This window comes from Python bivittatus, unplaced genomic scaffold, assembly GCF_059951505.1.
Source record: "Python bivittatus isolate LINGU-HERP-01145 unplaced genomic scaffold, Pbiv_v1 ctg000020_np1212, whole genome shotgun sequence".
Taxonomy (NCBI): Eukaryota; Metazoa; Chordata; class Lepidosauria; order Squamata; family Pythonidae; genus Python; species Python bivittatus.
The window spans coordinates 91,205,573-91,493,930 of NW_028277030.1; the positions used below are offsets into that span (position 1 = coordinate 91,205,573).

General features: G+C 37.2%; 2 protein-coding genes across 2 annotated transcripts in view; both read left to right on the top strand.

Annotated features, from left to right (window-relative positions):
• The first annotated feature begins 45,009 nt into the window (after positions 1-45,009).
• CHRM3 (cholinergic receptor muscarinic 3) lies at positions 45,010-241,952 on the top strand. Its single transcript, XM_088143924.1, has 3 exons — positions 45,010-45,205; positions 162,692-162,957; positions 239,131-241,952. The coding sequence occupies exon 3, from the start codon at positions 239,150-239,152 to the stop codon at positions 240,944-240,946; it is 1,797 nt and encodes a 598-aa protein (XP_088000050.1). The 5' UTR covers positions 45,010-45,205; positions 162,692-162,957; positions 239,131-239,149; the 3' UTR covers positions 240,947-241,952.
• A 28,706-nt stretch (positions 241,953-270,658) lies between these two features.
• FMN2 (formin 2) overlaps positions 270,659-288,358 on the top strand; it is a 175,343-nt gene continuing 157,643 nt past the window's right edge. Inside the window, exon 1 of the mRNA XM_088143933.1 lies at positions 270,659-272,357. Within this exon, the coding sequence (XP_088000059.1) occupies positions 270,812-272,357 (1,546 nt within the window). The 5' untranslated portion in view covers positions 270,659-270,811. The remainder of the gene's footprint in view (positions 272,358-288,358) is intronic.

The window sequence follows — 288,358 nt, forward strand, 5'->3', positions numbered from 1 at the left end:
AACAGGTTGGGATTAAAGCATGAACAATTCTGTCTTTAAAAATTATTTCTGAATCAATTGGTTTGAATGAAAGACGTTTGTTAAGAACATCCTCATAGCATAATAGGATTAATTATATGATGACATACACATCTACTTCAAAGCTTTCAGTCAGGCTCTGTTTGGAATTTCTTTCTTTTTTAAACAATTTTAAATAGATGTACCATAGAAATGTATGTTATGATATAAAACACTTTTGGAACCTGAGATTCTTTAGGCTCAACTCCCATCACCCTCAACCATTAAAAAATATTCTTAAAGGATATTGTTTTATTGTTGACAGTTCTTTGTGAGGCTGAATAGGTAAGTGCATAGAGAAGGAAAAATCCCTTCAAATGGTGGCCTCAGAATGTTTGGGACCCCGGCAAATGTGTCATTGGGGCACACAAATGCAATGACTGAGGATTTCTGTACTAAAAATAGTATGTATCAAATATTATACATTGATGTAGCTGGCTCTCTGGCTAAGGGAGTGGAGGCCAGCAAAATGCTCACTCTAGGCTTTCCTGTGTATTCATGAAATTATCTAGGCAATTGCCCAATTGGCCTATTGCTATCACTGCCCCGTTTTTCTTTCAATAGGTAGGTTAGAAGTAGATTGTTGTGCTAACTCTGGATATGGAAAAAGAAGTAGATGTCCCATCCAGTCAAACTGTATAAGGGAGGAGTTGTTTGAGTTGGCTTGATTGTAGATGCTCGGCAACACAATCTGCTGGGTAGCAGATTATTGGCAGTAATGTCTGGTTTTTAATTTTTTTTAATATTTCCTAAGCAGTACAGATATTAGTACAGCCTTTTAGAAAAGACCGAAAGTGAATAAAAATGTTGCAAGAGTTATTCAGCTGCATTGCTACAGAGAATCAATGGCCCAATAGATGAAATGGAAATTTGTTGCCAGAAAGTTATATTACCAGCATTAATTATTGCAAAATGGAAGAAGGGACACATGGCATGGTTTCATGACTTCATTGGTACCAGTGATGATCTAGTGATCCATGGAACTATGTAATACTTCAACTGAACCAGATTTTAAAACTGTTTGATAAAAGCCACAACATACTTCCTTTTGGAGGTAAGGATAATGTGTCCAGGATGCCCAATGGGGTTCGGATTATCACAAAAGTCTATCAGGCAACTAGAATGTAGCTGGTATCCATAGACAATGGGAAATCAGAAATAGGAGCAGGAACTATCCATGAGAGCACATTGTGTCTGAGTACATACATAATGGGAACAAATCGAATAAGAAAATATTTAATAGAGTCATATAGTTAATTAATTCTCTGTGCCACTGGATTAAGGTCTCTTATGCCGAGAGAGTGGGACTGTGCAACAGCTGTTCTACTTAAAACTCCATCACACACAGATTTCTGTTGTGCAGTTCATCTTCATCTACAACTCATCTCCAAATCATTTCAGTCCAAACTTAATTTGTTGAGCCGTGTGGTAATGGGGGGATGGGGGGCAACAAGCAACAGGTGGAGATGACCACTGGCAGTTGTAGTCACAAACCTGCACAGGGGTGGCCCTTGGACCAGTAGTCATTCATCTCAGTACCTGGGGCAGCAGCGATGTTTGGCAGCATCCAGGGCGACAGGGCAGCCCTTCTAGGATAGCACTGCCCACCCTTGCATGAGGGAGGGGGTTAGAAAAGGTACCTTAAATATTGCTTACCCCACAACATATAGCTAGCTAACTGCAGCTGGCAGATCATCTCCTTAGTGGTCAAGCATCAAGAAAAACAAATTAGAAAACCTCATTTTCAGAGCCTGGAACATCCTCACCTTGCTGGATAGAGACAAGGTGTCAAGGCCTGAAAGACAAACAGCACTCATAGCAGCCAAAGTTCGCCATTATAGCATTGACATTGCTGCACTCAGTGATACCAGGCTGGCAGACAAAGGTTCATTACAGGAAGCAGCTAGTGGATATATGTTCTTTTGGAAAGGAAAACCACAGGCTGACAACAGGACTCATGGAGTAGGTTTTGCAATCAAAACTGCACTGCTGAAGAACTTCTCTACTCTACCCACTGGATTAAACGAAAGCATTATGAAGTTCCACTTTCCGTTCAGCAAGTCCCAGTATATAACCATTATCAGTGCCTATGCACCAACTCTCATGAATCCAGATGAAGACAAGGAAGGTTTCTATGAGGACCTGGACCAGATTATTCAAACAACCTCCCCCAGCAACAAACTCATCATTCTGGGCGACTTCAGCGCTAGGGTGGAGACAGACAGCAACAACTGGGACACAGTCCTTGGGAGACATGGGGTGGGAAAACTCAATAGCAATGGACTGCTGCTTCTGAGCAAATATGCCTAGCACAACTTTTGCATCACAAACATAATGTTCAAACTTGCAAACAAGTATAAAACTACCTGGATGCATCCCAGGTCCAAACACTGGCACCTACTTGACTATGTCATAGTACATCAGCGCAACCTTGAAGATGTCACCATCACCTGAGCCATGCATGGTGCTGGGTGCTGGACAGATCACAGGCTGGTCCTGTCAGTTCTCAACATGCATATAGCCCCTTTACATCATAAGCAGCCAAGGACCATTAGAAAGGTATTCAACCTCGGCAGACTGCAAGACCCAGGCCAAGTCCAACATTTCCAAGATGTACTTAATGAATAACTCTCTGGCAATTTACCACTTGTAGGAACCTGTTCTGAAAAGTGGATGCAGTTTAAAGATGTCATCATGCAAACTGCAACAATTGTACTCAGACTGAAAACCTGGGTGCATCAAGACTGGTTTGATGAAAACCACAAGACCATTTCAGCAGCCCTCCAGACCAAGAACAAGGCCTATGCAGACTGGCAGAATGATCCACCATCTGTCTCAAAGAAAGACAAATGTAAGCACCTGCAGTCCAAAGTACAGAGAGAGCTGTGAGAAATGCAGAATGAGTGATGGCAGAGCAAGGCTGAGCAGGTAGAACGCTATGCAGACATGCATGCCACCAGAGAGCTCTTCAGTGCCACAAAGCCAGTTTATGGTCCTTCTAAATCAGGATGCTCCTCCCTGCTGTCATCTGATGGGTTGAGCCTGTTCAAAGACAGGAAGGACTGAAAAACCACTGGGCTGAACACTTTTCAACCTACTCAATAGACCATCCACAGTTGATCATGATGTCTTACAGCAGATTCCTCAGCTGCCAGTCTTGGATGCCATAGGCCTGCCTCCCTTTACTGATAAGATCAAGAAAGCAACCTTGCAGGTGAATTCAAAGCAACAGGACAGGATGGCATTCCTGCTGAGGTCTACAAAGCACTAGACCCAAATGCCTTACAAGCATTCCAAGACATCTTGGAAGACATCTGGTCCACAGAGGAGATGCCTGACAACTTCTGCGATGCCCTCATTGTGGCTCTCTGCAAAAATAAGGAAAGCAAATCAGACTGCAGAACTATAGGAGTATCTCACTGCTGTCTGTTGTCCACAATTCTCCTGAACACACTTGTCACTGTCTCGGAAAGGAATCTCCCAGAGGTGCATTGTGGCTTTTGGACAGAATGGAGTACAGCAGACATGATATTTGCTATGAGGCAAGCCTGGAAGAAGTACATTGAGCAGAACAAGCCTCTTTACTCTGTCTTCATTGACCTGACAAAGGCATTTGACACTGTAAACAGGGAAGGCTCTCTGGACCATCCTGAGATGTTATGGATGCCTGAGGAAATTCATGAAGTTGATTCAGCTATTCCACAATGGAATGATAGAACAAGTTCTTTACAACAGTGATGTATCAGCTGCATTTGCCATTTTCAAATTGTTGTGTGCTAGGGTTGTGTGCTATCCCCAGTCCTGTTCAATCTGTTCTTCACTTGCATGTTATTATGTGCTGAAGGCGGGAGTATACATCAGGTATCGATTGGATGGCTCTCTCTTTGACCTTTGCTGCTTGAATGCATGGATGAAGTAGCTCCATACAGTCATCCAAAAAACCCTCTTTGCTGATGACTGTGCACTCCTGGTGCACAAAGAAGTAATTTACAGTTGATGCTGAACAAATTCTCAGACACTGCTATGCTCTTTGGCCTGACTATCAGCTTAAACAAGACTGAAGTATTTTACCAGCCCATGCCAACTACCAACCCCGTAGAACCAAAATCGTTGGCGACACCCAGCTGACAAATGTAAACAGCTTCAAATACTTGGGAAGCATCATATTGAGCGATGGGTCTTTGGACAAAGAAATTGATGCCAGAATCAACAAGGCCAGTCAGGCACTAGGGCGGCTTCATACTAAAGTGATATCTTTACACGACATCTGCATCTCCACAAAGCTGAAAGTCTACAGAGCTGTGGTTTTCCCTTCTCTCCTATCTGTATGTGAGTCTTGGACTCTGTACCGAAGGCACATAAAGCAATTGGAGAAATTTCACATGCACACTCTCCACTCCATCCTTGGCATTTGTTGGCAAGACCATGTCTCCAACCTGGAGCTCTTGGATTGTGTGGAGTCCACCAGCATTGAGTCCCTGATGATCAAAGCCCAGATGCGGTGGGTGGGATACATCATCAGAATAGATGATGACTGCATGCCTCACCAGTTGCTCTATAGTGTGCTGGAGTCTGGGAAGAGACCTCGAGGTTGACCATGTAAGTGCTACAAAGATGCTGTGAAAGAAACCCTATGCCACTGTGACATCCAGCCAAGGGAACTAGAAGCTGCAGCTGCTGGCAGAACCCGCTGGCAAGCCCTGTGCTATGAAGCCTCCACTGACTTTGAAGACTGGCACCACCAAATACTGATAGAAAACCATGAGTGGTGTCACAGAGTAACACCCACAGTTATTTCAACAATGGACTTCCAGTGCCCCCATTGTGCTAGACTCTGTGCTTCCAGACTGGGACTACAGATCCACCTCTGTGTCCACAGATGAACTGCACAACAGCGTGTCTTCTTCGTACCTAAAGAACTATCATATATCTCTGTTTTTCCTGCCTCTGTATCCCAGGAGAACTAGTGTCTTGAATGGAATTCAGAATAGGTAATACTCTCAGCAACACTAAGAAGAGAATCAAGAGGAAATAAATTGGTAAGAGAAAAGTAGCTAATCTAATTGAACTGTATAAACAAATTGAAGATGCTTCATTTAAGAATTAAAGTTGGCTAACTAGCTGCTGGTGACTTTCATTTTCAATACAGCACCAGATGTGTACTGGAAACAAAAAAGGTACATATCCTGTGATTTTACCTTATCTTATTTATAGAAGGAACAATGTTGACATAATTCTCTATTATAAATAGTTAGTAGTCAGTTTTATTAGAAAATTGCTGTAAAAGGCACCACCTTGTGACTCAAGAAACGGACTGAATTCAATATTTGTCTGAACTGTTTTGTTTGTTGAGCAAATGATATACACATATATGTATATATGTGTTTTGAATATAAAGGTGAGCTTATCAGAGAATGTTGGCAACTACTAAATATGAGCTTTACTGCTAGGTTGCTACAAAACAATGAAACATGACATAAAGTTTTATGTACTTGAGTTTTATATCAGTCTTTAAAAAAAAGAAAACATATTGACTAATTAAATTTTGAAGACCCTTCTGAGTAATATGATCTCCGTGCTGTACTTCAAATTCCCATTAGCACAGATTTCTTTAATCCTTTTCACCTGATTTCTGCTGCCACTAACCACAGTCTTAAATAATCACTTGCCAAATTTTGCCACCACCACCATCCCCGTCCTCTTAGTGGCAGCATTTGTTTCCTCAAACCCAAGATAAAATATTATTTTACATTTTCCTCATTAGTGATAAATCTAAAGCACCATTTCATGATCATCTTAATGCAAGAAACTTGGTTTTTAAATGAAGTAAAATTTCTTCAGATGTACTCATAATCCAATGTACTCACAATCCAATTTGCCCTCAAGACAAATCTGTTCAAAACTACTCAGATATTCCAAAAGATTCACTGATTTTTCCCTTATAACAAGTAACTAAGTATATAAAATCAAGTAATTGCTTCATCTGGATCATTTGTAATAAGATTTCCACAAGCTAAATGAAGCCTGAGTCATCACTTCCAATTTTATTTTATATACTGTGGAAACAGATTATATGAAAGATTTTGTTGAAAATTACTGATTAATACTATTATTAATAAAACTAATGTTCTAAGTGCAATATTAAGATTTGTTTGTCTTTTTCTTGTTGTTAGTGTTGAAGTTCTGGTTCAGCATTTTTATTATCCACAACATGATCTCCTGATTGTAATGTTTGCTACAAAAAGACAATAAATATTTCTTTTTTTAAAAAAAATAAGGATTGGAAAAAATTGCAATTCTGAGGACCTCTTAAAACTAATTTTACCAAAGAAAACTTATGTCTGAAGAAACAAGACATTTACTGTAAAGTTGTTGTTCAGGATCATTAAAGTCTACTTGTGTTGTAAGAACTACAGTGTCAGAATCCTCGCAAGATTTTATAATAGATTATTAGTTGGCTAGTTTAAAAAATGGGTTTTTACATACTGCGGTTCTGCCATTGTAAAAGGGGGGGGGGGAAGTAGGAATGAGAAACCGTTTAAACCAGATGGCTCCTTATCACAAGCTCTGGCATGCTCAAGGTCATACCAGCAAGAGAATCAGAGGACCAAGAACTAAGGGCGATGTAAGGGGGGAAAGTAAGAAAAACAGCTTTTGGCGTGCTTTTGATCAGTCTTAGCAATGCTTTGGATCTGTACACTTATTCTCAATAAATGAACTTTCTTTTGAATCAATATTGGTTGCAAGGAAAGTTACTGGATTTGGGATCAACAGGTGGCAGCTCGTTACATTACTTTCTAGCGTCTGCAGGGACATACAGCTTATCTTGCCACCACCATGCCCCTTGTTTGTTCACTAGTAATTGGCTGTTGCTTTTAAACCAATCATCCTGAGCAATCTGGGCATTTAATTTTTTCAACAATTCTCCTTCTGGTTGTTCTTCACCCCTCTTTTTCTGAGCTCTAGTGACCACTCTTAGGGCTGTTTGGGTACATGGAATTATAAGAGCGACTACCTCCCGCTTGCTGTTGTGTGGAGGCAATCGAGACAGGGCATCTGCCAGAAAATTTTTTCCCCCAGGAATGTACTTCAGGGAGAAGTTAAATCGATGAAAATATTGTGCCCATCTCATTTGCTTGGGTGACAGCTTCCTCGGTGCAGTCAAAGCTTCTAGATTCTTGTGATCAGTCCAAATTTCAAAGGGATAGGGTGATCCCTCTAACAAGTGTCTCCAGCAAACTAACGCCCAGAGCACTGCGAACGCTTCCTTTTCCCACACCAACCAGCATCTCTCAGTTTCTGAAAATTTCCGGGATATGTATGCACATGGAAACAGCTCCCCCCCCCGCCCCCTTCTGTAACAACACAGCTCCCACTACCACATCCGAAGCGTCTGCCCGTATGACAAATGGCTGTTCTGGATCAGGGTGCTTTAAGATCGGTTCAGCTGTAAACAGACACTTTAAACTTTGAAAAGCTTCCTGGCACTCCTTAGTCCAGGCCAGGGGGGCTCCAGGTTTTGATGCCTTAGCTTTGTCCTTGCCCTTGGTTTTCAACAAATCGGTGAGTGGGAGTGCTACTTGGGCAAAGTTGGGTATGAATTGCCGATAGAAGTTAGCAAAGCCCAGGAAACTTTGAAGCTGACGCCTGGTTTTGGGAGCCTCCCAACCTGTGACGTCCCTCACCTTGACCAGGTCCATTTCAATTCCCTGATGCGAAATTCTATACCCCAAATAGTCAATTTGCTATTTATGAAATTCACATCTGGAGAGCTTGGCATACAATTGAGCCTCCAGTAGCTTTTTTAGTACCTTCCTGACCAATTGTACATGTTGCTCCATGGTCTCAGTGTAAATCAGGATATCGTCCAGATAAACCAACACCCCCTGGTATAAATGCTCTTGTAACACCTCATTTATAAGTTGCATAAACACCCCTGCCGCTCCTTTTAATCCGAATGGCATTATTTCATAACGGAAACACCCCAGGGGCGTGTTAAAGGCAGATTTCCATTTATCTCCTTCCCGGATTTGTACCCTGAAGTACGCCTCCCTTAAATCCAGTTTTGTGAAAAATTTCCCTTTGGATAAATGGGCCAATAGATCTTTCATCAAAGGGAATGGGTACCGGTTGTCAGCAGAAATGGCATTTAGCCCTCTATAATCTGTGCACAAACGTAGGGAGCCATCCTTCTTTTCCCTAAATAACACTGGTGCAGCAATTTTAGAATGCGTAGGTACAATAAAGCCCCTCTTTAGATTCTTATCAATGAACTCCCGCAAGGCTTCCAACTCTTTGGGTGTCATTGGATACATTTTCTTCCTTGGAAATTTAGCCCCAGGCTCAATCTCTATGGCACAGTCACAGGCACGATGGGGGGTAGCTGATCTGACTCCCTTTTGCCAAACACCTCCTGCAGGTCAAGGTATTGCTTGGGAATCTGAGTTGCAGCCTCCCCTGCCTTTTCCCTACTCACAGCGCCCGTCTCTTCATCTGACAACGTTTCGGTAACTCCTTCAACTTGCACCCCCCCCTTTGGGAAACGCAAGATCTTTTCCTCCCAGTTCACTTCTGGGTTCTTCCTTTTTAACCAGTTCATGCCCAGAAGCACTGGGTTGCCTGCCATGGGAGTCACTAGGAATTTAATAGTCTCTTTATGGTCCCCCATGGTTAGCTCGAGCTCTTCAGTACGATACTCCACCGGCCCTCCCCCCACTGGGGATCCATCCAGCTGGGTAAAAATCACAGGGGTTTTGAGTCTCTTTAAGTGCAGTCCCAAACCCTGGGCTAGGGCGGGATTAATCAGATTTCGGGAGCAGCCAGAGTCTATCAGCGCCCACATCTCTGCCCTTCGCTTCGTCCTCACCACCCTTAGTTCCACCCAAATTTTAATGGGACTCACCCCCATCTCTTCACTCTCCAAGTCCTCTCATGAGCTGCTTTCTTTCTCCGGAAGAGCAGCTGCCTATTGGAGAGAGAACAGAGCTAACAATTTCCGGGTTTTGCCACCGCCACGTGTTGCTGCTCTAGCTCCCGTTTCGCTGCCTACCGCCGCTGACTCCTTCTTGCCGGGCTTCGAAGACTTCGGCCCCTTCCGCTCCATCTTTTTGCCTCCTTGCTCCGTCTTTGCTTTAGGGCACGCAGCGGCAAAGTGCCCCGGCTCCCCGCAGTTGAAACAGATGCGCTGGCTCCTGCTACTTCCTGGTGCACTGGTCTTCGCCTTGGGCGCCGCCTTCTTTGTGCCGGGTAAGGGTGGAAGTCGGGTTCTTGCTTCTATGGTGCACCATTGCTCCTCCACTTTGCCGGCCATAGCGACCCATCCATTAAAGGTTTTGGGGAAACCCCGGCACACCACGCGCTGTAACAACTTGGGTTGCAAGCCTCTCTGGAAAAACTCGATCAGGAGCTCTTCAGGCACGTGAGGCAGCCTTTGAGCCAACCCCCGAAATTCATAGGCGTACTCTGATACCGACTTGGACCCCTGCTTCAGCCTTTCCAGGTCGCGTCGTGCTTTAAGCACCACGCACGGGTCTTCAAAGCGCGCGCAGAGAGCCGCCATGAAATCCTCTAATCTCCTTAAAGCCCGGTCCTTCGCCCTGTGCAGGCCAACCACCCATTCTGCAGCCATACCTTCAAAAAAACTGGACACATAGGAGACCTTCTCTTCCTCGCTGTGGAACAGACCTCCATAGCCTTCCATGTAGATCCACACCTGGGTGATAAAGCAAGCCAGCTGCTCAGCATCTCCCCCGAATTTCATGGAGATGCCCCGCTGCTGCATCGGGCTCTTCTTGGCTCTGCTAGGTGTGAGATCCTCCTCCTCCTCGCTGGAGGTCTCACCTTCGGCCGACTGCTCTGCTGCCTCCGTACCTCCCGGTGTGGCTGCTGACTCTCACGTGCGGGGCGTAAATCCCCCTCCAAGCAGTTCATCCACCGCTGCTTTTAGCACTCACACATCATTGGATAGGGACCCCATCTGCCCTTCCAATTTCCCCATGCGATCTTTCATCGAAGGGCCCCGTCCCCTTGTCGCCGTTGCCTTCTCCCCCGCTCGGGCTTGGTGCGATGATTGCACCGGCTCCTCCTGGATTATCACCTTCACTTCCAATGGAGGGGGGACCAATTTATCTTCTTCTTCCTCAATTACATCATCAGCCATCCCGCTGCTCGGGTGGTCCCGGTCAACGTGAGGCTTTGGACTCCCTGCAGGGCAATCTCCCTGGTGGAAGTCTACACTGGGAGTCTTAGCAAAATGTAACGAGCTGCCACCTGTTGATCCTAAATCCAGTAACTTTCCTTGCAACCAATATTGATTCAAAAGAAAGTTCATTTATTGAGAATAAGTGTACAGAGTTCTTACTTAGTTCTTGGTTCTTGGTCCTCTGATTCTCTTGCTAGTATGACCTTGAGCATGCCAGAGCTTGTGATAAGGAGCCATCTGCTTTAAACGGTTTCTCATTCCTACTCCCCCCCTGCCTTTTACAATGGCAGAACCGCAGCATGTAAAAACCCATTTTTTAAACTAGCCAACTAATAATCTATTATAAAATCTTGCGAGGATTCTGACATACAGTATAGTAAGGATATACTGTATCACAATTTTCCTTCAGTAGTAGTTCTCTCTTAAGATTTGAATTTGAACCCAAGTTACTATTATTGTTTTGGGTCAGGAATGGGGAACCAGTGGTCCAGCAAATGTTGCTAAAGTACAGCAAAATCCCTCTCTACTGGCTTGGGCACATTGGGATTTGTAACTGAGCAACAACCTATAGTCACCAGTTCCTAAATTCTCTTGTAACTGATTACAGAAAAGCAATGCCTTAGTAGCAATAATGTAAAAATACATATGAACTGTATGTTGGATTTGTTCATATGCCAACCTGATGAAACATAACCTAAATACAATAGTCCCCAAGTTCCATTCCCAAGGTCTGTCCTTAAGTCAAATTTGTAGGTAAGCCAGAACAGTATTATTGTATAATATTGTATAAGTAGTATTGTGTAATTAACTCAAACCATTGTGTATTTAACTCAAACCATTGTGTATTTAACTCGAATTTTGTTACAATAGGCTCCGTTCTTAACTATCGGTCATCCATAAACTGGGCATTCTTAACCCAGGGACCACCTGTACCAGTTGATACTGGAAATTATATGCTGGAAAGGTATTAGATCTGTGCAGTGCTTCAGAATGTGCAGGTGTGCAAACGTAGCACCTATCTGCAACTCTGGAAAATAACTCCACTTAAATCCTTGCTGAAAAGCTGATGCTGAGATGATTTCTCTACCTATATGTCAACTGATACTTAAGTTCTTTATTCCTGGGGTTCATAAATACAACAGCAAATGCTTTTGTTTCCAGAATTCCTCTTGAAGAAGCATGTTGCCAAATCCTAAAATAAAGCAAGTTTTACTTTTAACTCCCAAAACCTGCTTCTGACTGCAGTGTGCTGGTGCAAAGGTAATTGTAGCAGAATGTAACCATTTCTTTTACCAGTCCCAAAATGTTTTGCTGAGTGGTTTGACCTGTTTGGATTATTACTCTTTTATTACAAGTATGTGATTGATAAGGTTCCTATTTTTTCCTTATAAAAGGATGCAGTCTTATTTACCCTTGCCACAGAGCAATTCCTGTTGAACTCAGTGGGGATTACTTATCAGTAGTCATGTATAGGACTGTGCTATAAAAATGCTACCAGATTTTCCAACTTCACTTACTCTTGGAAACATGCATGAGCTTGACTACTGTTATTATGAAAAATACTGGTTCTTAAACTGAGAGTTGAAATTATAGTACTAAATTGAATTTCTCCTTTGAGTCATTGTCACAGTGATAAATGTGGAAAAACCCTCTTTGATTTATGATAAAATAATTACTTTGCTTGCTGTTCCATTTTTCTGACTTCCTAACAAACTTGAATATTAAAAAAATGAATATGAATGGGAATGAATAACATTAGGAGTTCAGAAAATGTATATACTCCAATCTACCTAATTTTCCAACCATTATTATTTTTATTCTTTCCTGGGTAATTAAGTTTAAAATATCACCACCCCCACCCCAAGGGCTTCTGCAGTCTGGTAGTAGGAGTGGCAGAAACTTTGGTCATTAGAGCAAAGTCATGGCACAGCATCTTACTGAACATGGGCATTACACATCTAACTACAAAATTTCTCCCAATAAACATCCCTTGCCTTTTGAAGTAGATTTATCCAAAGAATAAAGTTAACAAGAGGAATTAAAAAATGCTGTTATCATCTCCCACAGTGAGTTCTATTAGAATCAAGAAACATCCTATTCAAAGGACTAGTGTAGGTAGAAAGTAGTCTCTAGATCAGAGATCCTATCTTGCATAGAATAGTACATTGTTTGAGGTAAAATTGAGCTTTGGTTGTACTTGTGGCAATCAAATGAGCTTACCATTTCACAGGAATGTGTGGGTCACATTATTGACGTTCTTCAATATTGGAAGGTTTCTGCAAAATGGGTTTGTAACATACAGTCCAGACATGGCACCATGCAACTTCCATCTTTTCCCAAAATTGAAGGAATACCTTCATGGGCATCTTTTTGACTCAAATGAAGAGGTGGAAAGGACTGTCAGGACCTGGTTGAAGAGATGAAATGTGGAGTTCTTTCATGATGGCTTTAAGAAGCTTGGCCATTGTTGGCAGAAATGTGTCATGAATGGTAGTGATTATATGAAGATGCAAATATAGGTAATAAAAGAGCTAACTTCAACTATTATTTTCCTGTTTCATGTATTAAAATATCCCAATTTAAACTAAAGTTAGGGAGGTGGAGGCATAACTCTTCATTCAAACCTCATATACATTGAAACATAGTATATAAATATTCTAAATAAACAAAATGTTATGCTTCTGGAATTCTAATGATAAAAGTTTAGTTATCCCTGAATTCAATTGTCTTTATGGGGAATTTGGGTGTAAAATATTGCTCCAGGTCCCATCTGTTAGAGACCGCCATCTGGTGGGGCCCAGGAAAATATCCTTTTCTGTTGTGGTGCCTGCCTGTTGGAATATAATTTGCCCAGATAGCCCCCCACACTTTCACAAGACCTTAAAGACATAGTTCTGTCTCTGCGCCTGGGGATCAGGAGGGGTGGCTGATCCTGTACATTGGTTATGTAAATTGGGTATGTTGATTTGTTATTGATGAGTTTGTTTTTACACTGGCTGCTACATATACTGTATGTGTGCTGCCATATGTGTTTTTTAAAAATTTTTATATTGTTTTTTAAATATTGCTAGCCAACCAGAGTCATGAATTTGAGATGGGTGGCCATATAAACTGAAATAAATAAATACATAAATACATAAATAAAGGTTGCTTTGAATTGTCTAACTGCCATCAGTTCAGGCCTGTCAGGAATGTGATCTTGTTGAGTAAGATTGAGTAAACTAAAGTGTGTGGAGCATTTTTCCCCTTCAGAGAACTGCAAGGTTACCTTGTCTTAAATATTTTACAAATATTATAGAATGAAATGTAAATATAGTATCTGGAACGTGCAAGAGAGCTGGTGAATTTACAACAAACAATTCCTCCTTAATTTGTTTAATTAATGTAATGTAGTATAATTAGGCCTATTAAAAAAGAACTTTCAGTTACTTCTGGAAAAGTTGATCAAGGTAAACCTTAATTAAGGTTAGGTAAGCCATTACATTAATAAATCATTACATTAATAAAATTAGGCTAGTCATTACATTAATCGACAATGTATTGCATTTATTACGTGATACCCCTGGCTCTAGAATAGAGTTCGAGTGTTTTTCTTTTCTTTTTTCCCTCCAGTTTAAGATAAAACAAAAAGTAATTCAGGTTGTGAGTGGTAACATTTGTCCATAAAGGTAGTCTAAGAAGTAGCCTTAGATTACACGCATGGCTAATACAATATTGATATCTAAGAATTCATTCTACAAATGCTTTTACAAAATTAAGAGAGCCCTTTCCTTCAGTGAGCCTATGGGGTTTAATGGAAATAGCTAGCCAATTACAGCCATTGATGCGTATTGGGCCATTGATCCTAAGCATGAGAGGACAGATTAAATGGTCTGAAGTGACACGCAGAATAAGACAAGCTTCTTGAGCACAACAAAGGGCCATCTAGCACAGAGTGTTAAAAGCAAAAAAAAAAAAAAAAATAGGGTTTCTATTAAATCATAGAAAGGTCAGAAGGAAAAGGTTCCAAGTTTAAAACCCAAAGGGGTATAGGATGTGAGCAACAGCCTTAATTGTCAGAAGGCAATCCATTCTTTGAAGTGGCTTCAGCTCTAGTGGGCTCGAGAAATGATTTCCTGAGCTACAACATGACAGGTGTCTGGGAAGCTCTGCCCACAGGGCAGCCTGAGACCCTGAACAGGCGAGGGGACCATTGGTCTGCTTGCCTCAGCTTGTGGGACTGCCTTGGTTCTGACCCTGACTTCATTGTGAATAGCTTCATACCTACTGTATCTGCTGAGAATTCAAACAATTCTCACAAAGTGGATTGGGTAGGATAATTTGCCAGATACCAATGTGTTCCTGAAAAATACATGCCTACTGGTGCCAGGCTATGACTTATCACAATCTGCAGCTTTGTGTCATTTCCCTGCAATTTGCTTATTTGACATTCACTATGTAAAGACTTGTCCAGGTAATTGTCTTGACAGCTGTAGTTTGTTTGTTATTAATGTATTTGGATTTTTTAAAAATATAACTTTCCCATCTAGATTACAGCTCTAGCATTTCCTGGAGATTTCCCTTACAAGCACTAACCAGCTCCTGCCCAGCTCTTTGGGGGTCAGCTGAGGTCAACTAGATACTGCCATTTATTGTACTCCTGCAAAACTGAGTTTGCAAGCAAGTTTGCAAGTATGGTTTTTGGAAATGTAGAAAACCTTTAACCTGTGCCCTTGGATATTAAAACCGAAACTATTTTTTTGTGAAGACATTGGCATAGACCCAAAGAAAAATAAAGAAAAGATCTGCTTACACAAAAGGATTTTCCTCCTTCCTGCCAACTAAAGCCCCTTGAAGGTATCTATTGCAAAGCTACTCCTGACAGTCTAGAGATTTTTCAGAGTGATGCATAGCACATAACACTCTTGTTTATGTGTGTAATCTTAAATAGGAGGTACGTTTGTTGTATAAAGAAAGTGCTTTCAGCTCATGTAAGGATCTCTTTGGAATCATGTAGTAACCTTTAGTACTTTTTTAATTGTACAACTTGAACTTATGATAGCCCATAGACAAAGATGAAATACAGTTTTTAAATAGAGAAACGGCTGGCATTTGGTGCATGGGTGGGAATGTTAGCATACAATGTATGGCACATAACATAAAATAGGGTAATCCATATTATTTTGCAGCCCATAATTAACCTACATTTTAAGACTGTGATCCAGGCAGATGGCTTTAACAGCAAGGTGGCTTCCCCTTCCTCCTTTGTTTAATATCCAGTCGAGGTTTGCTCACTATAATTGCCAGTTCAGATAAAGATATTTTATGCTAGGAAGATCAATTGTACTGCTTTATTAATTTTTAATAAAATATAATGATTTTTAATCAATTAAGGACATAGCTTTATTTTCTCCCACCTTAGCTGGCTATTTTATTCCTTTGGACTCAACCTATTCAACCATTCCATGTTTTACAATTGCTTCTAAATTCCTACGATACTGGACAAAAAAACCCCAAGCCAATCTTTTTATTAGTCTGATGAAAAAACAAATACCTGGGGTATGTGATATTTTACATTTTAAACTTATTGTAATCATAGCATCCTCATGACTTTTTCTGCCCAGATGCCAAATACATTGACTTGGGAATAAGCATTCTTTTGTGGAAAGGATCCAATATATTTAAATAAACATAATAAAAAGAAGCATCAGTAGACGCACATTCGCTTGCCATCACGGACGCTAAGGAAGGCAGTATCCTACAGCAATCAGCAAGTTCCACCATATGCTGGGCAATATGTTGCTTGTCCCATCATCTTTTGGTCTCTGGGAAATCACTTTGGGGGGATGGTGGTGCTGAGTTGTGAAACCCAGAACATTGTCCCCAGATTCCATCCCTAATTAGAAAACAACATTTCTATGGATCACCACAGCTGCTTTTCTTAATAGGAACCTACTCAGAGTTTTATTTTAAATCTCCTCATTGCTTCTCTCCTCCTATTCCAAAGCTGATAAAGGTGACTGAAAAATATGAAGCCGATGGTTGGCAGCCCCAGTCAAGTCCAGCCTATTTCAGAAACAAAAGAAACACCCAGCCTTAAGGTCTACACTACAGGGATCTAAATATGATAGTTTATGCTTTTATAAGATTAATGCTGAAAAGTGCTGTATGTAGAGCTGTCTTTGCAGGCAATTCTGAAACCTAAAAATACAGTTTTAATTTCTATATAGGTATTTAGTTGAAAATCCTAACCTCAGTGGGCCTGAGTTGTGCTTCATTCTACAATTTTACTGCGTACACAGCACCTAAAATGGCTGGCTAACTTGCAATCCCATTGCTAACATTGCAGGATGTAGCAGCTCCTCTGGTACAGGGAGAAGGGGAAGGAGCATTACTTGTGATCCAGAATGTATACTGTGCTCCCTTTTCTCAAATAATTAATTTTGCAGACTACAGGCAGAGAATTGATTTAACTGAACTAAAAGAGCACCATTGTTTGCAGTTAGTCCAAAGTATGCTTACTATGGAGTAAGCTTCCTTTAATACCATGGGATGTGTTTCTGAACGCATGGATCGTATTGCTTTGTAAAGTATCATTTTTAGGAAAAAGTGTCATATAAAATAGATTAGAAATGTAATGTGGGAAGTAATATTGAATCATTTTTAGTAGAAGCAAAACACTTCAAGTGGTGCCTGCCAGTTCATATTGGATTTTAACGCAAGGGTTCTGTTTGTCATAACAATTTGTTACCATAGTAGTACAAACTGGAAGGTAACAATGATGAGTTGGTGCAATATATTACATTAAATAAACTTGTCCGGTTAGCACTGCATGCAAAGCTTTGTTTACATTACTGTAAGCTGTTTTCTGCTGTATTATAATTCTGCTGTACAAATAAATTAAGAGAGGTTGTGACAGTTCATTTACTTTCCATACACAAAAAATGAAGGGCTTTATTTATTGTATTGTATTTTTGCTTATTGGCAGAAGATATTTTTATTTTTCTTAAATTTGCAGCTTGGGCATCATCAATCCTATAATCAGAAAAAGCAAGCAGATGAAAGATTGCCTTATCTGCTTGTTGCCATATTGAAAAAAAGAACAAATAATGAACACTATATTTAGATTCCAAAGACATAGCAAGTAGTGTTGAATCACGGGGGGGGGGGGGGGGGACGACAGAATTTATTAATAGGAGCTATATTTTTGCTTTTCTTTCTTTTTTTAAAATCTTCTGCCACTTTATGGTTTTCCACTTTGGGATTTGTGCATATAGCCTTATTTGAATGAATCTGGGATTATATAGATTAAAAGCTTTCCATGTGATATTTTACATTATAACATTCTCTTAACATGCATCCAAATTCTTAATTTACAAAATAATAGTCCTTTAGCTTGTCTTAATATGTGAGATGTTCCAGCTGCTTTCAGTGTAAGCTGGTGTATCTCTCTTCAAAACAAAGCCTCATTAAACTCCCAGATAAGTACGTATAGAACTGTAGCCTTTGCCATTTGGGCTGCAATTATAGTATGCTTAGTTTTCTTTAAGTGCGCTCTGTTGAATTCCAGAAAACTTAACTTTGAATAGACACATATATATATATGCATATGATTTCCTGAGCATTCCTGGACTCTTATTTTAAAATGACATTATTTTCAAAAAGTTTCAATTATTAGTTGGAAAGGCTGACTTTCATGACCAATTGCATATATTTTTAATTGGTAAGATACACATTTTCACACTTAAATACTTCCAGCATTCCTGGGAGATATCATCTAGATCTTGTGACTTGATAATTTTATTGATCTACAGAATGTAATCTCCCATTTCTTTAGTTTCAGGTGCCTCAGCAATTCAAGTGTGGATCTGTGACCAACGCTTGAAGAAAAGTATATGTAGCTTGTCCCCAGATTTTTCCTATCCTTTCCTGTAATGCAGTCACTTTGTTATATAATAGATCAGCTAATTCCTATTTATGATCAGGATTAACCCCAGGTTTTAAGTGATCGGGGTAAAATGCCCTCTGTTTGCATCAAAGTTCTCATCAGCCTTACCAGAACATGCTCCTATAATAGTAGGATTCCCTGGACGTTTGAAAGTTACCAAAGTACTTTTCCAGAGCAGTTCTCAGACCCAGCTCTTCAACATAAGGGGCTTTGTTATAAAACAGTGAAGTCCAATATTGCTTTCCTTCAATAAGTTATATGATTAACTGTTCCAAGGCCAGCCATAGTCTTTCTGGCATCCTAAATATGCACATATCCTTTTAAAAGCATGCTTTTATTCTTATATATCCCTTATTAGATTCAATAAAGCATGTGGTCTTTCCTAGTTTGTTTCTTTTAAAATATCTGACCCAGCTACAAGAATTTCAAGAAAGTCTACATTACTATTACATTATACAATGATACCCCTTCATGGATCACTGCCTTGTCGTGGCGAAGGGGCTTGCGTAACTCAGTGAAGCCATGAGCTATACCGTGCAGGGCCACCCAAGACGGACAGGTCATGACAGAGAGTTCTGACAAAATGTGGTCCACTGGAGAAGGAAATGGCAACCCACTCCAGTATCCTTGCCAAGAAAACCCCATGAACAATGTTAAAAGGCTAAAAGATATGACGCCGGAAGATGAGCCCCTCAGGTCGGAAGGTGTCCAATATGCTACTGGGGAAGAGCGGAGGGCAATTCCAAGTAGCTCCAGAAAGAGTGAAGCGGCTGGGCCAAAGCCGAAAGGACGTTCAGCTGTGGATGTATCTGGAAGCGAAAAGAAGGTCCAATGCTGTAAAGAACAATATTGTATAGGTACCTGGAATGTAAGATCTATGAACCAAGGCAAGCTGGATGTGGTCAAACATGAGATGACAAGACTGAACATCGACATCTTGGGAATCAGCGAACTGAAATGGACGGGAATGGGTGAATTTAATTCGGGTGACCATTATATCTACTACTGTGGGCAAGAAACTCTTAGAAGAAATGGAGTTGCACTCATAGTGAATAAGAGAGTGGGAAAGGCAGTAATGGGGTACAACCTCAAAAACGACAGAATGATCTCAGTGCGTATCCAAGGCAAACCATTCAATATCACAGTCATCCAAGTCTATGCCCCAACCACTGATGCTGAAGAAGCTGAAGTTGACCGCTTCTATGAAGACCTACAACACCTTCTAGAACTAGCACCAAAAAAAGATGTCCTTTTCATCATAGGGGATTGGAATGCTAAAGTAGGAAGTCAAGGAGTAATCGGAATAACAGGCAAGTTTGGCCTTGGAGTACAAAATGAAGCAGGGCAAAGGCTAATAGAGTTCTGTCAAGAGAACAAGCTAGTCATAGCAAACACTCTTTTCCAACAACACAAGAGACGACTCTACACATGGACATCACCAGATGGTCAATACCGAAACCAGATTGATTATATACTTTACAGCCAAAGATGGAGAAGCTCTATACAGACAGCAAAAACAAGACCAGGAGCTGACTGTGGCTCAGATCATGAGCTTCTTACTGCAAAATTTAGGCTTAAATTGAAGAATGTAGGGAAAACCACTAGACCACTCAGGTATGACTTAGATCATATTCCTTGTGAGTACACAGTGAAGGTGATGAATAGATTTAGAGGATTAGATTTGGTAGACAGAGCGCCTGAAGAACTATGGACGGAGGTCCGTAACATTGTACAGGAGGCAGCAACTAAAACCATCCCAAAGAAAAAAATGCAAGAAAGCAAAATGGCTGTCTGATGAGGCTTTACAAATAGCTGTGGAAAGAAGGAATGCGAAAAGCAAGGGTGAAAGGGAAAGATATAAGCAACTGAATGCAGATTTCAGAGAATAGCAAGGAGAGATAAGAAGGCCTTCTTAAATGAACAATGCAAAGAAATTGAGGAAAACAATAGAATGGGGAAGACTAGAGATCTCTACAAGAAAATTGGAGATATGAAAGGAACGTTTAGTGCAAAGATGGGCATGATAAAGGACAAAAAAGGCAGGGACCTAACAGAAGCAGAAGAGATTAAGAAGAGGTGGCAAGAATACACAGAAGGACTATACAAGAAAGATCTTAATGTCCCTGATGTCCACGCTGGTGTGATCACTGACCTTGAGCCAGACATCCTAGAGAGTGAAGTCAAGTGGGCCTTAGGAAGCATTGCTAACAACAAAGCTAGTGGAGATGACAGTATTCCAGCTGAGTTATTTAAAATACTAAAAGATGATGGTGTTAAAGTGCTGCACTCAATATGCCAGCAAGTTTGGAAAACGCAACAGTGGCCACGGGATTGGAAAAGGTCAGTTTACGTTCCAATTCCAAAGAAGGGCAATGCCAAAGAATGCTCAAACTATCGCACAATTGCACTCATTTCACATGCTAGCAAGGTTATGCTCAAAATCCTACAAGCTAGGCTTCAGCAATACATGAACCGAGAACTACCGGATGTACAAGCTGGGTTTCGAAGAGGCAGAGGAACTAGAGATCAAATCGCCAACATTCGCTGGATAATGGAGAAAGCACGAGAGTTCCAGAAAAACATCTACTTCTGCTTCATTGACTATGCAAAAGCCTTTGATTGTGTGGATCACAACAAACTGTGGCAAATTCTTAAAGAGATGGGGGTACCAGACCACCTTACCTGTCTCCTGAGAAATCTGTATGCGGGCCAAGAAGCAACAGTCAGAACCGGTCATGGAACAACCGATTGGTTCAAAATAGGGAAAGGTGTACGACAAGGCTGTATACTGTCACCCTGCTTATTTAACCTATATGCAGAGTACATCATGAGAAATGCCAGGCTGGAAGAATCACAAGCTGGAATCAAGATTGCAGGGAGAATCATCAACAACCTCAGATATGCAGATGATACCACCCTAATGGCAGAAAGTGAAGAAGAACTAAAGAGCCTCTTGATGAGGGTGAAAGAGGAGAGTGCAAAAGCTGGCTTGAAACTCAACATTAAAAAAACTAAGATCATGGCATCTGGACCCATCAATTCCTGGCAAATAGAAGGGGTAGAAATGGAAGCAGTAACAGACTTCATTTATTTGGGCTCCAAGATCACCGCAGACGGAGACTGCAGCCATGAAATTAAAAGACGCTTGCTCCTTGGGAGGAAAGCTATGGCAAACCTAGACAGCATATTAAAAAGCAGAGACATCACCTTGCCGACAAAGATCCGCATAGTCAAAGCTATGGTTTTTCCAGTAGTAATGTATGGCTGTGAGAGCTGGACCATAAAAAAGGCCGAGCGCCGAAGAATTGATGCCTTTGAACTGTGGTGCTGGAGAAGACTCTTGAGAGTCCCCTGGACTGCTAGGAGGTCAAACCAGTCAATCTTAAAGGAAATTAACCCTGATTGTTCATTGGAAGGACTGATAATGAAGCTCAAGCTCAGATACTTTGGTCACCTAATGCGAAGAGAGATCTCTTTGGAGAAGACCCTGATGCTGGGAAAGATTGAAGGCAAAAGGAGAAGAGGACGGCAGAGGATGAGATGGTTAGATAGCATCACTGAAGCAATGAGCATGAAACTGAGCAAACTCAGGGAGGCAGTGAAGGACAGGAAGGCCTGGCGCAATATGGTTCATGGGGTCACGAAGAGTCGGACACGACTTAACGACTAAACAACAACAACAATACAATGATATCACAAAATAATAACAGACTTATAAGAAATAGATTATTTCAATGTAGTTAATCCAAGTAACATTACTGTATTCATTTGTCAGTATGAATGTAAATACTTTCCTTTTTCTACGCAATCCCTGAACATCCCAAAATATTAAACTTGCAATATGATACCCACCATATTTACTTGGAATTTCCATTCATTTCAGAGGGGTTTGTTTAAAAGTGCAGGTAGGTGTCAATTAGTGCAGATAATGAATCCCATAAAATGGTCACATTATTCAAATTTGCACTATTCAAAGTGATATTTCTGTGGAAAATATGATAACTGGTTCCAACTCAATGGAAATAGGCAATGAAAAATTGTTAACATAATTTTTTATATGTATATTAATGAAATATTACAGTAAAGATAAAAAAAATAACTTATAATTTAAATTTATTCTTAACAAAAGTCACAAAGTAGTTATAGAAAGCAAAGTAAAAACAAAAAAACTCTAAATATAATTTCTAAAGGTAAGGTTACACTGACAAAAACATCTTTATTGTCTTTCAAAATATTTTAGCAACGTAGACTGAACTGTTTTCTCTTTCTTTAAATCTTCATACATATGCTGATAGGCACAGAGTGCTTTATCCACATCTCAGTGAATTTGGATGCTTTGATCAAGGTTAGGGTCAGCATCAATAATTTTTTGCCTCTGAACTTCCACAGCTCGAAAGATATCTTCAGATTCCTTGAGAGTGAACTCCTTCACTTGCACATGACTGTTTTCTTCTGATGGAATCTTCCTTTTCTCCATTTTGCACAAAGATTAGCAGTGTCTAAAACCCCAACAGCGATTGTGCATGTGCTAGCCTTGCATTAACTGAATTTTGGTTTGTATTAAATGCAATCTGGTATCAGTTTACCATTCATACTAATCGAATATTGCATTATTTGAACTCACACTAATTGCAACCTAGCTGTAGACGGTAGGCCTAAAGATGCTTACTAGAGCATATGTCTTATTGAACAAGTAGTTTTTATTCCAAAATGAATATACTTAATAATGCACTGTGTTGGGAAGAATATAGCCTTAAAAACAATTTAATATCCTATTTGAATTCACATTCTTTTAATATGCATATGATGGTTGTCATGGTCCATCAGATCAATCCTGACTCTATGGCTCCCATAAAAATTTGTAGTAACATCAACACCTTCTGAAAAGCTATAGCACTTCATTGAGAAACACTGTCCTAGGGTATTGAAGGAACTAGGAGAAGTGATTGCAGAACCATGCTCAATAGTGTTTGAGAACTCCTGGACAACTGGGAAGTCCCAAGAGACTGGAGAAGAATAAACCTTGTCCCTATCTTCAAAAAGGTGATCTGAGAAATTATAGACCTGTCAGCCTGACATAATCAAAAGTCCTCAAACATATGATGATGATGATGATGATGATGATGATGATGATGATGATGATGATGATGATGTTGATGATGATAATGATGATGATGATGATGATGATGATGATGATGATGATGATTTTTTGTACCTTCAAGTCAGTGTTGACTCCTGACGACTGCCTGGACAAGTCCCTGCAGTTTTCTTGGCAATGTTTTTAGAAGCGGCTTGCCATTGTCTTCTTCCTAGGGCTGAGGGAAAGTGATTTGCCCAAAGTCACCCAGCTAGTTTCTTGCCTAAGGCAGGACTAGAACTTATGGTGTCCCAGCTTCTAATTCAGCACCTTTAATAACTATACCAAACTGGCTCTCTTTGGATATGGGTAGATCATAATATCCCAGGAATCTGAAAAAGTGGAGTATTGTCCACAAAAACTGGGCTATATTAAATATAAAAAAACCCTTGGTTCTTAAGATGCTATAAGAAAGTTACCATTGTTTCCTACTGATTATGTTTGTTTTCCATATTTCAGTGAAAGGTTGGGATACAAGCATTCTCTCAGCAGATTAATATTCAATGAATAAAGTTTTAACTTTAAAAATAGCAAAAACAAAAATGTATCTATGGATGATGAACACTAGATTTGATTAGATTACTGACAGAACTCATATTCAATTCCTTCCTCTTGAATTAACACCCCAGCTGTTATATGCAGAGCAGAGTCTCCAGGCACAACACAAATATATGTATCAAATGTTCAGGAAATGGCATTGGTAGAATGGCTAGTTTCCATCTTTACATAGTGCTACTTATTTAATCAAATTAGTATCTGCCCAATTGCACCTATGTTTTATTTTAAAAGGAAAAGCAATAATAAGCCAGAAATAATGAACCTAACAGAACACTGTGGTTGTGAGTATCTGCAAGAAGGGGCAAGTGAAGTTTTGTGTATTCTGACATCTTAATGCAAATGTTATAATGACACATGGAAAATCATGTTGATTTCATTGGTGCTTCTATTGGACACCTATGAATGTGGCTAGTAGCCTGATGTACTCAACTTTCCCTTTCTTGATCTTTCCCAAAAGCATTAATACAGGCTTTCCAAACCACATCTTCCAGATAAACTGGGACTGTATGTAAAATTAATTAGTAATACAATGAACAAACGCAGTTCAAGTCCAGTTTGGTGCATTCTTATAAATATCTGCTTTAAAAGTTTATCCCATTATGCTCAGTATTTTGAACTCCCAGGCAAACGGTAAACAACTGCAGTCACTGGTGGAATGCAGCTCTATTTCTTTTGCTACCCACTTTCCTAGTTATTTATCTAGGAGTAAATACAGTAAGGTTTAGGAGTCAAGTGTAGGATTACAAACATGTAAGCTTTATCAGCAAGTAAGCATCATTGTACTTAATAAAATTAATATCCAAGGGCACTTTCACGTGGAGTCTTTGCACTGCTCCAGAATCATCTGTGCACTGAGTGATGTCATGTAGTAGTCTCCCTGTGAGGAGACAAGGCAATTTATTTTTAGTGCAACTGCAGTGTATTGAAATCCTCCCTCTTCCAAATAGTCATTTCCTTGAAATGCTGTGGCTCTGTTGAGCTTTGGGGATCTACTTCCCCATCTGCAGTCATGCTGGCAGTTCTTTCAAGAGGAAAAATGACTTGACACCTTGATAGTCTTCCTTCATAGATAAAGCTCATTTTTTTCTCATATGGCCAGACAAATGGACATATCATGAAAGTAAGATCTTAGAGAGGTTCAAGCAATAAGTTTCTGTCTTGCATGGTAAGGGGATTATTGTTACTTTAGGATCTCCCACAGTGAGGGGTAGCGCAGTAATCATCTTCAAAATGTTTTTGTGTGCGAGCACTCTAATTTAACGCAGTAGCTCCAGGTAATATACCCTCACTCCTCCAATTTCTGCTGATATCAGAACAATAAAAAAAACTTAAACATATAAAACCAACAGTAAAAAATGGATGAATCTACATTCCAAAAGCATCTAGCATCAGCCGCCAAATGCCCCTCCAGAAAAAGTTCAATTTTAAGAAGCTTCCAGAAGGCAACTAGAGTTGGGGCCCAACACACTTCTCAAGAAAAGCTATTCCAGATGGCCAAACAATGGAAAAACAACACCTCTAGGTCTTAGCGCCAGTGACAGCTACAAAATGAGGGACAACCAGCTGTTTCTCCAGCATGACTGAAGTGGTTGAACTGATTGCAGTGATGCAGTCCTGAAGGTAGCCTAGTGCCAAGCGATAAAGGGCTTTATAAATTAAAACCAGCCCTTTAAATTGCACTTGGAAGCTGATAGTAAGCCAATGCAAGCCTGCAAACAAGGTGTAATATGTGCCTGCCAGCAAGCACCTATCAGCACCCTGGCTTCTGCGTTTTGCACCAACTGAAGCTTTTGGGTGGTCTTTAGAGGCCGTCCCATCTAGAGCATGTTGCAATAGTCATTTCATGTGGTAATGAGGGTGTGAGCCACTGTAGTCAGATCCTCCCACCCACAAATGGTACACCAGCTACAGCTGGGCAAAGCACCCCCCGCCCCCCATCCAGCAGGAGCTGCGAGCCCAGGAGGACACCCAAGCTACACGCCTGCTCCTTGAGTGGAAGTACAATCCTGTCCAGAGACAATATAGGGGCCATGAGGGAACCCTGATGTACAAACTGTAGCCCTGTCTTACCAGGATTGCCCTAATAGCCTCCAGGCACTGTTTGCACTCCAAATGAATCACATGTTCCTCCAGAAATGTGGATTTCTGAAATTCTAATCTTAAAACGTAGTGGAAAGATATTGCAAGAATCTGTACTTGAGTGCTAAACATTTCAGCAGCCCTGGATCCTACAAAATGTCAATAGTGTTTGAGAGTTCTGAACTAGTCCTAAGCATATTAAAACAGCACAAAACCAGAACAAATGGTGTAATCCTCAGCAATTCAAAATGCATTAATTTCTTGGTGTGATGAACTGATGACTACAACTATCTTTGCAGTATAGACAGATTATAAACTTCTCCTTTGCCCGATAGTACTGAACTTTTGAAGAACTGCCCCTCCCTCACCTCAAGATCCCCCAAACTGACTTTGGGACAGTCAGAAGGCAATCCCACGCGGGATTGCCTTCTGACTGTCCCAAAGTCAGTTTGGGGGATCCTGAGGTGAGGGAGGGGCAGTTCTTCAAAAGTTCAGTACTATCAGGGCAAAGGAGAAGTTTATAATCTGTCTATACTGCAAAGATAGTTGTAATTTTATTCAGCCTAAAATTCTCTTTTGTATTGTGACTTTTCCCAAAGATATCATTGCACTGAAGTGCTTTTCATTCTTTGCTTGTTTTGTCATGAATGTATAAGCCACACAGTTCATATAAACTAAAGCTGAAGTAGGGGTATAGATAATACAAATGTGATTTTTTTTTAAATGCAAAAATTGAGAAGGCTGGCATTTAATATGTTAAAGTACAATTCAAAAATGAACTAGCTGTCCTTAGATTTTTCTAAAATAATTGTGTTACATCAGTCTTAATGTGGAATTATCCATCCTTTCATGGATTAATTTGACACATTTCATAATAGGTTTCTGAATTATGAAACCATAAACTTGTCCCTTTTTAAAAAAAACCTGTTTATTATCCAAATAACACAGGGGCACAGATTTGCAACATTGATTTTGTTGTTTTTCAAAGTCTCACTAAGACATATCAGTGAGGCAATGTGGCATAAGTTCATTATTAATATATGTTACCTCACACTCACAGGAGTTTTTCAGCCTATTTATTTAACTGTATTCCTTCTCACATCCTTCTTGAAACTCTCATTTGCTCTTCCATTGGTGGACAAGGGGACTGCCACATAGAAAATGTTGTTACTATTAGGAGTATAGCAGAACTGCAAACTGATATGGAACTCACCACAGATGTTGCTGCTTAGTACTTGGTCCCTGAGATTAAATACTCAGCCCCCCTCTTATACACAGATGTTTAAGAATGTCTTTTAGCAGAATCTATTCTTGAGTGCTAAACATTTCAGCAGCCCTGGATCCTACAAAATGTCAATAGTGTTTGAGAGTTCTGAACTAGTCCTAAGCATATTAAAACAGCACAAAACCAGAACAAATGGTGTAATCCTCAGCAATTCAAAATGCATTAATTTCTTGGTGTGATGAACTGATGATTCACATCAGTCTTGGTTCCATCCTTTCCTAATGAAAGGCTAATGAAAATAATTACATCTGAAAACCTTAAAAAAGTTAATAGAGAATAAATACCATTAAAGTTTATGGAACTTCCTTTTGAGAAGACACGTCATTTTACAGTGTTAAAACAGCAACTCCTAATCAGTACATGGACACATTTATACATTTTTCATGGGAACAATATGGTAGTATTGTTTACTATGAGGATTTGTTTTCAACTTCCCAGTTCAGTTTACATCCCTGGAATTCTCTGGTAGTTACTGTTGTGGCCAAAACCTGGCTCACCTAAAGCAACCAAATTGCTTTGAAAATACGACATAATTTTATTTGGATGCATACAAGCAATAATACAGTATATACTGGACCCCCAGCAAAGCTTTGATACTTTGCTGAATGGCCAAGAACAAAAGCAGAATCAGAGCTTATATACTTTTGGCCCACTACATTGCAAAGGCAAGACAAAGAAAAGGGAGGCACAGTGGAAATTACAGTGTGACGTTGGATTATTTTAGAAAATCCCATCCGTGTGACCTTATTATTATTTATCCCTTCCTACTAGGTCAGCATGCTAGCCATATTATCTTTGAAATCTGGTTAGTGATCAGAAACAATTTGGTTTACTGGGCCACAGCCTTCTCCCTGTCGCCACTCAGGATGAATTCAGCTTGTTGTGAATGTTTTCTTACAAGGGCACTTTAAGCAGGTCATATGGGGGGGTGGGGGCATCTCATAGATTGAGTAAAGAATGCAGCTGATGTGTATGGGGAGGGGGTACCGTTTACTGCCACATTACCCATCCAAGTACTAAGCAAGGATGACTCCTAAGCTTCCAAACTCAAATGAGGTCAGCCAGGTGCTACTACTTGTTGATACCCATTTATTCCATATCTGTTTAGCCTTATGGCAGCTCAGAGAAAAATATCTTTAGCTATTTAAAATATTGTGAGGAATAGTTGATACTTGAATTAATATTTGTGGCTCACTTACCAAAAGGAAGGTTGTTTTGTACCTCACAGAATCTGGTGAAGTTACAATGGAAATCAAAACTGTCTGACCAACAAGATCTTGATTGTGTCTTCCGTGGAGTTAGATAGATTTAGTTATCCTGTACTCTTTGTGAAATAATTAATCCTAATATAGGTATAAAATTTGACATGATAAAACGTTATCTTAAAAGCACATTGTGGATGCAAAATCAAATCAAATTAAGCTGTCCAAAATGAAACCTTATCTAAACAGCAAGGTTCAGAATTGATCACTTTCTTAAAAAAACTATGCAGGCTTGACAGCTGGTTGCTCTTGCTGAACCAGCCAAAATAAAACTCCGAAAGGACCCAAGGAACTCTGTTTTGAGGAGACTGGTAAAACCAAGCTTTGCTTTCAGAATTGATTTCTGGATATATATTAGGTCCTCATCATTTTTTAAAACCATAAACAAATCGTTCATTATTATTTGACTACTATGGTCATATAAACAAACCCCAGGAAAACTAAACGAACATGGTAACTGAATTTGTGCCTTGGGGCAGATTCTTTGCCCTTATTCCTGCCACTCCATTGCACATGTTTAAAAAGAAGAAGGTACATAGGAACGGGGAGGAGAGAGAGACTTCCTCTTTCTTATTCTTGCAAACCCACCCATATCCATTTAATACTGAGGATGTACTATTTCACTCATCTGATGGAGGGAGAGGGAGGGAGGGAGGGAGGGAGACAGACAGACAAACTCCAAACAAGTTTGGTAGTGGTGAGGACAAACTGGGGGAAAATGGCTTTGGGTTTAGGAGGTGTTAGGAATGCTTTGAAGGTGGAATGGGTGCTTATATGGCAAATCTCATCAACCAAAAAGGTCATTATACTTGTTTGGCTTCAATGAGTTTGTTGCATCATACAAGTTGAGACTGTCATAGCTATTGGTGATTGATCTGAGATTCTATATTTTTATTTCATTGGAACTGGAAGTTGTGGCTATTTTTAATTTTGGTTCAACTAAATAAGCCTGGATCAGAAACAGTTTGATTTTGGATTGATAGAGCAAGCTATAGTTTAAGCTAACCACAGATTTTTAGTTCAAATTAAAAAAATGATAGGACTGAAGTAGCATAGATTGCAAACACTTCTTTAAAATGATCTCAGACAACTGTTGCTTTAGGCCACTTTTAGGTTAGCAATTCCTCAGTGTTTGGAAAAATAGGGATCAGATTTGGTTCACTGTCTAGCCTGCCAGTGAATGCATGCCAGGGATATATTCCTTTTCATTCTTTCAATCAGACTTTCTATAAATATTTAAATGCTGGGCATACGATGCAGCTATGTACTCTATCTTTTGGAGTTTCGTGGCTCATTGCTTTTTAAGAACCTCATTATACAAACTAACTTTGTTTCACTTGATTAAGCCATGAGATCCAAAAAGGTCTCTATGGAGTTTTGAAGTACTGGGAAAAAAATCCTAATAAATCTGAGGATAGAACACATACATAATGGATTATTGTAAAAGTCTATACTAGCACGAACCTGCCCAATTCTGTGCTTTGTCTCCTTGTATATCAGTGCTAGGTAGAAACTATACTCCCCACACATACCCACACTCCATTTTATGGAACAGAAACTTTGTTCTTTTTTATCAGGAAAGGTGAAAAAAATAAGAAACCAGAACTCTCCCTCTGCACTATAGAGCACAGATAATGCAGAGCTTTCTTACTCAGAATTTTAGAAGTGAGGCAAAGCGATTTGCAAGATCCCACCTAAAACTGTCATCCACAAATCCTCTCTTCATAGTTAGACTGTTTGAAACAAAGAAAACAACAGATTAGCACCAAAATCCTGGAAGACATAGAAAGCAAGTTAACCTTGGGGCTGACGTAATAATCTCATCTATCCTACCAGTCCATGGAAAAGGACTAGAAAGGAAAATCCTACAAATGAATGGTTGGTTATGCAAAGATATCCATGGGATTTGGTTTCTAGGGGCATGGTCTGAGTTATTTAGCTGATGGACTTCTAGTAATAGATCAGTTACATCTCCCATAAATTGGTAAAAAAAAGTACAGTATTGCCCAAATAGTGAGCTTGAAACCTATGGGGATTGGAGATGAAAAAACTTGTGGCAGATGGGTCAGGTCTAGACTTGCAGAGGAGAATTTTATTTCTGATATGACAAGAGGAGCTATTTTTGTAATTGCAGATTGAAAACTTAATATTTGATAAAATGGATAAACAAGACCTAGATTTAAAGTTTAAGAATGAATTCTAAGATGCACTCAGGAAGCATTTTGGAAGAATATAACAACTCAACTTTGACTCAGTTACATTTAAAGACTGAATAATGGGTATCTCTGCTTTCTTAATCAGCTAAGCAGCAAAGCCAACTCTTTATTGTTGTGAGTTCATATTTTGAAATAAGCCCATCAGGAAGTCAGAAGCCCTGATGCTGATACTGGTTCACAAAAATGTGTACCCTGGTGTCAGAACTGATAAGGGGTGTAATAGTCATTCCTATCCCATTAGTTGCGGAAAAGTAAGCAACAAAGTACTAAATGCGCAGACCTTCCCAGTTTATAGAGGGAAGTTTATAGAGGGGTTAGAAGCAATTTTTCACCTCAACAGTTTTTTTTTTTTAAATCTGCTTTTCTTTGCCAGCATTAATATCTGCATGAACTTGTATCCTGTTGCTTTCTTACTTTCATCTCTTGATGGCATTTAATTCTTGGTCAGGTATTACTGAATGTTTTTTCTCCTCATAAGACCTTGTCATTACCAAATGCCCTAGAAATGCTATTGATTTGACATGTTTAATAATTTTATATTTGAGCAAAAGAATACAGTAAATATGGTTTTTACATTATGTACAGTACAATTTTTACATTGTGGAATTGCAAGAGCAATTCGAGCATTAAAGAGGAACTGTATGTATTATGGAAGAGGTCTGTGCATGCCCACTTACATGCCCAACCCATAACTGCACATCAGAGAGTTGAATACACCTAGAATAATTGGTTAGGGACCTAAATAGATTACATCCTGAAATAAGAACTTCAAATAAATAATTTAGAAGAGTTGGGAGTGATTTTTTTTTTTTAAGGGGCCTATTAAACCAATCAATTAAAAAATAAATCAGGAAGTCTATAAGGTTGTAAAGTTCATGGCCTTCATTGCCCATACTCTTAGGTTCAAAGGATGGAAAATAAACAAGGTGAGTTTGATCAGTACTGAAAGCAAATAAAATGCAGTAGGCATAATGAAGACTTGTTTGGAAGATTCCCATAATTGAAATTCAACAATTGAAGGATGCAGATTGTTCAGAAGGAACAGAAATGATAGAAAGCAAGGAGGAGTTGCAGTTGTATGAAGTTGGTAATATTTTAGAGAGCGTAGAAATGAAAATAAGTAAAAGAATGAGCTCTGGGAATTAATAATTCCACTTTATTCTGCATTTGTTGTATCCTCGTCTGAAATATTATATCCAGTAGGATCATTCTGATCCAGTGAAGGGTCAGACAGCCTGGAACAGATTCAGAGAATGGTAATCAAGATGACTAGAAACTAAGTGGAAGTAGAAATACTTAACTTTGAGAAAAACAACACCAAGAGAATGAATAGCACTTTTCAATTAGCTGAAAGGATGTCACAAAGCAGAATATCAAGACCTGCTTACTATCATTCCAGAATACAGGGCATGGAATAATGGATTTAAGTTACAGGAAAGGTAGTAATGCCAGTGTGACATGATCTGTCTGGACTGTAATGGCTTGTTCTCTTCTCACAATTGCCTTTTGTCCTCTCTTCAAGCCTTCTCCCAACTAACAGCAATTGTGTATATTTACAAGTTTCCTTTTTAAAGAATAGTCCACACATCTGATGTACTGCTCTGAGGTCTGTAAAGGTTTGTGGGATGAACAGGGTAGTCATAAGGGTGCCACAAGACTCTTTGTTGTAACTAAGTATTGCATACTTTGACTTACTTGCTTTATAGCCGCTCATAGAACTGCATTCAGAAGTAATGGAAATCTGTGGTTTGAATAGCTAGACCAAGTTTTGCTCTTGTAATCTGATCTGGATGTAGCCTTAAACTATAGTTCACCCTGGAGTCACCAATATTTTTGGATGAGTAGGTATGTCTAGAATTAGAATGATGGCTATGGCTGATCTCCAGCAATAGCTGCTATGGCAGGCACAACCTTTTTCATTCGCAAAACGATTGCCTTTTGGTAGCCACTCCTATTATGCAATTTAGCAAAGTTAAAAGATAAATAATTTACCCAATAAGTCTTTTGAAGTAATATTTTCTGGTTGAACAGCTGTTTCACAAAAAGTAAACTGCATGCTAAAAGAAGAAACATGGACAAACACCTGCTCACACATCTCTCCCTCCATTTCTGTATACAGAGAGCAAACGCAAAAACAAGGGAACCAGCTAATCATACATATAATGGCCCATTCACACGATATACTTTTTACCCGGTCTGGGCATTTTTATTTTAGAAGGATTGCCTCTTGCCCATGTGGGGTATGGAAGCATTGTTGGAAATAAATATAGCAACAGAGTCTGGTGCTCTGCTCTAAAGAATATCTGGCCTTTCCCCAAAATCAGAAAAAGCAAAGATTCTAGTGGATGCCAGGGAAAATATTTGCAAACACCCCATCAGGGACTCCAGGTTTTGTTTTACATAGCAAGGATTCACATGGCATTCTCATTTGTGCCTTATACGTTGTAGCTAATTTATGGTTCAGTGTATCTAAGAGACTGAGAATATTGGTTGAATACATCATTATTAAGTTAACCATGGGTAAGTGATCATGTGAACATAGCCATGGACTTATTTCTGCCTCTCTCGTACAACTGTGAGAAAGTACAGAAACACAGGCTTCTGATTAGAACTAACCATAGTTGTTTTGTTCAAGTTATTTAGTCTGAAATAATGATTAATCCAAACAAGCCATGGTTATACTGTGGTTTCCTATTCTTGCTTCCTCTTTTTCACCACATGAAACAGAAATAGAGGCTTGTGACCTCTTCATCATAATTGCTTCAAAGGAGGCATTTCATGCACAAAGTACCAATTATAGTTTGATGTTACAGCCAAATTATTATTATTGCTTAGATTTATAATCCTTCCAGGTGCTCAGTGGCATGAGTAATATCCATTCCTCTAATTTTATCCCCCAAACAATTCTTGAAATAGCTTGAACTGATAGAGTAATCAGCTCAAAATCATCCAATGAGCTATTATGGTTGAACCAGTGTCTTCCCAATCCTAGTTTGTAGCTGGTTTGCAAATCATGATTTGTATTAAATGCAATTTGTAGTTGTGTTTGATTTAATAAAATGATAACATCTGGTATCATTACTTTTGCTCATGAGGCTGCTATGGATGGGAATGAATTTATGAAACGTTTCACTGCACATGTGGGGAAAAGAAAGCAGATAGAAGTTGAAACTCCATTGTGATTTCTTAACTATAGTTATTACAGATCAAGTCAAATCAGAATATCATATTACCTCTGAATCCTGATGGATAGATCATACTAACTTAGCTGTCTTAACTTTTTTCCAAGACCTTTTCATTCCTTTTACTCTACTTAAGGAATGGAGTGTATTGAGATCAATCAAATAGAACAGTGTTCCTCAATCTTGGCCACTTGAAGATGTGTGGACTTCAACTCCCAGAATTCCCCACCAAGCAGGGCTGGGTGGGGAATTCTGGGAATTGAAGTCCACACATCTTCAAGTGGCCAAGGTTGAGGAACACTGAAATGGAATAAGGCTGTGCACCTTCATGCTGGCTCACCAGGAACTTAACAGACTATTTGCACCATACTACAAAAATGGCTTTTGATCATTGAGTGCAGTGATCCCATTTATCACAGTTAAAAGTTCATACTTGGCTACTCTGAATTTACATTTTTTGTGTGTGTGTGGTATATTTTTGCCTTTTACTTTTTAAAACTGCTTCTTAACAGTTCATGTCTTTTACTGGGCACAGTCAAATGTACTTTTTGCTCACCCCTCTGTCTATGTTGCTTTTTCCACAGTAACAGAGCAAATAATTTTTTTACAAATAGTTAACAAATGTGTAAACCCACAGATATTGTTTGGTGGTGTTCCAAGGTAGACATACCACCTTTGTCAAACTTCTATTAATAGTATCTTATGTTTATGGCCTATAATAAAAATACATGTTAAATCTTAAGTTAAACTTTTAAATGTTCGAGAGGAACAGTGAATTTTTAAAGGGGAAGGTGTTTAAATAGTAATCTGATGAAAAACAAAACCTAAAAGAATTTTAGGGGCATCATTCTAATTTTTAAAAGTTGTTAATACTCAACTCTTAAATATTTAAACACGTAAAACACTTTCTAGGAAGAAGCATCTATTTTAGCCTTAATTTCGTGACATATGTAGTTATTCTATTTTTCCTGTAACAGAGATAGAGGGAGGACTCTTGTAGCACCATGCAAATGTGCACAATCACAAGACACAGCTGTTTGGTGGAGTTTCAGACAGGTGTTATGTTTAAACTGCCACATGCTATGAAGCCCCTTTTGGAGATCAAACCTCTGAAACATTGCTCACCCTTACTAAGGATATCTTAGCTTCTTAGCTCAGAAGAAAGCCAGCCAAGTGGTGCTACATGAGGAGACACATCTGAAAACAGTGGCTTTGAAAAAATGAACATCTCTTTTGAGGAAAGCAATATTGAAAATTGCAATAAAAGAATCTAGGGAATTAAATTTAATCTGGACAGAAACAGTAGTATAAACTTTTATTATTTCCTAAGCTTTAATAATGCTTCTGCCACTATTTGAATCTGAACCAGAACAAAAAAGAGAGGTGTGGGGGTGGGGAGAGAGAGAAGCCGTCTACTAGACCGGGATAATGTAATATCTTATGTGTTGGTGCACTCACTGGTTCCACTAGAATGATGATTTAAAATAAACATGCAGGAAAAGTCACAAATGTAAGAGTTAATGAGATTATTGATTAAAATGCCTCTAACATGTTTATGGCTAAAAGGAATACCATATGTGTACATAGACTTGATTTGAAACCAATAATGCAGTTGTTAGAAGAAGTTTGCTTTTACGTTTTCTGGACAAGTTGATTTTTTTAAAAATTAACACTTGGGAATAAATTCATGAGGAACTTACATTTCATAATGGGAAAGGACATGATCTATGTTTCTGATACCTTTAGCTTCTCATGTATCATCAGAGTACTCATCAGTATGCTGATAATACCCAATGATAACTTTCTGCTCCTGGCAAATTAAGCCATGCTGTTGAGGCTGTAGGGGCCTGTATGAGGGCCAACAGGCTTCAACTGAACCTGACAAGACTGAATGGCTTTGGGTTTTGGGGCCTTCCAGTTCAGGGACCATGCCATCTTTGCTACTGGATGGAGTTGCACTGCCCCAAACAGACCCAGTGCATAATCTGGGGCCCTCCTAGACCCCTGACTCCTGCTTGAAGAGCAAGTGGCAGTTGTGGCTAGGAGGGCCTTTGCACAGCTTCATGTTGTGTGCCAGTTGTGCCCATTCCTGGATTGGGAGGCTCTGCTCAGTCACTCATGCCCTGGTCACCTCCTGTATAGACTATTTCAACATGCTGTACATGGGGCTGCCCTTGAAGAGTATTCAGAAGCTTCAGCTGGTATAAAATGTGGTGGTGCAGGCAGTTTTGTGTGCCTCTAAAATAACACACGTGACACCTCTGCGGCCTGCATTGGTTACCAGTTTGCTTTTGGGTGCAATTCAAGGTGCTGGTTTTGACCTTTAAAACCCCTTCATGGCATGGGGCTGGGTTATCTGATGGACCGCCTCTCCCCGATTACATCTGCCCATCCTATTAAGTCTGGCAGAAGAGGTATGCTGCAGGTCCCATCCACGAAGGAGTTTTATCTGATGGGACCCAGGAGGTGAGCCTTTTCTGCTGTGGCACCTGCCCTGTAGAGCATCATTCTCCCCCATCCCTGATATCCTTCAAGAAGTCCCTTAAAACATGGTTGTGCCAACAGGCTTGTGGGTCTCAAGGCAGTGGTGAATCAGTGAGATTATTATCCATAGCAATGACTCTCTCTGCTACTCTGTTATTAGTTACTTTGATTGTGTTTTAATTGTTGAATTTTTAATTGTTAGTTTTTATGATTGTCTTTTTATTGTACATCGCTCAGAGTCACAAATCTGTGAGATGGGCAGCTATATAAATATGATGTATATATAAATAAATAAATCCCATTCAGAACCAAACATGGGAACTCTCTAGATCCAGGTGACCTCCACTCCACAGTCAATCTTGCTAGGATTGAGCTTGAGCTTGTCTCTCCCCATCCAGGCCCCACAGCCTCCAGGCACTGAAATAGAACCTCAGCTGCCTTGTTTGGCCAGCCAGAGGTTGAGATATACTGATGATACCTAACTCTTTGCATGATTTCACCCAAAAGTCTCCTATAGATGTTAAACAGGAACAGGGAGAGAATCAAGCTGTGAGGCACCCCAGAAAGTAAGGACTGATGGCTAGACTACCCCCAACACCAACTGGAACTGGCCCTGGAGGAAAAAGATGCATCCCAGTCTGAGCCCCCTGAGCCAGTGCAGAAGGATATAATGATCAATGATATTGAAGGCTGCCAAGTGATCAAGGAAGGTCAGAATAGGTGTGTCACTACCATCCCAATCCTATCATAGATCATTCACAAGCACAATCTATGCTTTCTTGGTATTGTGCAAGGCCTGAAACCTGGATTCTGGAGCCCTCTGATGCTGCAAAAGAGTAGGTTGGAGATGGGATAGAAATTATTCAACACCATTAGGTCAAGCAATGGCTTTTTGAGGAGAAGAGGATTACTGCCACCTTATGTTCAGCAAAAGGCCCCCTATCAAGAATGTGGACCCAACTGTATACTGTATCAACCATCCATATATCCATCCATATATTCATCCATATATCCATCCATCCATCCATCCATCCATCCATCCATCCATCCAGGAGGTTATACATTCTGGATCAACTGCAGTTCTGCATGGTTTTTAGGGACCATGTTGCCATAGTTCTAATGGGAGGTGACCATGGTATGAGTGACCATGAACAGGGCTGCACAGACTAGAAATGGGCACAATTGACACACAAGATGGATATGTACCAAGGCCCTCCTGACCATGGCTGCCTCCTGCTCTTCTAGCAGGAACCAAGATTCCAAGACCCCTAAATTGTGCACCAATTCTGTTTGGGGATATGCAATCCAATCTAGAACTAAAGGACTAAAGTCTTCAGAACCAGGAGACCCCAAACCCCCCATTTACTCAGTCTTGCTTGGGTTGAGCTGAAGCCTCAGAATTAATGTTTCACTGATGAAAAGCAGAGGCTCATAGCTGTTAATGGCATCTCTGGAAGGAAGGAAGGAAGGAAGGAAGGAAGGAAGGAAGGAAGGAAGGAAGGAAGGAAGGAAGGAAGGAAGGAAGGAAGGAAGGAAGGAAGGAAGAAAGATTGGGAAGCTAAAGAGGGGAGGAGAAAGAAAATGAGCTAGAAAGGAGAGGAGAAAAAGTGGAAGTGGAAGGTTTTTTCTTTAGTGTAAAATGTTGGAGCAATGTAAATTGAGTGCATACAATCATCTTTCCACTTGTCTAGACCAACTGATTGTTTTTTTCTCTCTTTTGTAACTTGACTGAATCTCTTAAAAGGCACAGCTCATCAATTTTGCTTTAGTTATTCATAGCTCTTTGGGATGGGTGGGGGGTAAGAGTAGCTAATTAGTAGAGATATGACAGTGTTGGTTAGTTTTTTTAAAAAAATGTGGTAGTACATTTTTATATCCAGGTTTTCTCGAAAGCCTTATTTATTTATGTATCAAATAAATACAAAAATATATAAGGTTTTTGGGAACATTTAAAACATTTATATGGATATCTAATCTGCATTCAGCAAACAGGAAGATATCCATCAAATAGATTAGACTGGCATACAGGGATGAGATTTGTCTCACTCTAGTACATGATTCTATAGAAAACTACAATTATGACTGAGCTTTGTATATTCTCTTCCTCTTTCCTCTTTGTGAAATTTTAATGATTGTCATTACTGATAGTAAATTATGTCATCCTTGAACATTTCACAACTGAAAATAGAGACAAACGTGCCATACACTTGTTCTTGTGCTAAAGACAGATGCCTAATTTTAGTCTTCCTGCCCTTTCATGTCACCCATACTCCCTCTGAATCTGCTCTGTTGAATCTGCTCCATTTATTTAATTCTAGACTTAAGACTGAAATGTAAAAGTAAGTGATGGATAAGTCATCCAGTGTTGAAAATGGATAGTGTGTTGAAAAAGGATTTAGGAACCAGGGATTTTATAACTGTGATTCCTCAAGGTCCTGTGTATCTGGTCCTGAACTTTCAAGTTCCTAATAATATTTCAATCCTAAACTTTAAAGAATTTACTTGCACAAAGCTTTTGCACCTATCTCTCTGAAAACTGGAAGTATTATTAACCTAATAGGGGAAAATATGGTTGCGAATTCCATAGAGTTTTCCTAAAAACAATTTAAAAATATATAGATATGTCAGTTTGTTAAAAGTTCAAAAAGCAAATATAATTTAAACAAAATTGTTGGCAGCTTTCATTCATCCAGAAATGACTATTGCTATAAAGTTAATCCAATACTGTTTGACATCTTCAGAAATGGATAGAGTTGGCACTAGCATTAACTATGAAAATGCATTTCTAGCCATTGCAGAAACATTTGATTTTTAAAAAGTGGAATGCCATTAGAATTCTTTTAATATGGTGAAAGTTGGATTTCATGATGCTTATATGCTTTGTTTTTAAACTATTCATTATAGAAGAGAAGCAACCTATACTTCTATTCAGTGGGTACTGTTTACTTTTCATGGTTATGAATTATATTTTTTAAAGTATATAGCTGGTTTACTTGCAAGGGTTTTTCCTCCGATAATTAGCTATAATTGGCTTATATTTGCTGGTTGGAATAGAAAGGACTGTTGAAAACAAGGAACGAGCAAGAGGTGCAAATATCTTCAGATGACCTTATTGCAGACTATGGATACCTTTGAAAAACATCCTGAAGATTAACTCTTGTTGGCAGGTGCAGAGAAGGATCCTGTTGAGTTTAACTACTTTATACAGCAGATGGCAGCAGCTCTTTTTTTAAAAAAATAAAAAATAAAGGATGGAGCTACTGAGTGTTTAGATAGGAGACCACCAGGAAATCATAGCACTGTAAGGTTGAGCTGGGAAGTGAAAAACAAAAGTCTTGAAGAGAGTAAGAGCAATCCACTTCTGTACTATTGCAAGAAAATGACATATACATGGCTCTGTAGTCACCAGAAAGTGAGCTCAAAATGAAGGAGGTTTTAGCTTTTAAACAGGGTGTCTATCTCTTTTCTTTCCTTCTCTGTCTTTCCCTTGCATTTCTTCCACCCAGTTTCCCCCTTTCCCTTTTGTCCTTTCTTTGCATCAATATCCATCTTTTTATCTCACCTTTATCCTTTTCCCCCCCTCCTCTTTTGCTGTTTCTGTTAGAAGGAGGGAGCCACATGTGTTTGTCCAAGCATAAGAGAAAGAATGATTGGTATATGCAGATAAAATCAATTCATTTTGTAACCTGGGTACCTTTTTTCCAGGCAGTTCATTTTAATTAGCAGTTATTAGTGCTGCACAAAGCACTTACAATAGGAAGAAAGCAAAGTGGCCGTGCACATGTGCAAGTGGAGATAACCACAAGCAGCTTGCGAAGCAGCTGTTTGAACGATTCAAAGAAAGATGCTTCATTCACACTCCCACACATTGCAGATTGCTTTTTAAATGTTTTGCATAAACCTAATAGTAATTAATTCAGTTAACATATATTTATTGGCCCCACCCTTATTTGGGGCTGTCTGTCTGGCAGATATCCACATACATGTATACAAACGTGTCATTTCACTCATGGGGTGGGTAATTCTCCAGGACTGCCTTCAACTGGAGTTGATATTGCTAGGCTGGAAAGCACGGTCTTGTGCAAGATTTTTTTTTTCTGTGTTGGTATTTTGATTCTTCCTGGAAAGGGCTGCAGAAGAGATGATCTGAAATTCAGATTCATCTTCCTTTTGGGTAAAATCAATTATATTGCTACCCAGTTGCTATGTCTAGGATTCAAATATACTGATGATCCAGGATTCAGATACAGAAGCAATGCATTTGTCTGGATTACTAACCAGTCGGGATGCTTTGAGGATTAAAAAGTGGGATATAAATTGATTAAATAATAATAATAAACCCTATATTCCAATATTTCATAGATGAAAACTGACTTATTATTTTAACTCCCTAATTCCATAGCAGCTTGATTTCAAAACACAGAGACAAGATTACACATCGCAGAAGGGTGTGCTCTGTTTGCTTACTGTGAAATAGTTTGTCATGAACCGATTCAAAACACAAAATATTTTTTTGTATAATATATTTTGAACAGTTAAACGTGAGCCTAATGAATATGTGAAATAATACACTGAGCACTGCACTGTGCTTTACCTACAACTCTATAAATGCTTACAAATTAAGAACTGTTATGTTCAGTGGGGCTTACTCCCTAATAAAACTGTCTTGAGATTTCAGTGTTAGTAGGTTTCTAGCATATACTGCACTAAAAAGGAAATGCATCTATTCCTCCACTCGGAGATTCTGTTGCTTGAAAACTGAAGAGGTCTGGATCTTGAAGATTAATAGCAATATAAGAATGTGTGGTAGCCAGATTTTAACTAGACATTCCCTACACTAAAAGCAATAGAGACCCCGAACTGCTATTTATCATTGAACATACTTTTTTTAAAAAATGGAACAGCTGTGGCAGATGCTAAACATGTAACACTTTTAGAACTTGATACTGAAAAATAGTTTGAAGCACTGAAGATCATCAACCATTTTTAGGCACTTGTTTCAGAAAAGGAGTTTGGAGCAGTCATATTGCTTTTCTGTGTGTATAATATAGTCATATTGGAAAATCTGTGTGTATAATATAGCCTCTGTATTTGTTTTCTCTTACCTGAGATTCCTCAATAGATGCCATAAACTGATGAATGTGTAAAAATATGAATACACGGTCAGATAACAAATGAACAAATGAAAGCATAGAAAGGTTTATTTTAGATAAATAAAACCTAGTGTACATTGATGTAAAATCAGTAATTTGTGTGATACAAAATCCCTCCTGTTTTTACCCATCTTTTCCTTCTGAAGAAAATGGATCTTACTCAGTTCAGGTGGAAAAATGTATATCTGACAAATTCTACCAAAATAAAAATCTCTTTAGAATAATTAGAACAAAATCTGTCTCAGATAATACTGGATGACGTCTATGAACGGCATTATTGAGATTGGAGTGAAGTATATCCCTCAGTTGTGTGTATATGATTGTAGGCAGTCACATCTATTTGGAGCCAAAAATTGTTTGGAGCAAAATCAGGTTTTATCATGATAGTTCTCTTGGAAAGTATTTTGATGAAAATTATAACAGTATATTTAACTACTACCTAAAAATACTTATTCCAGTGGTTTATTTTAGATTTGTTTTTCTGTTTTATGTAAAATCCCATTCAAGCGTGAAGTTTAAGAGATGTTATTTTCTTATGTTTAATTGCACTGAAGTTGGTACTAAAAAATAAGTAATGCCAAGATGAGTAATATTATTACTGTCTGAATATGTTTTCTCTAAGTTGGAGAACATTAATGGAAGAATGCAAGAAGATGTGAACACAAACTGAGAACACATGCCTTTTTCTTAGTACTTTGAATGTTATTGGGATACATTGATTTAGATCTGTTAGAACACTGAAACTAAAAGAAAAACATGAATAGTATCTGAAACCAAATTGAATTTTTGTCATAATGTTCTCCAAATATTCTGTGAAATTATTTTTGACAAGTTAATTTAAGGAATGAGAAAGCCATCATTATGCCATTAGGGGAGGAGGAAACTCTAGGCTAAAAAGAACAAGAAAACAGTAAGAGAGAATGTAGATAATTTGGACAAATTCAAGTATCCAGGGCCAGATGAATTACATCCTAACACAGCAGTACCTAGACTTTTTCAACCCAATGCTTCTTTACAAAATCTTTTTCAGCCCCATGCCTCCTCAGACTACATACTTGCCAGTGCTTCCTATTATGAACATAAGATATGAGTAATACTTGACATAATGAGTAATACTTGACATAAAAGGATTTTTCAATGATTGTATGATTATTTTTATCATGCCTTTTTATTGCACTTAGATTACACATTATTAGCATGCTTCATTAACATACACAGATGTGGTAAATTAAATAAAATGAGATTTATTATAAGATGCTAGTGTGTTTGGTGGTTTTTACTTCATAATATCTGGAGAAAACTTGGATAATAACAGTCCTAAGTCACCACATTTAACAATATCCAAATGATTTTGATGCTTTGCTAGTATGCAATTCACTGCACTAATCCTAATTCAATGAGATAAGAAGATGAGAAAGCAATATAAAGAAACTTTGCTTTTTCACATAGAGTAGAAAATTTCACATGATGTTTCAGCCACACGGTCTGATGTCCTCTGCTGTGGAAGATTTACCTCAGTTCTTCATTCTGAAGCTCAATGATTTCTTTTTGCAAACCAAGTCCTTGGTCTTCCACTCTGCAAATGAATGGATTTGTAACCCAGACAAGAATTTCCAAATCAATTAAATCTTTAAAGCAAATCGCAAAGTGACTTTTTAGTGCCTGCAGATAGAAGCAATATTCTTCCAAGTCACAGTCTGAGTAGGATGTTTTTATGCTGATAAACTCTGCAAAAACTCTTCTGCCAATGTTATGTTTAAATAATTCCAACTTCACAATGAAATTAGATTAAATTGATTAAATTGTAATTATCACCCTGAAATTGCATATTTAATATATTCTTTATTCTCTGTGCAAACACTGAATTTTATCACATAATTCAGGGTCACCAGACAGCAGAAATGGAGCCCATAAAAAACTGTAGTCACATCAATACCCTCTGAAAGCTGTAGTGCCTCATTGGGAAGGAATGTCCTATGATATTGAAGGTACTAGAAGAGTGACTGCAGAACCATGGTCAATAGTATTTGAGAACTCCTGGACAACTGGGGACTCCCAGGAAACTGGAGAAGAGTAAACCTTGTCCCTATCTTCAAAAAGGTGAAGAAGGAACACCTGAGAAATTATAGATCTGTCAGCTTGACATAATCAAAAGTCCTGAAACAGATGATGATGATGATGGTGATGGTGATAATGATGATGATTTTTTTGTGCCTTCAAGTCAGTGTTGACTCCTGATGACTGCCCGAACAAGTCCCTGCAGTTTTCTTGTCAAGATTTCAGAAGTGGCTTCCCCTTTTTCCTAGGGCTGAGAAAGAGTGACTGGCCCAAGTTTATCAGGTTGGCTTCAGGTGTAAGGCAGGAGTAGAAATCCTGGTTTCTCCTGGTTTCTAGCCTGATTCCTTAACCGCTACACCAACCTGGCTCTAAAACAGATTATTAAATGGCAAGTCTTTGAACACTTGAAAAGGAATGCAACAGTTAACATGAGGTGACATGAATTTGTCAAAACAAGTCATGCTAGATTAACTCTAAAAGATTGGGGGACTGCTGTGGACATAGTGTACCTTGACCTCACCAAAGCTTTCAACAGTCTCTTAATATATTCTCATTACTAAAATAATAAGATATGGGCTAGATGATACAACTGTTAGATGAATTCATAATGGGTTGAATGATCATATTCAGAAAATATTCATAACTGGCTCCATACCAGATTAGAAAGTAGCATTCAGTGGATCAAAAATTTTACTAATTATCTGATTGAAGAAGTTGAAGGGGTGATTATCAAATTGGCAAATGAACACAGCACTAGGGTGAAAAAAAAAATAAAATAAAATAAGCAGTCGTAAACAGTGGGTTGAAATGAACAGGATTAAATTTAATGGGGAAAAATCTCCTGAATCTAGGTAGGAAAACTTAAAGGCACATGTATAGGTTAGAGAGGCCTAACTTGGGCGTAATACAAGTGAAAAGGATGTTGGTGTCTTCTTAGCCATAAGTTAAACATAAACAAATAGAGTGATGTAGCTGATAAAAAGGCAAATGCTATATTGGAGAGAACATGGACAGAAAGCAGAATATAGCAATGAGGCAGCATTGTTATTCCAGCAACTTTCAGTTTTGATATTTATAACCCAGTTTTCATTTACTTCACTGACAATGTTTGCATTTAGGTATCTATAAATAATTGACTTCTCAGACTTCTCCCTCCAACATGCAAACAGTTCTTCTTTATACATAGCCCTGAATGATAAGGAGGAATTATTTCCCATTCAGTTTCTTCTAAACATGGTATCCTTTGGGCATTGGAGACCTGTTAATCAAGTTTATGGGTAATTGTGATTACAGCTGTGAAAGTAAAAACAAAAAAAAATAGTCCAACGATTATATTTATTGCATTGCTATGGAACCAACATTTATATTGGTCATACAATTGAAACTTGTATGCTTCTTTTTTATAGGTCTACCACTAAAAGAAACAATGATTCAAAGAAAATGACTTCTTCCCTGATCCTGATGATTCTAGTGTTTGTTTCTTCATCGTCACTTTTAAATACTTGGAGGGCTTCTTGCAAAAGTGATGCTGTACTGGCTTTGCAGAGAAATTCTACAATCTAGATAACATTCATTCCCTATCCACCAGGTCTTTTTACTTACGATGGTAAGTTGTTTTATTAAACTATTAGAAGAAGTGGGGGTCTCAGTTTCAGTGCACAGATTCTGGGAAGAGCGCCAAATAAATCAAAGAGTTGCTGTATGTTCTGCTAGAGCATATGAAACCCAAACTAATAAATAAAATAGGATTTATTGAGGCAAATAGCACTGCTTTGCTTCTTTGGATAATTAGTTTCCTTCTTTCTTTCCTTTTTCTTCCTTACTCCTTCCATTCTTCTTCTGTCCATAAAACTGAATCATAGTCAGTATTTATTTATTTTTACATTTTATTTATTCAGTTTATATGGCTGCCCATCTCACATATATGACTCTTCTTTATAGAAGCATTTTTGAAAATGCATGTTCAAAAAGCAAGTTGTCAGAGAAAGGTAGCCTTCACCCTGGTTGCCTAGATGAATGAGAACTTTTTCTGAATGGCAAGATCATGCAGATATTTATGCTAAAGAAAGAAGTAATTTATGAGAATACATTTTGATTATACTTTCCAGCCATTTTAGACCTGTAAAATAGTCTGCCACTTATCTTGCAAAACAACAAAATGAAAACAAATCTTTATAATTTCCAGATATAGGCCCCAGGCTACAAGAAATAAAACAATAAACTGTAATATCTGACAACCTTATTGAATTAGAGGTACTTGGAATTAGTAAAAAAAATGTTGAGGTATGGGTTTATGATCAGTATTGTTGATAAGATGCTACAGAGTCCTATCATTTTTGTTTGAAAAACCAAAATGTATACAAAAAATGTTGGCCTCTCTGGTTAATGATTAGGCAGAAAAAATTACTGACTATGTCTAGGGGTAGAAAATGCTATATTTATGTCTGTGCCTTCAAACCAGTCTTGATTCCTGCTGATTGCCTGGATGAGTCCCTGCAGTTTTCTTGGCAAAATTTTCAGAAATCGTTTGCCTTTGCCTTTGCCTCCTTCCTGGGGCTGAGAGAGTGACTGGCCCAAGGTCTCCCAGCTGGCTTCATGCCTGAGGCAGGACTAGAATTCATGGTCTTCCGGTTTCTGGCCCAATGCCTTTAACCACTACACCAAACTGGTTCTTATAATAATATTATTGAAAAATTTCAAATACTATGTATCTATGTATGCCAATTTAAAAAATAAAAATTTCAGATCTTATTTGTAAACAGAGGTGAATATCTAAATATTTGCTACTCATTTGTCCTTCTGTAATTAACACCTGATGGCCTTCTGTAAACTTGAAAGCAAAACAGAATGCTGAAGATGGTGGCAGTTATGTTGCTATTTGTTATATATGACAAGATGTATTTATTGTTAATAACCTAAGGGAGAATTGCACATGTACAGTGTATAGTAGAAGAGTTGTCATGTTGAATGAGGTTATGAAACTTCATCTTTCCAAACTGATTCTCTGGCAACAGGTCTGCTGAATGAAGATTTGTTATGAGCCTGAAATGTAGGTTTAATTATTGTGGGTTGAATTTTAGTATATAGTGAGATAACCAGGCTGTTTCTTTGAGTGCCCATGTCTTCATTACTCCTTTGTTTATGCTATAGCCAGCCTTACTGACATAGGATATAATCTTTAGAATGGGCCATTTGAGATGGGAGCATTTTACTGAAAAAAGTAAATTAGGTTAATTATGTGTACATTAAACAAATCTTTCTCTAGGGTCCATATTGATTGTGTGACTTTTGAGATACCAGTTCATGGAAGATGAATCATTGTTGCTTTCTATTGCATCTTCTTACTTTAAGTATTGACTAGCATAGCATATCCATAATCTTCATGCTTCAATCTTTTTAGCCTGTGTATCAGTCACTTAAAAGCTGTGGCTTGCTAGCTGTTTCTCTAAGACACCAGTTCCCTTGCAACACAATTTTGAGCACTATCACTTTAAGGTAAACTTAAAAAATAGAGTTGTAAACACTGTACTGATAGACAAATTCATTTCATTTTGGAAAAGGAAATACTCCAAGTCAGTTGTGCTATGCTCAGAAGCCGGGAAAGAAATGTGGATTTATATTTCAGTCAATTATGTTTAATACTATATGTATTTCAAAATATTATAATAAAGTTTTATATGTCAAAAATATTTTTGGCTGGCTGTTATTCTGTGCCAGTTTAGATGTTTTCTAAGGCTCCTTTTCAACTATCCATTTCCTAATGGTCTAGTTTTCATAACTCTGTTCAAGATAAGCATCCATCTAGTCAAGTAGCCACATTCTGCTCAGGCAGGCTTACACTTAATTAATCTTGATTATATTGTGAATTCCATGCCATATATAGTATACTTTTTTTACTGTTTGGAAGCTTCTGTCATTTAACTGTCCAGCACTGAGGTCATAGTTTTGATGGATTTTAACCCCCTTTTCATTTGTAATTATAATGAATGTGATAATTTTCATGAGTATTTCTGATTATGTTCTTTGAAAGTGTAACCTTTAGAATCATTTGTTTTTGAAAAAAAATTACTGACATTATCCTGTAACTTGCATATTTTAAAAAGCTAATTAGATCAGCAAGTGGGGATAAGCCTTACACAGAGTGGGAAAAAATGCCATGGGTCCTAAAGGGAAGAATCTCTTGCTTATCACCAGTAATATGAGGGACTCCGGTGTTTCTTTGAAAGCAGTCATGATGTGGGATTGCAGTGGATGTGCTCATGGTGTTGTAGAAAAATAAGCATATTGTTTTTCCACAGAGAGGGTAAGATGTAGTTTCTTGAGATGGGAGGAAGGAAGAGGTTGATCTTCCCCTTCCCAACAAACAGTTGCACACTCAGTGGGAGAGAAGTGCTTGGTTCTTTAGCAACACCTGGGTATGTCTGCTCGGCTATTGAAGGTTACTGGTTACGCTTGGACCAGCTGCTCATTCCCAGCCTGTAGTAGATCCCAGGATTCTTTTGAGGATAAACTGCTGGTGGGAGAATCTATTATGCCAGCTTGAAATCCATAGGACAAGTGGGTGTGGAATAAAAATGTATTAAAATAATAAATTAGTTACTAAGACATTTCTTATGCAATAAACTGCCTTGAATCATACTAATACACTTACCTGTAATTGTTTATAGATGCCATTTGTTTTTGTTTTTAATTTTCATCCTCATTCAGGATACCACTTATAATATTTTTCTTTAGGCAGCCTAACAGAAATAAATTGCTGAGTTTCACAGCCAGTATTCTCTTTGTTGTCCCCAAAATACTGGAAATAACTTAAAAACAGACCAGCTGGCAACTTTTCCTAAGTAGTTTCTCTCTTTCCTGTATGCCATGACATGAATCTCTAATTTCTTTTCTTAGACTGTTTTTTTTCCAAGCTGGCAGCCATATAAACCACTTAGTTTTTATTTCTGGCATTGTTGATTCTTTTTATTGTGTATTTATTTAAAACATGTATACATTTTAGCAATTATTTCAAGTGGTTTAGAAAAATGAGAACTAATAGGATTATATAAAGAGATACAAACACAAAAATATAGCCATGGCTCATTTGCTAAATTACCTTTTAAATGGGATAGAAATTAGTATAGTTAATCTTGCAGGTTGAAGGTAAAAATAATTTAAAAACTAACATGTGAGAGCAATAGACAAGTAAATTAGCACTCCTGTTATAATTTTTAATCTCCTTAATTTACAGACACTCTAATACTTTTATGACTGAGAATGAACTAGATGCTGTAGATCAGTGCTGTTCATTAATCAGCCACTTGACCAATTTAGTGAAGTAAGGCACTCTAATGCCTACAGGAAAAGTTCATTCTGTACCATCTTTCTTTGCTGGGAAACAGAGCAGGGGACAAAGTCCAGGAAACACATTTAATTCCTCTGTTGGAAAGAAAGACAATGAATAGCACGGAAACTTGCTTTGCCAAAATCTATTTTATGCTGCTTTTAATTGCATTATCAGATTTGCAGATATACCTTTCATAAAACCACTTTTCTCTTGATGTGTATATTATAGTATTTTGAAACAATTTATTTTTATTCCAATAGGGAAATACAGCATTTGCCTTTGAATTGCATGGCAAATGTAGAAAGCATTAATACACAATGCAGTGAAGTTATTTCAAATGGTACCTTCTCTAATCCAGTTAGAAACAGCTGTTTATGTTTTGGTAGCTTCTATTTGATACCTTTTACATATGCTAATATGTAATAAAAAAGTTTAGTTCATAAAAATAGCCCAAGTGATCAGAAATGAAACCATGATTCTGTGATACTAAATGTAGACTAAATATTGACGAGCAAATCAAGAAATGTAGAAGAGATTGAATAAATTAAGTTCAGTGACTTACATGCCATCAGATGAATAAGGAAGTTTATTGCAGAAACACATGACGTATCAAAAGCTGAACATACAGTGTGCCTAAAGTGAGAAGCTTGAGCCTAGGAGTGTTTAATAGTTTTATTCTTTCTGTTGGGAGAAACTGCAGTTGAACATGCGGGTAACTAGCAAGCAATGTAAAGTGTGAAGGGGCTTCCAGGATAAGATATATGCATAATATTGTTATGCAAAAGTCTATATGCAAAGTGACAAGGGAATTTGCAGAGGAAGGAACAAGCAAGTGCATAAAAAGTAAGCCGTTCAATGGCCATTTTTATTACCTTCTATGAAGTATTCCTTGTTATTCCTTTAATGAAGTACAGTAAATGACTTGCCAATGTGGAGGTGTTTTTCGTAATATAAAATTTTTAACATTGGTTTCAAAACCTAACATAAAATATATGTAAAAAGCTCCTTTTCTTAATTAGCCTTTGTGGAAATTTTCAATTTTCAATTCTTAAAATCAGTTCCATAGAAATTCAGCCCATCTAATTCAGCCATAAAGATCATTTGGCATAAGGGGCTGGGAATCTGATTCTGTTTATTATATTCAACAGCCAAACACTCTACTTTCCAGATTTCTTCACCACTTTACTAGGCAATACCAGTCAACTATTTTTGAGGAATTGGATGCATTAAGGATCATAAAAGCACTTAATCACATTGCATCTCATTTCAACATGTTCAAACACTGCTGTGCCTGAATTCATAAAGGAATTGACCCATGAATGGTCAGCAATAACAATTTAACAGCAAAAAGAATCATACAGTAGAAGTTATTTTTTATTCTTATTTATTTATTCATCAAATTTGTCACCACCCCTCTCGTGAAATGACTCTGGATGGTTTACAACAAATTAATGTTAGATGATAGCCTAAGAATAGTCTTTAGATGAATTTTTGCAGAATTCAGGTTATATTGTAGGAAAGGCAGACTTGCTATATTTTACTCAGTATGATCAGCATTGGGAGATGTATGTTTTTACATAGTTTATTGCATTTGTACTAAGAGAACTGCACCTAGAGAATTTTGTTCCGAATACTTTCCTTGTGTCCTCTTTTACTATCATTTTTCCCATGTATGATTCTTTCAACTTCCTTTCTGTACTATTTTTTTTAAAGATTTCTTCACCCTGGGCAAGAATAATTCTATGTAGTCTGTGTTATAATGTAATATTTGAAGATGTATTCATTCAGCTGTTCACTTCATCTAATCAATGACATTTTTCATCCATTTTTGTAAAACTCCCATATCACCATAGCAGCCATTTTGTGAATGATCATGCCCTCCTCCCACAGCAACTGTAGCATCCCCAACAGCTCTAAAAATTCTAAATGTGCCCACCAGCCCCCAGAGCTGAGGACATTTGCTGTAGGCAAGGCCTAAAATAGGCTTATCAAAGATCCTTCCTCCCTTAAGAAGGACAAAGTTGAATATCCTAGCCCCACTCACATATATGTCACTGTTCTACTTATGTAAAGTTATCCTGTTTCCTGCAACTCTCATCCCACTCCCCACCCCCATGTTAAGAGTAGCCCTTAGCCACCAATGCTGCCCACCTTTGCTAGAACATAAGTCAATTGCGTGGTGACAAGATACAAGATTAGATTAATATATAGAAAGTGTCAGAAACTTTTTATTTCCTGCAATGTATTCTCAGGCTACCTGGCTTCCACCTGCTAAGTATTTCACTAGTCACCATTTTGTAAATCATAAACATTAACATGCTATCCTGTAGGAGAAAGTACTGTATTTTAAAAGCTTCTTTCTAGGTCAGGAGTTTATTGACAAAGATGATTTGGGGATAAATTGTCCTCAGCTCTCAGTTTATGTAGGGAGAATGACATTCATTCGGGGCACGTATAAAGTATCTAGCTTTAAAGGAAAAGGTAAAATTTTGGGAAAGTGTAATTAATAATGGTTTCTTACATTCCAGCTAGATCTTTACCGACAGTTAAATTCTATACAGGTAGTCCCCAGTTTAACAACGAGTGCTGTTCCCAAGGTCTGACCTTAAGTCGAATTTGTACGTAAGCCAGAACAGTATTATTGTATAATACTGTATAAATAGTATTGTGTAATGAACTCGAACCATTGGTATTTAACTCAAATCATTGTATATTTAACTCAAATTTTGCTACAGTAGGCTCCATTCTTAACTATTGGTCATCCGTAAACCAGGCATTCTTAAACTGGGGACTACCTGTGCCTGTTTACATGTACAAGTTACTTTAACTTGAATTCAGTAGTGCTTGCTATCGAGGAATTGTATTAGAATAGATGATTTAAACAAAGATATTGATTATAGAGAATATATATTTCTACTATCAAACTTAAAATACTTACACATAAAGTGAAATAGAGTATTGTGAATGGAAGTAGTACAGCATTCAGTTAAACACATATAAAAATACTAACAGTATTTCTTCAATAATTTATTCTCACTACAGCAAACAAGATTATTTTGAAGCAATCTTCTGAAATATCTTTCAAGTCTGTTGTAAGTATTAAAATAGAACTATCAGATTTGAGCTGCAAAAATCCAGACAACCCTTGCCATTTTCTTAGTATTCTTCCTGCTATCTAGTGGTCATTCAGATGTTTGCAGCCTAAACCTGGTATGAGAAGTATACAATATGTGAGTGGGGTTTACCTGTACACTTAGTCAGGGGTGTCTGCAGGATATTTTCTGTGGGAATGGGGGCTGCACTGTAGAGTGTGGTTGTAGATTGTTGCTAGAAGCATGCAATTATAATACGTATGTCCATTTTTATTGTATGCGTGCTTTGTTGCTGTCAGCCCCACCAGGTAAAGCAGACTAGGAATCAATTTCACAGGAAGGCTAATACTACTCTTATTGAGAGTAGCTATGATAACAGACTCTTGCAAGTCTGATTGTGCTGTGCCTCCTCCCCTTCTTATACGTGTGGGGATTAGGGAGGACTATCTGAGCTGCTTCTGCATACTTTCTGCTTGTTTGGGGATTAAGCCATATTTTTCCCATTTTCACTTTGGTAATAGTTCTTACCTATCTCCATCAGGGTCATGTTTCTTACTCTCGACAGTGGCTTAGTGCCATACTCTATAATGGAAGCATGGCACAATAGGATTAAAAATGTATTGGGTTTTTAAAAATTATTATTGTTGGTTGCACAGTCAGCCAGATGTTTAGACTGGATTTGACATTTTTGTCCACCTATTGAGTCCTTCCCAAGGACCTGAGATAGGCAGATGTTGCTGTTTGGTGGTGTTAGAGGCATCATCGCAGGATATAAGCTGTTCCAGGTAAAGCTGTCTTTTGCAATTGACTGATGCTGATTTTGTCAGTGCTGATGGTCTTCAAGTGGTGCTTCATATTTTGGGATTGCACCCAAGGTGCCTATTACTGTTGGTACTATCTTTGCTTTCTTTTGCCACAGTCATTCTACTTTTATTTCCAGGTCTTTATATTTTGTGATTTTCTCCAGTTCTTTCTCTTCTATTCTGTTGTCTCCAGGTATTGCAATGTCCACTATCCAGACTTTTTTTTTCTTATCAACAGTTGTTAAGTCTGGGGTGTTATGTGGCAGGTGTTTGTCTGTTTGAATTCTAAAGTCCCAGAGAACTTTAGCTTCTTCATTTTCTATTACTTTGTCTGTTTTGTGATCCCATCAGTTCTTGCTTGCAGGCAAATAATATTTCTTGCAGATATTCCAATGCACCATTGTTGCTATTTTGTCATGCTGTTGTTTGTAGTCAGTCTGTGCAATCTTCTTGCAGCTGCTAACTACTACTGTGGTCCACTGTTTCTTCAGCTTCTTTGTAGAGGTGGCATTTGCTATCTGTTGCTGTGTTCTCAATTCTGGCTTTGCATGCATTTGTGCTTAAGGCTTGGTCTTGTGCAGCCAGAATTAGCCCTTCTGTCTCTTTCTTCAACTTTCCTGCTCTTAGCCATTGCCAAGTCTTGATGTTATCTGCTTTGCCTGCTAGTTTTGTGTGTGTGTGTGTGTGTGTGTGTGTGTGTACTGGCTATGTAATACTTTGCCTTGCCACGTCTCTTTTCTATTCTTCATTTAGTCTTTCTTATAGGCCAGTTTGGTTTCCTTGGCATTCAGTAAGCCTTCATGGTGTACTAGCTTCAGTGTATCTTCTTCACTGTCCTTCAGATATTCTTCCAATGCCCTTTTTTCTTCTTCAACTGTCTGCTATACTTGTAACATTCCAAGCCCACCTATGCTCCTTGACAAGTAGAGTCTGTCAATGTTTTTTTCCCCTCTTCTTTCCATTTGTGTAGATGTGTTTGTCTTTTTATAAATTTTAATTATGTATTTATTTGTTTTAATTTGATGTAAACCGCCCAGAGTCCCCCATTGAGGGGAGATGGGCGGGGATAAGTCTATGTATAAATAAATAAAAATAAATGTCACTGTGTGGATGAAGGGCATGGTTCATTGTCATTATTTTTCTGGTCTTCCTATCCAGGGCTTTTAGTTCAGCTTGAGTCCAGTCCACTATTCAAGCTGTATATCTAATGACTGGAACTGCCCAGGTGTTAATAGCCTTGATGTTATTTCCTCCACTGACTTTGGACTTTAAGATCTTCTTCACTCTTCTGTTGTATTCACTACTAACCTTCTTCTTCACTTCAGTGTGCTTGATGTTGTTATCCTGAAGGATCCCCAGGTATTTGTAGTGAACTTCTTTATCCAGACCCTTGATGTTATTTCCATTGGACATCTTGATTCCTTCAGTTTTCACTATTTTTCCCTTGTTGATGGTAAGGGTGGCACATTTGTCCAGTCGAAACTTCATTGCAATATCTTGGCTGTATATTTGGACAGTGTTGAGCAGCAATTCTATTTCAGATGGTGTTCTTCCATACAGCTTCAGATTGTACATGTAAACGAGATGGGATAGCCGGCAGATGTTTTTCATGTTTGATAGCCATGTCCTGACTTGTTCAGTATTGTTGACAGAGAAATCATTGCAATGACAAACACTAGTGGAGATAGTGAGTCTCCTTGGAAGATTCCTCTCTTGATGTTAACCTCTCCCAGTCTATCGCCATTGACCAGTAACTGTGTGTTCCATTATGCCATTGATCTTTGCACAAAGCTTCTGAGGTTTCTACTGACTCATGTTATTTCTAGGCACTTCATTATCCAGTCATGTGGCAGGGAGTCAAATGCCTTCTTGTAGTCAATCCAAGCTACATTCAAGTTGGTCTTCCTTCTCATGCAGTTTTCCAAAATCATCTTGTCAATTAGGAACTGATCTTTTGCCCCTCTGCTGTTTGGGCAGTTTCCTTTCTGCTCAGATGGAAAGAGCTTGTTTTCAACTAGGTGCATCAGCTACCACACCAGTTAGCAATTTGAAAGTTGTTGGCAAGCAGGGTATTGGCCTGTAGTTGCCTGGTGCTGCCACTTTTGCTGGCTCTTTCATGATCAGATAGGTTTTGCCAGATGTCAACCAATATTCAGTGTGATCTCCTTGCAGTATGTCGTTAAACAGCTGGCAATGAGTGGGTGCAAAGCAGTCAGATGTTTCAAGCAAAAACTATGCAGTTCATGTTCACCTGGTGCTGACCAATTCTTGATCTTCCTTGCTCTTTTCTCCACCATTTCTGCTGTTGTTACAAGTTCTTTCATTTCAGTTTCTTTTTGATTCTTATCTACCTCCTTTATTCAAACTGCATTCTTGTTGTATTTCTTTGGATTGTCCCATAGCTGTTCCCAGAACTGCACTGTTTCTTCTTTGTCAGGCGTTGACTGGTTCATTGCAGTTTCTTCTTTGATGGATTGGTAGAAACGTTTCTGATTAAACTGAAATTGGAGATTCTGCCTGTAGTGTGCGATTTGAACTTTGTATCTGCTGATCTTTTTGGCTATGACTCTTATTTGCTGCTTTATTATTTATAGTGCTTCCTTGATCTTCCTTGTTTCTAGGTGATATTTCTTGATCAGGTATTCTTTGGTCTTTTTGTTCATCAGCTTCTTTTCTTTCATCTGTTCTAGTTTGCTTGCACCTGGTCTTAGCATGCTGATCTTATTTTCCAACCTGATCTTCCATTTTGGTGGTGCACTGTTTGCCTTTTTTCTTGTTTGTTGATTTTGCATCCAAAGTATTCAGTTATAACTGCAGCCATGCTGTACATCAGTTGGCTTGTTTCTTGCAGTGAGCTGGTGCTTATATTTGGTATTACATTATTGGCATCTTTTAATACTTGTGCTAGTTTTTTGTTTGTAACAAGCTTCAATGCACGCAGCCCTATTCTATTGCTTTTGTGCTGTTCTTGATGTTCAGTTACTCTGTTTTTTCATTCTTCTTGTTTTTTAGTTAGAGGGCTTTGTTCTTTCTGAGGAGAAGGGTCTACTGTCTGAGCTATTTCTGGCAAGGCTTCGATTTCTTTGCCCTGGGTAGACCTTTGCAGTTCTTCCAATTCTAATTGTGTGAATACTTTATTTCATGTTATAAATCGATGTTGATCTGCTAGCCTCTGTTCTTTTATTTGTGATTTTGGATGTTGTTCTTTCCAGAACTGTTGCATCCTTTTCAAATATCCTCTTCTTGTTGGACTTGATTTGTAATAGCAAATTGTTATTTCTTTGTTTTCAGTCTTTGTATATTTGTGATGGGTAAACAACTTTTTTCCAGTAGCCCTGCAGCTACTGGCCCTGGTTGCTCAACCAACAGTCCTGAGTCCTTTGGTCCACTTGTAACCAGATGTCCAGGAACTAGAACACCTATCACAGTCCTTGTTGACCTTGGCAACTACTGATCTGGTATGGGTTTCTGCAAATTATGTCTCACCATATTGTTTACGGATGCTCTTTGTCTGGTTCTTCTGATGAGACCTGTCCAGTATAGTTGAACCTCTGGCATAGCTCTCATCCATACAAGCCCCACAACCACATCAAGATAGTACCTCACTGGGGGATTTATTATTATTATTATTGGTTGTAGAGTCAGCCAGATGTGTAGACTGGATTTGGCATTTCTTTCCACCCATCAAGTCCTTCCCAAGAACCTGGGATAGGCCAATGTTGTTGTTGTTGTTATTGTTATTTTGACAACAATACAGTTTCACAAGGTGGATATTGTTCAATTAGATATAATTCATTTAGTTCATAAATTCATAAGAATAACACTGTTGCATCAGGTCATTTCAGGCCATCTTAGTTAAGCATTTTGGGTCTCACAGTTTCAAGCAGATGCCTCTAGGTTGGTCACATCCTGGAGATGATGACAAATCTCTCTTTTGCCATTGTCCCTCTGAAGCTCATATCTGAAAGCAACCTGGAGGTAGTATTAAGTCTTCAAGATATTGATAGACTTGTTCTCCAGTATAAGGAAGACAAACCTCAGTATTGCTACAGTGACTAGCAGCAGTATGCCAAGGTTTTAGACTGGAGTTTTCCCATGCTGATCTGAAGATACTAAGAATTAAACCTGAGATTTTTTTGCCAGTAACGTAGATGTCTTGTAACTGAGCTATAGCACTATCTTCAGAACATTGGTGAACATTCAGTAGAAAATAACTATGTAACCTGTGACAAATGTCTTTTGCAGTGAGGATGAAGAAAAATGAGCCACTCACTTTAACTTCACAGTGTCAGTCTACCGCTTCATTCATCAATTATCATAATACAATTTTTGCATTACTTGAATGTTACATTATACAAGTGCTGTTAGAACTAGGTCTCGGTGAATCAGTCCTGATTTGATTTGAACATGGGATTCTGCATTCAAAGAATGCACAGTTTGATACAAGTTTATTACTTGAGAGCAACCCAATTCAATTTGAGCTGATTCAAGTTTTATTTAAAAAGGTTTTTTTAGGCCATGATAGGGAACATTTAAACTTCTGCAGCTAACTTCAGTTTTTGGCAGAAGATTCTATAGAGAACCTTAGGCTAGTTTAAGCTGGATATATTTTGAGGCTATCTTAGAAGAAAGATCTTTCTTTATCACTTGCTTTTCTAAAAGAAATGCCTGACATGATGCTGAAGCATAATCATTCATTTGCCCTTATGGGTGGTGTGCTGTCTCCAGTCACAAGTTTTTCTGGGGTACCAGCAGGACTGGCTTCACTGGTTGGCAAGCTTGGCTCTCCTGAGAAAGATTCCCTTAACACAGGCTTTAGTGGGTTGCCAGACTGTGTAGGGTGCTTTTGGCAAAGTTTGACTTCTTTTGGGCAGGACTCAGAAGAATGACCCTTGATTTGCCTCTGATTACTGGCTTTGAGCAATGACATAAATAATAGACAGGACTTAGTTATGTCAGGATTGTGGCTTCCTGACAATATTTTGTATTAGTTAACTGCATAATCCAGTTGGCAGAATCTGGCTCTTATAATGAGATACAATTCCACACAGAAAAGGGCTGATACAAGAGGAGTAACATTTCCACCTTGACACTCCCAATCCTAAAAACAAATATTTAGGCTCTGTAAGTATTAACATGGACCCTATTTATTCATCGCTAGGAAACTGAATCCTGCCCAAATCATGGAGAATTTGAAAGTAAGGTTTAACCCAACATAAGAATGCATACTAGATTTGTTTAGTTTGAGCCCATATTCAGAAAGTTGAGTTGAACTCCTAGTTGAGTTTGCAAGACCAACACAGGAGCATAGCATTGGACAAGAGATAGTAAAGCTGAAGCTGGTCACAATAAAGAAGCTGAGAGCTAAGAAAGAGAGTGAAGTCCAAAGAATATTATTCCTGCTACCTGGGAAAAGCTCAAATAGACTTTAATAGATTTAATAAGAAGTAGAAGATGGCTACTGTACTGGAGCTCAGGCCATGGATATATGGTGTGACTGGCTGTTTTTATTTTCTGTTCAGGGTTGGGGATTTTTAATGACGGGGTTAGGGTTTTTCTGTGTGTGTTTTCAAGATTGTTTTTTTAAATTATTTTTGTTTGCCACCCAGAGTTCTTTGGATAGATGGACAGCCTTATAATTTTAATCAGTATACATACATACATACACACATACATATTCATGTTAGCAGGTGAGTATATTACAGTACTCAATTCCATTCCTAGTCTTTTCCAATATGGAAGTGAAATTGCAACATTTTATATCGGTCATAATAATCCCAGTAGTAGCAGAAAAGCCATCAAATCTGCAAAGCACTTCAAAAAACCATGCTTTGAAGCTACCTGACTGGATTAGCTGCCTTGAAGTGAGTCTCCTTTTTGATTTGTAGATCTGCTTTGATGGATGGTTCAATTGAAGCCCCATCAAATCAAAGCACTCTTTTGAAGCTTTGTAGAGTCCTGCTTAGAACTGCATGCTTGTTCCTGAAGCTGCAGATTTTGTTTCTGGTTGTTTTTTAACTTTTTTTTTAAGGGTCAGATAGCATCAGCCAGGGCAGCAGGAATACTAAAACCTGACACTGGGAAATTGGTATACAGAGTCTCTTAGTGTGAATCTGAGATCATCCAGACAGTATATTTTAACCTGTGCTGAATCATCCAAGGGTTCAAATCTAGAGAAGGTGTACAGATTTTAACACAGTGTTCAATATTGGTCATGGACTAGATAAAGGAAAACAAATTTATGCTTTTTTTAAGTCAGAGCAAGGAGTCACTAGCTGTTGAGTGCCATTTTTAAGGAAGTATGCAGATCAGATAAATCATTTCCCTACCTTTGTTCAGCTACATAATCCCATCTTTTTTTAAACTTGTACTGTTCTCCTCTGACCGAATCTTCCTTTTCTCTATTTTTGAGACTCAAAGATTAGCAGCATCTAAAACCTCAACCATAACCGTGCATGTGCTAGTCTAAATTGTGACCACACTAACCTCACATTAACTGCATTTTGGATCACCTTAAACATGACCTGGCATCAGTTTCCAATTTGCACGAAACTGAATATAGCATTATTCAAACTTGCAATAATCGCAACTTACCTGAATTTTAAAAAGGATAAAAGTTGATTAAAAACCATTCAGGATACTGCAAATGATGTAATCTGGGTAAGGCATTAGGAGTCTTGGGAGTGCTGAGGAGGTGGACACCCCAGCCCTTGTGCAAGATGCTTCTCTCATTCTAAAATTTTTAAAGGAAATATTTCTGGGATATTTCAAATATGAACTAAAGAACTGGAATCTCCAATAATAATCCATCAATAGATTCATATCCTTAAAAATGTTTAAATGGTATCCACAGATCTGTCAGTAAATTGAAAATAACCCAAAAATTGTATTTAGGGTGTACTGGACTCCCCAAAGAATATATTTGAAAGGATGCATATCAGATTTTCTATGTTGGAGGTGAAAAAAAATTGATATGGTCATGTGATCATTGGCATTTTTTTGGGATAGTGTATGGGGAAATCTTTAAATGTTGAAGATGTTAATGTTATGTTAAACCATATACCAAAGCTTTGGAATCTGTTTATCAGGAGTTATGATTGTATTGAACATGGGTGGGGGCTGGTTCAAAGAAGCATCATGAAAAATTGGAAATGTGATATTATTTCAGATGTTAAGGAATGGTTGTCTGAAATGTGTGCTCTGTTTTGGAAAAGGCAATATTTTCTACTAATCAACAGATGCAGCAATATGTGTTATTGTGGAAGGGATTTTGTGATGTTTTACACTAACATTTTGTATTGATTATATTGTAGTAGTGTATTTATTAATAAATGAGTGACTATTGATAAGTATAAGTTATAAAGTAGATTTTTTTTCTCTTTTTGCTTTCTTTCTTAGTTTGTATCCTTTGGGGTTGTTTCTTTTGGTTTCTATTAATTTTTTTCTTTAAGTTTAAAGATTCTTTTGTTAATTGTGTATGTTAACAACATTAAATAAAAAAATAAAAATGTTTAGAGAAAAAGGAATGAAGTGGTAGGGAGAAAGTAGCAAGATGCTTTATGGTTATTGGAATTGAGCATAGTTATGTAAAGGAAAAGTAAATGAGATACTGTATCTTTTGTCCAATGTTTCAGCCCAATGATACTGATGACCTTATTTTTGCCCCATCTAGCCAGAAGTTGTTGGTGAACATAAGCTTACCCAATAGAAAACTTAATTTTCTCAGAAGAAGATATCAATTACAAAATTCTAATTTTTGTGTCATTTCAAAAAGTTAATTGGCTTTGATTATATGTTGTGTTGATTGCTCAAGAGACTGTCACTCTAACTTTATCACTCTAACTCTAACTTCCTGTCCAAACTGATATTGGTGGTCTTGCTGATACTGAAGATTCCAAGCCTGGTGGTCTTCAGAGAACTTGATCATCAAGTCAGTTGTGTTATGAGCAGTTTAAGTCACCATGGGTTTATGTGAAATTATATTTGTACTGTGTAGGTGGGAGCATTAATGACGCCATGGACAGATCCGATTCAGGTTGATTTGTAACTATGTATTTTCCCTAACATTTTTGTGATGATAGACTGACAGATCCAGCTAACTGTTGTCCCCTTCCCTGTACAGATAAGCAGTTCTTCTGCCAAATGTTGTGGTTGCAGTTTATGTTTTGTTTTGTTTTGTTTTTTAATTTCTAACCTGATTAGGAGCTTGGGAAGGGGCTTACTCCCTGTTGGTCTTTGACTCATGGCTGAATGGGATTTCTTAACTTGTTGGTTTCCTTTGCTGTGCAATAGATTATGCTGATATTTCACCAGTTCTCAATATAGTCAGAATAAATGTTAATTATCATGCTTTTAGGAATATAGTAATTGGGTAAATATTAAATGAAGATAGTGAAGGTGGTAGGTATTTCTCAGATCATATAATGCCTGTAATCCCTTTTCATGACTATTGTAAATGAACAGTTAGACGTAAATGGAGAAATAAAGGAAAAGGATTTACTGCTCTGGTTTTAGCATTCGTAAACGTAAATATCAGTGGCAATGTATTAAACCACTTTGATAGTTACAGCTTCTTTTTTGCATTCATTAGAGATAATTGGGTGGAAATAAAATGAAGTAGCACAAGTCTGTTCACAGTTGCAGTTGGGTGGGGGTTGTTGAGGTTATCAGTACTTTATAGGAAGTAAGTGCATGGCAGTTGATAATTGCTGTCATTTTATAGTCATGAATGAAGTTATCCTGGCATTTATTATTATATACTATGCCAGGAACAAAATGTTTTTCTTATGCAACTACTTGGCTTAAATCCCTTGCTTCTGAACACGTGCAAGATTTTTTAGAACTAACTTGCACGATCAATTATATAATAACTAAATAAAAAAATACAAATAAATACTAATTCTGTAGCCAACTTAGAATTTCTCAAGTAAGGAAAACAGGAAATTTCTGTCATATTATTCTACCATATCTAGCTTTATTTCTTGGGTTCCAGGTTCTTTTTGCAAAAAAAGCTGATACGTTTTTGTTTTTTACCAGCTTGTCAGGCTTATTGGTACATTCCATTCTGGACAAATGCTACAAAGATTTTGCGTCTTTATTTAGATGTTTGTCCTGTGATTCTGAAATTTCCTGCAGGTAATATTCTATGCAAAAAATAAAATGTTTTAAAAACAAGCAATGAAACATTATTTGGCTTGGAACCTGGCTATTTGGAAACTGACAATGCCAATGGTCATTATTCAGCTGGTTCATCCTCCTGTGTGAGCCACCATCTTGGGACCCACTGCCGTGCATGAGAGGCTTGGAGGATGGGAGGCAGTGTGGAATTCCCTGCCTCCAAAGAGTTTGGTGATCTCCTCTTTGAGTATGTTCTGCCATGATGTGAAAACATTAATTTTTCTAACAAGGCTTGATTCTACCATTCATTAAACTGATTTATTTATAGTTTGCTTTAATGTGTTTTTGCATTTTTGCTGCTACTTTTAGATTTTTAAAATATGCATTTGTATTTTGCAAATTGATTTGGACAGGAAAAGTGAAGATTTTAAAAAAATAAATTAAAGTAAATAATGATCTTGCAAGGCAATCTTGCTTGTTGTCAGAGTGACATGCAGTTGGAGCTTCTTAGTTGCCAAGATTAAAATAAAATGGGGACAGAATTTGCTGTTTAGATTCTCCCCTGGGTCTCAGCAGGTGGCATATGCCAGCACCTCATGAACCTTGATTGGGGTTTGAAGTTAGGCAAAGTGAGGTGTAGTTAGTACTTGGATGGGAGACTTCTGTAGAATTTTAGAACTGTAGGTTATATTGGGAAATTGAAGAAAATCCCAAAGAAGAGAATGACAAATTACTTCTGTATTGCTGCCAGGAATGCAACTGTAATGGTGTGTGGGAATGTCCTTGGGAGACTGGGCCCAGAGATGCTGCCTAGGGAACAGTCAGATAAGAGACTGCATAGTCTGCAGCTGGATAGTGGATGGGGCAAAAGGCTCAGAAGAGACCCTCCCTATTTTCTCAGGAGTAAAGAAGATGGTGGGAGAATTGTACCTTCAGGCTTGCAAGATTCTGTTAATGTAGGCTTACAATAAAGTGGAATTAGCTCATCCGGTTGTATTTCATGTCTGGTCTACCTGGTGAGGCTGACAGCAACAACCTACCTGTTGGCAGTGAAAGCTGTTATTTGCACATTAGAATGGTGTTGTGGATTCTGCATTGGCTACCAATAGGATTCTAGGTAGAAATCATCCTGCAGATTATAACTTATAAAGCCTTATGAGATTTGGTGCATGGATCTGCATGTGTGACCATCTACTTGAACCTGATGGTCTGTGTGTAAGCAGGATGATGGGAGATTCAGAATAGACCCTGGAATCAGTGCTCCTTTGTTGTGGTACCAACCCTTTGGAATAAACTTCTTCCAGGGGATTGTCCCCCTAGGATTCAAGGAGGCAGAAAACATAGAGCTGTTTAAAACAGCTTTTAATGGCTAAGATCGGGCTACTCAGGATATCTTCTAATCTTTGGCAATATGGTATGGACATTCTGATACTTGATGTTTTAATTATCTATCATCTATCTATCTATCTATCTATCTATCTATCTATCTATCTATCTATCTATCTATCTCATAAGATGCAGGCAGGAACGGCATACACTAAATGGCACAACCAAGTAGCTGGCATTGTGTACAGAAACTTCTGCACAGTGTATGGGCTAGACCTTTCCAAGTCTAGATGGGAGATTCCATAGAAGGTTATGGAGAATAACAAGGCTAAGATCCTATGGGGCTTCCAGATCCAGATGGACCGGCAGGTATTGGCTAATCAACCAGACATCATGGTAGTAGACAAGGACCAAAAGACAGTGGTGGTGATATATGTAACGGTGCCAAGTGACAGCAACATCAGGAAGAAGGAGTATGAGAAGCTGGAGAAGTACCAGGGCTGAAGGAGGAACTAGAGAGGATATGGAAAGTAAAGGCCAAAGTGGTCCCAGTGGTAATAGGAACACTCGGGGCTGTGACTCCTAAGCTGGGAGAGTGGCTCCAACAGATCCCAGGAACAACATCAGAGCTCTCTGTTGAGAGGAGTGCAGTGCTAGGAACAGCTAAGATACTGCGCAGAACCCTCAAACTCCCAGGCTTCTGATAGAGGACCCGAGATTGTGGAAGACACATTTCACCCATAGGGGTGAGAGGGGATGATAGATAGATAGATAGATAGATAGATAGATAGATAGATAGATAGATAGATAGATAGATAGAGGTGTTTGTTATTCTTTTCTATTCTAGTCATTGTTTTATATATAAAATTGTAAACCACCAGGATGTAGTAGTGAAATAAAAATACAGCAAATAAATAAATAGATCTACATGGGTATGTCCATAAATGTACTAGGCATTGAAGCAAGACTTCATCTATTTTACTTTGCACAATCTGGCCACTTTCCAGATAAATACATTTTCTTCTATTGAAATCAATTAGAAGTGAATAAATTTATGCCAGCCTCAGGGCTGGCATGGATTACATCTTGATTTATAGGAAGTTAGGGAACTAGGTGGGCTTTGGCTCTAGTAGCTCTATAGATCTCATGCCCATGCTTCCTTTTCTGACTTCAGAAAAAAATAGCCTTGGAAGCTGGTAGGGAGGAGGTGTTTCAGATATTGGAATATTTTTTCTGAGGTGAAAACTCTACCCAACCTTGGAAAAGAGATCCTTTAATGTTTTCTCTAATGCCCTCCTAGTATCTACTGTATATTCTCTTATTCATAACATGTTAAATTTAATGGATTTACTTATTGCAATGTAAATATTTATTTAATGGTTTAAAATCCATGTTGTTGTTCAAAGGTGCCACAAGCAAAAATTGTAAATCCATGTTAGCCATTTTTTGTACAGTAGTTCTAAGTTTCTCCAATATCTGGATAAAAAATGCCTGAGAACAAGGGTAATGTTAGGGACAGCTGACCTATTATAGACCTGGGATGTAACTGTCCTGAGACAACCCTGATTCACAGATATAGATTTCCTAAGAGGCTGAGTGTACTGTTGCAGAAACTGCATTCAGCACCTTCATTTCTCAAGTGCAAGGACAGACAATTTGTGCCCTCTAGATTAGAACTCTCACAGCCCCTTTTGGTTTAGACGAATGAAAACTGATGTTCAAATAATCTGAAAAACAACATCTTGCCATAGGGGAGTCTCTAGATGCCCCCATGAACCCAAGGGCATCCTGGATAAATCTAGATTGCTCAGTGTGATTGCAGCACATCCAAAGTCTTCCAAAAACTATTAGAATTTATAATGATGAAAATAAGGATGAATGTGGGATGTTTCTTTCTGGGAAGAGATTATATCAGCAGTGGGGAAGGTGAAACAAGAGGGGACATAGGCAGTACACCTATGAAGTTGGTGAGAGAAATAGGGAATACTCAACAAATATATGCCCCCTTGCTGAGGTCCTTTTCAACCTTAAACAGTCCTGCCTGGGAATTAGGAATGTGGGAGTCATCTTTTCCAGTAAAATGGTGTATTTCATCAAAATAGAAGCCATCATACTATGAAGAGAGAGAGAGAGAGAGAGAGAGACAATATCATACAGCCAACTCCTTGACCTTTCATTGCCTTTTGCTCCATTAATTAATTAGTTACTTTCAGTCTTTTAACAGACCAGATGTCAGGGCAGTATTCAAATATGTAGATTAAAATGATAAATTACATAATCAAATAACCCTGGTAGAATAAAACAATAACATTTATAATTGCAGTAAAAAAGCAAGTGATGAAAATGTCATGACAGGCTAAAAATTATACAGTTTGACATACTTGGATAAATAAATATGCTTTAATCTAGCTCCCCCCCTCAAAAAAATATTATAAAATAGGCTCCAGTCAGATGTTTTTATTGGAATAATAGCTACATTTTTTTTTCACAGATTTTGCTCCATGAAATTTTGCCTCCATAGAATTTGCTTGTTCTACTTTCTGTAAAAATGCCATGATAGATTGAACTAATGTATCATCTAGAACAGCATACCAGTTGTCCCAGTATCTAACAAGAAGTTTCTGAGAAGCTGAAGATGAAACATGAAGGGGATAGACCACACTTACAATATGCTTCCCAGAAACCAGCATTCTGTGTATACTGTGACAACATTCAGAATAAATTATTTTGAAAATAAAGTACTGGCTACATTTTTGTTAGCAGGGAAAAAAAGCCACCAAAAGCTTTTAATAGTAGTATAACTTTTGATAGCCTTATTCTGCAGAGGAAGTCCGAATCTTAATAGCAGATGTTAGGGAGCAAGAACAGAAAAAGACTATGCCCCCCAAACCTTGCTTGTGAGCTTCTGTGAGTCACCTGGGTCATTACAGTGAGAAATTGTATGCTGCAAGAAAGAGACCTTTGTGCTGAATCCAATAGGGATTCTACATGTTAGCGTCACAGACTACAGTACTTATGTAGATTAATCAGCACAATGACAGTTGTGCAAAAATATTGGCACCTCTTGATTTTCCTGTGCAATCCTTTGTGCATTTGATAAATTCAGTGCTATTCTGTAACCTGATTTGATTGCATTAGCAGGCACCTCCACAGCCTTTACCTCCTCCTTCCCTTTTCCTCTTTTTTCTTATCAGCAAATGTGCTGTGCCTTTTAGAATGTGCTCTCGCATACTGAATGTACTCTAGCTTATCAACAAGTGAAAAGCCATATGCCTCAGGATATTGAATAGTTGGTAAAACTTCCTTAAATATAAAAAGGCTGTCTTGGAAAAACTGTCATTTCATTAAAAGCTTTTCTATCCTCTTTAGTTGTCTTGGTGTTTAACAAATTATTTGGGTAAAATAAATATTGCAGTGACTTGGTAAAGATGATAGTTGAATCAAATAAGTTCTCCTAATTAACTGGAACAAATTATTTATTCTTCAGTGTTATTACCTTAATTCATAAATCTGTGTAGAGTGCAATTGCGGCTTTGAACAAGCCACCCTTTCCACCAGTGGAAAATTGCTGCATCACAAATTGCCTGTGATAGACACTTCTAGCATATGCTTTCCATTCAAATATGTCTGCAGGATTCTTTTAACTTTAACTGTTAAGGGGACCGTGTTAATGTAACTTGTTCTCAATGCAGATGGTTCCGTTTAAAAGATAAGGGAGCTGATATGTGTAGTGGGCACTCTGCTATTCAAGAAAGTATAATATACTAATGAATACTTCCTTAGCTTTTATAGCAGCAGATCCCAAACTTTTCAGCATCATGTCCCTTTTAGATTTTTTTGAACCCTTGTACCTTCCCATTTAAGCCAATTCCCCCTTTAAATAAAAATGTCAATTCATGATTAAAATTGTAAATGTTATTGAATACTATGGTACTTCTTTTTCCCCATTATGTTAATAACATACCCTATGACTTTTTTTAAAACTAGCAAGTAAAATTTAACAGATACAAATTAATTTACTACTTTATCAAACTGCTGTTTACTATTACAGTAAAATCTTGATTGAATGGACTATTTGGGCAAAGGGGAGTCTGTTAAAGCTGAATGTTTGTTAAATCTGAAGGTGGAAAGAGTAGAAGAAAAAAGGTGGAGGAGTGAAAGAAAAAGAGAGGGTACTTATTTTCTTTTCTGGCTTGAGAGAAGACATGCAGGAAAAATGTGGTATCTGCAGAAGATACTGAAACAACCTTGGTGAGACTGGGTGACAGGTGAGGCCCTGCAAAGAAGAATGGGAGGAAGTTGGAGAGGAAAGTGGGCAAAGGAGTGGAAAACAGTTCCTGAGGGGGCCTGCCTGTGACTGACAAGGAGTGCCTATACTGAAGAGACATGAGGGACAATTTGGCCCAGGGTCTCTTCCCTCCCTACTCCACATTCAAGAGGAAGAAGTCAAGCTATGGGATAGGAATCAGAATTCTGTTTTTCATACTGAGACAATGAACAAGAAGGTTGACACACTGTAACAGTGGCAATTGCATTCATGTTGCTGCATCTGTGGTCTCTCTAGCTATTCAGATGTGGATGGTGTGTTTTAAGCCAATAATTTAATTCCTTCCTTCCTTCCTTCCTTCCTTCCTTCCTTCCTTCCTTCCTTCCTTCCTTCCTTCCTTCCTTCCTTCCTTCCAAATTCATCTCCTTGTGACCCCCTTGAATTTCTTCATGATCCCCAGTGGGGTGTGCACCCCTAAGTTTGAGAATCCCTGTTTTAGAGCCTCTATATAGTCTTTACCTCCATTGTAGAGTAAAGTTCTGCATGTGCATCATTGAAGAAGAGTATTTTAGAGTGTTCCAGATTTTTCAGAGGTTCCAAAGGGTTTCTATTATTGAGTGAAACAGTGATTGTATCACAATTAATATTGAGGAATATCCATTCAAATCCTTACAATCCACAAGGAAAATACCAGAATAGTTTCTAGGGTCTAGAAAAGGAAAGAATACTTATTTAGCATTATCTTTTACAGAAGTTTGGATTCAACCCAGTTTCTTCACAGTTCTAGTAGGATAAAAACTATTTACAAACTGAAAAGATTGGAAAGAAGGAAGTAGGAAAAAGCAGTATTTATCTGAATGCTAAACACATTTTAAATATTTGCAACCTACTTTCTTTGGGAATTATATATAAGCTAGATTTGCCTCTATTCACACTATATGATTTCTCTTGCTCTTTGGTTCTACATTCAGCCCATCAAAACAAAGAACCAGTAACTCATCATCTGTTTACATGGAAAGCAAGAGAATAAGATACAATATCTCTAAATTGTGTTCAAGTTGTTGTGGGAAAAAAAACTCCTTTCTAATGAGAGAGTATAGGTATAAATATTAACTCAGTTGTGAATATAACTGCTTATCATCCTCTTGTACACAATGTCCTATTCCTTCATTATTACAGGAAATTATTTTTATTTATTCAATTTGGATGCTGCCTGACTCTGGAAAATATTGCCTATTTCTTAAAAACATCACTCAGCTGTTAAAGAATAGAGGCAAATTAATAGGTATATTGATTACATACTATAAATTCATCACTTTAGACGCTATTTTTGTTTAAAGCAGCCCTGTTGTTAAGAGCTAATATGTTAACGCTGTAAGCATCAAGGAATCAAATGCCATAAGAAGCAGATGACACCTGCTCTTCAGGAGATGCTAACCGTAATTAGAAAGAGAATATATAACATTGTTTAAAAGGTTAGGCAGTCTATAAACAACATAAATTGTTAAAACCATATGTTAAAATGGGAAGTGCAAAGAGTAAACAAAAGATCTTCATAGCTTAGTTCAAAAACACTTTGACAACAAACAGACCTGATATAATTAGTTGAACATATCCCCTTAAAAGCTCTGTTTTTGCTTGGGGGCAATAAGGAAGGAAAGTTGTAGCTCTCTGGCTACACAACATGCCTATCAAGCCACGGTCTTAATCTCTCCCCCCACCCCGCCAATAATTTAGCAGGTTTACACAAGATTATATTATGAATTCCTTTGCATTTTGAAAGAATATTCTATTTAAACAAATCTGTTTTAAATATTATTTGTGATATTCAGAGAAGAAATCAGTGCATTCAGCTTTATTTTTTGTTCTAAGATATGCTTTCATTTTTAGCAAATGAATTGATATATGCCACCCAGAATCACATTTGTATGAGCTGGTGGCCATATAACTTTCTTAAAGAAAGGGCATGCAGGTTGAAACTGGATCATCTAGAAATAACTCTTAAGTATTATTTGTTTTTGCTGTTACTGCTTTTATTTTAAGCTACTACAAAATATTTTATTTTGGCTAAATTAGTAAGAAAAACAAACACATAAAAAATGGGGAAACAAGTTGATCTACAATTATAAGAAGTGGTAGTGGTGTAGAAAGTCTGATGTCTTTTATACAGTAGCCAGTTTTATAAAATTGGAATTTATGTTGCTGTTCATTTTGTTTTATGATAATTTTTTGTCTTCAGTGCTTAGATAATTAGTTGGTTTTTTTTTTAATCTAATGCTGGGTTGGCAGAGAATCTTTGTCCATTGTGTTGGCATGGAATGGATGAATGATACCTATTCTGTTTCACTACAGCTGCAGGACTGGTTAACATATGGAAGGCAGTAGTAAGCCTAATGAAGTGCTTCAAATATCTCATGCTTTGCCAGCATTCTGCTGTAAAAACCTCCATGTGTGCTGGCAAGCTCAAAAATTTATTAAGTAATGCTGATTTGTAAAAGAGATTCTCATGTCATGCAAATTTCTGGTTGGATTGAAAATGCGCTGGATCACTTCTGAAGTCAATGGTTCCCATCCAGTTTTAATTTCTTCTTTTTTTAAGGACCCCCTATGGCACACAGTCATCTGATTCTGAATCTGGATCAATTTTAAAAGCAGTTTGAGAGAGAAATCAGAAGTCCTGCTGGGCTTGTAGAAACATATAGTACTTTCAGAACTGTAGCATATAATACTTTAAGAATAGTAGCATATTCTATATGACACTACACACATTTCATAAAGGAAATAAGGAACTACTTCCAACTGATGGTCATGACCCAAGGAAGGAACAAAAAATTTTGGAGGTAAACTGTTGGGTGAAGGGATGGTGCTATTCAGAAAACTTTGTATTCCTGGACCAGAGCCTTCACTACCTATAGGAAGGGCTTCTGGCAAGAGATAGACTACACCTCACAAACACTGGGAAGACTATCTTTGGAAGACATCTTGTTAAGGTCATCTGGAGGGCTTGAAACTAAATCAAAAGAGGGAGTGAGAACCATACCCACAAAATAATATCAAAGGAATAAACCTTACAGTAGGGAAGGAAGTAATAAGAAGGGAGCGCCATTTAAGAATACCCTGGGAGATGAAGCACTGAAACTTAAGGGTAGTCCTAAAAGGCTCAGATGCATGTATACCAATGCACAGAGTATGGGAACAAATAGGCAGAACTTGAAGTTCTAGTACAGGAGGGCAAATATTATATTGTAGGTATAACTGAAACTTGGTGGAATGGATCTTACGATTGGAATACAGTACTGGAAGGATATAATTTGTTCAAAAGGAGCAGACTCCACAAAAGGAGAGGTGGAATCACACCATATGTAAAGAATGACTGCACCTGCATGGAAATTCATGATCCAAAGATAAAAACCCTGCTGAAAGTGTCTGGGTGAATATTAAAGGGAAAGAGAAAAAAATGACATTGTTGTGGGTGTGTACTATAGGCCACCCAATCAAACAGAAAATATAGATGAGTGGAAACTGGTTTGCTTTGCTGCTGCTTCTTCTTCTTCTTCTTCTTCTTCTTCTTCTTCTTCTTCTTCTTCTTCTTCTTCTTCTTCTTCTTCTTCTTCTTCTTCTTCTTCTTCTTCTTCTTCTTCTTCTTCTTCTTCTTCTTCTTTATACTGAAATAAAGAATGTTTGGACAAAATTTTAAAAAATTGAAATTGAAATACTGAGAATATAAACTATTTGTACTCTGATGTGATTTTTTATTTATTGCTAATGTTATATTTTAAGAGTATCTTTTGAGTAGCTCATTTAAAAAAAAAAATGTTTCAGATCTTTGGTTTTCTGACTTGATTATTTATCTGTCTGCTTCGATTATCTCCTTTGCTTAGAGACCAGTAATGTTCCTGAATTGCTGTGTGTTGCATATTGAGTGGGACAGTTCCAATTTTCTTCTATAATTGTTCCTAAGCTTTAGAAATCTACTGGAACAATGCCAATCAATGGCATCTACAGGAGGTTAACACCAGAGGTTTTACACATAGTCAGCTGAATCACTGATTCTGAATCGTTTGCAATAAAATGTATTCAGACTTGTAGAGGTGTTGAACAGCCATATGGGATCATGAATAGCATGGACATCTTGGATTCTAACACCTCTATAAGTGTAAGAATATACTGATGCTCCAGTTTTCACCAATGGGTGCAAATATTGGGAAATGTATGTTGTAGAATCTATGCATGCTTCTGTAATAGTACTTTAGAACACCGTGAACTGCAGCCTATGGCTCTAGATGCCAATTTGCCCAAAAGTTTTGAAACAAAAATATAGAAGAAGAATAAACATGCAAGGATAGTGTGATAGAACAACAAATAGATTCATTGTGATAAAAGAGCAGTATATTTTACAGAGCTTTACCTACTTATCTTTTAAGGTTTTTCTTCTTACAAAGAAACTGATCATAATGAAGGCATAAGAGAACTGACCTTTTAAAAATACCAGTTTGCTCTTTGCAAATTGATGAAGCAGAAACTTGAGAAATACTATAAAATGGGGAAAAATAGCAATTTATTCTGTTCCATAATGTTTCAGAATGTAGACTGGAAAAAGGACTTGAAGGTGGAAAAGCAATTCCAGTAGATGGTGCTAGTAATCAGGGGAAGATAATGAAGCTAGAGATCAGGGAAGATGATTTTATACCCCGGTAGCATATTTGGAAATAAAAAAAGCTACAGTCCTGAGATATTTCTATAATGCCAATCTTGGATTCCATGAATGATTTAATAAAAATCTATGATACTGCTAGAGTAATATATGAATGTTTTATTGCATGGATGGCATGCTCTGTTGTAGGAATATGAAAATCCATAATAAAATGTTTCACTTATATTCAGACAGTATTTATGGGCCACAAGTCAGACCTATCATAAAAATGTACAGATATACTTTCCAGAAAATATCTGCATTTATGGGCATGCATCTGGGAGTATTTGTAGTGGATATACTGTCAGAACGTAATGCAGAAGAAACTACATATCATACACACGCACGCGCACACAGAGTAGTTTAACCCTTAAGCGTATTGTACCAGGAGTTGAAAGTCTTTTCTGTCTGTTTAAAAGAAAAAAATCTCTATGCACAAGATGATTTAGTAATTTATGTTATAGCCATCTTGACTCCTATGTAATATTAATACTTATCCTTGATCACATGTCAAAATGGATGTGCAGGTGTGACATTTTCCATGATATTTGGATTCGTGTCAAAATGTGCCACAGGAAGCTTACCTTTGTACTTTACTAGAAGACATTAGCAACTGAGATATTATTAAAAAGTGGAGAGACCATATACATTTGGTAATGCAACAGTGTGTCCATCTTCAAGAAATCACCACACATCCTACAAGTTCTGAACAACTATGAACCAGTCTTCAGCTTCCCTTTCTTGGGGAAGTCATTGAGAAAGTGGTAGGTCTGTTCTGGTGCCTCAAGGCTATTAGAGTCTGAATGGGAACAAATAAACTTGGGCTTAATCCTAGAAAGACAAAGTATCTTTGAGTATGGAAGCTTTCTGATTCCAGTGCTATTCCACTTGTGGTCCCAGATGGGGTCATCCTTTCCCATGCAGAGCTGGCCTGTCATTTGAGTATCTCTGTGAACTCACAGCTTTTAATTAATTAAGACCAAGTGGCAGCTGTGGCTAGGAAGGGTTTTGTCCAGTTGCAGCCAGTTCCAGTCTTTTCTGCAATGTTCACTCCATAATGCTGTTCTTGAAGAGCCTTCAGAAACTGCTATTAATCCAGAATACAGCACCTCAAGTAACTATGGGTACTAATTGGTTCACTTTTATTACACCACTAGCTCAAGAAATTGGCCAGTTGGTTTCTAGGTACAGCTGTTGGTTGTCATCTTTAAAGTTCTTCATGGCTTGGGTATCTTTGGAATTGCCTTCTCCCTGTGGCCTCTGCCTGTCTAATAAGATCTAAGGGGATGGGCTTCTTCTAGGTCCCTACTGTTGTAGAATGTCATCTATGGAAATCTCAAGGTTGGGCTTCCTCTGTTGCTGCCTCCTTTTTCTGAAATAGTATACCCCCAAAGATCAGGCTGGTGTTTTTTAAGGATTGTTAAGGCCTGGTTGTTTCAGCAAACCTTTAGGGCCTGGAAGATGGGATGGTTCCTTCTACTGGGGAATGTTTGTTGATCATGGGATTTCCCATTGCTAGGGTTTTGCTTGTTCCATTTGCATTATTATTGTGGTTGCGAATGTTATTATGATTTTGTATTTGATTACTAAAGGAGATGCATGAGTTACTCAGAGTCCCTCGTTGCTCAGAGTGACATGTAACCTTAGTGAATAAATAAATATATAAGGACACATCCAACAAGGACTCTATGCTAATTCAACAAAATTTGCTTCTCTGTGATCTCATTTATATTTGAAAAAAGAGCCAATCTAGTTTTGGCTCCACTGTGATACATTTAAAACCTCAGTAAACATAGTATTGCCCTTTTTTAAAAAAATGCTGTATGGTTCATTGGACCTTACAGAGAGTTTGTTTCCCGTTTGCCTGAACTTTTGTTCCAGGTTGTCTTAGTTTTTCAAGCTAATGTTGGTTTAATGCTTTTTTTTTTTTCCAGCTTAGATTTTCTTGCACATGACCATGCATATGCACAAAATATGAAGGATAGAGGCATCTGTACCTAAATGTGATGATGTCAAAATGAAATGTTTGTTGTGACATGATGACACAAACTCTGCCCTTTTGGACTTGCATTGTAAAGTCATGTGTAAGTACGAATGGGGTGGAGTTTCTGTTGCAACATCAAAAGGGGCGGACTTTCTGTTACAATATCACAATGCGCGTTACATCTTTTAGGTCCCCTTGATGGGGTTGTAAGGATGAGGGGAAGGGTACAAAGGGTTTCTTTTTGTGCAAAGTGAGGATAAGAAGTTTGGGAAAAAACAGTGACCATTGCTCCTTTTTCACACAGATTGTCTTCAGACTGGTTTTGTGTATCTGAAGGCCAGAAGCCATGGCAGCGTAGTGCTGTTCAAAAACGAAAGAAGGAAGTTTTTTATATTAAATAAGTTAATGGGAGAAGCCAAGTATGCAGCGCACCATGCATAGGATCTAGTTGGAATTAGATAAACTCACAGTATAATTTATGTATGATTTGAGAAATACAAAGAATAGAAACATAGTTGTACTTTTTTCACTTTTCTTGAGCCTTGTAATGCATGGCAGTCAATGCAGTACCTTCTTAGGGCAGTAGATTTAGTCCTCTCACAGTCTGGTCATCAGTGAATTATGCTACTAAAATATTTAGGCTCTAGTTTCATTCATATGATGCTTATAAGGAACAGCATTTCATACTGGGTCCTAATTCTTCTTTTTCCTGGAATAAAAGAAAGGAGGAAAACATGTAGATTTTATCCTTGTTTGTGGCATGACTGTTCTCTTGCATGTTTTCATTTACAGTTTCAACATTTATTGCAAAATGTATGAAAAAATGAAGCTAAGACAGGATTTTATCTAGAAGAAAACATTTGAAATAGTGAGCGCTGGCAAACTGCTTATTTGATTGCTAGTCTGCAGGACATTTTTTATTTTAGAAAAATGACCATAACATGATTGAAATGAAGTAGCAGTCATGATGGCATAATCTACTTAACAACTGAATAAATATCTTACTACTAGTTTTAATTATTTCCCTAATGTATACAGCAGTTGGAGGGCAAAGGAGCTGTACCAGATTAATAATCTTCAAAAGCATATTTGAAAATATGCTCAACTAAGGAAGACAAGGTCGATAGTGTTAAAAAGTTTAAATAAGTGTGCTAGAGAGAGAGGAACAGGATTTATTATGCTTTGGTCTATTGTGTAGACACAGGAAGGTATGTTATTTCTATTGTATCACTTTATATGAAAATTGTAAATTTATTCAAATATTGTATGTAAGACATGGTTCATTCTGTTATGGCATATAATAATGGCATGTAGATGCCAGAAAATTGCTAATTTAGAATCAAGCTTCACATGATGACTACAATCTAAAGCATAAAACTCCATTATCTAGATTATTAACACTAGATGGGATTTTTAAATATTTGGGGGAGGGGGTGTATGTTGATTTCATTTTTGTTAATTAATTAAATAAATTATTTAATTTATAACAGTTTTCCTTTTGGGGTATATGTGTGTGTGTACATAATATATAATAAATATAATACTTAAATATAATATATTATATATATTATATATATTATAATAAAGATGTGTAAATATTAAATATATATATTATGCATTATAATATATATAATTTATTTTATATATATATATATATATATATATATATATATATTGGCTTTATATATATATATATATATATTGGCTTTATATATATATATATATATAATTTGGCTTTATATATATATATATATATATATATATATATATATATATAAAACATATATTATTATTTGGCAAGAAAAATATCCTTGGATGTCTCAAATTGTACCAACTAATAATGACATTTCATATTTACAAAATGATTATGTAAAAATAGACATTTTTGTGCATATTTATCCCCCCCCTTTATCATAGAATTGTTTCTAATGAAATCCTTTCATTAGCAGAACAGTCTGCCTTTGGCACAGAAAATGAGTCCATGTGCTGAAGCAGAGGTAGCTGCAGGAAGAAAAGAAAATGTAGTTTGTTCAAGTGGAAGGATATCACATAGTGATGGATTTAGAGCAAAGTGCATGCCAAGCATGAATTTGTATTAGGTCGAGATTTAACATTCTGGCTCAGAGTTTCAGTTATCACCTCTGCAATAGCGTGGCGCTGAATTTTCAAATAATCACATTGCTGCTTTACTTCACATTCATTCATCCAAACAACATATTTACTTTTGGTAATTATATGAAGTTAGCAGGTAATTTAAAATTGAGTGGCTTCCTGAGTATATAAATTCTTCATTCCAAACTATTTAGAAAATAATTTTAAGGAACATTGGAGTACTTTTGATGGTTTGTTTAAGTGTATTATAATACAAGTCTTGGAACCAAGCTGGGTAGCTGAAGTCTGTCCAGAGTCTGATAATACATCACTAAGAAGTTTCTACTTGTTCTAAATTTCACCATCCTGGGCAGTTGCTTATTAACCCATCAATTCCAGGTAGAAGCTTTTCAAATAAAACGAATAGCTGATACAATATATAGCACCTAGTAAAACTGTTAAAATTAATTAAAACGAGTTACCTAAATAAAAAACAATATCTTCACAAAAAGGGATGTAGAACTCATTGAAACAAAAAGGACTTGACAGTCTGACATTTTAAAAGAGGAGACATATTAAACCTCTTTAGTGGAGGGAAGTTTTTTTTTTTAAGGTATTTATTTGGTTTATATCCTGCCTTTATTATGTCCAGTTTAAGGTGGTGTACATAATGTTCCTTCCTGCTCTGTTCCCTACAGCAAAACCTTGTGAGGTGGGTTGGGCAGAGAGAAAGTGAATGGCCTAAAGTCACTCAGCCAGCTTCCCTGCCTGAGGGAAAACTAAAACTCGTGATTTCCAGTTTCTAGTCCAATACCTTAATCGGTACACCAAACTTCAGTGCCACAATAAGAGAGATCTTGTTTCTGCTAGCCAGTTTTGTTTCTACTTACCAGTTGACCGCTCTCTAGGAAACTTCTGACTGAAGAAGTTTAGTCTAGCACATTTTATTAGAGGCTGATGGATCTGATGAAATGAGCTGAAGCTCATGAAAGCTTATGCCTTTTAATAAAATTTGTTAGCCAGAAAAACTCCTAACTTTTTGCCACTGCAAAAAAGCAGGGATCTTCTCAGTATCACGGGTTCTTTTTTAAACCATTTGAAACCAGACGCAAAAGAGACACAAAAGTACCGGACCCTGGACAGGTGGTTTCTTTATACCTCCCTATAAGGGTTGGGGAAATGTTTTATTTTGTAAAAACAAACATATAAAAGTGGTATGCGGGTGCTTCCTATATTCTGTTCTATTGCTATCTATAGATGCTATTACTATGACAATTACTATACTCTATACTATTTTAATTTATTTATTTAATTTATATAACCGCCCATCTCACATAAAAGTGACTCAGGGTGGTGTACAACAATTAAACTATTACTATTCAATATATTATACTCTATTACCCATTACTCTATTATCTATTACTGTATTACAATTACCTATACACTGTGCTCTATACTATTACTAGTATGCATCAACATTTCTTTCATAAGCTTGTTCTGCCTTGAGTGCCCTCTCTCTGAGATTCTTCTTTTTCTGTTAATGGCCAGCATATACAGCTCTTGCCCCTTTTTTACATTGTGCTTTGTCTTGCTGGGCTTCTATACTTCTCCTCTCTTTTGGACTGCCCACCCCTCCTGAAGGAAAAACTCTGACTTTCGTTTGGCTGCTGTACTCAGTTTGCTGGTGGCTGCAGAGCTCCAAAACACGCCTCTCCTCCCATCTCACCTCACGCCAGTGTCAAGGCTGCAGTTTTACTGGCAACTCTGCTATGCTGATGCTGGGGAGAAGGCTCAGATGGGAGGGAAAGAAGGCAGCACAGGGGCCTGCAATTTTGCTAAGCAGCCTGCTCTTCCTACTCACTCTACAAGGTAGACTGGACCAAGAAACAGATGTCTAAAACTACTTTTATTAGAATGGCTATAGTAGCAAAATCTTGCAAGTCTGAATGTGCTTCCTCTCATCTCTCTTTTACTTTCTTGTGAGTTGGGGGGGGAGGTCCCTGTCTGAGCCATTTTTGTAAACTTCTCTCTTCATAAGGATAGATCTTCCCTTTCTCTGGCAAGGTCATCCTCTATACTCTCTACAGCTCTCCTCTACTTCATGGAGACTACAAGTTTCTCACACTCAGGAATTATTGCTGCCACTGAGGGGCCAGTAATCTTTTGTTCAATGACTGGAGACTACCTGTTTCCTGCCCTCTCAGATTGCTTTTCACTCACACACTCCATTCCATCACTAGCATGGCTGGGCCTCAAATTATACCCCTTAACATTCTGTCAGTAAGCTGTTTGCATGAGGCTTAAGAATCAAAGCACATTTCACTTTTGATTTTGTTTACTGAAGCTCAAAAATTGCCAGATATTGCTTTTTTTTCATAGTAGGTGGTTACAAAATGCTACACCCTAATCTGTGGAATCAGGAAAAAAGAAAAGAAGGGGGGCAGGAAAGGTGGGAACAGAGGAGGGAAAAGCCTAAAATCTTCTCGATATATTAAAGCTGTAAACTGTTGCTAATTCCGCACCATCCATTGTAAAACCACTAGTGCTCTGTTTTATCTTAGAGGCAGGGTTGGGTGAAGAAAGGGTGGTGAGTGAAAATGGGAATCATTGGGCTGGTTCATCCTGCAAGGCCAAGAGTTTTCCTCCCTCATTCTGCTTGTATCTTCTTTTTTCTTTCCTTTCTTCCATCTCTACTTCTCATACATGGGAAGTTCAGACGCTCCCCTCCTCCACCCCTTGCCCTCTCTTTTAACTTTTCCACTTGTATAAGCATATCTTGGGCATTGACTCCTCTGTTCTGCAAACTCAGCTGGCACTGTTAGTTTATTATTCAGTGCAGCAGCATCCACTGTAAAACTGTGATGTTGTTATGCAAATACCACTATTGTTAAAGGAAGTTAAAGGAGATAAAGGAAGAAGGAAAACATTTCTTCATTAGTTCAAATAAATGAGCTGTGTCCTGTGGATGAGAGGAAAGCTGCCTCGTGAAGACACGCCCTTAAGAACTGTTAGCAAGGCATCTTCAGGGTGAGGGTAGAGGGATCAAACATGTGATTCGCATAAGTGATTTGTGGAAATGGAGGATAATGCAGATGAAAACAAGACTAAAGCAATATGATGCCAAAATGGGCTTCAGAATATTAAGTTTCCAAGTCATGTGCCACTGAGGGACTTCTGCTATTCAGAAATGGTCCCTTGCAGATCATATTGTCATTGTTTTATTCTCAGATAATTGGGTATTTGTGACATTTGTGATGTATTTCCTCAGTTGAGGATTCTATGGACTTTTTTCATAAGTGAAATACCACTTGAATTGTGCCGTGAAGCCACGGTGTTCATCTGACCACCCCAGACAAATACTGGATGCAAAAGCTCCAATTCAAGGTAAATATAATCCCATTCACAGTAGAATTTACTTCTACTCCCCACTAACCAATAACACCCATATCTTGTCTGAATTAATGCTCTGTTTATAAACCAACATGAAACCCATTATTTTACTCAGTACTGGAACAGACATAATACTAACACTGCATTTAGTGATATCAATGCTCTGGACGATGTTTATTTTCTTTTAAGTCAAGAATAGGCTCTCTGGCTGAAGAATGTCTTGATGCTGGAGGGCAGGGATTCCTCTGTACAGATCTCCAACTTATATTCTTCATGGTGCAGAATCCCCACTGAGGCAGCTAGGTAATTTTGATACCAAAACCCAGCTTGTAAATGCTGTTTTGCTGAGAGAAAAAAAGAAATGCTGAGTGTATGCAGCTCTGTATTTGATAGAAGGAAAGATATCCTGTACACACCCAGAGCCACTTCAAATTCAGAGTAAACAGAGTAAAAATGTTATGCACACGCACGACAGCTTTTGAAGGTTTTCAGTATGACAGTAATCCTTTTACATAATGAGAGAAAAAAATAACATTCTTCCTTTCAAATTTATTTCACAAAATACAGCAACTCTTCATGTGCATGGATAAAAATGTGATATGTACACTTTAGAGGAAAACCAACCAAGAGCACCTTAAACAGTGCAATCCAATGCATATCAACTCAGAAATTAATCACATGATGTGAAATAGGGTTTTCTCTCAGAGAATCTTGAAAAGAAGTGCAATCCTGTAAGCAGAGTCTTTAGGACATGAAAAGAAGTATATAAGTGAATACTATGGTGGTGGTGAAATGGAGGTAGATCAGTGCATGATTGCAGATTTTCTTCTATAAAAGCGAAGCACTGGCGCTCTGTTTCAGAACACAGGAAATGCATAATGAGGTCCCGTTACCATGTGGCATACAAGAAGGCAACAAGCACAGCCCCTTTCTGAATATGGCTGTTTCCTAAAGAATGTACAGAGTTTGTCAGGGATGCTGGCTTTAGCATGTCTGACAAGTTCTGTAAAATGTTAGGAAACAGATATGGAAAGAGGAACTCCTTTGTTTTCTTCCCATCGTTCACAAGGTAAGAAAAAGGTGGGAGAAAATGAATGGATCCCTTCCTTTCTTTTAGTCTAATTTATCCCCTTTTCCACATCATTTTTTATCCAGCAGGTAGGCACCAGTGGCAGTTGCTGCAATGTCTTTCTTTCTGTTTGCTTTTAACATTTTTGGCAGAAGAGGTGTGCTTCTTCAGAATAAAGCTATGGATAGTCACCTCCACCATCATCATTTTGCACAGTTCTTCTGGAATCTGGCCCTATGGGAATAACAATCACAGTGGAGGTGTCCAGAGCTTTATTCTACTCTATACTTGTTTTCTTCCAAATGTTTTAAAAGGAAAAAAAGAAATGATACTTTAGCAACCACCATTCTCTCTTCTCTACTGAGAAGCTAACAACTGTTCTAGCACAAAATAGTTCAAGTACTTAAAAAGGACAGAATTTGAAATTTGATGTGATAAGAAAGAATTGGGTCACATCATGACAAGATAAGGATAGCTATGAGATGTACCTGTCAATCTTACTTATCATAAACATGTAATTTATTGACATAAGAACTAGTGTGTTGTAGAGGTTAAGGTGCTGGGCGAGCAATGGAGAGACTCAGGTTCTGGTCCTTCCTTAGGCATGGAAGCCAGCTTGGTGACCTTGGGCCAGTCACTCCCTCTTGGCCATAATCAGTATCAGGCTCTACAAGAAGCTGAAAAATAAAACTCCTCATTGCATCATGCATGTTAAGTTTTGCTGTAAGAACTAAGTGACAGCAGTGCAAAACATGCAGACTCTTGCAATAAAGCAGGACAAATGCTAAGAACCACAACAACTAATAATATGTATACATACTGAAATAAATGGTTGAGGTTGGATTCCTATTTTCACAATACTAACACTATCAAAAGCTTTTACATTTTGTTTAAGTCAAGCTGTATAACTGAAAGTTCATCTAACACATTGAACATCTGTTGCCATAAAATGGAAATATTGCCTAACACATCCTTTGACATGTCCTAACCATAGCATAATAGCTGTTTATATTGCTGAAATATTTCATTCAAGTTTTACATATATGTTTCATACTTCAGTGTGAATCTTCAATCTTCCAATTAATTTGGATTTCTATATGTTTTTAACCTGAAACATTTGATTATAAAAATGAATTTCCTGCAGTTCACTTCAGATATCTGTGTTCAGATGTTGACAGATGTTGACAGATGTGTAATATGTTAATTGATCAAATGCAAAATGGCATCCTGTGGAATGGATGCCTGGTTCTGCTGATTATTATGTTGTGGATCCATTTAGGGATCAGTATTGTATTTGTGTAATATGCCATGCAAATCATTTGAACCACTTACATTTCCTCCCTTTTATGTCCCTGAGGATTGAACACTAGTCTCTGAAGTAGAGACAAGGCATTTTGAACTAGGCATTTCTTCTTAATAAGCTTTTGATGACTTCTCTGACTCCTTAGGTATCAGAACCAAATGCTTGTGTTTTAAAAAGAGCTTCTGGTCCATCCTGGAAAGAACTAAATTGTTTTCAACTTCCAGTAGTCCAAAACATTTGGAAGACTTTAGCTTGTGTTCCTCTTATGTTTAACTTTGTAAACTATACTGGAGTTTTAGAAAAAAAATCATTCATAGGAAGAGTTGTGCAGGATAATAAACACTGACCTCTGCAGTCAGTAGAAATAAATAAGTTATATCCTCTGATAGTCCTGGTATGCTGAAATAACCACATGTTATCACAACGATTAATAAACCATGGTTACAGTTTTGAAAGGACACAACAATTTGGTGTATTATCCACTTGCATCAATTTATTTCATGTAAGGAAATGATAACATGAATTTCTTATCTTGTTACTCTTATCCCCTCTTGCCATTTCAGAAGAATATAAACCTCAAGGTATCAGCAGTGCTTTTTATCAGTGACCCTCATAATAGATAAAGACAAATAGAAGACCCAGTAAGAAAAGATGGACAAATAAAGTAGTTGCAAGAGAGGATTCTAACACAAACAATGTGGCTGGGAACTGTTCCGTAACTGAAACCCAGGCGCAGAGAAGAGATTGGCGTATTAGGTCTTATGTCAAAAGGGGGCAGCAGTGGCATGAGGAAGAAAGACTAACAGCTTTGGATTCTATAGATATAGGTCCCACATTTGAAATGAGATTTACTTACCAGAATTTTTATGTTCTCACTTCAAACTTTTTCTTAATAAATCTTATTATTCTGTACTGGGAGAGAATTGTTCCTTGGCTGTTCTTCTCTAGTCCTGATTGTCACTAGGGAGAACTGACATTAGTATCTAATAGCTTGTATGTATGTCCCTGGAAAAATGAGCTTTTTTGTTTTTGACTGCATATAAAACCAACCTTTGTAAAAGAGTAAATTCCTAAAGAATCTTAGATGATGAAAAGAGATAACAGGAAATGGTAGAAACATAGTTCAATTCTGAGAACACAGAATGTGTAACAAGATCTGGGTTGGAAGTTTTATGGTTAGCTGATTGTGGTCTTGTAGTGTATTTGAATTGATGAAATTTGTTGTGCTATCTAAAATCTTCTCATGTTAATGACTGGAGCTCAGTTAGACAGAAATTGCTTTTGAGTGGAATTATTCCATTGCTATAAAGAGGTAGTTTGGTGTAGTAGCTAAAGGCACTGAGCTAGAAACCAGGAGTCAATGAGTTCTAGTCCTGCCTGAGACATGAAGCTAGCTGGGTCCAGTCACACTATCTCAGTCCTAGGGAGAAGGCAATGGCAAGTCACCTCTGAAAATGTTGCCAAGAACAGTGCATAGATTTGGCCTTGTATGCACTAGAAGTCAGGACTGATTTGAAGGCACAATATAAAATAAATGTATGGGAGTGTGGTAATTGACTGTAGTTCCCACAAATATTTGGAATTTGCAAATCTTTTGAACCTGCCACACTAACAAAGACCAGGGAAATGAATAGTGTGTTTCTGGTTTTTGTCAAAGTATCATGGGGACACAAATATTTCAAGAATTTAAACTGAGATTAAACTACTTATGAATGCATTTTAAATGAGCAATTTTAAACTAAAGTGTTACTTAAATAGGTGCTTGTGCATATGAACACTTCCACAACTATTGCACAAATATTTGTGAATACTGGCATACAGGAATATCAGTAGTACAGGGGAAAAAACCCTGTGTATTCCTGTTGTTCTTAATTATTTTTTCTAATTCTTTACTTGGGCACAGGTCTGGTTGAATTCTGCATTTCATGCACAGCTAAACTGAAAATCAGTTCTTGAAGATCCTGCTGGCTGATAATAACCAGATATATTTTGCTATTAATTAAGTCCTCTGTAGATATTAAATATGTAACATCTTAACTCTACTAAATATTTGAGTATCTGCAAAGTTTAAAATTAACTATATCCATGGCTCTTGGCAGCTTTTTGCTATTTTGGGTATTGCAAACTTTTCTTGAATTATCTTAATCCAGTCTAAATACCAAAGGAAACTCACAGTATGGTCCAGAAGTCAAAGGACAACCTTTACAAATCTTATCACACACAGGCACATGTGCATACTTACACACAGGTTGGTTTTACATATCGTGCTAAACCATAGCTTCCTATGAATGAGACACAATGGGCTGGTCTCACACATTTCATAAAGCCATAAACTATGGTTTAGAAACCAGAGTGACTGAGTTCAAAGAGCAACACACTAAGACAAATACAGACATGTTGGCTTAGTACTGTATGATGTGTGAAACCAGCTACAAAGTTTATGTGAAGTTTGTAAATAAGCCTAAGTGTTGATGTCAGTGGAGCTTGAGGATACTGTCATTTCATAGCAGCCACCAGTTCTGGGTAGGAAGGGCAGCATGTCTGGAACTATATGTGTTCAGTCAGGTCTGGTAAAGAGAAGTTCAGTATCTCCCTGTCTCAGATCCCAGCTTCATGCACTGAGTACCGATGGTTTAATGCCTTGCTGAAGATGAAGCCTCAAAACTTGTCAGTCAGAAACTTACAGTTTCTATAATCTATTCAAAGGTTTTGGATAAGTCAAATACATTTCTTTTTTAAATGATAATGTATCATAATGCTAAATAGCACAACCTCATCCCAAGGGTGGGGGAAAACCTAAAGGATTTTAGGAGCAGGCAAGTCCAATATCAAAGGGGGAAGACTTAGTAGGATACAAGCTCTATTTAAATACAACTTAATTGAAGAACATCTTTGAACATATCATAAAAGGACATTTTTCTAGAACTGGAACAGTAGGTTTTAAGTGTAGTTTCTTCACCAATGCATGCTGGGAAGAAGAGCTGGAGCTAAATAGTTATAATTTAAGCCTACTATTCCAATATGTAGAATTACTAGCAAAACCTACATTTGTTCATGTTGTAAAATAACAAAGTACACAAATACATGGTCTCAATTACTAGACAAAGTAATGAGAAATTAAGGAAATAAGTTCATTACAGTATGCTATTTCCTCAGTACATTAACTTTTTTTTCTAAGGATTTTTTCTGAGCAAGCAGGGTGGGCGGGGCGGGGGAATATTCCCATGTTTAATCACCCAAAGTCATTAAGCTCAGTATAGAGCAGAATACAGTCAACAAGGTAACACAATGAGAGAAAATAAATCATCCTTCAATTGTTTATTATGATAAGGAAGTAATAAGGAAGGATCAGTGGTACTCCCTCTTCAAACTGGGATAAACAAGGATCAGAGAGATAAATTATGGTACTTTTGGCCTTAGCAACTGTGCTTCCTCATAACTGGGATAAATTTGGAGGACCAATCTCTTGATTCTAGGCTTTGTCATGTCTGGAGTCCCTTTTTTCTATTTTGTTCTCTCCCGTTTTCCATTTCTTTACTTTTCCTGTGAATTGCCAATAGTTATCACATGCCCATATGCTAATAAATTCCTACTGCTGTAGATTGCTTCCTCTCTTTCCCTAATGCTGGATTGTTTGGCTGGACATCGTCACTGCTACCCTCCTGCCAAGTCCAAGTTCCTCGTACATGCATTGCCTGAAAAAGGCACAGAAAGGTTAAGGTGCTGGACTAGCATTGGGGAGACCCAGATTCTAATCTTTCCTTGGGCATGGAAGCCAGCTAGGCCAATCACTCACTCCCAGACCTAGACTGTCTTATTTAGAGCATTCTTAATTGTAATCTTTTCACTCAAGATGCATCTGTTTTAGTTGGGACCAAATGTTTTCAGATGGAGGCAATAAGGAAGTGGTGGGACCGCATTAAGAGGGTCCATGTTCATCCATATAAAAATGAGGACTAAGATCCAATGTTTCTGCAGTCACTAGACCTTTTCTATTTTATAAGGTCAGTCTCTTTGAAAGGGCAGCTCCAATCACAATTGACTCTGAGATACATACAAGTTTGCAAGTTCCTTAAGGAGTTTCATAAAATAGTTTTTCTTTTAGTTGTAAATTGTAACATCTCACCAGTATATTTCTTGAGTGGTCTAGGCCAGATGGGGTTTTGTCTGTGTGTACATCTGTGTCTGTGTGTCTGCATTCATTATTTGCTTCCATGAAACTACATTCTGGTGCTATATTAGTCAGCCAGTATATTATAAATGCTAGCATATTATTGCTTTCTTTTAGTTCAGACAGATCTTGGAAATAAATATTTAGATGGTTCTCCTGATCATTCAGCTGAATTCATGAATCATTTATTGATTGGCTATCTACCTGCCTCTTCTTGTTAAGATTGTGTTCCTGCTGAATCTGCAGATTTTGCAATGATTTCCATGTTTTTTCATGGTCTGCTAACGTTTCCTCACTTCATGAACAAAAAATCACCAGTACTGCTTGCCAATCATTTGTCAGATCTCCTCTGAGCTTTTGATTTTAATTGTGCAATCTCTGCCCGTGTTCTGCCTTTACCTACTTTCAACCTTCCACAGACTATATTGTTCTCCTTGACTCTGAACTTTAAATGCTTTGTATATTTCTTTGCATATAACTCAGACATCTCTCACTTTCCTTAGGTATAGACTTCCTTTAGTATGCTTCCTATAGTAATGGACTTCAGGGTGCAGTCTTAGCGATTACAGTCTGTGTCATTTTAAAAATAACATGCATTTTTATGTTTAATGAAAGGCTTTCCAGATTATGTGGAAGCAAAATAATTCAGCACGTGTTTGGATGTTATAATTGGAGTAGAACCTTAGATTACATAAGCCCTTGGTCTAATTCAATCTGTCTGAAGATTTCTAACATGGAGCTACTCTTTGAGCTACTAATAATTAATGCTGTTCTCACATCTCAAATTTTGTTGTTGTTCCTCCTTGAAAAATAGTGAAATAATGAAGTCTAGCTGATGTTAAATATTAGTCATAAAATAAAAGTGTTGACATTCATAGTTAATTTTTGTTGTGGAACATTGTTTCACCCAACTCTATGAGTCTAATGGCACTTTAGCCCTCATTTATTTTATTGAACAGTTGAACAGTTTCTCTCTCTCTCTCTTTCACACACAGACACACATAGAGTATTTTTTTTCTAAATAAGATATTTATTAGTTTTAGAGTTTTCTTAAATAGCCCTTTACAAACCATCATTTCAGGCTTGTTGGTCTCCTTTGGATGAACATATTTTCTTAATAATTTACTAAGCAAAAGCCTAATATGCAACTATTGATATGTCTAAGGACAAAAAGATGTACCTTTGATTATTCTTTCATATGATGAATGATATATTTAATGCTTACAGAAGAGAAAGGCACATATCTTGCTTTTATATTCAAAAGAAAACTTCTGGTGACATTCTAGATTTTCCCCATTTTTAAAAAATATAGATCTGATTTTGCCAACTGAGAATGATACCAACAAAGGACTAAAAATAAAAGTAATATAGCAGCCACCACCATGAGTTTCAAAGATATTAATCCTGTAATTAATTTCTCTTTTTATTTCCTGCATTTTATAATCACTGGACCCGGTGATCTTATCAACTTTTAAGTAACCCAGATTCCTAAGTATCAATTCTGTTTGATCAAAGTTAATTGTATCTACTCTGGCTCAGAATAGTTTATTTTATATCCAGTATGTAGATTGAATTCCTTAAATAAATTTAAACACTGGCTGCTATATTAACTATATAGACATTTAGATTTGTATCATCTTCTATATTTCTGTAAACATCTTATCAACCTCTACCAGAGACTGAAAAATTGCTAAATCAATATCAAAAGGCATGATTTCATATATAAATATGCAAATACTGATATTCTTGGATTTAATATAAATCTTAAAAATTTAATAAGCTATCCCTGTTCTAAGCATTAAAGTTTTGATTCCATTCTAAATAATCAAATGCTTTTTTCATGTATAAACATTAATCTGCATGGTTCTTTTGATAATTTTATGAAATATGTGACTTGATAAATATTTTTTCTAATAATGAGTCCTGAAAGTTTAGAATTTTTCATATACTCCATTTCTCTATGAATTTAATAGTTTTGTCAAATTGTTAATCTCTAATTTCTATATTGTGAGCAACTCAGAGTTGTTTGGGAGTTAGGTGGTACCAGAACTGAATACCTAAATATTTTAAAACCATCTAATAATGTGATGGTATATCAGTACACTATTTATAATTGCCAGTGAATTCATCTCCTTTAGGTGCTGATTAATTGATTATGTACCATCAAGTTGTTTTCGACTCCTAACAACAATGTAGATTTTCTCTATGATGGTCTATCCCTAACCTGTCCTTTCAAGTCTCCCAATGGTGCACTCATCACCACTGTAACTGAGTCCCCTTAGGTGCTAGTACTTTTTAAAATATTTAAAATATTTTCAGTAATGCATAAATCTTCCTTATAAAATTAGAACAAAAGCTATAAAGAAACAAGTTTTTTTGTGATTTAGTGCAATCAGTTAAATCTAGTTACTCCCATAGCTTACTATTTTTATAAAGAAACATATTTATAAAAGATGTATGTTTTAGATCCATAATAATACATTTTCCAGATTTAATAATTAATTTTTTTTTTTTTAAATCAAGCATTTTTTAATTTTATTTGTATTGCTTTTAAAATAATAACAAAAAAAGAAAAGGAATAAAACACAAAAATAATTATAATACAGATACATACATTCTCAAAAAAGAAACAATGCATAAAAAGTGCTTTTAAAAAGTGAAAAAAAATACAATGGAAAAAGGAAAAAACAAAGTATAATGTATTGTTATAATAGTTAAGAGTTACAATTCTATATATACTTATCTAATGTAAATATTATTCAAGTGCTTATATATTTGTATAACTATCATTCTTCTTTAACATGATTTTATATCACTCAATTCTTTCTTTTTCCCAAGACCATTCCTTTATTATTGGAACACCATCTGTATAGTTTTCCAGACTAATGCCAGTTTTCTCAACTAATTGAATAAATAAACTTGGAGAAGTAAAAAATAAACCAATGTTAGAGTGTGCATATTCTGAACCAAATATAAGGTAGAATCTTGTTCCATTAAATGATAAAATCATGTGCATAATATTTTTTGAGTTACTTAAGGAAAGAAATAGGACATGTTATCATTATTCCTTTGATACTTATTTGGCCAGAATAACTCTGGCTATGAGTCAAATTTTGGGAAAATGAGTTCAAAGAAACATCTATCCAGCTAATAACATTTTGGGTTCCACTTTGTATCAGTCAGTTAGGACTAAGAACTAAATTCCTGAAACAGAAAGCTAGAGAAGATTGTGATGCCAGGACAGGCAGATGTCTCCACCCAAATTAGGCTCTCTGTGTCTCTCTCACAAACTGCACCAGGGAAAAAAACGCAAAACCTGTGTGCACTATGCTACTAATGTGAAGGCAGAAAGATGCATTCAGACGTGCAGGGTTGCAAATATAGTACTAGTCTACAGTTGCAGCAGCTGCAGAGGGAAGTCATGCCATCCTAGGAAAAGTTGTAGCTGCTTTAGGGAGCTGCAGACCAGTGCTACATTTGTATACCCACATGCTCCAAAACAGGTGTTTGCCTTCAGATATGAAGCTTCACTGCACATCCCTACTTACTCATACCAGAAATAGCATATATCAGTGTTGTCCAAACTTGGCCACTTTAAGATGAGTGGACTTCAACTCCCAGAAATCCCCAGCATGGCTGGCTGGGGAATTCTGGGAGTTGAAGTCCACTCATCTTAAAGTGGCCAAGTTTGGACAACACTGGCATATATAATGCATATAGTCCTATCTCACGCTAGACTACATAGTGAAAAATGTTTTATTGTATTTCAATCCCTATTGCTTGGTATATTTATCCTGTTAGAGGATGTAAACTACAGCATGCCAATATCGTGCCTACTCTTTCCCACCTTTTCTATAGCTTTATTTTATTCAACAGCCACCTGATGAATAATTCTGGAAAAATCAGCTATTGGTGAAGGATTTTGTGGCCTTCTATTGAACTAAAAAGTAACAGAAGTTGGAAGGAGTATTTTAAAATCAATTAAGCCCCATATTTTTGGCTTTAAGGAAGGTTTTCTTCAGGGACAATGGCAACCTAAAAATTAAGTCATATGCATGTTTTAGGGGGAAATTAGTTTCAGCAATCTAAGCAGTACAATTTTTGTTCCTGACATAACTGAAAAGTGAAGGGCTTTTATTACTTTTATAAAACATTACCTTTCTAAATTACTTTTTATAAAATTCAAAGGGACTGTTATTAATTTAATGTAACTTTCTTTTAACCTTTTAGAACTTTCTTTATTTTTACACCTGATTCCGAGAAAGTAAAACAGTTTAGGGGCATAGAGAGATCCTAAATATATTTCCAGGCATTCACTGAAAATCTAGTTTCATAACGTCTTTCTGGAAAGTTTGACTTCTAAAATTATGTTTTAGCATATGCTAAATTATTTTAAGCATATGCTCCATTAAACAGAAAAAGGTAATGGTCAGCATGTACACACCAGACTGATACAAAATGCCTAATTGTTAAAACAATAAGCATGAAGTTCTTAGGTCAAAATTTATTTCTTAAGAACAAAGAAATAGTTTTTCTTTGCAGAGAGCATGACTGAGCAAGCCATGGATTAGTGATTTCAGAACACAGTTATGTTTATACTTAGCTTATTTCTGTTGCTTTCCTCTCCTATGTTTAATTTCTTAGAAGGCATTGTTAAATGTTCCTGGTGTGTGTGTGTGTGTGTGTGTGTGTGTGTGTAACATATCTAAGTTTCTGTCAAATGAACATTTGGCTAAAGTATACCTCCTGTGTCAATCCAAATGGGGCATAATAGAATTTATTTAAAGTTTGATGCACATTTGCTGGGTGTCTTAAACAATTGCTTTACTTGAATTTTAACAACAACATAGAATAGCATTAATTTTCAGCTCAGAGTTGTGATATGGTAGTCCCAGTCCCTTGTTCATCAGGAAAAATGCTCAAAGCTGAGCAGTAGCAATGATACTCTTCCTTTACATTACCCAAAGTATGAGAAAAAGCTGCTGCTGCTGCTGCTGCTGCTGCTGCTGCTGCTGGATCTCTTTCAAATTCCATTTTTTTAATGAACATTCAGGCTGAATCTAGAAAACCTGAACCTTAGTAGGAATATTTCTAAAAGCACAAATCTGATTGTGCTGTTCCTCCTCCTCCTCCTCCTCCTCCTCCTCCTCCTCCTCCTCCTCCTCATACTTCAGCGAATTAGGGAGACATCTGCCTTGGCTGCTTCCAGATGTTATTTTGTAGTTCTGGACTTAAAATGTGCTTCAGCCCCTTTTGCCTAGGCAATGGAGTCTGCATATTTCTGTCACAGTCATCTTCCTTACTCTCTACAGGATATAAATGAGAACAACAATGAATAAACCATTCTGGTGGCTAAATGAAGTTTCTTGGTTTTTCAGATAGAAGAGTAAAGGCCCTGGGTGCATAATAAGGGAGAAAAGTAGGAAAGGTCAGAAGAATGTTACAGCTAGAAATGTAAATTCATAAGCTGAGGAAATGGATCAAAAGCAGGGGAATAAGAAATTTCACTATAATGCTGAAATATGGAGATGGATGTGAAGCATGCCTGAAGAAATCCTTCTCTATATAAGCCCTCCTCACAAGTAGTCCCTGCTGACACTCAATTTAGTTTTGGGGCCGAACTTCTTTGCATGTGTGCGACGTGAATGAAGTTTTTTGCAAATATACACAATGACGACAGTAGGCTTTATACATTTCATTTCCTGCTGCTTTGTCAAAGCCACAGGCAGGGATTCAGAGAGGGTTCAGTGTGCGATAGGAGCCTAAACTGATCATGTCTGTAAAAAGATTATAACTTTATAAACAGACTTGTCAGATCCTCCCTGAGTGACTGTTCATAAGGAGCCTCAATTCACTATCTGGTGTTCAGCAGTATTCCATTTAATGAGTTCTGTGATCTTACATTTTGTACCTATTCAAACATTTTCTATCTGAGAAGGAAAATGAGTACAACTCTTTAATGATGTGGTCTCTGCAGGGAGACACCAGTTGCAACACTGTCTTTTCAGGTAATAGAAGAGGGAAAGCAGGTATTGGCTATATCTTATATGCCTTCTAATTTGGAGATCACTCAACACTTTCAAGTAATACTACCTTTTAAATATTTCTTTCACTTTTCTTTTGAGCCTTATTCACAGTTGGTTCTCCATATATTGTTGCAACTTTGGTTTGCAATAGGAGTGCTACAATATAAAAGTTGGCTATTGTCTCTGGTTAAGGGAGACATTTCGCATGTGATGGCTCCAGCTTGTCAGAAGTGCCTTCTTCTGATTCTCCCGCAACCCCCAGTTTTTCATTTATGTCAGAAATGAGTGAACTGTGGCTTATAGCCCCTTAGCCTAATTTCAAACAACCTTCCTCACATGATCAGTTAAGATCTGTAGAGAGCCACACAGATTACCTTGGAGAAGCTATGCAATGAGAGTTACAAAAACACTTTTTAAGCCCTGGAAATGAGAAAAGCATAAAAAGGACACTCAAATGGACTCTGTCCTAAGAAGGAGAAAAGGGAATACAAAATCTGGCTTTCAAGACTCTATTATTGTAGCCTATATCAAAATGGAGAGTTCCAGTCAAATGTGTGTAGTTTGTTTTCTAACCTGGACTACCTCAAAAAGCTGACAGGACCTTCTACTATTTTACTTTTTCCTGGATCCTGTTGTTTGGGAGAGAAAGTAAAGTGTGTCAGAAGAAAAGAGAGCTAATAAAAGAGAGAGAGCAGAGAAAATAATAATATAGAAATACAGTGTGTATCCTTATCCACTTCTGATTGTAGACTCACCCATTGCTTGCTTCAGCCTGGTCTGCTATACAGTCCCCTCCTGATCACCTCTGAGAAATTGTGGTCATCAAGAGAAAAGAGGTTGACCATACCTTATTTTCATGGATTCTTCAAAATGCTCTTGCTTCTGTGGCTACAAAGCAATACAGGAGCACAATTATTTACTCTATTCAGGCAGCAGGAAATGTAGAGATAAAATAAATTGAATCTTCACTGTCGTTAGACTATTATTCTCACCATTCCATATATCTTTTGACAGGTCAGTATCCTTTTGGTCTAGTTAAACATGTGGGCATCATGGAAGTAGTAAATGTACAGGTTCCAGGCATTGGAAAGAAATTCAGAGGTAATGATTAGACTGTTTCACCCCATCATCTCTGCCCTGGAGATGATTCCATCTACATTGTTTTGGGGAGGTGCTTCACCAGCTCTTTAGAAACTGAGGGTCACATTGCTTTAGTTTGTGACTTGCTTTGTTCAAAATATCCATGAAGCAAAGCACTCCTTTGAAGCACACTGACAGAGTGCAGTAACAGTGAACAGTGATTTGTGGAATATGTAGCAGGTACACCTAAATGTGCTATAGTAATCCTGCTTGTTCAATTTGTGAACCTGATATTGTGGCTCCACTGATACAGATTGTTCCACTGAACCTTCATTCCATCTGATTGTGATTAGATTTACTTCTAACTGATATGGGGGAGGGCAGAATGGGAAAGTACTTTTTAAAATAAGATGGATAACGACTTAGTGCATACTCAAAAAAAGAGCTGGTTTCCCCATAGACACAGACTAGCACAAGTTTTTCATATCGCTATACACAAGTTCATATTATATGTTTGGGTATGCATATGCTCATGTATATGTGCATATGTAAATATATAAGCAATGACTATAATTAAAACTGGATTGCAGTTTAAATTGAAACACAATACCATATACTGTAAAACTATGGCTTACTAAAATTGTTTATATTTGTTGTGATGAATGGGAAAGTCATTTCTTTATATACTTTTCTTTTTTTTTTACTATATTCTTATTTTTCTTTCTTTTCTATTTTTCTTTCTTTTTTTCTTTTCTGCACCTTCTATATCTTTCTTTTTATTCTTTTATCTTTTTTTAGTTTGTATTAATTTTTATCTTTGCAATTGTAATTTTTAATAAAATTACTATTTAAAAAAAATAACATTCCTGCCTCCTATGTTCCCCACAACAACAACCCTGTGAGGGAGGTTGGCTGAGAGAGAGAGACTGACCCAAAGTCACCTAGCTGGCTTTCATGCTTAAGGTGGGATGAGAATCCATAATCTCCTGGTTTCTAGGACAGCACCCTAACCAAAGTGCCTCTCTTTTACTGATGGAATAAAAAGGGAAATGGAAATAGTGAATGGAGAAGTGCTGCTCAGAGCTTAGTTTTAACATTTCATCTTTCATTCAAGGTAGGATTTTCAACAGCCTTTGGAGCTTTTATTTCTTTATTTCTTTTATTTCTTTTTATGTTCAGGATAATTTATCTGTCATACCTAAGCTGGAGCTTTAAGTGGCAAAGTATATTCCTTAGTTTGTATACAATAGTGTTGGAAGAGGAAGCTGTTTGGGGAGGGAAAGGGAGCCCCTTTCTATTGTACCTCCAAGATGATATCTTGCCTCCCTGGTAAGGCTGCAAAGGCAAACGTGTATGCAAGGATAAGTCAGTTTTAGATGGGCTGTTTGAGGATGACATCAGAATGGTGGGATGGAATAGATGAAACCTGTGACAACCACACTTCAGAGATACCAGGCATTTTGTCATTAAAACAAAAACAGACCAACAGAACACAATACATTCTCAATTAACTCAATTATTCAGATTGCTATTTGCATATTCTGCTTTGGTATTACTCTCAGTTGAGGATAAATAACAATATCTAATTGACCTAGATCACACTAACCAATAAGGCCTGTGTTTGTTTTCTAATTGTTTCATTGGAACTTGATGTACCAAAGATGAATTATTGTTAGAATGCATAGTGCAATGTTAATTCATTGAAGACAAGAGCTCTAATGATAGGCTAATTTTTCCTCTGTTTTCAGTATTAATGTACTATACACCAAGGAATATGCTTTCTAGTTGGATCTATAGGTGACTAAATTATAGCTGACATAAACAAATAGGCTGTATGAAATGTATCAGCCGTAGCAAAACAGTCATTTGAGGATCCAGCAGCATATCAGTGCTTGCACAATGAAATCATTGCCAAACAAAAGCTGGGGTTTGCAGGAATACTTGATAACCCTAGGAGTTGTTGGAGAGTTTCTGCTAAACCTTCTATAAATGATTTCCTCAATACATTGATAAGAGTCAATGAATGTAAAGCCTAGCAGAACACATATACAGCCAAATAATATTATCAGCAGGAGGAAAGTAAGAAATGGAATAGTAAACCTGAACAAAATATGGTTGGAGGCTACCATAGACTTACTCAACTTATGAGACTGCATTCATACAAAGAAATTTCAGCTTGGGTAAATTTAATGTGGCTGCATTAGAAGAGTGTTATCTACTTCAAATAAGGCTCTGTGTATTTTGCTTCTATGTGGAAAGCTTTTAATCAAAGTGGCCTGTAGTACTAAGAAGCTGCCAGTGAAGATGGATGTAATAGAGATCTGAACACGCATACCTTACTGTGAAAGTTCACTCATATTCAGGGCAATGAATATTCATGGAAGAGATCTGTGGAACTGCCATCTTTAATAAAAAGGTGTCGAATGTGGGCTCCACGTATTTACACTGGTTAAAACATGTATATGAAATGTATTTGAATAGTTAAATATATAGGATTATTTTACTTCTTGTTTTCCTTCCAGAATAGAATGAGTGGGCCTGTAGAAAGACTACTGGCTGGGTTTCTTCATTTAATTCTTTATTCAATGAAAAATTAGTTGATTCGTTATTCTCATTCTTAGCCAGCAGCCTTGAAAGATCCACCATATAATCAAAACATTTGAAACAGATTCCTCTCCTGTGTTAGACATCATCACATTAGAGAATTCAAGCACTGAGTATCTGAAAAGCTTGTTCATACTACAAGCAGTGGATCTGTTTGTGTGCAATATCAAAGTTACAGAGAGCACACTGAAAGAGCCAGAAACTTGTATCACAAAGGACACAAGCGGACAAAGCAAGATAAAAGGAAAATGGATAAATGTTAAGTCATGCTTAAAAAAAACTGAAGAAAAGAGTAAAACCTATTAAGATACAAAATAACAATAACATAGTACTAGGGAATGAGCATGTATATGCCACAGAAAGGATAAAGGTTTATATGAGTATATTCAAGACACATTGATGCAGCCCTTTGAAGCCAATTCTTCATGGATCTCCATGAAGATCCTACATTGCCTAGTGGATTCTAAAGTAGCCCATCTTGATTTAGAAATCCTTAGTAAGAATAAGAAATGATATGAAGTCAAATAATTATACCCTATCAACATTACTTTTTAATCGATGTTGCCAGTTATCTTGCATTATACTTGCTACATTTTTGTCAAACGAGCTTTTTCATTAAGTTTGGAAAGTGGATATAGAAGCCTGGCCAATACTATTACCTTGAAAGAATAAACAGATCAGGTACATTTGTGATGTACCACAAATGTAGAGATGTATACTGTATATCACTTTACTTTTTTGTCATTAATTTTCACAAATAACCTCCAGTTTTAGCTAGGAGGAAAAATGTTTAATAGAGCAACACACTATTGAACCTTGGTCCGCTGAAATGTGTAAGTAGCTTTTGCAAGAAGCAATCTTTAAAAAGTGTATTTCTTTTTCAGAATTAGTTGCTTAAAGAAATATTAGGCATTGTGTTTCATTTTGTAATACTATATGCAATGTACAGTAACTAATTTTGATTTTGAATGGCATGGTTGATATGCACTTTAGGCACAAGATAATCGTATGAATGTGTCCTGGTTATAATTATAGCTAATTTCTTATTCATTTCCCAGGGCAAGGAGGCCCCTCAATTATTGTGATTCTCCTCTTGCTGTGAAAAAAAAATGTCCTAGAGCTTTGCTTTTCTTCAGTTCCTCTCTACCACATTAGTAGTGACCGATCAATCAATATCCTACTTCCTATGTGCACAAATAAGGATAATACAAATGATTAAAATGCTGTCTTTATGATGCAAATAAGTTGCAAGGAGGAGAGCTTTTTTGCCTAAAATAAAATACGGAGAGAACAGTGGAAGAATCACAAGATTGTTCCTATGTCAAACGCTTGAGAGAATGGGAGAGGAAGAAGCATCAGGCTCCTCCAAGAGAACGGGGAAAGGGAAACTTGAAGGAAGAAGTGTTGCATGCCTTGGAGTCAAGATACGCTTTACATTAATTGTTTATTTGTTTTTAAGTAAGCTTGTTGCTCCCAGTTCAGCTCAGGATTGCATGTGCACAGAGAGCTCCTTTTATTCTTCTCTCCCAGTTGGTTTTATTCCCTATCCCCAAACAATGCAATCAAACAATCAACAAAGAAAAACTCCTCCCTCGGTGTCAATATTTAAGCAGAGAAAATAAACAGTTGAGTTTAATTTGACTCCAGGTGCCTTTACGTGTACCAAATTTCTTGGCTATAATACTGAATTAGGTTTGCTAATGCCTTTTTCCAAGGTGTTTTTTGTTTTTTTTTTTTTAACTTCACAATCTAGCCCATAACCTGGGGATTCCCTACTTGCTTAGCTTTTTTTTGAGATCATCCAGATCAGGTAGCCGCTCTCCACCTGGTTGACTATATTTAAATTTGTGTATAAATGTCATAATGCTCAGAGCAACATGGAATGAGCTTACCTTGTACAAAGTAATTCAAAGAATAGCTGGATGTGGCAACTCGAAATTTCTTGTATCAAGCAGGGAATTGCCTTTCCTCTCCAACTCTTGTCCTGCAGTCTTGGAGAAATCAGTGAGGGCTATTTTATGTAGTAATGATATAACCTGTTCCAATTTTATTGTGCAATTTAAATAGTTGCTATGGATTTTAGGATCATGACAATCTTGCTCTTGAATAAAGCAGTATATTGTACCTTATTGCTATGGTTAACTGATTGCATTTATAAACTGTCTGGAGGGCTTTTTAAAAATCTGTTTGGAAGAGCAGTCATTAATATATATATATATAAAATCTTTAAAGCAATACTGTATCTATCTACTTGTAAAAATTGCACTATGGGAAGAGTGTAACAGAACGATCCAGAAAGAGTCTTTGCTTGTCCAAAATAAGTGTGTGTGTGTTTTTTTTTAAGTAGTAAGAAATCAAATAGGATATAGAATAATTAATTTTGGAAATAGTGATTGGAAACTCAGATAGCATTAAGTTTTCTTGTGTCAAATTCTGCATGCTGATTTCATAATGTAAAAAGGTAGTACCAATTTAATATTATTGGATTGGATTCTAAGAAGTTCATCATATATGACTTTTCTGTCCTCTTCCTCTACAGAAAGATACAAAAACCCACCTTCCACAAGACTGTGTCTGCTTCTAATTCTTAGAATTAAATTTATATCTTGTATGGGGGTGGAAGTAATTTGGGAATAATTCATTCAGAGTTAGAAGTGGTTGTGGTTTCAACAAGATAGAAATAGTTGTAAAAATGAGTGACAAATTCACTGTCTTTATAAACATATGCCTTGAACTTGAGAACAGAAATCAAAGAGCCATGAATAGATGAAATATTGTCATCCATATACTCATTGTTATAGATTTTTTGTAGTTTTTAGAGTGCAAGAAAGTGATATTGATGGCATCCATATAGCTCTCATAGAAATCAATTAAACAATTATACCTTCATTCAAGTTAAAGTATTAACAGAATTTGTTTAGTGTAGAAAGCAAGCTGAGATGATTTTAAAACTTTATAAGTATTCTTGCCATTCTTGACAACAAAATCTGGGGTCTCTCAGCTTTCAGGCATTCAAGAATAGCTATAACAGAGCTGGAAAGCTGTAGGGAAAGATCTCATGCTCTAAGGAGCACTGCAAAAAGTATGAATAGTTAAGGAGGTCACAAAGCACCAGAAAATATGCTTGGCTACATCATGACAATGAAGTCTGCCAAGAGGTTGACATGTAATCCTATGTGTAATCCAAGAAATTTCAAAGAAAATTTAAGCAAAATATTTACATTTTATTATGACTGATACAGGTAGTCCTCACTTAACTACCATAATACAGACCAGAAAATTGGTCATTAAGCAGGGCAGTCATTAAGTGAGTAACCATATGACTGGACCTGATTTTATGACCATTTTTATGATGGTCATTAAGCAATTCACCATGGTTGTTAAGCAAATCACATGGTCATTAAGCAAATCCAGCTTCCCCAATGGGTGTTTTTTGCTGGAATGCACTTAACAACCATGTGATTCACTTAATGACCATCATAAAGTGGTGACTCACTTAATGACTGCCCTGCTTAATGACCAACTTCCTTAACAACTATCGTAAAAAAGTTCACAAATTGTGATCACATGACTGTGGCAGGTATGATGGTTTGGGATTGTCATAAGTGTGAGTACAGGTTGTAAAGCACCTTTTCTAAAGCTATTGTAACTGTCATAAATGAATGGTCATTAACCAAGGACTACCTATACTCTGCAAGATTTGAAACTGCTAATTTTTTAATTGAAGAATGTTTGAGGCATGGAAATATTTCAATTGTGTCTATGTACAATATAAATAATTATCAACCTTATGGATTCTAAAATGAAATAAAGGAAGGAGGGCAATTCTAGATAAAGAATCTAATAAACAATTTTACAAGCTGTTGCTAAAAATCACTAAGTAAATTAAAAGAAAAAGAAACAGATTAGATACGATTTATATTAGAATGTACCTGGAAGAAACTGGAAAACCAATTAAAATATTGATTAGTGCCAACTAACGATATTTCAGGGAACTTGGAGAACTTCATCTTGGAAATTTCTGTATCCAAATTCAGGAAGTTTAAGTGTTACTCTCTTCCGAATGTTCCAAAGATACAGGCATTATTTATGGGGTTCGGAGGTTGTCCCAATTGATCACCAAATTTGTTATTGCAAACTAAATGGGTCCATTAATGGAGATCATGAAGGGGAACTCACATAGTGGACTGGAAGCATCACTAGTACTATTGAATTTGCTCTGGTTTTGAATAGCTTACTATTCACTATCAGCACTTTCTCAATTGCTACCAACCAATAGCAATCACCTCCCACTTACTGTGAAAATAATAACGCAATAATAAAGAATAAACTCAATAATAAATAAATAAATAAATAAATAACTCAAGCTCGCAGGCAGGAACCAACTGCCAAATTAATTCCCACAGAGAAAAGGTGCAGAGAGTTAGTTGGACTAAGGAGGTAAGGTCTTTATTGTGCTTTCTAAACTCAAGCAGTGCCCTCCAGTCCCAACACATTACCTGTGCTGAATAGCCCATCCAAGAGATTTTGAGTGATTTCCCAGTAGTAATCAATGACTTTCAGGAGATCCTCTAATCTAAGATCTCAGCTACAACCCAGGAAACCAAGCATCTCTCTAAGCTATTGTTCAACTGTGAATATATTGAAGCTAGAGCTAGACTTATTGAAAACTTCAGAGAATGCAAAACCTTCAATTCACATCATATGCAAGATTTTCCTTTGGACAGGGTAAAAAAATGCTTTGAAGAGTGTACACACACATGTACGCTTCACTTTTGTTCCAAAAGCTTCTGCAAAATTTCATTACATAATTGCTCCTGAAGTGTGGGCTAATTATTTTCATATGTCATTTAGCAAAGTGCCAATAATCCTGCATTTATAAGACCACTGCCCTGATGAAAGAGCAAATTGGCCCTGATATCTCCCTCTGAAATGGCCAGGCCTATTTCAGATCTCAAAACTGGCAAGGCAGCTGGAGTAATTTGATTTCAGTAGAAATGCTAAAGGGAAATGCAGAGCAATGGAATCCAGTCCTGGCATCCTTATTTATATGCTAAACTCCACCTATTAGATTTCTGAAGATTGGAATAGTTTCTAAGGTTATGTATGATCATTATTTATATTGTTATGTTTAATTATGCTTTTAATTTCATTTATAAAGATAGGGAATTGTATGCCACTCACAGCTGGTTTCAGTTAGAGTGGCTTGTAAGCCTTGCAAATAAATATCCCAGTATATATAAAAAAGGGACAAGAAAGACCCAGCTAACTTCCATCTCATCAACTTGTTTGCATAATTAGCAAGCTCTATGCTGGGCACCTCTATGGAAAACTCACAGAACATCTTGGCAGAGGAGCAAACCTGTCATCATCTAGTAGAAAACTGCATTAATCACCTGTATGGGATCCTTTATGTAGCATTTACTGACCTAATGGCATCCTTTAATTCAGTCCCAGAATGGACTCAAGGAGAAACTGCTTGCCTTTTCCATTGATCGACTACTGCTCTTGCTGATCCTGAAAATATATGAAAATTATGTGATGTGGGGCCACTGAGGTTTCCAGACTCTTGTCACTTATAATCAAGGTTCACAAAGGACTGAAACAAGACTGCATTTTGGAACCCCTTCTTTTTAACTTTGGTATTAAATCAAGACCTGAAAAAACCCAAGTTTCATCCATCTTCCAACGTAACCAATAGATTTCTCTCCATCCCTGTATACGTTGATGATGTAACCAACCTTTCTTTCATACTAGCAGGCCTGAAAGAGCGCCTTCATGCCCACGCCCAATATTGCAGCAAGGAGCAGCTAGTTATTAACTATATAAATAAAACCAAAGAAATTATTTTGTCCAAAAGAGCCAGAATCTATCACCGAGCCTGGAGAATGGATGATTCTGGCATTGATCAAATGAAGGACTTCAAATACATTTCCAAGCATCATCCACCTGGAACCATTGGCTAGGGACCAAACATTTGCAAATGGAGTTATGTGTTTGCCAGTCATAATGGTGATAATTGCTTCCCTGCTATGAATGTATTCGTAGCCAAGGATATCAACTACTTGCTTTATGGCTTATAGATTTGCTGTTATTGAGACAATCCCAGTTGCAGCAGTACAGCTGAAATTTCTGAGAGCTGGGCTGTGCCCCAGTGTGTACTGAACTCCTCATTGGGACTCAAATATGGGCTGATTTCTGAGTATGACTCTACCATCTGAAATACAGTTTTAAACCTTAAATTTCCTGATCCTGCAGGACAATCTTTTTAGGAAGACTGGCATCCTCACAGATTTACAGTACTAAGGCTATCTGCCCACTATCTGACTGGTCTGGAGCTGAGAGAACTGGATTTGAACCAAAGTCAAAGGACCTTGATACAGATATACAAAGCAACGTAATAATACTCCACCCTTGAACCTCATTAGCCTGTTTGGGAGGCTGGTTTCCTACACTAAGTATTTAGCAAATATTCCTAGAAGTTAGATATTAAAGTTCTTCCTAGAAGAACTTTGGCCTCTCCTTTTTGGAAGCAATAGAAGCAGTCTCTCCTATGTTTCTGGATTGCTCTTTCTACATGGTGCAGCAAATTACTCTAATAACTCCTGGTCTAACTCCTGGTCTAACTCTTTCTCATGCCAGTTCAAGTTTGCTCTGGATATACCAAGAGTCTCCAAATGTATTGCAATTACTATTGGTCTTAGATGCTCAAATGTCTAGCAATGCTGGGAACATGAATGTTTTTATGTAAACTCCTTGGGAGATTGGATTAGTCAGCATCTCATTCTAAACAACCTCATATATTGTTTTGTAGACAATACGATATGGAGAGTATAGTGTGTTTTGTCTGGAGTTCCTACAGGATAAAAATAGTAAAAAACAAGAAGAAACTGAAATAAAACAAAATCAATTACTAGATTAAAAAAATATTGTAAGCATCCCTTTGTTTTGCTGTACGGAGATACGGGGCAGGGGGGGACCTGTTGCTTGTGCCAAAATGCTTTTTCCAACCTATTTTGATTCAGTTTAGCATATTTTTATATTAATGTTCACTGTTTCTGTAATATTCTGAAATAACATTTCATCCTTATGCTAATTAATAACAATTACTTGCAAAAATATTCTTTCCTTGGTTGATCTATTGCTAATCCATTCAAAGAATAGTTATATAGAGAGGGAGTGAGAGAGTGCACGCTCATAGGAACATGCTGTCTTCCAATATTAGAAAAAGAGAAAAGGAAGTCAACTTTTAAAGTTGCATCCAATTGTATAAGTGAAATAGTTTGTCCCTTCCACTTATGCTCCCTTGTGTTCCTTCCTAATCTGTTCCAGAGGCCAGAGCATGTCTGAAGGCTACACGAGAAGGAGCATGCAAGGAGACAACAACATAGAGAAACCAATTTGTACCATCTTGAGTGTAGTCCTGAGTATAAACATCCATTTAAATTAAACACTTTAGTTTAAAGAAGATTTAAGAAATAAAATTAACTCACATCATTGGAATTCTTTCCTTCTCTCATTGAAAGGTTGCCCAAATGCTAAACTTTTGCCACTGTTCTCTATTTCAGTCTAGAAGTTATATTTATTAGTATCAGACTATGGTACATGCCATTTATAATCTTGATAGATATGCTCATAGTACAGTATTTATTTATTACTCTGTGTTTTTATACCTAAAGCTTCTATATGAACTACCCGTTGTAAGAGCAATTATAGTGGAAGGACATCTCAGCTATGCTACTTTAGCTTTCAGGATATGCATTCAACATACACTTATAAAAGTTGCTTAAATTCAGAGATATGCTAAATTTGCCTCTAATGTTGAATTACTTTCTAAGTACAAGTTTGACAGCACCACTAATTAGAACCCAGGTGATTATTCTTTGGAGGACAAAATGAATGTGCCATTGGGACAGTTCTAAATTCAGTTAGTATATTTAGTAGAAGTTGTGTAGCAGTAGTATTTTTATTTGGCATGTGCTTATAATTTGGAAGAGCCCTTGAAACCTGAACAAGCTAGTTGGATAATCTGTAAATGCTCTGTCCCAGCCTACTGCCAACGGATGTTTGAAGTTAGAAATCAAGAAAGGGGGGGGGGAGAGAGAGAGAGAGAGAGAGAATGAGGATCAAAGATAAGTCAGAAAATGGTTATTAATCTTTCCAGCTATTTTTCTGGTCTCAATTTTCCTTTCCACCAGAAGAGGGGTAAGAACAAACAATAAGGTAGCCCTACATAATGAAGAAAAGTGAGCCAGGTTCATATAAGCACTCCTGATTAAGTATACTTGGATCTCACTGGGAATGGAACCAACTAGTGCTAGATTTTTTCCTCATTCCTTCACAATATCTTTCCTTGCATCTATATATATTTTTTAGATTGTGAATCTGAGCTGCAGCAAGTAGTCTATTTAATAAATTTAATAAGCTGCTCTGGGAGCCTTTTTGGCTGATGAGAAGGGTAAAATGCTTCAAACAAATGTATGTGGATAATATACCTTTAGGCTTTCATGGATGTATCTTTTGGGCAGTGTTGGGCTTTAGTGACTGTGGCCTACACAACAGATTTCCTGATGTTTCACCAGCAACTGTGGCTAGCATCTTCAGAGGCAAGGTACTCTGCTATGCATACCATAGATAACTGAGCAGGGACTGACTGGGCTCCTGTCTTTATAGCCAGGTCTTCTGTCTGTAGTTGGTCTTTAGCTGAGCCGGTTTCTGATTGGTGCTGGTTAGTGAAGGCTGATCTCTGATTGGCTCTGTGTTTGTGCCTGATCCTGATATGTGGAGAATCTTTGCCAAGATAAGTCAGTTTGATTAATACTATACAAATAAATTCTAAGGCAAACATATTTCTTATATAAATCATCCAATAACAATAGTCATAATTATTCAACAATATTGATAAATAGTTGACTTCTCATTTGAATAGTTTAGCTACTAATTGTGGAGATTTTAAATACAGTACTGCCATAATAATAAGGGGGTGACTTGTGGACCTTCAAGCTGCTTTATGATCCATTGAGTATTATGTTGCATAGTGGACATAGAGCTGGAAAAAAATGAAGCAAAAGAAGAGTCTTGTATAATAATAAAAATAGTAATTTGGGAACAATTTCTTGAATGTATTTCTAAATATTAATAAAAATGCCACTGAATCTCATGAAACTAACTGGGAAAGTTATGCTTCATAGAATTGCTGCTGTGCTGTGCAGTCTTATACACATTTATTTAGTTTACTTCTGAGTTCAGTGTGAGACTTGCTCTCTAAAAAAAAGTAGGATTTCAGCCTTGTTTTAACCACTCTACTTGCTTTACAAATTATCTTGAGATATACAATTGACAAATGAAATCTTGATTCTTATTTAACACAGTAACATAAATAACAGAATTAGAGAACTATCAAGTTAAAAGGAGATATTTAGGCTATCAGCTCTAAGCTGCTACTTGATTATGAGAGGACTAGGTTGAAATGCAAACTCATGGTAACAACTTTTGGTCTCTTAGGTTGAGGAGTAGGGTTGGTAAGTTATAAGAACTGCCTCACTTGGGACAAAAAATGGCTTTAATGTTTTGTGGCTTATTTCTATCTTCCCCTGTATCAAAGTGTAAGGTGGAAGCTGTTGGTGAGACTGGAGACATGGTGTGGACTTCATCATCCCTTCTTCCTTTTTGACCCCTCTAATTATGTAATAAGATTGAGTTCTCACAAATAAATCCTAGGAATCTGATGACATTGATTGACCCAAAAAAGGTTATGAAATAATACATTTGTTAGTCTTTAATGTGTTGGTAATATATAGATAGTAAAAATGTATTGCTATGATAGTAGATGAGAATGTCTGAAGCAATTTGTTACAAAATGAAAAACCTGTTCAAAGAGGCTTAGCATTTTTTTTAATTGGGGCCTAAAGGTATAGATGGACCTAAAGGTATTAATGACGCTGAAAGTTGCCAGCCAGAAATGGTCGACGCTTCAGCGGTTCGAGTCCAGCCTTTGCGTTAAACAGGGTGAGCTCCTGTTTCCTCCCCAGTTCCTGTCAACCCAACAGTTCGAAAACTTACATGAGTAGATAAATGGGTACTCTCACTCCGGTGGGAGGAAAAATGCTGGCGGCGCCTTGCAAAAAAGGAGTTGGGAGCAGTTGCCGGTAAGCGCGAAAAACCGCGCATGCCCGAAAAGGGCGCGAAGCAACGGAAACCCCACCTCCTGCGCTCGCCAGCTGGGCTCTGCCCTAGGAAGGAGGCTCTGGCAAACCACTTCCGAAAAACAGTTGCCTTGAAAACTGCAAGGACTCGTCCAAGCAGTCACTGCAGGGTCAGCAATGACTGAGCGCAGACAAAAAAAAAAAAAAAAAGGTATAGAAATAGTTTCATAAGGGTCACCATCATTTAGTTCTGAATTTCACATTTAAATTAATAACAGAAGAAACAAGGAAAGAAGACTAAGTCACTTGCACTTCATTTCTTTTAAATGTATGAACTACTTTCAAACTCAGAAATGTTCAAAAGTCTTCCAGTACACACCCTTGATTTGAATAAGTGTTTGGTAAGTAAAGGTTGACATTTTTAAGCAAGTTGTCTTGAGGGTGCTAAAGAAGGAGTGAGTGCTATATAAAAACTATGTGAGTGAAAATATTCTATATATGTTGTGATGGAACAAAACTCAAAAGGAATGCAAAGTGTGTCTGCTGACTAATATGTCATGCAACATACTATTGCAGATTTTGTTGCCAGCCCAGTGACAACAGCTTCAGCTGTAACACCGCATGATAAACCAGGTGGTAAGAGAAATCGCTGACAGACTTTCTTTCTTTCTTTCTTTCTTTCCTTCTTTCCTTCTTTCCTTCTTTCCTTCTTTCCTTTTTTTTGCTAAAATGAAGCTTTGGTTTTTAAATGTAAGGTGACAGCCGGGGTCAATATTTTTTTCATTTCTCAGTTGCAACTTTTTTGTAAACCATGATTTTATCATCCCCTGCCATTGACTATTGTAATGAACTTGTTGAAGAGCTTTTGAAAAATGCTGCTGGCATAGAGAATGGCACCTAAAACATACCTGTTCCATATTAGGTATTGACCTGCTTATTAACTTTCAGGGCAGCTAATTCTAGTGTCTTGATTAATAGTTGGCTTCTCCTAGGAATAGGCATTTGTAGCACAATAGAGAGCAATGTTTTGTGCATACTTATTTTTGGTTTATAGCTTTCCATAGTTACAAAATATATGTAATAGAAGACTTGTATTTAATTAACAGACAGCTCTCATGCAGTGCTAATTTGAATGCAACTCAGATACAAAGTGAGAACCTCCTTCCCTCCTGGCTTTCAGAAGAGCCATAAGGATCTGGCTTTTCCAGCAGGCCGTATGGCAGAGTGATTCGTAATTCCACTCAACCACAGATTTTCGTTTTCTTTTAATAGCATTGTTGTTGCGTGTGAGGGAGTGAAGTTGGGAAAAGTAACTGCCGCCAGGCAGAAACACTTCTCACCCCATTTCCCTAACTCAAACTTTACTCACAAGCATCCAAGCTGGTGTTCCAGCTGCCTGTGATAATTGAGCCACACCCTGGGGTTTTCAAGGACGTGCCGATGTCCAGAGGCAGCCTCACCCCCCACCCCCAGGCTTACAAAAGCAAATGCTAAGACGGAGTGGGGAGGTGTGTATAGGAGGAAAAGTGCTAAGCAAATGGCATACAAACAGGGAAACAGAGGCAACATCTGGAGATTGGCAGCTATTAGAAGCAGGCAAGAGGACTGTCATTCAACTGCGAGGATCACAAGTTATGGTGAGCAGCATATTCTGGTGGGAGTCCTGCCTGGAGCTTGGAGCTTTGTTGGGAGCTCGGTAGCAACTAGAAGAGGAACAACCACACTGAGACAGTGCCTCATCCCAACTAGCGTAAGAACATTTGGAAGGAGGCAAAGGTGATATGCTGCTTTACAGATTTATAGACTTTTGCTTGAACTGAGTATTAAAGACTAATTTACATGGCAACATCACCTTGCAAGTCCTAGATGGGTAGAGAGCAGTAGTCTGTTGTTGGGGAAGATGTGTGTTGCAATAAAGTATTTTGTACAGATTTGCTACACTGTGATATGTCCAGTCCTTGGAAAGCAAAGAACCCTCACACTGTCCAGTGTGATCTTATATATATTTCTTATATTATTGTACTTCTGTTTTTAATCCTTACTTTCTTCTTAAAGTCCTTCTTAAATCCTTAAAGTCTTCTCTGCATTGTACAAGTTAATCACCTTCCACCAAAAAGGTTCGTGTGCTTATCAAATTAGTGTTTTCCAATCCTGTCACAATAGTCCAGTGGGTTTAAACTTTGTGAAAACTCAGCTTTATTGCTGTAGGCCTATAGTAGAGTTTAATTCTACCAGACTTATACATCTGATTTCAGACTTATATATCTAGAGCACTCGGAGAAAAGGAAAACACATGCACACAGAGCACTTCCATACTACTACCATTTATGTGCCTCAATTGCTCAACAGCAGTTTAAAGATTAGCCACAATCATCTCTATTGTCAACCTTACAGCTTCGAAAACAGGAAGCAAAAATTCCCTGACTCCTACTCCATGCAAAGATAAAATAACTTGCTTGCACGCACAGTCTCCCCTACTCGTTTATCAGTGCCATTTTGTATTAATTTGTGTGCTGTATCAGCTGAGCTCTTCTGAAGAGGGTGAGGTGCAAGCTACTTTTTTCCTTGAAACAGCTGCTAAGGCAATTGAGGCCCAGGAGTCCAGAGAAAAATGAGGAAGAAGTTCCTGTAGAAGGGGAAAAGAGACTGTCAAAAAGCCAGAATGTTTCAAAGAAAAAGACAGATTTTACCACTGTTTCAAATAATCAAGGGGGGAAAAAAATCATCTCTGCTTTCATGGGATCAAAAAGGTCTGAAGCTGTTTTTGACCTAGCATAGAGTATTCATCTGGGAAGTACACTCCTCCATATTTCAATAGTTCTGTTATTACCCGAAGAATCCTAAAACTGGGCTTTCATCATTATATCACAGTTTTTTGGGTGGTTGAAAGATAGGAACTCTTCTTGCAACTATTACTACTGATCAATCAAAGTTGTTCTTGTTTCTCAAGCATGAATCAGCACTGAAATTCAGTCAATTATCAGGATATTCAATTATCTTCCAAAGATAATTTTAATCACACAGTAATAAAATTGCTTTAGAGCTTAAACATTTTCAAGCAGTTTACTTTTTTTCTTTTTTTTACTATGTACTTAGGTAAGCATTCTTGGGCTTTGGTTCCCCCACTCCCCACACTAACCCTTGCTATATGCTGCCATCTCAGTCATAGAAGGAACCCACATAATGTATGATATTGTAGAAGTCTGGGTGATGCAAAACTCTGCAAGTTGTTTGAAGTGCCTTCTCATAGCGGGAGCAGCTAACATCTTGATTGGCTTTTTAAAAGGCCTTTAAAATACAGAATTTTGAACAGGCCTTTATTTTACCTTGTATTTGTTTTAATTGCTATTTTAACTATTTTTAATATCTTGATTTTAAATTATAAACTGCTAAGAGACTTCAGCAGTTGGTGGTACGCTAAAGTAAATGAATACATGAACAAAATCATAAATAGCAGAGAATTTTTAGCCAAGCTTATGATGCTTGAACTTATAACTCAATGAGAAAAGTATAATGATTTATAACATTTTGATCTCTTAAAATAGTTGAGAGCATTTATGGAATGGAAAACATTATCCTAAAGATACAAATTATTTGCCAAAGCTCACAATGGCTTTTCATCAGTTCATATCCCATCCAGCAAGCAATATCTTAAGTTCACTAAGGGACAAAACCTAACTGGACCAGTGGGCTTCCAGTGTTATGGTTTGAATTCTTTTGCCTTATTGTGATTCTCTTAATAAAGAAATGATTATGAAATACAATTTTGTTGCCTATAAAAATCTTCATAATTTTTGGTACTATTTTTTTCCTTGAGTTTTTTTGGCAAGCCAGCATTCTTTACTGCTAATAACAAAGTTCTTTATGATTCCAATTTTAAAGCAGACCTATACTGAATAAATTGTTTGTATTGTCTACATGCCAAGTTTAAAAAGCAAAGGCATCCTGAAGGCTATTTTCATTTGCTGCTTCAGAAATGTGGAGGGTTTTTTGTTTTTGTTTTTGTTTTTTGCTAGGGCTCATTCAGAATTATAACCGTTGATGTTTCTCAAAGAAAGGTATACATTTCCCCTTTGGACCGCTGTTTAATTGTCAGGATTAATCAGGTGTAATGGCTAACTTTAATTATTTGGGTATTTGCTTTTATCATTTGTTGGGTTACCTACCCAGAACTCTTGAAATAGAATGGAAATCAAGGTAGCTATAATAAGTGCACAAGTGATAAACTGGGAAGTTGAGAATAATTTGGTTTTATTTTTCCTTGACTGCCAGGAATATCATTTCAGCTTATTTTGTATTGTTTTTATTTTTGGCAGTAGACATATCAGGATAATGGGCATGAGTGGCTGTATTAACTCAATGTTCTTGAAACCAGTTCCTCTAAGCACTGATATCACCTGGGTTTCTTTGGATGCTGTGTCCTGTAAATCTGCCTTCCCTAATACAAATAACTAACAAACTTAACAAAGTTTGATTTGCTGGATGATTAAATTATCCATATTGATGGATAACTTTGTCTTCATGTTTGGATCATTATTGATTAATTTCAGCATGGAACCTTTTACTGAGTATTTTCATGAAACTATTAGAAGTGTTATGTAGCAGAAAGGCTGAGCCTGTTGGAGGGAAGTTTTAAGGGGTCAAGACTCTTATTCTAGAAACCTTCTCAGTCTACATACTCTAGCTCCTCCTCCTACTTGGAAGGAGGAGCTTGGAGCTCCTGATGCCACCACCTATCTTACAAGGAATATTTTATGTTCTCCTCTTATGCTGATATGGGAGATAAATCAGATTCTCACAACGTATGCTGTCTTTCTGGTGATTAAAAGGTATGCAACAAAGTGAAATAATTTTAATAATGCAACTTCTCGGTCATGTACTATAGAGACATGTGATTAGATAATTCAGCACTTCCTTCTATTCTTGGAAGACAGACCAATCTTACCAGAAATAAAAAAAAATTATTTAAAAAAGAAAATGTAAAATATAAAAACCCTTGTTAAATATTAAAATATAAATATTAAAATATAAAGAGTATAAATTCCAGAGCTGTGCAGATTGCAATAAAACATGTTTAAAAGAACATTTGCAAAATAAAATGCAGAGCAGAAGATAGAGCTGGTCTCTGTAAAGTGATTGGAGCAAGATTGAAATTATAAAAGATCACAAAAAAAATAACCATAAAACTAATGCCCCATCTGAGGTACGAATAAAAGGTTAAGGTTATACATTCAGTTTCATTGTTAATACAGAAAAATGAGTATATTAAACTTAACAGCAGACAGAAGATAAAAATAAAAATCTCAACACAAACTCCTGATTAAATTTGTCGCTTATTTCAACAGAACTATCAATGCTTTATTTATCTAGCCTTTTGGCCGGGGGAAGCAGGGGGAAATATTCTACTTCAATCAGAGGCTGCTGGGGATATAGTACTACTCACTCTTATCTGTGACAGTCTGCCGTGAGGGTCTACATTTACAACACAGTGCAAAGGGTTTTGCCTGTATTTGCATCTAGAAGTTGGATTACATCAAAAACTGAGATATATTTGGCATAATTAAATGCTGTTTTCTACTAATTTGTACTCATATTCACTGCCAATGATGACCTTTTTAGTTTGGGGAACTAATTATGCCAAAAATACCATATACTGAGCCATGGAAACTACAGTAATTATGAATTACCATACATGAGAACTATAAACCATGTTACATAGGCTTCCACACATATACAATGTATATATTGGTGTTTTCTAACAGTATGGTGTCTATTCGAGGTAGAAAGAGAATAGGTATGTATGCACACATACACATATGCTAGGGATAATGGAATTTTTTAATATATGTGCCACTGAAGGTAATATCAAGCCTTAAACAATGTGTAATGGATGTCTAAAGCAATTAGATTTGTCATCCTTCTCTAGAGATTTTTTTCTGAGTAGCCCTTTTTTAGACCAGCAAGATATTTAACCAAATATCTAACCCTACATTTAGAAGAGCACTAACCCTAGCACATTTTAACTACTGTATTTCCAACAGCCATCCTCAACAGAAAGTTCAGGAAAATCCCTTATTCTTTAAGAGTCTGTCCTTGTGGTGAAGGAAACTGAAAGCCAGTGTGCTGTAGTGGTTAAGGCATCAGACTAGAAACCGGGAGACTATGAGTTCTAGTTCTGTCTTGGACACGAAGCCAGCTGGGTGACTTTTGAGCTAGTCACTCTCTGTCAGCCCTAGGAAGTAGGCAAGGGTAAGCCACCTCCAAAAATGCTGTTAAGAAAACTGCAGGGACTGACATGAAGGGACCAAAAAAATTGTTTGCCCATTTTATGAAAATGCACAGGAACATTTTATATCCCTCTTGTCAACTACATTTCTGGTGTATTCAGATTTATTTTATGCATAGTTATGTTAGCCAACCAGCATGTGGCCAAATTTTGCTTAATTAAGCCCACAGTAACCAATCATATTGATTATTAGTTATTACTGTTTATTTTTATATTCTTTTATTTTGTAAGCTTTAATTTCTACCTCAAGTGGAATTCTGGTCACTGATCATAATAAAGGACTGACTGAATACGGCATGATGTAATGCATGCTCTTTTCTTTTCTTTTTTCAAATAATTTTATTAAGAATTATAAATGAAAAGAAAAGCCAATACAAAATACTAAAAATGTAAACAAAAAAAATATGAAAGAAAGAGGAAAAAAAATAAGGGAGGAGTGTGGAAAAGAAAAGAAAGAAAAGAAAAAGAAAAAAGAAGCAACTTCCCCCTTCATCCCAGCAAGTAAAGACAATTTTAATAACCTATCACCATCTCTAAATACAACATAATCTCTCTTCTCCCCATAGCTCAGCTCTTAAGTAAAAAAAAAAAAAAAAGCTTTGTCAAATGTTCTTTGTCAGCAAAAGTCCAGTAAGAGCAACCATATATAACTATTTTCCTCTTTTATCCATGATCAAACAAATTGACCTTGTATTCCTTCCCAGAGTTTTAAAAAATATTCTTTAGCCCCTTAAAAGAGAGTCCAGGAGGTAGTTTGCTGGTCATACCTGTTTCAAGGCAAAAATCTTTCAGAACTTTAACAGGTTTCTTTTGTATATCCAATAAGTGAAGTTTATCCTTTTGTTTGTCACTTGTAATAAAGCCCTTCAGAATCTTAGCTCTTTTGTATATCCAGTAAGAAAAAATTGTCCTAATCATTTTCCTGGTTTGATATCTGTATGTGTCCCTTATGGAATGAGTCATCTATCAGCAACATTTGTGTTCCATTTAAGTCCCCCTTGCAAATAATTTCATAGGTATCCATTGCAATTTGTTCTTGTTCTATACAGGTATTCCCCAGTTTAAGAACAAGTTCCGTTCCCCAGGGCTGTCCTTAAGTCAAATTTGTATGTAAGCTGGAACATTATTGTATAATACTGTATAAGTAGTATTGTGTAATTAACTCAAACCATTGTGTATTTAACTCAAATCATTGTGTACTTAACTCGAATTTTGTTACAATAGGCTCAGTTCTTAACTATGGGTCATCTGTAAACCAGACATTCTTAATTCAGGGACTACCTGGTAACTTCATTACAATACACTCTGCCCATCTTGTCAAGCAATTGATACATTCTATTAAGGAGCTGATTAGGGAGAGATTCAAAAGTTTGCAATTGTCAGGCCCAGCTCAAGAACAACGGTGAGACAGTCCAGTCAAGTACAGTTCCTTTATTTGCTTACTGTGATGGAATGGTTTGGTGAAGGCCGCGCTCAGGGAGATAAGCATTTCCTTAGCCCCCAGCAAGAGTGTGGGAAGGTTAAGAGGATGAGACTGGCACCACCCTAAGGAATTTGCGGTGTTTGCTTGCTGGCTTGGGAGGTTTAGTTTCAGTCTGGCAAGATTCTGTCTTGTGGGTGAAAGCTAGTAAAAGCTATCAGACTAGACCTGTACTGTCTCATGGAGTTCTTTGGGCTGAATCTGACATCAGTCTTGCCAGACTGAATCTAAAACTCCCAAGCCAGCAAGCAAACACCGTGAATTCCTTAGGGTGGTGCCAGTCTCATCCTCTTAACCTTCCCACGCTCTTGCTGGGGGCTAAGGAAATGCTTATCTTCCCAAGAGCGGGGACCAAACCATTCCATCACACTTACACCTTATAGACAGAATCTTGCCAAACTAAATCTATACTACAGGAACTAGTGGATATACCCTGGGAGATTCTAGGGAGTGGCTATCCTGAACCTCTTTTGCTTCCCACGCTGCCCCCGAGAACTGTATTGTCTCTTGTTCCCCTCCTGGAATGCACCCCCTCCCACCTGATAGCCTTCATCTCCCACATCACTCTCCTCCTAGTAGATACATTCCATCACATTAATATAGTTTTCTGCTCCATATTCTTTATCCTCTAGCTCCTTTTAGTGTCCAACCTTTAAAGTCTCCTTATTGTAAAAAAAGCCAAAACAGTCTCCTTATCATAAAAAAGTCAAAATATCTTCTAATTAATTCAAAGCTATAATTCCAAATCCCTCTGGCCCCTTAAGCCCTTGTTAAAACTTTTAAAATCAAATTTACACCATCGTCCTCTAATGAGGAGGAAACTCGCCTGATGAATACAATAAAACCTTGAGAGTCTGAAGGGTCTTAATCTCTCCAGTTTAAAAAAGAAAAAATTAATAACCCAAAAAAGTGATTAAGAAATAAGGCTCAGTTGAGGTTAATGTCCATAAAAGGCTGCTTTGCGAGTGTGAGCTTGATGAAATCCTGAGCTCCAGCTTCTCCACTCATAAGCCAACTGCAAAACGGCAGTTTCCATGGTCTACTCTCGAGTAGCAGCTGTCCAGAGTCACATGGATAATCTTGAGTATTTCTCCTTCTTCCGGAGAAACTTTGCCGGTCCAGATCCAGCATCCAGCTACGATTCCCCTCACAAATGCTGCCCTGTCAACAGGCAGGATGTCAGCTTGCCATGATGCTCACAGGAAGTCTCAAGAGTGCTCTTTCCAAATACATTCTTAGTTTCATCATGCCAAATGTTTTTTTTTCCAGAAAGCTGTTCAGTAAAAATAAGATAATGCAAAATAGAACTTCAGTCTCAGTTGAGACTATTCTATTCATCTGACAATCTAAATCTGAATATAATTAGATAAAAGGGTGAATCCATTATGAATATTCACTTCCTCTTCTAAGGAAAAACAGAATTTAGTATCACATTAAACCTGCTTAGTACGTCCCAAGGACATAAGTGGTATTCAGTGTTTTTACCTGAAAAGAACACTTTCCTGCCTCAAAATAGTTTAGCTTTAAAATGGGAGGGTTGACTTAAATTTGCTGAGGATATAATAATCCATGCAGGTGAGTTTTTTCTGTCTTCTTTCTTTGGGAGGAGGTTGATATCTTTCCAGATAAATATAATATTACCTAATTTGTATATTTGAATAGAATCAGTAAATAAGGATTGTGGCATGAACTTGCTATAAAGAACAAGTTTGAAGGTTGTTGTGAAACCCGTACCATTTCAGTTTCTAGACCAAATCTTAAGTATTTTCAAAAATACTTTGCCGGCTGAATTTAGTTAAGAACAGATGTGGTCAAAACTGTGAAACATCATTAGTCTATGTGTGGTTTATGGAAGAAAGTAAGGAACAGAGTTCACTTTTTGTTTATTTGTTTGTTTAGAGAAAAGGAAAAAGATTAAGAAATCAAAATATAAGAACAACAAAAGAATTGGCCAATTTTTATTAAGGTGAAAATGTATGGGTGAGATGACTACATAAATATATATATTTATACTGAGTTACATCCAAACATCTGTCTGTGGAATGAGGGAATAAAACTGATTTCTCCCTTTTTCTGCCAGTCTTCAAAATCCTCACAAATTTTATTTGGATGTCATGGAATCTGCCTGACATGGGAATCAAATTTGGATTTTAAAAAACCTTCTATGGGTATGGCAAAAGTTTTGACATGATTTCCTTCACTCTTCCTTCCCCCCAACCCCCAGTACTTAGTGCCATTGCCCACACCATTCAGCAGGATACCTTGACTCATGTAGAAGCATTGGGGGATAGTAGTGGAAGACTATGGTATGTGACTGAGAAGATAGAATGGGAAGAACATCTTTGGCCCACCTCTTTCCACAGGCAACTATTTGGATCCAGCCCAGTATATTTTATTATGTGTTTAAAAGCATTAAAAGCCTGTGAAAACTGATCTGAGAAAGATGAAATTAATTACTGTTTTTCAATGTATCTGTCAAATATTGAATATAAAAGTAAATATTTATGGAAGAAGTAGCTATGTTTATGGATTTCAGATGAAACTGTAGTGTCATGGTGTTAAAGTTCTTTTATAACACTCTAGAAACCAATGTTTCCCTGAAACAAAAAGGTGCACAGAAAGGTGGAACCAAACTAAATTAATCATATTTTACTTCCATTCATATTAATGGGGCATAGTTGTCATAGATACCTTAAGCCCTATTGATTTCAGTGCAAATAAATGTGATTTAATGTCTAAATCTGTAAGTCACTCTTATGATTTAGAGAAGAATCAAATTGAAAACAATCTATTACAAACCCAGCTATAGAGCAAACATTTTAAAGATTTAAATGTAATTGTCAAACCATACTGTCCAGCTGTAATATTAACCATGGAAATATATCCCAACTAACTATCTATAGTGTTCTGTTGCAATCTGTTTCCTGATTCTAGCCAGGAATTGTTTAGAGAAATGATCCAGAACAGATTTTTGGAACTAACCAGAGAAAAAGCCAAGTGCCATCAGTGGGGGGGGGGCGGGGTAAGAAAAAATATATATAATACAAGACAGAAAGGGCTCAATCTCTTTTAGTATTAATAAAGTTCATTGTATTACCTCTCTGAATTTAGCACCTTCCTTGGATAATTTTCGAGACAAAATACCAGTAGGCCATATTAGGAGTTGAATCCTTTAGTTATTAATTGATTTATTTTTGAAAAAAATCATACACCAGATTTAAGGACTGGGCAGTTCAGATATGTTGATAACATATAACATTTGAAATTAATCTTGTTTAAAATTACAAAGCTACAAGTGAGGCTAGATTGAAAAGATCCTTGCAAAGGTTTTAGCCTGCATTTTTTCTCACAATTTAGAAAATATAGGTTTAAACACACAAGTGGTCTAAATTAACCTAAATTGTAAAGCCAAGTGTCTTTCTAGAAATTTGTTTTCAACTTAAGGTCAGCCAGTACAAATGCTTCTCTGATTTTTCAAAATGTTGAACAATCCAACTGTTGTTCTACCAGCAACAGAAATCCAGGCAACAGGATATGAAGAGCAATTGACGTACACTCTGCAGCTTGAAGTCATAACCCTGCAGTTACTGCAAATAAAACCAATACAAGGAAGATAAATATTGATTCCTCGTCTTAAAATTCCGGCCATGCACATCACATCTATTTGTTTAAAACACTTTATTGAAGATGCTAAGAGCCAATGATTATTTTATAATTTTCTGAGAATAATTTTCTCAATTAAAAAAATCACCAAACCTTTCCCCTCCAAACTCTTCTTTGAATGGAGACTGCCCATAAGAGGCTAAACCAAATGGTTGCTGGTACTAAATTGTAACCCAAGAGCTTTTCCATTTCACTTTAGTTTCATCTCTTTGTAAAAAAATTTGCCTCTTTTCCCAGTCCCCAGGAATCTGATAACATGATGCTGGAGCCATGGAGCATTATCCTTGGCCCCTTCCACTTCTCATTCCAGTAGCTGTTCTCCTTATCTGCCTCTTTTGGAAACTTAGTGAATGTTTGAGAAAAAATTGAGAAATAAAATAAAATAAAATAAAATAAAATAAAATAAGAATTGATGCCTTTGAACTGTGGTGCTGGAGAAGACTCTTAAGAGTCCCCTGGACTGCTAGAAGATCAAACCAATCAATCCTAAAGGAAATCAACCCTGATTGCTCATTGGATGGATTGATAATGAAGCTCAAGCTCAGATACTTTGGTCACCTAATGCGAAGAGAGGACTCTTTGGAAAAGACCCTGATGCTGGGAAAGATTGAAGGCAAAAGGAGAAGAGGACGGCAGAGGGTGAGATGGTTAGATAGCATCACTGAAGCAATGAGCATGAAACTGAGCAAACTCAGGGAGGCAGTGAAGGACAGGAAGGCCTGGCACAATATGGTTCATGGGGTCACGAAGAGTCGGACACGACTTAACGACTGAACAACAACACATTAACTATCACTTGTATCTATAGTAGAATTCTGCCAAAATATATGATATTTAATGGAAATAAGAGTTTAAAATAGCTTATGATTGTAGACACCATTTTCAGGTACTCCTTTAACATGTACCCATGGAATGCATTGTAAATTAGCTATAGCACATCTTGTTTATAACGTACTATTTCAACATTCAATTTGAGAACCATTGACCTCACTCACTGGAATTAAGTATATCAGTAACCTTTACAAAAACAAATGGCTGGAAATGAAATTCAGAAGCCTTGCATGAACAGAATATATCTGAGTGACAACAAAGAAGAAATATTTACCATATTTGGCAAGAGAGTGCAACTTGAAAGAAAGCTGTAGCATATAAAAATCATAGTCCCTCTTTAAGCTTCATGTTTCTCTGTATCAACAAACTTATTTCAAACTCTGGCTTCAAGAGATTATTAAATTCTTAAAGCTGCAATGCTGGACCCACTTACTTAGAAGTAAGTTCCCAGAGAACTCAGTTGGGTATACTTCTGAAGAAATATGCATAAGAAGAATTCCATTATAAACTGCATAGATTTTTTTTCCCCTGCAGAATAAAAAATTTAAAGTAGCATTTGTGTTTGATCATGTATTTTCATTGAATAAACTTATTTCTACTCTTTTGAATATCTGGGGGATAGTCCGAATTAATATGTAAGTAGAACATATCAGAGAATTAACAAAACAATAGAGAAGTATGTTGTTGGTAAATTCTTTTTTATTATTATTATGATAGAGATAATATACCACAATATAATTCTGTTACACTTTCAATGTCTACAGAATCCTTACTTTCAAAATAAGTAGAAGATTCACTCCCCACCCAGTACAGACAAGTGGCTATGCATGTACATATATGCCAAAACAGCCAGGAGAAGCTTCTGAAACAGCTGTGTGAGTCTTGCAAAGTGCATGGCTCTTTTAGTGCCATGCGTTGTATACTACCTCTTTCAAAGGCTTTGCACAACCCTACAGCACTGTCTGATGCCCAGCTGAGAACAACAGTGTTGCCTTCAGCACAAGAGTGAGACAAAATGTCTGTCTGAAAGCTTGGATAATTGATGCCAAGGTCAAGGATAATTTGGCAGCTGGAAATCTTTGAAGAAGTTTTGTAGCCGCTTTTAGACATTTGGGATAAATGCTGCAGATATTTTTAAGAATATACATTCACTGTCTTCACCTGATTCAGACAACGAATCCAGCCAGTCCAGTACGATTATTCTCTAAAACCTTTGGCAGACAGAGGCTTTTGCCTGTTCTGTCATCTGACATTACTTTGTAAAGTGAAGATGTCTGGAATTAAACATGAGGCTCCTTCTGCATGAATGATGTGCTCCATCACTGGGTTATCAACTCCACCTGTAAATAATATATATGTGGGATGTTGCAGTATTAGAATGACTTCATGTCAAGGGTACAGCAATCTGTTTACATGATTGCAGTGCGAGAAATGAAGAGCAAAGCAACTGCTTGCTGTGAAGTGTCAAAATCTCCATGATAAGCAAATTTCTCAGTCCAACATTTCTCAAGGATGTTAAGACACACACGATGCGTAGCCAAGGACTCATGTATACCATGGCCTAAATGTTAGACAGTCTAAATGAGAGATAGAAACAAAATCTTGAATAATTATAGCTGCAGATGTTTTACTTACAGGTAACCTTATTTATTTATTGAATTTATATAGCCATCCATCTCACCTGCATGTCACTCTAATCCTATTAGTTTACCTCTATTTCAGCATTTCATGGCTATTTAAGCATCACTAAAATAAAATATTTTTAGTATAGATATATAATGTTGGGGGTTCGATCATTCTTATGTTGTTCAAATTCCTATCCCTAATTGTAAGTATTGCTTAAGTAGGAAAAGTGATGTACAAAACTAGGTAAAGCTCAGCCATTTATTACAGATGTTTTCCCTCATCATACACGGATTGCAGTATGTTCCTTGTGATCAAGTTATTGTAATTTTTCTATCCAAATTCTTTTTTTCTATCTCTAAGCAATTGTTATTAGAACAGTTTGTAAAGACCTTTGTAATTAATTATTTAAATGAACTGTTGGAGATATGAAATATGAAACCATAGTGAATCCACTAAAGCAATATGTAGAAGAAATATAAATAAGAGACTTTTCAAATATAGAATACTTTGAATAGCTTTTTTGTCCTAGATATGGAACATTTGAAAGATGATTAATTTTATTAAGTCTTAAAGTGGGGGGAGGGGGTTTCCATTACAATAGCTTTCTTATGAAATAGATCACTGGTGCTTCCTAAGTTGCTAGGATCGAGGCACTGTTTGTTGCATCCTAATGCTTGCTAGGTTTTAGGAAATTGTAGAGAACAGAATTGTTCAAGAGAACTTTTGCTTTTTTAATGCGACCATATAGTTATTTTTTCTCATTAGTTTGTTTTGGTTAGAACTTACCTTTTTGATGCTATTTCATGATTTTGACTTTGGACCTTACTTTGATTTTACCATCTGTTTAATTACAAATTATTGACTGCTGACAGCCAACTGATTTTAGTGGGCTAAATTAGAATGAATAAATAAATAAGTGTTAAAACAAAGCAATCCTTGGTGAAGGATAAAACAAAGCATCCACAGATTTGTCTAAGAACAGTTTTAATTGAACTTGATTTGCACTGATTTTAAGTGTGACTAAATGCTTGCACTGGCCAAGGCTGTCTTGAAAAGAAAGTCTCGGATCAGTAAAATCAAGATTCCTGAGAAAATGTAATGTTGAAGTCAAATTTATCATATTATTGTCTCTGCTTATTATTCTAATCAACAGAATTATCACATAAGTACTATATTATACCAAGTCACAAAAATGCTGTATTATGCTAAAAGTAGTATCTTGTGAATTTACTGTTTAAAATCTGTCATTGGTTTCCCTTATCCTATGTATTGGAAGGAAGATGAGATGGGCTCTTTATTTTAGCACAATAAAGAAAGAATATGGACATATAGAAAAATTGAGAGATTTATTTAATAGAAGCCTTTCCAGCTCAGATTTCTAAAATAACTCTTCCAGCATTAATAAGGTATATCAGATTTGCTCTTTTATTATCATCTATGTCCAAAATACACTTGACATTTTTAATACAAAAATAAAAGCAATATATTATTCTGATACATTAATGCAGTGTTGTCCAAACTTGGCCACTTTAAGATGAGTGGACTTCAACTCCCAGAATTCCCCAGCCAGCATGGCTGACTGGGGAATTCTGGGAGTTGAAGTCCACTCATCTTAAAGTGGCCAAGTTTGGACAACACTGCATTAATGTGTGATTGAAATAAGACAACGTAAGCTCATTTCTGAAACAGTAGATGTAAGTTACACCTATGCATTGGCTAACAGGGGCTAGGATGGACTCTTTCTTTCTTGAAATAGTTGTAGTAGTAGACCTGGCAAACTACTTTTTTTTGCTTTATGACCAATTAACCAATAATCAGAACACAGGAGCCAGACTACTTCCAATAACTAAGAAACCAGGGAACAGAGAGTCATGGTTTGTGGAAGACCTGTATGTGGCTTACATTGTAAACTTAATATTGATTTACTAAGCACAATTATGCTAACACGTTTAAATATTCTAGATTTATGGCTGAGCAACATACACATACAAATATTAGCATTAGAATTCTAGCTTATATTGTGAACCTTGATATAAGGTCTCCTGTAATAACTTTATTTTTCAAAATGTGCTTAATCAAAACACCATCCTGCAATTACTGAAAAAAATAGTCTTTGAATAGGGACGAGAATTATACAAGAAATGTCAGATTTGCAACTTTCATGAATATCAGGCAATGCATTTACGCTACTTATTTTAGGAAAAAGTAGGCATGGAAATTAATAGCCTTATTTTGTTTAATGCTTCTTATCCTTTTGAATTTCTTGTTTTATAGTTCACTTTTATATTATACTGATAGCATTCAGAGAGTATATTCTCATGAATATTTCAGCCATCTTTGATTTCTGAAATTAAAACTTCACTGGGAAAGGGGAATAGCTTTTTTAATTAAAACCTTCAACTGCCCATGAGCCTTTAGTGTAATATCTTAAGATATAGTTCTTGAGCTAACACTGCCAAAGCTCCTCTTTGTACTTCTTTTCTTTTTCTCTTTTTTCTTTTCTTTGCGTTATAGCTGAGAGCATTGAAAAAGACAAATACTAAAAATTATCCAGATAGTCTCAGTTTGTATAAGTCGTTTTAATGTATGGATATGACAACATTGGTACAATTGTTACCTGGTTCATACAGGGGCTGTGTAAGCTCTGTGTGTGTGTATGTACACTCCCTTTTTTTCTCTCTCTCTTCTTTACTGCTACATAGTATCTGAGTGATATTTTTTGTCTCCAGATTACTTTTGTTAAAATAAAACCCCAACCACTTTAGATTTAACGTCTCCAGAATTTGAAAATATAAAGCAATACTTGCTAAAACAAAAGTGTGCAAAAGTATAAGTTCTTTAAAAATTAACATGATAAAAATCTCCATTTGGTTTTATTTGACTTTCTCCCAACACTTGATTGAGAAAGTAAAACACTATTCCAAGGAATCATATACTGGTTAGGTTTAGCAAATTTCACACAGTCCAATTATAGGATTTAGAATGTTTTAAGTATTCATCAAAATTAATATAGACAAGAAACAAAGTTTAAATGGGCAGAAGTGGAGAAGATGTTATTAAATGTTGTATTAACATACTTTGCAGAATGGTATCAATCATTGTGGAACTTATGCTTAGATATGTAAGATCCAAATTTAAGATATGACCTCCAAACCTCCATACCAGGTGAAAAGAATTATATTTCTGGCTCTCCTTACCCTGGGACCCAATTGGGTGTTTGGTTTTCTTTATGGTGTTTATAAAAAGGTCTGAGTCTGTTCGCAAACACCATTAATAATATTTACTTAAACTAATTAAATTATACAAATTACTTACACTCCTTTTCCTAGTAAAAAGCCTCCCTTCCCCACCGAACTCTTGCTTCTACTGCCTCTCTTCCTTACCAAAGAAAGTCGTAGCTCCTTCTTCTCCTGTTTATCAGTTAGGATCACTTATTAGGACTGATGGTAAAATGGATTACACTCACTTCCTTACAATGATTGATTAACTGGTTGATTACAATGCTTTCATTCTGCTGCAATCAGTGAAACCTAAGTAGTAGAATCCCTGAGAAAGAGGAGGGGGTGAGAAAGAAATTCAAGATTGCCCTGCCTTGATTCTCTTTGGTATAAGAGGGACAAAAGAAAATCTCTGTGAGGGTTTTCTAGAGTTTCAGGAGTGGTTATGGTATCTCTTTCCTGACCTGGCTTACCTCAAAGCATTGACACATCCAAATCTGTAAAAGACATGCCCCAAATTCTCCCATGCCTGAAGTTCCCATTGGTGGCAGATTCATTTGATGGGTTGTTTACTTATATGTTGCAAGTCTTTTGTGTATTGTAACCAATAGTTGTGGCCAATGTCACCTCAAAATATGCTCTATGGTATTGAAAATATAACACTGAATTCAACTTTATTTCTATTACCTGCATCCTCTACCTAGTTGCTTCTTCCCCATTAGATTTAGCTAGCAAAATGGAACTATAATGGCTATGGTGTATATGTCTAAATTTGCCTAACACACTAACTCATGGTTTATATAGTCATAGTTTATTTAATAATCATAATTTGAGGCATGAAGCTATAATTTAGGATTTGCAATTATAATATCTAGATTCGTACAATGAACTCAGTGAAAACCAAACAAACCACATTATGGCATAACGTGATGTATGAACCAAGTCTGTTTCATTGCAACAATGTGACAGCTTGTATAATAGCAGTAATAATAATGATGATTATATTCTGTCTTTTTAAAGTAGTTTTTTATCATAGTTACCTCCCAATTTAAAACTAATTAAATTAGTGGCTATCACCATAAACTGTAGCTGCAAATTCCATAGATTAAGTAGAGACAGCATACATAGTTAATTATGCAGAACTCAGCTTCACTGGAAAACCAGGGACAGTCAGCTGATGACCCTACTAAGTATGATTAGAAAGGGAAAGAAGAAGGACTCTATGCAACTTTCTTCCCCATGCATGATTTTATAATTTAAATCATTATCAAATATATCACATCCAATCTTATGTTAATCCTGAAACATCAGAAGTATTTTTGCTATGTTATAGATAAGGCAACTCTCTTTCATTTGCATGTACCATCAACACATAATGATGCTAAACTAAAGCCTTAAATTCATATATTTTCCTTCTTTTCCTCTGCCATGAAGGAATCAGAATCACTGAATTGATGACATCTGGATAGAAAATGATGGTGTTAATTTTGAAATGAGCCGATTTTAAATTGTCATTCATGACTTGGCTTGTTTCAATATGGCATAGTTAACGCAATCCACATTCCAGTTCTGACAAAATGGGAAACATGATTAATAGAAGCAGAGAACAAGGCAAATACAGAAGCTCAGTGATTTACCTTTTCATGTGATATAGTCCATTGTGGGCTAAGCAGAGCCATCAACCATGTGATTTTTACTGCTTGGCAAACAGGGAATTAGCATCACAGCCATGTGCTTCCATCCTCCCCTTCTCAAAAGCAAGCTTCAGCTCTTTATTTCCATTTTGTTTTTAATTTTAGACCTCATTTGCTATGAGGTCTAAAATGAAGAACTCCAATAGTATAATATTATAATAATATATATATTTGTTGTTGTTGTTCTTGTTCAGTCGTTAAGTCGTGTCCGACTCTTCGTGACCCCATGAATCATATCGCGCCAGGCCTTTCTGTCCTTCACTGCCTCCCTGAATTTGCTCAGTTTCATGCTCATTGCTTCAGTGATGCTCTCTAACCATCTCATCCTCTGCCGTCCTCTTCTCCTTTTGCCTGCAATCTTTCCCAGCATCAGGGTCTCTTCCAAGGAGTGTATGTATATATGTATGTGTGTGTGTGTGTGTGTGTGTATATATATATATATATATATATATATATATATATATAGTATGTCAGTTAATTAACTGAGATTGTAAACCATGGTTTTAGGGAAGGGCAAATGCAGGGCACACCAGTCCAAACTTTTCTACAGATTAATAACACTTTTCAAAGGGCTCTTTATGAATAAACCTACTTCATCTCAGTCAAGTAGGAGATGTAAATGAATTAAATGAAGGGAGCTAAGAATTACAATAAATAATTACCACAAGAAATTATTATTAGCAACAATAATAGTAAGAATATAATAATGTGTAATATTGATATAGTATTACTAAAAGTTCAGTGCAACTGAACATATATTTTCTGGTTATCATCCACAGATTTTCTGAAACCTTACATGGATTCTGTGTTCTTTTACTTATAATAACATCAGGTCTTTGTAAATATGAGTTCAGAAATGTATTTTCCTATAGGACAGAAATGATTTGCTACATTTGTTTATTGTTGTCTACCTTTTTTGTATATATGTTTCATTTTAGATCATAATAATTCACAAGAAAACAATTCTGATCATCTAAAAAAGTTTAATTTAAAATGTTAATCTGATAAAAGTCATTTTTGAAAAAGCAAAATGATTATGATGATAATCCATTTTGAAAAATCAAAAGGTTAATGTGTTAATTCATGACTAATTGCCAAATGAATTGTTGGATAAATTATGACTTTGACTATTTCATATTGTTATTAGTATTTCTGGATTTTTCAAGAGAATAACTAGTACACATAGTCTTTGGCTTTTTAAATTGTGCTTGAAATATTTTAAGCATGCATACAGTAAGCTATTAATTCATATATATTTCTAGTTTTGGCATTTGTAGCTATATTTTTCAGTCCCAGTGACTCCTGAAAGTTTAAATAACTGCATGAAAATAGCTTGTAGGACCTGAAATATTTGCCTTTATCCTGTCATATTTAAGGTGCCCAGGTGTTTTGTTTTTTGTTTTTGTTTTTGTTTTTGTTTTTGTTTTTGTTTTTGTTTTTGTTTTTGTTTTTGTTTTTGTTTTTGTTTTTGTTTTTTGTTTTGTTTTTTGTTTTGTTTTGTTTTGTTTTGTTTTTTGAGGGGGGCTATAAATGATTTAATGATTTGTTTCGTCATTGTGACTATTTCTTCATTTTTTTACTGGTCTACTTCACATATAATATTAAGCCATATTTCTTGACTTAAAATGTGGTGTAAGTTCACTCATTATGGCTTTGTTTATGTGCATATCAACCCATTGTGGCTTGCTTAAGAAGAAGCATAGTTTAAATTCTGGCTTAGCATTATGTATTAACCAGCTATAGTTTTAAATTGGTTGCCTTCTTATAGATAGATTCTAAAAAATATGCATTAGGTTCAAAACAAGCAAGGGGGATTGTGGACATGAGCTTCGTGAATAGATGCCTCCTGTGCCGTATACTAATCCGCTTTACAATCAAACAGACTTACCAGATTGCCATATTAGTTTGTGATATAGCAGGAAAGAGTCTTCTGTTCAAAGAAAAAGTTTAATTGGTGAGAGTCATTGTGCTCTCCTTCAGCATGGTTTAAACTTTTAGGAAATATTTTCTAAAATACTTCTCTGTATCTATAAAACAACATTAAGATGTCTTTTTGTTGATTTGTTTTTTGCTATATTTACATCTGTATCATGCACTGACGCATTTCTTCTAAGGAACTCACACTGGCCTATGTAGGGTTAGGGTATTATCTTCACTGTAGCTCTGAGAAGAAAGCTGAATGTAAGCTGAAAGCTGAGTTGGGAATTGAACTTCAGCTTGGGTTTCACTCTTCTAGTACAGCATTCATGATTACTCTCAAGATCAGGCAATATAGAATAATGGAATCCGGCAGGGAACTCTGTTAGTTAAATATTAACAGGACTGAAATGGAAACAGAGCCAGTGAGAAATATTTAGTAAGTATCATCCTGGTTCTGCAAATTTAGAGATATGGAATTACAAAAGATTTCATAAAACCAACAGGAGGCAATCTCCCCACCATCACTACTACCACAACAATACATAGAGAAAATCTAGGAATAAGAGTTGTGAATGTCATAAGAAAACAAATGTGGAAAAAGACGGGGGGGGGGGGAGAATTAATTTGCTTTATTTTGTCTTGAAGAAATGCAGAAAGTCTGAATAAATGTAGTCCTATTAACAGAATGATTATTAGAACTATCCTATTCTGGCCCACACTATTGTCACCCAGCCAGGTTGCTGACATAAGGTTTTGATTGATGTTCACTGCAAATTCTGGCAAGGGAACTGAAATTCTTGTTCCTTGTGTTTCAACATCTCTTGTGTGTTTAATTTGTGGATTGAAATGTGTATTTCCTCTTGCTTTACAATGGCTACAGTTCATTTATTTATTTATTTAGATTTATCTAAATATATCATTTACACACACAAGCACTATCATATGCATACAAGCACCCCTTTGCTTCACAGGTTTGGGGTCCCCCTGTTCCTATTCCTGATGGGGTGTGTCTACCTATTTTTCTGCAACTTTCTTTCCATATCTTGCCATTACCATTCCATTAGCAGCAAAGTATTACCCATTTCTTTGCATTTTTTTCAGTATCAAACCTGATGCTTATTTTATTACTTGCATTCTCAATAAATGTTACATAGTATAAGGCAGTGTGCTTGATGAGATGCTTTTACAAATGTTTGCTAGTTGTTCAGCATTTAATAATAGCATCATAGTCTGTGTATACTTTGCAGATGATTTTTTGGTTCCCATGGCCTATTCTTGTCTTCCACTGTATAATGAACAATTTGTTCTAGCCAAAGTTGTCAAAAGCTTTTTCTAGGTTAATATAAGTGTCATTCCCAATTTCTAATCATCTTTCTATATTTGGATTACAAAAATGAATTTCATTTACTTTTGTTCCAATTCTTAATTTAGTATTTTTTTTCCTTGGTATTTTTGAAGTGTGGCCTTCTATTACTTTGAACTTCACATAGATGTGAATGTGAAGGTTCTGTACTTAAAATCAAGAAGTACAGTATATTGCCATTGTGGGGTTTTTTTTTTTAATGTGTTTAAGGAAAGACAACTTAATATCTAGGGTGGATAGCCATCAGAAACAACTACATCAAATATTCCCACTTTATAAGAAATACCAACTCTTTGAAAGAGGAGCTAGATTTAGAGAGAATGGACAAATCTCTTGCAGTTTGGAATACTAGAACATTAGGCAAAGTAAATGGAGAAAAAAATAACAATATACTAAGACTGGAGAAAAAAAAGTAGGAAAATAGAAATGATTTCTGTAATGAAGATTTTCAATTATAAGTAATAGAAAAAGCAGAAATTAGGAAAGAATGGGGAAGAATAAAGAGTTACTATATAGCAGAAATTTTAATATCAAATCCTAAAAATACAGAAAGGCAATCTTAATTTTCAGTCCTCATCTTCCTTTTCAAATTTACCATATAGGTTATATATATGGTTTCATAGCCAAGTAAAAATCCAGTATCTTTCTGAAATTACCCACTGTAAATTTTTATATGGTTTTTATCCAAAATACAAGTGACCAAACTGTATCTATAAGAAGTGAAAACTCTGAGAGAGAGCCACACTGTCCCATAACTACTTTATGGGGAAGACTGGAATCATCAATAGTGGATTTTGATTTCATTATTCAGATCTGTACTGTAGAAAATCCACTGATGAGCAAAGTGAAAATTCAGTGTCCCTGAAAATCTTTGCACATTTTTTAAAATATCACCACTTCTAGGTAGGCTTGCAGAAGACATCCCTAATTCCACCCCATGCAGTGCCTCATACCATCAAGGCAACACTTTTCCTCTCATCAAGACGTTCTGCATTCGCCCCTAGCACAGTGCATGCCCAGATTCAGTACAAGGAATGGGAAGATACAGGATTTTATAGAATTAGATGAAAACTCTGCTGAAACTCTGCTTTTGAAAAAAAGATTGGTCAGAAGCGTTAACTCAATTTCAAAAAGGTCATCCATTTCTCCATCAACTATCTAATAGGCCCTGCTCTATAAAAGTGGGGGAGGCATATTGCTTCACAAAGCCGCTTTGAAGAAGTATTTCACGAAGTGTCCCTGAACTAAAACACCCCTTTGAAAATTTGCACAGCCCTATCCTGAAGCATCATTTTCCTAAGTACAACTGTTTATTTATTTATGGTATTTCTGTATAGCCAGACTTCCTGAGGACTTATGGTGGATTACACATATTAACATAAAAAAACCATTCCAAAAAGAAAGAAAACAGTATGATGAAAATAAATATATTAATTTTAATAAATAATTAAAATTAATTATACACATTCTATATCCCAGCCAATGTATAGATTCCAAAATGCTTCTTAAATTTAATGTTACTTTTCCTGCTCCCTCTATTATTCATGTAAAATAATCTGATTATAACATGATTGACTTGTTCTGTACAATTAGAAAAAAGCTGCACTTAATCATGGAGAAAGCTGGGTTCTTTCCCCTTAATTCATAGACAGTCGCCTTTTTTAATTATTCAAGCTAATATGATGAACATTTGTTGTGAAGTGCAAAGAGAGATAAGCAATTTATACCTGAAGACCCAAGCTGATGGCTATTTAATTTTGTCAAAATCCCTCTATAAGCCTCCTGCAGAAGCTTATTATTTCATAAATTTTGTAATAACTTTTCTGTTTGTCCCCGTAGTAATTCTAACAGTATTCTATTGTTTGACCAGATAAGAAAATGAGATGCTGAGCCCGGCAGTGCAAGACATTTTGTGTGATTAAAGTCATAGTTCTGTGTAAGGGTTGAGAATAGTAAATTTTGTTCATCACATCTATGTCTAATATGTGGAGAAATATATATTTACACTTACCATTTTTTAGTACACACATTAGGGAATTGGAGGTAGCAGCTGGCTTCTCATCAACTGAGTACTTTGTTTCTGCTTTGTTACAGGAGATAGGAGAAGAATATTTTATTTAATTTTAATAGTAGAAGCTTTCTTGTATACAGTAAGTCCTTTCTCATACAGTTTTCTGAAACATTCAGGAGTCAGATATGGATGAAGCTGACCAAAGAAGCTAACATTTCTGTTTTTGGTCTGATAATTTCATTTACTTCTTCACTGAAACATTTATTGAGTCCAGAACATACATTATGAGTTTGGTTTCTGTTTCTACTAAATATATTGATTAGTAATTCCTTTTAAACACTCTGGCCTCACGTTAAACCATAGTCATCAAATGTCTGGCTAATAATTGAGTTTGGACATTGTATTCTTAATTGCTTATTTCCCTATCATTAAAATTTCAGTGATCTTAACCAAAGCTCCTAGAAGGTGTTGTGACTATATTTCACTAATGTGTTTTGAGATTATTAATGCTGCATCACTTCCCTTTCTTTTAGAACAGTATGTGCGAAGGAAACAGTCTTGCTTCTATCGCAGAATTTATTTTCTAGTTGTCTGATGTACAACAACAAGCAAAAAAGCAGTTCAGTGAATTCAAATTACTAAGTACCAATTAGTATGGGTATAGAAGGGTCCAAGCTGGGAAGAACTGGCTCACAGACATGCTTTGCAAAATGCTTCCCCAGCATGTCTAATTACAGGAACTAGACTTCTAGAATGTGAATTTATCAGTAGTATAGCATTAGATAGACAGGTCATGGTTCAGGATAATTTTAAGTGTTTGTAGAACATGGAGAAAAGGCCTTCTTTGTTTATAGTATGTTCTTAAACTGCTGATAAAATAAGTAGGAAAACACTGGTAAAACCTCATTGTGAAATGTGTTTTGAGGTTCTAGTGACTGGAAATAAATTAACCACACATGAAGGCAAAATCTTTATGAAATGCTTTATGAAATGTATTTTGTTAGCATCTGAGGTGAGCCTTGTGCATTCACCAATAGTGTTAAGCTGCTGAAATGAATGCTGACATGAGGCTTTAGCCCTGATTCTGCATACTAGAACCAGGCTGTAGCATCTTGTTCTGTGAAATACTGTACGGCTGACTTCTTAAAATGATAGTTTTTCTAGACTATGAACTAACGTTGAATGTTTTTTGAAGGAGTAAAACAAATACCTGAACCAAGATCTTCAAAATACCAAGGCCCCTGAACTCAAGGAGGCCTCCTTAACAGCTTGCTTAGGTATTTGCAGAGGCTGGGTCGCCAGTTATCTTAGTTAGCACTTGTATTTTTAAAGGGGAACTAGGAAGTAACTAACCACAAAAGCTGACTCGTGCTGACCTCTGCTTTATTAACTGTATATTCTCACGATAAGCAGAAAATCTTACCCATCTTATAAAAAATAAGATGATTGGCATTTGACATCATTACTGGTCAGCATTCATTATATGACTATATAAAGGTTGTTTGTACTCTCCTTAAGCAGGCAGAACCTTGTATTCTGTCCCTAGTGTCCCTAGTGTCAGATAAACTTGGCTCAAGCAGATTGTGTGGTCTCCACTTGTAAATTGGGTTATGGGGAATTATCCCTTTCAACTGGGGGCTCATCCAGGATTGAGCGGAACACTGGGGAGAGATCCCACCCCTTTACACAATCTCCTTGAAGCCAGGGGAGGTTAAGGGGGGGTGGATATTTGTGACCCCTCTTCCTTTATTGTCTCACGTTTGGAGAGATGCCTTCACTCCTGTTTCTCTTGTGTCCCTGGATTGTCTGCATAAAGCAGGCCTGGGTTCAAGGGCCAAGGAATTGGTTAAAGGGGTAGAACTCTAGGAAAGAATAGGGTTTGGGTAAGGTAAGTGGAGTAAGTTGAGCCGCTGTGTGAATGTGTGAAAGATTCCCCACAGTGCACCAGGCTGTGTGTTGACTCATTTAATCTCCCCTGCTCTCAGGCAAAGTGAAAGCCTGTGACCCTGAGGTGTCAAAACACAAGGGAGCAGAAGTGGACGTGCATGCCCCCACCAGTTGTGAAAGACTGTGTATGAATCCATCATTTAGCAGCCTAGGTTTTAGAAGCAAAGCCACATAGCTTTTCCCATAGACAGCTTCCTTAATGGCACTGAGAAGAGGTGCTGTTCCAACTAGCGCTGGACACAGAAATGCTCCTGAATTATTTTTCTGCATCACTGCATTATTCAGTTTTGTGAAAGATTTTTTTCTAGAAAAAAACTATTTATGCATACTCTGAAATGCTGAAAGTACATGTTCTGACAGGTGTGTGCTGACAGAGTCAGAGATTGCTGAGTGAGGAGACTCAGGTGAATCAAAGCCATCTGTCTAAAGAGATCCACTAAGAGATAGAAGGGAAAAGGAAATCCAGTAATAAATATGATCACTATCAGAAGCAAGGAACCTGTTTGATGGAGTCTAGAATAGAATCCAAGGTAATTCTGAAGAGTAAGAATAGGGCTGTATCTTAATTCTCTTCTCTTTCTCTCTTTCTCTCTCTCTCTCTTAAGGAGACAAAAAGAAAACAATTGGAGAATGTATCAGATTTTTGCCCCTTTTCCAAAAAATATTTTCTAGAATTCTTTATGGGAAATACATCTTATTATGATGTCTGCAGTGCATTAATACACTGCTGATCAGCCATTTGCTATTCCTTTTCTAAAATACATGTTGTTATTTACTAGCCTAGAATGGTTTGTTGGAGAATAATTATTAGATGAAAGGGTTTTTTTTCTTATGAAACAGCATAGAAAATCCATGTTTTATTTAACCAGAGCAGCTGTCAGACAAGCATGTGGAGTACTTAATGGTGTTCTGTTGCATTGTATTGTATTGTATCTTGGTGGTTTTATTTATTTACATTGTGTGCTAGGTGCTAGCTTCCTTCACTACATGCCCTTGTTTTAAAGGAATATCCCTCTGCTCATATCCCTATTCAAAATGCAAAACATGTTTCAGTATTCTTCTACTTCTACAGTATATACAAATTGTTCTACATGGCAATTGTCTGAGATGATACAAAAGAAAATAGCAATTATTTTAGTACATAAATATATATGAAACATCTTTACCTGGAATACTGATCTTAAAATTCAATGTATATTATCAGCAATAAAGTGCATGCTTAATATTATTGATTTAGCCATGTCATTATATATTTTGAGTTAATCAGAAATTACTCGGATATTTAACGTGCAGTGTGGCTTAATGATGCTGAAAGTTGCCGGCCAGAAATGGCTGGCACTTCAGCAGTTCGAGTCCAGCCTTTGCGTTAAACAGGGTGAGCTCCTGTTTCCTCCCCAGTTCCTGTCAACCCAACAGGTCGAAAACTCACGTGAGTAGATAAATGGGTACTCTCACTCCGGTGGGAGGAAAAATGCTGGTGGCGCCTTGCAAAAAGGAGTCGGGAGCAGTTGCCGGTAAGCGTGAAACCGCGCTCGCCCGAAAAGGGCGCGAAGCAACGGAAACCCCGCCTCCTGCGCTTGCCAGCTGGGCTCTGCCCTAGGAAAGAGGCTCTGGCAAACCACTTCCGAAACAATTGCCTTGAAAACTGCAAGGACTCGTCCAAGCAGTCACTGCAGAGACGGTAACGACTGAGCGCAGATTAAAAAAAAAAAAAAATAGCATCATTAAGCCTCTTGTTTCAGTGAATTATAATAAAATGTTATAATACAACTAAATTAAAACATGGCTGTGTACATTATTTAAAATTTTGCCAAGTAGCATGTCTAAAAAATATAGCATTTTTACTGGGTATGATGCTTAGCTGGTACAGCATTTTAACTTTCTGTCTCTGTTTACATAATGTTATACAGAGTTTCTTGAAAGTTCTTCAGAAAAGTATTCATTACTACATGATGCAACTATACACTTGAGAGGTAGAAAGTGAGAGGAAGAAGTTTTAACTCTCTCAAGGTAGGACAAATAATTCTAATATGCCCTACCCATGATTCAAAATCCTCCACAAACTCTAACTCCAATATTTACTTTGAAAGTTATGCTAGACTTTAAAAAAATCTTTTGATCTTTCATATTGTAAAATGCTTTGATGAAGAGGGATGGGAATGGAAATGTTGGATTAAGTGATTAAAAAGCTTGCCCTCAATCTGAATGATCTTAGTGATCAGGCTATCATTTGTCCCATTCACAGGATTTTGGAGAAGGCATGCATGTAGGGAGAAAACCTGAGAGAAAATCCCTAGTTTAACCATTTGCTGTCCTGTTCCCATTCTTGTTTCTGTTCCAAGTAATGGAACTTTTTGTTACTGGCTCAAGGATTGTGTTTTCTTCTAAAGAAAGTTGAGTGAGCTAAATTCTTACCTTTGAATGTCCAGAGAGCTGGCAATAGGATGACTGATGGAGCTACCATCTGAGATATCCTGTGCCATTTGACAGCATCTATTATTATTATTTCATTTTCTGGTTCAGTACTTAGAATACTGATGTCTGAATTGAACTTTCTACAGTTCCTTACATTTCATTTCAGACCATTGTTTTTTCCACCAATCAAAATTGTAATGCCCCAATCTTCTTCTGACAAAGACTGTATCAGCCCTGAAGTCATCTCAAAGCTAGTGTCAACAAACTCACAGTAGCAGGCTTCCTGTTAATGGGATAGTCTTCCATTAAAGCTGTTGTAGTTTCTAAGGACCAGATGTCTTTCACTGAAAGACCTTGTCTACTCCTCTGGTATTCATCAGACATCACACATACTGTTCCACATGATGTCAGTATTCTTTAGCTGTCTGGTGAGTTTTAATTTTTCCCTGAAGAGCAGTAGCAAACATGAAGAGCAAAGTTTACAAGCAAGTCCTTCCTTGACTTCTGATGATCCCGCCATTGCTTTGCCTCCTGGAGTTTCTCAGTTAAGCCCTTCAGTATCTCACCATAGGCACCCCTTGACAGGCTAAGATCCTCTGGCAAACCACTTTATATATATATCCAAAAGGCAGGATGACTCAAAACAAACTTCTGGAGATCCATATGCAATGGCAGCTGATAATATCCTTTTTACTCTAACTGACAGCAAATTCAATAGCATGGGATACCTTCCAAGGGCAAATACTTCAGAATACTTTATAGATACTGGAAATACATTTGTATTCCTATCTAACTGTCTGCTACCACTGCATAGCAGAACTCAATAAAATACATTACAATTTCCTTTTCATTCCATAAAACAATCCTCTTCCTTTTGAATTTGTGGTTCCCAGCATATATACTCTGAAAACCCTGACTCAAGCATTTTCTCTTCTTTAAACTTTTCAAAGGCAAAACCTTTAAATACAATAGATTATCCCTTTTACATGATTTTCCATGGTTGTAGAAATGTTATAAAAGTCAAGAACTGGAGAGAAAGACAGGACTGATGAAAAAAAGCAATGGGAGAAAACTGCAGGAAGATAAAACAGTTGATGGAAGTGACATTGACAGACAGCAAAAATGAGGGCTCAGACAAGGATTTCCTAAGGAGTTGAGAAGGGCCCCTTGCGGCAGAAAGAATTCCAGGTTTCATGCTCATGAATAGGATCTAGGAGAGCCCAACGTGCTTTGAGCAGGATTATGCATAGCTCAGTTGCATGTACCATTTTGGTCTTACCTTGCTTCATCTTTCTGACATCAGTGGGTCTGCTTTTTCTGTGGTAGGTCCTTTCTTATGGAAGAAACTGCTGCTAGATTTGAGGGAGGTCATTCCTTATTATACAGGGATACAAACTTAATCCGTTCCGTGACTCTGGGCGTATACCGAGTTGGTCGTAACCCGACACAAATTTCCCCATAGGGTTCAATGTAAATCCGGTTAATCCGTTCCGCCCTCCGAATTTGGTCGCACCCCGAAGCAAATTTTCCCATAAGGTTCAATGTAATTACCGTTAATCCGTTCTGGCGTCCGCGGACCATGCGTCAGGGGCGGGAGAACAGCCGGGCGTGGCGTGGCGCGGCAGGAGAACAGCCGGGTGCCGCACCGCGCGGCGGGAAAATGGCCGCAGACCACGTGTCAGGGGCAAAAAAATGGCCGCAGACCACATGTCAGGGTGGAAAAATGGCCGTACCCCGAGGCGGAGTTCGCACATCGAGGTAAAGTTTTGCGGCCAGAGCTGGTTGTAACCCGAAAAGTTGGTTAGTAGAGGTGTTCGTATCCCGAGGTACCACTGTACTTCAGAAGTGGCCTCAAATTCAACTTTTTACTCAGGCCTTTTACACTGTATGCATTTTATGATGTTGTATTTAAAGTTTGGAGTATTTTCTTGTATTATTATAAACTTTATTTTTATTCTATTTATACAATTTATAGGCTGCCTGCTTCCCCACAACTCTGGGCTACTTACATTTAAAAGTAAAATATACAAAATGCAAAAAAGAATCATAAACACCCACAAAAACAATATATAACCAAAGGAAATCACTCCAGCAGGGGCTTTACCTTCACTCTGTCCCAGAGCCTAGGAGAATAGCCAGGTCTTCATAGCTTCCTGAACATCATCAGGGTGGGAGCCATCCAGATCTCTAGGGGATATCAATCCAGAGAGCAGATGTCATGTCATGACAAAGAAGGCACACTTCCTGAGTCCCACAAGATGACGCTGCTTAAATGATGGGATCTGGAGTGTGTTCATTTCATCTGATCTCATGAGACATGTAGGAACAACTAGAGACAGGCAGTTGTTTCTGCAACCAGGGCCAGACCATCAGTGTGTCATGCAAGACAAACTTTTGATATTAAAAATATATTTCAGGTAATGCATGAAATAACATTCCATATAATATACCATAGGGTTTTCTGATTCTCCCCACCCCCAAGAATTTGGTTTTTAGTTTACGATGACTTTTTGGTCTCAGGATATTTTCACTAGCATGCAGCTTCTTCTAAAATAAACAATTAAACTATGAGCTTTTTGTATGCATTCTCTATCTTTCAAGGGAAAAAAGGTCCCATGTAACATGAGGAAAATGCTGCTAGAATATAACTATATTATTCAGGACTAAAGAATATGTTCTCTTTTTTAATGACTATGGTTGCTAATGTCTTCCAAAAACAGAACTGGGGAAAAGCTGAACCTACTGCAGTGCCCCTAAGCACTTCTCTGCACTTTCCCTTAGAAACAGTCACCCCAAACCTTCCTTCCAAATAGCCAGCATCTGGAGCAAAAGATATTGTAAGGCCTAACATTTTATGGCCTGGATATAGCTGGATTTCAGCTGTACTCTTTAAGAATTCAGATGGTTTTACAGCAGTGGTCCAGTAACAATGTTATATGGAGTCTTTGGTCTCTGCTCAATCTTGGCAACTTTAAGATGCATGGACTTCAACTCCAAGAATTCTCCAGCCAGTTGAAGTCCACACATCTTAAAGTTGCCAAGGTTGAGAAATACCACTTTCTAAACTGTTAACTCTCAGTTTGACTGACTGCTTTTCTGGCTTCCAACCCCTTACTAGTAACCCTGATATTTGTTTGCATCATGGACTATGCCTCGAGCACCTGATTTTCAGCTTGCCTACTTCCTGCAGCTGGTACCTGCTCTACTCCATTGTGGTTGGTTCAAGATCTTAATCTTCAGTTTTGTAAAGTGCAAACAGCTTCATTCAGTTTTAAGGGAACTCCATCCCACCCTCAAACAGAGCCTTTGGGCATCTTTAATAGGGGAGGCATTGGTTCGTCACCAGGTGCTTTCTCTTCCAATGCAACAAAAATGACTTTGTGCTATTTCAATTCACATTTTTGGGAGTTAATTTTTTCCAAAGCCTACTATAAGAATCTTGGTACTACTAGTTTGTATTCTGGACATATGTGTGTGTATGTGTGTGTATATATATATATATATATATGTATGTATGTATGTATGTATGTATATATATATATCTCTCATATCGGATAAATAAGGAAAGAGTTTCATCAACTTCTGTTTTTGGAAAACATAATTAGTTTTACTGTAGAGACCCTATGAGAGAACAAAACTGTGGCTTTGAAACTGTTCTTGTTAATAGTAGGGAAATTATTTTTGTGGAACACACTCCATGCTTATGACCTGTGCTTTGACCCTTATCAGTAGCAGCATTTTAATACAGTTGGTGAAGGGATTTTGCTGAAAGAACTAACACCGAAGGAAGGAAGGAAATGATTCAAGCTGTGACATGTAAAATTCAGCTTTTTCTCTGCTCTCCATCACATCAATAGCAAAACCATCAATATATTTCGAACTGGCACTTGAATATTTTCTTTTACAAATGTGAAGAGGATAAGGAAATTAGTAAATACTTGCTGTAGGCCCAGATAAATAAAAACCTGGGTCCTGAGTCTGCAAATATGTATTATGAAGTAAGTGACATCACAGTAGGGAATGGGAAAACAAAAGAAACAGGATCTTTTGATTTCTTCTTTTGTTTGTGACAAATTAGTTTCCATAAATGGAATCCACAAATTTGGACTGAACAAATATGCATTGTCACCTCCATGCTACTTCTTTTTTTATATTTTCATTTACATTGTCAGCTAGCAGCCATGGGAAGGAACAAGGAAGACTTGGAAGGCTTCCATATGCATTATTCTAGAGAGGGGAAATAGAATATTTGCTTAGGGTGGCTCTATTGCCCAAAATAAAGCAAATACACCACGTGCCTTCCAAGGCTGGGTTTTGAAGAAGAAGAATCCAAAATACAGGATGCTCGTGAGCTTCCCTGGAGGGAGAGAGATATTTGTGGTGTCTGAAAAATGCTCATCATGTATTTTAAAATGTGGCATGGTTGATTTTTGCTTTGTTTTGCAAGGAAAAATATTGGCTTCTTAAAGATTGGAAAGAGATCAAGATTTATCTTCAAGCAATAAACTACATACTGAATAAATGTGTTAACTGTTTCTACTGTAACATGTGAGGTGATTTAGAGGCTTCCCAGCTGTTGTTAGTGAACAAACAGCCTCTATGCTATTGTAATTACAACCTTACGGATCCTTTATTCTGGGAACCACCCGGAGTCCAGGGCTTTCGTGACCCTAATGGTTCACTTCCATGTTGTGGCTACACAGGAATGAAAATTCTCAGTCCAAAGGCATACATTTCTTCTTAAATGGAATGGAAAGAAACTTGAGAGGAGAGGGTTTAAAAAAAAAAATCTGAATATGGTAAAAAGCAAGATGATAGATTTGTCCTTCTAACAGACTTTTGCATGATTGGTCCTTAAAAATCTGGGTTTGAATAGAAAAGTAGTACTAATAATAGAAAATAGAAAATACATACTATATGTATTCAACTGCATTTGTGGTCCTGAACATGGCTTGCTATATTTTTTTGATAGACTCCTTGTCTTCAGCAGGTACAAGGCTTTGGCTACAACGTGGTCCTCTCTTTGCTGGGAATGGTTGCACCTACTGCAGTGTGTAAAGCTGACTTCTTTGTAAACATGAAATGAAGAAAATGTCAAGAATTCAAATGTAGGGGGAAAGCATATTCACTTCAATATTCCTTTCACTCTTCCTTAGCCTTGAACCTAATTCTTATATGGGACTTCTGTTGAATTGCTGAGGTAGTGGACGCCACCCCCCACCCCCGTGCTTTTTGTTCCAGCTATTGTTTGTCCCACAATGGATCTGCTGAAGTGAAATATCCATATTTACTGCCTGTAGATGTATGCCACAACTCTTTCATTCCTTGTGTTTATGTACTGAAGTTACATATGCTTGATTTTTCTGATCTCTTGCCTCTGATCACATTGCTAATTCTCCATTTCAGAAACCTAATGTATTTCTTAATCCCCAGTGAACCCTGATTCTGGCTAGAATCCTCAGTGAATAGAAATGGAAAACCTTAAACACATGTTACTCTGGTACAGGTAATACATAAGGATGTGCATTAATAAGAAGGCATTTCATTCCTGAAATGATTGTGATAGTATCAAGAGTTTTTGCTGCACTTTCACAACTGGCTGGGAATCTTTTAATCTTTCTGTTTACACAGACTCACAATTCTGGTTCCAAGTCTGCGGTCTCTGTTCTATTCATTTTGGATATTCTTTTAATGACAAAGTTAACTTTACATCTGGAACTAGCTGTATGGTATTTCTTTCCCTGAAAATAGATTGGTTCACATAAATCAGAGCTTTGCAAGTCTGCATTAGTCTATTTTCTTGACAAAATAAAAGTAATAATGAACTGCAATAATCTGGAAGCTTTTTTTCAAACAAAGGAACATTCTGTGTGATAGATCCTGACACTGAAGAGATCAGTGGATCAGTCTTTTGTGCATTCACCCTATTCAGGCAGTATGTTCCTGTGTAGAATTAATGAACACAGAGTTTGACAAGCATTCAAGTATTATCCTGTTCCATCAAAGTTTCGGTGAAGTACTGTTTTTAAATAAAAGTCCATTATTATAATACATAATTTTCTGTAATGTATACATTTTGATTATATTTTAATATGTCAATGTTTGTATACAACTTGCTGGAATATAAACTTTTTAAGCTAAGAAATACCGTATTTTTCTGTCAGTAAGACGTCCCCATGTACAAAACGACCCCCACTTTTCCAACCCAAAATTAAGAAATCAATATTTTAAAGATACTGCAGAACACATTTTTATTTAGTAATTAGTTAACATTGACCTGATATACTTGGTGGGAGGAGGTCCAAACCGTCTCTCTGCAGCTCTATTTCCAGGCTCTTTTGCATAACTGATTACATTCAGTCACGAATGAAACTGCCGATAGCTTGTCTCTGCAAACAGCCTTCCTCTAATTGGTCTGTTCAGCATCAGATGACGTCAGTTACATCAGGCTCGTGATTGGAGGAAGTCTGTTTGGGAGACAAGCTATTTCACTCGTGATTGGAGGCTAGCAATAGGAGGAAGCCTGTCTGCAGAGACAAAGTATGGGCAGTTTTGCAACCGCACGGTTCTCTCCTCGGCTGACTTCCTTGAATAAGATGCCCTTCAATTTTTAGCGTAAGGATTTTAGAAAAAAGTATCATCTTATAGTCGGAAAAATACGGTACTTCAAATCATGTTCTAGCCTGTATCGCAACAGATTCTCTTTTGGCAAATGATGCTATTTCCCTTAAAAAGAAACTTCACTTTGATAGCTGGATTTATTTATTGTACTACCTATTACTGAAGTTTCACAGTAGTTTACAGTAGCTATGATTTCTTTGATATCCATAGTTAATACCAATACTAGTATTATATCCATAATATTAGCATAGTAATAAATATGTAAAAACCTACATAATGACCCAAGTTCAGGATAATTTTTATATGAAAATAACGTATTGCTCATTTTATGCAATTTTAATTATTTTTATTGTTTTTCCCAGTGATTAAAAATAATTACATCCTTTGTATGATGACAGTACACGTTGGTATACAGGCAATGCACATAACCTTATCAAAAATGATAGGCATCTTTTCCAGTATCTTAAAAGGCAAAAAATAGAGGTCAAGAACAAACTGCAATTAGGTTTCACCTGAGGTACAGGTGTTACTGCAACTCTGAATGTGAAGAGCCTTATTGCTAAATATGCAATGGATTGCAAAGTTAATTGACCTGTATCTGAAAAAGCTGGTCAAAAATTTAACTGATTTGTTCAATGATGCGTCCCCATCCTCACCCTTGGTTTTCCCCTTCTTGTTTTTTGTGTATTGCATGGTCAAATGGCTTCCATGACAGTAAAGACCACAGCACATTCTCTCTCTCTCTCTCTCTCTCTCTCTCTCTCTCTCTCCCTGCCTCCCTCCCTCCCTCCCTCTCTCTCTCTCATGAATTTATTCTTTTATAAATTTTCATGTTGTTTTCCTTCTTGAGCCATTTTGTTATTAAATCCTATCTATCTGTATACTGCAACTTATTGACACATGCCTAACTCTGGCTTTGGTTTAATCATATTTATGGTTTGGCTTCCCCATAGCGTGCTAACCAAGACACAATGGCAGGGATGAGGCAACTATCAGTTCCAATGGCAACAACTGGTTCTAGCCTGGTTCCTCCTTTTATTTTAGCTTGGCCAGCCCCTGGAATCTTGTCCGGATCTTGCTGTGGCAGTAGAGGAAACAGTGGGAGTGTAGACGGTAAAACCATGGAGGTGAGCAGCCCTGAACCTGCTGGGCCTGTGTCTCTCCTTTGGAGGAAGAGGAAAAAATTAACAACTGGTTTCCAAGAAGTGTTACACTCCTGCACAATGGCCTGAGTCATACAGTTGTATGGAAGAGTTCAGGCTTCATGGTCAAATCGTATGTTTCAATGCATCCCTAAGTGAATAACAGCTTGACACAACTCCTACATTCTATGAAGTTAAGCAAAACATCTTCCTGAAAATGTGACTGCATACTTACAACGAGCAGTGCTTTGCAGATTCAAAATAAGGAAAGAGCGTAAACTGGAAATGTGGGTGGGAATGCAGTGACAAATTATTTTTCTCGGCATCATTTTTCACTATTTAAATGTAAAGTAAGGCTTATAAGAGATTTTTTTAGTCATTGGTAGGTTTGTTCTGTCTATTTGGAATTTTTAAAACAAAAACAGGCTGAAAAGTTAGGCCCTGTGTTTTTCTGTTTACCCTCATATCCCCTTACCATAAATCATGTTTGTGACTTGATGGTTCATGACTTATGCTAAGCCAAAAGAAATCATACAGAATTGAGGTTTAGTAGCCTTAATACTCAGTCGCTATACCTTTTTTCCTTTTTGTTTTAACCCACTGTTTTATCCATTCTATTTCTTAGCCAGTCTTTTTAGCATTCTGGACATTTCTGTTTTCTATCTGTTTTTGTCTTCCATAATCTTTCCTTTTTAGCTCTACTTTTCTCAGATTGATTTTTGCACTACTTCAGCTCAACTGCATTCTTTCTGCAGCCATTTGCTTATAAACTGCTTTATTTTGGGCAACCTCTCAGTTGACAGCCTACCTCACAAACTTAATTTTGTGTCACTTTGGGCTTCTGAGGCTTAGCAAATTGGTACCTTTTTTTTTTTTTTTTTTTGCTCAGAGAATTTTAGAGCTGAGTTTCTTGATTAGTTTGAATGACTGTGAATATTCTGTCTTATCATGCTGGTTAAGACGAATGATGTCATAGGCTTCATTGACATAAATCCAGTATGATTTAGCATTAGACCTTTGGCTAGGATGGGTGTAGCCCCTTCTGAGGAGTGGGTGCGTGTTGTGTTGCTGCCCAGTTTTGCCATCTTTGCTTTCTGAGTTATCTTCTTTTGTTGCTACAGCGTTATATCATTTTATAGTTCTCCTGTTTTCGTGGGAAGCACCCAGAGTTGTTGGGAGTGAAGAGGTGCACAAATTAAATAATACATGATATTTTATATGCTAATTATATATAAAAAATAAAATGTTAAGTTTCCAAGTGTCAGTCTAAAGCAGCACTTTCTACTCGTAAGAGGGGAGGTATCAGTAGTTTGAAGGATTCTAGGTTTTGCAGCCTTGCCAATAAACCAGTTTAAAAATACCTTAAGAAGGGATGATTAATTCAAAACAATTCAGTGGGGCCGATGAATTGCAGTGGCCTATGTAAGTTAGTCAGTTGTTGAAGGAAGGAATGAAAAAGGATAGGAATAACAGAATGAAGTATACCTGAAGAAAGTAAGGATGGGTGTTGAACTGAGATACAAAAAGAAGCCTTCAGCACTGCAACATTTTGTTGATCATCTTGCTTATAGATCAATAACATAGTATATAGCAATACTTTGGCAATAAAAAAAAAGTATTCATCCAGTAAATTTGCTGATTATATATATTTGATTTTCTTCAAATATCAGGATACAATAACTTCATGAAGGTTACAAGGTGTTTTGTTGTTATTCTTGGAAATCAATAACTAAGTCTAAAAGGCGACCAATAGTTCATTTACAGATATGTCATATTCTTTATCTGCTTCACAATCAGGGTTTTTGGACAAAATCTAACCCCCCCCCCGACAAAATCTGTTTCAATTGTTTCCATTTCTGTTTCTTTGTGTTTCATACCAAATATGTGTTAGCTAGGGGAAGATTACAAACAATGGCCTAACATATGTGACAGAAAATTGAGGGATGGCAGTTGTTTTAATAGCAGTAAAATATACTATCCAAATCTGACTATTTCATTTCAAGAGCTGTTATGAAACTTGAACTGTGAAGAAAATAAGATAACATTATTATTAATACCCTGTTAAGAAAAATGTGTATATTTACTTGTTTCTGTGTTTGATTATGTGCCATCCAGTTGGTGTCAGCTTTTAGTAACAACGTAGATAGATCTTCTCCAGGATGATCTGTCCCCAGCCTTACCTTTCAGGTCTCTCAACTGTAATCAAGTCCATCCATCTTGCTGCTAGGCATATTCATCTTCTCTTTCTTTCCACCTTCCTAGAATTATGGTCTTCTCAAGGGAGTTGAATTTTTGCATAATGAGTCCAAAATATGATAATTAGAGTCTGGTTATTTGTGCATCAAGAGAGAACTCTGAATTGATTCATTCTATAATTTGTTTGTTTTCTTGGCTGTCCATGGTATTCTCAGCAGTTTTGTCCAACACCAAATTTCAAAAGCGTCAATACTTTTTCTATCCAGCTTCTTCATAGTCCAACTTCCACTTTCATAGAGCATCACAGGGAATACCATAGCTTGCACTAATCTGATCTTTGTGGGGATAGAACATCCCGGCATCTGAATATCTGCAATATCTTCATTGTTCCATTTTTTCACCACGCTCCTTGACTTTCATTACAAGACCTTGCAGATCATTTTCATTTTCAGCTAGCAGAATAATGTCATCAACATAGTGAAAGTTATTGATGTTTCTTCCTCCAGTTTTAAAGCCTCACTCTTCTTTTTTCAATGCAGCTTCCCTATATATATATATATATAGAGAGAGAGAGAGAGAGAGAGAGAATATATACTTCTGATAATTTTAAATTACACTTAAATGAATGCCAATGTCAAATTCCATATCATTATTATATTTTTTTGCGGGGGAATGGCTCTTGCCAGGCACTACATGCTGATTTCAAATATTCATATTTCACTCCAGTAACTCTAGAAGGGCTCAGTGTAAGCATTTCCCCTGCTTTTCTTTGCTGGTAAGTCAATTTCACAGCCCATTTGCACAAGGCAAAAGGTGAAATAGTGACTGTCTCCCATTCAGTTCTTGACTGATCTAAGACTAAATCTCTGAGATGAGATGTTTAGTGGGTGTACTTTACCTGCTGGATTTTAAATTGCTCTGGGTTGGGTGGGTGGGTTGGGATGTAAATTATTGAATATATGCATGGGACATATGCATGCAGGAATTTAAGAAAAAAACCCACAACTATCTGATGCATTATTCATTTTGTAAATAACATTTCAATGCAGAAATTGAATGGGGAAAGAAAACCAAAATCCATATATTTATGTGTGGGCACACAGCCATTATAGTTACTATTAGATCTTTTGTGGTTCAAACCACTCTAACAAGAAGTGAACTGTTAGGCCATCATGCTCTATATATTGCTAGCTTTACGATGGCCTTGGTTGTCAAGATTTGCAGGAAGGAGGATATATAAAGAAGTTGGATACGACTCATATTTATTTATTTAGTGTGTTCAAGTCAATGTTGACTCCTGGTGACTTCCTGGACAAGTTCCTACGCGTTTTTTGGCAAGGTTTATTGGAAGTGGTTTGCTCTTGCCTCCTTTCCAGGGCTGAGAGAGAGTGTCTGACCCAAGGTAACTCAGCTGGGTTCTTGCCCGAGGCAGGACTAGAACTCAAGAGTCTCCTGGTTTCTAGCCTGATGCCTTAACCACTGCACCAAATAGACTCTTTTTGTACCACTCATAGATTGTCCATGTTTATATGTTAAAACCTGTGGGAAACATCATCTTCTCTGCACAAGGTTTTTGTGACTGATTAGAGAAAGTGGGCCCTCTGTGCCTCTAGGCTCCAAGGCATCTGTTTCCTCTGCCTTCACTATATTTGCACTACTGTCTGCCCCCCTCCAGTCTTAAGACATTTTACAAACAATTTTCCCCATTGATACATCTATTACAGATTTCACATATCCATTTTCAGAATCTATTCTCACTGATTACCCACAGACATATGCAGCATTAAAAATGAGGAAAAAAATATTACCGAACTCAACATTAAATTGAATGAAGAAGTTAAGCTATCTTGCAAGCCTTTAAAAGTTTGTTTCAAGATAAGAAAAAACCAAACATACCATCAGACTAAAAAACTATTATAAGTAGAAGAAACTTTATATATATATATTTGTCCTTAATTAAATACAGAATGTAATGAGCTATATAAAAAGCTTGCTGCAATCCTCTGTGCCCAAAAATAAATTTTATTCATCTGTGAATTAATTCTGAATAAGTCCACATTAATTTTCAATCCTCCTCATCTGAAGCCATTATGGCACTCTAATAATTAGTAGTCAGGCATTTTTTAAATTGAGATTTGCTGTTTTTTTTAACTGAAGAAGTTTCTTTTTTAACCATGTTGGAGAAAACCACTATGTATTTGTATTATATTTTTTTGCAGGATAAAACTGATAATCAACTTATCTTTATTGCTGATGTATCTGGAAAATAAGTTGTAATTTAAAGTGACTTAAACACTATTGGGATCCTAAACTGTGGCTTTACAGAATAAATTCTAAAATGTCCTGGTTTTAAGAAGGCATCATAACTGGAACAATCCAGCTGAACTATTGACAATCTCATCAATATGCAGTTCATTCTTAACAACTTACTTTGTGGCACTCCTTTGAAATAAAAAGCAATCTGTCAAGCTAAATAACTTATCGAAATTTCTGTGGTGTTTTATAACCTATTCTTGTAAAGAAAATTTTATTTCCCCAAACTTGGACTTAATAACTATTTCCCAAATCCAAGTTATTCACAAGGTTATTTATATGCACTGGTGTTCAGTAATAATAATATTACTGATTGATTTTGAGAAACTCAGTGTTTTCCTTCTTTGATACTCGCTCCCCTTTTCATTTCTTACATTCTTTCCAGAATAGAACTTTTTTCAGTAATGATTTTTAAATATATAAATTCAGAATAAACATGAAATAAAAACTATATCATATAAAACCCTGACATACTATTAAACATGAATTTGCAAAACCTTGAAATTGATGCTATGGATATCCAGAGTAAAAATCTGTTCAAAGAGCTAGGTCATCCAAGAAAAAACAGAATTTTCAGAGAAATTCCTCAATGCAGTCATACTTTTATATGGAATACTTTTAATCCTACAATGTTTTGGTTCACCCTGGATGTCTGCAGTTTGCAGGAAAAAGAATTATCTTAATTTTTCATTCAATATAGCTTTCAATGCCAAATTAAAATTTCTTTGGCATCAGTCTTTTAAAGGAAAGTTAATATTTGGATATACAGATGTTCAAGGGTATAATTCTTGGCAATGGACCATGAGGACAATAATTCTTTTATATCTATCATTCTCTTCCAATAAAGTTGGAATATAATAAAGGCAATTAGCTATAGTCTTGACAAGAAATTCTAGTTTAGAAATTAAGTGTGAATGCTGTATATGCTTACTGAATGTTGATGTATCTTGCAAGATACAAACACAAATAAAACTTGATTAAAGCTATACTGATTAACATATAGACTCTGGGCAGTGAACAATTCTAAAACAATTAAAACAATTAAAAACAATACAAAAATCCATATATACAGCAGCCAATAAAATGATCATCATAATTATCAATATAGCCAAGAGACAGGGCCCTTAACACATTTGGGCCCCACTCCCAGGACATAGCCAGGTTTTTAAAACCTTACAAAAGGCCAACAGGGTCAGGGCCATCCTAATCTCTGAAGGGAGGATGTTCCAAAGGGCAGGGGCTATAGCAGAGAAGGCATGTCTCCTGACCCCTACCAGCCAGCATTCCTTGGCTGACAGGACCCACAGCATGCCCAACCTGCTGGACCAAATTAGATGGGTAGAAAACATTGGGAAAAAACAATCTCTCAAGTAACCCAGTCCCAAGCCATGCACATATCCAACACTATTTACTACCTGTGCACCCACATTCTGTACCAGTTGAAGCTTCTGAATGCTCTTCAAGGGAGCCCCATGTAGAGTATGTGCAATAATCTAAGTGAAAGATTACAAGGGCGTGGCTGACTGTGAGAAGAGCCTCCCAATCCAGGAAAGGGTGCAACTGGCACACTACCCAGAGACCCTCCTAGCCACAGCTACCACCTGCTCTTTGAGCAGGAGCTGTGAGTCCAGGAGGACCCCCAGATTGCATACAGGGTCTGTTTTGGGCAGTGCTACCCCATCCAGAACCAAAGATGGAAAAGCCTTGTCTCTACAAAGTCCAAATGCCCAGAGCCACTCAGTCTTGCTTGGGTTGAGTCGAAGCCCATTGCATCCCTACAGCCTCCAGACACTGGGACAGGACATCCACAGCATCACTTGAAGGACCTGGAGTGGAGATACAAAGCTGGGAATCATCAGCATATTGATGATACCTCACCCTAAACTGACGAATCACCTCACCCAGCGACCTCATGTAGACATTAAACAGGAGAGGCGAGAGAATCGAGCCCTGAGGCACCCCACAAAGTTGGGGCTGCAGGCTGGATCTCTTCTCCCCATCAACACCAACTAGAATCAACCTCAGAGAAAAGGGGAGAATCAGCACAACACAGTGCCATCCACCCCCAACTCCTGAAGTTCGTCCAGAAGGATACCAAGATTGATGGTATTGAAAGCCACTGAGAGGTCAAGAAGAGCAAGGATGGATGCACTACCCCATCCCACTCCTGCCAGAGGTCATCCAAGAGTGCAATCAATGCCTGGTCTGACCCCTGACTGAAAGGGATCTATGTTCTATGAAAGTTATACTTAATATACTTTAATACTTTAATACTTTAATAAAGTTAAAAATAGCTTCAGACAAAAGTCATGCATTGAGACAACTGGTCCAGTCAGGATCCTCAGATCAGAAGAGACAACCTCTGACTAAGTTTCAAAAGGGTGCTTTCATATCCCCAAACAACTCACATGTATGCATTTGTGCCACATGGAACTTCTCCAACAGTTAGAAATCATCTGGTAGGATATTTTTTGACTAACTTGTTTTATTAAAAGGCATAAGCTTTTGTGAGCTAAAGCTCACTTCATCAGATGCATGACGTGGTTAAACTGATGTAAGATTTGAAAAGAGGATGAGGCATAGAATTGAAAGAAAGGGTGGTTTTGCAAATACAGGTTATATGATAGTTACAGCTATCTCATCACTTAGTAGTTGTAATGTGTTAAAAACCTATTGTGTGTTGTGACCTTCTGAGATAACCTGGAACTTTTTGATGCATGTGAGTTCCGCAGTGTCTTGCTCTATGATGCTTGTGCAGTTTCTTTTTTCCAAAATGACTACTTCGAGATCTGTAATGGACTGTCCTGGGAGATTAAAAGGCTCTATTACTTAGTCCTTGTTTTGAGTCCTGATGTCAAACTTGTGCCCATTAATTATTTTGCACAAATTCTGATCTGTTTGTCCAACATAGAAACCAGAAGACCACTGCCAACAGAGGATGGCATATATCACATTGTAAAAAAGCATGTGAAGACGCCTTTCATCTTATATGTGAATTGGTTGGGCCTGTGATGGTACTACTGGTGTAAATGTGGAGACAAAGTAGACATGTGGGTTTGTGGCAGGATCTGGTTCCCATGTTAGCATTATTGTTTTGTTTCTTATGGCTTGTGAGAATATTTTTCAGGTTGGATGGTTGTATGCAAGTATGATATGTTCTTACTGCAGTCTTGAATGGTAGATGGAGTGGTGGTAGGCAAGACATACAATTTGTCCAAACAACCTGGTTGAAGTTCATGGTCTTCCCATGATGTGATTGATTATGATTACGTGCCATCGAGTCATTGTCAGCTCTTAGCAACCACATAGATAGATTTTCTCCATGATGATCTGTCCCTAACCTGCTCCTTCATCCCTTCCAATGGTGCATTCATCAGTACTATAACTGAGTCTATACACCTTGCTGCTGGTCATCCTCTTCTTCTCTTTCCTTCCATCCTTCCCAGCATCAGAGCCTTCTCCAGAGAGCTAGATCTTTGCATAATGTTCCAAAGTAGGATAATTTAAGCCTGGACATTTGTGCCTCGGGTGAGTTGATTTGTTTGATGATCCATTTGTTTCCCATTCTGTACTAGCATCCAATCCAGATCTGATTCTAATTGCCCACTATTTCCCACAATGATTTGGGAAGGATGGGGATTTTCATTTCCTTGAAAGGGTCTGTGTCTACTTTATTCCAGTTTGAAGCAAAGCTCCAGTCCCTGTTTATTTCTTCAGTGTGCTACAATGGATAGAGGGGTTATTTTCTAAATACAATGGAAAGGGGAGTTACTTTTAGGAAATAACCCTCCTTTCCATTGTATTTGGGGAAAAAAACCTTTTCCACCATCTAACTATTTCACTGACTTACAGGGCAACCCTCTATCTATCTATCTATCTATCTATCTATCTATCTATCTATCTATCTATCTATCTATCTATCTATCATATTTATATAGCCACCCATCTCACACAAGGTGACTCTGGGCAGCGTACAACAATTCAGAGTGAACTTTGCAATCAAGTCAACATTAGTTGCCCTACCATCTTAGTTTTTCCTTTAGTGCTGTTTCATTATTGAAATTATTGTTTAGATCCTTAGTTTTTCCATTAGTGCTGTTTCATTATTGTCAGTGTCTCATCCTGAGCAACTTTGTGGTTTTTTATTTGTTCACACATTAAGTCCTAATGTATTTATGATATTAGATGAACTCAGAATCTGTAGGAGTATCATCCATTACTTCCATAGTGCCATATTCAGCAGGAATAGAGGAAAGCCAGTGAGTTAATCCTTTATAAAGTATACTTTATACTCCTACCTCAGCTCCCAACATCTGCTCCACTGTATTCAGAAAAGGCACCCCGCTTCCTTAAAAACACCCATCCTTTGCATGTAACCCATCAGCCAAATCAACAGAAACTTGGCATAAAAGGAGCTATTACTGCTTCAAATTTCATTCCATTCTGCCAAGTTACAGATACTTTTTAAAGAAGTCTTTTAATCGGACATAGCTTGAAAGCCTACAAACTGTATTCTTTGAAATGACTTATGACCCAAATAAATACTCCATTCTTGTATCACAGAAACACATGGATGGATCTTTTCCTCCCCTTGAATAATTCAGAGAACCACCCATGGAAGAATATGTATGAAAATGCTTTATCCTCTTCTTCAAAGTATTCCAATCACAGGACCATTGAAGGATGTGCTCTGGGGCTGGCAGTACAAATGGGGTAGATGATAATGATAATCATTATTTTTGTTATTTCTGCCACCAGCCCTTAAATGACCTAATATTTCAATATAAGCAGTTGCTTAACAGGAGCTGCTGTTACAAAATTCCAGGATATTAAAAATGATGGAATATATTGGAATGGATAGAATATATAGATATAGATGTACATACACACTCACACCCTTATTATATGGTATGGGTGAATTTGTGATCATTAAAAACTCCTGTTCATCAGGAGAAGAGAGGCATTAAGACCTCTACATGCATGTACAAAGAAATGAGCCTTTATTCTGAAATGCTGCTGTAGCTGCTGAAACCAATTGTCAGAGCTTTTGCCACTCCCTACAGCTACTTAAATCTGGCATTGCAGTGCAATTGTCCTCCCTTTTTAATAACACTAATATCATTAATAACTGTTTCCTGTTTGTGGATGGTTGCTCAGGGCAATTCTTCCTTATTTATTTGCACTTTGGATCATCCAGAGCTATCTACGCACTGTTGCCAGATAAGCTGATTTTTATCAAGCTGCTGGGTAATTCTGCCCATTTCATCTGACAGTTTTAGTATGGCACTGTGGCAGTTGACCTGTGTAAGTGAAGGATTATCGTAGCTTCAGTGTACTGAAAATGTCATGGGATGTATTCTTTCAGCCTATGTCTGTTGAAGGTAAGAGAGAAAAGTCTATCCCTTTTTGTGTTCTAAACAGATCACAGATTGGAATAATGGGATCTAGCGTTTTCAACTTTGTTTCGCTAAAAAAAGAGGTGGTTAAACTAAGTAGATATTATAGAGTGCTGTTTTTACTATAGGAAAGTTGTTGCTGTACTATTTTCCCCATTAACCGCTAGGAAATGTGGGAGGTTCTGCTACTGATTTCTTTTAATAAACCAATATTATTGCTAGCCAACTTAGATGTCTATCTTAAAATGTAATGTGCAGTGAATGTTTTCCGTTTAGCTTGATGACATCAACCTTTTTCATTTAATATGATTGCTGCAACCGAACATTATGTTTTCCTTAGAATAATTAGTGTTGGATTAAGAGTGGATAATCCTCTGTACAAGTGAATAAACCTGAGAACGGTGATAGCAGACTGCTATTAACTATCAAATGTTTACTTTGCCCATTTTTCTTTATTATTGGGCATTTTTTTTATTTTCCTCACCAGTAAACAGTTTCATATTCCAGTAGAGAAGCTCTGCTTTGCTCCAAATGGAGCCTTTACTGAATAGTTCTGTTTGTCTGGCATTGGAGCATAGGAGAAAAAGGGTTCTTACAATAATCCTCCAGTTGAATATTTATAGGGGACAAAAATAATACGTTGGGGAATTCTGGAGCAAAGGGGATTCCATATTCCCCCAAATTCTCTAAACTGCAATTTAATGTTTTTTAAGCCGAGTCTTCCAGACCCTTTGCAAAATTTAGGGAGAAAGCTGCTGTTCCATAATTTATAGTTACTCCTGTTATTTATTAGGGGAAATAGGAAATACAGTTCTGCATGTATTTCATTTCCTATGTATCTGTGTAAGTAGAAGAAGCATTTGGGCCACAGTTTGGGTTGGGTCCAGATTCAGTCATACTTACAGAAGATCCACTGAAATGGATGGACAAAAGTTAGCCATAAGACCTGTTGATTTCAGTAGCTGTCCTTTAAAGAGGGTTATGTTTCAATCAAGCTCTTCATGCAGATTACAACATATACAGCAAGATATTTTCCACTTGGAGAAAAATACTATGGAGTTTGTGAAATGATAACTTTTGGCAAGAGATAATGTGAACAAGAATTAAGAGCCAGTTTGGTGTAATGGTGAAGGCATCAGGCTAGAAACTGGAGACTGAGAGTTCCAGTCCTGCCTAGGCACAAAGCCAGCTGGGTGACCTTGGGCCAGTCACTTCCTCTCAGCCCTAGGAAGGAGGCAATGGCAAACCATTTCTGAAAAATCTTGCCAGAATACTGCAGGGACTTGTCCAGGCAATCTCCAAGAATTTGACACAATTGAATGAATTGGGGGGGGGGGGAGAACTAAGATCTGACACAAATCCATTATCCAATTAAAATTCATTATTCTTTATTTGCTTTAATATTTTAATAAATTATTTTACCACATATTTTAACATTTTATTATATATTATATTTTGTCTTTTGTTAATATTGTTTTATAATATATTTATAGTATTTATTTTATTAATGTAATTACAACTACCATTTCATTATTTTAAAGATTTGTGGCACACATTTCAAAATTTCTGGATTGTTTGTCACTATATTCAGCTAAAATGGAAAATGTTATTTTAATATCATGTTAGCAGTGTTTAGAAATATTCACATAAATTTATTGTAGCACCCTTAAGCTGTATGGGACCAAGGAAATACTTAGTTAAACTTTTTAAACAAAATATCTCTAAGGGGGAAAAAAAATAACATATGTATCCATTCAAGCATAAAAATAAGTTCAGTTGCCTTAATGGTGGGGGGGGGGGGCGGGATGTACACATCTAAAATGTTTCACAATAATAACACAATGAAAACAAATGTTATTTAACTGGGACAACATGTTTCTGAGCTTGGATATGATTAAGGTGATATCTTTATCTTCTGAAATTTCCTTTTAACATCCATCTGTAAACAAAAGCAGACTGAATATTACTGATGAAAATGGACTATATGATTCTTAGAAAGCATAATCCAAAAAGCTGGGAAATCCATCCTAGTTTCAAGATAAAATAGCTTCTAGTTAGCTGGATTTTCTACTATAGTTATTGTCATACCGTTGCTCCCTACAGATCTCATCTAGGGAGCTTTGAATTTGACCAATAATGTTATTGTATTTTATCAATATTATTTCACCAATATTTATTCCAAGTAAGCAACCCCTCATGAAAACTTCCAAAAAGTGTATGCATCATGTGGCATATGTGCATGAATTGATGTTATATAAATCATCAATAGTACGCTATGATGACAAATGTTGAAAATTCTGCCATGTAACATTGACAAACCAGTTAGGTGGTATCCTGATTCATATGATAATTAGGACTCTCCAACCTTCATTTTAAGTTAATTCCAAGATTATTTTCACACATACAGTTACCAAGTCAGTTGTCCTCCCCCCAACCCCACCACCATGACGTGGACATTTGATTTCTGTTTCTTAAATGAATTACTTAGCACTTGCCTCGGCTGAAATATATTCTGTTATTTTTTACCCTTTTCCATAAGCTATCAAGATAGTTTTGAATTTGTTTCTGTCTTCTAGAGTATTAGTAATTCCACCAGATTTTGTGTCATATGAAAAACTTATATGTATTCCCTTTAACTTTGCATCCAACTCAATAAATACATTGAAGAACACGGGGCCTAGGGCTGACTCTTGTAGCCTCCCATTGATTATCTCCCTCAGGTTTCATGGGAAACCAATAATGAGTACAATTTTCAAATAAAATATGCAGCCATTACATTGTCATGCAATCCAGCCCACCTGCTTGCATGCTAATCAGAATGTGGTAATGGATTTTGTCACATATGCTGAGGTTAAGTAATATTACATCTGTTGCATTTCCATAATATAGTGAGAAAGTTACGTAATTGAAAATGTTAGTCTGTCAAGAATAATTCTTGATAAATCCACTGGTAATCACTTTCAAGGTACTTATAGGCTGATCTCATTATGATGTGTTATGGAGTCCAGATATCAATGTCTGACCATAGTTCTCTGCATCCTTCTTTTCCCCTTTCTGAACCCAGGGACATTTGCCCTCCTCCAGTCATCCAGCATATCATCAATTCTCCAGGATTTCTCAAAAATAAAGGCTCAGACAGACCATCTGCGAGTTAACTACACAGCTTTTCCTCATCTCCTCATGATTAGCAAAATAAGTTATTACAGGCACACTTGTTTAATTTGAATAGGCTGGTCGCAGCAGAACTCTATTTTTCTCAGGAAAAAAAATGATGGTTCCAGTTGAAAATTGTTTAATTGCATTTTGTTTAGCTCAGCGAATACAGAAACTGTTCAAAGCATGTTTAAGTCAAATAAGAAAATGTCCTTATCTTAATCCTTGCTTTCATGTAATAGGTGACTTTCTATAAATTTTATAGAGGACAGATTCATATTAGACGATATCTTGTCCAAAGCCTTCTGCTGCATGAACATTTGTGTACATTTATATGTACTAAGGTACATGTATTTTATATGCACTTGTCATAATTTACAGTCTTTTATGAACAGTTTACTCTAGTATAATAATTGTCCTAATATATACATGTGGTATATACTTTTCCATAGTACATATATCTGTATGTTTTTGCAGTTAAACATTCAGTTTTCAGCCTTCATAGGTCGTGGCACTCTTTAAATTTAAGGGATATGAGTATAGTTTGCTTATTTTGGGGGGGGGGGGGGGTTAAGTAAAAAAATAATTTCTTCTACTGGACAAATCATAGAACTTAGTTCATCATGTTGTATTACTGGATGCTGTTACAAAATTGATTTTATAAAATGCCCACCCAAGTTGTGGGACATATCTCATAAGGAGCACTAGCAACCAGTATTTCTGACACTGCTGGATGAAAGTAGGAAGTTTGTATTCACCTGAAGCTTCATTCATCTAGTAAGTTAAGTCCCTCACACTTGACTTACACTCAAGTAAAAGCAAAAGCATATCATAGCACCAGGACTGGTATGAGAAGAGAATATTCATTGTCCTCTTCAGAGGAATGATACCATCACATAAATTTAGACTAGACAGATAGTACATTTACCAGAATATTAGCCAGTTCTGACTATTTAACCAAACTTACTAGCATAATGAAAGACTAAAATGGTGGTATTGGATTACATAAATGCACTTGCTTGATCTGAAAGGAATTCTGTCGTGTTTTCAGGAAAATAATTCTAAATTCCCCACTCTCATTGACACAGATAGTATTTCACAGTCTGAAAACATTTACTTAGCTTCTTTACAAGAGTATGTGTGATGGGGAAACACTAAATTAGTTGCTGTTGCTGTTGTTGTTGTTTTTTCCCTTGGCTGATATCACACTGTTTTTTAAGATGAAAGAAGAGGGAGAATGACATGTGTTACTTTTTCAATGAAGGGACTTGATCTTCATCTACTTTACTGTATTAAGAATCTTTTTGGAATGCTTAAGCCTTGCAATTCCCTGGAGCCTTTTCCAGAATTTGACAGATAATCTGGAGTTTTGTTTTGGGATGAGTTCGTTTTTCCACTTGAAGACAATAGTTCGAAAGTTTTGTTCTGGAGATCAGCTAATTTTAATCAGCAAATATTTGATCTTCCTATCTGTATGAATATATATTTGCTATATTTCAAGGTACGATCATTATTTATACATAACTGATAAACCTAGCAAAGAGTACAATTATGGTAGGCTGGGAACTAAGAACATGAACCAATGAAACAAGAGGTAAAAACACTTGCAGAAGTCTCTGCAATTACTCCTGTTTCATTAAACAGCTGGCTGCTGAAGTTGTTGACCATTTCCTTCCTATGCACTTACTGATTTTTGATTGACTATACTCCATCAAGTGGGGGACGCGGTGGCGCAGCGGCTTAATGACGCTGAAAGTTGCTGGCCAGAAATGGTCGACCCTTCAGTGGTTCGAGCCCAGCCTTCGCGTTAACAGGGTGAGCTCCTGTTTCCTCCCCAGTTCCTGTCAACCCAACAGTTCGAAAACTCACGTGAGTAGATAAATGGGTACTCTCACTCTGGTGGGAGGAAAAATGCTGGCGGCGCCTTGCAAAAAGGAATCGGGAGCAGTTGCCGATAAGCACAAAAAACCGTGCATGCCCGAAAAGGGCACGAAGCAACGGAAACCCCGCCTCCTGCGCTCGCCAGCTGGGCTCTGCCCTAGGAAGGAGGCTCTGGCAAAACCACTTCTGAAACAACTGCCTTGAAAACTGCAAAGACTCGTCCAAGCAGTCACTGCAGAGTCGGTAACGACTGAGCGCAGATTAAAAAAAAAAAAAAACTCCATCAAATCATTGCTGACACTTAATCACATAGGTAGACTTTCTCCAGGAGGATCTGTCACCAACCTGGCTCTTCAGGTCTTCCAACACTGCACTCATCACTGTTGTAATTAAAACCAGCTGCCTTGTCGATAGTGATCTTCTTCTCTTTCCTTCCACTTTTCCCAGTATGCTGTATATATGTTCCCAGCTCTCAAGGGAGCTGAGTCCTTAGTATAATAATCTGAGCCCTACAGGGTCTATCTCTATGGATCATTGAATAGCAAAACAAATTATGTTGGCAAGTGAAATGAAGAAGCAAATTTAAGATGCTAGGGTTTTAAAAAGCCATGAATCTATTGAGGAATGTAGCTGGTTGGCATCTAAGCCAACATAGCCAAGGTGAATGGCTTAAGTCTAAGTCCACATAAGAAGCTCTTCAAGGGGGTCTTTCATGGACTAGGCTAACTTACAAATTATGATTCAGATAAATAATTTCTGAGAGTAGAGACTGACACAAAATAGAGATCTCTTCAAACTAGTCATGTGCAGACCTCACTATCACAGAATTGGGCCAGCATTTCCCATTCTCTGTACAAGATAGTTGTTCTGCACATTGAGATACAGTATTATATTCCCTCTTTTACTCTTGATTCTGTTCATTTTCTGTAGTGGAATCTCAGCTGAAGAAAAGATAAATAGTTAATAAAGAATAGCTGGAGCAAGCAAATTATGACAGCTATTGACCAATTTAAGTCAGTTTGAAAGATGTTTCCAATTTTGCTAGTTTTGCTAGTTATGTCTTTCCTTTATATTTTACAGAATCATTTGTCAGTCTATACCTAAAGGTACCTAGCCCTCTGGAATTGATTTTCAGGGAACAGAATTAGAGCGCTTCTGTTAATGGGAATTCTCTGCTGGATTGGAAACTGTTCTTGGATAGGACATGCTCTTTTATTTGTAGGATATAAAATCTAAGCATGGTCAATCATTTAGTAACTCTATGTAATGCATTCATTCTGAATTTACATATAAGCTATTGGAATGGAAAGAGATATCCATGCAGAGCTAGATTTAGGTACAGTATAAACCAAGCAAGCTACAGTTTAGGGTCCCACAATCTGAAGGTTTCTCATATCTTTTATTTCATTATATGGATATTGGATTATCTTAAAATAAATAATTTCCAAGTGATAATGTAAAAGTAAAATTGTTACCTGGTCTTAGTTCCTTAGTTCCTCCTTTTTCGTCCTATTGAAAAGAACAATATCTCCTCTATATGTCATCTATAATATATATATATATATATATATATATATATATATATATATATATATGAATGAATATATATCTATATTCATTTCAGTTGTGCTCCAATATTTCCCAAAGTTAATAAATAGTCTATCAGAAAGTTCCTTCAGTAACCTAACATGTAATTCATCTTAGCCTGGTGATCTGAACTTATTCAAAATTAACAAACTTTCCCAGGGCCACTGCAGTCATACAAAACACCTTATGCAGAATTCCACTTAGCACCCCCTCATTTTTTTTTTTTTAAATTCAAAATAGTGTATCTTCTCTTTCTTGGGCAGACTGTTTCTATATGACCATGTTGCTTGGTAACCGTACAGTGCAGCTTTTCATTTAAAAAAAAAAAAACTTACAACTGGCACTTCCACCCCCATGAAGTGCCCTTGTGCAGTACACAATTTGCACACCGCTTTGCAGAGACGCTGAGCATGCACTACCATCTCTCTGCCTGCTTCAACTTGCAATCCGACCCTTTTCACAATTGCCTCTTGGGACACTTACGCTCTTGCTGAACAAGACTAAGCAAAATTGGAAGCTGAGACTTTCTACCTGTTGGAATGTTTGGATTCTTCTTCCCAAAGAGACAGTACTAAGATACCTCCTTGTACTACTACTTCTATTTAGAAAGTTTAAAACATTTCTGCAAATTTCCAAATATGTCATATTAAAATTTTAAAATAAAAAGTGTATTTTAATCAAATAAACTTCTATATTAATATGAAATACTGTTTCTGAATACAGAACATTCTTATAACAACCATTACCCTTTTAAAAAATATAATCAATAGACATACAGTCAATTGCATTAGAAAATTGCTACATTTTGACAAAATAAAGCCTCTATATTTAGCATGTACAGTCTTCTAAAAGGGAGAATTATCACTGTAATTCTTTTTGATCACAATCTTGAAACTGTTATGGATTTTAAAAAATCAAGAGAGAAGACTGTACTGAATTTTTAGCTAAGAGGCAGGTGTTTTGCAGCCTTAAAGTATCTAAACTCTGCTCCCAAAATGGAGAGAGAAGCATGATATATAACTGGTTGACCAATCATCTACTCTTAATAAGTAAAAGTCACCCCTTGAGTTGAGCTTGACTCTTGGGGATTACAAGGACTTGCAATGTTACAGAAAAATATTTTACCAGAATCCCTTCTCAGTGAAATGTTGTAACTTGCATCTCATAACTTGGGATGCGCATTTGAGAGTCTGGGAGACAGTGATTGCTGTAAGAATCTTCTGATTCTGAAGTGGAAGAGATAAACAGCTGGAAGTGGGAAACATCTGTATATGATGCAAGAACAATGTTTGGTAGATATGAATCCAACATTTCACTTTTCAGGCACTACAGTGAACAGCAAGGAAGAAGTGGAGGGGAGGGGAGATATTATGGATAGAACATAATGTCATATTCATTATTGAATGTCTTAATTTTTAAATGAAATTAACATAAAATTAATATAGAATATAAAGTCATATGCATGACAAGAATTGTATTTTCATGTAAAACACAAAAAAGGGATTATGAAGTCTGTAACTTTAATCAGATTTTATCTGAATGTTTATAAGCTATGTTTTCAGGGAGCCCAATTCCAGGGAGGGAGGGAGGGAGGGAGGGAGGGAGGGAGGGAGGAAGAAAGGAAGGAAGGAAGGAAGGAAGGAAGGAAGGAAGGAAGGAAGGAAGGAAGGAAGGAAGGAAGGAAGGAAGGAAGGAAGGAAGGAAGGAAGGAAGACACGCATACATATATACTGTATATACTGTTATTTCATTAACTATTCAAATGAAAGTTTCATAAAGTTGTGTCACATGCAAAATATTTTCAAATGACTTAACTATATATTATGCATTATAACTTGGGTATCTGTCTGTTGAAAAATTGCTATAAGCAAAGGTTAACAATAGAAACCCATGCTGTCCAGTAGTACAATTACAAGGACGATGACTGCCAACGTACATGAGCTGGAGAGTGATACTGCACATATCTTTCATTCTTCATTAATGAAAGGCCATTTCATTTAACAAAATGTGCTAAATAAAACCATGGCCAGTATTATAAAATATAATGGCTCAGAACTTGAATAGTTCCAAACCTGGAAATGTGTTTATGCAAGGTTTCCTTGATTATTTTTACCAGTGGATTGCTGATTATGTCTCACCTTTGTTTCTGGAAGCAAATAAAACCCTGTATTCTACAAAAGCAACAGTGAAACAGTATTGATATGTTTCAGTAATTATGAAATGTTACCTGTTTGTTGTCCAAATCAGTCAAGGTAGAAAAGAATCAACAACAGGCCAATCCAGAGTAACATGCATTGAACTGCAAGCGTGGGAAATAATTGGTCCAACTGTTATAGAGAATCATAGAAAGCATTGCACACTTAAATATTCTCTGGAACACTCTATAATTTTGAGTGGCTGCAGTTGGGCAGTCATATCCATTCCTCTGGCAGGTAGATATCATTTGATATAATCCAGAGAAATTTAACTTAAATCATTTATATGTTTTAAAAGAAGTGCATCTGTCACCAAGAACAATTGTTCTGTCATCTCAAAAGTAATGAAGTGCTTAGAGAAATAATTTTGTAACAAGCATAAGCAGATTGTTTGTGGGAAGTCTTGTATTTTATCTTATTTCATGACTATAATCCAAGAGAAGCTTATTCACACTGGAGGTTCAAGTCAAAACTAAAGTATTTCAAGTTTAAAGAATCAGATTTTTTATTTTTAAAAAATCCAGGATTAATTCTTCTGTTTTCCTCCACTGCACCCAAGAACAAATTCACAAATATCTTCTAAATGAGGTTAGAGTAATATGATTTTCTATTTGATTTGGTGGTCTCCTTGGGAAGCTTATGTTTCTGAGCCTCCCCCAGAAACAAATGAGAGAGTGAATCTTTGAATCTCAAGTAAACTGTCCCTTTGCTAAATGTACCTTTTTCATTTTAAATTTAGACATAAGTCTGTAAAGGTAGTGATCAATTTAGAGTTTTTAAAAACTTTTAAAAAACTTTATGGAATACTTACATCTCTTTAGTTAGACCATTTATTGTATTTGAAACTCTCACATTCAACATCTCACATTGAAAAATATACTGGATTATTGGGTTGGGAAAGATTTATACCTGGGGCCTTTAAAATCTAAATTCTTAGTTAGCAAAGATTTTAATTATTTACTTATTTAATTTATATGGCCACCCATTACATATGCATGACTCTGGACAGCTAACAGTTAAAAACAAAATAAAAACATAATAAAAGACAACCAAGTTTAAAACAACAGAGATAACATAAAATAACATAGCAGCTGAGAACAAAAGTCTGAATCATACGTTCATATGAATCCATAAACTCATATATTTGTTGTGGCTAGTTAAATATATACTCATATGGTTATTATGAAATATTATAACATTATTTAGAGCTGTATAAAGATGAAACTTTTTGATGTAGGAGATATGTCAAATATATATACTTGTTTTTTTCAAGCATGTACCATAAGCATAAGTTCAACCATAAATGTCTGGAAATAACCATTTAATCTTAGAATCAGGTATAGTGAAATGGAGTAGCAAGATCTAGTATTTGGATAAAATGCCATTTATTAAAAACCCTATGAATATAAAAATATTGATTTGGCAAAGTAGGCAACTGGCTTTAAAAGATTAGTAAGTATATCTGCTCTTCCACCTGCACCTGCCTGAATCAGTTTCAGAAGGATCTGAACCAGACTGAATTTTCATTTCCCTGAATATTGAAATGTTTTTATGATTAAAGCTGATTGAAACTTTTTTACAAGATTAATTTGAAATTATTTTTTTTCTTTTCCTTATTATTCTCCTTCCTAGAAAAAAACAATATGTTATATTCTTTTCTCTAGATCCTCTCCATCATCCATGGTTTGGAAGAAACTGCCTGTGAACATTGCCAGTTGTACTTAACTCCTGCATCTTGCTCTCTGATGAACTCCTTTGTATTTGTGCCGTGTTCTATGGTGCATATTTATGATATAAAATGCATCATGAGGTCTTCTTCACTTGGATAAATTGCCACACTTCTGTGTTTGCCAAGGAGACATGCAGAGACCTAAAGTGGATACATCTGGCTTGATCAACTGAAGAAAGCACCCTGGACTTTTTCTCAAAGGTAAGATCAGCTATCACCACTGACAAACTGTGAAAATAAATTTGCTATGATTTCAAACTAATGGCTGGACAAGACCAAATCATATGAGTTAAAGAACCTTCACGTTTTTTACAATACCAAAACAAAAATTCTTATGTCTGACCATTTTTAAACATTCTTTCAGGGGTCCAATTGACAAAATAATATATTCTGATGAATTAATTCCATTGTTAAGCATTAATAAGTTTTACATTTATTAAAACATGGACCCATTCATTTTCCAAAACTGGGAATCGCAAGTCTTCATTTCAAGTTCAGATATGTAACTAATGCTAACCTTCATTCTGTTTTTTAATTCCTTTTAAAATTGAACTGTAGATTTTGCTTCAAGTATTCCATCTTTTAAGGATGCTAGGAGTTCAGGCACCTCTAAGGCTGCTAAAGCATCTGGGCCATACTGTTCCTTCAGTCTGTCAGAACGGTATTCAGTCTTCCTTCCCTTAAGCTCTCAGAGCAAAGAGATACAGATGTTACATTATGTCCTGCCCCATGAACAGAGTTTACATGACTTCCACCACCAACTTTATCAGAAGAGGGAGGAAATTTATTTTTACACTGTGCATATCCTATGTAGTATTTTCAGTTACACTGATCACCAGGAGGCACTATGTGACCAGTTTTGTCCTTTTTGGGATTCATCAGAGGTAGGTAGTGAGATACTGTTTCAAGGGGTTCAAATTTTCTACTGTGAATTGAACTCATGGGCCTTTGCATTTTAGAAGACTATGGTGAATTAGCTTTAGGAGCTACCTAGGCTCTGGCACTCAACAGAGTTGCAGTAAGGAATATATGGAATCTATTTGAATGGTCTGTACAGTCCACTTTCCCTAGTGGAGATGAAAGGTCTGAGAGATCTCTTCCATTTCAACTATTTCCCAAGAAAGTAATCATTTGCTCTTCATTTGCAGATGCCTCCAATTTGTAAAACTGATTATAAATATTGTAACACTGGTAATTAGCAGATTTTGTCTCAGTTCATAACTGACCCTCATTGGCCTGAATTTAAGTTATAAAAAGTTGTTTTTGCTGCTTCGACTTGTGAGCCAAAAACTTTCCAGTTTTCTCTCCTGGATCCCAAAAGTTTTGATGAATGCATTTCAAAGAATGTTTAAATTTTTCTGAATGTAGAAGCCCCATTTTAACTTTAGCTGCTATAAATACTTGGTATGAATCATCTGTGGGGTATTTAGCATTTTTTCCAGCTATATAAAATTAACATCTCTGAGTCTTCTTCTTCTTCTTCTGAGATCATAGCAAGAGTAGATGTAAGAATATATGCCTTAAATGCATTATGTTTCACATTATACGGGCAGATTTCCTCTTGTTTTCGATTTGTAAGCATCCAATATCTCAAGTTTAAAACCAGGTGGCAATAAAAAATATTTCTTGAATACATTCTTCAATGTAAATTAGCAAAGGCTTCTGTTGCTCTGCATCCAGAGTAAATTTGATTATTTTTAAGTTGTTTCTGGTAACTTGCCTATATACTTTAAGCAGTTCAGTTTGCAGGTTTATTATGAGTTCATCATGAACTTGTTCTTTTTCTTCTAAGGTCTTAATTGTGGTTTCATAAGAAATAGTAATAATTCTGTTCCATGCTTCCAAATCTTTATCAAATTAAAGAGCTTGAGGTTTCCAAATTTTAAGAGTGCCATGGATCCCAGATATGCCATTTTCAGAACTTGTAAATTTATTTTTCATCTGTTTAGAGATTGGCTGAAGTTTCACTATTAGTTCAGAGCATATTATTTCTTGATGCTGGGATAGCAATATATCAGGGTTCAATGTAGCTCTCATCTGGCAGAATCTGGAAAGGCAGCTATTACCCCCTCCTCTCTGTCCAGGATTTCAATGAAGTACATAACGTTGTCCTGATTTTCTACCTATCCATTATCTAGAGCAGTGTTTCTCAACCTTGGCAACTTTAAGATGTGTGGACATCAATTCCCAGAATTTCCCAGCCAGGGAATTCTGGGAGTTGAAGTCCACACATCTTAAAGTTGCCAAGGTTGAGCAACACTGCTCTAGAGTAGAGCACTTGGCTCAAGATGATTGGGGGAATTGTCGTCTTCTTTTTATAAAGTATATTGTTAAAATAATGTTATATCCCAGTCGTTAAAGCAAACTGTTAGGGTTTGGGCATAATCACTCAACATTCAACTATCTATATGAATAATTTCATTCATAGGGTCAGAGTGAGGTAAAATGGGGCAACTGCCTAAGTAGCTATCAGAACTGAAGGTCACTACATCTTACTATGGCTAAGTCTGAGCCTATTTCTCCCCATCCAGATCCTAACAGCCCCTGCAAATCTCTACTATGTGTGCTTGATCCTTAACCTTCCTGGCTTCCTGTTGGGGACTTTGGAGGGGTCATGACAGATTGGATCTTGGATGGAGACAGTGCCTCATTTCAGGAAAGGATAATGTAGGCAGTCTTGAAAGAATTCACTCCTCCTAAAAAGACTCTCTTGTATACATCTGTATTTGCATCTGTATTTGACTACTATTGTCTCCATTCTAGCCTCCTCTGTTAGAGGAAGTTTCTTGAGATTGAAGTTGGTGTACAATTACAGAATAACCTAAAAGAAGTAGATTATATGGATCTTTTTCAGTCAGGATTAATCCCAGAACGTGGGGTGGAGATGCCATTAGTCACTCTTGTGGATTATCTTTGTTGTGATCTGTATAGGAATAGTCCACCTCCTGGTCCTTTTGGACTTTCAATGGGTTTCGATATCATAGACAAAAGAATCATTCTGGACCACCTGTAGGGGTTGGATACTGGAAGCCAAAGTTGCTCTCTTGTGGAGTACTGTAAGAATTTGGGATATGGGATCATCAATATACTGATCGTATCCAGTTGTATATGTCTACCATGGGCTGTACAGGAGATTCCAGCAGTGTCTTGACCCAGTGCCTGGGTCTAATAGAATAAAAGAGATTGAAGTTTGTTGAGTGATTGCTAAGATTTATAAGGTTTATAAATTTATCAACTCCAGAGGCTCTAGGCAGTATACAGAATCAAAACATGATACAAGGAATATAATTTAAAAAGTATAAAATTGTAGACCATGACAAGCAATAAAGATATGGCTCTTCCTGTAGCTGCTTAATCACAAAGGCTTTCCCGAAAAGCCAAATTTTACCTATTCCTGTAGGGCAGGGGGCATTATTGGTTCAAGGTGTAAGTCATTCCAAAGGACAGAACAACTGCCTCCATGTCCATTTTCATGCCCCTGTCCATCATATCTTGGTCTGTTGATAGGGGATCTTCAACAGACACTCCTTATCCACCCAGATCTGGTGAGTAGAATTTACTTGGGTGGTTTCTAAGATACTCAGGCTCCAATCCATATACATATTCAATGCATATGTGGCAGAGTTAATATCACAAAGAATTGTGTCTATTTCCTTGAGATCCACAGGTTCTGCAATGTGCCAAGACATCTATCATTTCATTGGATTTTGTCCATACAGTTTCCCATTCTAAGTGAATATGAAGAATTTTGTCCTTGAAATGCTTAATCAGACAATCACACCTTACAATAACTAGACTTTCTAGCTCTCTCTTTCCCCCTAATTGTCTGGGATACTATTAATTGCACAGCTGGCCAACTTTCTGTGGCTATATGGTGGGTAGAGAAGTAGTTCATAAGATGAAGGTGTTGGAATCTCATAGATGCTCCATTTCTGTTGATATATCTACACTTTGGAATAGCCTCCCTCCAGAATTTTGATCAGCCCCACACTATTGGTTTTCTGTAATTTGTTATAAGCTAAAATATTTGGGTGAGCTTTTGGTGGTATGAATTTATGGCAATGGTTATTGATTGGTTGATTTTTTAAATGTGTACTTGTGTTTGTTTTATTGCTTGTTTCTTTTATATCTATACTGTGGAGATTTCACTGAATGTTTATGAATGTACCTAAACACTAAGATTCTCTTTTGATTGTGGTGGGTGCAAGTCAAACAAATACATACATATACATACAATCTCTCCCATTCAGCCCAGAGTGGAGGTAAAAGCCTTGTCAATATATAGATGGTAAAAACAAGAGATTAAAACAAACCAGACATACAGTAGGTGATTAGAGAAAAAATGGAAGGTACCTGCACATATCCTGTCTTCGTAACATATCCTTTGGCTAGTTTAAAAACAAAGGAAGCCATGAAACAATCTGTACGTCCCTGGATTAGACGGAGTGGTTGCACAGCATGGATTGCTTGCAGTGCAGACTGTCAGGGTAGCCTTTTTGTCAAGTCCCCCATTCCCTCAGAAAGCTGCTGGGGATGGGGAAGGCTGCTGATGGGCACGAAATAAATAAGGAGTGTGGCCAAAGACAGAAAAGGAGGGAATATCTCTCTGACACTGGAGAGGTAACATTTCCAGAAAACTGGAACAACGGCTTTTTTTTTTTTTTTTACAGAAGTAATCCAGAAACTTTGGGAAAAGTAAAGTATGTGTCATACATTGATAGCACATGTTCCAGATATTAAGTCTCCTGTTAAAATGAATTATGTATAACTCAGTTTACCCATAAAAATACGTGTGGCATATAAAATTGAAAAAATATATAGATTATTCAGACAATTAACATTGACCATTAAATTTTTACTTTAAAAATGTGCAGATGTTCATTGCCTCCTGAGCTACTCTCAGAAATGTAGCATGTCTTAATTTTTGCTTATGTAGGAGAGAGGAAGACAAAAAAGTAATATTAAAATTAGAAGAAACGTGGTAAAACAAAAAACTATGAGATATTCTGGACTTTGTCCCCCATTGCAGCAAGCAAAGAAAACTTTGATTTTTAGAAAAAGTAAGAAAAGACAGGGGGCAAGGCTAAGAATACACATCCTCCAAAACTATGTTATTTGAATCTGGAGCATTATCAGGTTTATCATTTTTTGCTTTTTTTTTTTTTTTAATTTTCAAAACTAAAAGCTGTATTTTTATATTGAGGCAAGCTTCTTTTATCGTTTTTTTTAATATTCCACACTAAATAAATGTGTGTACATTTATTTCCCAATTTAGGATGAGTCCTTCCAAATGTAGACAAATATATTTCACACCTTAACCATTTTATGTATCATTTAAAAAGAAAAATAAAATACTTCATCGTCCTTTTATTTTATTTTATTATTTTTCTTCCTTGGAATCTCTTTGATACTCCTTTTCTTCTGTAATATGTTTGTAATCCTAAGCAACATATTGAAGGGTCAGGTAGCCCTTATCAGAGGCTGCTGGCTGTCGTTCACCCCTATTCCAGGATACTTCAGACACAGGTAACAAGCCTGCTGTAGGCTTCATTTGGACATCCTTGGATTTGTACACTGCAGATATCTGCTGATATAATTTAACGGCACTGTGAAAGAATTAGAGGATTCACAAAACCTGCTTGCCAGGATGAAAGGCAATTCTTAAAAAAGAAGTAGACACCCAAAGTATGGCTGTAATAGGCATCAATCCTCAAATTTCAGGTATCATAATTACAGAACATTCTGGGAGACTAGTTTGCAATTGATCAATTTAATCATGTTAATACTTATATTGCATACAGAAATGTCAGGCCAGGTAGACTTTCAGGATATTTAATTTAGTGAGTAGTAGGATTCCTGATTCATGTGCCATATTTTCTACATGGCTATCAAATTTGATTATGAATGATTGTAAGTAGATTTCATTAGGAAACGTATAGCTAGATTTCCATTGACAGAAACCTAACCCTTTAAGAGGGATGTTTTCAATGAAGGAATGTTGATGCAGCCACATGTTCTCTGTTTTCACTTGATGTTGCCTACTTTCTGATTTGGTGTCAGAAAGAATCGCATTCACTGTCATATTTTGGAGCCATATGCCTTCTGGGACAGACTGATGTTAGTTATAAAATATTATTTGAAGCTATTTTGTATCACATAATACCAAAGAAAAATTCTAAAAAATCAACTAATGGAGTTTATAAACTTTTCTTCTAATCCATCCTCTTGATAAAAAGGTATCCACACATATCACATCCTCAAATGAAGGGATGTCTCTTCGGTTATTCTCACTTTTTCACCATCATTTGAAAACCATTAATAGTCTTTGGACTGCAAAAATCTGGTGGGTCACCAGATGGGAGTAGAGAGCTAGAGTTTTTTATACCTCTTTGCTATCACCTAGTGGTCATTCAGATGTGTTTTTGGTTTGGTTTGGTTTGGTTTGGTTTTTTGTTTGTTTGTTTTCCCAGCTCAGACCTGATAGCTCTATGTCTGTTATCCTTAGCATCCGTTTCAATTTTTTCATCTGGTGGATTAGTTGAAGAGACATATCATCGCTTCAGGACTAGAAATGCTACAAAGGTTCATAAAGCTCAGGACCTTTATAATACTTGTCTGAAAGAAGAGAGAAGTTTTCAAAGCCCTTGAATCCTATGCTGGATTACAATCAAATCTGAAAATTTCCCAATGAAAGGGCTGATCCTCGGACATTGGGAATAGAAAGTGAGATCCTCAGTGGTGTCTGCAGGAGTGACAAGATGATACAGATTGGATCATGGTGTTGTGATTGTCCCTTTTGTATGTCTGTCTTGACCCACGTATATACAATTGCAGCACTATGCCGTAATGCTGCTTGTATCATTTTGACAAAGGCAGAATGTTGCTGTTGGGGTCTCTCTTCCTATTTCCTTGCTTTTGGGTAGCACTTTTAAAATAAAACCCATTGTTTGCATAGAGAGTTGTGTTTATGAGCTGTCCTTTAAAAAGCAGGCAGATGCTCACCATCTGAATTGTTTTTTATCTACAGCCCTTCCAGTTTTATAGGGAGTTTCAGTTTTTCAGTACAACCCACAGCAAAAATTACTACTTTGCTTTGCTGGGACTGTTTAAAGAACGATCTGGTTTGATCCAACAGTTAACTGAACAATGTATGGTTTGGAGTAAACCATTTGGTTAATTTCCAAGGCAATCTGATATGTGCCAAGGTGAGTTCACCCATCTCTATTTAGAGCTGACAAAATAGTGATTGAACTGTGACGTTGAAGCTAATAGAGAAGCTGTGTTCTTTTTGCAGGGATGCTTGAAATAGAACTTGCCTGCAAATTATTTCATTGCAGACAATTCATGGAAAAGAATAAAGATTATGCATGGTACACTACAATAGCAAATATTTATACAAAATTGCAGTAGCCAAAATTAAGTATTAAATGTCATTTTCATAATGAAATATGTTCCCCCCTCGCTTTGGACTTGCCAAAAGATCTGAATATCCTGCAAATTAGAAAGCTTTTGTATGAAGAAAAAAAAAACACTTTAAGTTGAAAAAAGCTTATCTTTATCAACAATAATTTGTCATCTGAGTAATGAATATAAGAATCATACATTTTCCAAAAAGGCAGGTACTGAAATATTTGGTATACATTCTGAAGAATTGATCTCAAAATTAGATAAATATAATTTAGATCCAGAATAATTACCATAATATAATCTATGTCTACTATACTGTACTCTGTTAGTCACTGAAATACCACAAATTTGGCAAAGTAGTTACCATTTTTAAGATTATATCATGAAAACAAGAAATTACTAAGGCTAATTTTATATATAACCATTCTGATTTCATGTCAGCAAACAGCATGAATCAGGACATGAACTTGTTACATTATGCAAGCAATTTTTCATCTATTGTAACAAGATTAACATCTTCTATCTATGTTAAATGTTTGCAAATGATATTCTTTGAATTAAAAGATAGCGATTTCAGCTGGAGAAAAAAGCAACTTTAGATCAGTTTACAATTATATTTAAGGAATGTTTCTCTTCATACCTGGGATGATCCAATGATCCAGTTTTATTTTGTCATATCTCTTTTACATTTCATTGCATGCATTACCTTCAGCTTCATTTCAGCACTTTACCTGAACATCTTCACTGACATTTTCCATCTGTCTTGATTTGATTGCTATTTTGGGCTTTTTTTCCTAGGTTTTATAATAGGTAGATACTACAAGCCCAGTATGACTTTGCTTTGGACATTATATTATTTAAAACACACCAGCTGTTAAATTAAGAGTAATGTGGCTTGTTTGTGTATCTTGTGGTTATAGACTGAGAAATAGATTTAGCTGACTTACTTAAATCCAAAACAGGGATTGATACATATTCAGTTCAGCAGCAGTCAAGGCTTCTAAGCTTATGATTTCAAATTGATGGGTTCATTATTATTTCTTAATAAATACTAATCTCATGGTTGTCCAGTAAGTCAATAAACTTGCGGGGGGGAGGGGAGAACAGCAAGCAGCATAGATAATACTCAATAGTAACTATGCAAAAACTTTTGTTTGGCCACATTATTATTTTCTTGCTGCTGCTGCTTTTCTTTTTTAATTTTGCTTTGGTTCTGCTATTAATTTCTGGCAAGTTTGTTAATTTCTGTCTGAATGTGTTAGCCATTCTATGAATGATACTTTGCACTGTCCTGTTTATTTCTGTTAGGAAACTTTTTTCCATAACCTTGTTAGCAATTCTTCTGAGCTTCAACTTTATTTTTAAAATTGGCAAATAGCTATTTACTCACTTTGTACAATGAGGTTAGTATGACCAATAAGTTAGATGTCTGTCCCACTGGTTTCAACTGGAACAAAGCAGTCCTGTGCTTTACCATCAATCGATAGCTTTAAAAGAGATTAACTTTGGCTAGAGAGTGCCCTTTAATTGCAGTCATCTCAGTGAGATGTGAGCTTCAATATTTACAATTTGATTAAGAATATTATATCATACAATAAGTTACAGGATTGATTATTTTGGGAAGCGCTTCTCAAATATTTGTGTTCATTAACAGAGATCCAGGCATTAATATCAAGTATAAGCAAAGGGCTGTAATTCAGTGGTGTGGGACATGCATGGCATAACAAAGGTCCCATTTTCAATAACTAATGCCTCCAAACAAGACTTGGAGTGGGGGAGACACCTTTCCTCTTTGACATGCTAGAAAGTAACTGCCAGTCAGTATAAATAATACTAAGTTACCAGTGATCTGACTCCAGCCAGGCAGATATCTGTGATGTTGCCCCTCTTCACCCATTAGGAAAATCTAATATAAGAAGAAAGAAATGACATTATTGAGAAAGTTAGATTTTACCACTTAAGCAAAGACAGTAAGACAGAACCCTGAATATATATTCTGATTTTAATAAGACATTATGTAGCTTTGAACATTTAAGTTTACAATATGGCTGAGTGAATTTGAATGATTTCTTATTTAATGAAGCTGTAATACTAGATAATGAACAGTTCAAATGTCCATCCATTGTCTAAATGCATCTGCATATTTTCTACTTCTCCCTTGAAGCATACCTCAACCTGTGCAGGAGGTGCCTAGAGAAGGAAAGTTAGGGCAAATATGTAAATTGTGTAAAGTTTTCATGTAATTCAGTTAATACCCAATTATTGTATACCTTTCCATCACTCAGCATTCAAAGCATTTGCTTTACACTTGCAACACATGACTCTTTTGGCAAACAATCCCAGTGGGTTATTCCTATGATACTTGATCAAAATAAATTCCTTAGAAGGTAAGAGAGAAGAACAAATAGCATCAAAACTTTTTGCTTTGTTATTAGGTCTGAACATTGAACTGCTTGGCCCAAGGAGATTTTTTTAAAATGTGTTTAATTAATAATGTGTTTAATGTGTTTAAATGCCTTACAAGCATAGTGGGGCAGAAATAAATAAATAAAAATGTTTCAAATAATTTCCCATTACCTTAGTGGTGAAAATATTGAATGAGTTGTTATAGAAAGGCTTTGAAATTAAAAGTGTTATATTGCGGAAACTTAGGGACCTATATCTGCTCATTCCTGCTTGTGAATGTCATTAAGATCTCTGGCAAGCAAACAGCCTGGGAAAAATGTCTTTAGTCAGAGCAGACTGGCAACTGGGAGAGAATAAGATTGCTGAGAGTCATAGTTGTCATTAGTTTTAACTGTCTATGCCCCATGATAAAGTATCCAAGCTTTGTATTTTCTTTATGTAAGATAGATGTTTTTCACTCAGAGTCATAATTTTTTTCACCCAGATGCTTCAGTTTTAAAATCTAAACTTGGAACTCAGGCAATAAGGAAATGAGAGTTTTTATCAAATGGCTGTTTTCTGCGATTCCCAACATATGCATAACTTCTTCTTTATTTATTTAAGCACCTTATGCAAGTTAAAAAAGGGAAAGAGGATATCATTAGTTCTCGGTCACATTAAAGCAGGACCCATACGTAAAATCATGTGATTTGAGAGAACAGAAATGGAGAACCTGCCATAGTAGAAACGACTGCTGCCAGATACTGACTCTGCAAAGACATGCTCCTTGGGCTAAGGACTGTCTTGGAAAAATTAAGCTATTTCATGTAATGCATTTATCAGAGAGAAATCCAGAGCAGCAGGGACAGAGCAAGATGCTAATGCCCTTCTCTATTCTTTGCTGTTGCTTAGGTTTTTACATACAAACACTATCATTCATCTAGGCAGATACACTGCCTGTACTTTCTAGTTGTAAATATGGTCAACAGTATGCTGGCTTTCAAGACTCTTGCCTGTATGCAATCATATAAATGTGCTAGGGTTAAAAATGGGCTTATATGTATACATGTAGCTTGAGTATAACTATGACTTGTGACCTAGCCTGTATGCTCTCCATTTTACAAAAACATGTTATTCGAAAACCTTGATTGACCAACATCATGATGGGCGGCAGCAGTCAATGTCTGTGGATCCAACTAGGGGTTATGGAAGATTTTCACTTGGAATTTAAGGGAAGTAAATAGTAAAGAACATGAATTAATGAACGAAACAAAACAAAAATAGATACATTGTATATTTATGAAACTAAGAGAAAGGAGGAAGATTAATAGATCTGAAGGAAGATCATTTTACATTATGGAATGGAATTGATGAATACATGCAGAGAAGTGAAATTGTAGATTTAATTATGAATGAAAAATTTAAATATGTCAAAAAGTACAAATTGATATATTGTGTATGTGTATGAAAGTGTATGAAAGTAGGAATTTCTAGGTTGGTAATAGGATGTTATGTTCCAGTGAATCGTGGTAGTGGAAGAGCCAGGATGAGTTTGGGGCATGCCTGTGCAATATGCTAAATGAATATGATCTGGAGGGAAAATTATTCTGTTGGAATAATGGAAGATGTGGAAAGATCATGGAAAGACGTATGAGTACAGAAAATGTAATAGGGCCATTTAGATATCTAAGAATGAAAGAGGATTATGACTTGTCGTATCCATTTAGAAAAAAAATGCTTTTCTGAATATGTGGTTAAACTACAAGTCTATTCTTGGGAAAGGAATGTATTGAAAAGCATGTGATTATTTATGATGAAAGATTGAAACATGAAGAATAAAGAGTGCTGATAGGGTCTAATTATGGGACAGATCCTTATTTGGTAGTGTGGATCTTGGGGGGGAAATGGGCATAGGAGGAAAAGAAGTGAAAGAAACTAGACTGATAATAGAGTAACTACAGAAGAGAAAATATGAATCTTGAAAAAAAATTAGAAAATACATTAATTTCCCAACATAATTAAAGGACATTGGGTATAAGGAAGAAGAATGTAGAAGTTGTTTGGACCAGAATTATATATATTCTGTATGGAGTTATAAGCGGGAAGTATGAAAAGGTTACTTGGTGGAATGATGAAGTGAAAGAAGCTATGGATGAGGGGAAGAAAGAATGACTATTGCAAAAAAATAAGGATGAGAATATGGCCACACTTAGTTGAGGAAGTAAAAGTACAAAGTTAAAATCCTTGAACATCCTAACTTCCACCTCAGTTGTATAGGTTGAAGCATTTACTTCTTCATTTATTGTCATTTCACTATTTTTTAATTCCTATTACTTTGCTTTGATGAATTACCATATCGGTAAGGGTTTCAGCATTGCAGTTAACTAAAAATAAAGATTGTTAGTCACTTTACAACACTTATGCATTGGGCTAAATTGTTTATTTATTTGTTTATCTATTTATTAATTCCTATCCAATCAGGGTCAATAATTAATTACAACTTTGTAACTTAACTTTCAGCTTCTGTTATGAAAACTCTATATTTTTAATGCAAGAATTCCCTTTCGTGATAGTTAAAATATTTTCTTTTGACTAAGAACTGAAATAGCTATTGCTGGATGATTCCAATTACAGTAAAGAAATTTCATTGTACATATTTTATAATTAGGCAAAATGATGGAAACCTGTACTCAAGCAGTGATTTTCCTTGTTAACATTAAATGTTTTTCTTTGCCTGCCTTATATTGTACGCTAAAGGAAGCAGGTGCTGTCACTGAATAATGTAGCTTCTGTAGTTATTGCAGAAAAGATTCTGTTTGATTAATTATCATTAAATATAAGCCTCTTCTAAGAAGCTTAAGTAAAAAATTCATCAGCTTTTTAAAGACTTCTTATACTCAGAAACATAACTGTCACATTTTTATCTTCATTTGCATCTAATTAACTGTTCAACTTGAGTAAATCTCTGATTTAGAAACTTCTGAAGTGTGAAGTGGCAGTGATTTTATCACATTGATTGTTGATTCAGATATTTCCTCAAAATTTTTCAATGTCTGAAAGTATATTGCTACTATGATCTTCTTCCCTATAAAAGACCTATAAAATAAGTCTTTTTAATTTGTGCAATTGTGTAACTATAAGTGCAGTTCACCAACCTGTAATCGACAATATAATACTAATATTTGAGTTCAAGATGATTAAACGTGATGGAAATATGAGAGCAATCACTCCAGAGAAAAGAGAGCAAACAGCACTAGCCTCTTCCATCTCCTTAACCATTCTTGTCATCATTCTTGGATTCAAGGCAACAATCTGAAATAAATGCCTTATGTATGGATAAAGATACCCTGTGTGTTGCTGAACTCTGAAAAACCCTGCACACACAGCAGCAAGATTAAAATTCAACTTTATTCTCCATCTTTCTTTCTTTCTTTCTTTCTTAGCCCCTCCCTTAGCAAGTATATCAATCTGACCTTGCCTTAAGAAGGCTATTGCTAAAGCATATTAATTAGATAAACACATTTCATCTCCAAAATGCAAATGATGATTGCCTACCTGGTAATTTCTTCTGTTTTATATGTAATTTATAACCCTATCTTTCTATTCAGGCAAGTATTCTGGGTGGCTAACAAATTAAACACACACACAAACAATAGAAAGTTACTAAAAATGCCAGTAATACTAAATTCAGATATAAGAGAACCATAAACAGTAACTAAGGGTAAGAAGTCCTAGCCATGTCCAAGTAAGTTTCAAATCAACAGATCACCAGGCCTAGATGGCATCTATTCAAGGGTTATTAAAGAGCTTAAAGCTGAGATTGTGGACCTTCTAACTAAAATTTGCAACCTGTCTCTACCCTCAGCTTATGACTGGCAGGTGGCCAACGGAACTCCAACTTTCAAGAAGCACACGCAGGGAGGTCCAGGAAATTACAGGTCTGTCCATATAACATCTGTTCCTGGAAAGATAGTAGAAACTTCTCTTAAAGATGAAATTACCAAACACAAGCCTTGCTCAAGGATACCCACTAAAGGAATCCACTAAGGGAAGGTCCTGTCTAACTAATCTGCTAGACTTTTTAAAATATATTAATAAACATGTGGATAAGGGTGATAAATCCCTCATCAAAAACTTCTCAGGAAGCTTAACAGCCATGGAATAATAGGGCAGGTCCTGTTGTGGATAAGCAACTGGCTACAGAATAGAAGCAAAGAGTAGGAGTAAATGAACATTTTTCACAGTGGAGAGGTGTAACTACTAGGGTCCCCCAGGATTCTATCCTAGGACCAGTGCTTTTTAACATATTTATAAATGATCTGGAATCAGGCATTAGTAGAATGTCATTATGACACTTAGTTGTGTAATTTGCTGATAACAGTTGTTCAGAATGGCAAAAACAATAACGGACTGTGAAGAACTCCAAAAGGATCTTTGCACATTAGGAGAGTGGGTATCAAAATGGCAGATGTCATTCCACTTGAGCAAGTGTAAAGTGATGAACTTTGGTGCCACATCCTAACTACTCATGCAAATTAATGGGATCAGTGCCTGATGAGTAAAGAGATCTTGGAGTAATTGTAAACAGTTCAATGAAGATGTCAACAGAGTGGACATGCACTGTAAAAAAGGCAAATAGCATGTTAGGGATAATAAAAACAACATTGAAAATAGAGATGTCAATATCATAATGCCCTTATATAACTCAATGGTGTGACCACACCTGGAATACTGTATGTAGTTCTCATCACCACACCTCAGAATGGATGCAATGAAACTAGAGAAGGTTCAGAGGAGGGCAACTAAGATGATCAAGGGGCTGGAGCAGCTCCTTAAAAGAAAAGGTGGTGACATTTGTGGCTTTTTAGTCCAGAAAGGAGGCAAATAAGAGAATGCTGTGATTTTCGGCAGTTGATTTTCTACAACAGTTGTAAATAATAAGTCTAATTCTAGTTGCCTATGTTTGAATGTCCACAATATTCCTCAATAATTTAGTTCAATTCAGTAAATTTTCCTCTGGTGAGATCTTGTATTCCTCTGGTTTTTGAAGAAACTCAAATGAATTGTTTAGTGTAATAGCTAGTTTTTCTGTTCTTATTTACTGATAAATGTTAACATATTTTATCCTTTTGCTATTGAAATGAAAATGGATGCAGCCAACCCAAAAGGATGAATCCTGTCTAAGAACAAGATTCTCTAAAAACACTAGATTTTTCTGTCAGTATTATATATGCCACTCTTATTGCAGTGCTGTATGCTTATTCACCAAATATTTGATTAGGCTATGTCTGTTTATATGTATTGTAAGATTAAATTTAATACACAAATCAACAATGTTGGGTCTCTTCCTGACAGGAGAGAGCTGTGAAACTCAGGGAGATTCAATTTCAAGCCTCTCCCAGCAATTTCATGCCAGAACTTGATAAACAAGATTTGTCTTTCCTTTCCTGATATGAAACCTGAGAAGGAAAGCAAACCCCAGCACCCTCTCCTGTCTAAGGAGATCGAGGTGGAGTTAAACCTTTGGGGGGGGGGGGAGTTAGTTCATGAACTAGAGCAATCTTCTCCAATATTGTCCGTCTTCAGATATCAGTCCCCAGAATTCCCCCATCAGGATGGCCAATTCTGACAGTTTTGGAAGCTGAACTTCATACATCTGGGGAGCTCCTAGTTGAATAAGACTATCCCCGTGGCTTTTGTAAAGCAAGGACTGGGCTTTGGTGTGGGCATAGAAGTTGGAATCCATCAACTTCCTTGTGCAGAACTCCACTCATGGAAGGTACCCCTATTCAGGTTGGGGTGTTCCCCTTTATCAATTCTGCATAGTACAGCCTATCCATTTTAGCAGGAACCCCCAATCCAGTATACAACACACACACACACACACACACACATGCGCCTGCACACACACATGCATGCACACACACACACACACATATATAGCCATACATATATATTATGGGGAGCAGAATGCATGACTGGATTTTTACTTCTGCCAACCTGGTTCCACATACCTTGTATTTGTTCTTGTATCTGAACCAATGCAATGTGTTTCTGTTTTTGGTTGGCAAGTGTTTACTTGTTTATTATGTAAAGATTTCTTTATTCTTTTAATGACTTAGCTATTATAGGCAGCTATACTCAGTTATTTTACTTGGGGAAGCGAAAAAAATAGCTTTTCTTAAAAGCTGCATTCAGAGGACGCCTTATAAAGAAGAACATTTAGTTCAACAAGCTAAACCTAACTTCTGGTTCTCAAAACAAAGAAGAAAGCTTTCCATTTCGTTTGCTAGTTTGGAGGCCAGCGGATAAACTATTTGACCGGACTGGCAAAATAGCTGATTTGTGTTTAAGAAAGCAGTAATTGCAATATTGGCAGAAATGTCAGAATGAGGGGCTTGGCATATTTTGACTGCCAGATATTTGCTCCTGCACTCTGGACTGGACAAGGATAAAGTTAACTTCATAGATTGGCAGAGGAGCTCAGTGTATTCCACTCGCAATGTTTTTTCTCACAATGACTTTCCACAGAAACCCAGTCTACTTCCTCTTGTGGCCCTGAATGTTCTCTGCATTTCCTCATCTGATACAGACAGAGAACAGGGCTCTACCGCAGCACCTAAAGAAAGGAAAATTTAGTTATGGAGTTAACACTACAGTTTTACCCAATTGAAATAGTATTTGGAGTTCAGAATGCAAGCGTTATTTAAACAGTAACATTAATACACGGTCGTGAGTTCCAGAATGAATTATTTTGAATGTACTCTGCATGTTGAATGTCCCCATAGTGTTCCTGGATGGAATTTAAAAGCCAGATATTCTATCACATGAGAATATTCTCCAAATATCCCCCCATGATAAGATATAACAGACCAGCTTTGTCTGTTCTGTATAGAGCTACTTGCTTTGAGGTTTTCTGTCACATATTGATTTCATAAGATGGCAAATTGAAAAAGAAAAACTGGTACTATGTTTTGAAAACAGAAGCCACCAAATGGATTAAGTGGTCCCACCTCTCTTCTGCTCTGCATTAAGATTCCCTAAGAGATGCATATTCAACCTCCCATGGAAAATTCCAACTATAATCATTATCGTCGTCGTTGTTATATGTTTTCTTTTCTATAAGCAGCTTTATATACCATTGATCAGGTCTTGGAGTTCAGTGTATTCTTATTAGTCATTATTTTCTATTGTAGTCCTTCTCTTCAACTGTAATTGCCTCTTTTCAAATCAGTGCACAGGGAGTGGCAACATATTTCCAGAACATCCATTGTACTGGTAAATGGTACAACTTTCATTATAAAAATCATTTATAAAAGAAAGAAAAATGCACAAAACCTAGTGAGAATGATATGCCTTTTGGATGAGATATTAATGTAATATTGAAAAAAAATGGCCACAAGTTTGTATTCAGTTGGCAGAGATGGAGTCTTGTTATAGCACTCTTCTTACAATAACTTCACCAGTTACTCTTGTTTCTGGGTGCAATGTGAAGTGCTGATTATATAAAGACCTCTATAACATGTGACCAAATTATTTGAAAGACCGTATTATTTCATGGGAGCATATTTAGGATTTTTAGGAGAGTCATATTCAATTGGCTTTAATCTTTTAATTATAATTCTGCTAACTCCAGCACTATTTGTATAGAAAACTGGGAATACACTAAAAAAATAGCTTAAAAATACAAGCTCCTTTAATGAGTTATCTGTACATCCCACCAATTAGCACTTAACAGGTTGCTTGATTTATAGTAGTAACACAAATAAATTAGGCAAGGATATTGGAGAGTTTCATTCATAAACATTTTGAATATTGATTGTAATTACAAGGGTTGGAATCCAAAGAACAAGCACTTTTTAAACTACAGATCTTCTTTAGTATGGAATCCTTCTAAACATAGTGCAATCCTATATCTGTTTATGGAGAGGTAAGTTTCATTGAGTTAAACTGAGCTGCCTCCTAGGAAAACTGATGTAGAATGACAGCTTAGTTTCCTGCAAGGTCTTCTACAAGGTATGGAGACTTGTTCCATTCCACAAGCCCAGAGCTCTCTTGAATTTCCAAAATGTATTTTTTTTCTGATGGGTTGATGGGTTGGGGAGATGTGTGGCTTTCAGCCATAAATAGTATTGGATATTCCTACCTCTCAAAATGTTTTCCCCTTAAGAAATGGAGACAATACAGCCTATAGTTACCCAGGATAGTAAATGACAAAATAGATTTACTATATCTAGGCAGAAAAAAATCCAGACTCCCACAAAATGACAGGAAAGGGTTACAACCCTCATCCAGAGTTCTGAAGCTCAGTTATGGTAGGCCTAATGAAAAAGGAAATGAAGAACTGGCCTCATTGTATCCAATGGAATTTAAGCCTGAAGGCAGTGGCCAAGTAGCTCCATATTATTACTAAGAAAACAACACTGATATGTCCTTGTAGTCACCAGGAGTGACCTCAACTCAAGGGAGACTTTACTGTAAATACTGCAGATTAAAAGTGATGATATGCTAAGGTATAAGTATAAATAAATGAGCTGTGTTAGCCTTCTGAATTATTATTGTTTATTTTTTTAGACCAGGAATGGACAACATACAATCTTCAGTATGTTCCTTGTTTGCAAAATCTAAGCATGGCCCTGCTGGCAAGGACTGATAAGAGTTGAAATGCAACAACTGGAGAGCTTTGTGTTGCCCATCTCTGCTCTAGACCAAAGAAGAAGTTGAACTTCTAGAGGCAATCTGGGTAAACAGAAAATAAACCTGAGGTTATTATTTTGTACGTGAAATCCCAGTAACATGTAAAGATTTTGTATTTATGCCATCCATTGTTCTCCAATAAAACACTTCTTTTTTCTTAATCTACTTTTTTTTTTCATTTTACAGAATGAATTCCTAATCAGTCTCCTAAAAATTATTCCTGACTAGGATAGTTGTTAAGTTTCAAAGGATGGGGCCCATCAAGTTATTTGCTACCTGAGAGAAAGAACAAAACTGTATATCCATTCATGAACTGAACCTGATTAAACTAATGGTTGAATCTTTAATATGGGAAATGAGAGATCATTCTCCATCCACTGCAATTGATGGTAGCAGGGTAGTTTTACGGATCCCAGGACCTCATGTTTTTACTCCCAGGACTTGGGTTCATTTTGTTCAGCGTGCCTATAGCACCTCTTCACCATCCATTAAAACAATACTTACCATACTGGTAATTGTTATCCAGTGGCAGAAGTTCTTCTTTGAGAAAGAGCAAGCCGAAATCAAAAACTTTTCCAATAAGCGCATATCATTTAATTTGGGGAAATAAGACATACAAATGCTTATTGAAATTATTTAGAAAGCAACATTTCTGATATGTCTTCAGATCTGAAAATGGGTCTAATTCTAAGTGAATACAAAGAGGTTTATAGACACTGCAAGTGAAGACAACAATCACGCAAAAGCCGTTATTTCTTTACCTTTAATACTGCCAAGAGATTTCTGCTGAACAACAGATATAAAAATGTTTTTAAAGTCTGTAAGTCCTCTGTTGATGTTCTTTAGGGCAGATGGGTGGGAGTTGCAGAGGACAGAGGAACTGCCTTTTTTTACTTCTGCTGATGGAAGCAATACCAACAGTGAAAAACCAGGTTGAATTTCACCCTTTGTTCAAAAAGGTTTACTTTTAACATATGAAAGACTTCTTAACAGTTATATAACAAAGACAAAGAAATGTTTTTGATGGCACTTTGTGGGACGCACCTGTCATTATGCTTAAGGTGCTTTGGAACATATTTCTTTCGTTGTCTTAGATGTAACAGAAAGGAGATATAAATTGGAGGCTAAATGTATGGGAAGACTGGGAGATTTCTAGCACAAAAGAAGTGGCACATATTTTGTGCCTCTTTTAGCAAGACTTTGATCCAATGCCGCTTGCAACCTCATGAGGCCTAAGGCTTACAGAATTTGGGAATGGTTGAAAACTAGAAAGGTCTGACTCCTGCCTTACAGATTCTCAACCAGAGAGTGGACTTTTAACATGCTAGGTTCTAACGGCTTGCTCTGTTTTGGCAGTTGTGCAACAGCGGCATTGACAAAACTGTTCCAAGGAGCTCAGCCGTAACAGTTATACCTATACCTTGGCTTATTTATTTAGTCCCTTCTCCATTTTTTTTTTGTTCTTATCAAGGACACAGTAATTGATGTTGCTAGCTCTTCCATATCTGGGCTACAAAATCCATATACAGTAGTCATTAGATGGCAGCAGGGAGAGAGACACCAAACACTAACTTTGCTACCATCTATTTTTGCACCCCAGGTATGGTAACCTTGGATGCTGCAAACAAAATATGAGGAAGAGTATTTAGTGTGTCAGTATTCTGTTTCCAGGAGTTTTGAGAACCTCATATGACCCTAAGATACTTTCTTGTTGTCTACTGATTGGCAGTCATTTTCAAGGGCTTCAAGACTCTTCCACATGAGGATTATATGTGAAGTAAGAAAGCAGCCCCAGATCTCTACTTTTCACAACATTAACAGTATTGGAGAATGATTTATTTCCAGCTCAGACATATTGTTGCTGAAACTGCTGCAAAACTATTGGTTAGATTAAATTGGGTTCCATATCTCCATTAGGGGAAATTCTTGCCTCACCCTTTCTTCTGACTCCTAAGCTTCAGATCCTCCAGGAAAATGCAAGCTTAAGAGCTCTACAACTCCCTTTTATGAGCCCAAACAAAATGAGTGGGAATGAAATTGTTAAGTATTTTGTCAGTCTCTCCCTTCTCTTCAGCTCCAGATCAATCTGCCTGCAAAATGCCAAGCTATGGGGTTTATGTCTTCCTTTTTCTTTTTGCTTTTTGTATGCATGGGATCTTCAACAGCTCAGAGCACAGCACAGCAGAGCAGTGATTTGCACTCTGTGTTCCCTGCATTTCAAATTGAAGGACATGAAGACAATCATGTTACTTGAAACTGTTCTAAAGGCCTTGAAAGTAAAAAGGGGGGCAGCATTTGAAGGTCCTCAGACATACCTAAGATGCCACATGCCAGGAATCCAAACTGGGATATTTTCATGCAAAGGTTAGGATATGCCTAACTCCCCAAACTTATGACTTTAGAGAAGTTGCTTTGTGCTAAATTGTTTTTGGTGAATAAACATCTTCCATATTTTTAAGTACTTCTCTCATACTATCTTGCAGGACAAAGTCTGAGTCAAGAATAATCAACAGTAATAAAAGATGACTCCACATGGAGATAAATGAATATTGATTTTTCTTTTTTGAAATGAAACAGAAGTATCAGGTTTTATTTTTTCTAGGTCTTTGGGGTTAAATATACTTGGTGAGTATGATGTTCTTGTACCAAGATTATATTTTAATGACTAAAAGCAGAAAGGTTGATACAGCCAATGTTTTTGATAGATGCTATGAGCGCTGGATAAGAGTCCAAAACCACTTGGACATCGCATACTTTAATGAGCACAAAATCTTGTAATTCCATTTTTAGATCCACAATTAAAATCAATGCCAGTAGCTATTAGTGCTAATCTTTTTTGTCCAATTTGTCTTTTACCCCATTATAAACACTACCCAGTGCCATATATGGTCTTAAACATATAAAAGAGTTCATGAATTGGTTCATAACACAATGTTTTAGAGTTGTATGCAGGAAGTCACAGAAAAGGAAACTATTATCAGATATAGGTCTGGCTCCTTTGTTAACTTGTGTTAACGTGAACCACGCTGAAGAGTAATGTCCCCAACTCCCTGCTATACATAAGTTATTCTTCATGTTGCATCTTGTTCAAGGCACTAAATTTTACATAGTCTTATTGGACAGATTGCATTAATCACTATATAGAGATGTGCTTGTATATGTTCATTATAGCAATTTAGAATCATATTTATCAACCTGTGGTAGGATGGGGAGGGGCTGCTGATTGAATTGTTTTATATTCTTGTCAATACTCTGAGGGGAAAAAAAAGGAAGGAGGACTTGATCTATGATATTTTCAAACAGAATTATAAGAAATATGGCCAAGTTAGAGGATGCAGGACCCACAGCCCATTAGTGCTGGAACTAAAATTTACAGACTTAAACCCTCCATTGCACTTCTTGGGGAAAAAACAAACACATTATTTCTCACTCTCTCATTCACTTTCTCCCACAAAAATGCAAAAGAGTTTTCTCCTCTTTTTTTCTGGTAATGTCCCCTTTTCACTTGCTTTTCTGGTTATTTTACAAAAAAGACAGAAAAGCTGCAGTAGAGGGAAATAATAACAATGAAAAGAGTGTCTGTGCTAATACTAAAAACAACTCTCCAAATTAAAATGAGAAATAATGAATTAAATTAAATTATAAAATAAAGGGGAAAATTGGCTTCACATCTGAAGTTTGTCCAAGGCTCTTGAAGTGACAGAAATTTTCTTTTCCTGCTTTAGAATCAATAAACACCCTAACTCTATTTCCTACCCAATAAAATTGTATACTTAACATCTAATGTTTTCTTATCTTCATATTAATCTTCAGTTAAATGCAGATAAACCCATGTTTTTAAACCCAAGTTTAAAGACTACACTAAGCATAACTCAATTTTTAATGCAAATTTAATAATTTAATGTTCACATTACTTTGTTCTAGATCTCACAGTATGCTTTTCCTGAAAGACTTGGAAATAAATTACAATGATAAATAGAGCAGAAAGCATATTCTTATCAGTAGGTAGAAACTGAATTTTAGAAGTATTCATACTATATCAAGTATTTAACTCTTAGAATCTGCATGATAATATGATACTAAGAATTCATACAATATATTGTGAAGTATATCGTATACTTTATATACTCTCAGTAAATAAAGTTCTCAGATTGCAAAAATCTTTCTCAGACTTCTTGCCTGAAAAACACAGAGGTCTAGAATTCATATATCTGGTTTTATAGTTTCCAGGGGTAGAGAATTATTGTCCATATTTTGCAGCAATGGGGAAATGGATAATCATGTATATGTATAAATTCTACATTCCATAAGTGTTTTACTGGTTGTAGCTTATTAAATGCAGGAAACCTGGTTCTTCTGGAAAAAGCTCTTTCAAGTATAACTTCCCTTGAAATGTATTGATCTAATTTATTATTTTTATCTTGAAAGTATATGGGGAGCAAACTAATTGAAGTTAACCTTTGAATAAAGCAGCATTTGCCTTTGGTGAAGCGATTGCAGGTAGGAATATTGTATCAGTTTTGCCATTCCTGGCTGAGAAATACAAAATACAATTACAGTACTTAAAATGCTTGTAAAATACAAATGAACCCTGTTGCCCTGAGAAGTCTTCTTTGGCTGAAATAACTATACAGCTCTGCCACATCCTTTTATACACTTAGTTCATAACCTCCCTTGTTGATCTAATGGCGGGAATAGTAACCAGACCTGCTCAGTTGGCAGGGAGACAACTGTTAGGAGAAATAGTTCTCTTGGTACCAGCAAGTGGTAACCAGCAAGATGCTCAGTGATGGTGGTAGATGGCAGGGAAGTCCCTTGCCTCTTATCTCCCCAAAGCAACAGCAAGAAAATCTGGGGGGGGGGGGAGGCATTCCCCACTAGGTGGTGAAACAAAGCAGACTCACATTTCTAGTGCCCTCCTTGACTGGGAACACAATAAGGACTAGATTCATTCCAAGATGGACTTGATAGAAACTGAGTTTGAAGTTTGGTTTTCAGAATCCAATTACATGTCTAATGGGTGGAGGGCATTTTTTTCTAAATAGCGCCAACCTATTAAATAACATGAATGCAAGATAATAGTATGTATGTAGTTTAATGTGACTGGAAGCAGGTTGTTATGTGATTAGAGTTTAAAGTGACAATGTGACAATAGCATGTGTGTCTGTTGTACACGAGTACACGTATGGAGAGAAAAAAGATAATATTGCACTGAGCTTCATTCTGCTTGCAGTGGTTCTTTCCCAGGTGATGGGAAAATATTAGATTCTTCCTAATAAGTCCCCCAGGATCAGTGCTGAATCTTCAGGTTATGAATTATTATTATGTTACAATACAAATAGGATACTTGAGGCAGACTCATGTTGCTTGAAAGGATTTCAAATTAAGTCCTTTTGGAGAATGCTATTTCTTTCAGAAACAGGCAGGAACGAATCCTAGCTTTCCATCTGCAACAACAACAACAACAACAATAATAATAATAATAATAAAAGCATAGCTGAGAACTTGTTCAAAAAATCTGGCTGGAAATGCTTTATCATTCTTGATGAAAATGGAAGGAAATTAGGCAAGCAATGGGCCAGAAATTGGAAGCATTATTACGCTGAAGAAGGTTACTTGGCCTTGTCCCCGGGTCTAAGTGTTGCTTTCAGCCAGAGATGCTACAATCCCAGTCAGCATTCCAGATATTCTGAAAGAACTCACTGATTTCTAACAAACCAACAGTGTTTGACAAGACAAATACATTTTCAGCAGTGTTGTTTCAACTCCATTTTAAAGTTAGCTTTTGATTTTAAATGGCCATGCTGTAATGAGGTAAGCTTTTAAGTGCTTTATTATATCTTTTGGTACTATGTACTAGTGTACGGTACTGGTGGGGGGGTATTAATATTTTAAGTCATTTTTAATCCAACTGGGAAATTTTAGCTAAATCTAAGTCACAGACAACTGCATTTCTGTCTATTAAATTGGACCAATCAGAAAAGTTTTCCTTTGTGCAAATATGTTTTGAAATATACAAGGTAAAGTAAGTATTGCTGACTAGATTGGAAAGAAGCAGGCAGGAGAAACCTAGGAATTCTATCTTTTTAAGTGCAGTTATCATAACTTTTCACAAACTCTACCTATAGCAAATGTTAAAATATAATATTTTAAGTTTTTTAAATATCGTTGGACAATGGACTGTGTTTTTCATCAGGAACTCCAACTGAGCTCCAATGAGGAGAAATCTGATGTGATTTTAAACATCTCTTACATTTACTGAAATGGTGTTTGGTAATTTTCCCATGAGAGGTACTCATCTTAGCAGAATGTTCAGGGATTTCATGACGAAATAACAGGGCAGAGTTTAAAGGAAGAAGAATTTCAGGCTGTGAGGAAATCATAAAATAGCGTTGAAAGCTCACAATAATTTTGTAGCACTCTGTAAAATTGTAGAATATCTTTTCAGCAAAATCAGAACAAATATCCTAAAATATGGGTTCAGTTGCATGCAGCAGTATCATGTTAGAGCTCTCAAAGGGGGGATTATTACAGAGTGTAATGCTGATAGTGTTAAATCAAATGGTTACAGCTAAGCTTATTTTAAATCTATTCCTTTCTCTCTGATAGAAACCAGGCCATGTTTGAAAAGATATAGGTCAAAAACAGAAAACTCTTTGAAACTGCTTTGGTACATTTGCTTTGAAGTAAAGATTAAATTTAAAAATTCAGATCTTTCTATAATAATTTAAAATAAGAATTCTTAGGATAACGTCTGTGCAGTACATATATACAAATAGAATTGATAGAGATTCTTGAATATAATGCAGTAGATGATCTCCCTGAAAATTTTTTCTGTTAGTTTATAATTCCAAGTCTATATTCTATAATTCCATTAAAGTAATGTCAGGGATCTTGTTCTGTTCATTTCCATTTATATATAGTGTTGAAAGACAAGTATTTACATAAATAAGCATTTGCATTTTCTACATTTCTCCAAATGCAGGCATTTTTGCATACTGTATGCGGCACACTTTTGACAATCAGATTTTCAGTGGTAAAATGCAGTTTTGTGTATGCTTTTATCTTGTCTTGTATTCCCACCAAAGTTTTATGGCACAATCACAATAAATAGTACATAACATCTAAGAAAATCTAGTATGCACACATAACTTTCAGCTTGGTGTGTGTGATTCTTAGGAATCATCTGTGCTCACATTTGCAATATCTTTAACTTTTAAGCAGTGAGATAAATCATCATTACTCTTGAAAATGTTGGCAACTTTCTCATTAATTTACAAAGGATTGATGACTCAAATTGTTTGACATATTTCAAATAATAGCATTTCCAGCAACAGAATATAATATTGAAAGTCAGTTGTTTTTTAAGTTCAGCATACGTAATTGTGGCTCATAAAGGCACAACTAAGATGAATTAACAATATATTTTATAAATCATAATATGAGATGCTTCAGTGTAAACAGTAAAGTTCTACTTAAACTACTTTAATGACTAATATTGCAGAATGCTCCAGGGGGACATATCTCAGCACTGAAGGAATTGAGTGTAACCCTGAAGACTTCTGCACTAATTATTTATAACATGGACAACTGTCCCTGTAGCAATTTATGAGTGGAATTTCACTCTTTGCATCATACATTGTGGTTTATAAAAGATATTATTCATAGAATATGTTCCATTCATGACTACATGAAATGTTTCCACACTTAGCAGCCATTCTTGTGCCAACAATAAAGTCTGTCTGCATTTGTGATTTAATGTTACAATGTTGGTTGGATGAGGTATAAATGGTTAGTATGGAAATGCTTCTTGTGTTCTTTTATTTGCTGCTTCCAATAAATAATGTTTTCTCCTGCTCTTTTCTGTTCCTAACTACTGAGAAGCAGCCTCATCATTAACAATAAAAGAACTTATTACAAAATGCCACGTCAGCAAGACTTTTTCAATTACTTCTCATTAATTTGGCATTTCTTATTTGTAAGATGCAGAACATTTCATTTGTTTCTATCCAACATGTTCCTTGATTCTTGACTCAGTGCAAAAGAAAGTGACAACCCAATTCTAAGCTCTTGTGCCTCTATTGAATCAAGCCTAGGATGAAGCTGTAGTTACCTGATACCAGCACGAAAGATGGATAGGTAGTTAGAAGTCAAACAGGGAGAGATAACAGGTGTTGGTGTTGAAGCAATGTGATCATTTTCTTTATAGTGTTCTTCCAGTCCAACACACACACACACAAAGAGACACACTTTGTATCTCCAAACTTCTCAAACCATGTCATATCCTAAGTACTGTAGATCATCTCCTGTTTATAGACAACAGGTAGATGCAGCAACTTAAATCTATGATTTGGATTCAATTTTGCTTTTCTATCTATTTTTTGACAAGAGAGTTCCAGTGGTAGAAATCACCACATATCTTTGGCCTCTAAATAATCAGGTACTTTCTCTTCCCTTGTATATTTGTAACATTGATATTGTCTTGCTAGGGAGCTTAGTTCTCAATATCAGTCATTGACAAAGGAACCCACTTCCCTCAAGAAAAAAGCAGTTTCTTAAAGTTAAATGTAAAATTCTGCTTGCTTATATAAGAAATCTTTATTTCATTATTTTAGTTCGCTATTTCTTTAGATTCGTTTCTCTTTCCATCTCTCTCTAGACTCAACTCCCATCAGGGATCTGAGCATCCCAGATTTTTTGAGCTTTGGCTCCAAGTATAGCTTGCCTATACAATGTTGATTTAATAATCTGGGTTAAAAATGAGGTTCTAATATTTTCCTTGTTTTTCATTGCAGAAATATATAATTATTTTAGTTAAAACCAGGCCAAACATAGGACACAAACTGTTCACCATGCTGAAATGAATAATGAATTCTATTCTCATGTGTCCTTTTTGTTTGAGATAGACAGGTATGATGCCAGGTATGAGGTAATTGCACTCCAGAAAAGGAAACTGTTGCAGGGGAACTGGGCATTACGAAGAAATGCTGAAGAACTTAAAACAGATTTCAGTATAGGTACTAGCACAAAAAAGTCTCAGTGTTTGAAACAGTCTACAGTCTTGGTGTAGGAAAAATTTGGAATTGGGGATATTCTATTTGCTTCTGTTGTTCTCTCCATCCTTCCGTGTCATTGTACATCTGTGGCCATGTTACTGGAATCAACCAAAGTGTCCCAAGAATTCCAGGGATGCATTCTATAGCCCTGTTCAAGGAGGGACTAACTCTGAGCAAGCACTGATTTCCCTCAGAATGCTATTGAACTCTCAACAGTTCTTATGCTGGAGACCTGAGGCCAGGCTTCCATCTGTTTAGGCTACAAAGACATCAATTTCCAAACCCTCTCTGGGAAATCCAGTAAATATAAAAACCACCTCATCATTGTGGATGGATAAACAGATTTATCACTAATATTACTCAAACAGTTTTTACAGAAATATAGATGGATGAACAGAAAACCTGTTATAGTATCTTCCCACAGGAGTAAGAATACCTTTAAACAACACTTTTCAATTCAATGGGGTGAATCTTCTTTCTTCCTTTCTCTTTTTCCTTCAGAGATATCTGCCCTGAGAATTAGCAGTTCACCTGCTCTTACATACCTGCACTGTCCAAGACCAGCTTCCCCTCCAGAAATGCCTCCAAAGCTGGCTTCTTCCCACAGGGTTCGTAGACTTTAAAGGACTAAAATTCTGTTGATCTTATTTTTACAAGAAGGAAGCAGTTGAAACAGCAAACTCCTCTTGTTTTGGCCAAATTTCTTTACAGGAAACAATCCGTATGGGCAAGAGAAAAAAACCACCTCCTTTTTAACTCAAAAGGGATCTATGTTGAAAAGCAACAAATATGTCCCTCTGTACTTCTAGAGGGCATTTCTTAAACACTGTCTCCTACTTTCCCCTCTGATTGCAGCCCAACCTTTCCACCCACCTTTTCATCCTTTGGAACTTTTTATTCTGTCTTTTCTCTTGCCACCAATCTTTCCACCACCCTTATGCCCTCCTTGCCTGATGACTGTTCTTTTGTGATCCTCTTCTTTTGATTGCTCTAATCACTTCCTGCTCTTGTCACTGCTCTGGATTTTATCCCCAGCCACTTTGGTTTTGTTCTGCTTCCAGTCATTGCTTTTATCTCTTATTCTGCTACCTGTATTGTTGCTCTGGAGCTACTGTCCCTCCCGGGGGTGGCTCTGCCTGGTCCTGATCCACTGACTGCTGTCCTCCTCAGGGCTTGGTGTCCACTTGCTCACAGTCCTCCTGGTCACCCAGTGCCTGCTGCTCACTCATTTGTGCTAGTTGCTGTCTCCCTAGTGCCCTCATCCCCAGCCCTCTGCTAGGCCCAATCCACCCCTTTCACTTCATCAAGCGAATCCCTGTCCGACACTCTGCCCCTGCTATCTAGCCTACTTGGCTGTCTCCTTTATTACCCTTTTTGGTGTTCTTGCCTTCTTTTGGCTACCTGCTAACTTTCACTGCTTTGTTTTGACTCTATTTCTGTCCTTTTTTTGTCCTCCTGCCACTCCAGATAGCTTTCAGGTTCTTAAACCTTATTGCCAGTAAACAATCAGTCTCTGATTTGATATGATTTAAATTTTATATTCAAAACCAAATTTCTGTTTGGGGTCAAAACATTTATTACAATGCTTGAACTGAATAAGTGAAATTTTTACCTCATCAGAAGATGGGAGACTGAGTAAAAAATATTTTATTTATCATTCTCGTGTAGCACTCTACACTAAAAGGTTGTCAGTGGTTATCAGTGATTATCAGTGTCAAGGAAAATGAATATGTGCTGACACTACACCAATTTTGGCAGCTTTAAAGAGATCCAGTAGCATAGCTATAGAACAATAATCATGGTTTGTTGATCATCTATAATTATTTTGTTTTTTTCAATAAATCATATTTAAATATTTAATATTTCAAATTTAAATATGGAATGACTTTTATCCAAACACACTTTGTACTTGAACAGTAAAACATAGCATATAAATGTTATTTCTTTATCAGGCCAATGATACAGGTTAATAATAAATTGCCCAAATCACATTTTCATTTGAGATTTGGATGGCATGGAAGACTTGAACCCGCTCTTCCAAATCCAAGTATTTATTTTGATTTCTAAAATGCATTAATCATACAAATAGCTCTCAGGACATAAAATGAAAATTCAAAATTCAAATGTATATGACTTGGAAGAAAAAATGCACTGCCTCAGAATATAAGGGTAATTACCAGTTTGGACAACTTCAAAAGATAAGTAAAGACATGGGCAATGAGGCAATCAATAGCTACTGGTGCTGATAGTTAAATATTATCTATGGTATCCAAGGCAATAGGTTCCTCAGTACCAGGTGCTGGACAATATAATTAGCAGGGAACTAGGCCCTTTTTCAATCTTTAGGCATTTCACAGGAATCTGATTAAATGCTATGGAAACAAAATCTAAGAATACATTCTCAGGCTGATAGAGATTCAAGAAATCTTTATATAATCAACCAGCTGCAAACATCTCTGTTATCACTGAAGAGACCAGCCTTCTCATTGGTTCATCAAAAAGCTGTTGGAAGGAGAATCAGAAAGTCTCCTCTGTAATGTGCACAGAGATATTTTAGTTCTAAACTGAAAATAATATAATTGCTGGAATCCTTATAATTCCATCCAATCCATATTAGTCAATCTTCCTAAAGAAAACACATTAAGAATTGTGCTTACATGAAAAATCACTTTTGGTTTAGGCAGCTGCCAGAAAACCTGACAATATTCATCTTATACACAAGCATTTGCACAAATCAAAATCTGTTTATGTGGCCTTCCTCGACTTTAAGCCTGCATTAGACTCTATATCATGAATAATCATGTGAGAAAAGCTCAGAAATCCAAATATTGATAAATGTCTGCTGCCTTGAATCCAGAAGTTGAATTTAGACACCACTCTTAGAGTGAGGTGTGACCCACATGAGAGGTTCCTCTAAACCAGGGGTTCCTAGACTTTTTGCCATCTATCAGCCTTACCAGGTGGATCAGACAGGAAACACAACCAGATAAGCTAATTCTATTTTATTGTAAGGTTATATTAACAGAATCTTGTAAGTCTGAAAGTACAATTCTCCTCCCATTTCCTTTACCCCCCAGAAATTAGGGAGGGTCCCTTCTGAGCTCTTGTCCCACCCACTATCCAACTGTGGACTATGCTATTTCTTATCTGACCATTCCGTAGGCAGTGTCTCTGGGCCCAATCTCCCAAGGTCATTCCCACATACTATTATACCATTACACCTTCCTTTAATGTAATCTCAAAGTACACATCTCCCCTAAAAATCCAAACACCACAAAAGATCACAAATGGAGAATGAAAACAATGCAATGAAACTTTATTTTTAATAAAGACATTAAAAAAAAAGCAAAGTTTAGTCCTCCTTCACCACTATGTTACTCACTTGAAACTAGTATTTTGGGAAAGGTGGATTTATTGTAACAATGTACAACTAAAAGGTTCTTCACACCTCCCCTGAACTCTGTCTGTACCTCCCCTCTGCACCTCCCCAAGAGAGGTAGACCTCACAGTTTGGGACACCTTGCTCTAAATCCTACCAGTAGAGACGGATGTTCAACAGGCTCTGTACTAGCTCCAGCATTGCAGCAGTCATCTTATACACTCTCGTTGGCCTTAGAAGGGCCGTAAAAGCGATAATCCAATCAGCAAACAAATAAACTAACTATAAATTACCAAAAATCAAAGGTGCTGCTATTTACAAGAAAATCAAAGCAGTGCAGTTGGATAATAAAATAAAATTGCTTACCTTTAAATATTTGGGAGTGGTTTTCCATGTCCAGAAGATTTGGAAAAGCCCATCAGGAACACACTGCCCAAATAGGTCCAAAATCTTCAGTGGCTATTAAGAGATCCCCCTGGAGATCCATACAGCTCCCACCCTGTTGACATTCCAGGAAGCCTTAAAGATCTGGCTGTTTACCCAGGCCTTGGAGTAGAGTGGGTGGGACTTCCCTGTTTGCTATGTTTTATGTTTACTTGTTGTTGGATTGCCACCTTCTGATTATTTTTGTAGTAATTTTTGTACTGGTTTTGGTTAATTTTCTGTATGTTGTTGTTTTTATACATTTTATTGTTGTGAGCTACCCAAAGCCAGTTGGAGCTGGGCAGCATCCAAATTAAAATAAATAAATAAATAAATAAATAAATAAATAAATAAATAAATTTCTTTTACATAAAAGGGCAGCCAAACAATTAATAACTAAAATTGTTCAAGGGTAAAATCCTTGCTCAAATTTTATACACAGCGCAGGTAGGAATTTATAACATGACACTCTTCCCTAATGGCCTGGTTCTACTAATTCTGAAGGACGATCACCCATCAACATGATATTAGCAGGGAATCAGAGACTGAGGTGCACTGGGCTCGCTATAGATCTGCTCCTATCATCCAATTTTAAAGTTAAAAAAGACAGTCCTTGAATGATATTGAATACCAAACTGAAGTTTACACCCTTTCCCAGAACAGCAGAGCCCTGATAGCAAAAGGCACATGGCAATATGCAAACTATTTATGCACATTAATCTTCCCTAGGTTAAGAAAAGAGTTTTTATAGAGTTAAGCACCATGAACCCCCATCAGATTGTTACAGGTCAGATTCACCAAAATCCCACTAACAGAATTCACCTACCCATGTGACTCTGAAGATATAGAAACTGTCCAGTGTGCATTGTTCCACATCATTGCAGTTTGTACATGGATCTGTGCAAGGATTACATACTGCCTCTGTTGCAACACCTCCCAGGAAGGACACAAGTGTATTACATTATCTTTTTTCAGACTCTAATCATATTACCACCAACACAGAAGCCAAATTTTGTATGACTGCAGTGAAATGTGACAAATTTGTCAGTCTAGACTCATATCACTAATTTAATTTTATTTATTTTTGGCTTTTTTATATATGCTGATCTTTGATCATAGTAATAAATTAGATTTTATTTAGATTTGATTTAGTGACCAATACGCCTGCCACAAATCAGACTATGATCAGACCACAGCTCATAGTGTTTCATGAGAGGAAAAGGTCTTAAAAGTTGAGAGAGACCCTTGGTTTTATGATTCCCTCCAAAACATGGCTCTGTTTCATTTTTGTCTAATCTCTTATCCTGAGTGGCTGCTTGATAGTGTTTAATGAACTGTAAAACTTATAGTTTCACTTCAACTCTCTCAAATTACACTATTCCATATTCATAAAGCATCATGATCCTTCATTATTAACACCCTATTCCTTTTCACAAAACTCCCTCGATCTGTTTAAAAGTTGGCATGGATGTTCCCCACAAAAGAGACTATTATTGCTGCAAATTCAGCAAGATTTTTAGATTTCAATTATTTCACTACCATTTAAATAGTATTCCCTTTCTTGTGATTTTTTTCCTTTGTATTTTATATGTTTATATCGTTAGTCACACTGAGTAAGAAAAGGGCTATAAATTAATTAAATATATTTAATCACATGATAACTCAAAACAACAAAGTTACACCTTAAAGAGAAGCATATCAGATTTTAAAGGAGCATAACATGAAAAACTCTGAACCAATTTCTATAAAATGCATGTTTCTCTACTCATGACTTCTGGTTTTCCTATTAATTTTGCTCCATCATGGAAAAAAATGAACAAGTTATAACCATTTGTGTTTTTCCCATGATATACTGCAGGAAACTAATGCTGCCTTTTTCTGAAACTCACTTAGGGTGTAGGTTCCAAAGTTTATTAATCTCTGGAATAATTTATATAAGCTAAATTCATTTCTGAAATTTCAGAATGTACCCTGAACCAGACTGAGTCATTCTATAGATGCATCATAAATTGATAAGAGTGAAGAAGGCTGAGGAAACTATATTTACAATAATCCCAAGAAACATGGAGCTTTTCAGATTCTTATCCAACTAGTAATGTCTTCTGTTGTTTTTTGCAAAGTTTCCTGCCAGGCTAAGTTATAATAATATTTTATGCTGTGATTTCTTTTGCTCTTCCTCATTCATTCTTCAGAAAAGATTCTGTTTTCCTTTGTCAGTCAAAACAATTGTGCTTTGCTTATGTAGATAAAGAATTGATGATGATTGAAAATGCATTATATTTTCTGACAGAACACTAGCAGAAAATAAGAAACAGCTTGTTTCCTCAGAAGAGTAAAATGGCAATTGAAGAATTATGTTACCTGCCTAAATTTCCCAAATATACTTTTATAAAACCAGTGTAGTTGAATGTTAAAACTAAAGGCTATTTTAATACCATTATTGCTCAAAAAAATGAGCATCATTAACATATAAATTGTAACAGTTAAGAAAACATTTTTCTTTCTATTTCCCCGTCCCCCCTTTTTATATCACAATTTTCCTGTAGACGATTGAGAAGAGGGTGTTTTCTTTTTTAGGTTTCCCCCATTTTACCTTCTCGCTAAGTGCTGACAGCTTTTCCAAGACAGGAAATGCTGCAAATGTGAAAGAGGGCCAGGGTGGAGCTCTGTGAAACCGATAATCCCTTTGATGCCCTTATGTCCTTATTATTGCTTTGAGGTACAATAATAGACTTTGAGACTTGGACAGTAAATATATATTATCTGATTCCATGTGAGCTATTGATTCTGCAGCTGCACCCTGCTTCCTCCCTTCCCTCAGTCTCTTCAAATTTTGTTTTCTATCAATAATGTTCCTTGATTTCAGTTGGGAAATGTTTGAATAAGTGGTGACATCACCCTCTTCACATACATCATCATTATTATTATTATTCCTTGTGCCCACACTAAAGATGACAGATTTCTGGCTCCTTTAAATTCTAGAATTGTCACTGAGTTCCAAATCTCATAGAAACACACAACAGCAAGAGTCAGAAACAATTATTTTATTTGAAGTGTGCCATTTTTACAACAAAGTTTTTTGTATTAAAGAATAGATGCACATGTGTATTACAAATGGAAATATTACATTTTGATTTATATTCAATAATATATGCATATTTTCGATGACAAACACTATTTTTGTGTGAACTATTTTCATATAAAACCACTTAACAACTCAATCCTCCTCATTTTTTAAACTTTGAATTACCTTGTTCAAGAGATTGAGTTCCAGATAACTCATATAATGGCATCCTGCATTCTATTTCTCTTTCACATGCCTCCAAATAAATGAAATATTAATCTGTGGTCATATTTCACAGTAAACATTTGTTCATCAAATATTTTATAATTCCCAATATAGAAACAAGTGTTCCTTACCAAAAAGAGTTAAAGTGGACCAATGTAATAAGTTCTTTAACTTCACAAGGGAAATAAAGAGTGATAAACGGCAAGTCTTAAGAGATATGTTCATGAAATGCTTATGAAGTACACTTTTGCCCTGAGGAGTTCACATTCAAATTACAACATTTATTTAAAATTATATGATAAAAGTGGATTATCTTGCAGATACTGGAAAAATGGAAGTGAATGTATGGTGCTTGCACATAGCTCTGAGTATTTAACAATATGTTGATGTTTATCATGCTAGCAGCATGATGGTTTCATTCATGATAATCTCTGAAAGTTGTATTTAGTTTAACATATATCTTAAGCAACAGAAATCTCTGAAGCTTATCCCAAAATTGAAATATTGCAGTGTATTTTCAGTCTGCTGTTCTGATAATTAATGTTTTTCAAGGATAAATGGATGGATGGAAAGGAGGAAGGAAGGAAGGAAGGAAGGAAGGAAGGAAGGAAGGAAGGAAGGAAGGAAGGAAGGAAGGAAGGAAGGAAGGAAGGAAGGAAGGAAGGAAGATTCCCTCAGAATTACTAACCAGAAAGATAACAGCTGCAAATAAAGTGGAGTGGAGGGAAAAGAGATGATTAGAAAAAGGCTTGCTTAGTAAGAGCTATTGATAGCTCATGGTCCCTAAAGCTGATTGATGCAGAAATAATGTAGTGCTCTTCTCTCTGGCTATTTGCAAATGAGGGGTGAAGATATGATCACAGAGCAGTATGATCCTATGGTGACTTTTTCAAACTGTTTCCATTACACTAAGTCTCAGCTTCCATCTGCTATAGTCTCTAATCTGTCCATCCATCCATCCAAGTGGAGAATTTCTGTTTGCAAACAGCCACTGTTGCACACAAGCATCAGTCAGCACAGCACTGAATGGGGTGCTTGTTTCTCCTCGCCTCCTAGATCCTGGTACCTCAGTATGGTGTCTGGAGGTCAGGACTGGGAAAAGGGCCTAAATATAGGCATTGCTTGGTGCCTTTCCACCATCACAAGCACAGCAAATGTTTGTGTTTTACTTGTTTTTTGAAGAGAGGAAAGGGATTTCTTTTTTATTGCAAAAGTGCTGAATTAGAAAGAGACAAAAGTTTAAGGCCAGCATAGAAGCCCTAATTGGCTAAGACATCTCTGTGCTCATCTATTGGCCAGGAAGAGCAAATTCTGACTAGTGGTTAATATTCAGATTCAGATTCAGACTGAATTCAATGTAGAATCAGACTCAAATCCCCGTTTTGCAATCCCCAGCTATGAACTTTCCTGCTATTTTTAGGTGGAAACTGCAGCACAAATCCTAAAATAGGCATTTTTTTAATTGGTTATGTGCCATCAAGTCATTTTCAACTCCTAGTAATCATAAAGATAGACTTTCTCCAAGACAATTTATCCCTAACCTGTTTTTTCAAGTCTCCCAATGGTGCACTCATCACCACTGAGTCCATCCACTTTGTTTGGTCGTCCTCTTCTCTTTTGTTCCACCTTTCCCAACATTAGAGCCTTTTCCAGAGAGCTAGGTCTTTGCATAATGTGTCTGAAATAGGACAATTTGAGCCTGGTCATTTCTGCCTTGAGTGAGAACTCTGGGTTGATTTGTTTGATGATCCATCGGTTTGTTTTCCTGGCTGTCCATGGTATTGTCAGGAGTCTTCTCCAACACCAAATTTCAAAGGCATCAATACTTTTCCTATCCAGCTTCTTTAAAGTCCAATGGCTTTATTATGACTATACTATAAGTGCTTTAAGTTCAAAAGTGTTCATAAGCCTGAAACATTTTGATTATGAAGTAGTATGCACACCCCTGCATAGTACTTTAGGCAGGAAATCATGCACCAGTGCTGATCAATTATAGAGAGAGATTCTTCAATCATACCACTGTTACTTCAGCTAAATATGAACTCAATGTTGACCTTAAAAAGGAGATTAAATGTCATCAGATGGTGCTATTTTTTTTTGTTAGTTTTTTTAAAAAAAATTGTGAACAATCATGATAAAGCAATGGATAGATGGGATCTTTAGAGTGTAGGCCGAACATTTTTGATGCAATTCATATCTCTATAAAGATTTTTCTGTCTCCTGTCCCTACCCACTCCCCTCCCCTCTGCAATCTTTTTTGAAACTTAGAAAACAATCTGGTTTTGCATTTTTCTCTCAGAAGATGAAAGTCTGCGCTTGCAAATGGAGTATCATGACATCCATTCATTGCCAAAAGCAGAGAACAGTGGAACTTTATGCAATGAAATGGGAATATCGTTTTCTTTTTTTCTATTTAAGAGTCATTAAATGCACACTAGACAAGCTGGTTGGCTTTCCAAAATGCACCATTGCTGGAGGCATCAAAGCTGTTATTAGTATTCTCTGTAAGATGGATTTTTCTGTTTAGCTTTGTATTTACTGGAAGGCCATTACATAGATGTCTGGGTTGTCATAATCAATTTTGCACACAACCTTTATATAGATGGAAACAGTATTTTTTACTCTGATCATAGGGAGAAGGCCTAAGTCAAAATGGGCAAGTAAAATAATTGAGAAAACAATATTGCCAGGGAAATTGCCCTTCTTTTTATTTTAGCATCAGCCTTAAGTGCATGCTGCTGGTGTAATTACTATTTGTCATAGTCCCAATCATTAACATGCCACATCTGAAGAATGCTGTCATACCTTTTGAATAGTGCATGACAAGAGATGGGCATGAGTCCCCATACAAATTTCCAGAATTAGTTAGCACTTTCCATTTTGTTTTAAGCTATTGATTTTCTCTCTCAGTATTTTTCATGTCATAAAAGCCTCCAGAACACAGCTTTACTTATATGACTGAAAATCTGCAATAAAGATGCTCACTTTCTCATTTGTGGTCTCCTTTGGCTATTCAAATATGTACCATTTTTAATGTTAAATTATGTTTTCAAGCCCTGAACATTGGTGAGTTTTTGGTGCCTATAGATGGGTAAAATGCATTGAATCTTCTAAAGAGTGTAATTTCAGAGCATTCTACTACATATATACCTCCTTGGGTCATTTAGAGCTTTAAAGGTCAAATCAAAGGATAGCAAAATTATTTGGAAAAAAATTAGTACATTTGTTATAATAAAATGATCTTCTAAATTGCAATATTTGTAATGGAGTATAAATAATTTATGAGAAACATCAACTTTTTCAAATTTGTTAAGTGCTAAAGTTAAGGAAACAAAACTCTTTTAAAAATATCAGAATTATTTTATAGGTAAAAATATTTTCTCTATATGACATTTCACAGCTGAAGTTTATTGAAAATGCTAGGGCTTTTAATCTATCCAATCACCACACTCTAACCTGTGCCACCTCTCAACTTACATGGCAAATTTGCAAATTTTATATCCATGCACCTTACCTCACAACACTTAGTAGGGTTAATGGAAATAATACAGATTATAATATAGATGGTCACATATATACCAACAAATGATAAAACTGTACTTATTGTCCATTTATACAGAGATATCTACATCATTGGATAGTGCTGTCTCTCAAATTCTGGTCAAATCCTAAAAATAATCCAAGCAAATAAAAATGATTATACCACATTATTTGTATTTTTGTTCCCACAATCTCATTTTCATGGAAAGTGATGTTTATTTTTTAAAAAAGCATTATATGTGCAGCTGGCCAATCATATCACTGATGTATTTTTCTAAATGCTGTTTGCCATTTTGGCAAGATTTAATATATGAGTTTGTGCAGTACAATTTTCACTGTATGCTATTGAAATGATAATGATGTAGAAAAATGCTGGTTTTGATCAAAATTGATTCAAGTATGTTTCTGATAACTAAACAATGCCTTTCAAAAGAGAAGTAAGCAATTTAGAGCTTCATAAAGCAAATTGCACAAGTTAAGATTACAAGGACAAATTTGTAGAATACAGCCTCTTACCAAGCTTTCATTAAAGAAACTAGGCAGTAAAAATGCTGCCAAGTTTTGTTAAGACTTTCAGATGCTAGCATTCAGGAAGTCCCTTCTCAGAAGAATAAGGTTTGCCTATTTCCAGAATACCAATTTTTCATACGTCAAATGCAATAGAGATTATACTTTGAGAACAATCACGTTTCCTTTTCATCTCCTAATTTTAGCAGTGCAGTTTCAGAAACTGCTGGATTCCAGGGAACTGGGGAAGGGGAATTCTGTTACCTTCTACAACTACTTTCTTTCCCACATTATATTTATAACAAATTCAGAAAACAGTTTCCATGATTTGAAATTTCTCAGAATGGCAGAACCTGCTCAGAGCAATACGCCATAAAGTTGTTGGAATTTTTTTAGATTTGCTGTTAGTTTCTCTAATTTACTTGAGATTTCTTTGTTTGTTTGTTTGTTTGTTTGTTTGTTTTTAAGGAAGAAGGTTTTTTGCAGAGTGGAATGGAGAATAGGAGTTATAAGAGAGAGGGAGGAAGAAAATGAAGCGAGTTTTAAAAATAGGGCTATGGGAAGATTTCTAAAGTGTAGGAATAAAAATATTAATTATTCTCAATAGGTTCCACCTGCCCTTGTAAGTATGTTAGATCAAGCAAACCTTTATTTTTAAAATTTTTAATAAAAGGATATTCCAAAAGGATGTTCCACACATGATTTGTTCTAAAGGTGAATAAAGCATTCTATATTCACATTATAACAATAACAGTATAAAAATGAATCATCCCGAATGGGACCAGAGAAGGTCTATCTCATCCAGAATTCTGTTTCCACACCAGCCAAGCAGATATATATGAAAAGATAGAAGTAGGACAGGAGGGCAAGAGGTCCTTAATACCATTTTCTTGAATAGCTGTACTGAGAGGCACATTTTTTGCCATCTTGGAGTCACTGCTATGATTAATAATTCTAATGTCTATAAATTTACCCAATGCCTTTTTAGAGATGTCCCAGTTGGGTGCCACTTCCTTCTATTCAGCTTCTTTGGGTGAGTCCAGGATATAACATTGTGTGAATGAATGAAAAAATATGCCTGCCTACTTTTTCCACATTATATACCATTTTACAGATCTTTATGATGCCACTTTTTTCCCTCCTCCTCTTTCTCCTCCTCCTCCTCCTCCTCACCTTAAAAGCCCCAAATCTTGAAACTTTCCTTCAACCAAATTTGTTTCAGCCACTGATCAACTTTGTCTTTTTCTCCACCTTTTCGAGTTCTGTAATATCCTTTTGAGATGCAGTAACCATAACTGTAGATAGTATTCCAAGTCTAACTACTCTGTCTAAAAGTATGATTATATAAATAATTCTATTTTCAAAAGCTTCCTAACACTATATAAGAAGGATTCTGTTTTTTAAAATAGCCTTACACTGGATCAATATCTGCCCTGAATTATCAGTTGCAATCACCAGTCATTTTTTGGCTAGTGTCCACAAATTAATCTCCCTTAACATATATGTGAAATTAAGATTCTTTGCATCAGTGTGCATAAGTTTACAATTGCCTACCTTAAAATCACATTTGTTATTTCCCCAGTTTGGATTGAGATTCTTTTTTAGCTCTTTCTTTTCCTTTTTGTTTTAGTCACATGATATAATATGATTGTCAGTAGAGCTCTCGCTCCTAATTCCAGACTGTATGTGAGCAGCCTGCAAAGCATCAACCCCAAAAAGATCTTCAGGGAAGTCTCTTGTTTGCAACATTCAATATGCAGAAAGAAAGGGCTGCCTTATGTGTACTCCTAAATAGGATATACGTGCATAGCCTTTACTTTTCTCAGTATGGAAAAGATAAATAGTATCTTCCCCACCCACCCCAATTAAGTATGTTTCACTTACCTTAGTTAACATGTTGGAAGAACACACTGTGTGTGTTTCATGGCAGCCATGAAATCTGGACCATTCTGAATCAAATGGCCTGATTTTGAATATTGACATCTCTCAGATCTCCGCTACCAGCTTGAAATGGTCTCTGTCAGCTCAGGCATGGAAATGGTTGAAGACTAGTAAGAATGGTGGTTAAGAATATCCAAATTGACCCAACACTTGAACAACACCAAACAGTTGTTCGAGAAACATATAGTCTCTACCAATGTCCAATGACAGCCATTATTTTTACACTGATGTTGTATCAGGTATCCAGAGCAACATAGCTTGTGGAATTAATTCCTCTCAAAACATGTAGATTACTCTCTAAGGCTGATAAGCAATTACTTCAGTGGGGATTCATACTTAAAACCATTTATTGGCAAAAGAGAAGAAGCTGTAGTGCTTTTTCTATGGAATTATTGTCTGTCATGGACCTTACAGTGTGCCTGGGCAGGTACATTAACACCTCCAGGGCAACTCTAGGGGCAGTCTGCTCATTCTTCTAGCTACTGGGAAAGCTTCCAAAATTAATGAAAAATAGGCTACAATGAACTTAGCTTTGGCTAAATTTAAAAAAAAATGGGCAAAATTGCAACTGACAGATCCTTACATCTGCATATATGGAGAAAAGTGCCTTCCCTTTGGAGAAGGCATTGGTTCCTATTGTGAAGAGGAAGTCTTAGAGACTAAGAGATGTAATACAGTGTTCACGGTGCTTGCAAACCCTGAAAAATATTATCTTCTTTTTCTAGATGAAAAAAGGAAAAAAAGGGAACTCAGGAATTTGGAATGGAAAAGTGAAAATTGTTTTGTAATAATAAGCATATAACATTACATTCCAACTCTGGGTTCTTGTTTTGTTTTGTTTTTAAAATACCGCCCTTAATTTTTTTCCCTTTCATTATTAGCATACTGAGGTATGCTACTTCCCCATCCTCCTCAAACGTACTCAGAAGTAAGGTTATACAAAACCTCATTTTGGTTGAAGCAGATGAAAAGCTGTAATATAGCTGACAATGACGGTAACAGCAATACCCATCTGGCACCTCATCTGGCTCCCCTACCCAGTTTCAGCTGACTTTCTGTGCCATAGAAGACCAGGGCTCTTTATAACACTCTTCAGTCCATGTTTGTCAGGGCCTCTCTAAGACCTGATGAGTGTCTGCTCTCTCCTGTAGCCCATCAGAGGCAGGGGCCAGAGAGGAGGGGGCATGTCCACAGCAGCCTGGATTAACAGACAGGAGCTAGGCAGAGCACACCCCTGACTGCATCACCAACCACACTGTGGTGAAGTATACTAGATCGTGTTGATGGGAAAAATGTGTTGGAAGAAGATGGAAAAGATTCCTTTAAAACTGGAAAAGTTAAAGACATGAAGCTGCATCAGCTGAAGGCTGGGGATGAGACAGAGGGAATGTCATGTGGACATGGCAGATAAAAATAGTTAACTGAGTATGTTCATATCCAGGTTAGGAAGATGTGGATGAGCCTTTAAAGATGCCATCCAAGAAATAAAATAAAAGTAAAATAAAACTCAGTGAACATCAAACTGTAGAAGTATAGAATTATGTACATATATTTAGATGTAGCTTTTTTATATTATTTATCCCGCGGAGATAATGCCTTAGTAGCTTTACAGACAGCATTTCATGATATGGAGCATTATGAATTAAAAAGTGCTTTGCTTCCATGCAATAAAGAATTCTTTTTTCCCATTGAAGTGTGATAGATAGATAGATAGATAGATAGATAGATAGATAGATAGATAGATAGATAGATAGATAGATAGATAGATAGATAGATCATCCATGTTAAACACTAAGAATTCAGGTTGTGTTTTGCAAGTTGATTTTTTTCTCTCTTGTTTTATGAGGTTTAAATTCTTTATAATTTATCAGTCTTTTCATATATTATATCTAGATAAAGGGGGAAAGAAGATGAAATGCTTGTTTCTTCAATAATCCAAAATCTTTGCTGCATGGCCCAGAAAAAGAATGAAAGTGAGTAGAAGCATTGCTGATGCTCCTATCATGTACTATGGGCCTAAATCTTTTTGCTGCATTGCTCTGAACACGAGGGAGAAGTGGAAGTAGTTGCTGTATTGTTTGTCTTTATAGGTCCTTTCTAGAATCCACAAAACTCAAGAGAAAGTGCAGCAAGAATTTCCCAAAATGGTTCTCTGTTTTTGCATCTATATTGCTGAAGAAAAACTGCTCTGTTTACTGTTTGATTCTCTCTCCTCCCCAGTGGTCTGCTTTTACTTCAAAGTGAAAGTGACACTGCTAAACACACTTTTTCAATGACAGATACAGTTAAGCTCTACTAGCCGTATTCTAAACACCAAACGTGCCAATTTCTTAATCCATGTCTGGGCCAACCTGTTACTCTTTACAGAGTTGTGTAGTAGCATAGGTTAAAACAATCCCCACACAGTCTCAAGCACTCCACGGAGAATACACCCAGTTGCAGCTTAGAAGAAAATAATAGGAAAAATGAACCCCAAAGCTCTGTTCCACTCACCCATTCCAGCTGCCTTTACTGTGAGCTAGAAAGAAAAACTGGCTGCTAAGGAAGTTCAAGAGCCAAATAGTTTTTTTAAGACTGGACTGAAGTGCAGAAATCATCTCTTTCTTTATTTCACTTATCTTCATCTTCAGTGACAATCTTGGTCCTGAGTCATAATGAAGTACTTAGAAATTTTCCTCCTGTGAAGATTCCTACAAACAATTGCCAAAACAATTAAACTATGCAGAAAGATGATCTAGAGCACCAGAGTAGAGGTACAACCTGAGATCAGTTAAATCTTCCTATTTCAGAATCGATATTAGTTTCAATGTTTTCATCTGCAAGGCTGTATTTTGTGTATTTTATATCAGAAATTCACATTTGGAAACTTCTGGTATTTTTTATTTTATTATAGTTATGAGTTGCACTGGAACATTTGGGAAGTTTCAGTGCCAGTACTGCAGATAACTAAATTCTAGGACTGTGCACTGGACTTGGATGAGGCCCAAAATCTGAAATGGATCAGGGTAAATAGGACAAATCATCATTTATAGGAGGCAGAGTAGATAGCTACAGCATATTTTGTGTCAGTTCAAAATCCTTGGTGAAGCTCTGCTCCTGATTTTTCATTTTGGAGCTTAACACACTGGAAATGGCAGCTCCACTGAAGCTGCATGAAAAAATGGAAAAACACATCCATCAGTTGTATTAAAGTTCATCATGAAGAGAGGAAGGTGCAGGAAGTTTGAATGAGTGAGGTCTGCTCCCAACTCAAGATGACCCTCAGAGTCACCGCTGAAAGATCATGGAGGAGAACAGGGAGAGCCGGAATGATTGACAATGCAGGACAGTCAGAGAGAAAGGAAGGGCGAAACAGTCTCAGTCATATTGCAGGTCCCATGTAATACTGAGATCTTTGGAAATGAGACAGAAGTGCTTTGTGCAAGTAACTTCTAATGTCTGAAAACAGCAACCAGCAATATAGTAAGAAATGGCCATGAAAAGTCATGCCAGATTCAGGCAAAGGGCTGTGGCCCAGCTTGGGAGAAATCAGGACTGATATTCCAGGAGAATGTCAACATGGTGCATGTAAGAGAAATGCCATTATAACCCTCTCTCTATCTTATGCACAAAACTAAAGAGCTGGGACATTTTTCAAGAATAGCATTCCAAAACCAAGAATGAGCTATAATTGATGCAGGTTACTACAAGCCTCTATCCCCTCAACCAAACAAACAGACTTTTTGTGGCCTCCCAAGTAGAGAACAAAGGCAAAATTTGGCCCCCAGATGAAAAAGCATTGTCTAACCTTGTGATACAGACATGAAGATTATATATCTTTGATTCATTAATTCCTTTCTTTGCAAGTGATGAATGTCCATGATAATCCACTATTTGAATAATGTCTAGGAAGATTATAATTGCAAAGAATTTAGAAGTTAGCTGGAGGTTTAAAAAAAGGGGAGGGGGGGACAACACTTCCAAGTTTCCATGAACAATCACGATAGTGTGCATGAAATATATGTGAGTGCAACATACTTACCACTGTTTTTGGCTCATATTATTACCCATCATTTGTCCTTGTCACATTTATTTTTATGCAGACTCAAACATAATTAACAGCATGTCAAAGCAAAATGGAACAGCCAGGATAATCATGGTGAATGGCTGACTTCGGAAAAGGGGTAAAGACTTGCCTAATCTGACCTTAGGCATTTGTGGGAGGTCTCCTGTGCAACATTTTCTTTTTCGGAAATTTAGCAGAATAATACTATTCAAGTATACATTTAAAGGCTGCCTACGTGCTTGCTTGATGGGGGATATAGAGCCATAAAATCTACACCGAGAACCTCCATTAGCAATATGCAGTTGAAATTGCATGTCATAGTGATAACCCCATTATTTTATCATCTCCATTTCCTTTGAAAAGGATAGAACTACTATAACTTGCCAACTGGGTTTAAGAGCTCATGACCTTCAACCATTATGCTGAAGCTAAGCAAATTTTGTTCTGGTCTGAATAGCTGGGAGAATGCCCAGGTACTAAAAACATCTGCAAGGGGGTCAAGGATGGACAAATGAGAAAAGTAGTGTTGAAATGCAAGCTCTGCTCTTTTTTTGTGTGTGTACCATGACTTGTGTGCATGGATGCAAGGGATGGAGCTTGCATTGCAACAAGGCAACACAGCTTTCTTCATTTTGACATAAGAATCAAATCTTGCAGAAATCTATGTGTGCAGGAACTCCATCATGCACAACATCTGGAATTCCACACTCAAAGGCAAGATTTAAATTAATACAAAATATATAGCAAATACAATTAAAGGCATTCATTGAGGACAAATGGTTCCCATTTCCAGATCTTTGCAGGTGATTAGGAAGGTATTGACAAAGAGCCTTTTTCCTGAACTCAGTGAAATAAAAGTGTCACAAACCTGAATAATGTAATTTTGTGCAAATTATGCAAATTTAATTCAGATTTGAGATTTTAAGGTAGCAAGATTTGGTCGGAATCTGAGATTCAAGATTTGAAGGCAGTGAGATTCAAGTAGAGGGTCACCCAAGAAAGGGCAAAGTAGGTTTTTAAAAAAGAGCAGCAGAATAAATCTTTTTACTTCTCCAAGCAAACATGCTTAAAACAATGATAGCAAAAAAGTGAAATCTAGAATACAGAGCCAAACACAGAACACTACCATTCCATTCTCCAGTAGGCAGAGGTGATGAAACTCACTAGCTTACTCCTTATTTAAGAACCTAGCACTCTATTTTGTCTTTATATGGAAGGAAGCTGCAAAAATGTTTGAGATTCTATAAAACCAAAACTCCATGAAATCTCTGAATCATCTTCACATATCTCTGAAATGATTCAGAGACATCTAATTTAATACAATCATTCAAACTGCCTCAGAGATTTGATTTGAAAATTTGTTTCAATAGGTTGTTTGATCCAATCTCCTCTGAATTAAATCATCCCTTTGAAGTGTTCCACAACCCAAACATTTGGCTCATTGCTGGCTCCAACCACTTGCAATACTAGTGTCAGTTTTCTATACCGTGTGATCCTTGAAGAGTGTTCCCAAATTTGGTTGCCTGTTTGTTGCTGGGCTAATGATGAAAGATGATGGGAATTTTAATGAGGCATCATCTAGGGACCCAAGAATGGGAACTACTGCTTGAAAAAGAATGTTTTGTACACAGTCCACCAGATCCAGCAAAGAAATGCAATCAGTTCAGCTGCTCAGCATCAGCTTACTTCTGTTTCAGGAAAGTGTGTAAGAGATTTCCTTGCTAATATTTTCTTAAGGTTGAAAAGAAAAATTGTCTTCATTGAAGATAACTTTTGTTATCGTGGATGAAAAGGGTTTATTTCTGCTTGACCAGTTATGAGCCTTGAATGCAGGATAGAGTAGTGTATGTATTATAGCTAATGAAGTTATAACAAAAAGTTCACTGCTGCTTTTAGCTGATCTGAATGTTGAAATATTATGATTTATTTTGTTTCTGTTCTGTACAGACTTATAAACCAAGATGCTTAAAGTCTTTCTAGAACTTCTGGTAAGGAGTGTTTAATGTCAAGAAACCACTGCCTGGCTAGTACCACTAGCAGACAACTGAGTAACATCATCAGAGTGAATAGACAACAATTTAGAGTCAGGCATATTCCATAGGCAAATGAATGGAAGCTGAGATGAAAGTCCAGGTTAATGTATTCTTCTTCCAGCTCGGATATGTATATTCCAATATATATGTATATTCCAAGCTGGCTGTGTAGGCAAGAATGAACAGTGGCGGTCCTGGGCATGAGGAGGGCACAGAGAAAAAAATAATTCTTTCCTGGGCTTGGATTCGAGCATCTTTGTCAAGCTGTCCTTGCTAACATCCAGTGCATTCTCTGAAAACTACAATCTTTTCCACCAGCCATTCACTCAACAAATCTTGCTTTTGGGTTTTGCTTGCTCCTGCTGGGTCTCCAACTGCCGATTCCTCTTCCTCCTTGACACAAATAGCATTGCTAGTCCACACCACACAAAACCAACTCTAGAAATGCCCAACCTCCTTCTCTTCCATTACATAATGTTTCTGCTTTTTGATGTATTTACAGCTAAGAAGCAGGTGTTTGAGTCAGGTATGAAGCTTTGCTGTGTCCACTTAACACTCAAATAAGCACACAAACATGGGCTAGGTTTCCCAAGATGGTTCACTATCCTTTATTCCCTTTAGAAATGAGGGATGTGCACAAATTGATGATGCAATCATTCTCCCTCAAAAGGTGGCCAATCATTTATTTAAGAGGCTGATTACGTGTCATGTTAGGAATGCTGTAGTTGCTATTTCTCTTTGTACATTTGGTTTACAGAAGCATATGCCCCAGGTTAAATTCTGAAAGTATGATTTAGTGATGACCTTGAGCAAACAATGGGGAATGTAGGATTGACATGTTGTAATAGAAATTTATTTTTTAGAGTCACCAGATCTGAAAAAAGTAGGACAGACTCCCAATCCACTGAAAAGTAGAGGTGAGCTGAGAACTGTCAGTTTTTCAACCAAAAAGCTTAGAGTTTAACCTCTGCTCTGGCTTCATTGCACTGCAATGGGCAATCAACCATAGTGTTTAAGGCTTCATTCTGGTTTGTAAGAAAGATTCTAATCTAGCTGTGTTGCTTCTAAGAATCATCTGCCAAGGCAAGTCATGTGCTGAGTAAAAGGTTAAAAATGTGAAGAGGTGTGATTTACTGCTAAGCCTTAGGTGAAGCCAGACAGCAGTTCCAACTTTCTCACTTTTCTAGATGATATTGCTAAGCTTCAATATATGGTAGCTTCCTGTAGAAATCAGCAGCAGCTGGTGTGATAATAGAGCTCTAATATCAAGTTCTTTGGTGCTGTATACCTAAGCATTACTGCCAGTCCATAAGACATAAAAATATTTAACCTAACATTAAGTGAAAGCAAGTAAACTGAGGGAGTTTTTAGGCAAAGTGACAGGAAGGCATATTTTGATACAACAAGGCACTGCAATGTTTTTGAAGGAAGGGAGGGTCTAATGATGAATGATAAATGCTGCAAATGTCATCCAAGTCTTTCACAATCAACAAATTTTAGGCACATTCCATTTAAACAATCAAAATTTCAAGGGGCTTAGTTTTAGAATGGCTGCACCATATTTTCTGAAATCATGCAGTATACTCGTTTCACTCCTTCAGAAGCTGGGTTGATTCTTTCTGAAAACATCACCCCACACTGATCAACGCTTAAAGAGAATATAGATTTTCTGTGCTAGTCAATAGAAAACACAAATCTTTGAATTTCTACATCTTGCTTCTGAGTTGAAATTAAGTCAGGAGGTGTTTATTTTAATTCAAATTAAAAAATCAACTGTTTTCCAAAAATCTGAGACTTTTAGTTGTTGTGTACCCCATACACTTACACGTTGTTGAAATGGATGAGGAAGAATAAAGAGGAGGGAGAAAGGAACAAAGTACAGTGGTATCTCAGGATACGAGCTTAATCCGTTCCGTGACTCTGGATGTATCCCGAGTTGGTTGCAACCCGAGGCGAATTTCCCCATAGGGTTCAATGTAAATCCGGTTAATCCGTTCCGCCCTCCGCCCGAATTTGGTCGCAACCCGAGGCAATTTTCTCTTCAGAGCCTTACTCCCGCCAAGCTTGCCCTGCATTTTCTTTGGAGCCATGCTAACACGCACACCAAAAACCTTCGCAAAACACCGCAAAACACACCACAAGCCTCATCGAATGTCTCCTTGCTACCGTGACCTCACCCAGGAAGCCGCGACCACGTGGCAGCAGGGAAAATGGCCACAGATCCAGTTCGCAAGTCGAGGTGAGTTCGTAACCCGAGGTAAATTTTTCCTGCCGAAGCTGGTCATAACCCGAAATGTTCGTTAGTAGAGGCGTTCATATCCCGAGGTACCACTGTATGTTGAACTATAGTGACCTTTCATTTATAGAACTGATAATTCAGTTGAAAAAATCTTCTAACACAAGCAGTTAAAGAACTTCCAAAAAAATGAAGAACAATGGAATAAAACATAGGTCACCTCAAGTTATAGGTGCCGAGATACAGAGAAAAGAATATGGTAGGGCATTACCGATTCTCTTGAAATACTATGCCTGTGTGACCCTATTAGTGATTTAAAAATGCTACACTATGGAACTTGGGGTTAAGAATTTTGGTGTTTGCTCCCAGCAGATTTACAGAGGGATGAAAAGTGGCAGAAAATAAGTCCAGCTGGTGTCATTCTTAAATAAATAAACAAATAAACAAACAAACAAATAAATATCAATGGTTGGGGCTGATAGTGCTTGCAGTTCTTTTCTATAGTGTACAAATGGCTCTAAGAGGTTTTTTCCCCAACGGTTTTTTGCAGAAAAAAATTATCCAGTATGGCCATGTGGGTTTATGCCACATTGTACCATGTTCCAGCAGGTGATATGACCATACCATATGGCATCAGTATTTAAAAAAAAAAAAAAAAAAGTCAAGAAAATAATGATTTACCATGTTTTTTTTACTTAGATCTGAAATACTCCAATGGACAAATAAATGAAATAGATGTTCTCTGATCTGTTTACTAGATGTATCTGGATATCTAGACAAAATGTTAAAAAGGAAAAACATATATGTATTCATACAGACTGATGTTATAAAAATGGCAAGTACACTTGGCAATGTTGAGATAGTGTCATGGGCTCTCTTACAAAATGACTGCTTGGAGATTGATTGATTTATGCTTTTTTAAGTCAGTTTTTGACTCCTGGTGACTGCCTGGACTATTTCCTGCAGTTTTCTTGGAAAGATTTTGGAAGTGATTTGCCCTTGCCTTCTTCCTAGGGCTGAGAGAGAGTGACTGGCCCAAGATCACCCAGCTGGCTTTGTGCCTAAGGTGGGACTAGAACTCATGGTCTCCTGGTTTCTAGCGTGGTTTCTAACAACTATACCAAACTGGCTGTCCATGCTTGAAGATTGGGTCTAATAAAAATCAACAATTTATCAGGAGCCAAACTGATGCACACCTTCTACCCACTACCTCTACCCCTGGCTTCCCCCCCCCCCCCCCAGACAAGCAGGTACAGAGTTCTAAACAAAGCACAAGGCTACAGCCAGCACACCATTTTTCTATTCTAAGTAGACTTATGAGATCTATGTGGAAATCAGAGGTACTTACAGAATTAAGATAACATTTGAGTAATATTTGAGGCTTATGCTTTGCTCTACCTTTGAAAAAAATAATTAAACCTTTAAAAACTTGGGCCATGGATGCACCAAGAGAAATGTCACCAAGTCCATTAATGTTTGTAGGCACCACATTGAGGACTAAGGCCCTAGGAAGTCTGTCTATTGTCCATGCACTACTGCTATTTATTAGAAAATGTGTGCAGGGGGGAGAAAGCCTGGTGGCTTGTCAACTTAGTTCTATCATTCTAGCTTGTCAGCTTAGTTCTATCATTCTAGCTCTATGTAGAGTACTTCAGTAGAACAAATTTAGCTAAAGGACAGACACTTTAATAAAAGTATTTTAGCTATTACCCTGTATACATTTAAAATTTCCATGCATCCTTGAAGGCAACAATCATTAGTTCCAGTCTGAAATGTATCTGAAAACAAAATCACATCAGAAGGCAAAAGATAATAAATTGCTAGGCTTCTTACATTTTCCTTTTATTTTGTGCAAAAATAGCAAAGACTCTGTGATGGAATGGTTTGATGAAGGACATGCTCAGGGAGATAAGCATTTCCTTAGCTCCCAACAGGAGTGTGGGAAGGTTAAGAAGATGAGACTGGCACCACCCTAAGGAATTCACGGTGTTTTGGCTTGCTGGCTTGGGAAGTTTAGATTCAGTCTGGAGAGATTTCTGTCTTTGAGGTGGAAGCTAATAAATGCAACAGAACTGTATCTGTACTGTCTCGGGGAGTTCTTTGGGCTGAACCTGACAGACTCCAATGCAAATAGAAGAAACTGAAAATACTCACAATGCACTTTAGTACTTACTGTGGTTTAACGCAGATCATCAGATACATGCTATAACCAGATGAAAATTTTATGTAATCTTTTTACTTTATACAAGGAAAAAGGTGTAAACAAATCTTGGCCTAAAGCCTTCATTAGAGGTAACAGAATGTATACAGTGGCTTACGGATTCTAAGTTTAACACAGAGATAATTGTAATAATGAAACTATTTCCAGTGTTGCATTAGAAACTACTTGTAGAATAGAGACTTGTACAGCCTCTTTTCCTATTTCCCTGTATGCTCTACGGTCCTCTCAGTTTTCCTTGAAGACCTCATAATCTTCTAGAGCAGATTTTAGAAGTCGGCAGGGGGTTGCCTGGGGATAGCAAGCTTTTAAGTTCTCATCACTTCTATTAGATCAGAACAAAACAGTCAGTGGGGAACTACTGGATATAAAAGTTGTATTTACTATAGTCTGAAAATGAAATATGGATAGAGGCTGCATGGCATTCATATTATACTTTACTGGTTGCTGTTCAGTTTGCATCTAAGATTATTTGTAGTATTGCTGGAATGAAGAAACCAATAAAATGGTTAATCCTCCATTCTACAAAATTTAGCAGGTACTTGGAACTTCATCATTATCCAGTGATAGTGAAAAAGAGAAGTTTTTCAAAAAGTTGGAAATAATTTAGATAATAGGTTAAGGGGTTTTTTTGCTTTGTTTTTTGTTTTAGTCAATAGAATCTAAATTGGATAGCCTTTCTTCCTATTTAGTAGAGATGCAACTTCAGAAAATAATGCTCTAGCTTTGGTTGATATACATTTTCCTCTTGCAATATAATATTCCACTATTGAATTGTTCATTGTTTTCACCTGGCTCATATTTTGTTCTCACTTTACACTCAGTGAGATTCAGGAACAAGCTTCAGATACTGTATATCTGTCTCTGTCCTGTGGAATATTTTGACTCAGCAACAGAACAGAAAGTAGAAGGCAACATAGATTCACAGCAGAATATGCTTTCCATGCAACTGATCTCAAGTTCAGGTTCCAAATGGAGTATATATTGTATATATGTATGTATGCATTTGCAATAACTGCAGCCCACACCAATCATATACAACAAAGACATAAAAAACAAACAGTAGAAAAACTGATCATCAAAATAAATAGGATACAATTAATGACAATCATCTCCTGCAAATCAAAAGGCACACTTGACCAGAACCTTAGAACTTTGCAAAATGCAAGGAAGGGATCATTATCACTGACTTTCTTGCAAAAACTGCAAAAATGAGGAAATACCATTCATAAATAAACCCCTTTGAATATAATTCAGGCTGTATCCATTGATTTTAAAGCAAGAAAACTAAAGTTACTTATTTGCTTACAGTTCTTGGGCTTGTCATTAATATCAGCTAAAGCCTATCAATCCTAAAATGTATGCTTAAGGTGCCTTAAACAAGTACCAATGTAATTTCTCATTTTATTTTTTGCTGATGAAAATAATGATGAAAACGCTCTGCAAGTTTCACTATTAGATACAAATAAAAAGGTAATGAAATAATTAACCAATCAACAAAGCTTCAATAAGGAAGGGTGTCTTTCTAATTATTGACATTTAGTGATATTTTATATACTTAAAATGACCAATTCGCCAATTGTATATGTATTATATATTTTGCATTATGCTTCTGAACTTACTGTCCCATCCAAGGCTTTATCAGAGGCAGCCATATTTGAAGAAGATTGTTCAGTTGTCTGAATGGACAGTAAATGTCATCTTTCACTTCCCATGAGTCATGGTTAGTATCTCTCTTCCCCAGAGAGGAGAGTCTGATCAGACAGTTCTGTCCTGACTTTCTTCCTTTTTTATATATATATTCAGTAGTTTTGCTATAGTACTTCAGCACAAAGTCAGTAATTTTTACATTCAGAATTAGGTTTGTAAATAATATGTTGAACGTTATAGAATTGGACTTGTTTAAATACTCCCCACTTCCAGGTAGCAAATACAATTGGAATCCTATTCATTCTTCATATACTTAGTATTTTTTATATAATAAACTCACAGACATAATTTTAAACTTGTATGACTATCTAAAGAGTTGTTAACACTATGTAAAATTGAAATGTGAGACAGTGGAAGGGAAAGTGAACCAGAAACTCTTCTGCTTTTCATAAGCTGATGCTAAATGTCAGATTGGTAAATGATAACAATCAATAACCCAGGATTTGATCCCAAATAAGACCAACTTGGTCTTTATCACACAGATCTAGCGAGGAGAAGGGGGTGGCCTAAATTAGGAAGGGGTAGAAATTTGTTCAGTTCATATTGTAATGTTAATATGCCAGATTTGCCCTTCACATTGCAAACACAGCTATGGTTTGTTATTCACATTTTTGCAAATGTTGTGATGTAGTTTTCCAACAAAAGAAAGGGTGCACATTACTGAAAATGTATACAAAAATAAATATCAATGGAAGTAGCATATAAATCTACACAATATTGGGGAATAGTCCCCAACAAATAATATACAAACATGAGAGAAATGTACATCATTATTTTTATGCAGAAATAGTATAAGACAAACTTACAGTTGGAAAAATTAGAAACTGGGTGAAATCAAACCTGACAAATTTGTCCATCCTTACTCTAAATTTCTTCCAGCTATTAAAAAATATTTTTCAGTGTAGCAGAAACCTGGCTTCTATAAATGGATAGGATGCTATCAGTTTCTGTTACTACAGCACCCATTTCAATTTTCATGATTTTACTGATAAATGTGTAATCTCAAGGCTTCTTATATGATGCAACAAGCATTCACATGATGCCTACCAAACTGGGAAAGACCAGGAAATCATGAAAGAGGGGGATTTGTTGATAAGAAATCAGGGTGATTTTTGATTTTTTATGGGCAATAATTACCTGCTCATGGTTGTGTCAAGTGACAGCTTCAAGAAGTAGAAAATAAGCAGAAGTCAAAGAAGATATTATGATTACCCACCCCTGGTGCTTATGCATCTGAATGCCTTGAGAGGGTTTTCTGCTGTGTATGGTCAGAAATGCTACGGGTATTTTGGCCAAGCTCACAAAATACAGAGGCTCCCTGTGTTTTTGATAGGATTATACCTGTGCCTTATTCTGTCTTATATATTCAGGGCATGTCTTACTTTTTAGAAGAGGTGGAAGTAATAACATTAGCAAGGAAGCGGTGAGAGTGAAGGTGGCCAAAGCCTTGGTCAAAATCTGACCAAGTACAAGGAGATTGTAGATTCTATTCCATGGCAGAGGTTTTGATGAAGAAGAAGCCTCTGCCACCATTGCTTCTATATCATGTTGTCCATGGTACTTTTCTTCAATTTCTACAACTGTGACAATTAATTAAGGCAAAGCTGGGTTAGAATCCTTAGAGGCCTGCTTGCTGTGATCAATTTGTAAGATTCTTTATTGGCAAATCACTGCAACTATCCTGGTGCAATGCTACTTGTTTGTTCATAGTTTATGCTCCCCAAAAACTTCCTTGCCTTCCATAGCTGCCTGAACCCTGCCTAGGCTGTGGATGCTGTACACTGATGATTAATCTCTCAAATGGGGTTCAGAATCAGTTTCATAGGGTTCAGATTATGACTTAAGAAATCTAAAATAGATATTTGGGTCATATAGCTGAATTGCTTCTTCTTTGTGCGGGTATCTTTCAAAATGTTCAGCATTTGGGCTATTGTATTGATACAGCCCATATATAACTCTGGTGGGAAATACCTAAAGCTCCCACTGAAATCACTAGGAGCAATTGCTAATTAACATATGGCTCTTTAAACCACAATCTCGCCTCTGCAAGCTGAACATTGTTTCACAGCATTGACTCATGGACAGGGACCCCCACAGTTCCTTCTACTTTTATTAACAGCTATTTCTTTCAAATGTCATAATGGTGACAATCAGTGGCAGCTGGTGCCCAAAGAAATGCTCCTTTTGTTCTGACAGCTCTTGCAACACAACAGAAGATAAACTAGTAAGACTGAGAAATAAGCAACCTGCCTAAGGAGAGGTGTGATCTGAGCCTCAAACCAAGCTTTTGACCCACATTTGCTGCTACAGAAATTACTGCTTTCGCAGAAATAAAATCACGTTAACAATAAGCGCTTCTGATGAAAAATATTAAGCAACTCACTATTTTTTATTATACCACATAATCTTATTTCCTCTTCTTGGTCAAAACTAGAGAGGACTCTGAAAGGCAAGACCATTTTGGACTTATACCACCCACTGTATTTCTCAATTTCCTGTTTGGTTGTATAGCAGCTCTTGATTTTTGCACTGCTATTTTGGTGAAAGGAGAGAAAAGGTCAGTGAATGCCACTGATTGTCTTTGACAGGTACAGAACTGTGACGCTAGAGAAGCTGCTTTTACAGATAAGAATCTGCAATTGGCTCTGCTGGAAGAGCCTGATCTTTCCTCATGCCTCCCAGGAATACCCCCCTCCCACCACAATGAGGCAGCACAGCTGGACTTGGGGGGGGGGATTGAGAATGATTAGCCCTATGCTATTGATAGTGTACCTATTCTTATTTTTAGCATTGTTGGGGGGCAGAGCCATATCCTCCATTTATGAGCCTGCTCAGGAATTAACATCAAGCAAAGTCGTCATGGAAAGAGATGTTGAGTTTCCATTTGCAAAACTTCCTGGGGCCTCCAATCTATTCCAGACTGCTGTTGGACTCTTCAGTACAATGTAGGAGATCCCACAGAAGGCTGAAGTGAGAATCAGGAAAAAGTGACTCCCATTTTCCACTTCCTTTCACTTGTTTATTTGTCCCATGGATTATTCCCTTTTTCCATAGATTCCTTTGGATTCAGGTGCTGTTCTTCAAGAATAATTCATGGAGCCAACAAAGGATTCTCTGAATATCTTTGAAAGTATGTGTAATCACTGTAGAATATTCCAACAGTAATTGGAGTAGACAGGAATAAAAGAGATTATGTGGGACAAACGCTTAAAATATGAGAAAGAAAGAAGGATATTTACATGTGTTTCAAAGCACCATGCCAAAGTGTATCTTTGTCTGGATATCACAGATATTACTTTGGCAGGCAAAGTAAGTGATAGAATGGTAACTAGCTGCCAATTGAAAAACTGTATATAAGAAAATGTTCTTACAAGTAAAATGTTTTGCTTAACCGTCAGTCATGGTTTTAGAATTTGATTTAGAAGAGAAGAATTGTTAAAACACTGTAGTGAGAATCGACTACCAGGCCTTCGTTCCAAACAAGGCTGAAATTCCCAGCAATAGTACAAGAATATGAACTTCATTTCATTTGAGTGACTTTCATCCATCCTGCTGTTCCTGTTACTGTCTTCCACTGCTGCACATTCAGGCGCAAGATTTTTGATATACTGTATAAGAAAATGGAGCAGGCTTTGCAAATGTAAAGATACTTGTGCAGGTTCCAATCCATGTCGGCTCCTAATCCATATTTGTTTGACTGTTAAAACATGGAGCTCTGTAAAGAGAAGCCTAAGAACCCTGAACTGTGCCCCAATAGTCCTAAACTGTGCTCAGCTTTTTACTGATCTATGTGGAAGCAAAAATAGATCTTTGGAAGTACAGAACTATTAATAGCAGGGTGGTGTAATTATTATTTGTATTCACTTTTTAACAGTTTCCTTCTTATATTCAAAAGACTGATCATAGCCGTCATAAAATGAAAAGAGGGTGCTTAGTGAGAATTAGGTTTTCAAGGAGAAATCCATTCACCCGTTTCTCACAATGCAGTGGGGATTCTCAGTAACACAGCCATAACTTTAAATATCCCTTTTCTGCTTGCTTCTGTTTTCATAAGGTCACTGAAGTCTGAAACTGAACCTGATGCTTTCTGCTGACACTTTACATTGGCAAAGTTGTTTCCTCCGTTTCATTAATGAAGGTCCTTTTGCTCCTTCTGCCTGATGCAATTTACCTCTACCTTAGCAGTAAAAGATGTTACCTCCTGTGTGGAAATGCATGATAAAAGACAGATGAAAGGATGGGGATGTATAAGAGTCATGAAAAGGCTGCTCCTTAGCCTATACGAACTTTGCTATTCTGCAGCTGCAGAATGTTTCTTTTAAGATAAACGGCAGCGTAATGTCAATGTTATATAACTGTCTTTTATTACTTGTAGGTAGAAGGGGAACCTGCTACACAATGGTGCATTGTCCCCATTCCTCCACCGCCCACCACAAGAAATATTTTGGTTCAGATTACCAAATAGAAGTCTAAGGAGCAGGATCCATAAATAGGGGAGGGATAAGGGAAGTTCTTCCTTTGAACTGCTCCCTGGTGAAGAATTATAAAATGAGTCATGGGGTCAGTAGGAAATGTCCTTTCTCAAATATGTCAGTGTTGTCCACTAAAATTTACATTTATGCATGTATTTATTTATTTAGATGTAGGTCACAGCTTTATGCCAGAAGCTCATGGTGCGGTGTAATATGCCTTTTCTTCCAGTGTGATTCCCAAAACAACAGTCCTCAGTCAGCTAGAATGAATGAAAGCATTCAGTGAGCTTTGAGGACAACGTCTGAACTTGAATCTAACCAGTGCCCCAACTATACTACACTATACCACACGGGCCTTTACTGTCATCATTGAATCGTATCTTCCTTCCCAGATAGTTACATGCTTCACATGCTGCTTTGGAGAGTTGACACATCGGTGAGGTTGTTTCTCTGTACACCATCCTGCCCCATCCTTCCAACGTAATTTCTCCTGGCACATCTTATCTTTGACTCCCCCCCCCCAAAGGAATTAGGCTGCGACCATGCACCAGATTTGCTTTCAAAGAAAGTTTCTGGCCCATTTATGTTATTTTTACAAAAAGAATCTTTTAAAAATGACCTAGGTCATAGAGCCTGGAAAATGTGAGGCAAATCAGCACCCAAAGCTGCCACTGTAACAACCCAGGCTATAAATAATCATCTCATTCCCATCTTTTACTTTTTACAACTTTTTTTACATTCTTCCCTAGCCTAATGCCCTCCAAATGTGCTGGGTCTGCAACTCCCAGAAGGCCATATTTACAGGAGGAATTTCTGAGTTGCACCCTCAGCACATCTGAAGACTACCAGGATACTGAAGGCAGATCTGCACATTTGCTTTTAACTATATGCTTGTCAACTAGATTCAGTCTAGCTGTTCAATCCCTGCCCCATTTTTTCTGCATCTTCTACTGCTAATTCTTGCTGCAGTACTAAATACTGATACTTAAAGACACCGAAGTATGTTTGGATGTGTCTGAATTTTAAGAACAAGACTGATTCAGAGAGAGAAGGGGTCCAGGAACGTGGTAGCTCACAAAGCAAAAGGGGAACCTAAAAAAAAAATGGCTTCTCCGCCATTTTCTAGTGGAATTTCATTTTTCTCCACAAATGAAAGGAACCCTTCTGTTCATGGAGGGCAACTGCAACTTACAGTACCAACTGCACAACCTTAAGCATATTTGTTTAGAAGTTTCATTGAAGTCTAATAATCATGAAAGAATTTAACTTTCTGAGAATTCAGAACCACTGAAAAAAGTGGTTCCAGATAGGAGAGGCGTTAGGGAAATATACTGTTGCATTCCTTGTTTCAGGATGGAAATTTTTCATGAGAACCCAGATTCCAAAAAGGACAGAAAGCATACTTCTGGGGGGGTTTTAGAATGATGGCAATAACCCATCAAATTTTCTCTGCATTTAATAACTGAAGGCTACTAGTATAGTTTTTGCTATGAGCTGCCCATAGCAGCATTATTTCTCTTTGAACAGAAATTTATTTCAATATGAAACTGAAGAGAGAGCCAGGCTGGCATAGTGGTTAAGGCACTAGGCTAGAAATTGGGAGACTGTGAGTTCTAGTCCCGCCTTAGGCACAAAGCCAGCTGGGTGACCTTGGGCCAGTCACTCCCTCTCAGCCCTGGGAAACAGGCAAGGGCAAACCCCTTCTGGAAATCTTGCCAAGAGAAATGCAGAGACTTGTCCAGGCAATTGCCAGGAGTCAAAACTGACTCAAAGGGACAAGAAAGAGAGAGGAGAAAAGTATCATGTGTGAGTGGTGGAGAAATTTAAGGAGACAGATGGAGACAGAGAATCATAATCTCAAGGAAATGAGTTTTATTTTTCAGATATTAGAATTATATTCATAATAATAGCCTGACTTCTAATGGTTTATTATACAAGCTGTAATTGTTATATACAATCAGGTCCAGAAATATTGGGACATCGACACAATTCTAACATCTTTGGCTCTATACACCACCACAATGGATTTGGAATGAAACAAACACAATGTGCCTTAACTGCAGACTGTCAGCTTTAATTTGAGGGTATGTACATCCAACTCAGGTGAACGGTGTAGGAATTACAACAGTTTGCATATGTGCCTCCCACTTGGTAAGGGACCAAAAGTAATGGGACAATTGGCTTCTCAGCTGTTCCATGGCCAGGTGTGTGATATCCCCTCAGTACCCCAATTACAATGTCCAGATAAAAGGCCCAGAGTTCATTTCAAGTGTGCTATTTGCATGTGGAATCTGTTGCTGTCAACTCTCAAGATGAGATCCAAAGAGCTGTCACTATCAGTGAAGCAAGCCATCATTAGGCTGAAGAAACAAAACAAACCCATCAGAGAGATAGCAAGAACATTAGGCGTGGCCAAAACAGCTGTTTGGAACATTCTCAAAAAGAAGGAATGCACCGGTGAGCTCAGCAACACCAAAAGACCCGGGAGACAACGGAAAACAACTGTGGTGGATGACCGAAGAATTCGTTCCCTGGTGAAGAAAACACCCTTCACAACAGTTGGCCAGATCAAGAACACTCTCCAGGAGGTAGGTGTATGTGTGTCAAAGTCAACAATCAAAAGAAGATTTCACCAGAGTGAATACAGAGGGTTCACCACAAGATGTAAACCATTGGTGAGCCTCAAAAACAGGAAGGCCAGATTAGAGTTTGCCAAATGACATCTAAAAAGCCTTCACAGTTCTGGAACAACATCCTATGGACAGATGAGACCAAGATCAACTTGTACCAGAGTGATGGGAAGAGAAGAGTATGGAGAAGGAAAGGAACTGCTCATGATCCTAAGCATACCACCTCATCAGTGAAGCATGGTGGTGGTAGTGTCATGGCGTGGGCATGTATGGCTGCCAGTGGAACTGGTTCTCTTGTATTTATTGATGATGTGACTGCTGACAAAAGCAGCAGGATGAATTCTGCAGTGTTTCGGGCAATATTATCTGCTCACATTCAGCCAAATGCTGCAGAACTCATTGGACGGCGCTTCACAGTACAGATGGACAATGACCCAAAGCATACTGCAAAAGCAACCAAAGAGTTTTTGAAGGGACAGAAGTGGAATGTTATGCAATGGCCAAGTCAATCACCTGACCTGAATCCCATTGAGCATGCATTTCACTTGCTGAAGACCAAACTGAAGGGAAAATGCCCCAAGAACAAGCAGGAACTGAAGACAGTTGCAGTAGAGGCCTGGCAGAGCATCACCAGGGATGAAACCCACCGTCTGGTGATGTCTATGCATTCCAGACTTCAGGCTGTGATTGACTGCAACGGATTTGCAACCAAGTATTAAAAAGGGAAAGTTTGATGTATGATTATTATTCTGTCCCATTACTTTTGGTCCCCTAACAAGTGGGAGGCACATATGCAAACTGTTGTAATTCCTACACCGTTCACCTGAGTTGGATGTTCATACCCTCAAATTAAAGCTGACAGTCTGCAGTTAACGCACATTGTGTTTGTTTCATTCCAAATCCATTGTGGTGGTGTATAGAGCCAAAGATGTTAGAATTGTGTCGATGTCCCAATATTTCTGGACCTGACTGTAGATCTTGGTAACAACTGAATTGCAGTAAAGTAAGAAAGAAACGAAACAGAAAAGTATGAGAAGTTAACATAGCTTTGCAAATTAAAAACACAGAATTTGAGTACATAGTTACTCTTTTTGGATTTTATTTCAGGCATTAAAATGATTTTAAAAGCCTTGCCCATCAAAACTATTCTGTGCTCTTATACAGTACAGATCAATACTGCTGTTAGGATGTTGTTATCCTAGCTACCCTGAATAGTTAGCAATGTCCTCCTTCTGTAGTGGCTGTAGGCCAAGAAGAAAGACGCTGAAGAGTTATTGCTGTGTTAAGGGAATGGAAACTCTTTGCTGGCTAATGGCATTGCTGCTCCTTATGGAGTTCAAGAGGCCTGGTTTGGTCCCAGCAGACACAAATGCCATACATATTCTTTGTTCTGAGCTGCATGTTCAGATAGTTGTAACAGATTGCTGTCTATATTTTCTTTCCTCTTTTTTAAAAAAATCAGGCTTTAGCTTTCTAGACCCTTTAAATTATATAGGTCATTCTTGCCAGTGAACTCAACATACTTTCCTTTATTCACAGTCTTTCTCCTTTTGTTGACCATCATATGGAGATGTTTTTCAAACACTATTTAGGTTTCCAGGAACTTTAGAAGGAGTTTGCCTCATATTGTATTGATATCTATTTCTGTGCTGGTTACATTGTCCTCCATCCCTCTCAATATTGATGAGTCATACTTGCAAAGCTTGCTCGGCAACACTACTGATATTGACAGTTATAAAGTATGGGCTGTAGCATGAAAATTAGACTCGAATAAAGGTGGAGATCTGTGCTGAACTAAATCATTTAGATTGTTTGTCTTACACTATATATCATTCTACCTGAAGGAGATAATGAAGAAGAGAGAAGAAATTTTATTCTAAAGTCTAGTAGGGCATACGAAACTACAGAGACCTCAAGTTCCTTCTTCCAAGGAATGGAATAGTAAAATGGCCCAGAGTTTAATTCTTCTGAAACAAATCAACAAGAGTTATCCCATTGCAGAGGTAGGCAGCTTGATATCAGTGAGCGCCAAAATACCCACTAAGCATCAAGTAGGCTTCCTGCCACCTAACGTTATATCTATTTATCAATCTATCAATCTATGAAGTGTAATACCACAGAGTAAAGCATCACCCATCAGCATTACCTTATCTCCAGGTCTACCTCTGGCCTACATAGGTACCATAAAGAAAAATTGTAGATGGTTATTGTCTGATGCCATGTTTAGAAGTGTGTCCGATTGCCTAGAAAAATAGATATTAGTCAGACAGGTAGGAGTGGAGAAGTGACAAGGTCAGATATAGTCCTTTCTTCTAGTAAATGAGATTTGTGGCTGTCCATATTCACCGTGGCAAACACTGGTTGACTATGCAAGCTACTCCTCGGCAAACACTGCCAAACTCCAATTTGCAATCTTGGGAGGCTCAAAAAGTGGGTTGTGGTACTTCCTGTCCATTGACTAAATGTTACTGATTTTTCGCATTTGAAAAGAAGAAAAAAATTGCATGACAAGTCCAAAAAATAATTCTAGTAGACCTCTAAGCTTATCCAGAAGCCTGCCTGAGTCTTGGTTTCAAAATATGCATTTTCATGTAGTCAGAAAAAGAAATTGTCTTTAAATGTAACTGTTGCCCTCTCAATGTTTATTCAAATCCTTATTATGGCATAGCCAGCCTCAGTTTCCTTTATTCTTCAATTTGTTTTATATGGGTCAGCCTGTTAATCAATATTTAAGCAAAAACAATATTTTAATTCAGTTTCCGAGAGATTCTTAGTATGCTTCATTTCATTTTAGAACAATCCACTGTGCAAAAAAAGAGAGGAAAAAATAGGAATCCATTTTAGTTTTTCAGTAGGGATGTGTAAAACAGCCCTTTAGAATTTGATTACATCTTTTTCTGGATGATATGCTTCTGGAAATGGTCAAATCACCCTTTGAATCCTCAAATTGGCCAATTCTGGGAGAAAAGTAGAAAACCCTGGGGGAAACCATGTTAAACTGTTTTCTGCTATACTATTTTTCAGCATGGAAACAAAAACAAAACAATTTAAAGCACTAAGTCATCACATAATAAAGACAAACAGCAAACAGACATGGGTAGTCTTTTGGTGATGCTTATTCTACTTTGCAAGGAAGAAGTTCAAGGAAGTCTTTTTGATTCAAGAGTATTATGATTGTTGTTAATAGTCAATGTTAACTTTCATCGAAAAACAAGTCTTAAAGGTATATCAGCAGAAAACCAACCCTTTCAACACCTCTAACTGCAAGCTATAAATAAAAAATGATCTTGATGTTTGTGACCTTCAGCAAGGCCACTCCAATAGTGCTTGGCCTCAGGCTAATTTATATCTTGGCATAGGCTACTCTGCAATAACAAATGGATAAAACCCTAAACATAGTCCATTGGAAATTTACAATTGGGTTAAATAGCAGTTTGCATATTGATTATTCTGTTGTTTTCATATATCTAACATGATTATTTCTAAAAGTATTTCTCCATATGTGAAGCCCCACAATTCCTGTGCCTAGGCCATTGCTGCCTCATGGCAAATTACTTTTAAATTAGTCTTCTTAGATTGTTGGCTCATGTTATTGTACTAACTTGCACTAAATTGTGGACTTACATTATAGTTCATTATAAATGCAACAGCAGCTATTACAGTCATGGCTTAAAAAGAGATCAACGAAAAAGAGATCATTATAAAAATTAGGTAAATTCTAGCCACCAAATCTATAGATTAGAAGTAACTGCAAGGATTTCTCACAATTGTTTAGTATTTAAATATATGTCCTATATATTCTGTATATATAATAGTATTCAATTAAATACTAAAAGTGTTCCTTAAAAACTGAGCAGTGCTATTTTGTTGTTGTTCATAGTTTTGAGGGGAATGTTCTTGTCACTTTGAAATTTAGCCTTTCAACAAAAATGCCATTGCATTCTCTTCATGAACTCCTGTATTGCAGGGTGACTGCACCATCTAGCGGAGTTAGACAGCCTGAATGTAATGTTCAAGTCATACACTGGAAGGATTAACGTAATCCACATTTTAAAATCTAGAGGTTTTGAGCAAAAAAATAATCCAGTTTAATATGACTGTAGCACACTAATCAAAAGGAAGCTAACTCTGAATTGCAGACAATCCACCCTCCTCCAAAAAAAGGAAGAAAATACCCCCCCCCAAAAAAACCCCACAAAAATCCGGTGCAATGCACACTTTCCTCATTGTGTCAGCTAAGGCTTGCCACTTCCAGCTATAACCTCTCCTAAAGATTTCCCTCTCCCCAATAAATATGGGCACGTGGCCCACTTGTTCAGGGATGTTAATATATGCATAAGTACATATATACTAGTCAGGGAAGGAAAGAAAGAAAACCTGTTTAGATATTACTCATTCCTTTGCTGCTTATTCCTATACTTGTAACAGTTTCTTTTATTCTTAACAGCAAGGGTAAGATGACTCCCTCCGCAATACACTGTTATTTTTATTTGTTTTTAGAAAGTTGCAGTTTTACTTCGTGCTTGCTCGTGTTTGGCCGAATATCGTGTAGCATTGGCACCTGCCCAAACAGTAGTATGGAAAAATAGGGGAGATGTGATTTCTGGTCCAAATATAACAAAAAGATGAATTATACACTTCTAAAGTAACATATTAACTGCCATCTTTCTGTTCCTGGTAATTTGCAGGTACAATCTGTATTGCTGGCCATGTAGTGTGTTTTCTTACATTACCTAGTTACAGTTTATGTGAAAGGTTCATGGTGTTCTCTAGCATATTAGGACACTGAGTACATTTATAAGAGGCAGGATTACAAGTAGGACTAGGAGGCAAAATGAGGCCAGGGCTTTGTTCCTTAGCCCCTCTGTCCACCAAGCCACACTCTAAAGGACAGAATTGTGTCCTGTGTCCCCTAAGCTAGCCTAATAATTTCAGTTGTGCTAATGATGATGGCCCTATTGCAAGTTTTTAAGTATATGGAAGAGAGCTGGGTGTGCAATCTTTTCCTTTGTTTCAAGGAGCAAATTCACCAGCTGCCAACAAAAACAAGTTTGCAAAGTCCCTGACTATGTTTGGTTTGATGGTAGAAATTGTGCACATGTAACCTATATGAGGTTGTCCCAGCACAGTTCTTAAGTCACAAAAGTTGACAGGCCAAAGTGCCATTAGCCAATTTTAGGGATTTGGCTTAAGGGTCTTACTCTACCCATCCTTTCTTTAGGAGATTTCAAAACACCACTATATTCTTTTCATGATGGAGAGACATAGATGAATACAATTCAATATTTTCAGTTTACTTGAACACAAAGTAAACTAACTCAGTTATAGCTGAGAGTCTTTTATTCTACTGGGTGGGGCCTTTCTGTCTCAGACCCCTGTCTTGGTTGCACCATTGCTAACAGATAGAGGGAATCAGTACTTGGAAGGAATTTGGGGGATGCATATGATGGCCAGATCAGGGTCTAGCCATAATGCAACCATGATTTGTGAGAGTCAGGGATATTTAGACATGGAACTAGGATATTATCAGTAATATGCAACACATGATGTTTCCTACAGCATCCTATAGTTCCTATCTCAGGACAAATTGGTAATCTAAAGTCCACTGTGATACAGTAAATACATGGGTGGTAATCCTTGTTTCAATAACTCAGGAACAGCTGCAAAGCAGCTCAGAAATTATGACATGAATGAGTCACAGAACCTGTGGAATATAAAGTGTGATGTGCCCTTTGGTACAGGAAGTGCCAATAACTTTTTAATACCAGGCTTTAGTTGATTTAGAAGCGCCTTTATTTCAGCACTTGAAACTGGGGCCCAGTTAGGGAGCAGGTTCGCATTAAGATTTAAGTCGAATTTAGGAGACTCTTCTTGTGAATATAATGCTCTGAAGTAGTCTTCCCACACCAGTGCAAGTAAGAGGTGGAGAAGTGAGAAGGGCCTGCCAGATGGATGGGAAGCTTTCAGGCACCAGAATAGAACGGGATTTCTGGCTTGAGATGCTATTATCAATTGCTGCCAGGAAGCCCTAGTGAATTTTTTTTTCTTGTTTTGTAATGGATGTTTGTACTGTTTTTTCAGGAGCATGAAGTCCTGGATGGAGTGCTCAGCTGGGCTCTCTATATAATTTGAATTTCCTAATCACTTTACTCTTGGCCTTAAAACATTCCATGTAAAATCAGGACTGACAGGGATAAGGCTTGCCCCCCATGTTTTTCTCTCTTCCTCAATACCTGGGTGGAGAGCACTGGCTGGAGTAACTGTATCAGTTGGATGAATGTCTGCAGAAGGGAATTCCCAGACCTCTCTTTAACTATAGTAGAATGGAACTGCAGCAGACAGAAGCAACTGAAAGGTTTGCTGACCGAGTCGCTGAGTCCATCTGGCACAGACCAGCCCTGGCTCTAGGTCCATTTCCAAAGTGGAGTAGGTTCTGTTTCCAGAAAGCAATTGTTGGATGCTTTTATAACTCTGATACTGGAAGATGGTCACTATTAGGTCAATTGTCTATATAAAATATATAATAAAATTTTTGTATAAGAGTGATTAAATTCCATGAGATTAAAGTATAATCAATCAAGGAAGGTCTTGAGCCAACCCACTGGGAGAATTCGCCAGGGAAATCACTACTGATCCATTCAATAGATATAAATTTAGTTTGTTAATTGTTCATAATAAACACAGCCCCTTGTAATCCCCTTTTGAATCTTTAGATTGCCAGATTGATAGAGGGGGGATTATAACTAGTTCTGGAGCGCATTCATGGAACTGAGTAAAAAGTGCCTCAGCATTTACCCCCATCCTTACATTTAGATCACCAGAAAGTATTACATAACCACAGGGGTTATTAAACATAAGGGTACATACGTATACTTTGTATTTGATCCTTAAGCTGTTAAATTGGGACCTATTTGGAGGATAGACATTGACCAATAGTAACAGAGCATTATTAGATTTTAGCAGCACAGACATTGCATAGCACTCCATTGGGTCTAACTATATAACATTTGAATGTAGCTTAGTTGAACTTTGTATACTTAAGCCACCACACAGTCTACCTCATCCTGCTCCAGGAGCTGCTGCAAGTGGGAAGGACTTATACCCTCTTATAAACAAGCTGTTGTCTAGCCAGGTCTCTTGAAGTAGGAGTATGTCAAATTCAGTAACATAATTCATGAAAGTGGAGTCTTTGGATTTAGCATTCCAGCCTGCAATATTCCATGAAAGAATTGTTAGGGTTTTAGAGGTATCCAAATGTCAGTCTAAGTTCCCAGTAGTGGCCATTGTAAGAGACAGGTCCCCAAGAATGGTGGGAACATAAGTTGGTACATACTGTTGGAGAAATGGGTGTATTTTGGGTGTCAGAGAAAACAATATCACTGTCAGAAGAGCCAGTTCCAGGGATGGCATGAGACCCAAAGCCAGACTTCTGTCTCTGAGTGGTTGCTAATTGCTGGGATAAGAATTCTTCTCCTTGTCAGTTTGATCTTCGGCATCCCCATCTAGCCCCCACAATGATTTATAGGTAATTTAGGGGGGATACAATTGGGGAGTTACACTATACTAGAGTATGGATCCAATGAAGGCAAGAAATTAGCCTTTTTGTTTTTCTACTGTTTAATCTGTATATAAACCACTTGTGGCCAAAATAAAATAAATCAACTAGAACATCACCCCCCAAAACTAGCAAACAGATATATAGCAACTTTGTTGTATGCAGATGACATAGTATTTCTATCACAACGATTAACTGGACTTAGACTCTGAATGCTCTGGCCAATTACTGCTCTGAGGAAGCACTTGAAATCAACTATAGCAAAACTAAGATCCTGATCTTTGCAAAGAGACCTAAACTGCATACCTGGAGGATAAATGGCCAGAGTATTGAACAAGTAAAATCCTTTAAATACTTGGGCATGGTTTTCCATAGCGCCACCAAATCCAGTGCACTCCAAAATTCTGTCATACAAAATGCTCAGAAAACAGTGGCCACAATTCAACCTTTTCACCTTACCAGAGGAGCACAGCATGTCCCAACAGCACTGAAGCTATATTCAGCTAAGGCTTATGCACAACTACTTTTTGGTGCCCAGCTAGGACCTTCAACATCTCGGCTTTTCCAGGTAGGCATTCCTAATGATAGGTTATGAGCACGCACTTAGTGCATTTAAACAACGCATCAAAGACCTGGAATCCCAACAGGACCAGTCTGCTCTACCTAAGCATATTTTTCTCAACAGTCAAGCCCCTTTTTACAAACCAGTGAGATACGCACACCACATAACTGTTTCCAAATTCCAAACTTTAGCTCGCTTTAACACTTTCCCCACAGCAATTTTGGAGGGCCAACACAAAAAAGTCCCCTATGAGCTGAGACTGTGCCCCTGTGGATGAGGGGCAGCTGAAACTACAGCTCATGTCCTGCTACACTGTACACTCCTCTATAAGGAGTCAAGGACCTGCCTTATAACTCCTTACATGGTAAAACACCCAGGAAATTCTGATCTTTTTTGTGTATAGTTGTTACAAGATCAGTATGATTCAGTCTCCTTGAACGTAGCTAAATTTTGTTATACTCCTGTAAAATTCGGCAGACTGACAAACCCACCTCCAATTGTAATATTTTATCTTGTTTTGTTTTTACTTGATTGTTAATGTGTTTTTGTTTGCAATTCTGGCCAGTGACTGTAATAAAATAACTAAATATATAACTTTTTAATACATGTGCTTAACTTGATGGCTTAGTTGAATTATTAATAGAATATGCTTGAACATTTATGACAGTACACTTCATAAATTTTGATTAATACTTATATAGTAATGCCACAGCATTCATGAAGAAGCAGCCATCTTCAGTAGCCTAAAATTGGAAATAAACTAAGGTTGGATATAAACTAAGAAAGTACATTTGATTGTTTTCCTTTATGTAGGCCCTCCTTCTTTCTGATTTATTAAATTCTCTTCCATTATTATTTTATCCCATAGCAATACAGACTCAGCTTGAGTTCTAGAATGGCAAAAAATCTTATGGCATTGTAATAAACATTACCTAAGGCATTATGATCTATAAAAGTTCAAATACATTGGTCAATGGTTCTTATTTTTATTTTAAAAATATAAAAAGATTTGATACTAGCCAGGTTTTTCAATTTTATAATCAGATTATCAGTTTGGATCCAATTGCTAAGCAATTCAATACACAATGATTCTTGTCAGCAAAAACAATATTTTTTAAAAAAAAAAACAGCATCAAAACAATATATATATACTCCACCTTGCAGTTTTTTTGTACTTTCATTTATTTTTCATCAACAACCAAGTACTCTTTTTATTTCTCATTAATTTTAGAAATGAAAACACACTACTAACAATTTAGTGGAGCTTTTAGCATAGCATTTGTTGCCCAAAATTTAAAATTTGAAAAACAGTATTTTGGAGAGTCTATAGCTTTTCTGTGTGATTTGGTGCTTCAGGATTGCTTCCCTTCTGTCCACTTATTCAAAACAATAATAATCTTTAAACTTTTTTTTAACTACCTCTAAACAGATAAGGTGCAGATACACATCCTAGTAATTCTTAGTGTATTAGGGACAGGAAAGATTCAGAATGGAAAAATAACATTCCAAATATGGTAAAATACATTCCAAATATAGTAAAGTTAGTTTTACATGAGTTAGAGATTCAGGATTCAAAGAGGGTACAATTCAAGTTTGTAATTCAAGTTTCAGTGAAACATGAATCAATTTGAAGCAATTTGAGATTCAAGGTTGGATTTTAAAAATCATAATATGGAAACTTCAAACATCTGAAACTACTTTACTTTTGAGCAAAATGAAATGAAAATAGAAGAGATGGTGGATCCTTTAGCAAGCTTTAACCCTCCCAAGTTTCAGTTTGATAGCTTCAAGAGTTTCACCACAATACATTTTTGAAATATTGCCTCCCCACAGTACTTGTTTTAGAAGATTGAGATTGGAAAGCACAACAGCTTTTTAACTGTCAAGCTAAAAGACCAGTGCAGAAAGATATATTATTATTATTGTTGTTGTTGCTGTTGTTGTTGGTTGCACAGTCAGCCAGATGTTTAGACTGGATTTGGCATTTGTATCCACCTATTGAGTCCTTCTCAAGGATGTGGGATAGGCAGATGTTGTTGTTTGATGGTGTTAGAGGTATCATCGCAGAATGTAAGCTGTTCCAAGTAAAGCTGCCTTTTGCAATTGACTAATGGTGATTTTGTCAATGTCAATGGTGTTCAAGTGCTGCTCCAGATGTTTTGGGATTGCACCCAAGGCACCTATTACTATTGGTACTATCTTTGCTTTCTTTTGTCATAGTTGTTCTACTTCTATTTGCAGGTCTTCACATTTTGTTATTTTCTCCAGTTCTTTCTCTTCTCTTCTGCTGTCTCCAGGTATTGCAATGTCCACTATCTAGACTTCTTTGTTTTTCTTATCAACAATTGTTATGTCTGGGGTGTTGTGTGGCAGGTGCTTGTCTGTTTGAATTTTAAAGTCCCAGAGCACTTTAGCTTCTTCATTTTCTATTACTTTGTCTGTTTTGTGGTCCCATCAGTTCTTGCTTGCAGGCAAATGGTATTTCTTGCAGATATTCCAATGCACCGTTGTTGCTACTTTGTCATACCATTGTTTGTAGTCAGTCTGTGCGATCTTCTTGCAGCTGCTAACTAAGTGGTCCACTGTTTCTTCAGCTTCTTTGCAGAGGTGGCATTTGTGTCTGTTGCTGTCTTCTCAATTCTGGCTTTATATGCATTTGTCCTTAAGGCTTGGTCTTGTGAAGCCAGAATTAGCCCCTCTGTCTCTTTCTTCAACTTTCCTGCTCTTAGCCATTGCCAGGTCTTGTTGTTATCTGCTTTGCCTGCTAGTGGTGTGTGTGTGTGTGTACTGGCCATATCTTGGCTGTATATTCAGATAGTGTTGAGCAGTGATTCCATTTCAGATGGTGTTTTTCCATACAGCTTCAGATCGTCCATGTAAAGGAGATGAGATAACCTGGCAGATATTTTTGATGTTTAATAGCCATGGCCTGACTTGTTCAATATTGTTGACAGGGGAATCAATGCAATGACAAACAGTAGTGATAATAGTGAGTCTCCTTGAAAGATTCCTCTCTTAATGTTAACCTCTCCCAGTCTATCACCATTGACCAGCAACTTTGTCTTCCATTGTGCTATTGATCTTTGCACAAAACTTCTGTTATTTCTAGTGACTCCTGTTATTGCTAGGCACTTGATTATCCAGTCATGTGGCAGGGAGTAAAATCCCTTCTTGTAATCATCCAAACTACATTCAAGTTGATCTTACTTCTCTTACAGTTTTCCAAAATCATCTTGTCAATTAGGAGCTGATCTTTTCTCCCTCTGCTGTTTGGGCAGTTTCCTTTCTGCTCAGTTGTAAAGAGCCTGTTTTCAACCACATGCTGTTGGACTGCATCAGCTACCACACCAGTTAGCAATTTGAAGGTTGTTGGCAAGGATATAATTGGCTTGTAGTTGCTTGGTACTGCCCCTTTTGCTGGATCTTTCATTATCAGGTAGGTTGTGCCAGATGTTAACCAATCTTCAATTTCACCTCCTTGCAATATGTTGTTAAATTGCTTGGCAATGAGTAGGGGCAGAGCAGTCAGAAGTTTCAACCAAACATCATGCAGTTCATCTTCACCTGGTGCTTGTAAGGTTTACCCCGTTCGTCTAGAGAAACTCTCGTGACACGTGTGTTCCACAAAGAAGTTTACTCAAGCGTAATGTACGTAATTGCAGACAAAGCCAGGACTGGCTTGGCACATCTTGTGATACAATTTATAGTTCTCCCCTTCCCGCGCTTTGCCCCGTTCCTATGTTACAAATCTCTTGGTGTAATCCCCTCTTCTACCGAAATGGCAGATTCAGTTCAGTTCTTTTGGTCCCTTGATTGCTCTGCCCCGCTGGCATGGTCGTGGTTCCTCTTGGTTCTTTCAGGTGTGCGCAAAGGCGGGGTTTTCCAATCATGCGCTGATCGCTTTTCCACGAGCCGCTGCTCAACCCTTTGTCTTCAGCACTCGCGGCTAATCAGCGTTGATACAAAATATCCGCTCTGCAGTTTTTTGTTAAATGGTCTCAGGTGGCTCATTAATCAGCCGCGGGTTTCACTTCCCCTTTTTCTCGGCTTGTATGTGGGCGGTAGAACTGACTCAGCACGGCTGGGCAAAAACTAGCCGTGCCACGCCAGCTGAATCTGACAGTGCTGACCAATTCTTGATCTTCCTTGCCCTTTTCTCCACCATTTCTGCTGTTATTACAACTTCTTTCATTTCAGCTTCTTTTGGGAGGGAGGCTAATATCTGTTATGAGAACAGAGCAGCAAATGCATGACTGTACATCTTTGGCAATGTAATTCTGAGTTGCCACTGTGGGATAGTACAGCTTTGCTACTGCTAGTCACTGAGTTTTCTGGAGTGTCCTCATTACTGGCAGGAATTTGTTGTGGGGAAGTTGTGGTTTGTTGGCAATCACATGGCATGAATAGTTATAAGTTATAAGAAGCAACAGAAGACAGGTGATCCAGTGAGGAATAACCCCACAGAGAACAGTAATCCACAGAGAAAGAAGCTGGGATGTATGCCCTCCCTGCTGGCTTAGAACAGAAAAAGGTTGGGCTGTGTTACTCTGGCACTCATCCATTGTCAGGAGATTTAAACGTGTGCCAATCATGCCCCAATCATTTTAAAACAGCCTTGAGCCCCCATCCAGAGTGTGGAGAGCTCCCACCTTTGTAGCAGAAAGTGAAAAGATCTACTATTACAAGACCGAGGATAGTCAAGACTTTGGGGCTGGCCGCATTAAAGAAACTGAGATATGAGAAAGTGAACAAAATCCAAAGTAATGTCAGCCTTGCCCGAGCTCTTATAGGCAAATAATTTAATGAGGGGATAAATCTCATTGGTTGGCTGCTCAGGTCAATATCACACTGCTCAACTCAACCCCCAGCGTCCTCCACTAGGAAGCTGAAGTTGCAATAGTGTATTATATATTGTTTGTGAGAAAACCCAAACCAGCAAAATGCTTTGAATCACCAGAACACCCCCTTTTATTTCCTTTGATAAGGCTACAAGATCTGGACTACAAACAATTCAGATGACTACTAGACATGAGCAAAGAAATACAAAAAAAAAAAAAAACCCTCTCTTTGTTGCCATCTAGAGTTCTTGAATTTTCAGCCCCAAACTTGTAACTTGCAGCACTACCTTTGGGCATCTATTTAGAAGAGTCTGTACAACACACTTGAAAATGTGAAGCCTTTGAAGAGCAGCCGGGGGGGGGGGAGAGAGGGAGAGGGAATGCATATGTAGGTTTATAGGGAAATGAAGGATTGCAGCTGAACAAAGTGGAGGTCATACCACACAATATGAAAGGAGAATTGACAAAATCCATTGCAAGTTGTTTTAAGACAGTTTCCTACACAAATCGTCTTTAAACATTGCCAAAGATGTACGGTCATGCATTTGCTGCTCTGTTCTCAATAGAGAACAGATATTAGCCTGCCTGCCTGCCTGCCTGCCTGCCTGCCTGCCTGCCTGCCTGCCTGCCTGCCTGCCTGCCTGCCTGCCTGCCTGCCTCTCTTTTGGATCCATTTGACTGCTCTTCCTTCTCTTGTATTTTTAAAAGCAATGTTAATGTTTACAAGTGATTTGTTATTTCATGCTTTCCATAAGCAGAAGGAGCCGACTTATCCTAAATAAGGTCATTGGCTTATCAAGCCCACTCTGTGTGTGTGCGTATGTGTGTACAATGCCAGCAGCTCTTTGAAAGCAGAGGCAGCGCTCTGTTGGGTCAGGTCCTGTTGTTTTCTGGATATGCTAGAATTTCAACCTTTTAAAGCAAACTCCTGGCACTTGTTTTACTACTGACATGTGGGTCTTTCGCTTTTGTAAAGCACTCTATGAACCAGATGTTTGGCTGTCAGGAAGTATAAACAAACGTTACCTAATTTATGGAGAAACAGTATAGATCTTATTCCGTGTGAAATGTGCTCAATTATTCTTCATTTTATTTCCAGTACTTGACAGTATCTCATTTTACAATGCTTTCCTATCCCTCCTCCTTTTGTCATTCTACCAGGTCATTTTTTCTATTCTTTCCCATATTTTTGCAGGCTGCTTTGCTAATTTATCTCATCTTTTCTCCTCAATTAAGACGTGATACATTATTTGACCAATTCCCTCTGTACAGGATTTGAAAAAGGGTTATGAAAGCTGTGTGGGGTTTGAGCTGGGAAAACTATTTACTACAAACAGGTCATTGTGATGTGGCATTATCATGAACCCATGGTATAATTTCAGCTTTGGCTTCTGGCTTTGGCAATACTAATATGTTTCTGAATTCTTCTTTCTATGGGCTACCTCCAACATTATGCAAGTGGATTTCTGCTATTGCAATTGACTTTCCTTGCACTCATCTTTCCTCCAAGACTGCCCACACACACTTTCCACATCTGCTCTAGGGATGTCCTCAACACAGTAGAGTGGATCATAGGATGTGTGGAAGAAGGAAGGGGCGGAAGAATCCATTCCTATATTAGATGCCATTCTGTCTGTATCAGCACTACTGAATACAATCCTATATCTGCACAAATATAGGCATTTCTCTTTTTTTTAATGTGTATATTTCATTCTTCCTTTCCATTTGACTACTGCAGTGACAGTTAGCTTTTCCTCCTATTCTCAGGCATTTTCTGCTAGCAATTCTATATTTCTTGGAATAATATTTACCTATATCAAGGCTAGTGATATGTTTGTTTTATTGTCCTATTTATGGAATCAACTAATATACACTTGTTTTGGCCTGCTAGATTTCTGGCACCACTTACCAAGAGGCAGTTTCTTACATAGTGCATGTATAAAGAGGAGACACCCAACTGGGCAATACTACATGTAAAAAGGAACTAGTGAAACATGAGCCAGCTTTTTAATTGCATTTAAAAAGTAATGCAATTTTAAGGCCTTTCCCCACTGATGAGTTAAATTACCATTTGCCCATCCTTGAAATCAGCAGAAAATCATACCAGCATGAAATCTGCTGTCCTTCCTCTTTTGCCTGTTTCAAGTCACTGTTACCTGTTGCCCTTGACTCAAGGGACCAAAATGACAAAAACTAACAGATTTCATACATCTTAAATTTGGCAATGGATGGCTTCAAGATAGGGTAGTAAGTGCTGCTTTAGCACTGGTACAGCTAATGGACAATTTAAGACTGATTATGCTGGGTGTCAGATGAAGGCACCATCCTGGTGACCTGGGAGAAAAAAAAAGATGTTGTTGGGGCATGTTTGTGCCCTCATTATTTGCAAGTAGTTGAGGTACTTTTTGTTGACTAATTGGGGTAGAAGAGCAGCCAAGATACCAAGAAGGCCAGAAATCTAGTCCTATGAGAAATAGTTGAAAGACTAAGGATTCAACCAAGGAAGAAAAGATTATGGGAAAACAACATAATTATCCTCAAATATCTGAAAGGCTGTCCAGCAGAAAATGGAAGTTGGAATCATAGGGAAGTAGATTTTTATGAGAAACTTTCTAACATTGAGTGGGGTCTTTTGCAGTAGAGATTTTTAAACAGAAGCCAGACAATCATGCATCAGCAGTATCTTGCCCTGGACAGAGAACAGTTTTAGATCTCCAGAGTCCATGGGAACTATCTTATTCTGCAAAATCAATGGGACTTATGTTTGTCCTAGTTAATTGATGCATTCTGTGTTTGCATAAAATAATTTTCCAAGCGAAAAGATGACATATTACAGAGCTGATTTTGCTATTGGATCCTGGCTGAGTGTTTGGCTGTAGCATCAAAACAATAGGCTTCATAGATTCATCTTAATTTCTAAACAATGGCTTGTTGTTTGTCCACAGCCAAGGGTGAGGTCAGCAGTAAAATTAAGCACTTATTTCAAGGAGGGTGCTTTTTCTAGTAGAGCCCTTCCACAATACTAAGTTGAGAAAAGTTGGTCTAAATAACATTACTACAATATTAGAGGTGGCAACTATGTCTTTTTTCTTGTTTTTTTTACTGAAAAATTAGCACATAAACCCAGAACAGGTCAGAACTCTAGCAGGGGAGTGTGTGTTTTTAACCTTTTGCTCCTGCTCTAGTTATTCATAGAGCCCCTCACTTGCAATTTATACTACAAAAAACAAACAAACAGAAATAAATGAAATAAATTGATAATTTGGGGACAGCATAAATGTCAGGGACAAATGTTTAAAAGGTTTTTATCTCCATGATATAATCCCAACCCATAACAGGATCTAGTTCCTCAATATTCTGGATAAGGTGTTTGATGTTAGTAGTAATATATGTAGTAATGTCATAAATGTATTACTTACATGCCATTTCTTTCTTCTGGCCTTTTTTGCAGAATATGTCAGAATGTCACAATGATCCCGTCTAGCAACAGCACAATCACTTCGTCGGTTCCAAATGTGAGCACCTTCTGGATTCGAGACTCCCAAAGAAAAGGACTTCCCAATGAAGCTCCATTGTTCACTAGCACCTATGGCCCTTCCCATACAAATGAGAGCTTTTTCTTCACTACTGTGGTCATGACCAATGTGTCGAATGTTCCTCCTGATCCTCTGGGAGGACATGCTGTCTGGCAAGTTGTCCTGATTGCTTTCCTCACTGGCATTCTGGCCCTTGTCACCATCATTGGAAACATCCTGGTGATTGTAGCATTTAAAGTCAACAAACAGCTGAAAACGGTTAACAATTACTTTTTGTTAAGCCTTGCTTGTGCAGACCTGATAATTGGTATTATTTCCATGAACCTTTTCACCACATATCTAATCATGGGCCGCTGGGCTTTGGGAAACCTGGCCTGTGACCTATGGCTCTCCATTGACTACGTGGCAAGCAATGCTTCTGTCATGAATCTGCTGGTTATCAGTTTTGACAGATACTTTTCCATCACAAGGCCACTGACCTATAGAGCTAAACGAACAACCAGAAGGGCTGCGGTGATGATTGGCTTAGCTTGGGTTATCTCATTCATCCTTTGGGCTCCTGCTATTCTCTTCTGGCAATATTTTGTTGGGGAGCGGACTGTTGAAGAGGGAGAATGTTATATCCAGTTCCTAAATAACCCTGTCCTCACTTTTGGCACTGCCATAGCTGCCTTTTATTTGCCAGTTACCATTATGAGTATTTTGTACTGGAGGATATACAAGGAGACGGAGAAACGTACCAAAGAGTTAGCAGGACTCCAGGCTTCTGGCAGTGAGGCTGAGGCAGCGTGCTTTGTCAACCAGACAGGAAGCTCCAGAAGCTGCAGCAGTTATGAACTGCAGCAGCAGAACACAAAACGTACCAGCCGAAGAAAATATGGAGGCTGCAACTTCTGGATGACATCCAAGAGCTGGAAACCCAATTCGGATCAAGTTGATCAGGAGCATAGCAGCAGCGACAGCTGGAACAACAATGATGGCAATGCATCCCTTGAGAACTCTGCCTCTTCTGATGAAGATGACATTGCCTCAGACACTCGGGCCATCTACTCCATCGTACTAAAGCTTCCAGGACATAGTACAATTCTCAACTCTACAAAACTGCCTTCATCAGAAGATCTGCCAGGGTCAGAGGATGAACTGCAGAAGCTCGACACAGAGCTGAAGGAGCAGAAACCAAAAAGGCTTCATCCGCAAAAGAGCATGGATGATGGGAATTTACAGAAATGCTTTCCCAAGCTTCCAGTTCAACCAGGATCTGCGGTATACGCAGGAAAGGCTTCTGACTGCATTTCAGCAGGGACAAAGGCATCGTCTGCCTTACCTTTATCATTCAAGGAAGCCACCCTGGCCAAGAAGTTTGCCTTGAAGACAAGAAGTCAGATCACCAAACGAAAGCGAATGTCACTAATCAAAGAAAAGAAAGCTGCACAGACACTTAGTGCCATTTTGTTTGCCTTCATTATCACCTGGACCCCATACAATATCATGGTCCTGGTAAACACCTTTTGTAAATGTATCCCCAAGACCTTTTGGAACCTGGGGTACTGGCTTTGCTACATCAATAGTACAGTGAACCCTATGTGCTATGCACTGTGTAATAAAACATTCAGAACCACATTCAAGATGTTACTGCTCTGTCAGTGTGACAAACGTAAACGACGTAAGCAACAATATCAGCAGAGACCGTCAGTCATTTTTCATAAGCGGATTCCCCGGGAAGCTTCGTAGAATAGTATTTTTTAATCACAGTAATAAACATTAAAGGGAGGGTGGTTGCTGGAGCCAACTACATATCTTCAAGATGTGAAAGTAGCAGCCTGGTGTATGTATCCTTTTAATACTTCCTGTATACTGTAACAGTTTAAGCCACATTAAGCAAAAACTAATTACAAATGTATTTATTAAGGAGCAATCAGATATCTGAAGATTTATCTACACAGTTCCAAAAAGCTGCAGACAAAACTGTTAGTGATCTATTCAGCCCTGCACTTGTTAATCCATTCTGGGATCTCAGGAGAGCACCCATAGCTAGCCCTCTCCCAACAGTTTTTCTAATAAATCTGGTAGGATCCACTATGTCACAAATTGGACAGATCTATTTCAAAATGTGGGTACATGTGTGTTCCAAATACTATACAGATGTCCCAAACATCTTAGAGCTTCCCATCTTCTCCTTTTGTAGGTATAATGTCTATTTGTGGACCCAGTTTATTAAATAACCTGTGCAGGAACATCCCACGTACTCAGCTCTTGCCATATGTTTACAGGAAAGGTGAGGTCTTGTCTTTCTCAGCAGTAATTACCATCACTATAAGATGTGAGCAGCACAAGGGGCCTTGAAAACAGTTTTTCAGCACTTGTTTATAGTTTATTGATTTGGGCAATCTTAAATGGCAACTCCACAAAAGAGATTTTATGTACAACCGTGAAGAATTTCTAAAGGATGCATGTTATATCTGTACATTTAAGCAGAAGAACTGAGTATGTATGTTTTTCAAGTAGAGATAGCCTTCAAACCTTAAGATATCCTTTAAACTGGAGATGTGTGGCCACATGCAGAAGGCTGAGTATTTAATTTAACACAGGGCATGAGAAACTGGGTACAGGCTTTACTTCAGCTTTAAATGCAAGGGTCACAGAGGGACTTGGATTTCCATGCAGTACTTAGCACCCAGTGTAGCCCTGGGAATCTCTTAAGTTGTAGAAAAGCTGGAACACAGTCCCTGTGCCAATCAGAGAGTCTCATCCTTTCTACAAATTGGAGGGCGGGGGAGGGGGGGGGGAGAGAGAGAGAGAGAAATCCAGAAAGAGGCTTAAGAACAGTGTCAGCAAAAAGTCAGGTCCATGTTTATCCTGTGCATTTGTTCAAGCGTATGACAAGGACAAAGAGTCTATGGAATAAGCACATTACTTCTTCCCAGCTGTCTGCGTCAGGCGTGCTCCCAAGGAGAATGCACCAGGAGAGTGTCTTGTCTCTATTTTCTGCACATTGAAAGGCATTTTAGACATGGGGTAGATAACTGTATTTTTCTAAAATAACAAACTGGCACTTTCAATAATGCTTGTCCATTTTTAAAGCTTCTGTTCTTATTATTGCTGTTTTTGTTCCAAACAGTAGTGGAAATTTCCAGTTTGTGCAGTACAATGTCCCAAGTGAATGTAAGTTGTTTGCTAATTCAAATAGCTAAGCACCTTCTCAGAAAGACAAAAAAAGGGCTTTAATGTAGCTGAGACATGAGCGGCGATCCCTCTTACTTATCAATTCAGTCGGCACCGCAGAGCTTGGACGCAACCCCCCGCTCTGGTGCAACTCCCGTTCATTCAGGGCTGTGTGCACAGGAGACATTCAAAGGGGTCTGTGCCTCGGCTGTACTTTGTAAAAGTCGGGATATCCCCAAGGAAAGGCCTGTACTTTAAGCAGTTGTTTCCGATCAGATTTATTTACATTTTAAAAAGCAATTTGTCTATTATGTTTTCAATCGACCAAGAGTTTTATGGGGTTTCTCCCCACCTTTTTTCGTTTTTGATCTGACACTCAGATCTGACTTTTTTTTTTTTAAAAAAAAGCAACTTCCTTTATGAAAAGAGGAATCAGTGTTGTGAACACGGAACTGGTATAAAAGCTGCTTTTGTATTCAGTGTGAGATGGTGTTTACAGGTGATTTTGACAACAGTGGAAGTATATTAAATAGTGTCTGTGTATCTGAGCTATTTAATTTTGTGTTCTATTAATATGAAGAAATATTTATATACATAAATGCCACCAAAATGTTTTATTTAAATGTCGATAAATATCGCTCTTTGGTCTTCAACTGTAATGTCCTTTTCAAGCAGATCATAAAAGTGTTCTTGAAACATGAACACAGTTTTCAAGTTTGTGTATCACAGATTGTGGCAGATTACATTTGTGCACATTGAAAAGATTCTTGTTGGGCAACATACCTCTCAAAATCCTTTGCAACACAGACAGGCATTCTTTCTAAGATTCAAAAATGAGGGGGAAAGGGATGTTAGAAATCTGCATGTCACAGAACTGGCCATGGGATGGATGCAGCTTGCACAGACATCCAAAGGTGACGACTGAGGTGATGAATTAGAATTGTCACATTTTCCTCTGGCAGAGTTCTTGCCTCTCTAAGAGATTAAGAACAAGCACACGTTCAAAAGTTGTCGCTTTTCCCAGGATAGAGAAGCAACTCTGGGCAAGGGAAGACCTGCACCCAATTTTAGCCAATGACACTCCACAGGCACAAGACAGGCCTAGGAATGTTAAAAAGCACCACTTTGAACAATATTGTGTGGAAAGTCAAGTTCTAAAATGTAACTATTGATAAATAAATGAAATGGGAACAGCCTTGTACGAGTTTAGAAGAATGAAAAAAAAAATGCATGTATGTTTTTAACCAACATGCTACAGAAGACATGCAGGAACCCAGCACCTGTAAGGTGCTCAAAACAGCCTTTGTCTAAAAAGCCAAATATTTCATATAGTGTATTTTAAAAAGTAAGAAAAACAACTTTGGAAAGAAGAAATTCAGAGCAGAGATGTAGCTCTGCTGTTTTAAACCTTGAACCAATAGTCTTATCTCTCCCTTTCAATATGACAGCCATGTGTCTTACTTATGAATAAGCATCAGTTTGTTTCAGAGAGCAATCGTATATTGAGAGATACAATGTAATAATATTGAGCATTTGCATCTATGCACATTTCTGTTTTGTGCAGCCCAGCACATCTGGGGATCCAAATGTGCCCAGATGAAAAGTCAGTCAAAGGACAGACTCTGATCCTATTTGCTGCTGCTCTGATTGTCTCTCACATTCTGGGTGCTCATTTGAGCCCTGGACACCTGCTACAAGGGGCATGCAAGCTCTGCTAATTACAGCATGCCTGAATCAAAGAGACAGGAGTTTCTTATGCCCTCCTCCTGATTTCTGTGCTTCTGATTGGCCACCAAATCTAGCCTTTCTTGCAGGATTCTGAAACCTGAGTGAAGTTTGAGCACTGTCTAAAAGAAAAAGCAAGGGTGTTAATTCACCAAGGCTTGTGACAAGGTGTAATACTCCTAAAAAGTGAATGTAGAAAAATTAAAACTCCCACCTTCCAAGGTCTGTCATAAAGTAATCCACTGAGTATTGAAACTTTAAGATTTTAACTATTGGATAAGCCCACCACTATCAACTAAAGTGGCATGCCATGATCATTTGTCTGTGGATCCCATCAGTGGCTCCTTCTAGGCCCTTAGGGAGTTTTTATTTGCAGTTTCTGAGAAATATACCCATCTTCTTGAGAACTGAAAGGTGATTCACTGTTCTATAAATACCATATATTTCAACACTATACTACATTCTCTCTCTCTCTCTCCCTCTCTCTCTCAATCATCTATCTTTTATTATTTAGGGTAAGTGCAATTTCATCTAATAAATTTGAGAGTCAGACTGTGACAAGGACGTTGTCTTGCATTTTGTTAATTTCATGATAAAAAGATATTTTTTTAAAATAAAATTTTTGCTTTTTTGCAAAAGCAAAATGTCACCATTGTCTACACAAGAAAAGAAATTAGGAATTGCTTAGTATTTGATACAAAAACAGCTTCTTAGACGCCACTGATAATTGTAGTGCAGGCATACAATGTTCAAAGGCTTTTTGACAGGTGAATGTAATTCTGAATTTTTAAATTTTTTTTTGGGTGCACCTGGGTGCATGTGTATGTATAGCCACAGACATGGACATGGAGATACATGGGAAGACAATAGTCAATCCATGGATGGCACAGGTAGGCTTAGCTACAATGCAGCTGTTCCATCAGGGAGAACCAGGATCCATAAACAACTGCCAGGCACCAAAAGAGTGCAGGATGTGGCTTAGAAAAAAGTTGCTGTACCTTGGAATAACTTCTGAGATATGTCCTAATGCTAATAAAATTTGGAAGCATTCTTGAGAAACATTTATAGTGTCTAAAGCAGTGTTGTCCAAACTTGGCCACTTTAAGATGACTGGACTTCAACTCCCAGAATTCTGGGAGTTGAAGTCCACTCATCTTAAAGTGGCCAAGTTTGGACAACATTGCTCTAGGCCTTTCTTGTACTCTGTTAATTATTGTAGTGATAGTGCTGGTGCAATATGACTTCAACAGTTAATAAGAGGTGCTTCTGGAGAAGTCTCATTGAGACAAGGATGACATCTCCCTGCAAGAGCAGCCCAAGGAACCTTAGCATGATTGATGCTGGCATTACGGATGCTGGCATTACGGATCAAAGTGCCAGGAAGCACAAACCCACAGGAATATACAACCCATGATCATCTATAGATATAGAGGACACACACAGATTTTATGAATTTATCTTTAACTGAGTAGATTAAAGCAGCATTGTAAAGGCCATTTATGAAAGATCAGGGCTTTTTTTTCTTCATTATTCTTTGGTTACACAGGGATGCTTCGCTTCTCCCAAAAACCTACCAAAGGTATTTTGCTGCAGTGGCCATCAAGCCAGAGAACATCTTCAATCTTCAACTGAACATATCCATTTGTTGAGGTTGAGAGCATAGTCTCTTGAAGGGCTGCTGGACTGGAAAAACAGCACGACTCTTCTTATGACTTTCTAACAAAATGCACTTAGGCTTAGGGAGTTCCTTGTTAGGAAGCAGGCATCACATTACTACTTTCCTGCCAACATTAATCCATTTATGTCCTTTTCATGCAGCATGAACACCTGCAGCAGAAAAGATTTCATGTCCCAGTTTTGGCTTCTGTATAAGCCAAGATCCTGTATTATCATGCTCTCTGCATGAACTTTTATAGGAATGAGGCATTAGTGGAGCAACATCTGCGGAGACTTATGCAGAACCCTCATGGGTCGAGCATTCTGAATTTCTGATGAATGAAGGGGGCCTCTGTGTGTCACAGTTCTGATTCTTTGATCCAAAAGGTGACATTAGATATTATTTCTATGTGATTCCTTTAGAAAGAAGCACAGGTTGAAAATCTGTAACAACAGCTATTATGGCAGGACAGCAAAACACTCCTGCCATGTGTTTGACAGTGTCTTTCTCTCTCTTTTCCTTCACAATTCATACAATGCACTGAAGAAGAGTGAGGCAGTATATACTAACCTCACTCCCACTGTCTCTTCCTCCTCCTCCTCCCCTTGAAACCACATACATGTAGGATTCTTTACAGATTCAGCTGACTGCACTTCAGGAAAGCTGTATGTGTTTGAGAACCTCAGATGGCCAGATTCCAAATCATGTAAAAGCATCTAAGTGCATTCAGCAAGACATGTAGTGAATCTTTTTTTTTCAGAACATTGATTTTAGACATGCAAAATTTGCAGAACACCAAGTTGATAAAGTAACTGCATTGGCTCCCTGACTGCTGCAAGCCAAGTTCAAAATTATAGCATGAATATGAAGTAAAGGTGAAGACTCCCTTAAGCTAGGTTCAATTCTGGTGATAACATGGGCAGTTCAGATAGTTTGCTTGGTAACATGAAAGTGGTTTGCCATCTTGTTTTTCCAAAATGCCTTTTTTCAACTCTCCAGGCCTGGAGTTCCTTGGTGGATTCTCTTAAGTACTCATTGTGCCCAAACCTACTTAATTTTGAACCCAAACAAGGTTGCCCAGGTGCTTCCACCTGCTGAGAAAGCCCTCAAAGAACTTGAGACCAAACTACCTTCCAAAACATCTCAGCTCAGCAAGCACCTGCACTCTGTATAGGAGCAATTCATGCTGTGGTTCTCCTGCCATATGGAACTACCTCCCCTCTCCAGTATGCTACAATGTAATGTTTGATATACATATACATACACACACACAGCCATGAATTCTTGCTGCTACTGCTCCTTAAAACTTTTTTTTTTTTAAATTTTATCACATATTGTTGAAACTGCTTCAAGGTTTTTTGATAGACAGGATATATTTAAATGAATGAATAAAAAGCAACCAGAAGAATTAGCTACCACTGTGAGAACAGCAGTCAGACATATCTTTGCTTAGTTTAAATTTAGAACTCGGTCTAAATACTCAAGAGTCTGAGTCTTGTAGCAAATTACAGCTCTTACATTTTCAGTCTTTTAACAATTTAAAACCTTCCAGTGTTTCAATCATTTAGCTTAAGATCTAGAAAACAACCATTTCTAAAGGCTAACTCTTGGTGCTGAATGGTATTAAAATTGTATCAATATTCTATTTTAGAATATTTGAGTAGTAATTGTGAAAGGCAATCACTGTATTTTCAAACAAACAGATTGTATTTCCTATGTTTTTAATCAAGGTGGCTTTCTTAAATACACTATATACGTCTGCTCTAGCTGACAGTTGGCTAGAGGATTCAGAAATTCTGGGAAAAAGTTTCCACAAGAATGCTTGGTAATCTTTGTTCAGTGAATGCCATGAACTGCACTGACTTTGTAGTCTCGGAAACTTTATAGCTCTCTTAAGCCACCTTTTAAAAAGACCTTTGGGATTCCCTGAACAGCTTTTTGTAAGCACCACTATTAGGGGCTTGGACAAAAAAACTGAGATGTGAAGGATATCTTTAAAATATGTAAATCTGAAGGGGAAATGAAATTGCTTTCAATGTGAGTGAAAACATAAATGGAGTGAATCATTTCAGCTCATCTCTATACAGAATGCTTGAGTTAATTGTATCTATTAGCCTGAGAAATAAATATTTGTAAAATTAAGAACCAGTAGAATTTATTCATGAAATCCGTAAAAGTCAATGCCAGCTTGTAAAATTCAATCCCTTCAATCAAGGGTATTGAAAGTATAAGATAATGAAAAATCCTCACTTTCTTGCCTGACCTATACGCTTTCTTTCAGATCCCAACTGCTAAAATAGAGTAGCACTTCTAGGAAAACTTCCTATGGAATGTTTAGCTAACAAAACCTATTTTATTCCAAAACCTATAGCTTAAACCTATTATCATTCTTTGGTTTTGAACTTTACAAAGCATTGCAGTTTTTCAAATGAACACTTTTCCTTACAGTCAGGAAAGATGAATAGTAATCAAAGGGAGATTATGGCAAGCTAATTATTACTATGTCTTGTTCTCATAGACTGATGGAATAATTTTCCCCTAAAGATTTCTGCCAGAATCATGTAGCAATAGTCACTCCAACAGTATACTTTTTCTGAAATGTTTCTTGACTTCAAATTTTATTAATGTCCATATGATTAATGTGCAGTATAAATTTACATGATTTACCCACTGACTTACAGATCCAAGTGCTGAATGCAATTTAAGGGCTTAGAATGTAATCCCAAACCTTTTTCTTTATTTAGCGAGATGGTAAGTATGGATGGTCTTAGTACCCCTTAAAGACTGCAAAGTTGGCAGGCTGGCAAGTGAAATATAGGTCAGATACATATGGATGTTTTTTTCCTCCAAAATTCAGTGTCTCCATGGCTCTTTCTGCATGAAATGATGAAAACACAATCCTGTATTTTGCAAATGGAGAGACATTGATTGAATTCTCTTCTCCTTTGCAACAGTTCAGTTGAAGATTGGAGCTTAGTCAGAACCAGTATCTGAAAGTGGCTAGAGAATACAGCAGCAGACAGGCTTACCTGGTCACAAGAGCAGCGACCTGGTCAGCAGCTCATTACGAGAGGGGGAGGGCGGGGACAGCAGTTTGGGGACGTCTCTCAGCACATGGAGGACTAAGCCATAGGAGGACAAGTTCCTAATCTGAATCCAGTATATCTAATCCAGATTGCTTTCCCACAGTAAGAGTGTAAAATACAAACAGTGTTCTTTCAGCCCTTCTCTTTTAAAATTTATTTCCCACACCCTGCTTCATAAATTATATAATTAGAATAATCCCCTTGAAACTGGAGCTAGCCTTGTTAAAAATGGGACTATTGGCTACCCTAAATGTGTTTTAGTCCACACCCTCAGCCGTTTTGATCTTGTTCTTGCTGCTTCTCTCTTACACAGCAACAGCACCCTTTGACCTCCATGTCTCTATTCATAGGGAGCTGCAACCAAAGCCAGTTGCATACCACACATCTTCGTATTTATAGCTGTGCCAGCTGATCACTTTTATACTTTCAGTGGTTAGATGTTTAAGTAAAAGCATCCAGTATGATGAGCCATGTCGTCTTGTGGGAATTGGCAGAAATGGCAATGCTGAAAGTAGCCTATCAAAATATAGGGGTAAGGCTGGGAGTAAAAGGCACATAGTGGAGACCGAGGGATGTCCTGCAAATGCCTACCCAAAGTTTGCAATCAGAATATTTCAGAACTTGCTTAAAACACATAGTTGTCCTTTGAATATTTGCAGTAAAAAGAATCAACAGAAGCACAATTGCAACTCTCTAATATGTCCTAGTAGCAACTATTTCCAAGTGTGCATTTTATACACGACAAAACCAGTTCTGAGGATATCTTCCTGAATAACATATCCCAGTTAATAAATAAAGGATTAAATTATGCAAGTCTCAATGCCCTTCCTCACTCAACCCTCCAATAAGCATATGTGGAAATGCTGCTAAAATCTATTGAATTAGATAGTATTTATATAATGTGAATAAATGTTTTAAAAAGACTTTTCGTGGAGAATTAACCCTTGTAACCTGTTCTGTGCCCTCAGGGATACCCGTTTGGTACTCAAATGCAGTATAACAGACTACACTTCACTCATACTACTTAAAACATCTGTATGTATCAGATTAAACAATGACAAAAGTGTATATAATGTGATTGAAATTGTATGAATATTTTTCAAGTCTTCAGGATAGTTGAAGTTTTAACTTATTTAAGTTGCAATATCTTCCTTTTTTGAAATTTTGTATACCTTGTAAAGTTAAATATTGTGCCACTGTAACTTATTTTTGTTGCCATATACTGACACATGCTCATTTCTATATGAAGTGTATTGATTATTAATTGCTTCAGAGGCAGCAATAAAACATTATTACAACATATCTGTTTTGCAGTAAAATCCTTATTTAGAAGAAAAAAATTCTTAAATTTGGAAGATGATCTGGTTGGCTGAGGATTATTTGTTTGTTTGTTTGTTTATTACATTGCCCAACTCCCAGCAACTCTGGATTATGGTCTAGCTACCACCTTGCAAAAGGACTGAAGCATGTATATAAGCAGTAAGATAAAAGTGAGCTGCCCAGAGTCACCCGTTGGGGGGAGATGGGCGACATACAAATTTAATAAATAAATAAATAAATAAATAAATAAATAAATAAATAAATAAAATTGTAAGGATTTACCCATCAACTAAGCGTGCCTTTCTTAACCATGGTTTATTGAATAAGACATAATGGTACAATTAACACATTGTGCTGGCCATAAACCATAGTTTACAAAACAAAATGGCTAGGTTCACACAACAAGCTGAACTAACGCTATTCCTACCACAGGAATATCCCTTTGTCCTTCAATACTTTGTCTCAAGGTACTTCCCAGTGATACATATTGTTCCTATTCTCCATTCTGTACAGCTACAGCACCATCAATTTTACTTTATAATCAGAGAGGTGTTGAGAAATATACTTCCATAATTGGATCTAGGTTTCTGGACTAGGGCATCTTTTCTTTTTTACCTGTCCCAGTAAGAACTCATAGCTCCTTCAATATCCACTTTGATCCTGTCCATCTGCCTGTCTTCTCCTTCCATGTCCTTCAGTGATACCAAGCATAATCTTTTGTTCTACTCTATCATCAACTCAAGGGAGCAGTCAGCCTTTATTGGTCCAGAACTGACTGGCTGACTTTTCTTATATTCTTGCTTTAGTTGGTATTCTTAGGAACCATTTCCAAATCCATAATTCAAATACATATATTTTCTTTATTCTTTCTTCATTAGAGTTTTATCCTGCCTTTCCTCCAAGAGCTCCAGATGGTTACCCTTCATTTTATGAGGCAGGTTGAGTAATTGACTCTAAGCCACCCAGGGTTTTTCCACTGGGTAGACTAGAGAGTGGACTAGAACCTGGGTCTCCTCATTTCTAGTCCATCACCTTAACCACCTTAACTAATTGATACACTTTTTTAATCCAAATTTCATACTGTGTATTACCTATGCTTTTGAGCTATTCTGATTGTTGTTGTCATCACTGAAAATGACCCTCGTTGGATAATTTCTCTTCAAAAGAAAATATCTTTCAATCAACATATCCTTACAATATTTATTCAGTATTGACTAGGGGAATAGATTAGAGCAGATGTTCCTCAGCCTTCAGATGTGTTCAACTATAACTTTCAGAATCTCCAGATGTGTTCAACTATAACTTTCAGAATCTCCAATCAACTGATGGTCATATTATGTATGGAATATGGAAGTTGTAGTCCAACATATCTATAGAGCATCCAATTGAACAGCACTAAAGTATGGGATTAGAAAGCTGGTCAAAAACATAGCAATAGTTGGAATTATTTCATTATAGGTTTTTTTGTTTTTAAATTCCTGTGATAAATGAATAGATCTGCATCCTTGAATGCCTGCCTGTGCCCTTCCAGTTCTAGTATTTGCAATTCCAGTGACTCCTTGTTCCCAGTCTTATGGGAGGATAGGATCACTTCCATTTTCTAGTCCCAGAAGATAATGACCCATGTGCTTGCAACATGGGTAATATCTTGCTCCAGTATCAAAACCGTGTGGCCCAGCATCAGAGCCAGATGACAGCCCTGCGAGGTCATATAAACTAATTGATGGACTGTTTTGTGCAACAGATAGGCCAGATCAAGTGACTGTGGGCTACAGCAGTGCTTTTACAACCACACTGCTGTGATTCTCTAATGATTTGGCTGTCTGACAAGGTACAATGAAGGCCTCAGACATTTAGGACATTCATTATTCAGTGTGAAGTGCATCTTCTTCAGACTAGGGGAATTTTCCACAGATTCCACCAGACCAGGGGAGCCACAAAAGGGCAAATTTCATCTGGGATGTGAAGGTGGACAGCAATACAGAGGTCAGCCATGTGATCTGAGGAAAAGAAAAGACATAGATGCTTTGAAGAGTAAAGTGGTGCTACATACAGTACATGGGCCCTCTGAAAAACATTTTTGGAATTGAACCTGAAGCACTGCACAGCCATACTAGGCAGTTGAATAGAACAAAAATGTTCCATCAGAATACACAGAGAAATAAATTGGACTTACTCCCAAAATTCCTGCTATGGAGATGATTGCTTGTGGGTATACAGAGGGATCGCATATATTATGCTGTCCCTCTACATTGAGAATTGGTAAGCCAATAACTTTGTCTTGAAACAAAGGTACTCCCCAGTGTGCCTTCTAAATTGTGAAGGCTAGCTCCCAATTAAGAAGCAATAAGGAAAAATAAATGATACTGACTGTAGTACATATCAGTGTTGAAGCCTGCACATTTATGATGGAGGACTCTTGAAGACATTCCTTGTGCTCTTGGGCCTCTAATTCTGTAAGAGCAATATCCTAGACACCTTGGCACATTTTCCAGTGGACCTGAGCACATCCTATGCACTTTTTCATTTCACTCCCATCCCACACAAATGGATGAACTGAAAAAAGTTAGAATGAAATGATCAAAACAAATTAAGTGACATTTGCATACCAGGGTAGTTGCTAGATAAATGAGAAGAAGTGGGGATAGCGACTGTAAAAAGCTTCATTAATATTGTTGTTGTTGTTATCGTTATCCCATTATTAGTAAAAATAAATGTTACCAGTTGATGATACAAAATGCCACTTACAGATTCTATGCAGTTGCCAACAGAAAAAAAAGCTTTTATGTACATACCCCCTGTCATTCTGCTCTCACACTATCTACAGAACAGAAGAAATACTCTAAACCACTGTTTTTCAAACTTGGCAACTTTAAGATGTATGGACTCCAACTCCCAGAATTCCCCAGACAGCATGCAGACAAAATTCTGGGAGTTGAAGTCCACACATCTTAAAGTTGCCAAGTTTGAAAAACACTGCTCTAAACTAAAAAACAAGGTTTCACAAAATATAAAGAAAAGCACAAGCTATGTAAGCAGCAGTAATTCAGGGGAATGGGTTTTCCCAGTACCAGTAACCTAATAACACGTGAAATTTATACTACCAACTTTTTGTCTGAAAATGACAATCCTACTTCAAAAACATGCCACAGTCCAGAGTAATGTGCATTAACAAAATACAGTAAATGCCACACTAGAGGCAAGGTTGACAAAATAATATTATGAATACGATAAAAAGAGTTATGCACAAAAAGAGCTCATGAACTGTGTTCATGTACCCCCCACCCCAAACTGGCCACTCAAATTTTCTATTAACTAGATTGAATAAAAACCTTCAAAACATAAGTTGGGGGGATTGTTAATGATTATTTATGAGAACCCATGATATAAGGTCCATATGGGTTAGGCTGAATGAATGGGAAGTCAGTGGGCTGGGAAGGAAAAATGGGATTAACTCCAAAAGATGGGTAGTGAGGTGCAGTGAAGAGCAGGGATGAAGGCTGCCAAGACTCAGGGAGATAGGAATCTCACCCAGGCCATTAAGAGCTGAAAGCACAACCAAGTCACCAGGAACGCAAAGGACAGGACAAGCCTTCCCTTTTGATGCTGAGGCCTCCTAGTTGAAGAATGGTCTACCTAAAGGGGAGCACCTCAATGCAAAGACTTTCTTTCATGGGAACTGGAACCATGAAAGACTTTTTATACTTTGGGCATTCATGAATACCATGAAGTAGCAGTTCTGGGGAAAGAACAAAGGAAGGATGATCTGCTGCAGGATCTATCTGGAGGCCACATTTTTTTTCCCCTCAGCAAGTTGTGCAAGGAAACCAATGTGGGATCAGTTCACACAACCTGCCAAACCAAAATCAAGCAGATCACACGATGGCTTTGTGCAAAGGTTGACAACCTAATGATGTGCAGCCTTTCACACTACTGAGTGAGCTTCCAAAGGCTTCTAAAAGCTTTCGCCAAGCTGGAATTCTGAATGCACTAACAGGTAAATGAGTGAACATCTTACTAGGGAACAAATGTAGGGATTACTTCGTTTTATGCACAAGCATAAAAAGGAGCAACGCTTTGATTACTTGGCTGCCCCGGCCATTTTGACATCACTGAGTGACCCCGGAGATGCTACTGTCCAGGGATATCTGAGGAGGGGTCAAAAAAGTCAAGAGGAGAGAGACTTGTTTACCTCCTTGTGAACACTGCTGAGTCTTTCTATTTACCCTTTACTAAAGACTTTTAAAAGGAAAAGATTAGAGTTGCAATCTGATTATGAAATTTACTCATCATACAAATGATTAACATCATTTATAGCAAAGATCCGTAGAGTTAAATTGGACTAAACATAAATATCAAAGGAATATGAAATGATTTAGATACCCTCATGCCACAGTTTAAGAAATAAATAAATCACAAAAGAGGATAAAAGCTATCTGCATAATGGAATTTAATGAAAAATAGCATTAGGCATACAGCAGACTCTTATTTGGGGGGCTTAATTCTATCCACACTGTACAGTAATAGATCATGGACACTAGATGTCAGTATGAGAACGTCAGAGATATTCCAAGCAACTTTGCTTTAAGCAATGCCTATCTAAGTTCCAAAATGAAAATTCAAAGCATTAAAGAGCAGAGAAACATGCTTTAACTTCAGCCACTAGATGGTGGCAGCTGAACACATTATATTTTCTTTCCACTGAAATGTATTTCTAAATATGTCATAGTCTCAGAAGAAAAAGATCTACGTTTTATCATAAGGTCACAGAATGTAATGTAACAATCTCAGATCCACATTTATATCTCCTTGGACACCCCTTATATATTGAGATTTTTTTCCAAGAAAGAAAAAGAAAACTGTTATTGCCAAAGCAATTCAGGGTAATTCTTTATCAAGGAAAACACTTTTTGCTTTCTGATTTTAAAAAACCCTGGGCCTTTTTTTTTTTTTAACTGATGGTGTTTTTTGTTTGTTTGTTTTGTTTTGGATTCATTTGTTTGGTGGTGGTGGTTGTTTTTGCAGAAAACACAAATTTATTATACTGATTGCAGTACTTTTTAAGTTGTCAAAGTTTCTACATAACTTTTTCAAGATAAACTCTTAGTACTGCATACCATTTGCAGCTCTCCCCCCCTCCCCCCCGAGACAATTCACTTTGGTTTAGCAATATTTGAGAGATTTTTTTTCAATCAAAATATAACTTATCCTGGGTTAACAAGAAAGGAAGAAGAAAATGATCTGTTTTAATAACACAATATCTTAGAGGGTTATTACACAGGGAAGAGGAACAATCTACTTGTTCTACTCGAAGAAGAGTTGCTGATGGCTTCCTCCACAATCATATCTTAACTTTGGATTGTCAAGGCAGCACCCACTTTGGTGATGTTGCAGTCTACAATCAAACCTGCTTTGCTTAATTAATGGTAGCTGAAATTAATATTGTTTTTTATGGTCTATCTGCTGCTTACTTATTGTTTCTTACAATGTAGTACTATTAGTTGTTTTTAATATTTTTGCTATCCAAGAATATTTAATAGAATTTAATATAACAACAACCATATTCCACCAATATTACAGCACCACATCTGTGCTACAGCTGGTCATAATGATCTGCATAATATTAAAAACTGGTACATTTATATTCTTGTCCTTCTTCCCTGCCCCTTTTTTCTTTTCAGCTGTGTCTTTTATACTTGAAGCCTGAGGACAAATATTTTCTAATGTTATTGATCAGCAAGCCACTCTGGGAAACTTTCCAACTAAAAAGTAGGATGGAAACACTTTGGGTCGAATTAACATTTAAATGAAAATGGGATAGTGTTGAACTGCGATTTTAGTGCAGAGCTCTGTCATAAGATACCTCTTCTTGTATTCCAGGACCAGTTTGAATGTTGGTGTTGGTCTCTTGCTACTTACACAACATTATAGATAAAGGTTAATGAGGGACCATTGATGGGTTTTTCATGCTTTCACTTTGATGAAAGCAGTTGTGTCTTTGACCTCAACTTTTGCTCCTTCTGAATGTGTGTGTGATGTTATGACACATGTACAAAAGGAGTGGGCCTTATATCATCATGATGACATAATACTGCTTTCATCAAACCATTACACTATCCATGATATGAAGAGGGTATATTTCTCTGCGTGGGTATCCTGAACACGGAAACTCATTGGGTGATTATTTGGGGCTTGTCTCTCTTTTTCAAGTCAGCGTAAGTCTCAGGATAAAATGGGACCCCTGCCCCACACCATGTAAGCTGCCATGAGCTCCTAGTGAAAAGGTGGAATTTCTGTCTAAATGATAACAACATCATCATCAAAAACATTTGCCAGGCTATTCTACCTCCTTTACATGAACAATCTGAAGCTATATGCTAAAGCATCATCTGAAATAGAATTACTGCTCAACACTGTCTGAATATACAGCCAAGATATTGCAATGGAGTTTGGACTGGACAAATGTGCCACCCTTACCATCAACAGGGGAAAAACAGTGAAGACTGAAGGAATCAAGATGCCCTATGGAAGACTTCATCAAGAGTCTGGATGAAGAACATTGCTACAAATACTTGGGCATCCTTCAAGCTGACAACATCAAACACACTGAAGTCAAGGTTAGTAGTGAATACATCATGAGAGTGAAGAAGATCTTAAAGAAAATGAAGAAGCTAAAGTGCTCTGGGACTTTAGAATTCCCACAGCACCTACCACACAGCACCCCAGACTTAACAATTGTTGATAAGAAAGACAAAAAAGCTTGGATAGTGGACATTACAATACCTGGAGACAGCAGAACAGAAGAGAAAGAACTGGAGAAAATCACAAAATATAAAGACCTGCAAATAGAAGTTGAACGACTATGGTAAAAGAAAGCAAAGATAGTGCCAATAGTTATAGGCACCTTAGGTGCAATCCCAAAACATCTGGAGCACCACTTGAACACCATCGGCATTGACAAAATCACCATCAGTCAATTGCAGAAGGCAGCTTTACTTGGAGCAGCTTACATCCTGTGACGATACCTTTAACACCATCAAAACACAACATCTGCCTATCCCAGGTTCTTGAGAAGGACTTAATAGGTGGATACAAATGCCAAATCCAGTCTAAACAACTGGCTGACTCTGTGACCAACAATATAGAAATGCCCATTAGTCATTTAAAACAAACAGGGAAGGCCTTTTCAATGAGATCCAAATGAACTTCCAGAAGTACAGTTTGGTATATGAAAATCCAAGCAGATATTTCATTCAGCTTCAGTAAAATTAAAGCATGCATTCTTTGTTCAGAGAGCCTCTTTGCAAAACCGGTATGTTTCATGACTCTGTACCAAGCATTGGTTGCTTTTGCAGAAATCTAACCTCTGTCATCACTGAACAAATTCAAACTGGCAGGTACAGCTGGATGCTACCCATTTCAACTCTGCCACAGGGTAACATTTAAAACTGAATTTCATGCAACAAATCTCTAGGTACAATATTTTAATACATGCAATACTTTTTAACACATTCACAGAGATGCGGGAAATACAGACATTTGACTTGTTGAATATTGGTTAAATATACTGATTTCATAAAAGGGAATGAATCCATTTATATATGAATAAACTTCCATGAAGTTATAAATTGAATATATTAAACATGTAAGTCATGAATTAAATGAGTACAGTACAAAAGATGGAAAACTAACTGTCTTGCTTATATACTAGTTTTAAAAACAATTGAGTTTTGCAGTTTAAGGGCATTCCCCCTTTGTTCCATTTACCTCCTGACTAAAACCTGATCAACTGCAAGCCTTTTATTAAATAGAAGAAAATCTTAATCTTCTATATTGAGTCTATATTCCTGGAAATACTTTTAAGTATCATAAAAAAATCTATCCTGAAATCCACTTTTTTTCCCTAATGTATCAGAAGCAGAAGGCAGTTATCAGTTTTCAATTCAGGCAAGGAGGACAGGTGAGGCTAGGGTACAAATCCAGCCCTTTTTCTTTATGTCTAGGGGAAATCATGCTGACAAAAGAATTACCTATCATATACAGCTACAATCCAAGCCCCCAGGCCAAACCATGTTCCACACATAAGTTGCTTTTAAAAAGAATCTGATTATTGATAAAGGTGGGAATCGTGAAAGTATGGTGCTCATTCATCTTTTGGACTGTAACAAATGGAAGAATTAACACACCAGTCTTGTCAAGATGTTGCTGGATTGACCAACCTTAAGTTTAATAGATGCCCTTCCTTGCATATCGTGTTTATGATGGCTCTAATAGAAGTGGTGATCATTAATGCTGAATTCCCAGTCAATCTGGGCGCAGCCTTAACCTTTCCCTAGCACCTCCTTTAGCCTAAGGGTTCTCAAACTGTGGGTTGTCACCCCTCTCCCCCCGACTAGTTATGAAAAATTTGGGGGAGACCACGTGGTGTGGGGGCTTAGGAGTGGTAGGCAACCTCAGCCTTTTGAGAAGTATTAAGGTTAGAAACTAAATTTCACCTGCTTCCATTTCTTGGCAGATACAATTGTGTTCCTTAAATGTATTTACATTTATGTTACAGAACATAATTTCCAAATGAACACTTTCATACTCATGTATCTATTTTGCAAAATGTCTAAATTTTATGGTTAGAATCTGTTATTACTTGAAAAATGTCAATAAGGTTTTGGGATTAAAGCATAAAGCATTGTGGATTGAGGTTTTCAATGCAAATGAAATTAACAATACTGTCACGTTTGTAGAATAGAACAACCTATTGGCAACCGACTGACCCTGATCCTCAACACCTGGGTTTAACTTTTTTTGGAAATATTCTGTGCCTGTCACACCTCCATAGACATGGCAGTTATTAATACATAGGGAGTCACTAGAGTATCTATAGAAATGTATGGGATAGTGAAATCAGCAACCCCAAGTTGATGCTAAACTGAGAATTGATACAGTATGTCCTGCTGAGGTGGAGCAATCCATGGAGGTCTCTTCTGAAACTTCTTCATATGTAAATTTTGGATTGGTGGCAAAATGAGTGCAAAGTATTAAGAAAGTGGGTATGTTGATTTGCATTGGCAGGATAAAGAGTCCATATTGCTGAAAAATGAATGTAGAAGAAATTAGAATGATTGTTTCGAAAATAAAACCCAGAATTGGTTTTGCAATTGCAAAAGAAGGCCCATTTAAAAAAATGGCTTTAAATTTGATTGGATTTTTTGGGGGGAGGGGGTCTGTTGGTTTATTATTATGAAATGGTTCCATAAAGTTTTAAGATTCTATTATAGTTTTTTTGGCTATAGAAATTAAACTTTAAATTATACTAAATTAAATATACTAAATTAAAAGTATATTTATTTCCTGCCCAGTTTGAACTCCAGTGAAGTCATTAGCTTTATTCCTGGAGGATGGACACAATCTTATTTATCATTTTAGGGATTACTGTCTTGCAAAGTTTGAAAATCTTGGTTCTTGCCCTTTTACCTGCCATTAGAGCTCACAAATATACCCCAAAGTAAAGAGGACCATAAACTGCCAGGAGAGAATACGTGTAAACATAATTTCTTAGATTATGAAGGAAAACAACTCTTGCTTTTCTATAATCACAGTTCATTTATAAGACAAAAACTATTTAATTTTTTGTGTATCAAAGTGGAGTTAACATTATGATCTAAGATCTATGGAATACAGGCAGTATGAACCTTAACTTTCGTGTGCAGCTTTTCAATAATATACACACAAGATAAAATTAAGTTATTACAGCTATTCTGAACAGGGTGCATCTTATATGAAAGGGAGCAAATGAAGTCAGAACCCTATTAAATATGTAGGGAGGATTAAATATCGGTGGGGGGAGAATTATCCATGTGGAAACAATGATTGACATTCTTTTGAATATTAGCATATAGCTTGGATGAGGCGTGGATTCTCAGGGGGCCGTTGGTTAGGGTATCACATCTATGTTTGCTTATTCATCTCTTTGTCACAGATGGTACATGTCTCCTAAGAGGCCAAGTACAGATGTGCAACTCCAATCTCTTAACTCTTTCAGCGCTAACCATTCCTTTCTATCTGGCCTAGTAAGAAAAAGCCCCATTCCTAGCATCAGTTACTTCAGGGGCCATTAGTAATCATCTGGGGGAGAAATATTTCTCTAGGGCTGACTCACCCTCCCATAAGGACAGCAGCATGATCAAACCCTGAGGAACTGAAAGAGGATTGATTTCACTTCTCATCCCTCCTCCAATCTCTTTTAAATAAGAATCATCAAGAGACAAATACATATGTATTGTCGAAGGCTTTCACGGCCAGCATACGATGGCTGGTGTGGGTCTTCCGGGCTGTGTGGCCGTGTTCTGGAAGTTTTGTTTCCTAACGTTTCGCCAGCACCTGTGACCGGCATCTTCAGAGTGCAGGAGCACAGACAGGAGCAGTTCTCTCTGTGCCCAGGGTGATGTGACTTTGTATTTTATTCCTGCATTATTTCAATTTGCTATACATCACCTTGGAATAGTTTTATCAAAAGGTGAGATAAGAAATAGCTAAACAGAATAACAAAAACATGATGCAGCTCTTTGTATGAATTTCTACATCATACTGAGCCATGAGTTCCATAATTATGCTTTGCTGAATAAACCACCGTTGATAGCTTTATACAACATGCTAAGCCATAAACCATGAAATACAAACTATAATGGTTGGGTTCACACACTGGGGTAAGGCAAAACCAATCAAATTGCATGATTGTTTAGCCCAATGTATGAATCAAGTCTTAGTACCAAATTAAGCTTAACCATAATCAAAAGTAAGTTTGAAAATTGTCAGGCTGTTACAGGCTCTCAACTGTTACATGTACTAATGTTGATGAAACTGTAATCAAATTCCATGGTTAATTCTGAAAAGGGAAAAGAAAAGGTAAAAAAAAAAAACTGTGAACCTCCGTGGGTGCTCCCAAGTTATTAGAAAACTATGTCTGCTGCCCTGGACTTCAATGTTTCATTGCAAGCCAAAGCAAAGGAAAGCAAGTTGGAACAAACATCCTGGATTGTAACCTTTTATGTCCTACACATGCCCACCTGCCAATAGTTCTACATTATTTCCCTTAAGGTTCAGGTGGCAGAGCCTCTGCATGAAATATAATAATTATAAATAAGTGAGGATTCTAAATCCAGTCCATCAGACATCCCAACCATAGAGTTCACAGATCTTCCACCCAGTTTAGCTTCATTTCTTGCCTCAACATGGCAGCAGACCCACAGAATATTGTCAGCTAGATAAGAGTCGTTACTGCAGACAAGACTAACACCATACAAAAACACTGATATCCCACTGCTAATGAGAGCATGTGACCAATTTTTATACCCTCAGTAATTTAAACTAATTTTCTACCCACCTTCTCATGAATTAGTAGACTCTTGGTATGGCAGTCAATGGTCTTTAAGCCAAGGGATTGCTTTATGCTTGCATAACTTCCATCTCTGGGCTGAGACCTGCTGGCTTCCACCTCAGTCTTACTACAATCTGCCACGTTTATGCTTCTTTTGAGGGAGATCATATCTTGATGAATTTGGCTACCATATGGACTTGTTGAAAACTTGATTTCCAAGGGTTGGATAATTCAATTCTTTGACATAGTATTTTCCATATCTAATTTCTTAATACTGTATGTTTTGGAGTATGATATTGGAAAAGGACAACACTGCTCTCTAACAGATGAATATAACTTGTGCCAGGGTGTTAATAACATGTAAATTATGCACAGTTGTCCAACTCTTGTTCTCTTTATTTAAAAGAAATGACATATTTCTTTCTTTCATTCATTACAGAAATGGAGTTGATTTTTGCCTGGGCTATAATAAATAAGTATAGATGGAAAACTCATCTTCTTATTTTCATCCTTAGCTACGCTCTCACACACAACAGTCTTAAAACCTTGGCAACTTTAAAACGTGTGGTCTTAAAAAGCATTAAAAGAACCATGCTACTTCACAACAACAGGATATATTCTGCTATCACAATGACTGTAATTAACAAAAAGAAGTTAATTAGTCATAAAAGAGAGCAAGCTCATACACCAAACTATACAAAAAAAAAAGAGTCTTGGTGATAACAAGTTGGGTGATGCTGACAATTAATGAACCTTCCTTTCTTCCTTCCTTTTAAGGGTCATTCTGATTTTAGGCTAGTCCTGTCAATTCCTGAATTCGATATTCCCTCGCCTTCCCTCCCTCTCATCCACATCAAATTATTTTTTTCTTGAGCAAGTGGCAAAAGTTTAACGTTTCTCCCCCTTTTCAACAAGTGGCACTGTTCAGTACGTTGAGTTCCTGAACTATGTGTCAGGAGCAAAGCTCTCTGGAGGACTTTGAAGCAGGGACAAAGTCAGACAGCTGTTACTGTATGACCACAAGTGCTTTAAAGGACACCTCCCACAGTATACTAGGTTTGTGTTTTACCTCCAGCTGAAGCCCAGCATTACTTGTTGTTGTTGTTTTTATTATTATTATTATTATATTTTTATCCTGCCTTTTTTTATATATAACTCAAGGAAGCGAACATGCCTAATATTCCTGCCTCCTATTTTTCCCCACAACAACAACCCTAATCAAACAAGTCAATTTTGCCATTAAACTGGTGATTTGATGATTAGAAAGGGGACATAAGAGAAGAAGGGAATTATGACGTAACCTTAAAGAGGGAGGATAGATGATAAATGCATTTGTTTCTGTTGTAAAGAAGATTGGAAGCCAATTCTTTATATCTTTTCTTTCTTCTCTTTTCTCTATTTACTTTTTCTGCTTATTCACTTGTTCTGTTTCTTTTCTTTCTTTACTGTTTTTCTTTTCTTTAAATCTATATTGTCTATTCATTTTTATTATTGTATGAAACTCTTTAATAAAAATTATATATACATAATATAAAAATCCAAATAAGCACTAGAGGGCAGCAAAGAGACTGAGAGAATCTACTGGTCTTTGCTGCTGTTTAGTGGTCAACTGGATTTTAGTGGTCCTCATTTGGTAGTCCTCAACTGTAGGTTTCAATTCCCTCTGTTGGTGAAACTGTGCTTTAACAAAAAATACAGGACAAAAGAAACAAAATATGTCCTCAGTTAAGTGAGAGATGGGGAAAAACATTCCCTGTTTAATTACTTCATGCCACTGTCTGATAAAAGGAAGGCAATGTAGAAGGAAGAGGCAATGGCCTTGAAGGACAGGAGGAAGAGCTGCTGCCAAGGCAACAGTCAGATAAAAGGGGCCTGAACCCAGGCCAAGAAAGAACATGAGTAAATGTCTCAGGCAAGCCCCTCCCTAATTCACATGAAGATAAAGGGAAGGAGGGGCAAGTACATTCAGACTTGCAAGAATCTGTTAGTATAGTTTTACAATAATAGTAGCACTGACCTACATGGCTTTGGTTTCCTAGTCCAGTCTACCTTGAAGGACTGACAAGCAATGAGGAAAAAAATGGGACTCTTACTAATATTTGAACCTTGGGAGTCAGCAGGGGTCAGGAAACTGAGAGAGGAAGACTAACGCTGAGCAATCTTGTCCCTTTAAGGCACTGTTTCTCAACCTTGGCAACTTTAAGATGTGTGGACTTCAGCTCCCAGAAGTCCACACATTATGCTGGCTGAGGAATTCTGGGAGTTGAAGTTCACATGTCTTAAAATTGCCAAGGTTGAGAAACACTGCTTTAAGGGATGGTACTTTTTCTGTACCTTCAAGAGTTCTTTAAAAGCTAGTGTAGTCTAGTGGTTAAAGTGTTGGGCTGCTGAGTGACTTGAGGCCAATTAGTTTCTCTCAGCCCAACCCACCTCACAGAGTTGTTGTGGGCATAAAATGGAGAGAGAGTCCCAAGTAAATTGCTCTGAGCTTCTGAAAGAATGTTGGGTTATAACTCTGGCAGATAAATGCCTTTTTTCCTAGGACATCCTACCAGGTATAGTTTGTTACAGCACTGTAAAGGTACGGTGAGAAAATCTACACTTGTTGGAATTCTCATGGCTGGGCAGTAATACCCTCTCGCCTTTTCTTGAGAAGAAGCCTGTTTTAGTTTCCAGACAGATGGGTGTTCAAATGCCCAAGTATGCCAATGAAAGGAGGGGTGGGGACAAATGGTATTAACATATTCATTCATGACTTTTTGACCAAGTGTACTGAATCAACCCATTCAACTGGGTTTATGCAACGCAGTGAATCATAAACTAGCCAACTGTATTTTAGCCTAGCATCTTGTATGAATTCAGTCCTCATATTGTATTTTCTGACTAGCAAGTTCTTTTTGTAGCTTCATGTCAATGACCAATATGAATATTTTAATGATCTAGAAATAACACTATGCATATGTTACTGCAGAGGCATCAGTTAATGAAAAACTATTTTGAAATAATAATTTATTGCATATCATGATAATCATTCAGGTGGTAGTGATTTTCTTCCCCAATTAGACTGACAGCTTTTCTCTACTCTAAGAGTAGTTCCAAATGTGAATTTTGTAGAAATGTGAATCAATTAAGATGCATCTGCTTTCTCTGCTTTTGTACTGGGTCAGAAATGTCTATACTGGTTTCCTTTCACCTAGGCATTTTTTTTCTGAATTTGGCTGTAGGTAGCCTGAAGAACAAGTAACATCCACTATGCTCAAATGAGTCAATCGCCTATGGTTAATTAAACCATGTTTAGCCAGTTGCCTTGATTTGCATGACATGCTGAATGCAGTACAGGTAGTCCACAGTTTAAGAATAAGTTCCGTTCCCAAGGTCTGACCTTAAGTCGAATTTGTATGTAAGCCGGAACAGTATTATTATGTAATTAACTTGAACCATGGTGTATTTAACTTGAATCACTGTGTATTTAACTCAAATTTTGCTGCAATAGGCTCTGTTCTTCACTATGGGTTGTCCTTAACCTGGGGACTACCTGTACTAAATTCTCTAGAATTGGCTGCTTGTGAATCAGGCTGTCCCTAAATATGAACATACGATAAATCCCTGAGCTGAAACTAGTTTTAGCTTTATAAACAGAAATTCCCCATTTATCATAATTCAAAAAACCTTCACTCAGAGGAATAATCCCCATGAAGATTAAGAGTTCATCATAACAAAGATAATCATATCAAAGTTTTTCTTTAATGCAGAATATGTTTCCTAATTATAAAGTCTTTATGAGGAAAGGCTATTTGGCTACCTATCATTTAATCCTGCCAAAGTTAATATAAAGTTTGCCATTGTTTGCTTTTAATTCATTTTTGGCATGAAATTGTTATTAAAATATTAATTTATTATTAAAGACAGTTTAATGTTTTCATGAAAGTACATATGTACTTTATTTTTAAAAGACAAACCAGAGTTCTAATTTGACTAATATCTATCAAAAAAACAGGGAGATACTTTCTTTCCAAAGGAAGTTCTCTTCTTTGTTAACAAAACACATTAAACAAGCTAAACAAACCACATCTGAGCTTACAAAAAAACCATAATTTATCATTTTTGCTACAAGATCCTAGTTATAGTTTACTTAAGAAACTACATTAAGCAAACAATAATATATTGTATGAGCACAAACACGTGGCCTGCTTGCTCATGCTTTACTTTACTGCATGAATCCATTGATTATGATTCATAAACCATGATTTATTGCCTAGAGAATTATGTGAAATCAGCCAATAGTGGTTTATTCAGTAAAATACCATGAAGGACTCCACAGCCTAGTGTACTACAGGAAAAGAGCCTCTGATGTGTGGAAAACTGCAGATATGTTTCCTTCAGTGAAGTCTTTATAGCCTATTCTGATTCTCTGCACTTACTACAAGTACTTAGGGTCTGAGAAGTGTGTATTTGTGTGTGTGTGGGGGGGGGGTTGTTTCATCCTACTAAGAGACTGCTTGAATGCCCTGCTAATTATCTGCTAGAGCCTAAGTATGGTTCAAACCCCAACAAATTTAGCTCTGTATAGGATTCCCCCCCCCCCTTTATTTGGCTATTTTCTATTTTTAGTATTTTGTTGCTGTGCTGTTAACTTCATTTCAAAGCAACACATGCTTCAGCTTTTTTTAAAAAACATGACAAGAATGGGATTTCTATCACATTTTTCCTTTTCTGAATAATTAGTTAGTAATACCTTAGGGTTAATATGGAGAACCATGAAAAAGGAAACTATATTCAAAGCAATAATTGTGTTATTTGGGTTACTTGCTCATCATTGAGGCCATAGGCAAAGTGTGGTCCAGCTTAGACTTGGCCTTATTCCAGGAAATGCTAGGTTACTTACTCCTGCTGAAGGCAAAAATGGCGGAGCCTTTTCCTGTTTCTGCACACTCTGGGAAAAGGCAGTGCAGTCTAAAGTAAAAATGGTGAGAAGGAAGATAGAGAAGGTTTCATTTGCTTTTCTGCCCCTGGGTTTAAAGGCAAAGCTCCATCTGTGAAAGCCCCTTCACCATGTAAGTTTGATTGAATGTGGCTTCTCTACAGTTACACATGTTTATTCTGTGAGTGAATTTAGAGGATTACGTGTGAACCTGTTTAAGCATACATATTGTTGCCAATGTTAAATTGGTATGAAGTTTTTCATTACGATCAGTAGCAAATGTTCAATGAAACAAAAAGTTGAGAATAGTGGCACTGTTAGTATTATTCTTTAAATGTTGGAATTAAAAAAAAAACACAAAACTTTCCTCATTCCATTCTTTCTGGGTTTACTTGGTATTAAAATTTCCCTAAGATTCAACCCCTAACCCAAACCCCAAATGTTTAAGATAGCAGGGTCTGCAGGCTTCCCAGCATTATGTCTGCATGTAAATGCTACGGTGTTGAAATCTTGTACAATAATGTGAAAATGTCAGAGTGCATCTTACAATTGGCAACACCTGTGGTCATGTACATATCTCTGTAAGAGGAGTGTTGTAACTGGGGCTCCAGTTGCGTCAGAAGTTATTTAGTTAAACTAAGTCACAAAACAGAAGAAGCTTTCAAATCTTCATTTGAACAATCTTAAGCAAGCTTGCTACTATTGATAATGATGAGGTATTGCAGGAGATTTGTTACTTTACTTCAGACCTTCTCTCAAAGTAGAAAATGAAACAAGTGGAAGATGTCTACTAATAGATAGTATCTCTAGTTGTCTTCCCCACTACCCCTATTTTCTATGGTCTGATTCACACACAATCTTTATTTGGATATGTTTTAAACATGGTTTGTTGAACAAGCCATTGTGGCATGGCTTGTGCATAATGCTAAATTAATAAACAAATGATGCCATGACTTGGTGTGATATGTGAAAAGGGCTATTATAACTTGTACTGAGAAACATTGCATTTGCATATATTGAACTGATTAAAGCACAATAATTGTTGTTATATGCATAACCATTTTTTACTCCAACTCTCAAGAGATATAAAACTTAGGAATGTAGAGCTTCTTAGTCTCCATTTTAAGGAGTTTGTCTTTGGAGAATTAATGTGGGGAAATGAAAACTATGACCATCATGGTTAGCTGACAGCAAGAGAGCTTATTGCCTAAGAAAAGAAACACCTCTGAGTACAATATTTATGTATGTTATCCATCTCTGCCCCTCCCCATGAGCTCTACCAATTTGGAATTTTATTAAGAGTCTACCTACTCAGCCCAACGTCAATCAAAGCTCACAGTCGTTGATAGCTCCATTTATTCAAGTCTAAATTAGGTCAAAAGCAACTGTTGAGCTCCCATTTCTGATTTTACAGCCTTAATTGTAAGCTCACAATAACCCAGGGAGATAAAAGTTTAATTTTTCCTCTAAGCCCTTTTGTTTCTAAAGAGAAAGTAGCCTTCCTACATGGGTACAGGGTGTGCGTGTTTGTATGTCTGTATGTATGTTTCACTGGAGTTTTTAAAGACAAATCAAAATCTATCCAAGGGGGAACCTTTATTTTATTTATATTAATAATAATTAACATTATTTTAAGCCTCTGATCACACTGGACTTGACTCTACCCAGTCCTTCTGATGGATCTTAACCTTAAAAGTGATACTTCACGCATGGCCCTCTACGCAGCTCCACAAAATAAATGTGCAATTAATCATTTGATCACCAAATCTTCTCCTGTTTTACTATTGCACTTCCTAAGTGTTCCTACTCAGAAACAGCCCAACATTTTTTTCTTTAATGAACAATAGGAAGCCCTAGTTTTTAGCTTCAACCTGTTTTCCTAGGTCTCAACTTGTCCATTATGTAACTGTATTGAAACAATTGAGATTTCTGTTTAATCACAACGCTTAGTTCAATAATATCAACTGAATATATTCCCTGGTTGAGAATATCTGTTCACTTCTGCTAAGTGGGGAGCTATTTAAAAGGAATAGGCCCGGTTGCTATCGCTTGCCAAAATATCCACTGGTAAAAACAAAGCAAAACGTATCTTGAATTAAAATAAGAAATCATGCTTATTTTTTTAAGGCTAAACTAAGTTATATGACCTGATAATGCATGCAAGATACTGGTACTGTGTCACAGTGAAGATGAAATCTCAACTCTCAAGAAACACATTTTTCCTTTTCCTAAACTGATGTTATATAGGAGCCTTAAGTGGATTACAACATGGACACTTTTTGTTGTAATCCACTTAAGGATTGTTTTTGGAAGTTTTTATAATCAATAGCCATTGGGGGTCATACATAGCTAAATGTTTTCATTTTGTTATTTCTATTTTCTCAATGCCTATGCTTTCTACACTAAAATGGCACTTATTATTATGAGTAAATACATATCCCATTAGGAGAGCAGAAGTAAATTCCAAAGCAAGGGCTCCTGAAAGTTGTTTAAACTGAGAATCTAAGATCATTGAGAGGCCCTACTGCAGTGTTGTCCAAACTTGGCCACTTTAAGATGAGTGGACTTCAACTCCCAGAATTCCCCAGCCAGCATGACTGGCTGGGGAATTCTGGGAGTGGAAGTCCACTCATCTTAAAGTGGCCAAGTTTGGACAACACTGCCCTACTGTGTGTAGATTTACTCTAGTAAAATTTCTTTAGGCTATGATGCTAGCATAAATTTCAGCTTAATGTTGCAACGCTTTTAATTTTTTAATTAAACTGATTTTAATCAGATTTTAGAAATCAGTGCGCATTATGATTCGTAAGCAGTGAAACTTATAAATATGCAAATACTTAAAGGATAATATTAATCTGCAGGATGTTTATGTATATTGATTATGGGGGCTCTGTATAAACTTTATTACAGTTTGTTTATTTGTTTATGTATATTTTTTTAGCAGGGTCCCTGTTGAATTCAGTGAGAATTACTCTAAAATGCTGAAAGTGAGCCATGGATATATTTTACAAGTCTGGTATTAAATATTTAAAAATCCTCTTTCCGAAATCTGGGCCTTCTAATAATCACAAATGTCAGGAAGGCTGCTGTCAGATGATGAAACAGATGAAACTTAGTTTGATTTACAAGGGCAGGTCTCACTTTTTCTTTTCAGATAAATTAATTTAAAATAATGTAATCTCATGATGATAATCTGTGTGAGACTATGTGGTATTTTTACAGGAAGGATTAATATGCACAAAAGAGTATGCACAATTATATTTAACAGGCCATATTGAATCATAAAAGTAATTTTTATAAAGCTTGTAGAAGCAACACAATATTGCCAGTGTGGAAATCCTTGAGATGCACCTTATATTAGATTTGTATCTTTCCAAATTATTTTTGGTACCAAATGTGCTTGTTCTCTCTCTCTCTCTCTTTTAATTTTAAGGAACAATGAGTATGTGCTGAATATTGATGAGGCTCATCCCTTGGAGGATTATCACTATTCATACCCCCTTGGAATACAAATGTATTTCTGAATGGTCAGTTAGACCAATAATCTCAGTAATCTATAATATAATTAACCTATAGCACTTCTTGCAAAACACTATTGCTTATTTATATATTGCTGTTTATCTATTTAAAGCATAGCCCAGTGTGGCTGCGTGTGTGTTAGAATGGTGTGCTTGTCTTTTCTCAAGTAGAAAAAATGGAGCGCCGATTCTCATAAAAGCAAGAGCAAATTAATATTGTTTACCAAAAAAGCTTGACTGAATTAATTAATTTTCACTACTACAGAAAGCAACATAATTTCCCAGATTTACTGTTGAATAGCCAGAAAGTTGTTTTGGAGCATGAGGTTTAATTTTTTCTTTTTTGTTCTTTTTCTTCCTCCTCCTCCTCCTCTCCACAACACCCAATTCCAGGAATGGAAACTTTTGAAGTCCTGACCCCTAAGCCACTCTGTGACAAAGTGACCTCCTACAAGCTGACAATGCAGGGGATTGAGGCACTGGAGAAAAAAGTTCCTGTTGTCAAGGCACTATTCTTCCCCTCTAGCCACAAGAGCCAGGAGGGGAGCCGAGGTGGGCTGAAAAGGCAACGATACCAGGAACTGCCGTTGGAAGGAGCTGTCGGCGTCTCTCAGTGCTCTACTGAGCATGTCTCAGAGGAGCCTTATGCTGGCAGCACATTATGCAAAAAAGCAGCTCGAGCAGCCGGGAGAGACTCAGAGCAAGCCTTTGCTCCCCTTGCATCACCGCCGCTCGAAAACAACCCTGGATTACTTGAGAGGGCCTGCTTGCCTGCCCAGGTGAGTGAAGCCAAGCAGCATGGCTTGATTCCTAACAGTGCCCAACCGCTGAACACCATGGGAAACCAGGATGGGAAGCTGAAGAGGAACGCAGGTGATGTGCACGAAGGTGGCGAGGATGCTTCTGGGCCCAGGGATGCCGAGGGCACAAAGAAAGGAGGGGGGAGCAAGAAGAGCCTGGGCCGGCACGGGAAAGGGAGCGAATCGACGAAAAAGAAGGGCAAGTCTGAAGCCAGGGCATCTGTCTTTTCCAATCTGCGCATCAGGAAAAACCTCTCCAAGTCTAAAGATGGAACCAGCAGCTCGAGAGAGGATGTTTTAGAAAGCCAGGCCGGGCAAACAGGAGAGCTGGACAGTGCTCACTCGATTCTCACCAAAACTCCCGATATAAGCATTTCTGCAGATGAAGGGGGTCTCTCGGATACCGATGCAGAGCATTTTGAAAATACAAATGAAACTCGCCCTGCAGCTGTCGAGCCGCAAGATGGACAAAGAACCAGCTCTGGCTCGGATACGGATATATACAGTTTCCATTCAGCCACCGAACAAGAGGATTTGCTTTCTGATATTCAGCAGGCAATTAGACTGCAGCAGCAGCAGCAGCAGCAGCAGGGGACAATTAACGTTGGAACTGAGCAGCAGGGCACCAAAACAATGGACCTACACATGGCTAATTCTCAAGCAACCCCATTAGATTTTGAAAGGTTTCTTTCACGCAGCAGTGACAAAGACAGTAGCCCGGATACCGAGCAGCCAGTCTCTGCTAAATCAGAAATCACAGAATATGTCCCAAGCTGTCAGACTGAAGTGCAAGAAGGGGCAAATGGCATGGGGCATTCCTGCAGCAGTGTGTCTGAGATGCAGGAAGAACCTGAGCAACTGCCAACAGAAGAGGAGCAACCTGCTGGTGAAGAAGGAGACTTCTCTACTCCCATTGCTGCAGCTGAAGAAAACGGGACTCTTCTGGGCAGTTCAGTCTTTAATTTCCCACCCCCAGCTGGTGAGTCTGAGACTGAAGTAATTGCTGTTGAATGTACAGGTGCCGAAAGAGAGGCTGATCCAGCAGATGGAGGCAGGGATCGGGTTGCCGTGGCCACAGACAGGAAATGGAGTTTGTCAACTAGCAAAGAAGCAGCGGAGGAGGGCTTTTCGGTGGAAATGAAAAATGGGACTTGTTCCTCAGAGGATGTCTCCAGCAGCCCAGTGCACACTTCCAAATGTTTTAAACCTTACCCTTTCATCAACCCATGCTACATCAAAACCACCACTAGGCAGCTGAGTTCTCCAAATCATTCGCCTTGCCTTTCCCCTTCACAGAGCCCCCTCTTTAAAAGGAGACGGGAGCCCTCTCGACTGAAAGAGAAGGCACCAACCAAGAAACAGAGATCTGCTAGTTTGGCAGGGGCATTTAGCCGATCCGCAGACTGGACTCATGAGATTTCAGATGAACCCAGTGAAATAGCGCAAAAGTCAGGCTCTGCAGATTTTTTGGAGTACGGGCAGACCAGAGATGGTATCCAAGGGGAAAGAGTGCCTTTGAATCATTTGAGAAAGTCCTCAGGAATGTCACCTTCTACTGATGCCTTCCCTAATGTATTTCGAGGTGAGTGTCCTGTATAAACAGTTGTTGCAGCTTCATATCTGAAGCGGAAACGTCTACGTGTAATAATACATCTTTTCTATTGTTAGCTTGATTTCCATTTACAGTCCAGCTGAGATCCCAACCTCTGCAAAAAACTACATGTGTTTCCAGTAGAAATGAATGTATGTAATGTTTGTTGCAAAATTCCTCACTAAAGCATGTTAAAAGTACTCATTAGGCAAGTGATGTAGTATGTTGTAAACTATCAGTGAATTGTATGCATCAAGGCCAGTAAATATACTTTCTGAGGTTTGTGTGGGCTTTTCCAAACCTACTATCCTTCAGATATGTTGGGATGTCCATGATGGCTAAGAATTCTGGGTACTGTCCTGGGGGCCATGATATCTCAGGATTCTGGGAGGTGTAGTCCCAATACAACCACAGGCTTTCACATTGGAGAAGAGTGACCTATTATACCCATAGAACAACTTGTTAATAATGATAATTTATTTTCTGCATTGACTGTAATATACAAATACCTTATAGCCTTGGTAGAGGTTGATTATATTCTGGATATTTTGTAAATTCCACTTTAAATACAGGGATTCTTGAAAGTGTAAAAGTGACCACAGGTGGAAAATAGGTTCATGGTTGACGCTTCATCTGCTGGGCCAATCTGGCCTTTAGCTGCCACTTCTATAAATAATCTCTGTCTTTCTGTTTCTAAAGAATATTACATTTTATACCTTATTCCTTTCTTTACCTCTTTCCTTTAAGACTGATCATTGTCACCCTTTTTAAAAAAGCTGAAATAACAGCAAAAGGGAATGAAAGGTTGCACCTAAGGCCAGCCACCCACTGACATCATGTCAGGTTAACATCGTGACATATCATCAGGCCCTGAATCTCCTGCAAGCTCTTAAAGGCTGAGGGGTTGGATCCCTCCCTGATACCAACCAGCTAGCAGCTACTTTCTCCTGTCCCAAATACCTCTGGACCCTGCCTTTGTCCAGCATTCCTTGTAATCCAATAGGAATGCTCAGGAAATCTCTATAGAGGACCAGAGAAGGGAGTGGGCAGGGAGCCAGGCAGTTGGACCCAGCACTTAATTCAGCTTTAAAGAAGGCTTATTGGATGGTGGGCAACAGGGACACACCCACTTTCCCTTCTCCCCCACTTTTTCCAAAGCTCAGCCTGGTACTGGGTAGAGACATATTCTCCCACTCCTTGTATGAATCTGCTAGCACTTCAAGGACTTGTGTGTTGGGGAAAGGACCCAAATGCATTTTGGGAAAGGAAGTGATGTTGCAATAGCTGAGCCTTATACTTGTCAGGTCAGGACAGGACCCAGCCTTTATTTTTCATTTTGTAGTGCCGGGGCCAGCAACAGCTATACTACACTGCTCTCTGGGCCCTCACTGCTCACCCAAACATATTACATGTTGACACCGAGATTGCTGGGTCTCAATGTTTTTTAAAAAAACTAGATTTCTGAGCTGAACATTATCCATTGGACAACATGTGGTTTTTAAGGTGCATCTGGCATGAGCTGATGATTCTGCTGCTTAACAGCCAACTATTCACTTGCAAAGTGTTCATTCAGTGAGAGGGTTGGTTTGCAATAAGGATAATTTCCCCAGATAGAGGACCTAAATATCTTCAGGATTGCCTTCTCCCAATCCATCCATCGATAAGATCTTGTAGAAGATCTTACTTTAGGTCCCCTCATTTAATGGCTGCCATTTTCAGGGGCCGTGGAGGTGTGCCTTTTCAATTATTGTCCCCTTTCTTTGGAATAGCATTCCTCCTGAGATCCAAATCTCAACCCATGCCCTGCTAGGTTTCAGAAAGGCCATCAAAACCTGGCTTTTTCAACAGGCCTTGGGAGACAGAATGTTGTGAGTTCCCTCTCTTATAATCTAAAGTGTAACGAATATAGAGATCTATTTATCCCCAGTGTTCTGTTTTCTTCTGTTTTGGATTGTATTATTTGTGTTTTAGAAACTGTAGCTTTAAAACTGACTTACATCAATAGGATATGGAAGCCACTCAGAGTTGGTTTCAAATGGAGGAGCATAGAAGTCCAGCAAACAAACATTCTGTTTCCTACGTTGCGTACACTGATACTTGCATGGAATGAAGATGGGTTGGAGAATCATTCCAAGAATGCAACAGAGATAAACTTTAGCTGGTATCTTCAAAGTTCTGGCTAGCTTTGTTCATGAGAGTAAGTTCCCATTTTGTAACTTTTCACATTGATTTCAGTGTGAACTAAGTACAATTCAACCTAGTGTGTATGGATGAAAAAGTTCTTGACCCTAGATATAAAATCTATGTAGTCCTAGGAATGAAATTTAAATGCTTTGCAAATGAAGTGTGACTTCAGATTAAGATGATGGATGATACTTGATCTTTTATTTAAAAATTGCAATTTATGTGGATATATTATAACTTGGACAGATAAAAATGTGGGGTGCTTTATACATATTCTAAATGCCATCTTACCTTTTTGCCTAAATATTAAGAGATCTATATATCATCTTTGATTTTAGTTCATTTTATTTCTGATCCTATGTTCCTGTGTTGCTATAAACATATTAATGGTCATACAAACTAAGAGACTATGAGATTTTCATATTTTCCTTCCTTGGAATTACTTACCTTGTGGTACACAGAGACAGCCAGCCTGTAATTTTCCAGAAGTTCTTGGACTGCATCTCCCCATATTTCAGCAATAACTGTGGGTCAAACCTTGCTCATTCCTATCATGGAATTGCAGAAATAAGTTCTACACATTTTCCTCTGCATTAGAGCCATTCATTTCAAATTATTGTTATAATGTTGCATATATCCCTGTTGAATTTTAATTAAGTATATATAAATCAACATTTATATGGTACCCTGGTAATATACAATGACATCTAGCTTAACATAAATAAACAGAAATGACATTTAAGGAAATTATTGGATTGGTTGCAGTTCCTTTTGAGCAAAGGGGCTAATTCAGAAGGTAATCCAGAATTCATTCAAGTCAATGACAGAGTGGTATAGAATATGTGGTAGGATGTGAGTCCTAGCAGAGGTAGGTTCAAATCTCTCTACAGACATTGGTTGAAGACTAGCAAAATACATTGAGTTGTTGTGTTAAGCTGACTGGGGAAAGTGTGGGATAAAAGTGTTTAATACATTTAGTTATATTCATAATCCTCCTAACAGTTGAGTACAATTGAATCAATTGCTATCACTTATGAATGGTTCCTATAGCACATACCCATAGTTAATTTAAACATAATTGACTTAACCCAATTTTGGGGATTCATATGACATAATAATCCATAGTATAACCACACTGGCTGGAATGCAACATTCTAGGCTATGATTAGTTGGTAAGTTTGTAATTTAGTGTGCCATATGAACACAGCCATACAATGGTAAGCAGTACATCATCTTTAAAAAAAAAAAGGAGTCACACACTGTGAAATAATCACATTAATATCAAGCTATGCTCTAGAATGTATGGCAGTTTATTAAGCATAAATACAGACTATGATAACTCAACAGGTAGAACAGAATTAATAGGTAAGAGGGCTATGCAGTATTTCGGATTCAGAGGTAAAAAGATGTTTTAGGTTGTGTAGGGGCCTCTCTGCAGCAGCTGTTTGCAACTCCTTAAACCAGGTAAGTCTTTTGCTGCAGATGTGGTGTAGGTATGGAGGGCACCTGTGTGTACCTGGGAAAAGACACGACTGCTTTAAGGAGTTGCAGGCGGGCTATATGGGTGCCCTGCATGTTCTAAAGCACCTTTAAACCTCTGAATCTGAAGTGCTGTCCAGCATTACTACCTCATTGTATCAGTCTGAACAGAAATCCAAAAAAAAAAAAAAAGTTTGAAAACCAGATCTTAATATACATTAGAAATTGACATATGTTGTGGGGAGAAAAGGTTGGTATCCTGAGTGAAAGTTGCAGAATAATAAAAGTCCCAGCCAAAATGTCTAGTCATATAGGATGGCTGGCTGCTGAATCTCTGCATGAATCCTTGCTCTTGGGTGGCTTTCAAAGCCATCAGCCATCACTAAAGCTCAGCCCTTCAGCTTACTTATTCTCATTTTTGGCTGTGATTGAACGATCCCATTGCTTCCACATAGAGAGGCAGGAGAATGTACTAGGCAGGGTGGCCTGATATTTTAACTTGTGGGAAAAAAACTCCCTTGGCTCCCAGAAGTTTGTAAATCATTCACTTATAAACTCTCTCAGAAGGAAAATGTTCAATGTTCGTTCAATTTTAATCCCAGCAGGTGTCTGTAATTATGGAGACCGATCTTCTAAGATAGCTAACTCTCCTTTCACTCATAAAAAGTTTTTGATATTTTGAATTGAGTCACTAACTTGTATACTTTGCATTTTAAAAAGCTGTTTCACTTTCCCTGCTAGCTTTTGTTATGCTAAAGTATTAGCACATGACTACCATTTCATGACTGCTTCACTTTCAGGCTCTTAGCCCACTTTCTTTTTCCTTCCAAAGTCGTTTCCCTGTTTTTTCCCCAAGCCCTGACTTACTCTAAATGGGAAAGTACAGTGCAATGTCCTTTGCAGCAGTAAGTCTGTCCTCTACCATAAATAATTATAAAATAAATCATTATAAATAATTAAATAAATAATTATCAACCTACTTTGACATTAAGAGGCTGATTCTGTCTTTCAGTTCATGCAGTGCCTTTTACAGGATAGCATTTTGCTAAAACCAAGCTGAAGTTTCCCTGTACAAGCTCAGAGAAGCCCATTACAGAACACAAATAGAAGACCTAAGGGAATCATTCAATTTTTTTTTCAAGGAATTTTATTAAAGGATATAATTACACTAGTAAAAATTAATACACACTAAAAGAAAGATAGAAAATAGAAGGAAAGTGTAAAAGGTGCAAAGGGGGGGGGGAAAGGAAAGTCATAAAGAATAGAAGGAAAAAAGAAAAAAATATAGTAAAGAAAAGAATATATATATAGGAATTCCATCCTTCATTACAACAAGTATAAACAATTTTAGTAACTTTTCACCTCCTCTTAAATTACAACAAATGATCTCTTCTCATATCCCATCTCTTATCTATAAACAAATCCATAAATCCATGTCACTTCAATCCTGGTGTCAGCAAGAGTCCATTAAGGGTTACCAGAAATAACATATCTATTTTAACCTTGATGAAATAAACCAACTTTATATTCCTTCCTCTTCTAACAATCTTGATCTTTAGTCCATTCAAATAATGTCCGAGAATTTGATTTCTTTTCATTTCTTCTTTGTTCCTTCTCACAAAATTGTTCAAAACTTTAAGAAGCCTCTTTTGTAAATCCAATATAGAAAAGTTATCCAGGTCACTCTCTTGGTTTATTGTTTCTATGCCTTTTAATTATTAAAACAGCCAGTTTCTTTTGTATGTCCATTGTAACATCTTTTTCCATGTCATTCTTGTAGCCTGTTATTTGTAAATCCACTTTCAACTCAGTCTCTGTCTTGTCACATAAAACCTGTTCCTCTTCCATAACATCTTTTAGACACAGTCTATCCATAGAGGCAGCTATTGCTGTTAACAATGTTAATCTTAACTTCTGATTCCATTTTTCAAAAGTGTCCTTCAGTATTTTCAGTGTTAGAATATTTTGCACCATTCTGTAACTGTTAGTCAAGTTTATGTGTTCTTCTCCTTTAACTGAAATCTTTAGTTCCCTGTAGTGTTCAATTCTTAAAATCTTACTATGTTTTTTTTTAATAAAAATTTTTTTAAAAGCATTTTCCCACAGGAAGGATTCTTTATAATTAATTCCAAAATCTTATTTCAAATTTATCTGGACCCTTAGTCTGTTTGTAGCTTTCTAAAATCAAAGTTTTAATCAACCTTTTGTTGTTGTTTTTTTTTTAATTAAGATCTTAAGCTTGTAGTTTAAACTTTCTTTCATCAAGGATTGAAGGCAAACTCACCTGGTGCTTTCAAACTTGTCAATCCAAAGGTTTCTAACAGTGGAAAAGTAGTTAACAAGCAATTTCCAAAAGTGATTAGAAAGGAAATATGCAAACTTAGTGTCCTTTCAAAGGTGCTAACCACTATTTGAGCAAGATGGCTATTCCCTCATCTCCCAGTGCTCAAAACCTGCTAGAGACTGCTATCTACTGTCTGGAGCATTTGTGGGCTATCTCTCATCCTCTTCTTGTCTGGAGAGATTCGAAGAGCCGTTCTACTCGCCGGCTCTTCGTTCTTGGCTGCGGTCATTGGCTCTGCTTTTCAGACTGCTATTCTTCCTCCAGAAGTCCCTAAGGGAATTATTCAATGAGCCTATATGCTTACAAGAGAACAGTGTTTTTAAACACAGAACCTCAAATATTCCATAATATGTGCAGTTCAGTACGTTTATCAGAACTTAACAGGTGGCAAGAATTAGCTGACCTTGAAAGCTAAGCAGAGATGAGCCTGGTTAGTTCTTAAATGGGAGACTTTCATGAAATTTCAAGGTTATAGGGTAGACTTCCAAAAAAAAAAAAAAAAAAAGTGCTTATCAACTGATGAGTAATCCCTTCCTACAAGAGTCACAAAACCTTTATGTCTTTGAGGTTAGGGCCATAGATCCCCTAGTCATATTTTTTTTCTCTCAAATTGATATTATGGTTAGCAAGCTATTGCTAAAATCTTCAGTCTTACTAGATATTCCTTCATCTTAACATTCCTTCATAATCAGGAACAAACAATGCACATTATTTGTCTTGTACCTTTTCCTGTTTCTGGAATGATTTAGACATTTCAGGGTTTGTTTGCTGAGGTTTTCTTTGGCCAGAGCTCTGACCCAAGGTTTCTGGTGCTAACCTCTGCTGCCATCTTGACATTCAATGCAACTGCATGGCGTGGCTTCCGGTTTCTTCAGCCATCAGATCAGGACTTCTTTAAGAAAGGTTGCATTGGACGGGGCACCTTGCTGCAACCTCAGCTCTGAGCCAATAACTGACTGTTACTGAATGATTTCTCCCTATTCAATGTTTAAAAGCCTCAGCTTGGTCTCCCTCCTACAGCCACCCTAACTAAGACCGCCACAACTGAACTAAGTCCAATACCAAAATCAGGATTCTGGCTTCCTCAGTTGCACTGTAAACAGATAAGCCCTCTGGCAGGGACATGCTAATTATTTAAATGAGGAAAGAATACCTAGGATCAATGGATTACAGGTGTAGGGCAATGTTTCCCATTGACTTCATACAATTGAGATTTTCCATTGTGTATGTTACAGAGTTTGTTTTGCATGCATAATGAATAGTCTGCTGATGCAGTTGCTCCATGTAATTTGAAGCATCTCTGTTCAATGTATCTGCTTTTACCCGTGATCTTGGAGTGAACAAATAGTGGCCTAGTTTGCAGTGCTTTATAGCTGGGCTTTCTGCCATGTTACTTTTAAAGTAGTCCATGTGTTCTTTTCTGGGTAAGGATTTTCTAACACATGACGTAAATGGTAATGAACAGCTGCAACTGCAGTTTTTAAAGGACATTCAACTAAGGTATAACTATTGTGGCTTTAAGTAACTATGCAAGTGCTATATATATCAAAGTTCTTGCCTATTTAGGGAAGAAAATAATGATGCTATGCTAAGGAAATCATTTCTCTTTTAGTACACTGCATTTCTACACTGTGTTTGATGCTCATCCCAACTGGACCTAATGGGAATGTGTGTGTGTGTGTGTGAGAGAGAGAGAGAGAGGGAGGGAGGGAGGGAGAGAGTGTGGATGAAAGATAGTTGCTTTTTTATACATACTTGTAACATCTAAATATTAAATGGAATGGGAGAATTAGAGTATTAGAGTATATCCACATTTATAATTTATAAACTGCTCCTGGGCTGTGCTCATGCTGGCTTGAAACAATCCTGTCTGTACGGAGACATTTTGCAACAGTTTGTAAGGTAGTCAGGCCAGACTGTAGGCTGATGTATTTTCCCCACTAATTTTCTTCCTGTAGTCAAGTTTTCCTGAACATAGATACTTGGGTACAGGTAGTCCTCACTTAACAACTGTAATTGGGATTGGCAACTCAGTCACTAAGCAACATGGTTGTTAACATCATGTGACTGCACCCAGCTTACAATGTGAGTTCTACCGCAGTCGTTAAGCATGATGTCACATGACTGTGACTTGTGACTTACTGCCAGCTTCCCCATTGACTTTGCTTGTTGGAAACCAGCTGTGAAGGTCACAAACAGTGATTGTGTGACTGCAGGATGCTGTGACCATCGTAAATTTGCACTGGTTGCCAAGTACCTGAATTGTGATTGTGTGACCACAGAACACTGCAACCATTGTAAGTTTGAGGACCATTCATAAATGTACTTTTTCATTGCCATTGTATGTTTGAATGGTTGCTAAACAGGGCAGTCATTAAGCAAGGACTACCTGTATCTATTGAGCATGAAACTGAGCAAACTCAGGGAGGCAGTGAAGGACAGGAAAGCCTGGCGCAATATGGTTCATGGGGTCACGAAGAGTCGGACACGACTTAACGACTAAACAACAACAACAACCTGTATCTATGTGTGCATATACACACACACAAACACACATACATACAAAGTTAAATTGAAGTCATATATAGAAATTTTAGGTATTAAAATACACATATATGCAACTGCAATTCGCAACTTTTTAAAAAGGTACTTCTTTATACCCTGTTCTACTCTAATAAGTCGTAATAGGTTCTATACCTCCTTTTACCAGCACTGCTGAAGTAGCAGAGTGGTTAAGTTAAGAAATAGTATACAGAAGATATGTTTAAAAAGAAATATTTTTCTTTTTTTGCATAGCTAGTTTTCCCATTGGGCCTTTAAAAACAAAAACAAAAATAGGACTTATTAAGAGAGAAAATTAGCTACTCAAGAAGAGAAAAATTACAATTTAAAAAATTCTGCTCGGTTTCAGGCTGGCAACTTTTTCTGTGCTAAACGAAGATAACCACTCTACTATTTCAGTAGTGCTGTCAAGGGAAGGTATAAAAGCTATTAAGGTGCATTACAAACACTGCCTCAATTGAATGGGTGGTCCTTCCTTTGCAAAATAGCCAATGGACTGCTGAGGTGAACCTAAAATAATCTGAACTCTCTGTCCCAAATGGGCAGAAGCACTCCAGGCAACATAAGACGGGAAAGTGTATTTTGAAAGTGGAACAGAGAAGCATGCCCTGAGGTCACTTTGAGGGTGAGTGGGGGGATTCATAGAGGGCAGTGTCATCATTCCTGCCCTCCAGAAATAGTTACTGGCTGGTTCTGCTGATTGGGCAACTGGGTAATGAGGATAAGCCCTCAGATATTTTACCAGTGGCATCCCATTGAAGGGCTAGTGGTACTAGCATGGCAATTCACACAGAATTTGTTTATTTCATGTAATCTAAGATGTGAGTAGCGGTAATCAATAAATTGGAAAGGATATGATGGGATTGATACAGTCTCAGTTACTGTGGGAGGGTTAAGAAGACAAGTTAAATCACCCCAATAATTCTTTGTGAAGAAAGATAACTGGGTCATAAAGTTAAATTTGGATATAGGCAAAAGGGTGTCATTTGTGATCTGTTTTCCCCCAAATGAGGTTGCAGAATATTATTCTCCAAAAGTGGCTCCCTATGTATCATATTTCTTTATTATATGGAATTAATTTCTCAGTTATATGGAGTGTACTTATATTTATTTTATTTATTAATTCATGGAAAAGTCATATGTGTCCAGAGGTGTTGAGAGTAAAAGGAATAACCATGTACATGGGTACACACATATACGCGCAGACATGAACAGTGAGCAAAGGAAGGTGAATTTTTCATATCAAATTAGTGGAAGGAGAACAATCTTTCTCTAAAACAAGGGTAAAGATCTGTTGATGTTGCAACTAGATCACAGCTATGGGAGCAGTCATGATCAGGTATGGAGATTCTATTATATGTAGTATTTATAACATTTGAAAAGTGTGGTACTGACTTAGGAAATTATTTATATTTTAAAAATGTATGTACCACCTTCTGTATTCTACAATATCTTGACAAGGAATCTATGATGTAATTGATTGTCAAGGCCCTAATTTTCAGCTGATGCTCTGAGTCCAATATCAACATATGAAATGATGTGATTCAGGCCAGAATCATATCTAGATCTTAGCTAGGAGAGAACAGATTTAATAATTTGTTCCAGTCTTCAACAGTCTTAGTTTCATTGAATGGATTTATTTATTCACTTCTATTTCTATAAGGCCTTTTTGCTAAAAAAAAAGACAGTGTACAATTTAAAAACATCAACAACAGTAAGTCTTTAAATATAAAAATCACAGCACCAAACTAAAACTACTTTGTAAAGTTGATTTAAAGATTGAGAAAGTGATAGTTGTATATAATATTTTGGTTAGTTGCTATTATAGAAATCTATCTTTTTATGAATAATTAGTAGAATTATCTCCTAAATTCAAATTGCCTTGAAATTATAAATGTACAGTGGTGCCTCTACTTACGAACGCCCCTACTTACGAATTTTTCGAGATACGATCAGCTCCAGCCCCAAAAATTTACCTCTACTTACGAACTCGCCTTGACTTACGAACCGGATCCGCGGCCATTTTCCGCCCGTTCCACGTGGTCCGTGGCCATTTTCCGCCCGTTCCACGTGGTCCGCGGCCATTTTTCCGCCTGTGCCACGTGGTCCGTGGCTATTTTCCGCCCTGCCACGTGGTCAGCAGCCGTTTTTCCTCCCCTGCCACATGGTCCGCGGACGCCGGAACGGATTAACAGTAATTACATTGAACCTTATGGGAAAATTTACTTCAACTTGCGACCAACTCGACTTGCGATCAGAGTCACGGAACGGATTAAGTTCGTAAGTAGAGGTACCACTGTATGTTAAAAATTGGAATGTCCTTCCTTTGTTTTCTTCTTAAGAGTTTACTAATTCTGTTGAGACTACATGACAAAACTTTCTAACTTTGTCACATGGTCAGATTCTTTTATGCCACTATATAAAAGTCATACCTCATAGTTTACAAAGCCTGGCTTCACACATTATGCTAAACCCAAACCAAATAAGCCACAGTTTTGCCTTAATATAATATTTAAAGGTAGCCACTTTCTTCTCTGTTTAAAAATTGCAGTTTCTTCAGAGAGCCATCATGATGTGATGGTTAATGTTTACTTTTTGGAGAGTAGGGATATTTTTACCATACCATTGGGTGAACTTTGTTGGAAATCAGCTGTTTCACTGTTTTTATCACATATCCAGAAGCTATCGAAAAGCCTTACGGTCAAATCCATCAGAATATATCTGTGCCTCTATATGCAGATGGTAAATAGTATATCGATTATTTCCTGTTCTTTTTATGTTTAGAATTATAAATATAAAGAAGCCAGGGATAAATATTGTTATTCATTTTGCCTCTCATTATCAGTGCTCTCTGTTCTAGAGCAAAGCAGTATCACCAACCACAATATGTTTTTTTTAAAAGTTGGCAAGTCAGTTGTCACTATTTATATATCTTAATAACCAGACTTTAAAATCTGTTACCAGGCTTCATCTGGTATTGTTGTGGGCTTCATTTCCTTGCCTATTATCCAATGGAAGACAACTGACTGTGGGATGGGTTTTTAAAAATCTTTATATAGTGATCATTCAGGCTTGGATGATGTCTATTAAATGCAAGAATCCTTCTGAGGAACCAGGGAAGGGTAGGGAAATCAGTAGAGAATTTTCATAATGGTTGAGAGGTTCTGTTGTTGTTTGTTTGTCTTGTCCTGAGAAGGACCAAGATACTCAGAATGGTTGTTTTGTGCAAAATGTAACCAAGATCATATACATTGGGTTGACTAGGTAAGGTACATACGCACATGTTCAGTTTTCCCCTTTAAATCCTCCCTTCTATATTATAAAAGGAAAATTCCTGTTCTTCACAACATATTTGACACCCACATATTTTGCAGTAGAATATCTCTGTTCAAATATGGAAAGAAAAAAAAACCCTACTTTTCAAGATGCGGAGGTAAAAATACAAGGAAATGTTTATTAGAGGTTGAACTAACAGTATCTATTAGTTTTCCACTGTAATTAAACAGATGGTCCTATAGGCCTCGCCCATCCATCAAGCAGATGGTACATTTGTCCCTTAATTGTGTGCTGAATGGTTAGCTTCTGAAAGTGACTGCTATTAACACTAGGGAAATACAGAATAATTCTGATACATTTTGCTGTGTTTTGTAAAAAGAGGAAAAAGCAACCTTGGTCCTTTAGGTAAAAAATAACTTGCAGTTCATCCACCTGACGTTTCTAACCAGTTTGTATTTTAACCAAGAAATGAATCAAATCATTAATTGGTCTGAGTGGTATCAAGCTGGCATTCTTTGGAAACTTTTGCATAAATGCAGCCATTCTTAGGAGACTGGCAAAATGTCAAAAATGTTGTATCTTGGCCAGATTTGCATACTAACTTTGTGAACAAAGTTCTACAAAGGATTTACTTGTTTTAAGAAATATCCTGGGTAATATGTGTCTTTCAGCAACAGCCAGAATTTGGGTGTGAAATTTGGATAGAAATATGTGAGTTTATGGATTCAGAAATTAAGTACGCAGTTTGCTGGATATGACGCATCCACTTTCTTTTTTAATGGCATTCAGATTCTGTATTTCTGCTTGGATAAACAGTTATAGTATATGATCGCATTGCTGAACAAAAATAAAAGCCTGTTTGGGGGTATTTTCAAAGAGTTTGTACTTCAGAACTGAATTATCCATCACAGCTATTTAAAAAAGATAGAATCTGGGGGTGGCAGGAAGGAACATGTTTAGTCATTGAGGCTATTCTTCAAATATTCCAGTTCTTTATGAGTGGCAGAAATGTAATGCATTCAGTGAAAAATGAGGAGGTTAAACGTTCATATGCTTTAAGTTCCCCCTTCACACAAACTTTGGTGATTTAATGTATTCACATCTGCTCTGAGAAAACAACCTGCTGCAGAGACAGGGCTGTAGGAAGATTTTTGATTTCCACTTGTTACATAAACAAGCATTGTACAATACTGGCCTTCTGCTCAAGGGAAGCAGATGCCCTCAACTAAAGTCTACTCAGTCTCTTAAAAGAACAACAATACCTTCTAGGGGAATGAGAATAAAACTGAATGGGACTGAGGGTTGTCCGGTACCCTCTGAGGTAGAGAAGTATAACCAAATCCCTAAATATTCTGTATTAGGGTTTGCCTTGAGGCCTCTCCTAGCTGTTTCAGTAGCCATTGGAAGAGGCTTCTGTGCACCTATAGTCTTTTATCAAAGCAAAGGACTACTTCAGAGCTTTACACAACCCTATTTTGTGTGAAAAAAAACCTTCTGCTTCACTGAAATTGAATTATAATTTATTGCAACCATTTTCCAAACATGCACAATAAGCATATGTTGAAGTTTGGAAGTGGTGGACCACAACCCAACTTCTTCAAAGCCTCCAAATAGAAATGGGAACCCTTGAGGCCATATTAAGCAATACAGTATATAAAATGTGTCAATGGATCTTATGGGGTGCTTTGTTTTCAGGCAAGGGAAATGGGGAAAGGTTAGGTTCTGATCCAGATTGGGCCATCACATACTTACAGTATAGGATCTAGAAATGGAGGATCTGGTTCATATATTTTCCAATTTTGCCTTCAGTATGTGATTTTTCTTTGATAGGGAATCTTCTTTTAATTTTTGGTATGATATAATGGCATGGGCTTTTTTTGTCGGTCCATTTGATTAATTGTTTGAAATGTTTGAAAAAGGACAATAATGACTTGCTGCATAAAATAAATGGGCATGTTGAATTTTATCAGGTATGAATCATACTTTCTGATTATGCTGAAAGACAGTAATAAGTTACACAGAGCATGATAGATAAATGTGAGAATAAGAAGGGGGGGACCTTGATCTTTCTTTTTGTTGTGAGAAAAATTCAAAGGAGTTTAAATATGAAGCTACTCAAGAGAAAGACTTACATTATAACTGTGAAATTCTGTAGTTTCTGTCTCCTTAAATAAATGGCTGACTTCTATGACAATGCTGTTGGGATTACTGAATTAAGTTCCATTGACTGTAAGATTTTATTAAGAGTGATATCACATGATTACATATCAGATCACCTCTGCAAGTCATCAGAGACAAGAATTAAGTCTGAAAGAGTTTTGCCAGGAGGGAGAAAACAGACCTACAAAATTATGATTAATTCAGAATGAACTAGGCAAATCAAATTCTTTACACAAGAAGAGAAAGCCATGTATAAGTTAGTTATAAGAGTTAAAGCATTATTTTTATAGATAGGAAATATTGGCTATCAAAGTTCCATTATAACGTACATATTTTGCCTGCTAAAAGTCTTATATTCAGTCTCTGCCCGAAGCCCTGAACTCAGTAGGCAATGCTAAGACTAAGCTAGATGAACCAATGGTATAAGTTGTTCTTGTGTTGTTATTTTTGTTGTTGTTATTCTATACTGGTTTTCTACCAACATGAATGTAAATGGTTAGAAAATGGTTAGAAAAAAACAAACCAGTAACTGGACTTGCACTAACACGAAACAACAGACAACTGAGGGCAAATCACACCATGTGCACTTTCCAAAAGAGTGACCAGATGGGTTCATCCAACATCTTAGTTTTTTAATAGTTTTTAAGGCCTTAGAGAAGGCCAACAGGGAGAGGGACATTTATATGCTGTTCCAAAGGGCAGGCACTGCAACAGAGAAGGCCCATGTCTTGTGTCTCATTAGATGACTTTGTTTCATACAGGAAATCTGAAGCATGCTCATTCTGACAGATCTTGTGGGACTGGAGACAGGCAGTTCTGCAAATCCATAATGGTAGCAGCTCATCTAGCATGTAGGAGAAACCTTTCTCCTGTGTGGATTCCAGGCTATGGAAACCGCTCCCCAGAGAAGGGCATATGGTCCCCACTTTACCACTTATTTAGGAAAATGGCAAAAACCCACCTGTATTGCTGATCTCTTAATTATTAACCAATTGATTTGGATGGTAGTGATTTTAGTTTCACCCCTGATTGTTGGGTTTCTTTCTGCTTTATCATTTGCATTTTTAATTCTTGTAAGGCACCCCAGGTGTATGTGCATAGAACTAAAGGAAATAATTTTAATAAATAAACAAAACCAGTGCTAAGGGAGCTTCTTGTGTTTATATAATTCAAGGGCACTCTATGAGTTTAGACCTATCAATATCTGTAGGTCAAACCCAACATGATTAATGAGAGGAAAGAATGAGGTATTACCACAAAAAACTGCCCTAAGTGCTTTTGAGAATGAATTAAATGTAAATGTGATATGCAGGAATACCCATGAGCTACAGTGAAATTTAGTGATGGGATCTAACCTCAGTGTAGCTGCAAAGACTTACTATTTTGAACCAAAACAACAACAATCATTGTTTAGCCTACAAGGAATTCTTCTTAATTTCTAAAATATTGCTGACCAATATTTACTTCTGAAAGTGCAGGACACTTTGAAGATAAGAGGAGTTTAAGAGGTCTTTTTGAGAGATAGGCTTTCAGATGAAGCGTGCTAATTTACATGGTAATTGCAGTCATCCCTTGATGATATAAACATCTGTATGGCTGTTACGTTAATCAATGCAGAATGAGTTACCAGAAAATAATTGCTCCTTATATGCTGTAATGAGAAGGGAGTAACAGAAGCAATATTGTGAAGCAAGTCATGAAATGCACAGCTTGAAAATATGACTTTTCTAATTCAGTGCAACTGATATTGGTTATTACAGCAGCTGATCTCAGACTGGTTGATTAAATGCCATCAATTCCATGTCCACTTTTAGTGACTGTATAGATAGACTTGCTTCAAGGTGATCTGTCCTCAACCTGGCCTTCAAGGTCCCTCAGTAGTCCATTCATTGCTGTTGTAATGAATCCATCCACCTTGCTATTAGTTGTCCTCTGTTTCCTTCCACTTTTCCCAATATTATGAACTTTTCAAGGGTTGAGTCTTCAC

What these genes read in the sequence shown, in the direction of transcription:
- CHRM3 (XM_088143924.1), top strand. Translation starts at nt 239,150, where the DNA reads ATGATCCCGTCTAGCAACAGCACAATCACTTCGTCGGTTCCAAATGTG.